The sequence below is a fragment of the Ambystoma mexicanum genome, chromosome 6p (genome assembly GCF_040938575.1).
Source record: "Ambystoma mexicanum isolate Mex_15411 chromosome 6p, UKY_AmexF1_1, whole genome shotgun sequence".
NCBI classification, from domain to species: Eukaryota; Metazoa; Chordata; class Amphibia; order Caudata; family Ambystomatidae; genus Ambystoma; species Ambystoma mexicanum.
The window spans coordinates 1,047,327,418-1,047,615,775 of NC_090935.1; positions in this window are offsets into that span (position 1 = coordinate 1,047,327,418).

Here is a 288,358-nt window from a genome sequence, read left to right on the forward strand (position 1 = left end):
CGCATAACAGAAACTCCCCAGAGAGAATTTTGTTAAATCTTGCAGTAATTTGGGAAACCAGAATGCAAGAACATGAAGGTAATGGACCACAATCATTGGGGGGTGGTGGGTGGAGGTAGGGGGTAAGATTTAAAAGAATAACCACTGAAATTGGTGTCGAATTGAATATTTACTCTGCATCTCTCCTTTCATTCTCCCATTTAACATATGATCGATTTCAGAGCGTTGTTGCTCTTATCACACTTCAATTACCCCCCCAAGAGTTGTATCTAGCAACACTTTCTCCAAATCTTGCAGCTTAACCAGCAGTGGTCAGGCACTCCCTGGTACATTTTAAGCATTTCCTTCCACATGGCCCTTGCCACTGTCCCTCAAGAGTACCATTATTGTCCCTTTGTTGAAGAACCCAAAGGCTAACCCTTCAGAACTAGTCAATTAGATGGCAATTCTGAATCTTCGCTACGTGGCAAAATTTCAGAAAAACACAACTGTTCCTTTGCTTTCTGTTTTTCCTCTCCTCCCACAGACTACAGTCTGGTTTCACACCCTGGGGAGGGTCACAATCTCGCCCTCCACATACAAGGACTCGGTGCTTTAAGGCCACTAAAGTGGTGACCATTGCTGTATGAAAGCCAAATCGCATAACATAACATCATTGAATTGGAGACTGTCATAGAAAATAATTCAGTGCTACATTTCAACCAGGCTGGATTTTCCCCTATACCAGGGACTGAATCATTAATGGTGCCCATGTTGATTGACCTGCAAGCTTAGGTAGATGGTGGTGGTTTTGAGGACCTGATCCTACTGGATCTGTCAGTGGCCTTCGATCCTGTCAATCTTAATATCCTGCTGACCCCATTGGAACAGATTAGCATTCATAATCAAGCTCTGAACTCGCTGAGATTGTGTGTGATGAATAGGGAGCAGGCTTTACCTAATGCTTAAAAATTGAAATATGGATCGGGCAGGTTGCGCTCAGATATTTTAGTGCAAGAGTAATGGGCAATATAATAAGTAACAAAGTTCAATTGTGTAGAACAGTGGTTTAATCCACATATCAATTGATTAGTACAGCCTGGTACAGCCGACACGTGTTTTGACCTTTACACGGTCGTTTTCAAGGCTGTGTATAGTATAGATATAACAATATCAAAATACAGTAAAGTACATAAGTATTTTAGTAACAATAGAAATTGTCGGTAATTTCATATCATGACATTTGAACCAATAGATAATAAACATTAACAAACAAACAAATGATGGTGAATATTGAAAGAAATATCACATATACCACATTTCAGGATGGGAGAGGATTGATGATTCAATAATATGGTCCAAAAGAAACAAGATACAGATAATGAATGTAGATTATAAACATTCCACTATTATGTCAGAACGAATAAAACACACACCCAGTGAATAGTAAATCATGCCATCGAAATGTGGAACCCATGAAACCTTCAGCGGTTAATAGTTCTATCATATGGCTCAAAGGAAATGTTGCAGAAAGTAAAAGAAAAGAGAGGAAAAGGAAAAAAAAAGAGAGAAAAAAAAGAAAAAAAGGGGGAAATCTGTGCTAAGTGCGATGCTCAGTGGTGTAATTAGATTCGAAAATATGTGAGGATTGTGCCAAATAGTAACGGTATGGTGTCAGAATTTAGAGGCTGCACTAATTCTATGGGCTCACCCTATTCCGGGAATTCAAGTCATAGAATCTGCAAGATAGATAAATCACTACATGGGATTGCAGTCCTAAATTCAAGTACTGAGTGATAAAACTGTATGTTGATATGGATGCAAGTATTTGCTAAAAGTCATACCTTAGTAAGTGTTGTAGAAAGGATGTTATATTGGAATAATATGTTGTTCACACTGGTGATTCTTGCTAAAATACTCTTTTACCTGCAAGATTTACAAGTATGCCATAAGAATGGATGAAATGAATATATGCGTGGCCTGACACTCAAGATAGATATATACTGGAGAGTATAAGTCCTACCTTAAAATCGAAAACTGTAGTATATGTGGCACCAGCAGAGTCCCATTCAGGTAAGCTGGTGTTAATGTACCCTCTTCAAATTGCATAAGCAAATATGCTTTGATCTATTAGATTGTGTCTATAATCCAAACATATATATAAGACAAGCCTTAATAATAAGGTGCATAAATGCATCATCGCACCAAGCATAGTGATCCTCTTTAAATTTTCATGCCAAATGGATTACAAAGGGCCAGTTATGGACCTAGGTCAACAATGCACTGGATCTTATTATTAATAGCACTTGTATAATCAAAATCTGTTCGTAAGACCATTCATTATCATATGAGATCTGCTTGATTGAAAAAATATATATACATACATAAAATTAACAAAAGAATAATTTTAGAGTGCCCAATAAGCGATGAAGATTGGCGCGCATCATTAACGTGATGGCCTAAATAGAACAAAATTAGCTGCAAACCCTATAATTACATACTGTATTGGTCAAGATGGGCCTTTTAGTAATAGAAAATGAAATACAAATCACTGTTTGCTTCCCCTCTGACAAATAATGGCACACCCATGGTCCGTGAAATTTGTATAGAAACTGCTTAAATGCAATGATGATCTGATCTCTTACCTATGTGCTCATTCATACATAGTCCCGGGTTAAATCCCCTGCATGTTCTGGCGAATCCGGCCTCTGATAGGACGGCAAAGAAATAGAGCAGCGGAAAAGTACTCTGTCATGTTCAATGATGCGCAGCGTGAATACGTCACGCGTACCTCGAAGCGTGACGTCAAATGTAAACAATGGTGTGAGGATGAACGTCACTATCATATGTACCTTTGCTCTTCAGGAAAATTGTAATATCACAGTGAGTTAGTTGGCAATTAGGTATTAAACTGTCCTGTGCATAATGTTACCACTGAAACCAGTCCGAGCTTCAAAAAATAATATTACATTTACTGGAGTGTATGAAATATGTTTTTGAGAAAATATGCTCAAGATAATTATGAGTACTATAGGAATCAAAATCGCCCTGATACTAGAAACAGAATAGAATTCTCATTTGGATAATCCGGTGGCTTAAGGCAGCATAGTAGAAACAGAATAAGGATTATATATACGAAAATATAGTTGAAAATAGGTGATTTGATATTGTATGAAATATACCATAAATCTAATATCTATTATAGGTAGAAAAAAGGACGAAATTCCTCAATTTATGTTGTTGCCTATACTATAATGTTGATCATACCTAGCTACGCTCTTGAAGGAAGCAAAAAAAGAGCCATAAAGGTTTTGAGGTAATATCTCAGCAAATAATAATAATAATATAGACAGCCACAAAGGCATCCTATATATAAATCTTGAGATAAGGGTTCTGAGATGGGACAATCTTCACTACACACATGTCCATGGCATGAGAAACTTGATTCAATGGCATCATAATAGCAACATTATATCAACATAAAGAGTATTTGTACGTATTTAATTCACAAAAACACATTCATTTCATGGTCACTGTTAAGGCCTTTAGTAGTACTTCTAAAAAAACTATTAAGTTTGCATTCTGAATGTCTCAATTTGAGACTGATGTCCCCCCCTCTCTTGCCTCCCTTTATTCTCATGAGTCCAATGAATCTTAGGTCATCTTTGTTGGCCAGCTGGTGTTGCTTTTGCCAATGTATGGCAAGAGGTGTTTTGGGATCGGGATGCTTTAGACTCACCAAATGCTCCCGAATTATTACTCTCAGTTCCCTAATTGTGCTGCCCACATATAACATACCACACACACAAATGATGGCATAGACAACCATACGGGTCCTGCAATTGATGAAATCCAATATTTTAACGGTTACAGCATGCATGTCTGTAAATGCTTGACAATTGTCATGCGCGAACCTGCAAAAGTTACAATTGCTACATTTGAAAAAACCTCTGGGGCTGCTAAGCCAACTGGTTGCATTTGTTTCAGGACATTTAAGAAATGATGGACTAATTTGCAATTTAATGGTTAATGCTTTAGTATATGTAAATTTCAGCTTTTCTGCAATGTATGGCAACAGATCTTTTTCAAGTTTAAGGAGATGCCAGTGTTTCAGGGCTAGATGATACAGAAACAATGTGTCCTGTGAGTACTGCGTCACAATAGCAATGTGTTGTGAATGGTACGGTGCATTGTAATTATCTTGAAGCAGATCATGTTGCTCAATGTTGGCATATTTATTCAATGCTTTGTCACATTTAGATACTGGATAACCTCTATTTCTGAATCTAGATTTCAGTATGCTGCATTCCTTCACAAAATCCTCATTCAAACTACAGTTTCTTCTGGCTCTAGAAAATTCTACATTTGGTATATTATTGATTCTACTCATTCGGTGACTGCTTCGTGAACATAGAACAGAATTCACCTCAGTGGGTTTGCGAAATGTTTTGATTTGAAGTGCACCATCTAAAATAAAGATACTCAAGTCCAAAAAATCTATGTTTGTTGGGCTTGAGTTTCCAGACAGTTGAATGCCAAAGATATTGTTGTTCACATATGCCACAAAATTATTGAAAGAATCCTGTGTCCCTTTCCATACTATCAGGATGACGTTGATGAATATTTTCCATATGATGAGACTATTACTGTACATCTCCTGATTATAAATATGCCTTGAAATTACCGACAATTTCTATTGTTACTAAAATACTTATGTACTTTACTGTATTTTGGTATTGTTATATCTATACTATACACAGCCTTGAAAACGACCATGTAAAGGTCGAAACACGTGTCGGCTTCACCAGGCTGTACTAATCAATTGATATGTGATTAAACCACTGTTATACACAACTGAACTTTGTTTTTGTTACTTGTTATATTGCCCATTACTCTTTGACTAATCTATCTGAGCGCAACCTGCCCAATCCATATTTAAATTTTTATGTTTACTCTAGTGCAGATCATAGTGGGAGATCTGTGGGACACAGGCATTTGCTGCCGTACCTGAACATTGGAACTATTGGTATTGTGAGGGTGGTCAATAGCACATAGGATTTCAGATCGATTTTACATAATGCTTATCTGCTATGCAAACCTCTGGAGGCAAAAAACAACTTTGGGGTGCCCCACAGCTCTACCTCATCACTGATCTGGTTTAATGTGTCCATGATGATTCCCCTGAAACTACTGTGCACAGCAGGCAAGTGGTTTCACAACTGTACTTATGAAAATCGGCTTCTGATCACTGACCGAGCTGCTATCGAGTCCAATAGAACGTTTCCCTCATGCCTTCGTCAGACAGAGTTTGTGATGGCCAAAACACTAATTGCTACAGACATTTAAATCATGATGTTGGGGCATAAACGGATACAAAATTGTGGCCCCGCAACCAATTTTTGTTTTAATACTTGTAAATAACGACTGCCTCATCCCTTTCCCTTGCGCCACAGGTCGCCACAGCAAGTAACGCAGGATTCCACACACTAAGTACACGGAAAAGGTGCTGAACCGTGCTTCGAGTACAGGCTTTGATGGCACTGCTTATGTCACAAATGGACTATCCTAACAGTGTTTCTCTGAACACCCCCTCATATCCTGTATAAAGATGCTGGTGAAGATAACTTGTGGTGTCTTGGGCAGCAAGAACACATCACCTCCGCCCTCCACTCCTTACACTCACTGCCAGTCCAAAGCAGGATAGACTGTTGTGCTTTGTTCATAGTACACCATGCAAGGCACCTTCCTTTGTATGGACAAAGCATGTTCACTACTTATTTGCGTGCTATTCCTCAAAGAGGCTCCTTTACATTGCTAAGTTTAGAAGGAGCACCTTAGGTCAACAGCTATGCTGTGTCCTGACAGGAAAGTTGAAGAACACTAGAGCTTCAAGGGGGATCCTAAGAGCAATCTCTCCATAGGTAAATGCAGTTCCTTTGATTGCCTTCTCTTCTGTGGGCTGTGGTTAAGATTTGTAGCACCAGGAAAACACCTGTGACAGTTGCTCAGTTCTCTACAAAAGACGTTTAGCATAACATAGCATAACTAAATGGGGTCACCTGAGCTTAGTTATGTAAAGTGCATTTTACGGCATATAGCTCTCTGAAGATATCTATACAGTGTGAAGGAATGTGAATTTCTTGACAAGTAGTGCTGTGCACCGTGGTCAAAGACAGGGGGCATCTGAACCGAGAGAAGCAGAGTCCCTCTTGTGACATGAATGCCGGTATAGGCATCTGAATTGAGGTAGGGTGGTGGTACATGGAAAAATGTATTAAAATGGAGGTAATGAAATTACTGTCACTTTACTAACATTTTCCTTCAGCACCGAGCTCCATGTTGGTAGGCTAAGTGGAGTATTTACCTGCAGATCAAATCTGAAGGTAAATCCACTACTTCACCTCCAAAAATGGTTGGATTTACAACAATGGAATCACTGCTCATGGTAGATTCACAAAAGTCCCCACAGAGTATTATGGATTTGGAAAATGGGGGTTGAAACAGCTATACCACCACTTTTAATCCAGCTGTATATTTGCCAGTTCGAGTGGCGGTAGGAGTAAATGAGCCTGGCAGTAATTACTCAGAAGAATCATGAAATGATTGCTAAACAAATAATAAGGGCCATAGTCTTGTGGTGAAATGGTAAAGAAATGTAAAGAGGCATGGGATAAGAGGCGATTTTCACTGAGAGGTTTAAAAGAGGGATAAAGGAGGAAGGAGAGGTCTGCTAGTTTCCTTGTGAGAGAGAGCTGCTGCTGAGGGCTGAAAGGAGAGGGCTGTCCTGTGTAGCTGTCTCCGGCGAGGATTCTCAGCTGGGCTGGAGAACTGTGAAGCTGAAGGTAAAATTTCAGGTGAGTATAACTTGGTCGATAATCAATTATGACCACCTTCTGCAGGGTCATTTTATTGGCAGGGTGTCAGAGGGGACACAGAAGGGAAAAGGACTAATGAAGTAGCCTGAATCCAAAGTATTATATGGGGTTTGTTCTTCTATGAAGAGGGGGTCACAATCTCATGATCTCAGCCAAAGATATCACCAACAAATCACAAATTAACATGAAGAGCACAAGAGTGACATTGTTCAAGGAACTAGTAAATGACTAATCGGGCAAACACCCCACACTGGAGAACCAACACAAAATACCACACCATTAGATACACACACAGGACTGCACAGTAATGCATATTTTGGAAAACAAAGTGATGATGACAGGAAATGGAAACATACACAAGAAAGGAGTGTAGTTTAACTTAGACTTCAATCAAAGTATTGACTCCCTTCAGGTGTGTGAAGACAGTGAGAGGCAAAAGGAAAAAACACATGGTTACACCAGTTTTAGTGTTGAACCCAAAAAAATGCGGGAAAGAAAACAAACTAAACAAAAGGTACATTGTAAATGGAAAGGATGAGGGAAGTACAAATTAACAAATACCCTTCAGTGTTAAGGGGGCAGGATGGAGCACTTGGGGGTGAAAGAGAAAGTGTTCAAATATGTGATGAGGAAAAGAGCCATCACATGTTTAGTTCCTTGGATGATTCCATTAAAAACACAACAGTGAGAGCACAGAACACATCAGAAATACATGAAACAAAAGTAGATGAAATGACCAATGAGAGTAAAATGAGTACAAAAACAAGTGACCGGGCTTCATTATTAGATGAATCTAATATTGTTCACATCTCTACAGAGGTAAAAACTCCTCAAAGAACACAGAAGAATATTTTGTGCCACAGATATTCGATGAGGTGCAGTTAACAGGTATAAATTCCACACACAACATGTTCAGGTTTTATCACATAAAAAAGAAGAAAATGAAACCACAGAGAAATTGTGTGCCATAGAAAAGGTGCATGATGGTACTGAAAACAATGTAGCAAAGCATACAAGGAATTGGGTGAGAACTTAAGCAGGCCCATTACACAAAGGGACCAGTCAATAGCGAAGCTTCAAATGGAATCACAGAACAAAGAGGACAGGAAAGTAGAAAATGAAACATTCTAAAAGGGGAGTAAAGCTTCATTCCACATGCCCCAGTGTTTATCAAGAAGTCAAAAGGAATTAAGGAAATTCAGTCCTGAGATCAGCAACAAGAATGTGAAGATAGATATTATCCCCCTATCACGGCGAATTAACAATGCAGTATGTTTGCAATGGTGTATACAGGAGCACAGGCTACTCTAATGGGAAGGAGCATGCTGGATAGCATAAATGAGGGAATACCACAACAGAACATTTTGAAATTAAGTCAGATTCAGGGCCCTGTGCATAATTTTAATGGTAAGGAGATACCTTTGGAAGGTGCTACTGAAGTTAACATCAAAGTAGGGAAACATAGACTGAGACAAGAAGTGGTGGTCATTCCCATTGAGGAGACACTATTCCAATTAGGCATGAATTATATGAAGCACCTGTTGATGCTAATTGATGGGGTAAACGGTATCCTGTGGTCTTTGGCCAAGAAGCTCCTGAAGCCTTAAAAAGTGGTGAGCCATACCATTGCCACGTCAGAGAGAGTGGTTGAAGTATATCTTCAAAATGGCTGTGCACCTAGTGTCACTGTCATTCTCATATGCCAGGATGAAATGCTGGGGGAAAAAGAAAAGCAGTCATTTTAGATTCATCTAAATCCCAAGAATCACGGGCAAACACAAGTGGATGAAGATGCATTATGCTTCTATCTAAGTGATGAAGATTTTAAACAATGTGACACTTCAGTGTCAGATCAGTGAAAATATATGTCAACCGTTGTAGAGATACATATGAATGAAGGTCAGGCATGGATACCAGCGCACATGGATGGGCATCCGGAAATGATTAAGGCAGGAGAGGAGTTTCATTAATGAGAAAGTGTTCAAATAAATGCTTGACAGAAAGAAATACCAAATTTTGAAAAAGAAAATAAAGAAATATTTCTATTAGACAGTCCTGATTTGGGACATAGAATTGTGGGGAGATGCATGTTGAAAATAAAAATAGGATCCAAAAGCATCCATCATAATATATGGATTGTAAGTGGAACTAAGGCCAAATTCTATCTGGGAAATGATATGCACAGAATGAGTTTGGTTTTAGATTTTTTAAATCAAAAGGTTTGGTCCAGACTAGGTGGGGCAGCACCCAAATTTGAGAATAGCAAGTAGACCATTGTGCACAAATGATGCTGTATGCAGTGAAAAAGGATCTTACCATCCCTGCATTAATGAGACTGTTTGCAGTATCGTTAAATTACACAAAGGGGCAAAAGATGATGGCGTCTGATGCATTTGTGGGCATCAATTAAGCCATGAGAGAACATGGGCTCGAATGTGAACACAAACCATTGATAGAAGTTGAGTATGGTCCCACGTGGATACTAGTGGATAGCAAAGGGCGTCAGGAGATTTACTTGAAAGAAGGTACACCATTAGGGATGGCAATGCAAAAATCAAATTACACTGCAGATTTGAACAACCCAGTTATTGTAAATATTCCTGAAAGCTATGTCACTTCACAATGAGAACTGCCTTAGTCTTTAGATTCCAAAACAAGAGGGATCTTCAGAATTCAGTCAGTGTATTCTAATGAACAAAAGAATGTGATGTGTCATCACCACACTGATTGCACTGTATTCCAGGTGTGTGACAATGACACAGAAGAAGAAAACCAAATTGTGGTGGGGGCTAAGGTGCCACCATACTTAAGTGTGGCATCTGTCTAAAGAGATACTGCCACACAATTATAAGAATGCACAGAGATTGCTCTTCTGGGCTATTTTCCAGAATTTTCTAAAATGGCTGATGAACAAGTCCAAGCTGTAGATGTATGCACAAATGAGTTGGCGAAAGATCCGTTAAGGGAAATATTTTTTGAATTTAGGGATTTATTTGCCTGGGATGCATATGATTGTGGGCATACTGACCTGTATGCTGCTACAATGCCAGAAGGTTATGGTAGCGAAGCTGTTTTATTGCAACACTATAGGCTACCTTTGGCCTATTTAAAGCCCTTGGTAGAAATAATCAAAAACTTAGCGTCCATAGGAATCATTAGACCCATTAACAGTACCTCGAGTACACCTATATTAGGCGTATTGAAGCCCAATGGACAGTGGCGGTTATATGAAGACTTGAGAGTACTAAATAAGAGGGTACCTGTGTCAAGGTGGCCCCTTCCATTCGTTGACCAATGTCTAGCACAAATCCAAGGGTGAAAGGTTTTTACCATTTTAGATGTGACAGCTGGGTGTTGGTGTGTGCCATTAGCAAAGGACATACAAAACCTATTTGCGTTTATCTTCCAGGGTAAACAATATGCACAGAAAGAACCCCTTTTGGCTTTATCAATAGTGGGTTTGAGTTTGCAATCTTTCTGAATAAGGCACTTCCGTATGCATAAGAGAGAGGAACTGTGGTGTATGTTGATGATATCCTGATTAAGAATAAGGATATAAAAAGCCATTTCAATGACATTTAAACATGTACTCAGCCAATTACAAAAGGCTGGAGCAAAGGTATCATTGCAGAAGGCACAGTGGTGTAGAAAAAGGGTAAATAGCTTGGGACATGAAGTCACGGAACAGGGATTGAATCCATGGAGAAAAAAGGTAGAAGCCATTCAAAAGTTGAAGGATCCCACACATTTGAAGGGTTTGAATAGGTTGTTAGGGATGACAAGTTACAATAGAAAATGTATTGAAGATTATGCGGAAATCACACAACCACTGACTAAATTACTGAAACGGGGTGTGCCCTGGAAATGGAGCTGGAACAGCATGAGGTAGTAGCCAGGTCGAAGGATTGTTTAGTAAGGGCTTCATGTTTAGCGTATCCAAAGAAGAATCAGGATTTCTTTACAGAAATAGGGTTCACAGACCTTTGCATGTTAGCGGCCTTGTATTGAAAGCATGATTTAAATAACAAGACCATTGCATATGCCAGCAAAGTGTTATCACAAGTAGAAACCAAATGTATTGAATGTGAAAAATCACTTTTGACAAACCTTTGGGCATTACAACATTTTCGCCCCATTAATCAAGGAGAGCTGGTAATTGTTGAAACTGATCAACCTCTGCAATTTTTACAAAGCAAGAGGATCAGATCAGGAAATGTAGCCCAGTCAATAATTACATCATGGACATTGGCATTACAGGGATTCCTTGTAAAAGTGAGATATGGGCAGAATACAAAAAGGTCCAGTGGCACAGGGGATTGCAGAAGTGCATGATTGTGCATCTACAACCACAGATAGTACAGATTAGAACTGTTTTGATTGAATTTTAACATTCTCCACACCAGGCATTTAATGAAGAACAATTCAAAAACCGTCCTACTGTATATGTGGATGTGTGTGCTTATCATGTGAGTAATGACCCTGAAAAGGAATGGTGGCAGGACTTGGAAATGTCAAATATTACAGCATCCCAGTAGTGGGCATGAAGATAGGTCCCCAGAGTAGTCATATAGCAGAGTTGGCTACTGTCAGGAATCAGATATGGGGCAAAGGAAGACGCTTCTTGTATCCAAAAAGGCGCTAACATTTCCCAGCATGCTTTGGGATATATGTAGTCATTAGCGTTCGCGCTGCACGCCAGCTGGTTCTGATTGTAGGCTGGGCTGTTTGCTTAAAGACCGCCGCCGCCTGTGAATCAGTGCAGGTAATTACAGATTGTCTGCACGGGCGGCGGCAGCTGAGGACGCGAAGTATGCACCAATGCTGGGACGCCGGAGGACTGATAAGTTGTATTCCGGGCCGCGACGGTGCATTTTTCTACTGAAAACCACAGCGCTGGGCTGCGGCGGTGAACGGCTTCGTGCTTGGTGTTGGGGCATTGATCTTCAGGGTCCGGATGTCCTATTAGGCGTCCGGACCGTCAGTTAAGTTACTCATGCTTTTCGCATATTAATGAGGGTACATCCTGAATTATCTGTTTTCCTATGATGCCCCGATGAGAGAGAGCGTGTGAAGGAACACACCATTTCTTTTATGAACAGCTAATGCTTACACAAGCCATCTATTTTCTGAATAGCCAACTGCTAACACTGGCTAATATTCGTTTTGCTACCAGAGAATCATCTAGAGCTAAAATATGATCTCAGAGAACAGCCAGAGGACATGTGCTTAGTATTGTTGAACCCATGTTTGTTGCTTCAATGTGCCCCGTGGGCCATGAGTCTCGTACATTCATTTGTCTGTACCATTTTGCTTGTCTGCAACCCACATGTTTCAAGAGTGTTTCAAAGGATGTTCAGTCTTATGTCATGTCTAAGTTGCTAACACTATTTTTGTTGTGTTGTGCGCAAGGGTGGTGTCTCATAAGGACATTACTAAGAGTATGAAAAGCTTGATATGATATGTGCTAAGGTCATTACAGGTATATGAGGTTTAGGATACAGGTATAGGAGTAGATACAGGTTTTAGGAGAATTGACCTACAAGGTATTATTATTATTGCTATGTACTTTCTTGTTATGTTTCCCCTTCCTTTCCTTTGTCAACCCACCCCCTTTCCCTAACTCCGTCTTCCCCCCATTGGCTGCCACGTGTTTCCCTGTGATATTATATTCAGGCGCCCGTGCCAACCACAGTGGGAGGGTCGATCTATTCAGCTTCTGTGGTTCGGGAGAGGGTGTTGAGTCCCCTATTCCCTTGTGAGTTTGACAGCTACAATTTACAAGGCAATAGCCACAGCAGTAGAAAACAAATTAAGAGAAATAGAGATTGGTTACCAACTCTGACTATGCCCAGAATAATTTTGTGACATACTTACCAGGATGGAAGCCGAGAGGGATGGTCACTTGTAACAAAAAACTCTCAAGCATGGAAAGCTGATTCAGGCCATCGACAATATTGTTTCAGATAATGAGATGAAAATTCATTGGAGTAAAATAAGGGGGCACTCCAAAACACCAGGAGAAGGTAAGGAAGGGAATGATAAGGCTGATCAGTTAGCCAAAATTGGGGCAGTAATAGGAGAATTGTTTCCCATTGAACACTTACTGGGTGAGATACAGGTAGATGTAGTGGCACGTTCCAAATCTCAAGGGACAGACAAACAACAGTGGAGCTTTGACACACCGAATCAGGATTTGATTAAAGCACAAATAGAAGACCCAATCATAGGTATGTTGTACAATAATGTGTCAGATGCAGAAAACAACCCATTAACAGATGAGGACTGTAAAGGAAGAGGGGAATTGAGGATGACGGTGAAGAATAAAAAACAGTTTCAGATGCAAGACACACATTTGGCCCGAAAATCAATTTCATGTCATATCCAATGGGTGGTCCCTGTGTCATTTGGAGGGCTAATGTCACATCATGCTCATGATGCGATAACAGCGGGTCCGAGATGTTCTCAGAAAATGTTGGAAATATTAAAGGAGTATGCTTATTGGCTGCATATGTCACAACATGTGGAATTATACACCTGAGGGTGTTTGGTGTGTGCGCAATTTCAGCCCACCTCCCCAACACTTAGAGCACCATAAATGAAGATAGGATAGACAATTCCCTGGTCAGATCCGCAAATAGATTTCATTAGCACAATCCAAAGATCATCATCACGTGGAAACAAGTACATGCTGACAGTTACCTGTTAAATGTCGAAATGTATACCTGCTCCTGATTGTAGTGCACAGACCATAGCAACATTGTTGCTGAATCACATATTTTCCATGTTTGGGTTGCCCCAGAGAATAGAGGCAGATGATTGAAATGTTGTTGATTGTACGAAGCGGAGAGCCAGTGTAACCAAAAGTTCATGAACTTCCCTAATTTAGACCTTGTAAAGAGATTGGAAAGATGCGCATGTGCGCTGTTGCTCCACTGCCTATAAAACATACGCACAGCTTTGGCAGTGCGAGAGGAAAAGACCTGCAGACGTGACTGTGCGCACAGTGGTCATCTTTGAAGCATCGGAATGAGTTATACATGTATGACACTGTGCAACTGTTCATGAGGCGACGATATTTGAGAAATGCAAATTTAACTGTCAAAACTAAGCATTACACGGCAGCACAAGCATAGTCTTTTCTTTTATTACAGCAGTAACAATTTGAACGATTACACAATTGCGATCTGCAAGGAGGAAGGCTCTCATTGCAATTACTTGACAACACAAGTTATTGCTATACCTATGGATGTTAATATAAAGGGAATTACAGAATTATACTGATCTTGTTCAAGAGAAATTTTCATTTCCAAAACACTGTTGTGTGTTGAACATTAATTAAATCACATTTGAATGTGTTACTTACCTGTCGTAATTATAGTTCTGCACTCAATCACCATAACATGCAAGGAGTAACTGTCCACCCATCTCAACCATTCCTGGCCACAATTGGTGAACCTCCCATTCCCTGCAGGGAATGGAAAGAATACTGGAAGAATTATATTGATACTATTGAAAATGGAACCTTCAGAGCAAATAAAAGCAAAACATTATTATTGCATTCCTTCGGGCCAGAAGGGCACAGAGTTTACAGAGAATTGCCTTCCCAAAGAACTGAATGTGATGAAGGAGATGGAGATGGAGATGGTGCTAGTGCAGATGAGTATGAATTGGCTATGCAAGCACTGCACCTTTACTACCAACCCAAGACCAACATTGCTGTCAATAGATATTATTTCTATACCAAGAAACAAGAAGCGAGCGAAAGTGTGGATGAATATGTCAATGCACTGAAGTAACTACCTACAATTGTAATTTTGGAAGCGGTGTAACGCAAGATGAATTGATCCGAGATCTAATTATTACTCATACTAATAGTACTGTGGTACAAGAGAGACTATGGATGTGTGGTGATCCGTCTCTAGAGGAAGCAATAGCCATTGCTAAAAAAGATGAACATACTGTGACATGCAGCAAAGCCATCAAGGATTGGGAGAATCATCTGGGAATAAAGATGACTAAAGTGAATGCTGTAAAGGAAAATGAAGTATCTACGGAGATCAATTCAATGAGAAACAAGGAATGGAAGAACAAAGAATGGATCAAATATCCTGCAGAAAGAACAGATGAAGAGAACATTAAAAGACCATACACAGGAAGATGTTTTAGATGTGGAAAAAAGGGACACTACACCAATTGGCAACATTCCCCAGCATTGAATAAAATGTGCTCAAATTGTGGAATGAAAGGTCATTTCAATGCTATGTACAGGAATAAGAAGAGTAATCCTAGAATAAAGTGTATACAGGAGGAGGAAGATGAAGAGGAAGAGAAATGCGGAGTGGACATAGTTATGATAGTGAGGAGTAGCGACAAGAAGACCACTCCTAAGACACCATTCAAAATTGATGGCACAGTGTCAGAACTTACTGTGGCTTCAGGTTCTCCATATACAATCATAACAAAAGAGAGATGGCGAGAGTCATTTTCAAAAGGTTTAATTCATGTTTTGAAGAAGCCAGACGTTAGAAAACCATCACTTGTACTAGTTCAATTAAGAGGGATAATGGCCAAATTTAAAGTATATGTGGCTTCTAAAGGTGTAAATGTTTTGGGTTGGGAAGATCAGGCTAAACTGCGGATAAAGTTGAATGCTGCAAGTGTGGAACCAATTTCTATTCTGGTGGCCAATAATGGAATGGATACGTCTAAAAAAGTGGAATCTAAATATGTTAGAGATAAAGAGAGAGAGTTATTTCCTAATGTGTTCAGTGAAAAGATTGGGAAATTACAAGTGAGTTTATGGCCCTTGTTTATGTAGTGTGTTATGCAGGTGGATGAGAAACAGAAATAATCAGACCAACTCCGGAATATGGCAAAGTCTTTTTTGCTGTTTTAATATCAATTGTCTAAAACAGGGAGTTACAATGGAAATCAACCGACGTCGCACAGCATTCTCTCAAAGCATTTAATTAAAAATCACATCTTTATAATAAAAGCTCGTCATACGTGACGTCATACTACGTGGCAAATAAGAGAAACCTACGGGGGATTGTGGTTGGCTCAAGGGGAAAATCTACATATACTTTCTATAGGGACTGGGATTGTTATTCGGTCTCCACAGTCAGGTGGATGACTTAAGCCCACCTCTAGTGCAAGTCATCTTCAACACTTAACAAGTACACAGTGTTTAATTGGCTTTCAAACTATAAGGCCCCTAGTAACAATGCCTCCTTCAATTGGTTGGCTTGCTCGTGCCCTACTGGAGCTTTCACTTCACTAGCAGCACGTAAGCTCATACCGCAGGTGCAAGAAGGTGGAAATGACTTTGCATCCCCACTCAATTAGCCCACCTCAGAAATTCCCCAGTTATGATAAGCTAAGCAACCATAACTCGCGCCACCAACGTGCGCTGCTAAGACTAACACCCAGGACATGAAAGACGACATCACAAATGTCATTGATGACATCACTGATTACATCACCTATTACATTAATTTTAATACACAGTCCCTATAAGGGGTTGGGTTTATAATGTTGGAAACAAGATGTTAGGGGTGATTGGGAGAATTATCATGAATTACTAAATGTATTAAAGTATGTACTTATGCAACAAATAATTATATTCTAGTGTTGTTGTTAGTAGAGGATCCTCATCATACATACATATAGGAAATGGTTGCAGCATGCACCATAGTAGTACAATATTTTTTATCTGGTAATTTCCGATAGTAAAATAATAAATGCTACTTTATAAGTGTTTTGAGTAATGTTAAACATGGAATAAATAGATAAGAATTGAAAACTTACCACACAAATAAACACACAATCCATGCAAATTAGAAGTACATATAGGGCAACGTAAGTAAGAAAGAAACAACAGCACCAAAAAATGGCAATAACATTAGAGTTAATCATCATGTACACACATGAATTATGTGTTTGACGCATGCTTATTGCCCCATCTATGTACACTATGAGCTCAGATTAACCTCTAAGGAAAGTACTTTAGGAACATACAAAAAGGTTAATATGTAGATATATAGCAGCTTTTAAATTTGGGAAATTCTCATTGTCAGTAAAAAAAAAGAACTACCCTCATCATGTCAGTAAACAAAAACAAGTGGCCAAGATATGTGATGTCGTCAGTGATGTCATCAATGGCATATGTGATGTCATCTTTCATGTCCTGGGTGTAAGTCATAGCAGTGCACAGTGGTGGTGTGAGTTATGGTTGCTAGCTTACCATAACTGGAAAATTTCAGAGTTTTTTTGGTTTTACTTGTAACCATAACATCCCTTTAACAAAGTTTTTTCATTGAATTTCATAGGTTTCTATTAGTGCAACTTAACCATAACGTCCCTTTAACATTTTTTCAATGAATATATATATATATATTCATTGAAAAAATGTTAAAGGGACGTTATGGTTAAGTTGCACTAATAGAAACCTATGAAATTCAATGAAAAAACTTTGTTAAAGGGATGTTATGGTTACAAGTATATATATATATATCACATGGCCACGGTAGTGGCCATGTAGTTATGGTTAAGTTGCTGTTTCCATAGGAAGAGCACTTTTTGGGTGGCTTATAACTTCGCTCTCCCTGGACGGATCCCCACCAAACTTTGCAAAAAAAGTATTTGGGTCACTCTGAAGGTTTTTGCAAAGTTTGGTGAGGATTTGTCCAGGGGGGGAAAAGTTATAGGGGGGGTCCCAAAACTTTTTTTTTCCCATAGACTGAATGGGAAAATTTTTTTGCTCGCCCCTACAGCCCAAACCGCTGGACGGATTTACACCAAATTTGGACCAGGAGCAGCGGCTTGGTCCCGAAAGCGTGCTTTTGCAAATTTGGTGAAAATCCGTCCAGTAGTTTTTTTAAAATGACCAAAAAGTAGGTAAAAAGAAATTAGTGATATCTGCGTTCGGTTCGCGGACACACTTCCCTGTCCGCTCCGCGGACAGTGTCCTGATTGGCCAATCGTCTTGCGTGATGTTCGCGGACATGCAACGTGTTCACTGATTGGACGGCGTGGAGCGTGAAGCGCGTCAGATTTTTCGGTAGCGGCCGCCATCTTGGATTCGCGGACGTCCGCGGACAGCGCGGTGAAACTTTGTTCAAAATGTGTATTTAGTAGAGTGTGTTGGTGTGTAGGAGTGTTTGGGGAGGGTGGGAGTGTATGAGATAGGATGAAAGTTATGTTTTTTATGTGTTAGATGTTCTTTTTGTGTTCGATTTGTTTGCGGACATCACGGGTGTTCTGAAATGTTCTAAATAAACTGACTGGGGGTGTTCTAAGGACTCAATATGTGTCCGTTTTGTTCGCAAGCAAAGTGAAACTGTTCTAAGAACACTCGCGGTGTCCGGGGAGTGTTCGTAGGGGGTGTCCCGAGGACGCTGTCTGTATTGTTCTCTGTCAAGTTGAATGTGTTCTAAGAACACCCACGGTGTCCTGAAATGTTCGCAAATAAACAAAATGGGGGTGTTCTGAAGACGTTTTTGAGAACACTCCCGGTGTCCTGAAATGTTCATAGGGGGTGTCCTGAGGACGCTGTCCGTATTGTTCTCTGTCAAGTTTAATGTGTTCTAAGAGCACCCGCGGTGTCCTGAAATGTTCGCAAATAAACAAAATGGGGGTGTTCTGAAGACGCTTCAAAGAACACTCGCGGTGTCCGGGGAGTGTTCATAGGGGGTGTCCTGAGGACACTGTCCGTATTGTTCTCTGTCAAGTTGAATGTGTCCTAAGAACACTCGCGGTGTCCTGAAATGTTCGCAAATAAACAAAATGGGGGTGTTCTGAAGACGTTTCTAAGAACACTCGCGGTGTCCGGGGAGTGTTCGTAGGGGGTGTCCTGAGGACGCTGTCCGTATTGTTCTCTGTCAAGTTGAATGTGTCCTAAGAACACTCGTGGTGTCCTGAAATGTTCGCAAATAAACAAGATGGTGGTGTTCTGAAGATGCTTCTAAGAACACTCGCGGTGTCCGGGGAGTGTTCGTAGGGGGTGTCCTGAGGACGCTGTCCGTATTGTTCTCTGTCAAGTTGAATGTGTTCAAAGAACACCCGCGGTGTCCTGAAATGTTCGTAAATAAACAAAATGGGGGTGTTCTGAAGACGCTTCTAAGAACACTTGCAGAGTCTGGGGAGTGTTCGTAGGGGGTGTCCTGAGGACGCTGTCCGTATTATTCTCTGTCATGTTGAATGTGTCCTAAGAACACTCGCGGTGTCCTGAAATGTTCGCAAATAAACAAGATGGTGGTGTTCTGAAGACGCTTCTAAGAACACTCGCGGTGTCCGGGGAGTGTTCGTAGGGGGTGTCCTGAGGACGCTGTCCGTATTGTTCTCTGTCAAGTTGAATGTGTCCTAAGAACACTCGCGGTGTCCTGAAATGTTCGCAAATAAACAAAATGGGGGTGTTCTGAAGACGTTTCTAAGAACACTCGCGGTGTCCGGGGAGTGTTCGTAGGGGGTGTCCTGAGGACGCTGTCCATTTTGTTCTCTGTCAAGTTGAATGTGTCCTAAGAACACTCGCGGTGTCCTGAAATGTTCGCAAATAAACAAAATGGGGGTGTTCTGAAGACGTTTCTAAGAACACTCGCGGTGTCCGGGGAGTGTTCGTAGGGGGTGTCCTGAGGACGCTGTCCGTATTGTTCTCTGTCAAGTTGAATGTGTCCTAAGAACACTCGTGGTGTCCTGAAATGTTCGCAAATAAACAAGATGGTGGTGTTCTGAAGATGCTTCTAAGAACACTCGCGGTGTCCGGGGAGTGTTCGTAGGGGGTGTCCTGAGGACGCTGTCCGTATTGTTCTCTGTCAAGTTGAATGTGTTCAAAGAACACCCGCGGTGTCCTGAAATGTTCGCAAATAAACAAAATGGGGGTGTTCTGAAGACGCTTCTAAGAACACTTGCAGAGTCTGGGGAGTGTTCGTAGGGGGTGTCCTGAGGACGCTGTCCGTATTGTTCTCTGTCATGTTGAATGTGTCCTAAGAACACTCGCGGTGTCCTGAAATGTTCGCAAATAAACAAGATGGTGGTGTTCTGAAGACGCTTCTAAGAACACTCGCGGTGTCCGGGGAGTGTTCGTAGGGGGTGTCCTGAGGACGCTGTCCGTATTGTTCTCTGTCAAGTTGAATGTGTCCTAAGAACACTCGCGGTGTCCTGAAATGTTCGCAAATAAACAAGATGGTGGTGTTCTGAAGAAGCTTCTAAGAACACTCGCTGTGTCCGGGGAGTGTTCGTAGGGGGTGTCCTGAGGACGCTGTCCGTATTGTTCTCTGTCAAGTTGAATGTGCTCTAAGAACACCGGCGATCTCCTGAAATGTTCACAAATAAACAAAATGGGGGTGTTCTGAAGACGTTTTTGAGAACACTCCCGGTGTCCTGGAATGTTCGTAGGGGGTGTCCTTAGGACGCTGTCCGTATTGTTTGTTGTTAAGTTGAAAGTGTTCTAAGAACTATCGCGTTGTTCTGAAATGTTCGTAGGGGGTGCCCTGAAAACGGTGTCCGTATTGTTCGCTGGCAAGTTCAAAGTGTTCTAAGAACACTCACATTGTTCGCGGACATTAAAAGTTTCCCATAGATCATAGTTGAAATGTTTGACTCTATGGATGTGATATGCTGCGGTGGTTGTTGCCAGGGCATAGAGTCTTGGGTGCATGGACTCTATGCCCTGGCAACAACCACCGCAGCATATCACATTCATATTTGCTTATAACTTTGGGTGAAAAACAAATGTATAAGGAACAAAGGTATTAGATACTATGGATGTGATATGCTGGTATGGTTGTCCTTATTATTGTATACTTACTGTTTGGTCTAGTAATGGGAGTCCATGTTTTTCTTCTTCATTTCTGTGATAAAAGAAAATAGCATGTTAGTGTTAGTATTTTGTAATGACTTATTACATTGTATAAGCAATATACTATTATTTTTTTTCGACCCTCATATTTAGTTGAGTACAAATCAGAGTACTGTGCAATTTGCTCAGTTTCTGTATTTGTTGCTAAAATCATTGGGTCTGTGGGAGAAAAAAAAATCCATGTTGGATTAAAAAAAAACCTTTTCTGTTATGCTACAGTTTATTTGTTTGTTTGTTTTCAGTGTTCACTTGTTGTTTCTGGCTAATGCTTTATACTTTGCTTTGTTGTATTTTTTTTGGAGCAGTAACAGATTCTTCATTTGTTTTGATATTATAAAATTTTGGAGCAGTTAGATACCAATTGGCGTATTCTAACTGTCTATTTTTTTAATATATTTTAGTGGTTTTGATTTATCTATTTGGATATTGTTAAATTTTGGGACAGTTAGATACCAATTGGCGTATTCTAACTGTGTATTTTTTGGCCTAATTTAGTGGTATTCATTTATCTGATTAGTTGTTGTACAATCTTTGAGCTGTTAGATAGCTTTTGGAGTATTCTAACAGTTTATATTATTTTAACACAAATTTATAATTTTGGGACAGTTAGATACCAATTGGCGTATTCTAACTGTGTATTTTTTGGTCTAATTTAGTGGTATTTATTTATCTGATTAGTTGTTGTAGAATCTTTGAGCAGTTAGATAGCTTTTGGAGTATTCTAACAGTTTATATTTTTTAACACAAATTTACTTAAAGGTTTAAATACAGTTTATTTATCAAATTTTGGTTTTAAGAACATCAAATAAGCGTTTGTAAGATTTGCTGGTAATCTCTGCTTTAGAGTAATGGTACTATCATTACATTCAAACCATCCACATTATTTTTTTATATATGCCGTGTAGTGCCCTGAATTGGTTGTGGCTCCTGCGTGGTAGATTATACCTATTGTTGTGAAGGTTTTCTTACCAAGTGATATTTGACTATGTGTGAATCCAGTCAGCTTGCAGTTGTTTTTGGTACCATCTGCATTGTAACGTAGAAGCATTAGTATTACGTATTTACTATGTGTTTGTATTACTAACGTGGAACGATTATCTGAATTGCAGGTAGAGCATAATCTACCATGGTTTGCATTTTGTACAAGTTGCTGAAATGGAATGGATTCACAATTTGGTATTGATATATATATTCAGTGAAAAAACTTTGTTAAAGGGATGTTATGGTTAAGTTGCGCTACTAAAAACCTATGAAATTCAGTGAAAAAAACTTTGTTAAAGGGACGTTATGGTTAAGTTGCACTACTAAAAATCTATGAAATTCAGTGAAAAAACTTTGTTAAATGGACGTTATGGTTCCAAGTAAAACCGAAAAACCCTTGAAATTCGCCAGTTATGGTAAGCTAAGCAACCATAACTCACGCCACCACCGTGCACTGCTAAGACTAACACCCAGGACATCAAAGATGACATCACAAATGTCATTGATGACATCACTGATGACATCACATGTGTATGTACTTCTCATGAAATATGTGTAGAAGGGATTCTTATTATGTTGCGAAAAAAGTGTCAAGAATCATTGCAAGAAATATACCCTAATAAGTGCATTGAACGATGCATTGATATAAATAGCATCCTATTATGGAGTTCTATCTAGTATACTAAGCTACTCATACAGAAACATAACATTCTGTGCAGCGTACAAGATGAAGGTATGATATTCGTAATGTTAATATGTTGAATAATGAAATGATAATTGTTTTCTTAATAGATTTTTGTGTACTGTGAAATATGTAATAAGTAGCTAATAAAACCCATGTATTACATAATTGCATTACTATAGACAAAACACAATGACACAAGAACACATACCAATATGGGTATATAGAGGGAAAGTGAAGTTAGCAAAAAAGCACAAGTAGTAGCAGAAACAATTCATAACTTAACTGATTAGATTCATGCAAATAAATGATTGCTCTTTTTCAAAGCTGCTATTTACCCAATGTATATGTATCACTTGATGTGATTGGACCCTAAGGAAAGTAGTGTGAGTGCAATGTATACAAATATGACCATATACAGGGAAAGTACAGCCATAAAAAAAAACAACAGAACTATCAGAAAGTGCTCATAAGTCTAGTGATTATCTTTATGCACAAAAAGGATTGCTGTCTTTCAAGCTTGTGTTTTCCCATATGTATATGTTTCATATGATATGACTGTACTCTAAGGGAATTACTGTAAGAACCTACTAGAAGGATATGTCTACAAATAAAATAGAATTCTTAGTTTCTGACTGTTACTGAAGAAAACCATGTGGCCTAGATATGTCAGCAAAAGAAAAAATAGTGAGCCAGACATGTGATGTCATCAGTGATGTCATCAATGACATTTGTGATGTCATCTTTGATGTCCTGGGTGTTAGTCTTAGCAGTGCACGGTGGTGGCGCGAGTTATGGTTGCTTAGCTTACCATAACTGGCGAATTTCAAGGGTTTTTCGGTTTTAGTCATATATATGTCACACTAAAATGAAGGTGAAACATTGGAAATGCAAAAATTCTCTGCCTAATGATTTTTGACTCGTAGGACAGATCAACATTAAAGCTTTCCAAACAAATTATCTGGCCCGGTCCCCAAAAGCTGGAACACTTGATGCAAATCCTTTTTACTGTTCAAAATGTATAAAGGGTTAAAAAAAAGGTCAGTTTTCACTTTTTATAGGTTTGTTCGATAGTGAATGTGCAATTTTTGAACAAGCTCACAGCCTGAAACCAATGGATGTATTTCCCCAAATAAGAAACAAGTTCGGAACAAAACACTCAAAGGACATCTTTTGTGGGTTTTGTGTAAATCCACCCAGCATTTCTTTTTAAATTTGTCACAGAGTTGGGTGTATACAAATCTGTATGTATACCTCCCATGAGCCATTGCTGAACCCTGGTCTTTTCATTTCTGAAAACCTGCCAGTTTTAAAATCTTGGCTATTGAGAGCAAAAGATTGATTTTTTTATAACAGCCTTAAAATTATATAAGGGTGGGTGAGTATGGTAGTTTTGTTGTTGGGAAGCTTGTTGGCAGAGTAAATTAAGAGGATTGGTGAAGATTTGGGGTTTGCGGATAGTGTAGATTAGTTAGCGTGTCCCAGAGATCGAATTCTAAGATCTCGGTCCAGATTAAACTGCAAAATAAAAAATACTTTGAAAATATTAAATATTATGATGTGCCAACCTGGCAGGCACAGTGCATGCTAGTTAGAAGAAGATAAATATTTTCAGTGGATTCAGGACGTAATCCATGTTTTTATTATAAAAGGAAAAGCCGGGATCGATTCCTAAAACTCACTTAAATGTTTGGAGGATGGAATTAAAGGGATTTGGTCCTTTGGGATGTGGGATTGGATAGAATTAATTATTTTGTTCTATGATAAAAATGAATTGTTTCATTGAAGCACGAGAGGAGTGGATGTATGTTTTCATTATCCCTTTTTTGCTTGGACAAGAATTTCACCTGATTGAACAGTTAAGATCTCAGTCGTAATGGCACATCCGCACTGAAGATTATGACCTTCATATAAGACCAATGTGTTTAAGTACACATATTGAAAACAGCTATTTAAAATATTGCTATATATAGTATATGTACATATATATATATATAAATATATATATATCAAGCAAACATGTAAGGATCATGAAAGAGAGGTGTGGGGTAAGTCACTTTGGAAACTGTAAAGAGGGAGAAAAATATGATTTTTTTCAAAGTTATTGATCTTCATCTTCACTCTGTAAACAGACTAAACGAAGATGGAGATTCTTCTTTGGGGAACCTTGATCTTCATGTATAAACCACATATCAAGTGCATACAGTAAACAGCAATGTAAAGTTTGTGGATGTGAAGGGAGCATGAAAGAAGGATGAAAGACAGGGGGAGCAAGAGTTTTACAGATATTGGCACATTAGTTATGGGGAAAAACTCACTATTCCATATATACTCTTAATTCGCATCACCGTGGCAAAGGAAGCATCTGAAGATTGAGATTACTATTCCAGAAATCTCTAGCTCATACCACTGCAAATTCAAACATGCGTCATACTAGTGTGTATGTCATGCTCACATGTGTTGTAAGTGTTTTTGTCATAATAGTGTGTGTATCATAACAGTGTGTATGTCATAAGAGTCTGTGTTGTGCGCAGGCGTGTTGTAAGTGTGGGGTGTAAGAGGTATGAGTGTTTGTTGTGTAAGTGCCTGGCATGTCAGTGTTTGGTCTATGAGTAGCATGTGATATAAAGTCATCAAATGCACATCTTATACACCCTTCCTGAAGTCAAGTTTCACTTTGATGTGTTGTGTATACATATGGGAGAGGTCTAGGAGCGGTACAGTTCATACATGTACCCAATTTACATCCCCTGAAAACTGACATCAAAGTGACTCCTGACTTTGATGTGAGTTTTCATACATATATTAGAGTACATGTACAAAACAAACACCTTCTATACATACATTTACACTTTGTATAAAAGATACACAGTCACTCTCCTCATGTTGTATATGCCTCCTACATGTATAAAAGCTCAAATTAAAGTGAGGTCTAACTTTGATGTGAGTTTTCAGTACATATAAGGGACATATATATGTTTCACATTTCACACATTTAGACAATTTGCATCTCCTGTGTCTACATGATATGCATATCCAGGCTTTTCTACGTATAGCAGCATACATATATCGACTCTACATGTTCTATATGAACGTGTACAGTTTCTATCAAAGATGCAGATTCATTCTGTGAATGTGTGACTGATATATAAAGAAATCTTAAAACGTGAATATTTGGAAATTGGCCAGCTCGATGTGTGAATTATTTTTTCAGTGCATCAATTCATGATAAAAGATCTAGGTTCATGTAAACAATCTTGAAAATCAAAGTGCCCCATTTTGGATATTCGGACAATGTATTTTTCCTATGAGAAAACCCTATGTTCTAATTTGCTCAAAATGCGGTAAAAACAAAATTTTGAAAAAATTATGAATCAGTCAATGACAAGTTATAAAATTGCCCATGCAAAGGCTGCCTGTCGTCTGTGAAGTTTTCTTCAGATTTTTTCAGGGTAGCGGTCAAGGTTTAGTAAGAATGTTTTTTTTCTGATGCTCCATACACAGTTACGCAGCCTTAATCATGCCATGGCCTAGAGAGATGACATTATCCATACCTGACCCCTCGATTTAAAAGTGTCTTCCTCTCTGCTTCTCCTGAACTCTGGGCATCATCTTGTTCTTTTCTGATCTGCAACCCTTGTATTCCCCTTGCATTTGAAGTTTGTACCCTTTCTTTTCTGTTTCAATATTTTTATCGTAGTTTTACAAGCATTTCAAAACAGAAAAGCATAACAAACCTATTAACCGTGATTGAGTAGACACTGACATCAACTTCTGCAGGGATGTTTTTCAAAGCATCCTTGCCACGGCAGCCCCAGGTGGTGTCATCTGTGATTCAAGGTACATGTGCTTCCTCTTCATTCTGCAGACAATGGCAGCAGCCTTGGGATTATTGTGGATGACGAGGAGTCTCTCCAGGCTCCGTAATCATATTTCTGCTCATATTGGAGACCAAATAATATGAGAATTCCAAAGTTGGGTGACTCATTTCCTCCCACCCATGTTTTGCTGCCATTAGTTATCCTCCCCTCTCCTTAAACCTGCACACTGCAGCTTGTTCCCTCTTTCACAAAGGGATGTCTAACGCTGCTCTGCAGGAGAACATTCTGTAACTCGCAGCCATACTCTCGTTTCGCATTATTTGGCACTATGTGCACGTGTCACATGTACCTTTCTGAGTGATTTCTGTACACCTGGTATTCCTTACCAGCCATGCGCCACTTCCCTGATGGGCAGACAAGCTTCCACTGGCACAGTTTCACTCCCCTTAGTGCACTCTGTCTCCCCTCTCAACAGCACTGAAAAGACAATATGGGTAATGGGTAAATACTTATAAAAGGCACGTCTCCGACAGGCACCATGGTGCTGGCTGTGAAGCAATAGAAAGGAGATCAAATTTGGTATTTTTGTTATTTGTTATTTGGCATTTATATAGTGCTCTATATGTCATTGGTATGATCTCAAAGCGCTTGTGGGTTGAACGCCTTTGGGGACCGTTTTCCAGGTCATCGAGAGAGTAGTGGTAGCATAGGGTGCTTGGGTGCACTCAATATGTGAGCAGCTGATGCGATTGCTTGATGGTAGCTTCATCCTAACATTAGGTGTGGTGGTATCGAGAGATCAGTTGTATGTGTGCAGTTTGGTGGTTGGTCTCCGAGACTGCATTCTGGCGTCATTAGGCCTGTTTAGGACGCTTATTTGTGCAGCTCTGCCGAAATCGATCGAGGGGTATAGCTGCGCTCTATTGTGTGTTGGTGTAGAGTACAGAGTGAGCATAGTGATAAGAGAGGTGAGCGTCTGGAGTGGATGTTATATTCTTATGAGCCCACTGTTCCGTATTACATTCTTGTGTTTCGCAGTAGCTGCACTCAGAGGGAGATGGCACGGAGGCTGCTAGGCCTGTGTAGTAGACTCAGGAAGAGGATAGTCAGCAGTTACATATCTTAGCGCCTGCAGGACATCAAGGATGCGCAAGAGACAGTCTTGAGCAAGAGACAGTCTTCAGAGCACGACTGAATCTGAAGAAATGATCCACACTATGAATATGTAAAGGTTGCGTATTCCATAGAGTGGGGCCGAGAACTGAGAGCAACCGCCCATTCAGAATGGTAGGAAATGGCAGGATAGTCAAGAGCAATTGATTGCAGGAGCAAAGGGCACGCAGAGGGACTTTAGGAAGAAATGTGTCTCAAACAAAGGGGAGGCCAATTCTGCGAAGATCCCTATGAATAATATGTAGGGAGATTTTGAATTTAATACTTCCACAGACTGAGAGCACGAGAGTTTGGCTAATAAGGTTTGAAAGACCTGCACCATGGAGGGTCAGTGGCAAAGAAGGCCTCTACATTTTGCATTACCTTCACGCAGCTAATAAGTAATCTGCCATATCCAAAAAAAGTGCATTCGTGCAATCAAGTCATTCCGACAGTTGAGTAGAGACCGATGTGGCTCTCAGATCAGGCGGCAGGTGATGGACACATTACTTTAGATTTTGTAATCCTAGAAACCATCTTCTGAAGACAGCATTGATTTGTTGTCAGAGAGAGAGATCCTGGTCGAAATGAAATCCAAGATTATCTACTGTGAAAACAGGAATAAGCACAGGATGCAGTTCTGTGCACCACAGTTGAGGTTCCCAAAGACAAATACTACCCCCACCACATGGACCTCTGTCTTTGTCAATTTCAGTCAATGGATAGTCATGCATGCACCCATCCAGAGATGCTAGACCTTTGGAAAAATCTGCATGACAAGATCCCAGACACTGTTCAAACCTGACCAGCATCTGGGAATAGTCCAAGGAGGTATGATAGAGGAAGCCGTGGTTGGGAATAAGCTGAGACAGTGCATGAAGCTAGATATTGAATAAGGGGGGTGAAAGGGTACAACCCTGAGGAACCCCACACACCAGGGTTGTCAGAGGGAAAGAGAAAGGGCCAGGGACACAGAATGGTTACAGTCTTGCAGAATGGAAAGAAACCAGGCTAGGAATGTGCCCAGATCTCTATATCTGCCAACTACTAAGATGTATGGAATAGTCAACAGTGTTAAAGGCAGTCTAAAGATTTAGCAATATCCAAGACAGTGTTGACTTCTAAAGTGAGGTGGGGATCATTAAGGGTAGATACCAACACTGGCTCCGTGCCTTGAGAGGGGCGGAAACCTACCTGAAGATAAGCACATCAGTAAACTCGAGGAAATCTTGTGACCGCAAATTCCATCACCTTGGCTAACGCTGGAGGCAGCAAAATAGGTCTATAATAGGTTTAATAAACTTAGCTTGGATAGGATCGGAGGACAAACCAGATTTCAGATTTACTAGAAATGTTACCATGTATCAAGGGATGAAAAAGAGAAAGATCGGTCCAGAACGGTTAAAGAGTGATAGTGTTGTGTACAGTAAAGGAAATTTGGGAGCACAAATGGACTGGGTGGTCTGCATTGTTGTTTTTGTATAAAAGAACAAGGAATGTTCTTGACAGTTTTTGGGGGTTAGAGGATGGCAGTAATCTTTCATGAATTTTGGTGGGTACATCAAACCACGGCACGGATGGACAGCAAGGATGGGCTCTATGAAACTTAAGAGGTACAAAATGGTCGGCTATTTGAGTCGGCCATTTTGTGAGATTATCGAATGATGTAAGAGTGCCTTGGTTAGTAGATAGAGGTTATGTCTAGGGTGTGGGCTGAAGAGGGATGTCTGTAATTGGGCTTTTCCCCCAAGCGCTGAAGGATATCAGGAGGGAGCTTTAACTAACATGGAGATGAGTACAAGGAAAAGGAATGAGAACGTTTTCAGACCAGGAGAGAGGAAGGGGAAGATGGCAACTGATGAACGTTATGTGAAGAGATCAGGTCCAAGATAGGGACATGAGTGTAAGACGTGGCCTGAGTTTGAGAGAAGACCATCAGGGATAAGATATCATTTGATGCAATAACTGGTAGGAGATTGGGATGTTAAAATCATTCATAAGGACCAGGTTACTAGCAAAGAGCCATCACAAGTCTGCAGCCATGTTAGTAAATGCTTGCGGAACAAGTAGGCTGGATTGAGGGGGGCACTACTTTAAGAGGAATAAATTCAGATTTAGCTGTGAGCGCAAAGGTGAGTTTAATAAAAAAAGAAGGCCAGACCACCGACCTCAGGCTTGCATGCAGTATATCAAATCTGGAAGGCACTGCCTGAGATAGTGGAGGACTAGAATATGGTATCAACCATGTCTCGGTTACAAAAACAGCGGTAATAGAGATCACATTAAGGAATCTTTTGCTGCAGACTGGTTGGCTATTTCTATTGCCATCGCCGTAGCCTTTCCACAGATTGCCGGTACAGGGGGCAAGGCAGCATGGCGCATCCTCAGCATGGCAAATCCTCAGCATGGCACATCTTCAGCATGGACAGGCACAGATGGGTTCTCCACTGGAGATCCTTCGTTTAGCATCCACAGAGCTCCCTTCACTTGCTCCTTGTAGGGGCGAGTGCTTAGTCACCATGAAAAGGCTACAGGGAGCCCTCATGTGGTCTCGGCGCCAATCAGCAGGATATGTGCCTGCTACATAACCTCTGAAATGCGCAACTAAATAAATACACAGTGGCATGAATACTCACACGCTAGGCATGAGAGTGAGTACACAGCGTGCTGTCCCCAGCTATGCCTGTGTAAATGGCACACTGATAGTAAAGGAAACAAAATGGCTGCTCAACTTAATTATCAAGTTATCCTAGCACCTGGCATCCGCTGTAATGCAAGCATAGCACAGACTAAAACAGCATATTTTAAATAACGTCAAGTTTGGGCAGTCAGCAGTCTCTTCTAAAAGTGGGCATTAAGACACAGATGGTCCAATTCCAGAATACCCCCAATAGATGGTCAGCAGACTTCCACTTTCCTTCAGCAGTGGACGCCACTTAAAGCTGGATGCCCCTCTATTTATAAAGTATTGGGTCTACTTATCGACATTTCAAAGTGGTCGGCAAATGCAGCCCCCCATCTTATTTTGGTTCTCATCTCACATTGCTCACCACAAGACATCAAAACACAGGTCTATGAATTGAAAGGGCGCCCTCAAAAGCTTTCTAAATACTGCATAGGCGTGAGATTGACCTGGTTTAAAGTGATTTGTCCATACCGATTCTCTTTGCTTTCCACTTTGATTTTCATCACTGAAAACGACTGTAGGCTTTCGCCTCCCTGGACACCTTCCATTGAGTGCAGGGCTAGCTTCTGCTCAAGCAGCTATGAAGCCGAACATGAAGTGCTAAGGGGGTGTTGGGGTGCAGCACCTCATAAAGGCCTGGTCGGAGTTATGCTGGTGGAAAAAGAAGTAGGGAATAATGACGGTGGTTCAGGCCACAAGGCTGTTGGAAGTGAAAGCGAGGGGAAGAGGGGGCTTGGGGGGTGGCGGCAATAGTTAGTGGGGTATTAAAAGGAGATGACCCGGACGAGGGCAGCATGGTAACCCATGAGGGGCAGGGATCGAAAGCAGCCCCATAAGAGACAAGGGTTTTCCTCTTGGAATACAGAATTAGAATTTGGACCCGAGTGATGCAGTCTCACTGAGAGGGAGGACGCTCAGCTCCAGATCCCGTTAGAACAATCAATTCCTTTGCCTACCTGCTCTGGGACTAAGCAGTGTCGTTGTGGCTGAGATGAAGGTGTCTCCTGTGGCGATCATAACGGTGAAGCATTTTTTCTTTGTCTACATATAACCGATTATGTGTTTATTCTTTCTTTCTGTTTGTTATAATTGAATAAAGGGCCTGTAATGCACCATTTTTCTTATAACTAATTCTTTGCCTATCTGAGTCCAATAACTACTTTTGCAAAGGTCAGGAGAATGTAAGTACGAGATCTTCACAGGTGGCCATATTAAGCAAAACAAGCGCCTAGATGCCTCAGTGCTTGATGTGCTGAAATAAATGCAAAAATATATATATACTACCGACCAGTTGGCTTTTGGACCAAAGGTTGAGGAGGTCAGCTGGATCCCTGTCTGCCACCGTCCCAGTGCTAGCATACTTCGTTGGGCAGCTCCTGTCAGATTACAGAGCGGACCCCTTGCCACCATTTTAAGAGCCACAGTAACAATGCTCAACTTATACAAAACACACCTGGGGGTACAGGCACGAACATTAAAAGAAATACGGGGTTTCAAAGGTTGTGGAGTTGTAGGTTTGGGACTAGGGGTCCCCTGCGCACCTTTTGTTTGTGGTTGGGCTTATGCCTGCTGCCTAGTACATGGTTTGTCCTGGAACCAACTCCAAGGTTCCTGAGTAATTCCCCCTTCCCCCATTGCCCTTCCCCATTCCCATTTTTGCCCCATAGGGCATAATGGGAATGGGGAAGGTGCTAATTACGGCACCGCAAATTGCGGTACCGTAATTAGCTCCCTGGTCCCTTTGCGGGTTGGTTTTTAACGCCTGCAAAAAGCAGGCGTTAAATTCTCCAACCCGCAAAGGGACCTCGTAGTAAGACGGTAAGGGTTTACCGGTACCGGTAAAATACCGGTACCGGTAAACCCTTACCGCCTACCGTGTAATGAGGCCCTATGTCTACAAACCTAAAGACTGGACCATTATTAGACGACAAAAGATAGCCTCACTGCTATTTTTGGACACACTGATCCTGCCAGCGCCCACACCTAACCAAGGTTTGTCACCCCACCAAGCATTAAAAGAAATACCTCTAATGCGTGATGCTGCCCTCTGAACACAGCCGACACATCAGTAGCGGGATGCTGCATTCCCACTATTGAGCCCACTTAAACCCATGTTCTTCTTAGGAGGGACTCTGGGCTCTAGGCAGAAAGAGGGCTGTACTCATCAAACCACCAAATATCCGGACCAGGATCATCACCTTGGTGACAGAGAAAACATGGAAAGGAAAGTAATGCAAACACACACCGAGAAGCAAGACGCTGGTACGGAAGAGTGAAAGGCCACAGGTCTTCAGTACTACCACGTGAAACGTCAAATATGCATGCGCTGAACTTGAAGCACACACTTGTGTTGCATCTCCCAAACCACCGTCTCAAACTCTGGCAACAGCAAGCAGCCAGGCTCCAGATGAGAAAGTGCGGTACAAGCATTTTACTCAGCATTTTGGAAAGTTGGGAGGAAAGGGATTGTTTGGGAGAACAAATGTAGATCTCACTCCGAAGTCACGTATTTTGAGGAAGTACAAATATTTTCTAAAAGATACTTTTTTCTTGTAATCCAAATATTGTTAGTAGCTATCAATTCCCACAAATGAAAATGAGCTTTTTTAGTTTTTTGGAAGCACCACAGACAAGCTAGAACTGTTAGCATAAGAATACAGGTAGGCGGGAGATGGGATGAGAGGAGGGGCACACAAATGTTTATATCCTTTTACTTTTTGCCCATCATCCAGGGCCATCTAGATCCGTATTGCTATTCCAACCACTTCTGAGCCCTCACCACCTAAAACACCACCTCATGCGATCCCTTCTAGCTACCTTTAACAAGCAGCAACACCATACGCTGGGCATTCCATTTTCTAAGCAGTCTTTGGAAATATAATCGCTTAATTGCAACTGCAAATCAACATCTGGTAAAATAAAAATGTCGTAATCAAGTGTGCCTTCACCCACCTGGTTTATAAGCAATATGTGTGCCATCACATAATTTAATTTCACTGTACTCCTGTACTAAACAAGCACTGCCAAAGCAACATTTGTTACTCTTGTATAGACGTTAGACAGGCACTTCCCAGGCACAACCATCAAATGTCCAGTTACTCATTTGCCATCTGTTGCCATCTTGTGGCCAGGTAGTACCTTTATGGCAGTGCCCCTCCTGCGACTACACATCATCCAAAACTGTTGGCTGTGTCAATGTGTGTCCTCATATAGGCCATATTTACATCAGGCAGCACTATACCACAGGCCCACTTTGTGACGGTGCTGCTAGTGCCAACAGTATGCCTGCATCACCGAAGCGGTGCAGGTGCTATGAGAGGTCAGACACTGGCATATCTGTCAATGCCTATTTATTTTCTTTGCTAAGAGTATTGGCCCTTTTTCGGGAATGATAGGCCGAGGATGGGCTATGATGGGTCACAGGCAGGGGTATTTGGTCTTGCCATCTAAAACGTATTCATCGAATAACTTTCCATCGAAAATTATTCATTGAATTGCCTTTCCATAGAAAAGCATATTAATTGAATAATTATTGATGGTTCATTTCGATGGACAAGGGTTAGATTTAGGGTTAGACTAAGGGTTAGATTAGGGTTAGGGTTTGGGTTAAGGGTTAGGGTTGAGGCTAGGGTTAGTTTTAGGTTTAGATAAAGGGTTAGATTAAGGGTTAGATTAGGTGTACGGTTAGGGTTGGGTTAGGGTTAGGGGGTGTGCATGGGGTTTGGTGGTTTGGGGGGAACCCCCCAATATACAATAAACTTTAAAATGTCACAAGGAAATTTTAGCACTGGACAGCTCCATGTAATGTTTTGTGACCACCACATCATCACCTTTAGCATCCTCACCACTAGCTCCCCTGCTGCCCCATCACCTCAACCGCTCCAACCCTGCCTCTCCAGAAGCTCGCGCCAGCTCACGAAGGAAAGGCTACTGCCCTTCCTCCAAGGCCCAGCCTTCAGACCACCTTTTTCATCAGACCCAGAAACACTCGCAACAACCTATGATGTTGCTATTAAAGCAGCTATCAACTCCATTGCCCCTCTCAAACCTCGCAAATCCAAACCCACTACCCACTCCAACTCTTGGTTCACCCCTGACCTCCTCACACTCCGAAATGAGAAAAAAGCCGCACTCACACAGTGGCAAACGTCCCACTCTGAAAAAGACAAGATGATCTTTAAAGCCCTATCCACCAAATACAAAAAGGCAATCACCCAAGCAAAGGCCAAATCCTTTGAATACAGAATCTCGGAAGCCCAATCTAGCACAAAAGAAATCTTTGCCATTTTCAGGGAGCTCGAGACACCCACTCCCGCCCCCCAGAATTTCACCAAAGACAAAGACTGGTGTGATGAAATACAAACGGCCATGCTAACCAAATTAAGCCTCCTCAAAAACAAAATACTAGCCACTAAACAAGCCTTACCCAATAAGCATATCCCCATCCCACCACCTGCCCCGGATCCCCCCCTACCCTTCTCCTTCAAACCCATTCAGGAAAAAGACATCATCAACATAATGAGGAACATCAAACCCTCTAACTGCAAAGATGATGCATGCCCAGCCTCCATTATCAAAGACTGCACGGAAGCGCTAGCTCCCTTCCTAACAGCCTTTGTGAATGCCTCCTTTACCACAGGGAAAGTCCCCGCCTCCCTCAAGGAAGCTTGGGTACGCCCTCTTTTGAAAAAGCCAACTCTCGATCCCACCTCCCCCAACAACTACAGACCCATCACCACTGTCCCATTCCTCCTCAAAATATTGGACAAAGCAGCCTACCTGCAGGTCCAGCACTTCATTGAAGAGAACAAACTCCTTGGACTCCGCCAATCTGGCTTCCGCCCCAGACACGGGACCGAAACCGCACTACTTGACCTGAAAAACCAGATGGACGATGCTAGAGACTTGGGTAAACCAGCACTTCTCCTACTCCTTGACCTATCCGCGGCCTTTGACCTCGTGGATCATAGTGTCTTATGTCACCACCTTTCCTCCACTGCCAAATTCTCCCCAGAGGCCACAGCCTGGATCACCTCTTTCTTACAAGATAGAACCATGCAAGTATTCTCTGACCTAGCCGCCGCATCACCAACCATTATACTTTGTGGTGTACCCCAAGGCTCCTGTCTCTCCCCCACCCTATACAACATCTTCACATGACCCCTCTTCCTCATCCTCGACGCTATGGGCATATCCTATACCAACTACGCCGACGACACGCAGATCCTCCTCACTCTCACAGGGAACTATGACACTGACTCCTGACCCTCAACAACCTCTACAACACCATCCAAGCCTGGATGGCAGACAACGGTCTATGCCTCAACTCTGACAAGACGGAACTCCTCCTGGTAGGTTCCCCCGACACACTAAAAAATCTAGATGCCCAATTCAGCCACTTCACCATTGACTCCATTAAAATTCCGGTCTCCGACTCTGTCAAAACTCTGGGAGTCTACCTGGACTCCAGCCTATCCATGGATAGACAAGTCAGCGCAATAGCCTCAGCAGCTGCATATCATGCCAAACTTATCAACGCAGTCAGACCCTTTCTCTCCAAAGAGAACTGCACCAACATAGCCAGAGCCATCACCGACTCTAGGCTAGACTACTGCAACATACTCTTTCTAGGAACCTCCAACAAAAACTTAGAGAGACTACAAGTAATACAGAACAATGCTCTCCAGGCAGCCCAAGGCATTGCTAAAAGAGAACACATCTCTGAAGCCAGAAAACTAGCCCATTGGCTCCCAATAAAGGAAAGGATCGTATTCAAAGCCCTGACACTGACCCACAAGTGCCTTCACCTCACTCCTCCAGCATACCTCTCTCAAAGGATCCACCCCGTCTCCACTACCAGGCCAACCAGATCACCGTACACCAACATGCTCTCGGTGCCACTAGTAAAAAGAGTAAAAGCGGGCGGATCCAGCTTCCCCTATCTCGCGCCCACTCACTGGAATGCCCAACATCCCACTATCCGAGGGGAGGCCTCCCTCACCACCTTCCGCAAAACTCTGAAAACTACCCTCTTCACATAAGACCCGACACACCAGCACGAACACTTATCATATATGTTGTAATATACGTCCCAATGCAATATCTATAACAACAGTATGATATCTTGTAGTATTCATAATGTGTTAACAATCGCTTTCATGCCTGTACCATGTAACTAAGTTATTGCAAGTAACAGCGCCTCAATGCCCCTGGGCTTCTTGCGCGCTATATAAATATAAATAAAAAATAAAAAAATAAAATAAAAAACGTTACAAAAAATGCATCGAAAAGCTCTTTTTTACATTTTAAAGTGCATTTCCATCTAAAACTTGTCCATTTGTATATTCGATGGACTGGTTTCGATGGAATGCACTTTTACATGTAAAAGATAGCATTTCGATGCAATGGCATTTGATGGATTTCCATCGATGGATTTGCATTTCGATGCGTTTCCATGATGGAAAGACCGTAAACCCAGGCAGGGTATGCAGGTAAGGCAGAGGAAGGCAGACCTTTCCTTATGAATGTGTTGGCGTATCTCTGCTGTGCCCCCGTTGCAGATATGTTTCTGTATGTTTTAGATCGATCTTTAGTTTTGGTTAATGTTGCTGCCTCTGCTATCCTTGAACCAGAGCTTGAAACAGGAGGTTAAGCACCTGGTACATCTAGAGAACCCGAATTATGTCCTTGGGGCGTTCATATGATTTGACCTTGCTGACTGTACCGTTGAGCCCCTGGGTCTGTGTCAGCGATTCACTCTTTTACTGATACAATCTTTTACTGATAAAAGAGAGGTCTCATCCCCCAGATGACCCTCAAAGGCACCAAGTCATTATGCAGCTCCTCCACACCTGGATGCCAGTGCTGAGCGCATTAACGAAGCAAGTATGAATTGATTTTTTCTGTTCTTCTGCAGGACTCTGCACTTCTGATTATAGTCACTTATTTCAACTTTCAATACATTTTAGTTGGATATTATGATGGGAGAATATCCACCAAAGAAGCAATTTAAGGAATAGGGTCATCCACTGCATAGAAAATAGGTCCGCCATTGTTACACTAAATTGGTCAAAAGTAGCCTGGCCGGGCTAGATGGCGTTTTTAACACACATGAACACTTTTGGGAATCCACTTTTTTTCAGTGTGGCGGCTGATTCTTATTCTGGTACCAATGAATGGGTGGCCTCAAAGAGCAGTTTTCACAGAAGATTCCTAATAATATATGGGGATTTCTCTCCTTAGGCGTGGGGTGTGTTAGACTGCTCATTTTAGGAGTCAGCGGTTTCGTTTCAAAAGAACTTGGGGCCACATTTCAGAGAGGAGCTATTTCTGATTTTACTGACCTTCATAAGAAGTGTGTGGTCCCCGTGTTATGGGTCACTCTGTGATTTTTCAAAGAAATGAACAGAGTGTTAGTAGAACATTTAAAAAAAAAAGAATGGGCTAGATGGCGGCCATTGCACAGAGGAAGGCCATTAGCGGTGTATGATAGATGTGAAGAGTGTACAGGGTCCTGATGAAGGTTTGTTGGAGTTCCTCATTAGGACAGGAAAGGGACCAGGCTCCCACATCTCCGGGCAGGCCTCAACCACACTTGGACAGGCCTCACAGTTGTGTTATTATGCAGAAAATACAGAAACCCCAATTGACAACGCAGGCGGATTTGCTCACTTCAGACAAACATCCCAACTCGAGAAAAGAACCCTACTGTAGATTATGAGAATATTTACTTACATCAACAGAGGCCTTGCAGTTGTATTATGCATACAGTACAGACGAAAACCATAGAAAAGACAGGCCGAGTTGCTGAATCCAGACAGGTATCACATGGTGAGAACTATCAGGAGAGGTCACAATGGCATTAACACCGATATAAGGTTGTTCTTGCATCCAACCAATACAGAAGAAAGCAATTGAAAACATAGGCTGGGCTGATCGCTCCATATATAGGCTACATAACACGAGGATAAACTCCTAAATCCCCACAACATCAGTTCTGTCCCCAGGGATGTCAAACAGGGGTTGACTTCTAGCCGAGGCACAGACCTCACCAGCAGCAGGGTGCATGACATAGTCATCAACCAAAGAAACTTCAAAGTGTGCATATGAACAACCACCTGCCCATCACTGGCCTGGCAGATTCCCTCTGTAGGGAAAGTGTGTTCCTTAGGCACCAACATCCTCATAGCCATTGCCACCGGGAGTGTCATTCTTTATGCACCACGCCTCTATTGTCCTAGATAATTTCGGTATTAAATCTGCATGTGCAGGTGAATACAATAACTCTCCTAGCGACAACCCAGGATGCAGAGTAATGCTGGCCGTCACCCCAAGCAGCAATTCTATGCACGTGCCAGAACTCAATCTTCTTCCTTTCAAAATTTAAAGAAATACTTTGGTCAGTCTTGTCTGTTCAAGTTATTGCAAATAGTTATCTTAAATTATTAATTGCGTTGCCATGTGTTATGGAGTGACAAAATAGTGATCTGTCGGCTACAGAATACTTTTTGAAAGCTCGTTTTTTAGATGAAGTTTATGGGTGCCGGTTTATCTTGAACTGGACAGGCAGCTTCACTTCAACAAGTTCAACATTTAAGACACTTATATATGCAGACACAACTATATGTGGAAAACCTCAATTTTCTTGAGTACACAAATAAATAATAGGTTGAAACCCCATGCTTTTCTCACATGGTTGTTCACTTCAGATGCAGAAAGATGTTGAGGCTAGTGAGATTGTGTTCAGTGGCCATTTTCTAATGTCCTTTAGTGTGATAAATAAACGCTGCGATCTAATCCAGTTCAAGAATAATACCTGGGGAGTTTTGTGGATGCATATTTTTTCGAATTCTATGAATGACTACCTTATGGTTTGGAGATATTAAGTGCATGGCGAGGTTATTGCAAAGTAAATGGGTTTATCAAGGATAGGTTAGGGGGAGATTTGGGAGCAGTGATTATGGGCTGAAACCCAAACAAGGGTTGCTTATAAGATCACCAGAATATCTGAAAGAAATGAAGTGCACCACATGCACAACAAAGCACACTATGATTACATGTAAGCATTGCACACCTGCAGAGAATGCTCGCTGTCACACACAGAGTTACATTAGAAGGAACATTCTGAACCTGAGGAGTCAGACCTGTTAGGGACATACCTTGCAGTCCTGTGATGCACCAGACTTGGAGGGGCTTAGAGGGGGGCCTCCAGATCCAATCCCTGCAGGGATTAAGATGCCATCCATTACATGCAGGTTCAACCAGCCATGGGAGATCACAGGACCCATGCTCACCTCTCGACATGATAATGATGTATATTAAGCCTGAGACTCACCCCAGCAGCGTGGCCGAATGCTATGCACGTGTGGGAGACACACAGTCAGGCTCAAGGGAAGCCTTGAATAGTGCTTCCGAACCTGAGTTGTGACAAAGACTTGCGCATTACCCAGCTACCCCTTCAGTTTCGTCTAAAAATGAGGTCAATCAATCATTCACCATTCAGCTGGCAAGCACTGTCAAAATGGCATACTGTTATTTGAATGTTGTATAAGGGCTGCAATGTAATCAGATGTAGATGGAGTAGATATCAGCATACTAAAGGCATGCTGTGGAATGATGTCCACCAGTAACCTAACAATAATCTAGAGATAGGTGCCAACAGAGGCATCGCTAGGGCATGACTGGGGGACTATAGTGCCGGGTCTTTTAGTTGTAGCCCCAGATAGAAGCTCAGGGGCTAAAACCAAAAGGTTAGCTTGCCCCAAGTGGCGACAGTCCCGACATTAGCGTAGCCCTGGATCTTTTCCAGACCTGGAAACACCCATGGGTGCCATTCTAGGAAGCAGGACCAACAGATGAAACCTGGAAACTCAATGTGACCTGCAGAAATGAGGAAGGTCACGTCAAGCTTGTCTCGTGAATACATGCACAGACCCACAATCAGAAAGACAATGGCGTCTCATTATCAATATGTAGGAAAGGCCATTGGCTGGTCCAACAAGCAGTGGGTGACATCTGTGTTTCTTTCTTGCATTGATTAATGTGGGCAACATGTTGACTTTTTCTGGTAGTCTAACATCTGGCGATTCAATAGGTCAACGTGCTTATTTCATGCCAACTGTGAATGTTGTGTTTTGATTCTCTTCTTGTATCTCTGGGTTCGGGAGGCCATTGGTTGTGAACAAAGAGCTCAATATTTTAGAATTAAGTCCATAGAAAAATAAAAAGTTTATTGTGTCCTGCTTGCCCCCCATGTCACACTTCATCACCCACTGCAGACTCATATGCTGACACCAAATTGATGCCACTGATGAAGGCTTGTTTCTCCCGTGCAAACAATAGATGGAAATCTAAAGAATGAAGTCCTTTTTCTGGAGAAGAAATCACACGTCAAATGTAAAAAAGCAGTGATGACATCACCTCTAGAAGCCTTGTAAACCACCAGTGGTCCACAGAGTTGGACACTAGTGGAGGTAATTGGTATGATACAACACTGAAGGAAACGGGAGAAGAGACAATGGGGGTCATTATGAGTTGGGCGGTAAGGGATACCGGGCACCGGTAAGGAGACCGGTGCCGGTAATCCCTTACCACCCAATTCTGAGGTCCCTTAGCGGGAACCGTAAAGGACGTGTGGTCTGACCACACGTCCTTTACGTGTCCCGCTAAGGGACCAGGGCGCTAATTACGGGCCTGCTGTTAGCAGGCCCGTAATTACTGCCTTCCCTATTCCCATTGAGCCCTATGGGGGCTCAAATGGGGATGGGGAATGGCTGGTTGAGTGGGGACTTACCGGGTCCTCCAGGGTCGGAATGACCCGGTAAATTCCCATCCAACCAGACCGGACCCGGACCCGGTATTGGAGGCAGCCATGGCGCAAATAGCCCCATGGCTACCTCCAATCTCGGAATGAGGCCCAATGTGTGCAGGTCAAACCTAACAAATGAACAGAGAATAAAAGGGTGTTGGGGAGAATAAATGTCCTTTTCCTCCTCCCCTTAGAGCCATTGAGGAGGAGAGTGTGGGAAGACAGTGACACGACACTGCCTCTGTTACATGCAGTTGGTTGGCAGAAGTACAATAGGAATCATTATTCAGATAGGAGAAAAGCATGTCCATATGGAAGTGTGGGGTGCATTTAAGGCCCTTGCAGAAATCATCTTCAAACAAAAAATGCATGGAAATAATGCAGAAAAATGGCTGCGCTTTTCTTTCCATGGCGCATATGTGTGGCGAGCCCTGAACACAAGAATGCCACCAAAAGAGGTGCTCTGCATTGTGTTACCTCCATTTAAATAATCTGAAAATGACCTCCACGCAGAACGGCACCACATTTGCTGTTCTGTTTTCTGAATACTAAAGCTGCACACATGACATCCAAGACAGCTTTGCAATTTGCTCTTGATTTCATTTTAAAACATCACAAAGTTGTGCCCTTCATGGAAACCCACCCTGGCATGCTTTATGTCTGCTGAGTACCAAGAAGTGAGGCAATACATTTCCAGAACAGTTGATGTACTGGGAAAGCACTTGAAAGGCAAAGAATTTGGTTTTCCACTTTACACGGCTTGTGTTTTCTTTTGCTATAAACAATCGCACACAAACTGCAGTAAATGAAAGAAATAACGTGGTGTTTCTTTTTCCTTTGTCAATTTCAAATAAATGCATGGCAGCATATCTCTCTGTGTCCAGAAACTGACCGTATCTGAAAAGGCCCTCCAGAAGATTAACTGAAGTGAAACTATGTTCTGCAGAAACCGCATTTGCAAACTTGACATAAAAGAAAAATGAACCCATGTGTAAAACAGTTCTTTTACAAATCAGGAGAATGCTGTTTGAAAGTGAAATGCAATTACAGCCTGTGCGAACACAGAAATGGGATGGAATATGTGGGGATGAGGGTCTTGCTATGAAATGTACATTATATTTATTCTCAAAATGACTTGGTTTCTGCTGAAAGAAAGAAAGAAAAAAAACTTTGAAACCAGCAGAACAGATTTGACCCAGGCACTTACTTCAAAGGTGCCCTGTCTCCCATGGGAAAAGAATTACCTCCACAAGTGGACCAGCCCCCATGGGCGTATGAAAGGCCAAAATGTGGGAGTTTGCAGCCTCATCAGACTGGTCGGCATCCCAACGGAAAAGAACAAAGGACCCAAGGGGAACTAGCATTTTCACCAAGAGGTGTGATTTCCTTTGAAATTCCTCCCGAGCCCCAACTGCATGGCTTCAAACGGCGTTATGCAAACCCTTTGCTCAGACTGACCCAGGGGAAGAAAATTTGGCTTTGAGGGTTTGGAGGACTGGCCACATATATGACTAATCCAGCCTATTGACTTTAAAGAACTTTTGATATTAAGACATTTTTTCCCAATGCCCTGAATAAGCAGTAATTTTATATTATGCCAGCATTTTATGTGAGTTATGGACAAACCCAAAGAGACTAAGCACATGTTCCTCACATCTGGGGAACTGGAATGGCAAGAAAACATGATTTCTGGGTGAAGTATAAATGAGACAGATATAGAACTAGGTGAAAATATGTGAAGTAGTAGTGGGCATATGTGTAGCCATTTGCTGAATTTTAAACATTATGCTTCTCCTAAGAATGGCAATATTGTGCCAAAAGCGATGCTACCTCGCACAGAGTTGGCGATTGGACTGTCCGATTCCCTGTGAAATATGGAATCTGCATATCTGTTTCTTATGATGGTGACTAGTATAGATTTGAAGTATTGCTCCATAACTTATTTTTGTAAAAATTAACTTCAGGGAAACAAAGGAAGTCATAAATGCACACACACATAAAATTATGGCATTTCCCCTGAACCAATCAGCCCAGAGGGAGGAGGAAACACCAGTAGCCTTGCCTATCCCAGTAGAGGGGTAAGTCCAGAGTACTTCCGCCAGATTGTAAAATTCTATGTTGTCACTCTGGCTATATAAGCAGGAGACAGAGAGATTCAAGGGATATTCAATAATTCAAAAACTCAAAAACCAGATCCAGAGGCAGCTGAGTCCATCCAGTCAAGACCATCCAGATCCAGGCAGAACCACCCCTCCAGATCCAGCCATACCCAAGCATTTAGGGAGAAAGGAGGAAAGGCAGCTGATCTCATTTAGGAGAGCGCAGTGACCAGATCTTGCCCAGCTGACCCATACCGCTGTCTACAGTAACCAGATCGTTTGGCCCTGCTGTCCCAGTGACCAGATTCCTTGGGCACGCTGTCCAAAGACCTCGCTGGCTGTCCAAATTACCTTGTAAGTATCACCTTAGTACACAAACTGCATATCCCGCTCTTTTACCCTTGCATCCTATTCAAATCCTACTAAAAGCCCATCCAAAATACGAAATTGCCAGTGTCATCTGTTCACCTTTCCTTAGAAGAAACTGTGTTAGTCCATATCTGTTAGCGTATTCCTTTTATAATTATTTCAGTTATCTGTGTAAATCCTTAGTACCAACCATTTTGAAATAAATTAATTAATTCCCCTATAAGGAGGTACGTAGTCCAAGCAGGTTAAAATTCGAAAATTAACTCCCTTGCGCGCAGTGTCCTTTCTTAATAATATAGTCATTAAAATATAGCATCTGTAGAACCGGTCATTGTGCAACCATAACCAAATTTTCTTCATGTATTGTGACTTTCTCTAAATTCCGATTTGCCTTGTTCCCATAAAAAAAACATAATCCCATTAAGAATATTCCCTTTCCCTCAGAATCCTGTCTGTTATGTGCCGTTGTTTCTTATTCAAAAACCCATTTCCGATTTTAACAGCTAAGCCCCTTTTCTTAGGTGCTTGTCATTTTGAAGCCTGTGTAAAATAAAAGTTGCAATGCTGCCGTGTGTGTTTTCTTCTGCACTGTTTTCCTCCCAAAATATCAATTTTCTTACCCGTGTCACGTTGCCTTGGTGCCTGGTTCAGTAGTCTCTAAACTTCCTTATCATTTAAGTATAGCCACATGAATTTCTGTCATAGCTATCCTACCGCAATTGTAAACTGAGAAACAAGTAAAAAGTATAATCCGAATATACCATTTTGCTCCTTTTGAAGGTTTTACTTTTCTTTTCTGGCCTCCCATCTTGGGGTGGTGGGCTAAATACACAATCTGATGTTTCCCTCTTCTTTCTGGCTCCTTGCCACTGCTTTCCATTAAACAAAGAATTTAGTCAGCAGGTGGTTGGGGGAAGTGTTGCAGGGGGAGTGCTTAACCTGTGTGCTATCTGTATTTTGAAGAAAAGTGATTTTGTTTCCATTCCTATGAAAGGTTATGTGTCTTATGTTAGGAGTGTGCAGTAACTGTATTGGGGGATTTTTGCATTTATACAGCCACACAGTGGTGGCTGCTGCCCTAATTTTGATTTGCTTGATTTTCTTTGAATTCTAAAATTTTATAAATATTTCATTGTTACACACCGGCCTGGTTCATAGTCCATTGCGACAAGGGGTATTTGTTAAGGTGGGTATGAGACGGTTTGGGTGCCTACTCAAACCAAGAATCCATGGTTCAAATAAAAATAAAAACTTTTTATTGTGTGCCACATTCATTGTCAGTGGAAGAAGTCCCTGGCGGGAGTGTGATGTGTCATAAAATCAGTTACAGACATGCAGAGGAAGGACCGGCTAGGGGCAGCGCTGGTGAATGTACCAGCTCTTGCCGTGTCCGAGATCCGGCATCAGATGTGACAAGGCTTTACTGAGCCCCCAGCAGTACTGGATTAAACCCTATAGAGGTCCCTGGGCAATACAAATATTGGGGTCCAAATGAGCAGAGTCAACACAGGAGGAGACATGGATTAATCCCCTTGGGCTATAAATCAAAGGTCAAAGTGCAACAGCACAGACACAGACAATGGGTCTCATTCCGACCTTAGTGGTAAGGGGTTAACGACGCCGGTAATTGTGCCGGTGCTGTTAACCCCTTACCGCCGCATTATGAGGTCCTTAAGTGGGTCTCACTAAGGGCGGCTGGTTTTACCAGGCACCCTTAGTGGGAGCCGCTAAAGGATCAGCATGCTAGTAGCATGCTCCCCATTCCCATTGAGCCCTATGAGGGCTCGAATGGGAATGGGGAGGTACCGGGTCCAGGTTCATTGAATTAGGAATTACCGGGTCCTCCAAGGTTGGAATGGCCCGGTAATTCCTCATTCGAGGAACCCGGACCCGGTATGCGGTAAGGGGGTAGCCATGGTGCTATTAGCACCTTGGCTACCTCCAACCTTGTAATGACCCCCAATGACTTGAGAGTGACAGACATCCACAATGAGCCGTCCCTGTTAGTAAGGAAATGAAGGGGGTACAGAAAGCAGGATGGACGGGAAGTGTTGGTAAAGAGGAGAAGATAGAGGAGAGAATAAGGTGTCCTGGCAAGGAAGGCCCATAAGGAAGAGAGTGGATCAGAACAACCAGGTCAAAGAAAGTGAAATCCAACAACTGTTCACAGAAGGAAGAGTGGGAATAATAGTTGCCAATTTTTGGTTTTTACTACAGGGCAGAAACAAGGGGTTAGAAATTCCCACTCTGAGAAAAGAAAGGGACCTGTACCCATCTCCAGGTTGAAACATATTTCACAGCACATTCAGCATCAGAAATTGAATAAAAAGATATAGGGCCTGATTCATGGATTTTTTTTCACGGTACAAAGTGACTTTTCACTGGTGCAAAGTGACATTGCACTGCCAAAAAAACACCCCGATTCATGGAACAGTGCAAAGTGTCGTTTTGCCATCCTAAGTGACTTTGCACAGCAAAAAGACACTTTGCACAGTTCCATGAATAAGGAGTTGTGTCGACACTGAAAAGTCACTTTGCACAGTGCAGAAAATTCCATGAATCGTCCCCATAGAATTTACAAGCAGAATTAAAAAAATAAGATCTCAGGAAAAGTCAGCAAATCCGCTGAACTGCCTTTGCAGCATTCTGCTTTAGGATTCCCTACTTCTCCCTCAAACAGCTCAGGCTGTTCTGCCTTAGGCTGATGTGATGGTAAGGTGGCCTTCCCACTTCGTAGTGAGCAGCATTTTGCAAGATGCATGCTAGCACCCCCCCAAGCCTGAGCCCAGCAGCACAGGGGATAGAAGCCTGCAGGGCCCGGCGATTCAGAAGAGCGGGCACTCAATCAGGATGCATGGCTCGTTTTTGGCGGCAGAATCCCCACAGGGGCAACATGACACTCTCCTGCCCCAGTTGTTACAGGAGAAAGGGGGCAACTGCCCCGTCTGCACCCATGTACCGCTGCCTTTGTGTACAGAAAGGAAAAGGTTATAAGGAACATGAGTTGGTGGCATTGGGAAGGAGAGAGGGAGGGGGGAAGGTGAAGAGAAAGAGGAAAAGGAAAGAAAGGAATTGGTAAAAAAAAAAAGGGGGAAGGGCACAAAGAGAGATAATTTAAACACAAAGAGGGTTGAGAAACCCGCGAAAGAAGAAGATGCAAAGGCAGCAGAGGAAAGGGGAATATAAAAAGAGATGGAAAAAAGCAGAAAGGTGGGGTGCCCCATGCGCACCCAGACAGGAAAGGCGAAAAGAGGGGGTGTCAGGGAACTTAAAAGAGACACAAGGGTGACAAGAGGAAGACTCTGATGATTTGACAGACTCCTTCCCGGACATGGACATTGCAAATGCTTGGATATGCACCAGTCTGCGAATGCAAAGGGTGAGGTATGGGTCAGAGAATACATGCAAGTATTTAAGCGTTCTCATACAGAGGGACTGTGTTACAGGTGAAAGACTCCCACCAACAATGAAATGTGGGCATCCACCTGTCAGTCACACGCAGGCTTGCATTGCAAAGAGTTCCGCAGTGGAGCATGGCCATAATGTAATATACGGATATCTGGCATGGGGAAGCGTGCAGGTCAGAGATGGGGAGAATTAGACAATGCTGTGCGGGGAAGAGTGCAGGTCAGAAATGGGGAGAATTAGACAGTGTCGTGCGGGGAAGCGTGCAGGTCAGAGATGGGGGAATTAGACAGTGTTGTGTGGAGAACAGTGCAGGTCAGAGATGGGGAGAATTAGACAGTGTTGTGCGGGGAAGAGTGCAGGTCAGAGATAGGGAGAATTAGACAGTGCTGTGCGGGGAAGAGTGCAGGTCAGAGATTGGGAGAATTAGGCAGTGTCGTGCGGGGAAGAGTGCAGGTCAGAGATGGGGGAATTAGACAGTGTTGTGTGGGGAACAGTGCAGGTCAGAGATGGGGAGAATTAGACAGTGTCGTGCGGGGAACAGTGCAGGTCAGAGATGGGGAGAATTAGACAGTGTTGTGCGGGGAAGAGTGCAGGTCAGAGATGGGGAGAATTAGACAGTGTTGTGCGGGGAAGCGTGCAGGTCAGAGATGGGGGGAATTAGTGTCGTGCGGGGAACAGTGCAGGTCAGAGATGGGGAGAATTAGACAGTGTTGTGCGGGGAAGAGTGCAGGCCAGAGATGGGGAGAATTAGACAATGTTGTGCGGGGAAGCGTGCAGGTCAGAGTGTGGAAATCGATATAATATTGTGACCCAAATCGCATTGTTTTAATGTATGTTGGCCTACGCCAAGCTGTCTAAAGAATACCATGTACATAGGTTCCGCGGCAAGGTCTTGACCTTAATGTATTGTGTAAGCCGCCATCTTGGATCTAGCCGCCATTTTAGGTACTCTTGCAGTGTGGAAGTCACCCTGAATCACAAAATGGAGGCCGAATGACATTTTGAGTAAGACTCCGGCCATGGTGACCTCCGCACACGTGAATAAACAATATGTCCGCAGGCCACTTGTTAGGGTCACGAACTAAGACTTTGTCCTCTCTTTAACCTGTGTGTAAATATGTAACTGTATCAGTGGAACTGATCAAATTATGTAAATTGTGTGTTCGACCTGGCTACGAACCCTAGCCACAGTTCCAAGAATGGTTAACTTGCGAGAGGGCTGGCCAATGCAGGACAAAACGTATAAAAACCCAAGCATCCCGATGATCGGTCTCTCCCACTTTCAGTGCGAACCTTACGTTGAAGGTTCGCGTGTTAGTCAGAGGGCCGAATAGCTATCCGTATGTCAATTGACTTTGGTAACTTTGTAACTTTGAAATAAAGCGCTTTGTATGTCCTTTGTAACCTGTGTTGGTGTGTTTCCTTTTGGGCTTCCCGGCCTCATATCAATTTCTCTGTTTCCACAGTTGGCGCCCGAATAGGGACCCTCAAGATTGATGCCGGATCATTGAAGGTTGACGCAGACTATCGAATCGGGATCGGACGGTGTGATTCTGCGGGCCCGACCGATCGAGACGCGATACCTCGGCAGCGCTGCACGATCCGATCCTTGGGCGATAGTCGTGCGGTCTGACACGGCATCTTGACGAGGGTCCAAATCCGAGGCGGGCAGATTTGCCGAAACCACCGAACGCAGGTAAAAATGTGTTAGTTGAAGTCCTTTGTAAACCGTACGGTCCTCCTTAGGTTTGGTCAGGTGCAGTCGTGACCCGGCTCTTAATTTAACCCTGACAATTTGAATTTGCCGTATTGTATCTGCAGACACAATTATTGGACCAGGTAACACCAATTCTTTTAGAAATGCCTGGGAAATTGTCTAGCTGCTTTAGGGCTCTGTTCCGCAGCGATCGACAATCTTTGGAATTTAGCCGTCCGGCACCACAGGAGGGGTCGCCGGCGTGTACTATGTACTGTAAGTATGGCATTGGTAGTATTGTATTTAATGACATTTGGCACAGACAGACCAGAAATGCCTCCGAATTTCAGTGGCCAATCAATGGTAGTTTTGAGATCCCCCGTATTGAATACTTAGAATCGATCTTGCTTAAGAAAAAGGCTAGGCCAGCAGCCTTTGATGTGTTACAAAATTGGAAAAAGGAAGCATTGCAGCAGCTTAAAAGTAGGGATAAACATGCACGTCGTCATAAAACAAATGCCGAAAAGGCATTGTTGTATGACAAGGAAAAACGATTAGAAGAAGCCCAGAAAATGGATAGAGCTTTCTCGCTCGAGGTCCAGAAAATTTACCCCTCTAAAGATTTCCATGTTTCCGAGGAGTTTATTGAGAAAATATTGAACGAACGGAGGCCTGATTCTTTAGCGCCACCTCCGTATGCTCCTGTTGTGGGCACCTTGCCCGTTCCTGCTATTGTTCCCGTTGCTATTCCTACTCCCCCTGCACAGCCTACTGCTCCTAGTTCTTTGGTTGTCGCTCCTCTGTCTATTACACTGCCTCTCTCCCCTGCACCCTTGTTAAGTCCACCTACACTTTCGATTCCGGGGAGTCCCGTGTTCGTTAAAACAGATCCCGGTGCAGGGTCAACAATTGTGACTCGTAGTACTGTTCCTGCGGGCAGGAAACAGGAACTATTTGCTTGGGCTAAGCATTGCATGGAAAAAGGTGATCAAACTGAAGCATTTTCAACATTATCTAATTTGCTCGATTTTCCCGAGAAAAATGTTTTTATTGAAGGACTGGGGATTCACTTAGGTGTAATGTGGGGTAGATTGCAGACTTCGGATCTCCCACAAGGGGTGAGAGATCTGAATGCTTTGGCACTTTCGAGGGATACAGAGCAGAAAGTATGTGGACATGTTGATAGGTTGTTTGAGTTTAGGAGGGATTTTGAAAGGTTACAAAACGAGGATGATGAGGACGATAGGATATATGTACAGAAACGGTTCCTTTCGTGCCGGAGATCAGCACCTGAGGAAGTACGAATTTGTACCAAAGACGCGATTCGATGGATCTCGGATTCTTCGATACCGCCAGATGAGGTGTATGACACATACAGTCAATACACGGTAGAGATGCAAAGAAAGGTAATCCAAGTGATGGTACAGCACTTACAGGAGGAATGTATAAGGAAGAAGGTTGGTTGCCCCATAGAGTTATTGGGTATTTGTAAAAGAGCTTTTTCGCCCGACACTTCTACAGCTGCTTTAGCGCTCGATTTGGCCCTATTGCTCAGTAAGCGGTCGGAGGTCCCTATATCTCAGTTGCCTATGAGAGAGGTCCCTCCAACCCTTGTCCCAAAAGTAGAAATCCCCGCCGACGCGGCGACTGGTACTCCCACGACAGATATCCCTGCACATTACGTATCGCAGTTTGTTCACGTCCCGTTCTCTCGACAGGAAGTGAACACGATTAGACAATCAGTCCCTGATATTAGGAAAAACCTGACAGGGTTTTATAAAGAGATAGAATCTGTCTTACAGTCTTCTGTGTTCACCTTAAGTGACATGGACTTATTGTTTCCAGTGCTTTTGCCAGTTGATGTATGGAAACAGATACGGACAGTAGATGATGTGCCGGGGCTAGGGGATACATGGGTAAATCTGATTAGAATAGATGGGGAACGACCAGCTGGTGAGAAACCACCCCAGGTAATACTTACCTTACCCGATAGAATAGTTGCTAAACTAAAAACTATAATCCCAGAAAAAAGGATTATTTGGGACAAGCTTACGGCCTGCGTCCAAGGGAAAACTGAAGGTACTACTGAATTCTTTAATAGATTTGAACAGGTGTTCTCTGACTTCAGTGGACAGGATTTAGGCACAGAGTCGGGGAAGAGGTTGTTTGTGGACAAATTTGTACGTGGATTGTTGCCCGACATCCAGTCACAAATTATGTCCTCACAGAGCGCTTGGCAGGCAAAATCTCAGTCAGAGGTTTTGCATATGGCTCAGTATTATGAGAATCGGGTTAATAATGAAAAAGAGAACATCGAAAAAAGAAGGGGCGACTTAAAGACTAAGGTATTGTTGCAGCAAATTGTCAGAAACCCCAGAGGAGGTACGACACAGACTAGAGGTCAGTACATTCCGAGAGGAAATACTCCTCCGAATTCTATAAATATTAATCAGTGTGCTTATTGCCGCCAGGAAGGTCACTGGTGAGCACAGTGCCCTGCCCTTCGTCAGAGGTCAGGAGGCACATTTGGAGGTATGGGTAGGCGACCAAGGGGCCGCCCCGGAGCAGGGGGCCCTGATAGGGGTCAGCTTCTACAAGATCCACAACAACCTTTTTCACGGGAAAATCAGACTCCGAGTATGGACTCGAGAAATATATTTGATCACCCTCTGCTGCCTATCTTTCTGAAGAACTTCCCTTTGACGAAGTTCTGCCTTACTAGGATTGCCCGAAGCAGCGTTTGGAACCTTTACCTATTCCCGTTATTCAGAAGGGCCCCTACGTTGAATTATTGGTGGGGAATAGGAAACATCAGTTCTTGATCGACACTGGAGCACAGAAGTGCTCCATTGACCATTCTAGGGTTCCAAACATCCCACTGTCAGGGCAAACAAACGTTTCTATAGGGTTCTCTGGTATACCAACTGTTTGTCCGGTTTCTGCGCCGGTATCTGTTTCTTTGGGTCCTTTCACAGACCAGTGCCCTTTTCTTCTTACTTCAAACTGCGGAGAAAATTTGCTAGGGTTGAATTTGTTAAAGAAACTGAATGCAGTGATTCATTGTTCCCCTGACGGAATAAGATTAACAGTTTCACCACAGCAACCCTTTAACTCCCAGTACTTGACCCGACCTCTACCTCCCGAGTTTGACATTGTCCCGGAATGTTTGTGGGCAATAGACGACAATGATGTCGGGATATTGCACATCGAGCCTGTTAAGATAGTCTTGAAACATGGGGTTAAGCTACCGCGCATTCCGCAATATAAAATTTCAATTGAAGGTGAGCGTGCTCTGAAATGCATTGTCTCCGATTTTGTACATCGTGGAGTGATCGAAGAGATAACAGGTAGCTTATGTAATAGCCCGATCTTGCCAGTATATAAGAAAGGCGACAATGCAATTCCGTACCGGTTTATAATAGATCTTCGTGCTATTAACCGGGTGGTAGCCCCACAATTTCCAATCGTGCCTGATGTAACAACGATTTTAACAATGATCCCTGCTACGGCTACACACTTTAGTGTCATAGATTTGAAAAACGCCTTCTTTAGTATTCCGATACATGAGGAGAGCAGGTATTTGTTCGCGTTCACCTTGGGGGGACGCTCGTTTACTTTCACAAGGGCACCTCAAGGGTATACTGAAAGTCCTAGTATCTATAGTAGAGCCTTAAAGGAGCAGCTCGACACCCTTGAATTGCCACCTACTTGCACGCTGCTTCAATATGTAGACGATTTGCTCTTGGCTGCAGACTCTGAGAAAGCTTGTAAGGAAGGCACTATATTGTTGCTTGTTCATTTAGCTGAAAATGGTCACAAAGCTTCACTTAAAAAATTTCAATATTGTTGCCAGGAGGTTGCCTATTTAGGCTACCTCCTGTCAAAAGAGGGGAGAAGATTGACACCTGAACGAATAAAACACATTTCTGGCATGTCTGTCCCAAAAACACAGAAGGAAGTCAGAGCCCTGATAGGGATGGCGTCCTACTGTAGACTGTGGATCCCGAATTTTGCCCTAGTGGTAAAACCGATGTTGGCTTTGATGAAGAAGGGCATTTCTCTGCCACTGCCATGGGAATCGGAACATCAACGATCATTTGAGCTTCTCAAAACCGCGCTATGTTCAGCACCGGTTCTGGGTACACCAAATTACGATAAGGCCTTTGTGTTGTTTGTGCATGAATGTGATGGATGTGCTTTGTCTGTGTTAACACAGGAACATGGAGGGAAGAATAGGCTGTGCGGCTATTATTCCTCCGTCCTCGATCCTGTTGCATGCGCTTTGCCGCGATGTCTGCGCGCTGTTGCTGCTGCCGCTGCGTCTGTAAAACAGAGTGAGGGGATGGTCCTAGGCCACGATTTAATTTTGATGGTACCTCACTCTGTTGATATTCTATTGAATAAAACTCAAACGCAACACCTTACCTCTGCCCGGTTGACAAGTTACGAATTAGTCCTATTTGCTCCTCATATCCAAATTAAAAGGTGTTGTGTTCTCAATCCGGCTGAACTCTTACCTCTCCCGCAAAATATTGTTTGCGGTGATGAAGGATCACATGACTGCCTGTATGCCACCGAACAAGAAACAAAGGGCAGGATAGACCTCTCAGATACTCCTTTGGAGAATGCGGAAGGGGAGCTGTTTTGCGATGGCTCCTGCTTCAAACTTTCGAATGGCACATCTACAGCTGCTTATGCAGTTACTACTTTGAACAAGATTGTTGAAACTAAAAGGATTCCACATAACTCCGCGCAGGCCGCGGAGATTATAGCGTTGACCCGCGCTTGTGAGCTCTCCCAAGGGCATAGAGTCAATATTTATACGGATAGCCAGTACGCCTTTGGGGTGGCTCACAACTTCAGAAAACTGTGGTCGGAAAGAGGGTTTCTGACCTCACATGGGACCAAGATTCAGCATGGTCCCTTAATAGTACAACTACTTTCAACGCTCTCACTCCCTGAACAATTAGCGATCATGAAATGTGCAGCACATTGCAAGGTCATAGACAATGTGGGCAGAGGAAATGCTTTTGCAGATTTGATAGCTAGACAAACAGCCACAGACCTTAGCACAGACATGTACACCTCGAGGGAAGTGAGAGATGTTTGTATAATAGATGAAGGCATTGGGTCTGTGCGAGACATGCAGACTGATGCCTCAGTTGAAGAGTCTAGGAAGTGGGCTGAAGGCATGGGAAAATTGGATGATGAAGGGTGTTGGGTGGACGCATCCAACAGGAAATGGTTGCTTCCTGATTCTTATGTGTTAGCAATGGTTACAATGGCACACGGTCCAACGCATGTGTGTGCCCAGCAAATTACGAAGATATTACAGCAGGTTTGGGTGAATGATAAAATTTTGGAAACTGCAAAGAGACATGTTCAGAATTGCATGATTTGCCTGCAGCACAATGTGGGTAAAGGGACAGTGACTCCAAGGGGAAGTTTCGGGCCCCCCTCTGTCCCCTTTGAAACCATTCACCTTGATTTTATTGAAATGGAGCGATGTAATAACTTGAAATATGTTCTTGTCATCATTTGTGCTTTTAGCAAATGGGTCGAGGCTTTCCCTGTCAAAGATGCTACCGCCATGACCACCGCAAAGATCCTGGTGAAAGAGTACTTCCCTCGATTTGGGCTCCCGAGGATAATTTGGTCGGACAACGGCCCCCATTTCATCGCAGCCGTAATGTTGCAAATATGTGTTGCCCTAGGGATTTAGAAACGTTTTCATTCAGCTAGGCACCCTCAAAGTGCGGGGTTGGTAGAGAGACACAACGGTATTCTGAAAAACAAACTTGCAAAAACATGTGCCGATACTAAGCTAAAATGGCCCGACGCTTTACCTATTGTGTTGTTAGCTATGCGCACCACACCCCAGACTAGAACTGGGCTCTCTCCGTTCGAGGTGGTAATGGGAAGGCCTGCTAATATCTGGGGTCTCCCTAAACCTAAAGCCCTGAGGGATGTGGATAATGTATTGCTCATAGATTACTGTAATCAATTGACTAAAAATCTGTATTTCATTTACCACCAGGTGAATGCTGCCTTACCTGTACGTTTTACGGGCCCAGGACACGATATACTGCCCGGTAGCTGGATCCTGGTGAAGGCCTACGAGAGGTCTTCCTGTCTTGCGCCCCGCTGGTGCAGACCCTACCAGGTATTATTGGTCACCAGGACGGCAGTGCGGGTGGCAGGAAAGAAGAACTGGATACATACAACACACGTTAAGAAGATCCCTCACCCGATGCCACACGCTACAGAAGAAACAAAACCCCTCGCTGGTGCTACAATCTCTGATCTCGGAGTAGCAGGCAGCATTGTGAGTGCGTCGGAGAAGTTCTCTGAGCCTGAGGAGCTCGGGGAGCCGTCCATTTTGTCTCCGCACTCCCTTGATCAATCACTTCCGGAAAATCTTGTTTCGAGCTCTGCGACTTCCGTCGCCACCGACACGACGCTCCCCTCAGGGAGCGACGATACTTTGCTTTTGGATTCAACAAACTTGGGTACCATCAGGTACAACCTTCGACCACGGAAATAGAACTACCGCACGAGTGTCGTGCATCTGGAAGGAAAAGAGTGATTGAAGTACTGTTGTCTTTCTTTTTTTCGAACAAAGAAAAGGAGGGTTCTGTTGGCTAGGGTTGGGAAGGACTAAGAAATCGCGCGGCCGAAGTGCCACCAGCAACGAACATTGGGGCCGTCGATCGGGATGACCATGATGCCTGCCGCCTTCACCGCTGCTCCCCGTATTGAACTATTAGATAAGGAGGTGACCAAATCGAACAATGAGCAATGTGCCTGGGCCCCGAAAACGTACTGTTGTGTTCTCGTTCTGATTATTGTTATTTTTGCAACTGCTGCCGTGGGACTTTGGTATTTTGAAGAAATTTATCCTTTGAAGCCTCTGTTACCGACCAAAATCGTACCAACTGTTTTGACTCCCTCTGTACACCTTCACACTCTGTCCCCTAGGGACTCTCGGCATAGACAGAAATATCATAATAACACTTTGATGATAGTGATGAATGCTACGCATGCTATTTTTAATAAGAGTAATTGTTGGATCTGCACTCACTTACCACAACATGGGAACAAGGGACTGGGATGGTATATACATCCCTTACCTCTAACGACTTCTTGCTATGCCTCTCTTAGAGCACTCTTCTTTGGCCGATGGAATGATAGCATCTCAGGGAACTTCGATGGGACTAATTTGAATGAATTTGAAAAACGTGAATTGACTCCCCTGGGATGCTCGCTTTTCGCAAATAGAAGTAAACCTAACGTCGCTTCTATTAGGCCGTCTGATAAACTATCTTTTCCTTTCCAAAATCTAGTTTCTTTTAAGATGGCTCCGATAGGCAATAAGGATGCCATGCCTCCTTCTTATTCTGTGATTCATAGTCCTGATTCAGTTCCCTTCTGTGTACAAAGAAATGGCACTAGGCCAATGGGAGACTTCGAGCCTTGTGTAAATACTGTAAACTTGACTGGGAAAAATAGGCCTTTGTATGTAGGGGGACCCGTTTATTTTGTTTGTGGTAGTTTAGCTTTTCCCTGGTTGCCGAAGGATTGGCAGGGGACTTGTTATTTAGGGATATTGTTACCAGGTGTATTTATAGCCAGTACCTTAGAGGTATCTAAGGCTCGCCCGCGACGGGATAGTAATGGAGACACCCCTGGACAAGTGTTCGGGGATATAGCCAAATCAGTAGTGCCCTTTTGGGGACAAATAGCAAATTCAGAAAACATTAGGGGATTAGCGAGGGTGTTGGAGAAAACGATCAACCGGACCACGGACATACTTTACAATATGACCTTAGAGCAAAAAGCGATAAGATTGGTAGCACTTCAAAATCGAATGGCATTAGATGTCATTTTAGCCGAACGAGGTGGAGTATGTAAATTAGTGGGGTCCGCTTGTTGTGTTTTCGTACCAGATTCTTCGCCAACAATTTTTAAAGCAATTCAGAATTTACACACTCTCAGTTCTGAAGTTCATATCCCTGTAGGAGACTGGAACCTTAGTACTTGGTTTTGGGATTCTTTACGATCTTGGGGGTGGAAGGTGCTTTCTGTCATTTTAGGTATTTTAGGGATTCTGTTAGTTCTTTGCTGTAGTTTTCAATGCCTCCCGAGTATATGTGGAATGATGGGGGGATGTTGTGCTCAGGTAATGAGCGCAATAGGGCATAAGATATACACCCCGAAGACAGCATCTAAAGAGTTCATGTTGCAAGAAGTTCTTATGAACAACTTTATGGCTATTGACATTTCGGACAATGATGCGGAACCTATGGATGATAATGCCTTCAGTTATTTTCGAAAGTATTAGGAAATGATGTATTAGCACTTGGCATAGGCCAAAAAGGAGGGTCTGTGGAAATCGATATAATATTGTGACCCCAATCGCATTGTTTTAATGTATGTTGGCCTACGCCAAGCTGTCTAAAGAATACCATGTACATAGGTTCCGCGGCAAGGTCTTGACCTTAATGTATTGTGTAAGCCGCCATCTTGGATCTAGCCGCCATTTTAGGTACTCTTTCAGTGTGGAAGTCACCTTGAATCACAAAATGGAGGCCGAATGACATTTTGAGTAAGACTCCGGCCATGGTGACCTCCGCACACGTGAATAAACAATATGTCCGCAGGCCACTTGTTAGGGTGACGAACTAAGACCTTGTCCTCTCTTTAACCTGTGTGTAAATATGTAACTGTATCAGCGGAACTGATCAAATTATGTAAATTGTGTGTTCGACCTGGCTACGAACCCTAGCCACAGTTCCAAGAATGGTTAACTTGCGAGAGGGCTGGCCAATGCAGGACAAAACGTATAAAAACCCAAGCATCCCGATGATCGGTCTCTCCCACTTTCAGTGCGAACCTTACGTTGAAGGTTCGCGTGTTAGTCAGAGGGCCGAATAGCTATCCGTATGTCAATTGACTTTGGTAACTTTGTAACTTTGAAATAAAGCGCTTTGTATGTCCTTTGTAATCTGTGTTGGTGTGTTTCCTTTTGGGCTTCCCGGCCTCATATCAATTTCTCTGTTTCCACAAGAGATGGGGGGAATTAGTGTTGTGCGGGGAACAATGCAGGTCAGAGATGGGGAGAATTAGACAGTGTTGAGCGGGGAAGAGTGCAGGTCAGAGATGGGGAGAATTAGACAGTGCTGTGTGGGGAAGAGTGCAGGTCAGAGATGGGGAGAATTAGACAGTGTTGTGCAGGGAAGAGTGCAGGTCAGAGATGGTAGAGAATTAGACAGTGTTGTGCGAGGAAGAGTGCAGGTCAGAGATGGGGAGAATTAGACAGTGTCGTGCGGGGAAGAGTGCAGGTCAGAGATGGGGAGAATTAGACAGTGTTGTGTGGGGAAGAGTGCAGGTCAGGGATGGGGAGAATTAGACAGTGTCATGCGGGGAAGAGTGCAGGTCAGAGATTGGGAGAATTAGACAGTGTCATGCGGGGAAGAGTGCAGGTCAGAGATGGAGAGCATTAGACAGTGTTGTGCAGGGAAGAGTGCAGGTCAGAGATTGGGAGAATTAGACAGTATCGTGCGGGGAAGAGTGCAGGTCAGAGATGGGGAGAATTAGACAGTGTCGTGCGGGGAATAGTGCAGGTCAGAGATGGGGAGAATTAGACAGTGTTGTGCGGGGAAGAGTGCAGGTCCGAGATGGGGAGAATTAGACAGTGTTGTGCGGGGAAGAGTGCAGGTCAGAGATGGGGAGAATTAGACAGTGTCGTGCGGGGAAGAGTGCAGGTGAGACATGGGGCAGAAGTAGACAGTGTTGAGATGGGGAGAATTAGACAGTGTTGTGCGGGGAAGAGTGCAGGTCAGAGATGGGGAGAATTAGACCGTGTTGTGTGGGGAAGAGTGCAGGTCAGAGATGGGGGAGAATTAGACAGTGTTGTGAGAGGAAGAGTGCAGGTCAGAGATGGGGAGAATTAGACAGTGTTGTGAGGGGAAGAGTGCGGGTCAGAGATGGGGGAGAATTAGAAAGTGTTGTGCCGGGAAGAGTGCAGGTCAGGGATGGGGAGAATTAAACAGTGTTGTGCGGGGAAGAGTGCAGGTCAGAGATGGGGAGAATTAGACAGTGTTGTGCGGGGAAGAGTGCAGGTCAGAGATGGGGAGAATTAGATAGTGTAGTGTGGGGAAGAGTGCAGGTCAGAGATGGGGAGAATTAGACAGTGTTGTGCAGGGAAGAGTGCATGTCAGAGATGGGGAGAATTAGACAGTGTCCTGCAGGTAAGAGTGCAGGTCAGAGATGGGGAGAATTATACAGTGTCGTGCGCGGAAAAGTGCAGGTGAGACATGGGGCAGAAGTAGACAGTGTTGTGCGGGGAAGAGTGCAGGTCAGAGATGGGGAGAATTAGACAGTGTCCTGCAGGTAAGAGTGCAGGTCAGAGATGGGGAGAATTAGACAGTGTCGTGCATGGAAAAGTGCAGGTGAGACATGGGGCAGAAGTAGACAGTGTTGTGCGGGGAAGAGTGCAGGTCAGAGGTGGGGAGAATTAGACAGTGTCCTGCAGGTAAGAGTGCAGGTCAGAGATGGGGAGAATTAGACAGTGTCATGCGCGGAAAAGTGCAGGTGAAACATGGGGCAGAAGTAGACAGTGTTGTGCGGGGAAGAGTGCAGGTCAGAGATGGGGAGAATTAGACAGTGTCCAGCAGGTAAGAGTGCAGGTCAGAAATGGGGAGAATTAGACAGTGTTGTGCAGGGAAGAGTGCAGGTCAGAGATGGGGAGAATTAGACGGTGCTGTGCGGGGAAGAGTGCAGGTCAGAAATGGGGAGAATTAGACAGTGTTGTGCAGGGAAGAGTGCAGGTCAGAGATGGGGAGAATTAGACAGTGCTGTGCGGGGAAGAGTGCAGGTCAGAGATTGGGAGAATTAGACAGTGTCGTGCAGGGAAGCGTGCAGGTCAGAGATGGGGGAATTAGACAGTGTTGTGTGGGGAACAGTGCAGGTCAGAGATGTGGAGAATTAGACAGTGTCGTGCGGGGAAGAGTGCAGGTCAGAGATGGGGAGAATTAGATAGTGTCGTGCGGGGAACAGTGCAGGTCAGAGATGGGGAGAATTAGACAGTGTTGTGCGGGGAAAAGTGCAGGTCAGAGATGGGGAGAATTAGACAGTGTTGTGCGGGGAAGCGTGCAGGTCAGAGATGGGGGGAATTAGTGTCCTGCGGGGAACAGTGCAGGTCAGAGATGGGGAGAATTAGACAGTGTCATGCGGGGAACAGTGCAGGTCAGAGATGGGGAGAATTAGACAGTGTTGTGCGGGGAAGACTGCAGGTCAGAGATGGGGAGAATTAGACAGTGTCCTGCAGGTAAGAGTGCAGGTCAGAGATGGGGAGAATTAGACAGTGTCATGCGCGGAAAAGTGCAGGTGAAACATGGGGCAGAAGTAGACAGTGTTGTGCGGGGAAGAGTGCAGGTCAGAGATGGGGAGAATTAGACAGTGTCCAGCAGGTAAGAGTGCAGGTCAGAAATGGGGAGAATTAGACAGTGTTGTGCAGGGAAGAGTGCAGGTCAGAGATGGGGAGAATTAGACGGTGCTGTGCGGGGAAGAGTGCAGGTCAGAAATGGGGAGAATTAGACAGTGATGTGCAGGGAAGAGTGCAGGTCAGAGATGGGGAGAATTAGACAGTGCTGTGCGGGGAAGAGTGCAGGTCAGAGATTGGGAGAATTAGACAGTGTCGTGCAGGGAAGCGTGCAGGTCAGAGATGGGGGAATTAGACAGTGTTGTGTGGGGAACAGTGCAGGTCAGAGATGTGGAGAATTAGACAGTGTCGTGCGGGGAAGAGTGCAGGTCAGAGATGGGGAGAATTAGATAGTGTCGTGCGGGGAACAGTGCAGGTCAGAGATGGGGAGAATTAGACAGTGTTGTGCGGGGAAAAGTGCAGGTCAGAGATGGGGAGAATTAGACAGTGTTGTGCGGGGAAGCGTGCAGGTCAGAGATGGGGGGAATTAGTGTCCTGCGGGGAACAGTGCAGGTCAGAGATGGGGAGAATTAGACAGTGTCATGCGGGGAACAGTGCAGGTCAGAGATGGGGAGAATTAGACAGTGTTGTGCGGGGAAGACTGCAGGTCAGAGATGGGGAGAATTAGACAGTGTTGTGCAGGGAAGCGTGCAGGTCAGAGATGGGGGAATTAGCATTGTGCGGGGAACAGTGCAGGTCAGAGATGGGGAGAATTAGACAGTGTTGTGCAGGGAAGAGTGCAGGTCAGAGATGGGGAGAAATAGACAGTGCTGTGCTGGGAAGAGTGCAGGTCAGAAATGGGGAGAATTAGACAGTGCTGTGCGGGGAAGAGTGCAGGTCAGAGATTGGGAGAATTAGACAGTGTCGTGCGGGGAACAGTGCAGGTCAGAGATGGGGAGAATTAGACAGTGTTGTGCGGGGAAGAGTGCAGGTCAGAGATGGGGAGAATTAGACAGTGTTGTGCGGGGAAGAGTGCAGGTCAGAGATGGGGAGAATTAGACAGTGTTGTGCGGGGAAGAGTGCAGGTCAGAGATGGGGAGAATTAGACAGTGTCGTGCAGGGAAGGGTGCAGGTCAGAGATGGGGGAATTAGACAGTGTTGTGTGGGGAACAGTGCAGGTCAGAGATGGGGAGAATTAGACAGTGTTGTGCGGGGAAGAGTGCAGGTCAGAGATGGGGAGAATTAGACATTGTCGTGCGGGGAACAGTGCAGGTCAGAGATGGGAAGAATTAGACAGTGTTCTGCGGGGAAGAGTGCAGGTCAGAGATGGGGAGAATTAGACAGTGTTGTGTGGGGAAGCGTGCAGGTCAGAGATGGGGGGAATTAGTGTCGTGCGGGGAACAGTGCAGGTTAGAGATAGGGAGAATTAGACAGTGTTGAGCGGGGAAGAGTGCAGGTCAGAGATGGGGAGAATTAGACAGTGCTGTGCGGGGAAGAGTGCAGGTCAGAGATTGGGAGAATTAGACAGTGTCGTGCGGGGAAGCGTGCAGGTCAGAGATGGGGGAATTAGACAGTGTTGTGTGGGGAACAGTGCAGGTCAGAGATGGGGAGAATTAGACAGTGTCGTGCGGGGAACAGTGCAGGTCAGAGATGGGGAGAATTAGACAGGGTTGTGCGGGGAAGAGTGCAGGTCAGAGATGGGGAGAATTAGACAGTGTTGTGCGGGGAAGCGTGCAGGTCAGAGATGGGGGAAATTTGCATCTTGCAGGGAACAGTGCAGGTCAGAGATGGGGAGAATTAGACAGTGTTGTGCAGGGAAGAGTGCAGGTCAGAGATGGGGAGAATTAGACAGTGCTGCGCGGGGAAGAGTGCAGGTCAGAAATGGGGAGAATTAGACAGTGTTGTGCAGGGAAGAGTGCAGGTCAGAGATGGGGAGAATTAGACGGTGTTGTGCGGGGAAGAGTGCAGGTCAGAAATGGGGAGAATTAGACAGTGTTGTGCAGGGAAGAGTGCAGGTCAGAGATGGGGAGAATTAGACAGTGCTGTGCAGGGAAGAGTGCAGGTCAGAGATTGGGAGAATTAGACAGTGTCGTGCGGGGAAGCGTGCAGGTCAGAAATGGGGGAGAATTAGACAGTGTTGTGTGGGGAAGAGTGCAGGTCAGGGATGGGGAGAATTAGACAGTGTCATGCGGGGAAGAGTGCAGATCAGAGATTGGGAGAATTAGACAGTGTCGTGCGGGGAAGAGTGCGGGTCAGAGATGGAGAGAATTAGACAGTGTTGTGCAGGGAAGAGTGCAGGTCAGAGATTGGGAGAATTAGACAGTATCGTGCCGGGAAGAGTGCAGGTCAGAGATGGGGAGAATTAGACAGTGTCGTGCGGGGAATAGTGCAGGTCAGAGATGGGGGAGAAATAGACAGTGTTGTGCGGGGAAGAGTGCAGGTCAGAGATGGGAAGAATTAGACAGTGTTGTGCGGGGAGGAGTGCAGGTCAGAGATGGGGAGAATTAGACAGTGTTGTGCGGGGAAGAGTGCAGGTCAGAGATGGGGAGAATTAGACAGTGTCGTGCGGGGAAGAGTGCAGGTGAGACATGGGGCAGAAGTAGACAGTGTTGAGATGGGGAGAATTAGACAGTGTTGTGCGGGGAAGAGTGCAGGTCAGAGATGGGGAGAATTAGACCGTGTTGTGTGGGGAAGAGTGCAGGTCAGAGATGGGGGAGAATTAGACAGTGTTGTGAGAGGAAGAGTGCAGGTCAGAGATGGGGAGAATTAGACAGTGTCCTGAGGGGAAGAGTGCGGGTCAGAGATGGGGGAGAATTAGAAAGTGTTGTGCGGGGAAGAGTGCAGGTCAGGGATGGGGAGAATTAAACAGTGTTGTGCGGGGAAGAGTGCAGGTCAGAGATGGGGAGAATTAGACATTGTTGTGCGGGGAAGAGTGCAGGTCAGAGATGGGGAGAATTAGATAGTGTAGTGTGGGGAAGAGTGCAGGTCAGAGATGGGGAGAATTAGACAGTGTTGTGCGGGGAAGAGTGCATGTCAGAGATGGGGAGAATTAGACAGTGTCCTGCAGGTAAGAGTGCAAGTCAGAGATGGGGAGAATTAGACAGTGTTGTGCGCGGAAAAGTGCAGGTGAGACATGGGGCAGAAGTAGACAGTGTTGTTCGGGGAAGAGTGCAGGTCAGAGATGGGGAGAATTAGACAGTGTCCTGCAGGTAAGAGTGCAGGTCAGAGATGGGGAGAAGAAGACAGTGTTGTGCGCGGAAAAGTGCAGGTCAGTGATGGGGAGAATTAGACAGTGTCCTGCAGGTAAGAGTGCAGGTCAGAAATGGGGAGAATTAGACAGTGTTGTGCAGGGAAGAGTGCAGGTCAGAGATGGGGAGAATTAGACGGTGCTGTGCGGGGAAGAGTGCAGGTCAGAAATGGGGAGAATTAGACAGTGTTGTGCAGGGAAGAGTGCAGGTCAGAGATGGGGAGAATTAGACAGTGCTGTGCGGGGAAGAGTGCAGGTCAGAGATTGGGAGAATTAGACAGTGTCGTGCAGGGAAGCGTGCAGGTCAGAGATGGGGGAATTAGACAGTGTTGTGTGGGGAACAGTGCAGGTCAGAGATGGGGAGAATTAGACAGTGTTGTGTGGGGAAGAGTGCAGGTCAGAGATGGGGAGAATTAGACAGTGTCGTGCGGGGAACAGTGCAGGTCAGAGATGGGGAGAATTAGACAGTGTTATGCGGGGAAGAGTGCAGGTCAGAGATGGGGAGAATTAGACAGTGTTGTGCAGGGAAGCGTGCAGGTCAGAGATGGGGGAATTAGTGTCGTGCGGGGAACAGTGCAGGTCAGAGATGGGGAGAATTAGACAGTGTTCAGCGGGGAAGAGTGCAGGTCAGAGATGGGGAGAATTAGACGGTGCTGTGTGGGGAAGAGTGCAGGTCAGAGATTGGGAGAATTAGACAGTGTCGTGCGGGGAAGCGTGCAGGTCAGAGATAGGGGAATTAGACAGTGTTGTGTGGGGAACATTGCAGGTCAGAGATGGGGAGAATTAGACAGAGTCGTGCGGGGAACAGTGGAGGTCAGATATGGGGAGAATTAGACAGTGTTGTGCGGGGAAGAGTGCAGGTCAGAGATGGGGAGAATTAGACAGTGCTGTGCGGGGAAGAGTGCAGGTCAGAAATGGGGAGAATTAGACAGTGTTGTGCAGGGAAGAGTGCAGGTCAGAGATGGGGAGAATTAGACGGTGTTGTGCGGGGAAGAGTGCAGGTCAGAAATGGGGAGAATTAGACAGTGTTGTGCGGGAAAGAGTGCAGGTCAGAGATGGGGAGAATTAGACAGTGTCGTGCAGGGAAGGGTGCAGGTCAGAGATGGGGGAATTAGACAGTGTTGTGTGGGGAACAGTGCAGGTCAGAGATGGGGAGAATTAGACAGTGTTGTGCGGGGAAGAGTGCAGGTCAGAGATGGGGAGAATTGGACAGTGTCGTGCGGGGAACAGTGCAGGTCAGAGATGGGAAGAATTAGACAGTGTTCTGCGGGGAAGATTGCAGGTCAGAGATGGGGGAATTAGTGTCGTGCGGGGAACAGTGCAGGTCAGAGATGGGGAGAATTAGACAGTGTTGAGCGGGGAAGAGTGCAGGTCAGAGATGGGGAGAATTAGACAGTGCTGTGTGGGGAAGTGTGCAGGTCAGAGATGGGGAGAATTAGACAGTGTCATGCGGGGAAGAGTTCAGGTCAGAGATGGGGAGAATTAGACAGTGTCGTGCGGGGAATAGTGCAGGTCAGAGATGGGGAGAATTAGACAGTGTCGTGTGGGAAACTAGAAACAGACGGTGTTGGCAAGGCCCATGGAGACAAAACTAAGAATCACAGGTCTGGTGGTGCTACAACGCCCCCTTACACGGTCTCAAGTGCTAAGTGTGTGGCTCTGTCAGTCATACCGGGCAGAGCACATTCCAGTGAGGACGGCGGCAGCGTGGAGAATGTCTCCTGCGACTACTACCGTAGAAGATAACAAGAAGCACATTGTATGTAGGTTGGTCCTCGGGTAGAATTATGACTTGATTTTATCAGACATTGTTTTTCATTTGCTGGCACTCGCTGCTTTTCCTGGTTGAATTTCTAGTCTACTCAATATACATGATGCGCACACGTAGGCTCTAGTGATCCTGTCCTCATACTGCACTTTGTTCTGCCATGCAGGGGCACTGAGTACGGGGGGCTCCAGGGTCCGAGCCCCCTCCAGCAAAATTAAGTCGGGCTGAGCCCCCCCCCCGGCCGGAGAGAAGTGATGCAGCATCGATGGCCCTTTCCATCGATACTGCATCACTTCTCTCCGGCCGGGTATAATTGCGAAAATGTGCGATTAAGCCCTCCACTCTAGGACTTATATGGTCCTGGAGGGGAGGGCTTAGGCGCAGCGGTATTCAAACTGTGGGGCGCGCCCCTCTGGTGGCCCGCAGCCTCATGCCCAGGGGGCGCGCATCCACAGTTTGAAGAAAAAAAAAAGGTTAAATGACCAAAGGGTCGGGCTGTTGCTTCATTAACAAGCAGCAGCCCGATTCACGGCCCCTGCCACACATGCTTAGTGAGACAGGGACCGGGCCTTTGTGAGGTCTCAGGCTCCATTAAGAGCCTATTAATGAAGACAAAAGAAAAAGCGCACACCTTATTTTGCCGCAATGATGGTCATCCCGGCAAAAGAAGGTGTGTGCTTTTTTTTGTCTTCATGAATAGGCTCCTAATGGAGCCTGAGGCCCAGGGTCGGATTGGCCCCTAGGCCTTTCGGCTTCACTGGGGAGTTGGGGCCAGTTTCTGTACCATACAAATAAGGGGGAATCGCTCTCCTGCAGCCTCTCTCCCAGTCATCGATTCTTGATGATTTACTGGTGCAGTCACAAAAAAAAGATTTTTTGGGTGCTCATTTTGTTTACAAAAGTAGCGCATTACTAAAACCCCCTGGCTGCCAGTTTGTTGTCCTTGGAGCGTCCCAGGCTCCCTACCCCCTGAGAGCCACCAACCTTGGGTGCTGTTTTATAACAAATGAAAGACGCAGACAGAACAATAACTGTGTGGGTCAACTGAGAGATGAATGCACTCATGCTCCATTCAGAGAGAGGCTTTGAAAATGTAGCTCTGACAAATCAGAGAATCAGGTGGGCAAAGAAGCACTGCACATCTCTGCTCCCTCTTCATGGGTTTACGGTTGCCACCTGAAAGGTTGCCAGCAGCTAACCTGCCACCCTGTCCCAACTCCATGCCTCGTGTGCTATTCCCTGGTCAACCAAACCCTGTGAACTCATAGGCCGCATACGACCCAGAGAAGTCTTTTTACCGTCCGTCCTGAGCGTCTGTTTCTTGCACTAGTGATATTAACGCGTGCAGCTCCAAGGTATAATATTAGCAACCAGTGTTTGTGGGTAAAAGGACGGCATAAAGTCTCTATTTCAGAGCCAGGGTCAAATGATAAGGTGCTTGTGGCAGTATGGGGTTCCAGGCCTCTGCTTGGACACAGGGTTCTGCAACCTTTAGCTCTGCAGATGTGTTGGACTACAATGCTCATCAGCCCCAGCCAGCATAGTCAATGGTGATGGATCGTAGGAGTCGTAGTCCAAAACATCTGGAGAGCCACATGTTTAAGACCCCTGGCTTTAAGGAACAGAAAGTAAAATAATCCTTGAAAGTAACAGGAGTATGTCGTTCCTGGATCTACATGGGTAGAATAAAAGTAGACTAGAAGAACAGCCTGGGGGCATCAAGTTTATGTAGGATGGAATGGTGGGGGTCTGAGTCACCTGAGGAGACAGGGATATTTTACAGGTCTGAAACCTGGTAAGCCACTTTACAATAAAAGACAACATGGAGAGGGGTGATGTCTTTGTGTGGCCTTTAAATCTGCCGAGATACCACCAAACTGTACTACCATTACTGCCACTTGGTCTGGCGGTATTACTGCCTGATTACAAGTGGTGGCAGTGTTAGTCCCCATTAATTGGAGTCCATAGGACTCCATGGTGGATTTCAGCAGTATTACTGCTGGTAGTAATTTTGCTGGTGGTAATACCCCAAATTGTTCTATTTTGGGCGGTATGGTGGAGGAAATACCTCCAGCTTCTTGCTGAAGGATTTTCCTCCACCTTTGCCCTCAAACTCATAGTTGGGCGGTGCGATAAAGTGGCTCTATACGGTATTACCAGTGTTGCCAGTCAGAACTCATTTACCTCAGCAATGTATTCAGTTCTCTGTTTTTTGTCCTGCCGCTTAAAATGTGTGATTTGCATTACAAGCTGTGTGCCGCAGACTGCTTCCACTCTAAGCGGGGGAGAAGTTAGGACTGTGGGGACTGAGACGGCAGGACTTTTCAACCTTTTGACACGAGGGGCCTTCACTGAGTCTTGGGGGGGCATCACCTCCCACGGGATATGGTACAGTCTAATTACCTCATTGCTTTGTAACACTGGTTCCTCTACATCAGCCTCTTGCTGACATAGTAGGGTTTATAGCTGTTCAGTGGGCATTACGTGGTTAAGATCTGTGCTGGCCTGCCATCTTGTGATAAACAGTAGCTATTAACCTTACATTTGTCACCATCGCAAGTCTCAGTTCTCCCACAGCAACAGCAGAGCCCGCTTGCCAGTGCCTGATAATCCCAAAATTCTCTGTAATTTTATGCAAAGCTGCATTTTATTTTTACAAGGTTATTTTACTCACTGAATGCTGATAAAGTGTTTTAAGTCTGGATTTTATTAAATGGGTGCTTGTAATTGCAGCACAAGCACTCTTTACAATCTAAACTAGAGGTGTGTTTACAACGTTGATTGTTCCAAAATACATCTCCTAGTGTGCTGCTTTGGGTCAGGTGGCCCCCTTTAAGCTGTACACAATGATACATTGTCTGGTTGACATACTATGTGATTTGTGTATTTTATAAAGGAAACTAAGACCACTAGAACTCACCACCACAGAAACTCCCAATCCCACCTTTGGGGGCATTCCTGTGGACATGGGAACACAGAGGAAAAAATGAATAAAAAAGTATTTGCCTTCAAGAGGAAGTTAGACCTTTGCAAAATAACAGTTGGAGCTAGGCAAGCCACCTAGCAACATTAAGGTCCAGCTTTGATGAATGCTTCCCTGAAGAAAATGCTGGCATTAATGACGGGGTGATGCAGCCTTTTCTGGCAGAGGAGGTGGTGCATCTTCCATTTGATTCCCAGGAAGAGCTGATTGAGGGTCCGTCAGACACTACTCTGCAATCTGAATTTAGGAACATTGCAGTGGGTGAATTTTGACTGAAGGTTTCTTGGAAGGTAAGACGTTATTAAGCATAAGTGGGGTATACTTTTTTTTACTGACTCCTTCATTTTTTGAAAAAGGGGTGTTTCAATTGAATGTTGAAAACCCGGGAAGTGGGAGTTTTTAAAACATGGAGACAACCATGGCTACAACATTTAGACGCGAGTGCTTCCATCAGTCCCAAACATCACCTGGTTGCAGGGTGAGCCTGGGTAACTGCTTTTTAACATTGTACACTACTTTACCAGAATTTCTGGTAAACTACAATGTTAAAAGCAGTTAACACTCTTCCCCTCCCCCGCCAAGTCTGAAACCACACTTGATTGCATAATAGTTCAGCCAGGATTGCATTATACATCAGCCAGGATTGCATTATACTTCAGCAGCACATCTGATCTGTCCACTGAAAGGTTTACGATTAAACTACATCCCTAACTCTATCTGGTTACCCAGAGGTAACATCTTAGCAAATGTCACTTGTGGCTGGCCAATCTACAGCAGCACTATTGTAAGTTTGAATTGTTGATGGTTTACTGAACTATGGCACCACACATGTCTTGCTTGTTAGTTTTTAATCGGGAAACGTCTTTACTTCTCGTTTCCCTTGAATTGGGAACTTTTTTTTTGGTGGTGGTGGTGGTGGTACTCCACCTTGCAGCTGTACCTTCTGTTTAGCAAGCATTTCATTCTCCCATCCTAGTTGTGTTGCTCTGCCTTTTGAGGGAGGGCTACTACAACCTGGACGATTATAGAGCGGTGGAGTAGGGGCAGTGATGTCTTACTGGAATGCAACTCAAAGGCTTAAATCTCCTTCTTTCTTGACTTTAGTATATGCAGTGCATGCTAGCCAATGTTTCCACTGTTCTGCGCTGCGCGCGCTGACAACCGCCCCCCCCGCGCGCCGTTGCACCAAGTTGGCGACTACATGCAAATTTGCAGTCATATAACTGCCAGTGATGTCACTTCCTGTATTTGGGCCCCCTCCCCTGGAAATTCATAAGTCGGCTCCCCTGCTGCCATGTGGTATTTACCAGAAAACAGTTCTCTCAGAAATGTTTTGAATGACTTGCAGTCACACTTCTGCTGCTCCTTCTCGCTTTCCAGCTGACAGGACTGAGGGAGGCCCACTGTGATTGCAGTGAGCGGTAAAAAGCCTTCTAAAAAAAGGGCGGCTTGTAAATTGATGACCTCATCTCCGCACTTCAGATTCTTGGGAAATTCTGGGGAACATGATCTTGAATTAGCCTGTGAAAACCTCTGGAAGACAATTGCTTTTTGCGACATTCTTTGCAAATAACTTCAACTGCAATGCCCTGTGTCATGAATGGGTGCCTCTTGATAAAGCTTTATGAAACGTGTTAACAATAGCCAAACCGTGTCGCCAAACCGTGCCCCTTAGCTGCATTTGCTTCCTGTGCTAGTTACAGGTAGACTAACAAAGATGGTGAGGCGGGGGGCAGGCAAAGTGGTGTGAGCAGGATCACACATTGCATTCTGATCATATTGTTGGCTGCAATCGGCCCGGTCTATTTCTCTCCGCATTTTTGGTCGCTATTGACCTGAACTATTTCTCACTGTATTTATGGTCAATACCATTACCAGGCCATATATTGGTCACGTTTCTTTTAATTGCATGCCAGCGGCCTAAATTATGCCTCACTGTCTTTATGACCACTTCTGGCCTCACCTATTGTACACTGTATGCCCTTGCATATCCAATACCTGAAGTTCAGCCGCCGCCGCCTGCCCGACTATCTGGCTGTTCTTATACCAGACCCTGCCTCTCCTACCGTTTCACCATGCGTGTCTCTGTATATCACTGCACAGTGAGTGCCCTGAACTCTTGCTTTCTTCTCCCTCTCCTCTCCAACCTGATCTTTCCCCTTACCCTCCAAACAATATACTGATCAGCACTACCACTCTGGCCTCAACCACACCCCGCAATTCCCTATTGGCATAACCCCTCCTTCCACTACTTCAGCCTCTGCCCCCACTGATGTTACCCAGTGACTCTGGAATCCCCAATATCACTGCAATAAGATGTCCTACCTCACCGATCACTTTCATTGCCAGCTGCCGCATCGCCGAAGCATGTATCACCCCTTGGGATCCTGCCCCGCTCACAGCCCTGCCAAGACTCGGCTGCATTCTACTGTTTCCCTCACCTGCCTAAGTGAAGTGGTGTGGTAGTCACAGGATTAGCAAGGCCTAAAAAATGGGTTTTAAATGTTAAAAAAGCAGGGGTTCAGGTGGGGGGGTACCCCCCAATTATTATTATTTTTTTTAAATGCATTAAATGGTTTTTTTGTCAATGCTTTTTTTTCAAGGGTATGGTTGTCGATGGTTTGGCTGTCGAGGCAATCACTATAAACCCTCTTCGTCTTCCATTTGCCCCAGAAAACTTGTGCCTCGCTATCCTCAAATGTATTCCTCATCAATGTCCCATCTCACTATCATCTCTGTCCACCATTGGGCGTTCCTAATTCCTTCTTCCCCGAATACTACTTGACTTTTGACTTTTATTGTATTCACTTTATTTTATTTGGTAGCTTTGTAGGATGCCAACTTGGAGGAATAACAACAAGTGCTAAGAACGAGGAACAAAGCATAAGAATGCCCTGAATTCATAAACGGCCCGGTTCAGATGACCCGGTACTCGCGGTTCAGTGGTGCTGCATCATTGCAGACTGAAGACCATTTATAATAAGGTGGCCATGCCCTGACCTGCAGTTATAAGCCTGTACAGCACAGGTGAGAGAAATCTCCCAGTTAAGAAAAAATCCATATAAGTTCATCATGGATATTCAAAAATCCATTCGGGTAAGTGAAGGGAAAAGACCAATGCCAATCTCTGAAACCAAACTCTGATGGCTTAGCCAATCCAAAGGGGGCAAACAAGTGCAAAAACCTGAGAGACACAATCAAATAAGGGAAAAAGGAGGAGGGAGAATAAAATGAGCTGAGAGGTAAGCTGATACTCTCTCCAACAGCCACGGAATACACATGGACCACGCCACATGGATCCAGATAGTGCTCGCCTTGTCCAACCCGCAGGAGGCACTCTGCAGAGAGGGCTAAACCTGACTCCGATGTGTCAGAGGACCGGCTGCTGAGAGGAAGGGGGACCTAGGGATTAGTCCAGTGCCATGGCTGGGAGGCCTGAAGTAGCGCACTCCCTAAGTGACCCAGGACACAAGGTTGACACAATATCGTCTGCCTGAAAAACACCCTGAAAGCGGGATAGGGGATGATGCCAATTCAACCCAAGATCTGGTGAATACCCATTGAAGTGGATGCTGGAAAGCCTGAGGTATGTGAGAAAACCAATGCACGCGAGGCTAGGAAACCAGGGTGAGGAGGAGACCCATTGAAGTTTATGCTGAGCGGCTGCAAGGTCACCTTGCACAGACCTGGCAAAGTTGATACTGTGAACACAATGTCGTGGAGAGACCTGACGTTCAAGGGCATTGTCTGGTGAATGCTGTCTGTATTGAGGAAAACAGAGGATGAAGGAGAGCCTATGAGGACGAACTTGATACAAGAAGCTGCAAAATCTAGTGCCTTGGATAAGTCTTCTGTAAGCTGGTGAAAGGTCCTTCCCAGAAGGATCTGTATATTCTGCTTTGATAGCTTAGAGCTGGACATTTGCATATTAGGATGTATGAACTATTGTGTTATCCAAAACCTTGGGTCATTTTGAGTTGGAGACATATGGTAAGCCTAGAGGGTGACAACATCTTAAGATTACATTTGAAGAGTCTCTGCTTTCCATATCATTTGAAAATGTCTCTGTAGAGTAGGATGTATCAAGGGGTAGCACAGAAAGATGATTTGGAACTATTGTGCTTAACACTGAAACCCAGGGTCAGACTGGGACATAAAATTGCCCGGGCACCAATGGAAAAGGGGCGCACACTCATAAATTGCAATTCGTTTCTTTTTGGAACAGACTGCTTGACTACTACACATGGGAGAAAGATAAATGCGCTGCAAATAGTGCATTTGAAAGCATGTTTGCTTAGTACTATTGGTTAAAACTAGTGCAGTAACACATGTAACTAGCCCACTCTGGCCAAAAAGGTGGCCCACTCAGGGGGAGTTGGGGGAACAGGTCCACACTGACATCATGGTCTTGCACTTCGGGCATTGCCCTATTGCCCTATAAACCAGTCCGAGCTTGCTGACATCTGAAGGTGTTGGACATCTGGAGCAAAACCCACAGTTTATGAAGCAGCGGATGAATCGTCGGCTGTGGAGATGTGGTGTCTCTTTGACAAAAATCAAATTAACTGCTGTGATCTGGACTGCCTGCAATTTATTGACAATAGAATCGGGAAGACCAACACAGAGAGTGTTTCCTCAGTCCAGGGATGAATTTATATGGGCCATCACCAGGATTTGTTGATGTTTGGTGGAGAGGAGAGGTAACATGGATTTAAGGTTTCTGAGAAGCAACAGGTGTTTTTTTAAAGGACATATTTATGTGGTGGAGCATAGTTCAGGGGCAATGTGCTCTTCTTTGTAGCTAGATGATGTGGAGCAACACAGGTTTGACACCCAGGTCTGTGCTTTGAATCCTCTGGCTATTAAGTGCATTATAAATAACCAATTATAATTACTCATAGCCTGATCCATCCAAATTTTGAGTTGAATGGGCTAAGAGGGCAGAGATTGTGTTTCTGGTCGTTTGCCCTCTTACCCTCTAAACACTGGAATTATCTCCCTCTCTCTCTCTCTCTTCTTCATCTGTTTATATTTCTCAATCTAACTTGGAAGCTCATCTTCTCTCCCTTTTTTGTACTTAGGGACTTTCTGTTTTTCTCCCCCTTCTTCTGTTTTTAGCTGTTGTTTGCAGTATCATGTACATTGTACCGTTTTTATAATATTTTGTAATAGCGACCAAAATCGAAGAAGTCCATTTTTGTTTGATTAGGGTTGAAGCAGTTGGTGGCCATCAAGCCTTGGATTGGATTAAGGCAGGATGCTATGGATTGAGCTTCGACGGAACCCTGGGATACGTGTAAGCAGAGCTGAGTTCCATCAGCGTATGAGGGATAGTGGATAGTGAAATGATTCCAGAGCTTGGGATGAATGTATATGTTAAAGATGAGAGGGGACAGAGGAGAGTGTTGTGAGGGGAGAGGGTGGTAAGACATGGGGTCCCCAGTGCATCTTTTAGGAAAATTCGGATAGAAGTAACTGAACCAACAGATGGTCGCACAGGTGAGATGGATCACAAAAGGGAGGAGGTGCTCCATGTTCACTGCATCAAATAAATGTTGCAGAAAGGTCTTAAAGGCAGATCATGAAGGGCTTCTCTTCATCCCAGAAAGCCACAGGATGTATATTGTTTCCATGGACGGGTCACAGCCAAGATCGAAAACAATCAAGAAACACATGGTCAATGATACAAGCTTGGCGTTTCCTGATGGCAAAGAGTTTCTGCTGCTTCGAGGCCTAGGGATAACAGCAATAAGCCATAGTTGGCTGTCTGCAGCGGGTATACGCCTGTTTTGTTTTAAAGATGGGTTCTAATTACTTCATCCTTACAACAGGTGGAAAGGGCACTTTCAATGAAGCAAGCAGTGAACATGTTAACTAGACAGTGGACAAGGAGGTCAGGCAAAGATCTAACTATTGAAAATGGAAAAGGATCTACTAAGGACGCAGTAAGCTTGATCCTAAAAAGTAAGAGGTGGCGGGGGCGGGGGTGAAACAGCAGAGACTATGATGGTCAGCAGCGCATGGACGCTGGCAGTGGGGCAACACCCCTGTGTAGCTGTCACATTGAGGGTGGACCTTCTAGCAAGTATTGTTTTTAAGAATGCAGAAACGTTGTTGCTCATGGCAGTGAAGAGTGCACTCTTCTTGGAACCCATTCCTGCGGTTCTCAGAGATCAGACTGGTATCTTGAAGCAGCAGGGTGGGAGAATCTTCTGCCTTCTCGAATAATGACTCTTCTTTTTATTTAGCTTTTTTGTGTTTTTAAAACACGAGGGGAGGGAGGCCCAGGTAGAAGTTCTGGATTTGGTCTTGAAAGCCTGCTAGGTGAAAGGGTTTACATACCCCGGGTTCCAGCTTCCTAGACAGGGCTGGACTGGGAACTAAAAGAGGCCCTGGAAATAATTACTGGGGACCAAAAGAGGCCCTGGAAATAAAGTTCAAAGTGGCCCCAAATGACACATTTTCAGCAAGCCCAATGCTTTTCCTATGAGAACATTTGGAAATACCACAGAAAAGAGGCCCAGGGTGCGAGGCCCACCGGGAAATCTCCAGAGTTCTGTATAGGCCAGTCCACCCCTGTTCCTAGATGAAATGCCAGAGTCTTCAAATTGGCAGAGCTTTAAGTTGCTTTAAGTTTGCTATCAGCACATTATATATCAAATAGATGTACATAATATCACTTATTCTTCACTCGCTCAGACACTCCTTCACTAACACATTCATTTGGGAAAAGGCTTCAACAAGTCCCCTTTGGTGTCCCCTTTGACAAGACACCAGTAATAACAAGAAACTAGACGGAAAACAAGAGGTTCACAGACTCACCCGAAGGGGACTCATTTATTGCGTATGTTACACAAGTGACACAGAAAACTAAAAGCACTATGTGGGTTATTCAGAAAATGGGCGGTTTTGGGCTCACTGATCAAGAAACGCCAGACAGCAAAGCGCCATAAAAACTGCGTTGAAGTTATGGAGTATAAAATTGGCTGAGTTGGGGGGCGGGGACATATATATATATATATATATATATATATATATATATATATATATATATATCAGGAATACACACTTAATGCATCCTAGAGTTGAAAGCGGGAGAAACGATTGAACGCAGGAATGGTCACGAACAGCGATGATAGAAAGTGGACGATGTTGAAACGCGTCTACGTGGTTCAGAGGAGACGATGCACAAGCGGCAATGTGGGCTGTGGGCGCTAATAGTGGGGGGGGGGGGGGGGCTGTCGAGTGGCGCCATAGTGCTTAACGAGCACATACAGCGTACGTGTCTGTGTCAGATTCCAGCACGTGGGATTAGGAGTAGCCCAGCAAACAAACCTTTCCCTGGCGAACGTGTTTACCTTGAGAGGCGACGCACCACACCTGCGAGTAACCAGGCTCACAGTAAAATGGAGGCGCATTGAATGAGACTCTTTTAGCGGACATTGGTAGGCATGACTACAAAGCATGCACCCAGGACACAAATGGAGACTGAGAAAGGGTCAACTGAAAGGGCAGTCCGAGCAGGTGCGTGGCGCACTTGTGATAAAGTCATGGGCATTGAGCGGGCTGCAGCTGGCAGAAAAAGATCAATTGGTTCGTCGGTTGTTGAAAATAGTTCTTTTATTTGTGCGCGGAGGCTAATTGTGGCACAGTGATGAACATGCCAAACCTATTGTTGTAGTCTTTCCCTTTTTCAGGAAGTGTGACAGACGCCCACACAGGTTAATTCAAGGAGTCTTTAATGAGTCTCGCTCTGATCTCTCGGATTCTGGCACTTTCTGGAATAGCTAGCGTTCCAACCTGGGGATGTTGTGGCACTCATTTCTCAACATTATGGAAGGCTGGGCCTATTCCTGTGGTTTGTGCTAGGGATATTTGGGTGTTTGTTTTATCTGAAATGAAAAAAACAAAGATCCAGTAGCTGCCAGCTCTGGAACATTGTGATAGCGGCTGGTCTGCAGAGGGTGTGGGCATGGGTGCACGTAGACTAACATTTCGGGGGTGGCTAACCCTTAAAATGTTGGGAGAGGGTGCAACTTCAGACACTGTGGGCAAGGGCAAACTTACTTATGTGGCAGCATTGAACTTCTTTACACATTCTAATGAGACTATTCTGGTGCGGCTTCAATGTTACAAGCAGCAAATCTCACCTTCCAATCTGGAAAAACACACACTTAAGGACTGCTGAGAGAATGAACTGTCTGCTGTTTGTACGCAATGATTTGGCACGAGCCTTTCGGCGTGGGCCCTTTTGCCGCACCACTGTGGCCACAGAGCCCCTGTTGATGCGGCCACTATGGTGTGACAGCCAACTCGAAATTGCACATTCAGTGCAAGGGTGATTTAGGCCAGCTGCTGATATTTAGCAGCTGTGTGGGTGTCTCCCTCGTGCCGAACCTGCGTATCTAAAAAAAAAAAACTAGACAAACAATGTTAAGTGCACTCAATGAGATCTGAACACAGGTCTCTGGTCTACAAGGCTTGACACTTAGCCACAACACCAAACTGCGGTATGCTTTCAAAGGCACATCTTTCATACTTATCCTGCAATGATATACATGATTGCAATAAGTATAAAAGGTGTGCATCCCAAAGCTATACGTTGCTGTGGCCAAGCTCCCAAGCTTTGAATAGAGGAGACCTGGGTTGAGAACCACTAGGTGCAGTTAAGATGTTGTATATATGTAAACAAATAATTGCAGGGGAAGTATACAAATAAAGTTGTGCTTACCCTGCAATGATGCACAAGCACAAATATAAAAACATGCTGGTGCCAATAGACCCCTGTGGCCGACAAGAGATCTGCGGTAAACGGCCTGCGCTGAAATGTGCGGCATCAAAGGAGTTGGGCCAAAACGTCCTGCTTTGGTCTCCTGCCCCCCCCCCCCACCCTTCCAATCGCTCCCCTGACTTGCAAGTGCTAACACCACATCACGATTTCAATTGCAAAAAACTGTATGCATACAAATGCAGTTGATAACAATGAAACGCTTTACATTAGTAATTGCAGGGCTTTGTTAACTGTGAAGTCAGGAGTCACTGGTTATTGTCCATCCCTTGTCCAGCAAAGGCTATGTTATGTTATATATGTTGAAGCATATTTATACCGTGCACTATCACCACCGGAGTGGTCCCCTGACGCTCGGCCGGATCTGAAAGGGAAAGTGGGTGTGATGGGATAGTTGGACTGAGCGGGATAAGAGCAAGAGAGCTGTAATGTGCTGTTGGCAGCATCAGTTCAGTTAACACCGTTCGCTGATCTTAAGTGTGCTTTTCGGTTGGTTGCCGTCATGTGCTGTTGTGCGAGATGATGTGTGGTTTGTTTTGTTATTGCAGTGTACGGAAGTGCGTGCGGGTTGTTATGCTTGGAGGAATAGTTGAGTTTGGTTTGAGCATGAGAGGTATATGCAGAGGAGTGAGATTTTTAGTAGGGTTGGTTAATAGCATCACTAGCTTAATGTGGCGCATGCTAAACTTCCCAATTCTATCTAGATGCAACTCATGCTAATCTTCACAGTTCTATCTAGATGTGACGCATGCTTATTTCTAAAATTCTATCTAGATGTGTTGCATGCTATTCTCCAAAATTCTATCTAGATGTGAGTCATGCTAATCTCCCAAATTCTATCTAGATGTGACGCATGCTTATTTCTAAAATTCTATCTAGATGTGTTGCATGCTAATCTCCCAAATTCTATCTAGATGTGATGCATGCTAATCTCCAAAATTCTATCTAGATGTGAGTCATGCTAATCTCCAGAATTCTATCTAGATGTGACACATACTAAACCATGTGGCGCGGCCACGTTTGGACACTAGCCACAGTTAGTAGCCAAACGCAAGATAATGTTCACAATTCTGTCTAGATGTGCCAGAGGCTAATCTATACAATCCTGTCTAGGTGTGGTGCATGCTGACAGTCACAATTCTCTCTAGATGTGATGCAAGCTAATCTTCACAATTCTGTCTAGATGTGACAGAGGCTAATCTTCACAATTTTATCTACCTATGACGCAATCTAGTATTACAGTTGTCTAGATATGATGCAATGCCACTCTTCACAATTCTGTCTAGATGTGACACAATGCAAATCTTTGCAGTTTTGTCTAAATGTGACACAATTCTAATCTTCACAATTCTGTCTAGATGTGACGCAATGCTAGTCTTCACAATTCTGTCTAGATATGACACAGGCTAGTATTACAGCTCAGTCTAGATATGATGTAATGCTAATCTTCACAATTCTGTCTAGATGTGATGGAGGCTAATCTTCACAATTCTGTGTAGATATGACAGAGGCTAGTATTACAGTTCCTATGACGCAATGCTAATCTTCACAATTCTGTCTAGTTATGACGCAATGCTAACCTTCACAATTCTGTCTAGATGTGACGCAACTCTAATCTTTGCAGTTCTGCCTAGATGTGACACAATACTAATCTTCACAATTCTGTCTAGGTGTGACGCAATGCTAATCTTCACGATTCTGTCTAGATGTGACGCAATGCAAGTCTTCACAATTCTGTCTAGATGTGATGGAGGCTAATCTTCACAATTATGTCTGGATATGACACAGGCTAGTATTGCAGGTCTGTCTAGATATGACACAATACTAATATTCACAATTCTGTGTAGATGTGATAGAGGCTAATCTTCACAATTCTGTCTAGATATGACGCAAGCTAGTTTTACAGTTCTGTCTAGATATGCCACAATACTAATCTTCAAAATTCTGTCTAGATGTGATGCAGCCAAGTATTACAGTTCTGTCTAGATATGATGCAATGCTAGTCTTCACAATTCTGTTTAGATGTGATGCGAGCTAGTATTACAATTCTCTCTAGATGTGACGCAATGCTAATCTTCACAATTCTGTCTAGATATGACGCAATACTAATCTCCATAATTCTTCTATCTGAGTGTGACGCATGGCAAACTTCACCTTGACGTGTATGAACGCCTAAATTAGAGGCACAAAGGTAGTGCAGAACACCTAGATTTGAGGTATCTGGATAGAGGGAGAAGGCCTGAGTATGGGACACAACAGTAAATATCACCACTGAACGGTTGGTACACAGAAGTGATAGGGGTATTCATTACTAGCTGGCTGATTTTGGTATGCTATGTTATGTAGGTAATAAGAGAGGCAGGGCTTTTTGGAATACAGTGATTGCTGTACTCCCCACCCAGACCACACTTATCTTGTCAGTCGCTGCTGGTTGATGGCTGGCTACTGACTTCTCAGGCAAACACAGGCAAACACGGTCTGGAGCTGCTTCTTTGGGAGCTGCCCTTTGTCTTGGGGTCCTTAGCCGAAGGGGCTGCATGGGAAGTGGCTGCCCTAGGGGGTGTGGTTAAGAACCTATCTCCTGGAGTGAAACACCCAATCATGGGCATGGGGCAGGGGAAGGGAGGGGCCTGGGGAGAGGTCACAGGTGAGGCAGAAACAGGCCACAAAATAACAGGCAGAAAAGCAGAGGAATGGATGACAAAAAACGAGCAGGGAAAAGCAGGGCAATGGATGACAAAAAACAAGCAGAGCAAAGCAGGGGAATGGATGACAAAAATGAGCAGAGCAAAGCAGGGGAATGGATGACAAAAAATGAGCAGGGCAAAGCAGGGGAATGGATGACAAAAAACAAGCAGGGCAAAGCAGGGGAATGGATGACAAATAAATGAGCAGAGGAAAGCAGGGTTATGGGTGACAAAAAACAAGCAAGGGAAAACCAGGGGAATGGATGAAAAAAATAAGCAGGGGAAAGCAGGGAAATCGATGACAAAAAAACGAGCAGAGGAAAGCAGGGGAATGGATGACAATAAAACGAGCAGGGCGAAGCAGGGGAGTGGATGACAAAAAACAAGCAGTGCAAAGCAGGGGGTTTGGATGACAAAAAACAAGCATGGCAAAGCAAGGGAATGGATGACAAAAAACGAGCAGGGGAAAGCAGGGGAGTGGAGAAAAGGGAGGGCCGCAGAGGCAAAAGTACAACACCTACCTCATCAAGGCCAGGACACTGGATCTATGTAAGTCAACCAGGTCAAGTCAAGTTAACCCAACATTTCAGGGGTAGGGGGCTAAAGCCCTATCTGCCCAATGGTTGTTGTGCCACTGGATCAGGGGCGTATATGCGATGGCTTAAGATGTTGCATGCCATATAGTGATCTCTGGGCAGTTCCATGGTGTTAATGTGGTAGAGGTGGTATTAGCAGGCATAATGCTGCCGAATGTGTGTGAGCCAGTGTATGTTGAGCAAGCTGTCAGTTGACTGAAAGGCCACACGGTTAGAGGCAGGATTGAGGGATCATTTGGCTGCCCTTGGAGTGTCCCGTTATTGTCAACCCCCAGACATCCAATCCAGAAATGGTGCATCTGGAGCAGTGGGTGCGTGTGTTGTGTGTGTGCAACCATGCCAGTTCCTTTAATATCTTTCTGGGGACACCCTACTTTTGTGGTGCTGTTTCTGCTGGATTGCATATGTATTTGTTTGGAAAGCTTAGCAATGGCATGTTTTGTTATGTGCCTGCACTGCCCTGTTTTGAAGTGCTACACTCAGATTTGGTATGTTACACTGTGTTATAGTATGATATGCTATGTTGTAGAGTGGATGCATTTTCCCTAACCCCCCCCTCACCACTGTCATACTGGAACAGCAGGAGAAGGGCTATATGTGGGACCCCTTGTGTTATGCCTATGCCGCATTGAGTGTATGAGAGATGTTATGCACTCAGGCAACCATATCAAATGTACCCTTGTACTGAAAGAGTGCAAGTATCTCAGTACGCACCTTTGGACGTCATGTAGTACTGTGTGAAATCTGATGAGGGCAGAGTGATGTCATGAAGAAGATATACAAGGAGATACTGCAACAATATGAAAATAGTTAAGAGTAACAATGTAACTGAAGTGACAAGAGAAACATGTACGAAATGATAAAGTAATCATATACGAAGAAGATGAAGTAACCTGCGGACCAATAAGTGTAAATACGCAGTAACGCAAGGTAGATGAGACATATAAAAGCTTGCTATAGAGGAAAATATAACGTGGCGAGGATGGCCATGGTAGGAAAATGGACGTTGGCTTGTGTAAAGATTCAATCCAGTTACCTCAGAAACAGACCAGAGGTGCAAATTCAGGAAACGTGGAGAATTAGCTTAGTGTGCAGAACGAAGTGGAGTCTTTGTTGGCCTGGGATCAAGAATGATATTTCACACAGGGAGGCAGACAGATAAGCCATGGATGTGAGACATATTTTTGTTAGATTATAAAAGAAGAAAACATTTGCAAGAGCCAAGTATTGGACAATTAACAATGTATAAGGCTACTATAAGATGGAGTGAGCAAGTGTCTAGAGGGCAAGAGGAGCAATTGCGACACATTTGCGGTCGCCTCACACGTGATTCAGAAGTCGAAAGCAAGGGCTATTCATTAAGCTGTGGATCACACTGATGAGAGACGATGGATTAATTGGGTAGGTAGGGAATAATCTGAAGTGACACAAGCACCTGGGTTTCATTTTGCTCACATGCTGCTAGCAGAGCAGAAAGAACAAAGTTAGGTGGGAATGCCAACCAATCAGTGGGTCTATGGGGCAACCTGCTATACAATGTTGCATAGACCAATCTGCTGCCATTTAGTCCGCTATAATCAGCATTATACATATTTAGAGGTAGTATGAGGCATGCCTTACAGATAAGACACAGCCAATGGTGTACTAACACCTATGTATTCTATAAGCAGATATGTTCCCCTAACCAATCCCTCATGCCAATAGGTTTTATAGTTTGCCACGTAGCATGACATCATAGATGCCCCATATTGGGATATAAAACCTCTCTGTAATCAAGTTTGTCTGTGAGTGTGCAAGCATCAGTCCGATGTCTACCAGTTTGCCCTGCTTTATTAACTTTAGAATAAAGTAGTACTTTGCCATGTTCTTTGAGTCTGTCTGGTTACTTGGTCTGAGATTTGTATTGGTAATTCCATCTAGCACCACAGACGCTTCAAGGTGCTAGAGCACAATGTAATGTTTTTAAGCCGGAGAAACATGTACAATATCTTGTTACGTTGGGATCACTGTGTAATTTCCCCATACCTAATGCACGTTAACTAGACTCTACCTGAGTGCTGCTGTTTTTGTGACATGCTTTTGTATGTGCTCATTCACTCCTTCGTGTCATTGTGGGGAGAATATGATGTTGGTTTCCTTTATTACTAGCGGGATAGGTCATGTTATATTATGTTGAGGATTCATTATAATGTTTTGCTTTAAACGTCTATTGAAGCAGTTGTAAGGCAGCAGATAACACCCCTGAACATGCAAAAAAAGGAACAGAAGGTAGATCTGGAAATCTAATCTGTTACCTAGACCATACACCCCTGTTTTGAACCAATATCCACATGAAGCCCTCTATTAAGAGGACACAGTAACTGCAGCCAGGGTGAGAAAGCTTGAAAAATGTCAGGATTATGTAAAGGAACTGCCATAAGCACCCAGACTAAGTTTAAGCGGGTTCCTGCCACACAAACTAATACAACCATATCTAAAAAGGCCCTAGCAGGAAAGGCCGGACCAGGGCTTCTGCTCCCATGCCTCCCTCAGTTAAATGTGGGCACATTTCCTTCCAGCTTTTCCATATATATGTAACCTGGCAGGGACTTACGGGAGTAAACAGAAGGGTTTGTCAGACCGTGGTTTTTGGGCATGATTTCTACGTTCCTTGGCTCACCAGGACACTGTGGAAGGATCAAAGTCTGACCACTGCAGAGGAATTGACAGGCTTTGTGTCCTTAAGCAGCTTCCGCAGAAGTGCAAGCCTACAGTTTTGGAAAAACATCTTTTTGGTAATCATGACGTAAATAGGAAGTCCAAAAGAATCAAAATAAATCAAGGTTGGTTTTTTTGTGCTTTTCGTGAAGTTTTTTCAAACTTGGGAAATTCGGGTTTCTGACATGTAACCCCTTCCAAATGTTTGTTGGGGGCCTAAGGAAGTAAGTAAATAGGAGCACAGTGCTCTCTGTGTCTTCTTGGGCATGGCTTCATCATTCCCTGGCTCACCATGCCATTGTGGAAGTTCCAAAGTCTGACCACTGAAGAACAATACACAGGCTTTGTGTCCTTAAGCACCTTGCACAGAAGTACAAGCCTAGGGTTTGGTTAAAAAAAAGTCCTTTTGGTAGTTATGACATAAAAGGAACCCCCCACCCCTAAAAAAAACCTCAAAATAGTTTTGCTTGCTTTTCAGGGAGCTTTTTTTCAAACTTGGCAAATTTGGATTTCTGAAATGCAACCCCTTCCAAATGTTTTTTGGGGACCTAGCAAAGATACTAAGTAGAAGGGATTTGCCGTCTGTGTATTCTTGGGCATGGCTTTGACATGCCTTGGCTCACCCTGAGATGAGTACATTTCAGTCATACCCCTGGCGCGGCAAACAGCTTTCTACAGTTGTCTCTCCGTTCAGTGCTTTTCCCCATAAAATGCAGTTGAGTCCCATGTTACATTCAATGCAATTGTACACATAGCTCCTTCCCTTTCCTTTCAATGCCTTCATGAGCCCCCTATCTATCCCTCCCCCTCCCCCAAACAGCTACCTGACTTTGCTCCTTCCTACCACTACTGAATGTTCTAGCAAACTCCTCCTTTGCCTCTCGGACAGGCAAAAGCACTTTCACCCCATAACCTATGGCAGTAGGCACTATACAAATGCAAGATAACATTCAAGACTAGGCTAAACCAGTAGAGTTGCAGCCTGCCATCAGATGGAAAGAAGAGGTCCTGTCATGTTGTTATCCATCAAGTGAGGTGTTCTTGCTGCTCTAGGCTCCACTTTATGATGATTATGGGGTTGGTGTTGGTGTTCAATGTCTGATGGGGAGTAATTTGGTGGGACTAGCAGAACCCAGTACAGTCTCCTGAGAGCTTTTGATTTCAATGTTTTGTTCCAGCATATTTGCGCATGTCAGTAAGGCTGACCTTCATGGGTGCCATCTCTTTTTTCATTCCAGTTTGCAAGATTGGTGCCCTGGTATATCTATGGTTCCAAGTTCATGATGGCAGTGATGTTGTGATGATCTGAATATTCCAGTATAGACACAAAATGGAGTTGTGGGTCCTTGCAAGTTCATCTCTGAGTTTTCAATGGGTGGTTGGGTCTCAGTCCGAGGTGACTAGTGCATTGTAAGGATTGGACTGGTCCAGTGTTTGGAAGAGCTACTCTAGCTTGTCTGGCGTGTTCTTGTGAACAGCTAGGTTTTAGAGATTTTTTAAAGATCAGGTGTGGAGGCACTTGGGTAGTGATTTCCATACCTTGAATGACAGGAATGAAAAAAAGGATGCTTCTTGGTGTTTCTGGTTGCAGATACCAAGACAGTGGGTCTCATTACGAATCCGGTGGTAGCCGTGCCAGTTAAACCGCCAGGCTGGCTGCCGGACTCGTGATATTTGCAGCGCCTGGCTTCCCGGAATTACTGGGGTATTACGACCCTGGCGTTCCGGGATGTCAGGCGCTGGAAAAATTTTATTCGCCATTCTCATTTGAGTCCCCTAGGGCTCAATGGGAATGGGGATGATGGTAGCAGCGGCATCATTCATAACGGTGCCGGTGCTACTGGGAAAGTCTGAGAGCGGGTGCCGTTCCGCCTGCCAGGTCAGACCTGGCACGTGGGAGGGCTTCTGGCCCGCAAACCTGTACTCTGCCGGTCCGGTAACAGGACCGGCAGGGTCGTAATGACCCCAGTGTTGGTAGAGTGAAGTGTTCTAACAAGTATGCAGTGGGTACATTTCTTCATGTTGGATTCTGGTCCCCTTCCATGGAAGACATTGGTGATGCAGAAAGTTTGAAATTGCATCCTGCTTTTTCCCAGAAACATGTGGAGTTTTCGAAGAACCAAGGTGTTGTGTTCTAATCTTTGTAGTATACAAAGGGGTCTAACTGCTGCATTTTGGTCTCTTTGTAGACAGCTCAACAAATGGCCTGGGAGTCTCAGGTAGAGGCTGTTGGCTTATTTGAGGATGTAGAGTACCAGGGTGATGACTGCCAATGTTCTGTTTTGGAATATCAGCATGGCATGATGCTCTGTACGGTTCAGGGTTAGTATAAACTGCTTCTCACTATGGTTTTAATTTGGGTTTCAAGAGAGAGGGCACTGTCAATGAGGAGTCTGAGGTTCTAGATCATTGCAGCTGACCTGGTAGTGGCCCCCAGTTCTTCAGGCCCAGGAATCCATGAGACAGTGGTTGATGTGACGCTGTATATCACATCTTGAGTTTTGGATGGATTTATAAGGCTCGGTTGATTTTAGGGGGTTTACACTTGGATACATATATAGATAATTTGAGTATTTCCTGTGAAGTTGTAGAATGTGAGGCCTGAGTTGCTGATGATTTCTAAGAGGGAGTTCATGTATATTGTGAAAAGTAATGGCGATAAGATCGATCCTTTGGGTACTCCACAGGTGATGCTGCAGGTAAGGACCTGAAGCGGGGCATGTATGTGGCCTCCATCCTTTCTATGAGGTTGTGTGTGACTCAGTGTAGCATGGTTACCTCTAATTCAATGTATATCAGCCTTTTTAACATGATTTTGTGGATGGTCGTGTTGAAGGCCACCCAAATGTCTAGAAAGAATAGTGCACTTGGTATGTTTGCATCAGCATTGCTTTTTAGTGTGTTCCAAATGGATGAAAGACTTGGTTTCATTCTCCTCGTAGAACTGAATACATGTTGTGATTAGTTTGTGATATTGTTGGTTTCCGCATTATCCCAAAGTTGTTGTTAGATTAATTTTCTGAAGATTTCTGCAGTTAATGGAGAGATGGGGCGGTTGTTTGCCAGGTCATCAGGGGTGGCGGTGACTTGCTTATTTACAGGCCTAATGAAGGGTTGAGAGAGGGCAACTTGCTCTATTAATGAGTTGATTACTGTTTGGAAGAGGGGTGCAAGTTCAGGTCATTGGATTACTGCCTTGTAGACTTTGGGGGCGCAGGTATTTGGGTGATAATGCCAGTGCCAGTATTGAATTTCTGCTAGGCCTGGTTTCAGGTGCCGGGTTAAGGGCTGTCACATTTCTGTCCAGCTGGTCTTGGATCTGGAGAATTTTGCCACAAACATTTGCAGAGATTGAGTCACAGAGTTGTGGGAATGGAGTTGGTTTGGAGTTGCAGACTAAAGGGTTTTTGATTTTAATATTTGTTGCCATTTCCCATTGGGTGTGTTTTGTGGACTCTACGCAATGTGGGTAATGATATTTTTTGTCCTTTATCGTTTCTGCTATGCAGACCAAAACTGTTGGTAGAATGCCATTGTGTCTGTTAACATGTCAGGTTTCGTAATGATTTGTTCTAGCATTTGTTCTTTTTCCTGAGGTTGCTGAATTTGATGCAGAACCTTCGACGGCTTGCACATTTTAGGTGCATTTAAAGAGCTTTTTGAGACCACTTTGCCAATTGCGCGTGAGGTCCATTCATAGAGCTAGTTGATTGGTTCATCCAGTGTTGCTATCTGGTTTGGGGAAGAAGAGTGAGGTTTAATTGTTTCCAGTTTTGTGAAGAAACATCTAGCTTGATGTCTGATCAATGTGGAAGGACCTTGTTAATCTTTGGTAGTGATGCAGCTAGGGTGAATGTGGTCAATTGCAAAACAATGTGGTCGTCCAGGATAAAGGCGTTGGGGCTGCCAGAGTGGTAACATTTTTTGGTGCTGAAGACTCCATCCAGAGTGTGTCTCCCGGTGTTTGTTGGTCCTTTTGTTACTGATTAAGCTGTGGGGTTTTCAGAATCAAACATACAGATTTGATAGCCATGGTTTCCTTTTACTCCAGCCAAAGGTTAAACTCTTCCAGGATGGCAGGCTACCACTTCTGCAGTAATCAGAGAATGAGGGATTGTACAGAGGAAGATTAAGGGTGAGCTGAGTGTGGAAGTGTATGATGTAGTAGTGTGCAGGAGTAGTGAGTTTCAGTCCAGGATAAATGTGATTCAGTGAGTGACACATGTAATTCAGTGGAATTGTCCTAAGTATTATTGCAGAGTAGATGTCTGTTAGCAAGTCTTCCCTGATGAAGAGTAGATCATCCTCACGGGCCAGGCCACAGAGGTCTGTGCTGCTGTTGGATATGGAGTGGGTATTGATGAGGTTGGCATCCAATGCTGTGGGTATTTTCAATCCTCTCATTTTGTCCCCCTCATAGATCTTTTTGGGCTGTTTGTGAACTGGGATCAGTATTTAAAGCTTTCTGGTGTGTGCTGCATTCCAGTTTGTAGAGGCTGAGAAGGTTTCTTCATAGGGTTAAGAATGTCTTCTTGGCTCCAGTGGAGGTTGGTAAAAGTCTGGTGTTTGGTGATGAAAAGTGTGAATTTTGGTTATTTGTTGAGTGATATATTATTCATGTTTCTGTGTAGTGTCTGTTATTGGCCGGTTCTAGATTTCAAAGTTCTTACAGAGGTTGTGTGTTACATGTTCTCGCTCTTGTACTAGGTTTTCAGTGGATGGAATGTTTTGGGCATGACAGAGCTGTGCCTGCTCCTGGATTTTACTAGTATCTTGAGACATTAATGGTGGGAGGTCTTGTAGTCAGGTCATTGGTGTTACAGCTGGCTTTCTAGTGGATTAATTGGTAACTATGATAACCTAATTGCAAAATTATAATTTGTCAAAGCTAAAATTATTTTCGTATAACAGTTTCAAACAATAAATTAAAATTACTGAATTATTGTTAAAAAAAACACCAAGAGTCACACAGACTCACACTGAAAAAGGCCTATTGCACCAAAGAATTATTGTTTCTATTAATGTTGTACATATATGTCGCCAACTTGCTCTATGTTGTATTATTTTGTATTACAAGCTTTAATACATGCATTTACCTATTAAAATGACCTAATTATACACGGCAATCATGAAAGAGCACAATTTGGTCCGGGGCCATCATTCCTGCACTTTACAGCATAAGCATACTTCTTAAAAGGTCCAAAATGAATTTGCCCATGCTTGGGTTAAAGGTGCCCAGGTTTATTCATTGTGTCCCTTCAAAATATTGATCCTGTCAAATGCGTGATTTCAACAGAACATTGTACAGAAATTAAATCAAATGAAATGATATTTTATTTATATGGGGCTCGTACACAAGTGTTTCAGGGAGCGAAAATCAAACTAGTCAGCAGAGCCTGGTTGATTTGTACATTAACTGGAATGAGATGTGAAACATGCTTTTAAAGTATCAATGGCTGCTAATGAGCAAGAACAGAGGTGCCTTTCATTTCAGTCCGGCCCTGGGCAGTAGGGCTGGTCAAATGTATATGATTGAACCTCATATAGCCTACCATTTGAGTAATTACAGCAGGTCGAATTTCAGAAAATCGTAGGGGCTCAGAGAATTATATTTAGAGTAGGTTGTCTTCACATTGTGTGGCACATTCAGCGGACGATAAACACGCCGGCCATCCGTAGAATTCGAGGAGAGGGAATCCCAAAGAGTAACAGCTCTTACGTGAGATACCGATAGAAATCAGGGAGGGAAAACTGTCATTGTTGAATACCGGAGGCAATACCAAACATTCTGTGGCTTTAAGGGACTGTAAGCGACACTCGTGCCTCGAGTAAAAAAAATCGGTGTCCATTTTGTGCTTCACACTTGGGGAAAGTTGTGAGAAATTGTGAATGCCCGCGGGCAGCTTGTGCGAGATTCACGTTCACATGATTTGAGTGGGAGGAAGAAACATAGATTCAGGGAGGAGGGAGATTTAGCAATCAGTGTATGTCTCCATGAGTGAGTAAACGAGACCTGTACCATTGGATGACACCTGGGAGGTGGTGCATGAGAAGCACAGAACTCGCATGAGGTTGCTTGTGCAAGACTCATGCTGACTTGATTTTTGAGGAAGAAAGTAACATAGATTCAGGGAGGAGGGAGATTTAGCAATCAGTGTATGTCTCCATGAGTGAGTAAACGAGAAATGTACCATTGGATGAGGCCTGGGAGAAGGTGCATGAGAAGCAAGACTCATGCTTGCAAGATTTATATGGGGGAGGTAGCAGACATTCAGGGAGGTGAAGGATACCATTCAGTGAGTGAACACAATATTTGGAAAATACCCAAATTAGCCAGAGCCAGAGGGGCATGCTGCTCATGGTATTTTCACATCTGCAGCAGCACTTACTGTATCAAACATGGATGCCAGAACTGCTTGTGGTCAATTGAAGGAATCATCAAGTTCACATTCCACACCCCTGTCACAAGTCAAATCAGAGTACTTGCACCAGTACAAGTGTATAGGGGTGCTGCATGGCCACAAGTAATATCCTACTATACGAACAGAGGACGTTTCACTTTCGTTCCATCCACTATTGCAGGGGGAGAAAGAGGTGCAGATCTTTTCCACTAAATACCATAGAAAAACCACACGCAGTAAGGTTCAACAGTGGGACAAGTTGAACACTTCCCAGTCTCTATCTCCATCATCCCATCCACTAATAAGTGTGACATTAATAATTTTCATGACAACATTGATGATGAACAAGAGAAAGATTATGATCTATCATAGTCGAGGCAGGGGCATGTGTTTGCACAGGGAAGCAGTGATACTAAGTACAAGGAGAATGACATCACAGATACAGAGGCTGTATTGCTAAGAGCAGCTCGCAACACAATCTGTACAGTGTGACAAATCAACCTCCGGGGCACCAGTGGTTCAGGTATGAATATCGGTTTCTAAACCAACAATCAGCCCCGCACCTCTACTACACCAGAAGTGGTCCGAACGGATTGGAAAAACAAGCAAATTAGAAGCCTCCTTGTCCAATTTTGGTAATGCAGACGGAACATCAGGCTTAATTCCACACAGTCATGTATCAATGGTTAGTTGCGATGCAGCGAAAATAAAATGATTACCCAATGATAAAAGGGACTGTCCAGTCAAGGTTGTATAAAAATATCTAGCACTTCCCATAAAAGAAGTTTGATTGCAGAGACTAGCAGGGCACACTGTGTGCTGGCTCAGTACCTGTTCTGGAGCTGTTGGGAGGTCCTCTGGATTTAGCATCTCCCTCTGTTCCCTGGGACATGTTTAGGGGAGGGATCTTGCTTCCCTCTTGAAAATCCTGGCCAACCTCCACTGGTGGAAACTGCAGGCAGACTTTAACTTCAGCCAAGTTCCAATGCTGGGTTTTTCTTGTTACTACTTGCAAAGCCTTCACATGATCATCCCAAAAGAGGGTATCAGCCCTCTTTTAAATCCAAATGGTCCAAGGTGATTGGTGAAGGCTAGGCCTACCTTAATTAACCAATCCTGGGTCCCCACCAACAATCTCCTGTATGGCTGAGGTCATAGCCAGATTGATTTGCAACAGAAATGGTAAAGAGGTGAAAACATGTAATACTAAGGTCCACCAATTCTCCTGTCTGTTGTGGATGAAAGGGTCTCTCTAGTTAATTGAGCACTCTGTGGTTCCTGGTTAAAGCAGCAGGTCTCCCTTGAAGCTGCGTCGAGCACAAACTTTCTGTCTCCTGCAAACCACATTCATGTACCGTCTGAAAGGGGTCCCCCTGCGGGGGTTACCTAAAGTAAACACATAGTCCTAGACATGATAGCTCACTGTCATTGATACTTTACGGCAGGGGATGGCTTCATGTTGACACAGTGCATATAAAAGGGGTGTTGGGGTTTCCTGTCTCCTTTGTTTTAGCCTCTGCAGCCAGGCCCCATGTGGGCCTGTATGGCATATACTCTATTAGTATGTTAATTATGTTAATTGATGCCACCATCTGCAGAGGCTAAACAAACAGATCCTTGAAGCCTTTGATAGTTAATTAGGCTGGGTGTGACAGGAGGAATGTTTGGCCCTCCCACTTCTGAGATGCATTGTGTACTCCACCTGTCAGATCTCAACTAAATGTGACAGCGAGGACTGTGCATGTGGGCTGTGCCCACCCAGAGTACATGGTCTATGTTTATGTCGTGCAGTGATCAAAGGAAAATGTTTGCGGATTAGCCCAACACATTTTCCAGAGGTTGATTTACCATCATTCAATTTTATTTAAAATGTCAAAAAAGCCCAGACGAACACACACACATAGTGCGGATAGTCGAATTCCTCACATACAGTCTCTTTGAGAAACCGCTTTCATGTCATAGATCATAAAGTATATGACATCATTACATTGCAACTCCAGCACCATCACACTCATATTAACCCAGATTGTGTGTTGATAGTTTCAAATGGAAATCAAAAGTGTGACAGTATATTAGACCAAATAAAAAGAAACTGAATCTTGCCTTTACACACTCAATTGGAGACAGGTGTGAGGAGGAAAGCAGAGACCAACTTGGTTACCACATATCTGTAGTTCCCTGTGCTGGAGAACCATACACAGACATGGGAATAAATCAACGAATCTGAGGTGCAATCCTCTGGATAAAATAAATAACAAATGCCAATAAATAGATTTGAAAATAAATCAGACAAGCAGCATGTGGTAGTGGCCCTGTAGTTATGGTTAAGTTGCTCAACTTGTAGAATGAGCACTTTTTGGGTGGTTTATAACTTTGCCCACCGCTTGGTTGAATCCTCATGAAACTTTGCAAAAAAAGTATATGCCCCCCTCAGAATGATTCTGAAAAGTTTGGTGCAGTTTTGTCAATGGGTGCAAAGTTCTAGAGGTGCCTCAAAATGTGTGGAAATCCTCATACATGCAATGTAAAAAAACATTTGCTCACGCCTGCAGCTGAAACCGCTGGATGGATTTTCAACATATTTGTGCCCGGAGTAACGGCTCGGTCCTGAAGCGTGTTTTTGTAAATTTGGTGTAAATCCGTACAGTAGTTATTTTTTTTTTAAAAGGCAAAAAAGTAGGCCAAAATAATTTGCAATATCTGGGTCTGGTCCGCCGACTCACTTCCTGATTCGGGGACATCATACATGCCTGCTGATTGGATGCTAAAAAGAGTGAGGTGCGTCAGAAATGTTGAAATGGTCGCCATGTTGGATACCTGGACAGCAGCCGGTGTCTGTGGAGAGCGCTGTGAGGAAACGTCTGGAAAACACATTTGGGGTTATTTGGTAGCCATAGTTGGGGGGTACAATAAAGATGATATGCAGCTATTTTTATAGGTAAATAAGGGCATTCAGGTGCCATCCAGCCCACAAACACCACGCTGTGAACGAACAGTTTGTAAACCACATTTGGTGGCTGAAAGAGGGCATAGAAAGGGTGGGGTAGAGGAATAAAGTTGACATGTAGCTTTTATTCTAGGTGAAAAAGTGGTGTGCAGGTGCCACAGAGTCCATGGTCAATTTTAGTGTCCCCTGGCATCATTTGGATGGCAGCAGTTTCTGGGTGAGTCTTGTTATTTGAAGGTCTATTGTTCATACTTGTTATATTGTCTAATTATATTGTGGTGGTTGTGGCCAGAGCAAGAATCTGGGCACTGGCCACACAAACTATAGTAATATGTGTATAGTAATTATAGGTATTGTAGTGGGAGTGTACAGTATTTGTAATATGGTGGAATTCTATATATGATCATTATCATTGTAGTACAGTTCAGGATAGAGCTTATGGAACATGTATGTGTTTCTTTGTGAAGATAACAAATAGGATTATACTTGGTATGGGGTACTTAGTTGCAAACATTAATAAAGCTGTAATCTTTAATTATTTTTCTTTGAAAAAACACAGTATAATATGTTAAGGAAGATAGTTTAAAAGTTTTTAATTCAAAACAAGGTTACATATAGAGGTTTTGAAAGCAGAGCACTTTATATGTAAGGTGAAGTGTTGTATATAGATATTTTGGCAGGTGGAGTATGGTGGTAGTGTAAGGGATTTAATGAGCGAGGTTGGAAAATATGACATTTATATAGAATGAAAAATGGAAAAAGCTGAGCGTTTAAAACATTTCTTTTAGGAGCATTTTCATGAAAGTTAAAAAGTGCATATGCAGATTTATAGCAGCATTGTGTTTCATTTTGTTGGAAAAGAAAAGAAAGCAGATGGAAAAGATGTGTGGCACTTTGTGTGGAAGTTTAATATGTTGGTAGTACATGTATATTTCCGAATATATTTCCGAATATGATGCATTCCATTATGTAGATGATTATTAAGTCTTGTTTTTTGTCTTTGTATTGTGGAAGTTGTAGTTGCAATTTTTGTATTAGAAAACCTGGACTACAAGTCCCAGAGTGCTGAGAAAAAACGGAAACTTGATAAGTACCTACAGATTCGAATGGGTTATGTTAGCAAGTATGGATGTATTGCTAAGTAATAAACTTCCACACACTAAGTGACACTTAAAAATGTTGTACAAAACTTTTTCATTTGTTTTCTTTTTACAAAGAAGTTGCACACAGTGCTATTATAAATGAATACATGCATTTTAAAACACTACTGAAAATGCTCCTAAAAAACATTTTTAAACGCACCGCATTTTCTATTTTTAATTTTATATATATTTTAATTTTATATAAATGTCATATTTTCGTATGTTACAGTCCAATCCAGGTTTGTTTTTTGTTGCATTTTGGGACTTGTAGCCCGAGTTGTCTAATGGGAGAAGTGGGATTACATGTAACAGAATGCAAAGAAAAAATCAAAGACTTGATAAGCAACTATAGAAATGATAGGGTCATGTTGGCCAGTATGGATGTACTGCCAACATATTAAACTCACACACACCAAGTGTCATTTAAAAATGTTGTACACATCTGTTGAATCTACTTTTGCTTTCTTTTACAAAAATCTTACACGCAGTGCTGCTGTAAATGCACATATGCATTTTTTAACTGTCATGAAAATGCTTAGAAAAAGAAACATTTTTAAATGCACAGCATTGTAAGTAACTGCCATTTGATGTAAGCAGGTTCTGAATGCTACAATACATAGCATTTGATAGAGTGGTTAAAAAGGACAATATGCTTTTTTAGAAGCTTATTACAGGGTAAGTTGCAGGAACCTTCTATATATATATTTGTAAAAGAGTTGAATAAATACTTTAAAAATATAAGCATACAGGCACTATGTCTTGTTACATACAGATGTTGTTGAATCTGCAATTAGAAATCTTGGAGAGTTTTACAGTAGTTTTGATGCATGTGACTGTGAGTAATAGGAGTACTCTGAAAGTTCAAAGGAATATCTGAAGTGTTGAACTCAGAGGACAGGATTACATATAGAGTTACTTATAGAGTTTTTGGATGTGATTGGTGGATGGATGTGTGAATGTTTGAAAGCAGCCAACAAGGACGTGTTACAAACTTGAAAGTGGAAAGGGTAGAAGAGCTGCCCTGTGCTACGAGGCCGGTGGCCACCGCAGTAGTCTGCTGACAGCAGGCATGCCATCCGGGTCCTTTGAGGATGCCTGGCATGGAAAGGGAACTATAGGAATTAGCCAATGAGGGGTTCTGGTTGTGGTTTAGAGGAATACAAAGTAGCAGATGCTTTGTTTGTTGTGTGCAGGGAAGATGGTGTGGCTATTGCTAGGAAGAAGATGAATGTGTGGCTGGTGGGAGATTGTTGGATGAATTGTTAGAAATGTTATACTGAATCATGTGGCATCTCTGCTAATATTGGATTGCAGGGAGTGGAAGTTTGGTGGTATACAGTTTCAGGGCTAAACTGGGTGAGTCTATTATCATTGTGTCAGAGTATGCTCAATTTCAAAGTCATGATATTATTATGTGCATTGCGGAGGAAATAGTTTGGGCTATGTTACTCCAATATCTTTGCATGTTGCATTAAAGGATATGTTACAAAGCTTAATGGAACTATTTCCATGTGCAAAGATATTTGTTTCTGAAATAAATCCAAGAAAATTCTGGGGATGCCCAAATGTGTTTTGTGTACATGTAGAAAAGGCTAGGCACCATGTGAATAAAGGTGTATGTGTTTTTTTGAATGGCTTAGGCATGGCATTTTTTCCGAATGAAAATATCATGTTGGATGGTGCAAATAACTTTTCGGAGCAATGGAGCCTATTTAAATAATGTTGGGAATCACATTTTTCTTTTTCAATGTTAAAAATGCTTTGAAAAAGTTCATGTGAAGAATTTAAATGGGAAAATGTGGAGTGCATAGCAAAACATTTTTTTAAATAGATGTAGGATATAAAAATGAGAAAAACAAAAAGAAATTGAAAACCAAAAATAACCCAAAGAAGGTTCCTTTAAGAGCCACCATTCTAGAATAAATTGTTTTAATTGAGTGTGCCATCCGGGTCTTTTAAGAATGCCTGGCATGGAAAGGGGACTGCAAAGACAGCAGACAGTCGTAGATGTCCGAGGACATCGGGGGATCAGCCATTCAGGTTTCCTGGGTGTGGTGTGTCAGGAAGACTGGATAGCAAGAGTTATCTTTGTTGTGTGTTGTGAATTGACTATGGCCATGGCTTTGAGGAAGCAAAGTGTCTGGTTGGTGGGTGATTCTTGGGTCTATTGGTCAAAGGTGTACTGTGAGCACTGTGGATTACGTGGGAATATTGGATTTCAAAATGTGGGTGCATTTCAATTTATGTTGTCCACAAATTGAAAAAACAAGGTGCAATGTGAACAAAGTTGCATGTGCTTTTTTACGGGTTCTCAGCATGACATCTTTTTTTAATGAAAATATCAAATTTGATATTGTGAACATTTTTCGAAGAAATGGTGTGGATATGACTCATGTGGGCAATCGATTTTTGGGAAAACTTTTAAGATGCATTGAAGCCATTTTTTTAAACGCATTAAATATGAATTTGAGTATTTAGTAGTTGAAGGAAACAAAAATGAAAAACATAAAAAAGTGCAAGCACTTATTGTTAAAGTTAGAAAAAAATAATTAAGCTCAGTAGAACATTTGTTATTTTAGTACGTAAAACCAAATAATCAAAAAATATGTAAAAGCAGAAATAGAAAAAAAAGATTCTTTTAAGAGCTTTTATTTTTTTACAAAAACAATTACAATGAATTTAATTCTCTCACCGCATTGTTAAGTGGCAGTTTGTGTTTGGCAGTTTAATATGTGGATAGGGTTACATATAGAGTTTTTGGAAGTGCTTGCTGGATGAATGTGTGATTGTTTGAAAGCAGGCAATGAGGGAGTGTTCCTAACATAAATGTAGAAAGATTAGAAGGGCTGTCTTGTGCGATGGTGTGAACGTGCTATCCGGGTGTTTTAATGATGGCTGGTCTAGAAAGGGGACTGTGGAGACCACGATTAGTTATGGAGGTCCAATGATTATGGTCGTTGTATGCTAGTGAAAAGTATTTATGACAGAATTTTTTTTCTGTCCTTTTTTCTTTTTCTCTACTATACAATTGTCCATTACTTCCATTAGACTAGGGCAAAATACTAAAGAACATTTTGTAGGATCTTATTGAGTCTAACTGCTGTATTCAAAAATGTAAAGTATATGGAATCTGTAAGATTCATTTTTATTAGTTCTATTTTTTAACTGTTGCTCCAAAAGGAACCCTTTTTGGGTGATTTTTGTTTTTGTTTGTTTTTCAGGAAAGGCCTGGAAGTAAGGTAGAGGAGGGAACTGAGGGAAGGGACCCCAACCACAGGTACGGAGGGGCAGGTGAACAGGGGAACATGTTGGGTGTGCCTTAAATCTAAGGTAAGCGGCATTGTTTATCATGCTCATTGATTGAAGCCTCAAAAGCACTACAAAACCGCTCCCCCTGCAGAGAGGTGTGTGCAGTATATACAGAGTACTATTGTCTTCGGAAGATATGGATCCATAACCTCTTGTATGGCTTGTAAGGTAGCTGGTGGGAACTTCTGCCCCAATGAGTAGCCTGTTTGGTGGCAGTATCGGTTGAGGAAGATGAAGTAGAAGAAGACAACCTACTAGTTCCTGAGAAAGGAACAGCCTTTCTCAGAGCATCCCGGTGGTTAGATTTAGTGTGGCGGCGCATGGAGGTAGTCCCGTAGGAGTACTGCTCAGATTGTCTGTGACTGAGTACAACACAGTGCATTTTACCTTGGTAGCCTGAGCCTTCAGTACACCCCCAACAGTGGTAAAGAACTGCCACACCCATGATCCTCTGTGGGTGCTGGAGATAGGTGTTTGCTCTATCTCAACTTCCTGGTTCTGTTGATTCTTCTTTACATTATTGCGCTCTTTCCATTGTCCATGCCTTCCAGCTGGTGGTGGTGGTTTTGGTAGTGGTGGTTGCTTCTGTGGAGGAGGGATGGCCATAGCTGAAGCAATTTTTTAAGTTGAATAGCAGTTGTGCTAATACTCTTGTAAGCAAGTGCTGTCTCTTGGATTGCAGATGGAAAATCAGTAAGAATAGTTGTAGGAGCTGTGGAAGGGTAAACTTTCAGCTTAAAACTTCCTAGATTGGCTGAAAATGCAGTTTTGAACTGTTCACAAAGCACGGACCCATGTGCGAACATGTCATCACGCTGTACGTGCACAGCCATGTGACGATGTTCGGGGAAGTATGCAGTGATGTCAGACGATTGCAAACATCGACGAACAAAAAATGGTGTAAAAAGTTGATAGAAGTGTTTAGAATGTTCCTGGGAAGTGGGGAATGGCACCGTTTTTAATTGAAACCTTCTAGATTGGATGAAAATGCTGATATGTTGGGGTTGAGTATGATATTGGGAAGTTGTAGAAAATTAGGGTGCATTGGTAAAAACCTATGAAATTCAGTGAAAAAACTTTGCTAAAGGGAATTTATGGCTAAGTTGCACTAATAAAAACCTATAACATTCAGTGAAAAAACTTTGTCAAAGTGAAGTTATGGTTACAAGTAAAACCGAAAAACCTCAGAAATGTGCCAGTTATAGTAAACTAAGCAACCATAACTCGGCCACCCCCGTGCAATGCTAAGACTAACACCCAAGACATGAAAGATGACATCACAAATGTCATTGATGACATCACACATCTGGGTCACTTGTTTTTGTTCACTGATATGTTTAGGCCAGTCGCTTTTCTTCACTAACAGTGATAATTTTAAAATTGAAAAGGAGCTTTATATCTAGACGTTAACTTTGTCCTATGTTGTTAAGGTACTATCCTTAGGGTTTGGCCTCAGCTCATGGTGCACATACATGGGGAAATAAGCACGCCTCAAACACACCATGGTGGCACGAGTTATGGTTGCTTAGCTTACCATAACTGGTGAATTTCTGGGGGTTTCAGTTTTACTTGTAACTAAAACGTCCCTTTAACAAAGTTTTTTCACTGGATATAAATATACATATCGATGCCCGTGCCGACTTCAAGCACTCTGTGACCATTAAAGAAACAAATCTACACCTAAAAGGATGGTGTGCCAAGGTGTATTATTCACGGATAAGAAACTGTGCATTTTGTCATTATAAATAATTATATATATATATATATATATATATATATATATAGTGCGCATACAAACTCAACTCACAGGGGTGTGGTTCATTTTTTATGACAGAAGACATTATTACCAGCTTTTCTAAGTGGCCATCTGGTTTTTGCCTGTGGCCAACCTAATTCCTTGAGATGCCGGTATCCTGGTTATGTGAAATTCCTGCTGTGACTAGTAGATGCCATGAAGGCCATGAAGGTCCACTGCTTCAGCAATGGCACCACATAGGTTAGAGCTTGCCGCCTATTGATGTTTGGCAAACATAATATTTTCAATATTAAAAGAAAAACTGTTTTACAGAAAATATGAATAGACGAGAGATCACTTTTCAAAAACAATGTTAAGGACAGAGAAAACACAGAATTAGAAATAGTTTAAATAATGGCATGTTCCAGGGGCTCTTCTTAAAGATGTCTTAAAATGGACTGAAACCTACAAAGAGAATGATGCCAAATTCCAGATTAGCAGCGGGCTCCTACTATGAACATTCTGAGGTGAATGCAAACATAGGAAAGTGCTGTTCCATGAAGGAAGGACAGATTTCTTAAAAACAACATATTCTAAGTGAGAATATGGTGGCCTGGCATCAAAGCCTTGACTTTGGCATGTGTTGATTTATGGCTTTACAACATCCCTATCAACCATCAGAAATGCAGGACAGGCACTGAGAGGGTATTCTTCTTCTCAAAACCCTGATTTTGCATGCAAAAAAAGCAGTTAAAATACAGCACATCTGAGGTGTCATTAACACCTACTGCACAACTTTTCCCATTATAATGTAGGCATTTCTCAGTCTCCAGCCCCACGTTTCTTATTTACTGAAGGGGCAAGGACACTTTCGTAAATAAGAAAAGTGGCAGACATTTTAGAAATGTTCTCAATGTAACTGGTGCACACGCTAGCCTCATAAAGACAGATGTTATTGGCTTTTACAGCTGGAAAGCACAACATCTCCCCTCCGATCTGTCGCCCCCCCCAACGCAGAACAGTGCTGCTGGAAGCTGGAGGGGAGAATGTCGCCTTTCTCCACTAATTTTATCCCAAGCTCAGAATCTGACCCTCCATGTGATGTGACCTTGGTGGCGGTACGTCACCGATGGCTGCTTCAGTGATGAACCACTGAGCTCTGCCTGACACTAACACCCGCTGCCACCACGCCTACTATATACATCAGAGGCAACAGTCATCACTGCATCACTGGAAATGCCATTGATATCTGGTGATGTCAACAAAAGTCCATATTAAAATCTCGCGTTGTGGTCGCAAAGGGTAAATAATAATTGAGGTGACATACTAGTGCTTTGCACCCATGACATATGGACAGTCAACCTTCACTGGGGAACATTCTCTTTCCTTTCCTAAACCCTGGTGATGGTTTCGCTACGCCTTCGTTTCGGGGCTGCCTTTCTGTAAACTGTCTGACTGCTGCCTGGGTGTTTCCTGTCTTCTGATAAGTGTGTGCTGTGTGGTGAACGGCAAGATGCTTCCCCCCCTACCTTTGAAAGTGAGGCAACCACAGAGACGAGGCAGCAGTACGTGCTGGCCGTCTGCACACATCCCAAGCGCATGCACATGATTAAGTCGCAGCGGCAGGTCTGGGAGGGGGGCGGTTATAAGCCCAGGTCGTTTGGTTGTAGCCCCGGATGCTCAGGGCCTACAACCAAAAGTGTAGCTAGCCCCGAGTCGCGACATTAGCGTAGCCCCAGATCTTTTACAGACCTTGCAACACACCTGTTAAGTCGTCTCTAGGTGGCTCATATGAGCTCGACGACGAGCGACTGAGACTATAGCAGTGGCCAACGAACAAGTGCTTATCTGCAATAGGAACACGTAGGTCATTGCTAGGACCAGGGTTGAACTGAGACCCATATTCACAAATACATGGCTTCTTACAGCAAACTGTTTCAGCAGTATCTGTTTGTGGATATATGTGTGGCAAAATGGGCATTTTAAAGCACATTGGTCCTGTAACATTTTTTTTTTCAAATTGCCACTTTCACAATCCACTAAGTAGTTTATGTGGCCCAGAATGGCTCAGAAAACTGTCCAAGACTGGCCTGTCAGCCCGGCCCATGGGAAACTGTCCTATCGCCCCGTGGACCAGTCCGAACCTGACTGGGATTGTTTTTAGGCATGCAGCTGTGCAGTTTGAAAATAATTGTGCAGTTGGGGAAAATGGGGAAAGAATTTGATTCGTACATGTTTTTTAAGAACTCAAAAGATAGCATTAAAGCATTGGTAAGATGGTTATCACCTGTGACAAGACAACTGGCATGGTTTGCCAAGTGCATTGACTAGGTAGACGCATACATGAACATGCAATTGCAGTCTACAGACATTCTTACTGTGTGAGTGAGTAGCATGCTTTAGCGCAATGGGCCTGACTGACTGACAGAGATTTGCGTCTTCTAATTCACAAAGCCTAAAACTGGAGAAAATCCTGTTGTAGCCATTGGGAGTCAGTTATAAGGTAACAGGTGCCAAAATATAACCCAAAAATGGTGGCCATAAGCACTATCAATCTATGTTCCTTCTAACTTCCCTGACTGAAACTGTGAGACATTGCTGAATTTGCTGGTGTCGGAATCAGCCGACTAACGCACTGATCGTGGTTTGCAGTGTGCAGTGCGGAGAGCGGTGCGGCTTGACGCTTGCAGTTCTGTCGTGCAGACGCTACACAGACCTTTCCTCTAACCCTCCTGAGCTAGAGCCGAGCCGAGCTGACCCAGAGCTGGAGCTCTGTAAGACCGCAAGACCATGGTACCGAAGCACAGAACGTGGATTTAAGTGATTACAACAGAACGGCTCAGTAACCTGCGATCTGTAGCTGGAAGCTTTGGTGAGTTTTGGGGATAATGTTAAGTCTGCGCTCAAGTGTTTGTTGCACCCCATTAAACTGTAGAGGGTCGGATGAAAGTGTGGAGCTGCACAGACCACGGGCTTTGTTTCTAATAGAGAACACAGCTTTATAACTCTATCAACGCTGCACTCTCCACATTTCCTACTGCGATGGCCCATAATCAGCAGTGATTGCAAACCGAACTGTGCATTAAAAGGGTCACTGGCATAAGCTCTAGGGAAGGGGTAGTGTTTAGGGGATGCAAGAGAGAGGCAGAGTGTGCCTTGGCGGCCTGGTGTTGGGTGTCGGCTCAGACCTCAGTTACTTGTGTGCTCCTGTTAGCAATACTAACGTGGAGTGGGGTAGAGTTGAACACAGTCCTTGCAGTCTAAGCAGGAGAACAGCGCAGCGGGCGCCCGATTTCAGCAACCTGAAACAAAGCCCTCACTCGTGCGAACTACATTGAATTGTTTAGTGCATTGTGCTACTTTCTTCTTCTCCTTCATCCATGTTTGTAAGCACTCGCCTTTCACACCTGTAATATCAACTCTTGACGAACAAAAAGTGGGTGAAAGGGAGGTTTTGCCAAACACTGTTAAGAAAGCTTGCAGGCTAACCACTACCAGGAAGTCAAAGGAGACTCTGGGGCTAGTCCCTTTGATCCTTCGAGGCTCACCCCGATAACGATGCGAGGGAAAACAAAAAGGTATGTGCTTCGGACCCCATTCTCTGTATAGCTTCAAATCAGACAGAACCGCTGACATCAAAGGAGCTCGGAAAGATTTCAGCATTCTTTCCACCAAATCCATCAAAACTGTTTAGTCAAACTTTAAAGGGGGGCGGTGCTACCCCCGAAAACACAGTAATAATTATAATTGAAACGCAACCAACAGATTCTAGCATGACAAACTTAGAATCTGAAATTACTGGACAGGCTCTGACGGAAATTGAAATTGAACGTCATGCAAATGTCTCGATCTTCGATGCCTGTATCAGCCTTGAGAATGAGATACAGGCAACCGAGGAACTGCGAGATAGACTAAGCATGACACCAAACATTGTTGGTACCCAGGACACGCTGACTAATTGGCACAAAGCCTTGCAAGAGCATGAATGTAACGTATTTAGTATGGGTACGCAATGTCACCTGTCTCGCATGATGATAGAGAGGGCTGACTCGGGTGCACAAGGGAGTATGAACGGACATACTTGAACTATAGTAAGCACTGTGAAATTGAAGGCAGTCCCCTGTTATGCTCACTCCAGAATGATTACAACCCTCTAGGGAAAGAAGCCAAGAGATAACTTGCAAGGATAACAAGGTTTAATTGTACAGAATACAAACAAAATCAGCAAAGAACTCTACTGCTAGAGAACGTTCTGACTCCAGAATGAATGTTGTTGCCTTTTGAGAGGCCACATTATCAGTAATGACATCACATATAGGGTCTGAGCCCGCACAGTTGATTGGTAAGAAAGTATACATCATCCTGCTCCATAAGGCATGTGAGGCTACAATTGGTTTGTTTCTCAGCCGTCTGTCAATTCCTATGTGGGTCAGGTGGGGTAGGCTCTCAATGGAGTGAAGGTCACGTCTCTGATAAGTTAAATTGTGAAAACTACGATAATATGCTAATCCTACTGTACAGGAGGTCCCAAATAAAGCCTGCACTCCATTCGCCCATTTTGAAGTACCAGGAATGTTCACACCAAGATATGTGACGTATGATGAGCAAATAAATCAGCAGAGAGCCGCAGTAGGGCTCTGCCCTGTACCTATCAGAAGAACAACGCCAATTGAAGTATCGATACCCAGACAACCATGGACAGTAAGGTATCCATTAATGAAACCCTACCAGCAAAGGAGACGAAATGAAGATCGCCTAAGTACAGTCCCGGAAGAAACCAAAAAGGTCTTAATGGAAGATGAATGGTGACGTCACGGGGACCCGGACAGGCGTACAGATAGAAGACATAACAACCCGAGAATGACACAAAGAGACAAAACTCCACAAATAAGGATATTGTGAACCTAAAAGGGAGAACAATGTTGAAATACCAAGAAGCTTAAGCTGTAAACAGGATGAAAATATTCAACCAGCTAACACCTGTACATATGCTTGGAACCGCAAGAAAGCTAAGAAAACAGTACGGCTTGCTATGCTAAGTAGAAGGATAGTGCAGCAAGCTCCATTATACATAAATCTACCTCAAACAAAGTATGTTAGTATAAGTATATTACACGTTGCAAACAAAGCAAAATCAACTCAGGTTACTAAAGGCCGAATGAGCAGAGATTCATATTCTAACAAAACGAGAAGAGACGGCTGAATCGAAACTCGGCAGATACAACTCGTGCCAGGAGAGCCAAGGTCATACCAATAGAAGGAACAAACAGTAGCTACATATAATTGAAACTTAAGAGCAAAATATCCTGTCTCTGAAAAGTCGAGATAAGGAGGCGTAGGCAGGTGGCTGAGCTAAATAAGAATCAAATACACAAATCGAGAGAAACAAGACAAATTCACGGTGTGGGAATCACGTGACCAGCCGAGCGAGAAGGAGCACGGGTTCACACCTACGCTTGGCATTCACCCAGGCAGAGATATCAGAACTTTCCGAGACAGAAGATGCAGTTTCGAGGCCAATCACAGTAAAATAATTGACACATAGTTACTGAAGTGATGATTAATTGTAACCTTAATTGGAGGAAGGCCGTGTAACTAGGGGGCACCCTGCACCTGGCTGACCATTCTGCGTGCTGCTAAGCAAAGTGGAAATTTATACATGGTGTTGGTGCCAACCCAATCACAATGGACCAAATAATCTAGGGTCCTATAGTTAGTAGAACCAATGGGACATCATACTTTTAGTGACGTCTACAGTAGTCATTTTGAAGGAAGGGCTTAGACGTCAACCTGACAGTGTTTACCCAATCCCCTGACGCTGTTACAATATACAGATATAGTACCTATATTAAAGTTACCTTTTCCTAACCAATAGAATTAGATATTATCTGTTGAGTGTTATACGTCAATTGAGATGAGTTTTCAGTATAATTATTATGATTTTTATAGAGTTCATTAGAGTTGGAGCGTGACAGACTATCGCATCACTGCTGATTTCCATGACTCCCCGTTTTTTGTACTTGTCATTAAACAGACTCCCTTTGCCAAACCATTGAGTTGTCCTTATTGATTGGTGTTGGAGTAATACATCTACACCCCCATCCATCTCAAGGGTGCAGCTATCTGATCTTAAAGTACTTCGGAGAAAGACCTCGGCTCTATGGGCCGCCGGGGGTTTCCAGAGTACACTACTACTACATCACTATGGCATGCACCTGGGAGGCTCAGGGGCTGGTGCCAGGGGGAAGGGAGGAAGAAATACAGTCGCACTGACCCACACATTCTGTGCTTTGTGCCATGAAACAGTGCGGGACGAGGGGGAGGAGGGTTTCGATTAAAATTTCTTACAGAAATGATATATCCCCAGAGGTAGCAGCAACACATACCTTTCTGGATTGTTCTTACGTGGTGAAACATATTTTAGATAGCTATTTGTAACTGTCCTTGGTTTTCTGAACCTCTTGCACAAAGCAGCATCTTGTCCAGTTTTATTTTTTTTGTGGCATTCTTTCACAACATCTAAACCTACCTGCCTCTGGCTTCAGTCACTGAAAACAGGATGCAATTGTTATTTGGCCTTCAGCGGAAGTCAGCAACTGTTCGAAGGACACAATGTGTTGAATATCCACAAAAAATTATAACATTTACTATATTGAAAGTGGACATATGAAAATGTAGTTTCGATTTCTGTGATCTGTTTTTCGGAGCTGTTAGTCAACGTGACATTGAGAGAATGCAACTTGCTGAAATTATGTAAGCTCAACTCTACATAATATTTATGTGATTAAAAATGGCATGTGTGCTGTATGCATAATGGCTAATTCAGCAATGTGTAAAATGTGCAATTTGACCAACATAATTGACACAGTACATTATGTTATGTTGAATGATATTCATACCATGCACTATAAAAAGAAAGGGTGCGTAACTCACGACTTGTTTATCTATCTAGTAATGATTATTATTTGTGGATAGTTTAAACAGGAGTGAATAGAGGTAAGATTTTTTGGGACATATTGCGTACTGGCCTTGCACACCAATATTTTCTGTGCAGGGTTATGGGTTGTTAGATGAACCATATTGTGATGATAATTCATTGAAGACCCGCAACCACAACCTCTATGCAGGCTAATGATATCTAAACCGCTTTGTCCCGTGGAATATCCTGGTGTGCTGTCACCGTTGCATCCTTGTTCACCATAAAGTGGGGGTTGGCGAGGGGTGGGGGCTGAATCTCTTTTCTTTGGACACTTGGTTCTCTTTTCAATCACTAATCTTACCAGTTCCATTACAATGCCAAGTGTCTGTGGTTCAACATGAAACGTTACTATCTCTTGTCCTTATTTTCTGGTAGGGCCCGCTATGTGAAGCAGGTGCACCTGGTTCTCCATCCCATTGTGAGGTATACCTACTGCACAGCGCTAAACTTTCATGCACGTCATGGTCTCAAATACTCCCCCATGTTGTCATGTGTGTGTTTATTCTGTGTGGTTTGTGTTTATGATTAGGATTAATCCTGCTATGAATTACACAGTAACTTGGCATATTCGATTACAGAACAGCTACTAAAGTATATTATTTTATTCTGTTTTCCACACAGCTATATTGTACCGTTCTGCGTATGCCATAGCTTTCAGCTACCGTTGGATGGTTTCTTCAATCAACATTGGCGTATAATCATCAACAGTGCTTATCTGATCACCGTTATGTGGGACGACCAACAGGGACCAAACTGCCGTTTGGCGGTACCAGCAATAAAGCAACCTGTCATTGTTTCTGATCTGAAAACATGCTGATACGAAAGCGTTGCGTTTGAAAGTGAAAACAATCCATCTCTTTTCACGAACGGAACATCATGTGCGTCATTAGAAAGTTTTGCTGGTGTAAAATAAGGACACACAAGAATTGGAGTACGGGGATTGATCAATCGCTGATCGCAATAGGTGTATCATGAGGACGTTCTAAACAACATTCGAAGCATGCGATGTTCGGTAGCTATGACTTGCATGGCAAAACCATTTAGTTAATTTCGTGGACTTAATATTTTCTTGTGATCGTTCTTTGAAAAATAAAAGCACTTGTTACATTGCGGACTACTGATGTTGTCTTAAAAAATTATGTTTTTCTCTCCTATTTGAGACAAAGAAATGTTACGCGCTGTGAGAGGATGTGTATGTTTATCTTCCTGGTTCTGCGTTAAGCAGCATCATGGCGTGGGAGATGATGGGACACATTTGGCTACGCTGGCCACGAACGTCATGAAAATAGATGGAGCATATCATTTGGACTAGTGATGTCAGTTTTAGGAGCAGGCGATCTGTATTCTTGCCGCAAGGGCACTTGAATTTAGGGCGATGCAACAATGGATAAGATTAGCACAAGATGGCCGCACCCAACCCGCTGTTTTCACGTGTGTAAAAGTGAGGAAAACTAAGGTAAGATGCATAGGAAAAAAATGTAAGATCCATTTCAGTATGCTTAAAAATACATGCCCGAACGATCGGGACACTAACATTTTTGAGCGAACCTCTCCTTCAAGGTTCATAGCGCTGTCAAATATTGTTTTTGTGTCAAACTGTTATATGTGAAATTTGAAAGCTTGAGAGCTGAATACTGCTCACCACTACACCAAATGTGTGTGAACTTGAGCAAATTCGAAACACTTATCTGGAGATTTTGGGAGCTCAAAAAACAGTGACCACTAAAGGAACCAGGACTTTATATTTAGCCTGGACGTGTTCAGGTGCAGTTCCGCTTGCAGCATTGAACTGTGTGCAAGCCTCCTCACCTACATGTATGTTCACTTGTAGAGTGCATGATTTGCAATCAGAAAAACACTGGGACAGTCAATATGCTGTTTTATGTTTATGTTATGCTATGTTATGTTAATGTGTCTTGCTTTGCAATTTGCAGGATCTCTTAATTTAAATGGTGTGGTTATTTGTGCACAGCTTCTTGATGCTTTGGGTACTGGTATTTAAATGTGTTTATTTGTGCATGGCTTATTGAGCTAGGCTGTGCTTTATCATTGCCTATGTATAGATGTGTGTGCTTTGTGCGCGGTATGTATAGTGTTTTGCTAGGTTTTAGTATGCAGCGAGACAGAGCCTGACACTTGAATACTTTTTAGTATACAGCAATGGGGCCCAATTAATGGATTTATTTTCATGGTTCAAAGTGACTTTGCACTGACTTTGCACTGCTGAAAAGTGACTTTGCAAAGTCAGTGCAAAGTCATTTTTGCAGGACAAAATGACTTTGCACAGTTCCATGAATCAGGGTCGGCAGTGCAAAGTCACTTTTCAGCAGTGCAAAGTCAATTTGAACCGTGCAAAAAATTCCATGAATCATCTCCAACTCGTCCTTCGGGAGCGACTGGTAGCTCATATGAGGCATTACAGTTGCTCACTCCCATACCCTCCCATACTGCTTTCCGGCAAAGTAAATGCATTTTCTTTCGCAGCAATCAGCTCAGCTCGTAGCAAGCACTGAGACACACACACACAGCGTCTCTGAAAACAACCTCTCAAACAGAAATCTTTTGTTATCAGCAGAGCCTTTCACATGTGGATAAGACATTTCCACTGAAAGACTAAAACTGCACAAGATACTCAGTTCAAGTGAGTAATAGAATGAAGCTTGCTTTTCAAAATGTGTTTATATCAATGAGGTCTACTTGCTTGAAATGCAAAAAAGGTTTTCTTTTTCCTATAGCGAAATATTCTTAACATTCATAAAAAAGAGCTAGAAGTTTGTGACAATCTCCATACCAAAAGGAGTCATTACAAAAGTTATTTGGTGTGTGTCTTAGAGTGGTGAACGTACAGTGGTGTTTAGTATATTTTTGAGACTTCCATTATTCTGCATTCTTGGACTAACAGTTTTCCTTTGAGGATGTGAAAAATAAAGCTACAATGATATTCTTTTACCTTAACATGGTTCTATAAGGATTTACATGTTGTCAAATTACTCCCAAAACACACAGTTTGTGTATTTTGCGAATAATTTGTATGGAACTAGTATTGTCGCTCTGGACATCCAACAATTAAATCTGTGTACCAAGTTAAGTTGGGAAGGTGTGTGGTTCGATGCTTAAATTATGCAGTTCGTTAAAATCCCTGTTTCGCTGTTTAGCCATTATGTGATCCTGGGCAAATGATTGTATCTCAGCCTAACTTCACTGTGGGTTGATGTGATAACTGTAGTGGCAAAATGGTGTACCCTCATGCTCCTGTTAGTGGCCTCCAATGCAGTCACCTGGAATTGCATGGGCCCTCGCTCAGTCCCATATCACTTGATTTGATAGGGATATAAATATATATATTCATTCAAACAAATGTGTTCACCCACACATACTATGAATAACTGGCATTGCCAAACAGTACAACGTGGCGAGCACCAATTATATGAGCGCACTCAGTCTTTTTTAAGGTGTAGAAAAACTTTAATAATTATTCAACTAATAAAAACACATATCAAATGTATGATTTAAAACATAAACCAACATGGTCTTATAGAACAACTTATCTCAAGTTCTGTCATGTAAGGTTAACACCACGTGTTCCATCCCTCCTTCTGGGCTTTTTCAGATGAAATTTGCACCATTGTAAAAGGGGCCTTCTTTTATTTTCACTCTGTCCGGTCACATGACAATCACTGTCACATGACTCACTTTTAAATTCATATTCAAGGTATCATATAACCTGTCGCCCATTTTGTAATGGAGTGTATGAAACCACAAGGTACATCATATGTACGCTCTACTTGAAATAAGCGTGCGTTTATTCTTTAAACATTTTGACCTATCCACAAATATAAAACCTGATATACTAGCTCTAGAACCAAATGGCTCATCAATTGATAATATTCACCACTACAGTAAAATTCTGCGTGGCACAGACAGAATTTGGGATAATTCGACAGCCAAGGAAGAATAGCAGCAGATTATAGTGCTAATTCATTGGGTATAAAGATTGCGCCCCAGTGGGCTAAAAACCTTTTCAAAGTGACTTGTGCTAAATGTCCTCTGACTACAATATACAATCACTCTAAGTTATATCAAGGTACAATTAAATACATTAATGCAAATATTTATATTCATATTTGCTAAAGTGCATGAAGTTTGATGCCTAAATAGGCTAAAGTGCATTTGAATCAGAAAAAAGAGAAAGAGAGAAAAAGAAAAGAAAAAGCAAATCAGAATATAAGTATTTGACGGTAGAATTATCAGATTAAAATCTACATTTCAATCGTATGTTACCAATGGTTCATAATTTACATATCCATATATATCATATATGAAAAACGAATTACACTTGATCAAATACATTATTTCTCAGGGAACACAACAAAGGGAAGAGAAAACTTAATACAGTTGTCAACTATAAGCACCAATGTTGCTGGATTATCCCTAAAAAATACCAATTAGTTGCTTAACAAATGGACTGCTAGCTCTTCTTACGAATTATGTCCATAAGATTTCTTTGTATTAAATTAAATGATTAGCCTAGATTCCAGTCTCGACAATTTACGATCTCTATTGCCCTTTCTTTTCAATTCAGGTATATGAGCTAATGCATAGTATTTTAAAAGAGAGGCATGATTGTTGTGAGTCTCAGCAAAATGTACTGCCAAAGGTTAATTACTGTCCTGATGTAAAATGGCTTGATAATGTTGCAGAATACGGATCTTGAGTTGGCAAATAGTGGATCCTATATAACATTTAGCACAGGGACAACTGATGGCATACAGCACATATCTAGTTATCCAGTTTATCTTATCTATGATGTACCATTTTTTCTGTTCAAATAAACCATACTTTACAAAGGTTATCTGACTGCATATTTACACATTTTGCATGTCCTGCATTTGTCAAAGCCATTCTTAGCTTTCATACTCCTTAACCAATTAGTATCTTGAGTAATTGGTTGTAACATACTTGGGGAAATAAGATCCTTCAATGTTTCAGCTCTCGAAAATGTCATTTGTGGAAAGTTGCCTATCACCAGAGTAAGATCAACATCTGCCTTCAAAATAGGCCAATGTTTGTTCAATATCGATCTAATTTGCTGTGATTGTGAGCTAAACTGAGTAATAAATCTAATGCAATTGGAGTCTTTCTTTTTTCTTTAGCTTTCAAAAGATCCTTTCTATTATATTTAGATATTTTGTCGTAAGCAGTTAACAATACTTTGGACCTCATCACGAGTTGGAATGTAGCCCTTAAATCCGGTGGTAACGGTATCACAGCCGCATTTAAGGGCTGGCCCTATCGCAAGTTGGGCGCTAAACAGGCTGTTTTACCTCCAGCTTTTATCTGGAGATGAAAATCCCATTTACCATCCTGTTTTCGGCAGTATTACCGCCGGCTGTATTAGCCCGCACTATTAGCACTGATAAAAAGGCTCCATTGTATCCAATGCTCCCAATGAAAATGGGGATTTACCGTTAACACCCAGTCCGTGATCTGGTGGTAATACCGCCGCACCGATCGGTGCTAAGGCTATTACATTTGGGCGGTATTTCAGCCAGAATACAGCCCAACTCGTGATGAGGCCCTTTGTCTAGAGTATTCACTTTCCAGGAACATTGCTCCCATATTGCTTGCTTCTTGCTCAAAATCATTGTCTGTCGAACAGTTCCTCCTGGCTCTAACCATTTCGCCAAAGGGTACAGTATTAATCAGACTCTTCAGATTATGGCTTTTACCATGTAACAAATCATTCAATGCAATGTACTTCTTGTGTAACTTGCTACAGATTTGATTGTTGATTATGACATTTCTGATGTCATCTTTGATGTCCTGGTTGTTAATCTTAGCCATGCACAGTGGTGGCACGAGTTATTATTTTCTTAGCTACCATAACTGCTGAATTTCTTGTTTTTTTTCTCGATTTTACTTGTAACCATAATGTCCCTTTAACAACGGGTTTTCATAGAATTTGATAGGTTTTTGTTACTACAACTTAACCATAACGTCCCTTTAACAAACTTTTTTACTGAATTTCCTAGGTTTTTTTTAGTGCAACCTAACCATAAGGTACCTTTAACAACGTTTTTTCACTGATTTTGATAGTTTTTTATTGGTACAACTTAACCATAAGGTCCCTTTATCAAAGTTTTTTAGTGAATGTCATAGGTTTTTATGGGTGAAAATGTTTCATGATGTTACATCAGTGAATATAAGTTATTAATAATTCCTCTTTTAACATATATGAAAGAACTATAAACCTCCTTTAACAAACATATTGTTTGCAATGCATACTGATGTGTGTCGTTATCAGCAGTGTATGCTGGGGATTGAACTCATGGTTGAATTGCCTTGGGCAGGAGGCTCAACCATGACCCCAGCCCCATCAAACCACCCCCCGTTATCCACTGCAGCTACTTTGCATCCTAGTTCAGTGTCCACTATACCTTCATAATGTGACCAATGGCCAGTGCTCATGGCTTGCAACCATGGCCAGTCTCCACAATTCATGGGGCATGGGCTTCGGCTATGCTGCATGTCCCAATAAGAAAATCAGAGTAGACAATTGTCCCTGCTGAGGGTCGGCCCACTGCCCAGGCACCAAAGTTATATCACTATTTTGTGTACTTACTTTTTGACACTTTTGAAAAAGTAAAACACAGGATAGATTTGCAAAAGCATGATTTCAGGTCCTTGCTGATGCTCCTTGCACAAATTTGCTCCAATCCCGTCCATGTTTTATTTTTTGAAAAGTGTCAAAATGTATGTACAATAGTCATATAACTTTGACCCGCTTCACAAAATCCATTCAAACTTTGCACAAACATTCAAGGTCGTGTGTATGATTTTTTGCAAATGTTTGTGCTGATTTGTCAAATGGCACTAAAGTTATAAACCATCTGAAAATGTTGAGCCCCCCATCTAATTTTGCCCCCCCTTGACAAAGTCCCACCAAACTTTGCAAAACATTCAAAGTAGGGTCTAAAATCGGTTTATAAATTTGTATGCAGATTTGTCAAACTGCACCAAATGTATAAGCCGTTCAAACATTTTGGGACCCACTGGAATTTGGCCCCCTCTTGGCAAAACCTTACCAAACTATGCAGAACCATTCGGGGTTGGGTCTAAAATGATATTGCAAAATATCATGCAGTTTCATTGAGTGGTGTCAAAGCTATAAGCCATCAAAGAACTGCTTTACATCTACCCTATAATGCATAAATATGCATGGATGTCCTCGAACCTTTGGCAAGTCTGCGAACATTCCAGCAATGTCCCTGAACATCTGAGATGTTTGCAGACTTCAGAGAAGAAAAAACACCAGATTTTTGGTTTTTCTATGGCCACATCTCATCCCATTCTCATCGGCCCTCAACTCCCCAAACATTGTTTAATTAGTTTGACAAGTGTAATGTTTTTAAAATGTTTTACCTGCAATGTTCCCGAACTACGGGTGCAGTTCTCAAATCCAACATGGCGTCCATTTCTAAAGTTTTGACACATCTCATGTTTTCTACTGACCAATCAGCAGGCATGTACGATGTCTGTGAACGTCACACGGCCCTCTGATAGGTCCAAAGGTGTCCGCGGACACCGAATCAGGAAGTGAGTCTGCAGACTGAACGCAGATATCACAAAAAATCTTTTGACCTACTTTTAGCCCATTTGAAAAATGTATACTGGACAGATATACACCTAATTTGCAAAAGCATGCTTTGGGGAAAAGCTGCCACTCCTTGCACAAATTTGGTGCAAATGCGTCCAGCGGTTTGGACTGTAGTCGCAAGCAACATTTTGTTTCCATTATGTCTATGTGGATTTCCAAAATTTTGGGCCCTGCCTATAACTTTACCTCCCTTGATAAAAACCACACCAAACTTTGTAAAATCATTCAGAGGTGGTCATATACTTTTTTGCAATGTTTGGTGAGGATTCGTCAAACGGTGCCAAAGTTATAAACTGACCAAATACTGCTCTTCCTATAGGTTGTGCAACTTAAACATAACTTCAGGGCTGCCACGGCAGGCCCTGTAATAGTCTCTCCAGCCATTCAGTGCACCAGAGATTAGAATTTAGCACAGGGAATGCAACAGCACCAACATTACTTTCCTCCCCTGCTGGCAGACACAGAACTTGATTGGCCCTTCTAGAGCTCTGCCTCAAAGGAGAATGAGGAAAACTCTTTTCTATGCCCTTTTATGCTGCTGCCATTTTCATGGTTTCTCAGAGCCTTCACAATCTAAAGGTGATGGGTTAAGGGACTAATGCAGTAGCAGGGGTAACAAGACAATATTGTTTTGTAGTGCACCAGGTTATATAGCACTGGTGGATAGCATGCAGTTCAGACTCAACATTGAAAGCTCCAATTGCTTTCTTACATTGTGATAGTCTTTTTATGAGACAGCTACTGTTAAAAGAATAATGTAATAAGGATGTTTTGAAGTTCTTAATAGAACAGTGAATGCATATGTTTTTCCTACAGTATAAAGAGGGAATAAACAGTCACAAAAATATTGGTGAAAATTATCATGCTTATGACCATCCACCACCGTGATAGTGCTCACCAGTAAGTTCCCTCCTATTGGCTGTCAACGACAAGTCGTTTTTGCTAAGGTAAAGGATGGAGACCACTGCTCTAGAGTATGGTGGGTGACGAGGGTTGGTGATAGAGTCGAACGTTTAGACAGTCTTTGATTTATGTAATGCTTGTTGTCTTAAAAACAGGGAGTCAAGCTGAGGGTGCTATTGTGGGGGGTCTTACCTTGCCCTTTTCATTAACTCCATTCCAAAACCCCCATGATGCACGGTGTCCTTTTCGCAAGCCTCATTCTGCTTCTATTGTGTCATTTCCCTTTGGTTAGCAGCCTGCCATTGCTGCATGGGAGGCATTTTGCGACTGAAACCTTGATCATGGTTTCACTCTGAAATGACCTGCCCACAGTGCCTCACCTAGCACAGATTTCTGTTTCTATTGGGCGGTGCACCTGGCCGGGCCAGTGAGGGACACCAGACACAAGTATTCTTTGGAAGGCATTAGGCGACATTTATTACATTTCTTAAATCATCAAAATGTGACAGACCCATAACATTATCAAACTATTACGTCATCAATCACCTCACCATTATGTCATCATTACATCATCAATAACATCATCACTACGCAATTGAGCATGGGGCAGTGGCTATCGCCCCCCATGCACCGCGATGGGCCTGAAAGAAATATGTGACCCCCCAAAACCGACCAGACCCCTAGACCCGCTTCACCTAGCCCGGATGTGTGAGGACCACTCTATGAACACCTGGAATCACACCTTATAGTTCCGTGCTGAACCTAGGACCATGACCTAAATTAAGCAATAAACCTCCCTTCCAGTGCATCCAGTGACCCAAATGGTTGAGCCCATTGCTCAATTCAATGCAATGTGCCCCAACCTACCGTAACACACCCTCTCAACCCCTGATCTAAAGGGTGGGTGGGCTGGAAAACAAAAAAAGGTGCTGTCTTTGAAGCTCACTGGTCACAGGCAGGGCAAAAGAGTGGGAGAGCACCTTGCGCTCCCTCATTTTATACCCACCCGGGGCACGTAGGCTCTCTACTTCTGGCGCAAAGTAGCAGCACCTGCCAGTGACATCACGGTGCTGCCTCGCGCCATGGTGTTCCCCCCAATTCTGGTGCCCCTCCCTTCTTGGATCAACCCCACTCCTCCAAATCTGCTGACCTTGCTAAACGTCAGGCTGCTTATGTGGGAGGCACAAGCAGCAGGGCCAGTGAGGGACACCAGGCACAAATATGCTTTGTAAGACATTAGGTCAAATTTATTACATTTCTTACATCATCAAAATGCGACGGACATATAACATCATCAAACAATTATGTCATGAATGACGTCATCATTATGTCATCATTACATCATCAATAACGTCATCATTACGTACTTGAGCATGGGGTAGTGGCAGTGGCCATCGCCCCCCACACTCTGGGACAGGCATGACGGAAATATGTGACCCCCTAAACTGACTAGCCTCACAGACCCGCTCCCCCTTGCATGGACCGATGAGGACAGCTCTATGAACCGCTGGCATGACACTTAACTGTTCCACACCGAACCTAGGACCATAACCTAAATTATCCAATATATCTCCCTCCTAGTGCTCCCAGTGACCCAAATGGTTGAGCCCATACCTCAATTCAATGCAATGTGTCCCAGCCTACCCCCCATTCCTGAACAGTACTTATGCTCGTCTCTTGAAACATACTGCAGCCAGAGACCATGACCGCTGACCCATTGCACCCCCGATCACCATCGCAACCACTATCCTAATGCGCCTCCACCTACGGATGCCCCCTGCAGCGACATCCCCTGTTATGCAGCCCTTCAATCGTACGTACGTACTTACATATACAAAGAAACATGCACCCATTCTTCAGGTCCTCTTGGCAGAAGCCACCTGGGAATTCCTGGATGCTCCCTTTTGGATTGGGCTGACCACTGTACCACTCTTCAACCTCTGTGTAGCTCGCAGACATTACCACCACCCTAAGAAGTGCCTTTGTTTGCACTGCTGGCCAATCCACTGGCCAGGAAGCCTGCGGTTATTCCCCCATTTGTTGGGTGTCATCTAGAGATACAAAATAAGACAGGTTAAATCAATATCATATGCTAGACCCAAAAACACAGCGAACTAGCCAGCCATGGAACAGGGAGCCCTCAACAGGGCCATAACCCCCTTGCCGTTGCAAACGGGAGGGGGAGAGCCACACCCTCAGGTCGCACCACTGACGTTCCCAAACAAGGGCCTAGCGTAATGGTCCCTAAGACCCACGAGAAACCGCCAGTCTGCGTGTGACGCAATTCAACCACCTACAGTCATCCACTCTATTCCTAGCACCAGGGCATGCCCCACACCTGTCACATCCCTCAAGAAACTATACCAGGGGAGCCTTCCATCCCTCGGCCTGAATCCAGTGCCCCCCGGGTACCTATCTCCTGGCCTCAGCAGACCCGACCTGCCTGAAATCCCGCTTGACGTGGAACCACCCACACATATGGCTCCGGACACCAGGACTGCCACCAGGGGGGAAGCATCTATCACATGATCCCCTAGAAACCACATGTCTTTCAGTATGTGAACTGCTCAGCAGAAGGTTGAGACCCCTCACTCACCACACCCCTTGAGAAACGATACCCGGGAAGCCCACGTGGAAGCTGGGAGATCCCGATCTCCAGGCTTCCACAGAGTCTACCTCCCCAAAGCCCTCCAGCCCCACTCAAAGTGGGACACCCACACCAAATGGCTTCAGACACCTGAACTGCCTCCATGGGGCAAGCATCTATCACAACAAACCCCCAAGAAGCCACAAATGAAAACCTGTCACTCAGCAGAAAAGTTGGGGCCCCTCACCTGATACACCCCTTGAGAAACGATACCCGGGGAGACCACAGGCCCTCTGCCTGCGTCCAGCGCCCTTGGATCCTGATCTCCTGGCCCGACAGACCCTATCTGCTCAAAGCCCTCTAGCCCCGCTCGAAGTGGAACCTCCACCCAATAGCTCTGGACCCCAGGACTGCCACCAGGGGGAAAGCCTCTATCACACAAGCTCCCAAAACGCCAAAATGAAAACTCTCATCACTTAGAATGGGCAGATGCCCAGCAGAAAGGTGAGGCCCCTCCCCAGCCACACCCCTTCAGAAACAATACCCGGGGATTCCACAGACCCTCAGCCTGCATCCAGCACCCTCGAATCCCAATCTCCCAGCCCCCATAGACCCCACCTGCCTGAAGCTCTCCAGCCCCGCACGCATTGGGACCCCCACACAAAAAGTGTCTCCAAGCACCAGGACTGCCACCAGGGGGCAAGCATCTAACACAACAGCCCAAACCTGAAGCTAAGTATGAGCAACGTATGCATGCAGGAGGGGACAAACCTGAGAGGATCCTGGCATGGCTATATAAGAGTGAAACCCCTAGACCCATGATCAGGTCGCTATCAAGAGAAGATGGGAGGGTGGTTGACACCCAGGGAGGAAGTCAACCAGGAGTTCGTAGATTACTACGGGCGGCTATATGCAGACGATGGGGAGGATAATTGCACAATGATAATGGAGACATTGGAGGACCTAGGATTGCCACAGATTAGTGCTGAAGAGAAAGGGGAATTAGATGAACCGATCACTTTGGAGGAGATAGAGGAGGTGGTGAGACAGTTGCCCACTAGTAAAACTCCAGGGGCCGACGGTCTCCCAAGTGAATTCTACAAAACTTTCAAGGTAGAGGTGCTTCCCCCACTGTTGGATATGCTGAATGAGGCATATGAGCGTGGCAGGCTGCCTGAATCACTCAGAGAAGCGATTATAATACCGCTGCCTAAACCAAATAAGCCCGGGCATAGCTGCGGTTCATACAGGCCCCTATCAATGTTGAACCAAGACAGTAAAATACTGACGGCGGTCTTGGCAAATAGATTGAGGAGGGTCATTGGCAAATTAATACATCCTGATCAGACAGGCTATGTCCCCAACAGAAACATAACCAATAACCTTAGAAGGCTCCACAGAGTTATCGAACACGGAAATGAGAATGAAGGTGAACTAGCGATTGTGTCATTGGACGCAATAAAGACCTTAGATTCGGTGAAATGGCCATGGCTGCTGGCGGCCCTGGACGGCTATGGGATGGGGCCTGGATATCTGCAGTGGGCTAAGATGTTATACAGCGAACCGCTGGATAGAGTTAAAACTGGAGCAGTAATATCGGAAAGGTGGCAACTTGGTATGGGCACCAGACAGGGATGCCCATGGTCCCCTATGCTTTATATACTGGCCCTAGAACCCTTGACGATCTAGTTGAGACAATAATATGATGCAATAGGTATCGCTGTGGGAGGTGAACGACATCTGATATCCCTATATGCAGATGAAGTGCTGTTGTACATACGACATCCGGAGGAAAACCGCCAATATGTACTGGAAGTGATGGAGAGATATGCCGAGATGTCTGGGATAACGGTGAACCCACAGAAGTCCAGCATGTTTCCGTTAGGCGGATACAAAGAGACCCCCCTGGAACAACTGCCTGTGCTACAGATCCCCTGGGTGGTAGGCATGTTTCGCTATTTGGGGATAGACATATACCACACGGTGGACGAGGAGCATAGGTTCAACACAGAGGTAGCTATCGAGAAAATCGAGAATTGCATGAAGTTCTGGGTAAAGCTACCTCTAGCTATGATGGGGCGTGGGGCGATGCTGAAGATGGTGGTTCTGCCTAGGCTCCTGCATTACTTTGGGAACATCCTGCACTGGATACCAAAGAAATTCTTCACTAAATTAGACAGAATGTGCAGGGATTTCCTGTGGCATGGCACGTGGAATAGAGTGGCCCTCTGGAAACTCCAGAATTTCCATGAGAAGGGGGGTATAAAATTGCCCAATTATGAAGTCTACTTTGTAGCTAGCCAATTGCATTTTGTCGCTAAATGGCTTTCAGGTGAAGTGACCTCTGAGTCCAGGCTGTTTGGACAAGATTGTGCCCCATTTTACTTGAAGGAGATGTTGTGGCTGCCCAGGACAGAAATGGAAGGGCGTCCCAAGTTGATGGTACTGGGGTGGAGGCTGTGGCATAGAGCATGACAGATGATGGAGAACCTGTCCCCATGCTCCCCGCAGGTGCCACTTGTGGCACTGGCAGGGGGAGATAAGCAACTGCGGATGATAATCAGGAATCACTGGGAGCCGGTTGGGTTGGTAACAATGGGTGACATCTGGCAAGAGGGGACTATCATAGATTTTGAGGCGCTGGGAGAGGAAACTGGCTTGCACATGGGCCAATATATCACATACCATAGAGTGGTGCAGAGAATTAAGAACACATGGCCTAAAGTGGTATTAGTGGAAGAACCTGATCCTATCATAGATATGATATATGATATAGTGGAGGGTGGGCATGAGATATCCAGACTATATGAGATGGTGATGTCTAAGGTTGGTAAGGAAGTAGTACAATTGAGACTAGACTGGGAGGCGGAAGTGGGGACCCAGATGGATGATGGGTTGTGGGAGCGAGCCCAAGGGTACCACAAGAAGGTCTCGAGGAATGCGAGATTGAAGCAGATACAATTGTATATCACACATAGGGCGTATATGACACCCCAAAGTATATCGAGGTTTAAAAATGCGGGAAGGCAGGGATGCCCTAAGTGTGATGAAGAGAATGCGGGCATGGTGCACATGTTCTGGTCATGCCCGATTATTGAGCGCTTCTGGAGCGAAGTGGCACAGAAGCTAGCTGAGAAAGGTGTCAAGATTGTGGTGGATACAGTGTGGGCCTGTTTGTTGGGGGGATTCCCTAGACCACAGAAACTTCAACATGTGAACAAACTAAAGGACCGAGCATATGTGCTCGCAAAAAGAAGAATTGCTATGGGGTGGAAGACATGCCATGGACCACGATTAGAAGTGTGGTGGAAAGATCTGCAGAAATGGGCGGAGGTGGAAACCATGGTATGGCTAGAAGCTAGCAGTGCCGGAGGGGAGGAAGAGGCAGAGACCCTGATGGCCTGGAAATTACTAATAGCGGAGTTGTTTGGGACATACAGGATCCATTGGAACCCATAGAGGGGGAGACCCTACTATAGGAGGTGAGAACGAAATATGGGAAGTAGCAGGCTCGGCATGGGGGGAGGGATAAGGGGAGCAGTGAATATGATTAATCAATATATTATGGCAATGTTATCAATATACTGCAAGTTTGGTTTGGATTATTTGTTTGAATAACTCAATAAAAATTGTTTTAAAAAAATAAAAAGTATGGGCAACGTATTGCGATCATTCCCTATCTAGAATGAAAGACGACCCATACCAGAATGCAAAATTCAGCAGAAGGCCAACACTAGCCCTTGTGCATGCTCCCTTTCTCAGTGAAGGACCTTGCCCACTGACTCCTGACATTGATCCGTAGCCGGAGAGGGCCAGCCAGACCTCCTCCCTGGCCCCTACCCACTGATTGCAGCCTCCGTTTGAGGCCTTCCGAAACGCTGTTAACTTTTCTGGATGAATGAGTCCAATCACCTGACTGTACACACTGAAAGCACAAATAGACTTGGGAAAGTAACTCCAGACAATGACTGCAATACTTTAACATAGGCTAGTAGCTTTACCCAGTATTGCTGAATAGGTATCCTGTAAAATGCCAAATTTGTATCACATGCCTCAAAAAAACTCCCCCTCTGGTACTATCCAAACAATCTGTCACAAAAGGAACAAACTGCTGTTTTCAACTGTGCGGCACTTTGTTGCAATCGCACAATTGAATGGAAATAAGATGCACGCTAGCTTCCATCTCACTTTTCAGAAACACATCTCAATGAATGTAGATTTTTAGTGTGACATTGATCACAGAAAGTCTCAGACATGAATTATGCATTTGAGCCTGCACCGATCTCACCCATTCTGGCAACTATGCCGCTGCCGCCAAAGAAGCCACCAGCACCAGCTTGGACCCACCTACTAATTAGAAACAAAACTCGCCTAGCCAAGAAAGATAGCTCACCCTGAAGCAGCCCCTGTAAAATCAGTAACATGTGTGCTCCCTTGCACGCGCCAAATAGCCCTGGATTCGCAATGCTCCAGCAATGATTCAAACAGGCCTGAAACTTTCTGCCCTCCCCAGCTTTGCCACGCCACAAGCTTAACACTGCTACCACCACCACAGCGCTAACACTGCTGTGCCACTCTGACAGAAAATTACACATTTCCTTTCAAACTTAAATTCCTGGGTAAGTAAACAGAATTCAATCAGCACATGACACGGCTGATTCTACGCATGCACCCATCAAGTCCCTAACTGTTAGCAAAGTCTCAACTAGCCATTCTACAAACTGGTAAATCACAGGCCGGCCTAATACCGATTTCCGCAGTCCACATACACAAAACCACAAATCTGTCCATCTTGCCACTCTAGCCAAAGCCACGTCCAGTTCAAACAATCCTTTTCTCTCCTACCTAAGGACGTGCTTCTAAGCTCTCCAAGACGCGGGGAACATGGGATACATTCATTCATAAGGCCTTGGAAATTTCTGAATGATATACAATAATAATACGCATACTAGTCCTGACGACATTTCTGCTAATTCAAGTGCGTTAACAGGTATTTGTGGGGTCTAGGGGGGAGGAGAGGGGGTACAAGAATAACAACTGACACTAATGCAGGTGCGTCAGTGCCCTATTCTTATGAAAATCGCCCAGGGGAGGTAATTATCTTAATAGGGTGCCGGAGCACCCTATCGTTGTTAAATGCTCCCCAGCGAGAGCATTTAGTTTCAAAAGGGCGCCTTCTCTGACCACGGCAGCTCGAAGTGGCCCTTGAAAGGCTCCCCGAGCTGGTGCCCTAGCGGCTAATGGCACCCCGGGTGGTCACTTCGGCAGCCCACCCCTTAGGCCCGACCAGGGTGAGGGCATTGGAGTCCCCCATCTACTCACACCAAACCTCAAGGGATACCACGTCCCCCTATCTCCTCAACCTGATGCTCCATTCGAGCCAGTATGGCCACCCGCTTCTGCTGATAACCAGGAAATGATCAATAAGCAGCATCTGTGTGCAGGGCTACAGCGTGTCTAGCATCTCATGGTATCAGGAGGGATGGTGGGATACCAAATGAAAGCCTTAGACATCATGTGACAACCTGTTAAGACGGATTTCTGAACTCTGTCCTGGTGGCGCAGAAGTTCAGAAGGCCAACCTAATTACTTGGAACAGGGTAACCTCTGGACGAGCCAGACCAATCAAGGTAGCGATCGCGGCGGTCAAGACTAGGTCTCAAGAGGGGTGAGGGTGACTGAAAGCCCGCAATGAGCACACAAAGCAAGAGCGCTTACAAACTACTCCAAACAGTTGTTATATCAAAAATATATACACATTTATTTTAAGGCCATTAAAATAATGACCGTAGCGAGAAAATCACAATATCACAATATTAAGCCAACACATACCATATCAACACAATATATATACAAATACGACAGTCGCAAGCGTTATATGCACGAAATGTGTAGTCCACCTGAACGGGAAGGAAAACAGGCAGTGCGATAATGCTTTAGACTCAGTTCGCCTTCAAAGGCACCTAACTAGATGGAAGTCCGAGCCCTGCGAAAAGTGGAGCCTTGTGCTCAAAGTACCTGCACACGCTGGTGCCAACGGGCAAAAGGAGAAGCTCTTCGGAGGAAGTCAGGCAGTTCGGGTTAGTGCACAACAGAAGAAGAACAGGTTCCGCGACTCGAGCGCAGCCTCCACAGTGAGCAGAAGCAGAGCGCGAGTACGGACAAAAGGGTGCTGTTTTTACACAGCGGGGAAAAGCAATGGGCTACTGCAGGAGGGCGACCAGATCCTAGCTATACTACTCACCGGTCCCCGATGCAAGCAGACCCAGGCTTCTCCACATTAGTTTCAGCAGCTGGCAGGTTCAGAAGAGCCGGGAATGCCTCGTCGTCGTGTAGAGAAAAAAGACGTCCCAATCAAAGAAACCTGCACAGTTTTGTCACCACCGCAGGGCAACGGAGCGGCCGTGTGTATCTGAGCCAAATGTACACTACTCACTTCAGACTTGGGAACGCCAAGTGTACGAAGCGTGTGAGAGTGACCAGGACTCGAAATACAACACAACCTGGCGGCGGTTACAGAGCAAGACTCCCGTGTAAGCTGGTCAGTCAACTGGATGGCCCAGAGACGCTTCCGAAGGCTTACTGGCAGGAGATGATGAAGTCGCCGAGAATAGCTGTTCCTACTATTCCAAAGGTCGAAGCACCAGTACAGGCCTTCTGGTTCGATCAAAGGAGGAAAGGGTTTCACAGGACGACAGCAGTGCAAAGGAGGAGTCCTTCAGTGGGTCACCAGCGATTCCTCGGTCCAGCCTCTTGGTTGCAGGATACTTGGCTCCTGTATTCCTTCGTTTGTGAGAACTCAGGAGATCGACCTGGTAGTGGTGTTTCCAGCCCCCTCTTATCCACGGTTCCCTTCGCGCCAAAACGGAGGGGAGCCAATGGGAGATCCGCTCATCAACACACACACCATTCGTGGACCAATCACGGACCACGGTGGTCCCAGGCATTCACACCACCCTAGACTCTCTGGCACCCAGGATGTGTATTGGGACCAGACATCCCAGCCCACACCCTGGAGGCACACAAAAGACATGTAGAAGCCCGCAAAAGCATCCGTGTTTCGCGGGAAAGTACATGCCCAAATAAGGAAGGCCCCGGGTCGGCTCGACCTGGGGAAGGTGAAGGGAGCAAGACGGTCAGTGGACAGGACAAAGGAGCCTCGTGGTCTGGCCATTTTGGGAGCCAGGCCACCATTTGGGTTCAGCACGAAAAACGTGCTTAGAACGCCAAAAGGAGCTCAAAATACACAAAACGATCGCTGCCACCATTCCAGTCCCTGATTGACTTGCACCGATCAAATACAATCCTAAACGAGTATCTAGGGCCTGTAGAAGGCTAGAGACCCAAGAGAGCTGTAACTTAGCTTACAGTGCCCTCTTGTGTCATGTTGCACTAAAGCCGCAACATGATAAAAGAAACTACGGGAAACAGCGTTCCCCGGTACTGACTGTCTTAAGGGCATGTCAGTTTCCCCATAAGAAAAGGAGCGAAAGCCCAGAGGAGTGCAGCAGAAGGCTGCACTTCTCTGGCAAAGTCAAGAACAAGGTGAAAAACAACAGCAAAAAGTTTAGGGGTTGCCACATGGAAGGAAAATTACCTACAATTACGAAATCTTTCCTAACACAACCCACCACCGAAATTACCAGAAGTTGCTCCTGGTGTTGTGAGGTGGTATCCTGAAACTTAGGCACTCTGATGCCTCGGACGGTCTGGAGGCAAGTGAAAGCAGGAGGGCACAGGGGCTACCGTATCCGCTCCCGGACATTCCGCAAACCTGCCTCCAGTGGCAGGGAGATGGAAGGCATATTTGAGAATTATGGTGTGGCCATTGGGGGTGACAGGTTCAGTGCAGCAAGAAAAAAGCCCTATTGTTGCACAATTTGGGACCAGAAGGGGGCTGCGTATTTTATGGTCTTGCAAGAAGTCAGGGTGAGATTGTAGGAGAAACAGATGAGTACTCTGTGCACTCAAACAGATAGAGGAACATTTCGAGCCTACATCGAGACATGTCTTTCAAATATCAGCTGTGTCAGGAGAACAGAGTGGACCAGTCGATGAGTTCATAGTTGATGGGTGCTATTTAAAGATGAAGGTCGACTCAGCATCACCATGGACCATTATATCCGAAGATACCTTGAAAAACAAGTTAGGAAAGGAACTTAATGTTCTGAAACCAGCCAATGTACAGCCGTGTGGGTATGGTGAATCTGCCATTGAATTGGTGGGACAATTCCAAGGTCAAGTATCATACAAAGGCAGGAGGTGCACAGCAGACATTCTTGTAGCAAGAAAGGGCGCCTCACTGCTTGGCTTGGACGAGCAGAGGAAATTGGGAGTGCAGATACAAGCAAATGCGTTAGATCCCGTAACCATAGCAGAAATGGATGACAGATGGACAAGAGAGTTTGCTGAGGTCTTCACTGATAAACTAGGAAAGCTTAAGGACTTCGAACACAACATCAAGCTTAAAATGAATGCGCAACCTGTGATACATAAAGTGAGACCTGTTCCTCTAAACAAGAGGCAGCAGCTTTGTGAAGAATTGAGTGACCTTGCTCAATAGGGGGTAATTGAACACACTGGTGGTACAAAATGGCTCTCTCCTATTGTTCTTGTGACCAAGAGTAATGGGAAACTGTGTGTGGACCTCAGGGGGTTGAACAAGAACATTCCGGTAGAAAGACACCCACTCCCCATAATAGCAGAGACCTTGGCCACACTGGGAGAGCACAAATGGTTCTCTGTGATTGACTTGTCTGCTGCGTACCACCAAGTACCTCTGTCAAAGAAATGTCAACATTTAACAAAGTTCATTACGCCTGAAGGGACATTTAGGTTTCTACTCATGCCTTTTGGTTTGGCTTTGGCCGCTTCGGTCTTTCAAAAAGTGATGGAAGAAGTTCTGAAAGGCATAGAGAGTGTGGCAGTGTTTCAGGATGACATTTTAGTGTATGCTGACGATGGGAATGAGCATGACAGGGTCCTAAGATGTGTGTTGGTAAGATTGAGAGAGGCAGGCTCACAGTACAAAGGAGTAAATGCAAGATCAGTGTCAGAGAAGTTGAGTATCTGGGACATAAAGTTTCCAGTCATGGTGTATCACCTAAGAGCACATTGGTGGGGAACATTTGTAAGGCCCCAGCACAAGTTGACAAAGAGCAATTAAGATCATTTATGGGATTAGCAGAATTTTACCACAAATTTATGAACAAGTTTGCCTCCATTTCGACTCCATTAAGAAATCTGCTTAAGAAAGGTGCACATTTTAAATGGTCCGAGGATTGTCAAATAGCTTTTGCAACCATAAAGGAGGGCATTGCAAGGGCTCCATCATTGGCTGGTTTTGTATCAGGAAGGAGGACCATACTGTCTGTAGATGTGAGTCTTTTAGGTTTGCGTGCCCCATTGTCTCAATTTGACTCAGGAAAAACGGAACACGTCATAGCGTTTGTTTCGAGACCATTAAGGGGGGCAGAAAAAAACTATTCTGTAATAGAGAGAAGTGCTATCGGTATTTTGGGCAATACTTCATTTTAAGTTCTTTCTATGGGGCCAAGAATTTCAAGTAAAAACAGACCATAAACCTTTGATACAACTCATGAGTAGCTCACACTGGGCTAAGGGTTCGCCCAGGATTGCTAGGTGGATGGTTTACTGGGTTACAACTTTAGAATAAGTTATATACTTGGTAGGGCGAACGTGGTTGCTGACTGCCTATCTAGACTTCCAGTGGAGAATGAGGACATGATTGATATAACCAGAGAACAAGATATGGTTATAGCTGAGGTTGCATGTGATGCGGAGCCAATTATATGGAATAAACTCTGCTTTGTAAGAACTAAGGTGTGAAGGTAAGAAAGCAGGATAAAAATGCTCCTTACTTCTTACAAAGCAGAGTTGATTCCATATAATGACTGGCAATGATCCAGAATCAGGCAAGGTGTGTCCTGCAGCCTTTTCAATGAAGCACTGCCTTTATGAGGTCATTAACTCTTTTGTTAAGTTCTCAAGTGTGTGTCCTGCAGCCTTTTCAGGGAAGCGCTGCCTTTATGAGGTCATCTACGGCCTCCTTTAGATGTGCACAGAAGCCTTTCCACTTGTATACATCTATTGCCAGGCAACTGACATCACAATGCTCAGCTGTGAGGCTCTGATGCCGAGCGAAGGTAGGCCATGCCCCTTTCACTCCCAGAACCGTAGCACGCGGCTAATCTTGACGAAGTCACACGAGCGGGCCTCGCGCAGCTGTGCACGTGTGAGCGCGAGCCCCTCTTCCCAAATGGCTCTTGCTGTCCCCACAAGCACACCTCCTGACCTGGGACATGGGCAGGCAGGGTCACAGTGCCTGCTGCTCAGGGCCTCCTTCTCTCCGCTCCTCCTTCACCTGATCATTCGCAAAGCGGCACACAAAACTGGATTGCGGGCACACAGGACAGGATTGCGGACCTCCGGAGCACCGCACGCCTGGACCAAAAATCCCTGTAGCCAATGTTGAATTGAGGCAGAGGCAACGAAAGAGGTAAGAGAAGTTTTATTAAGTAAAATCACAACGAGCAGCAGGCACTGCTTCTCAGATCGCTAACTCCAACTGCATTCGAACCCCTGACAATTCTGGAACATCAGTCAGAGGTAAACATACATACACATAGGAACACTCTGACATCATAATATATAACCTAGTACATCCTCCACTAAAGCATAAGCAAACAGGAACAAAAGTACTTCTAAACCTAACACAGGGCCACATTAAGGACTGACCAAAACACTAGAGAAAGTAATGTACCAGGAATTAGGTAGAGGGAGACTAACGATGACTCTCAGTGCCTCTGGAATTGTAGAAATGCAAAGTTATGGGCAGCACTCGGTACTTGCAGTTGGCTTGCTGTGTCTCGTGGGTCCCAGGTAATTCAGAAGGTGATGTGCAGACTTCGCACCCAAGCAGCCTGGACTAGGACCAGCTCGCCTCTTCTGGCACACCTGACGCCATCAATTGAAGAACACGCTGCGGGAACCTGTTAAGTTATGAGGCGGACGCGACTCTTAGTTACATATTTATTATTTAAGTAAAAGACCGCAAGACACAGCAAGCGCCCTCCTGAGAGGCTGGCTCCAACTGCCCTTTGGTAACAAAAGAAAACATCTCATACATTCTAAATAGAACAAACACATACCTACAATCCAAACGGAATGAGGTTACCTCATAAGATCAATACATAGTGTAATGTTAACCTACTGTAAATGTGACTCTTTGCACAGTATTAAGAAACCCATTCCAACACATCTCCTTCCTTTAGTAACAAGATTTAACCCACATAATAATCATTTAACTTGGTTGGTCTGTTCCTGACTCTGCTTGCTTTCAGACCACTATCACTGTTACTATTTCGGTCACATTCAGCATTCACTGCCTTATCTGCATGTGGCCCAAACACTGAAGCCTCTTCTGTCTCATGAGACCACTCCTGGTCCCGCTCTTCACTACCTTCAGCAGAAACCTTGTTACTTTTGGCTAGTCTAGACATTGCCCAACATTCACCACCCTCCATAATAACAACATTTCCCCTTATAACTGCAATTCTTTTGGGACCAATGAATTTACTAGTGATGCATTTAGGAGATACTCTTGGATTTTTGATGTAAACCCAGTTCCCAACAGACCAACTCACTCCTCGAACAGACCTCTTGTTATCAAAACGAACTTTGTACTCATTCTGAGTCTCCCTAACTAGATCCATAATTTTTTTTCTGTCAATATTCACACTCCTCGCTAGATTCAACCAACCCGGACATAGTTTTGTACCTGGGTGTCTACCCTTGAGAGATGAGAAAGGTGAAACACCAGCAACGGAGTGTGGAGACACACAGTAACTCCAGACCATTTCTCTAAGAACTGTCTGCCACTTCAATCCCGAAGCCATGGCCAACTGCAGACCACCTTTAAGAAACCTATTCATTCTTTCCACTAAGCCATTCGCTCTGGGTTGGTACAACGCTGTCCTGTAATGTTTGATACCGTATCTATTAAAAAATTCCACCATTCTGTCCGAACAAAATTGTACCCCATTGTCTGAGACGAGCTCCGAGGGAAACCCCTCTCTGTAAAACACTTCCTCAAAGAAAGTGATCATTTGAGAAGTGGTTGCCTCCCTTATAGGTTTCCACTCGACCCATTTTGAGTGATAGTCAACAAGCACAATGATATATTTAAAATCTTCACCCAACTCCTGAATGGGTCCCATCAAATCCACTGCTAACTTCCTCCAAGGCTCTGCTGGGACACTAACTGGCCTTAAAGGTGTATCTCTAACAATTTTAGTTTTATCACTCCTTTCACATTCCTTACATTTCCTGACAACTCTTTCCACTTCACTATCTATTCCTGGCCACCAAAACGATTGTCTTATGTGTCTTTTGGTGCCTCCCATCCCCAGGTGACTCTGGTGAGCTATTTCTACAAGTTTGGATCTAACTCCAGAGGGAGGTATGATCCTCATCCCCTTCCTAAGTTGAGACCCATTCTCCGACAAATTCAATTCCTCCTTGATATTGTAGAACGCATCAAATTTCCTCTCCACCAGATCTTTTCTAGGCCAACCTGTTTTGACCCACACTTTCACTTGGCCTAAAATTTCATCAAGATTGTCAGCAGACACCCATTCTTCTTCACTTATTGCATTCGGCACCATTTCACAAATACTGACAGAAGACTCCTCCTTCACATTATTGAAATCTTTGGTCTGGATAGGTAGTCTGGACAGGCAGTCGGCAATGACATTCTCATCCCCAGGAACATACACCATCCTGAAATCATATGCCAACAAATCAATCATCCACCGGGATATCCTTGGCGAACCCTTATTCCAGTCGGCACTGCCCAACAACTGAACCAACGGTTTGTGATCAGTTTTTACAAGAAATGATTGGCCCCATAGGAAAAATTTAAAATGACTTACTGCCCACGAAACAGCTAACGCTTTTCTCTCAACTACGGAGTAGTTGTTTTCCGCCCCCCTTAGTGGCCGGGAGGCAAAAGCTATAACATGTTCAATGCTCCCTTCATACTGAAACAGGGCGGCTCCAAGCCCTAACATGCTTGCATCTACAGCTAGCACAGTCTTCCTTCCAGATATAAACCCCCCAAGGAAGGAGCTTTAACTATGCCCTTTTTAATTTTACCAAAGGCTTTCTGGCATTCATCCGACCACACATATCTGGAGCCCTTCTTCAATAAATCTCTCAAAGGAGACGATATATTAGAGAACCCATCAACAAATTTGTGATAATATTCTGCCAACCCCATGAAAGAACGTAATTGTTCCTTATCATGGGGCTGTGGAGCATTCACAATGCTGTCCACCAAAGACTTTCTAGGAGAGATACCATTGCAAGAAATTATGTGTCCCAAATAATCAACCTCTGTCATGGCAATTCTGCATTTTTCTCTTTGTACCGTTAACCCAGCATCCTTAAGTCTAATCAAAACAGATTTTAACACATTGTCATGTTCAACATCATTCTTGGCAAAAATGAGAATGTCATCTTGAAACACAGTCACGTTGCTAAGCCCTTTGAGAACTGTTTCCATCACTCTTTGAAAAACGGATGCCGCTGAGGCCAAACCAAAGGGCATACGCTTATACATAAAAACACCTTCTGGAGTAATAAATGCTGTTAATTGTTGACATTCCTCAGACAACGGCACCTGATGGTACGCAGAAGACAGATCTATAATGGAAAATAGTTTAGGCTCTCCTAGAGTGGACAGAATTTCCGAAATGTTAGGCAAGGAATGTCTTTCAACCACAATGTTCTTGTTCAAACTGCGTAAGTCTACACACAACCTCATTTTACCATTTGCCTTGGTAACTAAAATGATGGGGGACAACCATTCCGTAGCTACTACTGGTTCAATAACCCCTTTTTCCATCAGACTGTCAAGTTCTTCCTTGAGTTGCGCCCTCATCTTCAATGGAACTTGACGAACTTTATGCACGACAGGTTGAACATTATTTCTCAATCTAATGTGATGCTCAAAATCTTTAAGTTTGCCAAGGCCCTCAGTAAACACTTCAGGAAATTCCTTGGTCCAGCAATCTCCCACTTCAGCAATTGAAACTGGAACAGGTGCACTGGCTTGTACTATTATCCCCAATTTCTTCTGTTCCTCCCAACCCAGTAAGGAGGCTCCCTTCTCTGCCACAAGGAACGTGGCTTGACAGATTCTTCCCTTGTAGCACACTTCCGAAGAGATTTGGCCGACAATATTTATGTCAGAGTTGGCATATCCACACACTCTAATACTGGTAGGAAGAATAGCGGCATCATCCTTTTTGAGGACATTTCTCAAAGTGTCTCTGGATATGATGGACCAAGGTGAGCAAGAGTCTACCTTCATTGAAAGTTCAACACCACCAATTCGGAATGTGTCGACAGGGCCTTTAGAATTATTGGCCACCTCCAATATCTGGAACACATGTTTAGGGGTCATCTCTTGAATGGCAGAAGTTTGATGAACATAGTATCCTGTCTTACTGTCAAACTCCTCACTATTCTCCATTTTGGGTTCCACACAGTTGATTGATTTATTTTTGCAAACATTTGCAAAATGACCCTTGCCTTTACATTTGAAGCAGTCTGCATTCTTGGCCGGGCACGAGGGAAAATTCATTACATGTTTGAGGCTGCCACAACGAGAACACATCCCTTTCACATTCCAAGCTCCTCTCTTCATTGTGGAGTAATTACCCCTCTTCTTTTGATCCACCACACACACCGAGGATTGATCAGCATTTGATTTGTCAATCTTGAGTTCCTTCAAGTACTCAGAGGTTTGTTCAATACTTCTCGCCATTTCAATCGCCTCTTGAAGGACCATATCCTTTGCCAGTAGCTTCTCCTGAATTCTAGGATTGTTTGTACATCTGACCAGCTGGTCTCTGATGAGCGAATCAGCTAATTGCTCAAACTCGCACGTATAACTTAATGATCTGAGACAAGCAACATATGATTCAACATTTTCAGATTTCTCCTGAACTCTCTGAAAGAACTTGTGTCTCTCAAAACTGACGTTCTTCTTAGGCTCAAAGTGGTCTCTAAGTTGCTTAAGGGCAAAGGAGTACTCATCCATATCCCCAGCTCCCAGGTCACGATTTCTAGGAAGTCCATCATAAATCCTGCGCCCTTCGGTGCCTAGATTATGAAGAAGGAGAGCTTTCTTACGTGCAGCAGGAAATCTGTCTCCACCCATGGCCACCAAGTAATTCTCAAATATATCTTTCCACCGATCCCATGGGATGACAGGACGGCCTGGTTCGCTGACAAAAGGAAGAGGAGGTGGTATAGAGGTCATGTTTATTCAGGAGAGAGAGACACTAATTTCCCAAGTAAAATCCGGGAGCTGAAATGTGTGTGGTTGACAGTGGTGCTGGTGCTTGGCAAACAAGATAAGCAGCCTGGTAATTGTAATTCCCTTGAAAAGGCTTGATATGTTTTACTAATGCAGAGTGTCACAAGGGAGATCCGTAGCGCACAATGCCGAGTCCCAGTCAATGCCAGCACTCCGTCAGGCGTGATGCAACAATAGACAGCTGGGGAGTTGATACGCCGAGCAGTGGGCGTGTACAGGAGCATGCAAGAACAGCGAGCCCTTTTTCCGGCTCTGGCGAGACGCGCGTAGCGTCAGCGCGAGCCTCCGTGAACGAGGAAGTCTCGAGCCTCGTAGCGGTGACGTTGCGATGTCCCTCACCCACTTTAAATGGAAAATCGCGTGAAATGTGGGCACAGTACTCACTCCGACCTTCTCCGGTGAGCCGCTCCCTCCGCCTGTCTCTCGCCTGCCGTGTCGAAGGAAGGGAAGCGTCAAAAGGCTAAAGCTAGCCTAAGGAAACATAGGAGCGATCCGAACACGCGCGGGTCTTCAGTATACTTTGGCCTCGTCGCCAATGTTAAGTTATGAGGCGGACGCGACTCTTAGTTACATATTTATTATTTAAGTAAAAGACCGCAAGACACAGCAGGCGCCCTCCTGAGAGGCTGGCTCCAACTGCCCTTTGGTAACAAAAGAAAACATCTCATACATTCTAAATAGAACAAACACATACCTACAATCCAAACGGAATGAGGTTACCTCATAAGATCAATACATAGTGTAATGTTAACCTACAGTAAATGTGACTCTTTGCACAGTATTAAGAAACCCATTCCAACAGAACCTTTCCTCCAAACGCGAGACGATGTAGGCATCCTAATCAAACAGTTCATCCACCAGAATTATAAAGTTTCACCTCTACAATGTTTACCTTTCCTCTGAAGGAGCAGTGACGTGAAGCCGTCAGCAAAACTGCGTCATACATAAACAGTCATGTACTGCTCCGGCCACGGATTACCTTTACTGTTGTAAGCACAGCTCGGTCTTTTGATATTTCTGTAGGCTCCGCTAATAGGAGCCACTTGGCCCAACCGTATTACATTGTTTAAATAATTGTTGAGCAGAGCTCCTTGCAATTCAATGAAAAATGCACGACGTCTCGTCTGGGTCTAGTCTTGAGAACAGGGTCCTCTCTTCGGCGAGCTATGGTGGCTAGCAATGAACAGCTCACACAAATCAAGGCAGCCTGCATGTCGCGATAGGTGTACAGTTTTGGATGGTCGCTCCTAAATGACACGCGAAGCACTGGTGGCAGGTGGGCCACAGCGTACGCCTGTCAATAGACTAGTTAAGCATAATGAATTGCCTTTGGCTGGTGCCGGCAACTGGCCCATTAAACGTGATACAATCTGGCAGCTGCCGGCGTCGTGAAATGGCCGTCCTTTGGATGATTTGTGCTAATCTGCCGCTGTAGATCCTCAGCTGGCCTTCCCCTGTGCATGAGCGCGCCGCCGAGAGCACTAAGTGCTCCTGAAAGCTAAAAAACGGCCACTTTATTTACAAACACCCCATCGCCTGCAGGGGGCACACGCAGGGAAGTGTATAGGCCACTGGGACCTCTGGGGGCATGAGCCGGGTGCACAGAGACTCACTCCGGAGACGACCGTGGAGAGCAGCTGTGAGGAGTGGAGGGAGATGAGGGGTCAGGATAGACGCGTGGAGGCTGGTGGAGTGAAGCCGTGGACAGAGACTGGCCTCCAGTTATGCTGATGGTGAACACGAGGTGCCAAGAGGCTTGCCGATGGAATATCATGTCTTGACCGAGATCCATTTTCAAGGCTATTTTATCAATGCGAAGGGGCTCACACTTATTTTACATAGGTAGACCCCAGAAAACGTCCGTCCCACCCATCAAGTGCTCTGGCTCAGAATGTAGTGATAGCATGTAGCAGTCCAGGTAAAGAAGGGGCACGCGGGAGTGATGGGAGCTGATGTTTTCAGAGGAATCAACAACAGGGTAAATATAGGAGTGACCACGCACAGGGGCTCATGCATGGACACGACAATTACTTACATCCAGCTAAGCAAGTATCTAGATCTAGACAACTGAAACAGAGGGCTCATGCTTAGACATGCTAACTACATGCATCCAGTCGCGCAAGTACCAAGACACCTGAAATAGAGGACTCATGCTTACACATGCAAACTGCTTACATCCAAACCATTGCCTAGACACCTGAAACAGAGGGCTCATGCTTAGACATTCTAACTACATGCATGCAGTCGTGCAAGTATCAATACACCTGAAATAGAGGACTCATGCTTAGACATGCAAACTGCCTGCATCCCGTCGAGCAAATATCAAGACACCTGAAACAAAGGACTCATGCTTACACATGCAAACTGCTTGCATCCAGCCGAGCCATTGTCTAGACACCGGAAAGAGAGGGCTCATGCTTAGACCCTCAAATTGCTTATATTCAGCCACACTAATATCCAGACCCCTGAAACAAAGTTCTCATGCTTACACATGCAAGCTTCTTGCATTCAGCCAAGCAAGTATCTAGGCACCTGAAACAACGGCCCCATGCTTAGACCAGCAAACTGCTTACATCCAGCCGAGTAAGTATCTAGACACCCGAAACAGAGGGCTCATGTTTAGATATGCAAATTGCTTACTTCCAGCCAAGCAACTATCTAGATACCAGAATGAGAGAGCTCATGCTTAGACGAGAAAACTGCTTTCATGCAGCTGAGCAAATATCTAGATACCCGAAACTGAGAGCCCATGCTTAGACCTGCAAACTGCTTACACTTAGCAAAGGCAGTATCTAGACACCTGAAACAGAGGGCTCATGTTAACACATGCAAACTGCTTACATCCAGCCACCTGAAACAAAGGCTCCATGCTTAGACCTGCGAACTGGTCACATCCAGCCAAGCAAGTATGTAAACAGCTGAAACAGAGGACTCATGCTTAGACTTGCAAACTGCTTACATCCAGCTAAGCAAGTATTTAGACAGCTGAAACAGAGGGCTCATGCTCAGATATTCAAACTGCTTGCCTCCAGCTCCGAAGAGAAGATGCATGCTTAGACCTGCAAACTGCTTACATTCAGCCCAGCAGGTACCTAGACAGCTTATACCGAGTACTCATGCTTGGACATACAAACTGCTACATACAGCGTAGCAAGTATCTAGACACCTTGAACAGAAGGCTCATGCTTAGACATGCAAACTGCTTAAATCCAGTGAAGCAAGTTTTTAGTCAGATGAAACTGAGGGCTCATGTTTAAACATGACAATTGTCTACATCTAGCCGAGCAAGTATGAAGACACATGAAATAGAGGGTTCATGCCTTGACATGTAAACTGCTTAGTCCAGCCGAGCCAGAATCTAGACATGTGAAAACAAAGGAGTTGTTCTTAGACATGCAACCTGCTTACATACAGCCTAGCAAGTATCTAGGCACCTAAAACAACGCCCCCATGCTTAAACCGGCAAACTGATTAGAGCCATCCGAGCAAGTATCTAGACACCCGAAAGAGAGGGCTCGTGCTTAGATATGCAAACTGCTTGCTTCCAGCCAAGCAAGTATCTAGACACCCCCAAAACGGAAGTCTCATGCTTAGACATGCAAACTGCTTACATCCAGCTGAGCAAGTATCTAGACACCCGAATGAGAGGGCTCATGCTTTGACAAGAAAACTGCTTACATCCAGCTGAGCAAGTATCTAGACACCCGAAACAGAGGGCTCATGTTTAGATATTCAAATTGCTTACTTCCAGTCAAGCAAGTATCTAGACACCGGAATGAGAGAGCTCATGCTTAGACGAGAAAACTGCTTACATCCAGCTGAGCAAATATCTAGATACCCGAAACAGAGAGCCCATGCTTAGACCTTCAAACTGCTTACATTTAGCAAATCCAGTATCTAGACACCTGAAACAGAGGGCTCATGTTTACTCATGCACACTGCTTACATCCAGCCACGTGAAACAAACGCCCCATGCTTAGACCTGCAAACTGGTCACATCCAGTCAAGCAAGTATGTAGACAAGACCTGCAAACTGGTCACATCCACTCAAGCAAATATGTAGACAGCTGAAACAGAGGGCTCATGCTTAGACATTCAAACTGCTTGCCTCCAGCCAAGCAAGTATCTAGACACCCAAAACAGAGGACGCATGCTTAGACATGCAAACTGCTTACATCCAGACAAGCAGGTACCTAGACAGCTTAAACAGAGTGCTCATGCTTGGACGTACAAACTGCCTACATACAGCCTAGCACGTATCTAGACACCTGAAACCGAAGGCTCATGCTTAGACATGCAAACTGCTTAAATCCAGTGAAGCAAGTTTTTAGTCAGCTGAAACTGAGGGCTCATGTTTAAACATGACAATTGCCTACATCCAGCTGAGCAAGTATGAAGACAAATGAAACAGAGGGTTCATGCCATGGCATGTAAACTACTTAGTCCAGCCCAGCCAGCATCTAGACATGTGAAAACAAAGGACTTGTGCTTAGACATACAACCTGCTTAAATACAGCCCAGCAAGTATATAGGCACCTGAAACAACGGCTCGTGCTTAAACCGGCAAACTGATTAGATCCATCCAAGCAAGTATCTAGACACCCGAAACAGAGGGCTCATGCTTAGATATGCAAACTGCTTGCTTCCAGCCAAGAAAGTATCAGGACACCCCTGAAACTGAAGCCTCATGCTTAGACATGCCAACTGCTTACATCCGGCAGAGCAAGTATCTAGACACCAGAACGAGAGGTCTCGTGCTTAGACAAGAAAACTGCATACATCCAGCTCAGCAAGTATCTAGGTACCCGAAAAAGAGAGCCCAGGCTTAGACCTACAAAATGCTTACATTTATAAAAGCCAGTATCTAGACACCTGAAACAGAGGGCTCATGTTTACACATCTAAACGGCTTACATCTAGCAGAATAAGTATCTAGGCACCTGAAACAAAGGCCTAATGCTTAGACTTGCAAACTGGTTACATCCAGCGAAGCAAGTATGTAAACAGCTGAAACAGAGGGCTCATGCTTAGACATTCAAACTGGTTGCCTCCAGCCAAGCAGGCATCTAGACACCTTAAACCGAGGGCTCATTCTTAGACATGCAAACTGTTTAAATCCAGCTGAGCAACTACCTATACACCTGAAACAGAGGGCTCATGGTTAGGCATGCAAACTGATTGCATCCAGCTCAGCAACTATCTTGACACTGAAAACAGAGGACTCGTGCTTATACATGCAAACAACTTACATCCAGCAAAGTAAGTACTTAGACAGCTGAAACAGAAGGCTCTTGCTTAGACATTCAAACTGCTTCCCTGCAGCTAAGCAAGTATCTAGACACCTTAAACAGACGGTGCATGCTTAGACATGCAAACTGTTAACATCCAGCCGAGCAACTATATAGACACCTGAAACAGAGGGCTCATGGTTAGACATGCAAACTGTTTACGTCCAGCTCAGCAACTATCTTGACACTGAAAACAGAGGACTCATGCTTAGACATGTAAACTGCTTGCATCCAGTCGAGAAAGTATCTGGACAGCTTAAACAGAGTGTGCATGCTTAGACATACAAACTGTGTACACACAATCTAGCAACTATATTGACACTGAAAACAGAAGGTTCATGCTTAGACAAGCAAACTGCTTGAATCCAGTGAAGCAAGTATCTGGACAACTTAAAAAGAGTGCTCATTCTTGGACATACACACTGCTTACATCCAGCCTAGCACGTATCTAGACTCCTGCAGCAGAATGCCAGTGCTTAGACCTGCAAACTGCTTTAATCCAATGATGCAAGTATCTAGGCAGCTGAAACTGAGGGCTCATGTTTAAACTTGACAATTGCCTACATCCAGCCGAGCAAGTATGAAAACACATGAAACAGAGGGTTCATGTCTAGACATGAAGACCCATGAAACAGAGGGTTCATGCCATGACATGTAAACTGCTTAGTCCAGCCGAGCCAGCACCTAGACAGGTGAAAACAAAGAACTCATGCTAGACATGCATCCTTACATACAGCTTAGCACATATCTAGACACCCAAAACAAAGAGCACATGCTTAAACATGAAGACTGCTTACATGCAGCGGAGCAAGTATCTAGTCAGCTGAAACAGAGGGCTCATGCTTAGACATGCAAACTGTTTGCATCTAGCTGAGAAAGTATCTTGGCACCTGGAACTGAGGGCTCATGCTTCGACATGCAAACTGCTTGCATCCAGTTGAGCAAACATCTAGAGTCCTGAAACAGAGGACTCATGCTTACAACTGCAAACTGCCTAAATCATGCGGAGCCAGTCTAGACACCTGAAACAAAGGGGCCCATGCTTAGACGTATAAACTGCTTGCATCCAGCCGAGCAAGTATCCAGACACCTGAAACAAAGGGCTCGTGCTTAGACATACAAACTGTTTGCATCCAGCCAAGCAAGTATCTAGACACCTCAAACACTTTTAAGTCAGCATGTGCCGTGGACCCCCTAAACACATCCCACCTACATCTGTTTATGAACTCTTATCAGAGGGGCCTCCTGACCACTGGTTAGAAGGCCTCGCTTCTCCCCTATACGTCTTTCTGTCTGCCTCTCAGTCTCATCTCAGAAGAAGGTGTTCTTCTGAGGGTAGTCATATTTCACTAGCGTATAGCTGGTAGCATAGTTCAACAATTTAACTACTTGTCAGTTGACTGTTTATGATGGATCCCAGTTGATACAGAAAGTACTAGTGTGTTGAGAGTAAGATAGCTCAGCAAGTTAAGCGATTGGTAGTTAACTGTTTCTGAGGGTTCCCGGTTAATGCAGAAGGTACTAGCAGGTAGCTGTAAGATGACCCAGTGAGTTAAAGGAGTGGCAGTTGTCCTTTTTCTGATGGATCGAAGGGAATGCTGAAAATACAAGAGTTTAGCTAGTAAGATAGCTCAGCGAGTTAAGCGATTGGAGTTGCCTTTGTCTGAACAATCCCAAATAAACAAACAGTGATGCTCAGACTTCGACCGCCATAATCTTAAACCAGAATCAATTCCCCTCTTCTAGAACACCTGACACAACCGATTGGAGAACATTGCCTCTCCTTCAAATGTCAGACTAAACAGATGTTACCAATCAAACATGATGTGTGTGTGATCTGGGGGTCCGAAGCACAAATCAAGGCATGGTCAACTCAGCCTTTTAGTCTGCCAGGTTTGATGAAAAATGAGTACTCCTTTCACCTGTGCAATAACTTTACATACAGTTATGTGTGTCGTGTCCTTTGGTGAGTGTGCTACATACATAACAGATCATAAATACTACAGTTGAAAGCTGTGTCTGTTATCACCTCTGGGGCACTGTCATCTTGAGTGATAAGATGCAACCCTTTCAACTTGTGTTGCTCCAAGTTGAAAACACAAGTGAATGCTTACGTGGCCCCTGGATGGTGTGGGCAAACATGCTGGTTTTGCCTGGAATGGCCAGAATTCGTCCCTCTGTATAGAAAACCGTGTTCTAGTTTTGTGGCGGGGGTTTGATGACCCTTTGATTGCAGCAGTATATGAATGAGCACTCTCATAGCAAATGGGCCTCATTACACAGTAGGCGGTAACCATGGCGCTATTAGTGCCATGGTTGCCGCCGGTATTTTACCGTGTCCGCCTTGGTGGATGGCGGAATTACCGCCCTACTCCAAGGTGAGCGGGGGCGGTAATTCCCCATTCACCAAGGCACTTCCCCATTCCCATTTTTGCCCCCATAGGGCTCAATTGGAATGGGGAAGGAGGTAATTACTGTACCGCAAATTGCGGTACCGTAATTAGCACAAAGGTCCCTTTGTGGGCCCGTTTCTTAACGGCTGGTAAAACCAGCCGTTAAGGTCGGGTCCCGCAAAGGGACCTCGTAGTAAGGCGGTAAGGGTTTACCGGTACCGGTGCCCTTACCGGTACCGGTAAACCCTTACCGCCTACCGTGTAATGAGGCCCAATCTAAGTTGTTCAGTCACGTTTAAGTCAGCTTTCTTGACATCCCTGAATAGGCTCGCACCATCAATCTTCCAGTCAGCAGCCACATGCATTAACTGATTGTGCCACAGACCCTGCATTGCAATGGAGGTCAAAGCCAGACCTGGTATATAGCTATCAGAGCACAAGCTCCTTTGTGTTTAACGTGGTTTACAGTCACAGCCGAATGTGCAAAGTTAACATCAAGGAGACTGTTAGGAATCCCCCTCCCCCACACCATTTCCACTTCTGAAGTTAAGTCCAGACAGCCAATGTCAATTTGTAGTCCCACCTCTATGTTGGTGGCCTATACCAGCTTCTACTTGGTGCTTTAGTGCCACCTATAAGCCGAAACTATTGAATTAGAGTACAGATAGTCTGAAATGGCATATGAGGAAGGACACAAAGCTTGTAGGTGTTGTTTGGTTATTTGCCCACCTGTTGATTGCCTATTGTATTGCTAATCCCTATGGCCATTCCTATTCAGTTCCTGCCCCTCCCCGCCCAAAACACCTCCTCATGGGAACTCTTTGAGCCAGCTTTATCAAGCCTTACCATCAAACTTTGCACTTGAAGTCGCTGCCAGTGTTTTTCAAAGCAGTCGTGTGATAGTTACTGACTTAATTGGAGTTGTAAATGCCAACTGCTGTAAAAAAAAAAAAAAAAAGTATTTTCCAGGTCTGCCTTCAGCCACTCGATTTATAAGCACTATGTGTGGATTTCACTGAAGTCCTTTTAAAAAGAAGTATTGACAAAGCGAATAGTTTTGGCTTGTGTATAAGTATTAGGCACTGCTATTGGATGCACAGGTTCTCACAACATTTTGCACCTGCCTCCATCAATAGCCAGTTAATACCACTATGGCAGTGGCTTGCAAGTGCCTCTCCCATTCCTAGACATAAGCCCAAACTCTTGGCATTGCCGATGCTTGTTTATTTTGAAAACCTGGTCACCCTACTACGGCGACAAAATACTCAGGCCAAGACCTTCCCGACGGACGAGCAGGGCACCAGCATGAAACCATGCAGCCTGTCTACATCTGCAAGTTCAATGAATAAAACAGAATATTTTTCCTCACCAATAGGGGGCAGCAGAGAGAGTGACCCAGATAGGCTGCTAATGATGCAGCTCTCCACATGTCAAAACGAAAATGTCAGGTGCCAGTCATACTATATGTCACCAATGCGCGCTATCAAATGTGTACAAACAGTACCTTCTATAGTCATTGAAATATATTTGTATTTAATGTATTTAATTGTCTTGATATAGGACAAAACTTTTGCCAGGGAGCCAGCAGCGAGATCGGAAACCCGGGGCAGCTTGCACTGGCGAGGAAATCCACAGCTCTTAAGACCTTTACTCAGCGCTTTAAGTGGGGTAAGAAATTGAGCTTGGGGGCCTCTTTTGGGGGCATGGCTTGCATGATGGCCGTGGTCTACGACTTGATAGGTGTGGCCTAATAAAGAAGGAGGCAGGGTTCAGAAGGGGCAGAGCTGGCAGTTGAATTCCGCTCAAAGGAAATGTTCAAAATAATAGTTTCAATATGGTGGAATTTCTTTCATGCTGCTTCTTTTCCAAACTCCACACTGTACATCAATTCCACTTCAAATCACTTCCATGGAAGTGGTGCACCCAAAAATATGTTATCATTGACACTGTATATATGTAATGCTAACTCTTCATTGTATAATTCACTGTATCTTATACTGTACTGTATATAATCTATGTAACCATGTACCTTAAGAAAAAGCACCCAGATACCTTTGGGCTCGGTGTGCTATATAAGCAAATAAAACAAACAAACTTTAAAATTGCTTTTATGATCCCAGCATCTGATGAGGTGCAGTCTCCAGCACTAGATCCAACAACTTGACTCCACTGCACATTACGGAGGGTGCACGTGCCCAAATACACCTCGAAGAGCCTGCAACATTGAAGCATCGAAATACGCGTCAAGGTTATATTCCGAGAGCATGTTACAAATGAATAAGTATTATTTTGAATTGTCATTCACTAACAAGGAGATGCTGACAATCAAACACTGAAGAAACACACAAGCAAGGAATGTTGCCTTTTGTCGAGCACATAGAAGAGTGCAGGTAAAAAGCATGATTTACAAACCAATTTGTTTCCTGTAATGCCAAGGAGCCGTGGAGCGATTCGCTAAGGGAACATGTATTCTATGGGAGAATTTCAAACAGGAGTTTTGGGTTCCCATTGAGACTGGCCTGATCACTGTTGTTCCCCACTATGACCCCCTTCGTCCCCCAGGATCCAAGGCATGGATGGAATGGTTACCATTCAACTCATAATGACCACAGAAACGATTGTATATATTTTGGAAGCAAAAGATCACATTTATTGGAGCATAACAAACAAATTAGGGTGGTCACAGCCACATAAACAAAGCAATGTCCTTAGCAACTTCTAAGGTGGCCCTTTCGATTTCCCGGGCTTGCAACAAGATTATTGTCCACGGGTGACATGTGTCACTTCCGGTTTGCAGTTTGCAAAGTAGCGGACGTCCACCTCGGGTTATCAACTGCCATGCAGTATAGATCCGGGACCACTGATTTTAGTTGACGAGGCGTCTCAACCGTCTCTAAGGGGGAGTCAGTGCCCATTGTCTGAATTTGGCTCGAGTGCGGCCATTCTGGATCTGCCCGCAGCCAAAACCACTGCATCAAAGTTCCTCCCCGACTAGGACCGCCCCGTAACTCTTCCACGCTTTGGGGGTGGCTCCCCCACCACCCCCAAATCTATGCTCCTTATCTGCATGCACATGTAATTCCAATGTCTGCTTATGCACATCCTGCCCATTTTAGAGCTGTGAACCTCCCCTGAGGAAAACCTTTTGATGTATGTTCACACAAATCCCTGCCATGAGAGCCCATTGTATCTGTCTGCCAGGTCACTCACTCCCATAACATTAGTATGGGTCACTTCAGATTCCGCACCAGCAAGAACCTGACTGACAAGTCAGTCACTTTCCCATAACATTTCTATGGATCGCTCCTGTTTCAGTTCTTGAGAGAACGGCCCACCTCTGGTATCTGTCTGCCAGGTCACTCACTCCCATAACATTAGTATGGGTCACTTCAGATTCCGCACCAGCAAGAACCTGACTGACAAGTCAGTCACTTTCCCATAACATTTCTATGGATCGCTCCTGTTTCAGTTCTTGAGAGAACGGCCCACCTCTGGTATCTGACTGCCAGGTCACTCACTCCCATAACATTAGTATGGGTCACTTCAGATTCCGCACCAGCAAGAACCTGACCGACAAGTCAGTCACTTTCCCATAACATTTCTTTGGATCGCTCCTGTTTCAGTTCTTGAGAGAACGGCCCACCTCTGGTATCTGACTGCCAAGTCAGTCATTTCCATAACCGTGACCCTACCCATACCGGGTCAATATACTCACCCTACCGCCCTTGGGGTGTCCCAGTGGAATGGCACAAAGCAACTGACATGCCAGACCACGCAAACATTAAATGGCACACACGACCTGCCATTGTGGCCTACTCGGCTCCGTCCTCAAAATTCTAAGTTCTAAAAGCTGGGTTACTGCCCCAGTGTGCAGGCTCCTAGACCTGCAGTGATTTTAATCGATAACCGGCTGGTTGCACCCTGGTGCTTGACTCGCTGGGTTACCTCCCCAGTGGGCAGGAACCACACCCTGGCACAGGGTGCACACCTCCAAGTCACCCCTTAAGACTTAGTCAAAACCCCAGCCCGCGTGGCACCAAGTCACTATTATTGGTATTCCCCCATAACGGGGCACCCAGGGGTATCGCCTTTCTGCCAAAGTACCTGCAGTTATTTTAATCGGTAGCTTGTTTGTGGCACCCTGCTGCTTAACTGGCAGAGTTACCTCTGCCATGTGCAGGAACAGCACCCTGGCCCCGGGTGCGCAGCATCAAGTCGGCCCTAAAGACTTAACGGGAACCCCAGCTCGAGTGACACTAGTCAGTAGTGAGTGTAGTCCAGCGTGGCCGGGTGCCCAGGAGAATCACTTTTCCGCCAAAGTTTTGAACATAAGGATAGTTGAGGTGTTGGATACCCCCCGGGGGGTTGGCCAGAGGGGTGGCCCTCTATGCAGTCTGTCGCTCTAGCACCCCCTCTATCGCCCCTCCCAAGACCACCCCGAGGGATGGGCAGAGGGGACAATCTGCCCCGGGCCTCGCTCTTGGGAGGGGCCTCACGACACCCCCCCTGCACCGAAGGGGAAGGCAGCACAGTCCACCCGTGTTCTTTATTGACACAGGGGACGGTGCTGCCTGCCTCTCAGCAGGGTCCTGTCTCCTGCGAAATTCTTTTGTTTGTATGCACAGCCATTTGGCTCTGCAACAAACTGAGAAATGATGAAAGATGGCGGGGCTCAGAAGTGAGCTCAGCTGCCTCTTGTTACTGTGCTGGCAGCTCAGACACACTGAATGACAGGGGAGGAAGCCTCTCCTGTCATGTTCACGATGCAGAGACCAGCAACATGAACATGCTGACTGACAGGAGAGGCCTCCTATACGAGACTTCTGAGGTGGGATTGAACCCGAGAAATGTTGCCACCAAAGACATGAATAAAAAGAAAGAGAAAACTATTTGGTATGTGTGATTTTGAAATAACAATTGCCCAGATTTGAAAAAGGCACAAGATGTGCCGAAACACATGTTATCAAAAGGGCTCTCCTACGACATTTGAGAGATACGATTAAAATAATTCAGACAAGTCTTTGATCAAACCCGTGGTGCAGTTATTGTGTAAAAGTTACTTTCTTTGTACCTACAACGGAGGTGGGGAATTGGTCCACCAATCTCTTTCACACACACGCAACAAACAGCACCAAAGGGTGTATGTGGTTGCAGGGCACCTGAAGTTGATAGCAATAAACCCCAAGATTGGTGGATATATATATATATATATATATATATATATATATATATATATATATATAGTTGACCCTGTACAAAAGTGCAGGGAAGTCGGAAGGCACTCCAGGAAGAAGTTTTGCATTCGGGAATCTCGGCAAAACACTGAGGCAGGAAACCATTCGTTTTCAGCCAAAAAAATATATACTTTAATAAATCAAATGTCCAGGACAGAGAAAAAACAGCACGAAAACGACGCATTTCGCGGTAACAAACCGCGTGTTCACGTTAAGGGTGAGGAACACAAAGGAAGGACTATTTATTCTAACATGGTCTCTATGGTTGTAGTATAGAGAGTCGCTCACACTTCCCTTTGGTCTAATACTCGGGTCTGCCATCTTTGATTGGGTTCAACAGTTAATCTAATCATAATGACAAAACAAAACGTACTTTTTAAATCAGGCATAGCTGCAAGATAACCTGGAGTCTATTTGGCATATTTAAACCGTATGCATAAAAGTTTTTTTCAAAGCATTTTAGTTTTTAAAAAAAAACGTCATAAACATATCACTGATCTATGAATGGTGAATGGTAGGCAAAAGAAATAACAAAATGAAAATCGCTTTATGTTAAGCATCCATTAATATAGGCAAACCAAAGCGGCGTTTAAAATTCAGTGCATAGTGCACATAATCTTTATGTTCTGAGATTCATGTGTGTTGGAATTACCTATTCAAGTATAAATCCTTATCTTCACTAGCTGTGCAAAATATGCAATATACAACAAAATGTTGTTAAAGTGCTATGTGCAATTAGCAGCCACAAAGTGCAACTCTCAGTTGATAAAGTGCCACGTGCAATTAGCAGCCTCACAATATTATTCTCCATATTGGAATAAGATAAAGTGCTTAGTGCATAAAAAATGTAAATATATATATATATATATATATATATATATATATATATATATATATATATATATATATATATATATATATATATGTGTGTATTTAAATTACCTGTGTAAGTATGTGTGTGTTGGTGTCAATGGTGTGTTTGTTTTTATGCATGTGTGCATGCATGGAGTTGTGTGACTAGAGAGTGAATGCGTAGGTCAACGTGTTACACATATATGCCAGCCCCCACACCTAAATTTACTCGCCATGGGGGACAATACATTTTGGGGTTGGGGGCTGTTGGGTTGCTTTATGGAGACAAGCATTTTTTTTTTTAAATTAAATGTGCGTTAGTGTGTGTATATATGTGTCTTTAAATTAACTTTGTATGTATGTGTGCATTTCTGTTGGTGACAATGATGTGTTTGTTTTTATGTATGCGTGCATGCAAGGAGTTGTTTGACTGGTGGATGAAAGTGTTGTATGTGCCAGTCTCCACCCCTAAATTAAGGGGTGGGGCTGCTGAATTGCTTTACCCAGGATGCATGGAACCATGCATCAAGCGTAAAGCAAACATAAGGGTAGAGCTAGGGACATAGGGACAGAGTCAGGGCCTTTCAGACTTTTCAGTGAAAGGGGCCTCGGGGGACCACAGCAAATGCCCCCATGTTGCCAGTCATCAGTCTTGTAACACATCAATATATTCCTTTCATTCTGGGGCTTGAAATGAGCACTTTCAAATGGTCGCCTTACAAGCTGCGATTGATGAAGCCCTTCCGGTCGTCACTTCCCTGGGGTGCACATAAGTACTATCACTTTGTTGCTTTTTGACACTGGTTACTTCACATCAGCCACTTGCTGACAAAGGACGATTTAAGTATTTTCAGTGGGCATTTAGTGTTTCAGCTCCCAGCTAGCTCGCTGTCTCGCCGGGGTCTTTCAGCTCTTTCAGTTAAAAGTAGCTTTGGGGACACCAGCAAATGCCCCCATGTTGCCAGTCATCAGTCTTGTAAAACAGCAATATATTTCTTTCTATATTCCTTGCGTTCTGGACCTTAAAATGGGCACTTTGAGATGCTCACCTTACAGCTGTGTTTGCTGGAGCCCTTTCAGCTGTCACTTACCTGGGGTATACAGGAGTGTTATCACCTCGTTGCCTTTCCGTCTTGTGATAATCAGTGGCTATTAACTCCTGGCTGTATTTTTTTGTCTCTATTATAATGTGTGCACCCAAAGAGTGCCTGAGACTGCTCTAAGCAATTGGGGGCTCCCAACCGTTATGTTGAAATAGGCCCCAACTCATCTTCAGCCAGGCCTAGATAAAGAAAACATAAGTGTTATCAGGTGGCTATACTGGCCTACATTGAATGTTGGCCAGTCTAGCTAGAAATAACACTTATGGGGCACAGCCAGTCTGGATATACTTTCCGTTGCATGGTATATTTTACTGTCTGTGTGTACTTATATGATAATACTGGCATATATTGATGTAGCCTGCATGTACATTTATGGGAACAGCCAAAATGAAACATTTCATACTAGCATATGTTGAGGGCAAAGGCGGCAAGAAATGCAATGGAAAATGCTCCTGTGCGCGGTTCGTGACTTACATCTATTGTTTTTTTTCTCCATGTGCTACCATACAAAACCAATTGCAAACTCTATGGGCCTCAATGCCGGGTTCCAGGACCCGGTTCCTTCAATGAGGAATTACCGGGTCATTCCAACCTTGGAGGACCCCGTAATTCCTCATTGGAAAAACCCATCCCCATTCCCATTTGAGCCCCATAGGGCTCAATGGGAAATGGGGAGGGAGCAAATAACGGGCCCGTTAATAACGTGCCTGTTATTAGCTCCCTGGTCCCCTTGCGAGACCTGCTAAAGACGTCTGGTCTGACCAGACGTTCTGAGCGGGTCCCGCAAGGGGACCTCGTAATAGGGCGGCCCGTAATGAACGGTGCCGGTCCCGTGCCGGCACCCTTCATTACGGGAGCGTCAGGGTCGGAATGAGGTCCAATAACTTTTTATCTAATTTTCCAAGAAAGTGCACCATTTTAATTTGTTTCAAATCATTCTTGGGGGAGAAACCCCCTCAAGCACTCCTTGTTTGGTTTGGGCTCCCTCGCTGTGCTCTGTCAATCCCTCATAGTTGGTTCAAACATATAGGCCTCTCCAGTTCAAAAATGTATCAGCCACCACTGAACATCATCTACCTGAATGATGTGTGTTTTAATGCGCACAAAGGGGGAGGGTGCTCCCTAAAGCTGGCGTCACACACCACACGTCGTCATGCCATCTTATATATATTTATGATATGACAAAATTGTTAGTCTGGAGTGAACTTGTCTTCAGTTCAGAAATATAACTTTGCTGTAATAATGTACCATATTTGGGTTCCTCCACACAAACTGAATGGGAGATTTCTCGTGTCTCCTGTTTGCGGCGGCGCCGTTGGCTTGCCCAGTGCAAAAAATGTTAAGGGGGCCCTCACCAAAGTTTTTCCCCGGGCCTCACCACACCATGTGACAGCCCTGCCCACTCAGGGGACTGGCAAACTCTTATTCGGGGCAAGAGGAGTAAACTCTGCCGGTGCAGAGGAACGTGCGTCACGTTTTTTGCACGCCGCATATCATGGAAAGGCACTGCATAGTTCCGTTTCACCCTTAAGGACAGGTGGCCATTGACAGAAGTAATCCTAACCCGACTCACGTCAGAAGAAACGCCCGCAGGAGGTCACATTTGACACACGTGCCTGCAATCCGTCCTATGGTCCCTTGTTACCATGTCACTGGTATGCCGAAGTAAACAAAGATGATTTTCTGCGTGGAACCCCATTTAAATGAGAGCCTAATTCTGTCGGAATTTTGTTTGCCCTGGTCGGCACGAAAGCCCTAGCAGGGCGAAGGTGTTTGCCGTGGTTTGTAAATAATAATCTGTGGGTAGATGGTTTAGTGTCTAGGCCCGTGCACTCTGCCTGGGGTGGAGGGCACCGGGAAAAGCCTGTGAGTGGGCCAGAGATGGCTGGTACCAAGCGGTGCGAAGTGGGCTCCCTCCGGCCGACTGGCGGGGCGAGCCCAGGCCCGACAGTGGCAGTCAGGCCTAGCCGGCCGAGAGCGGCCTCGCCGGGCGTGCCACTGCCAGCCGGGCCTCGCTGCAGCTTGGGAAAGTTATCTGCTAATGAATCATTAGTGGCGAGCGCCGAGCACTCACAGAAAGAGACAGTAAATAAACAGCTGTTTGGAAAACTTTGACTGGCGACCAGCTACAAAATATGTATCCTCTTGACAGACTTTTTATGTTTTTCCGTCGAAAATCTTTCGCATCCAAAACATGCCTTTTTGAACTCGTGTTGGGCAAAGTTCGAACCCGGAAAGACGAAAGAATGGTCTTCTTTGTGCGGGCCGGCCTGCTCTCCACAAAGCGCCGTGCCCCTCCTGTCCCAACGCCCGGCCACCGGCCCCTCCCTGCCAGCGATGGGCGGGCTCCAGGAAACAAGGCCTTGGGGCACGCTTTGCCGCTCTATAATGTCATTTATTTAGTAGCTGTACATCCAGACGATTGAGTTATGTCTTATTTTTCGACATTTCGATTACTTAATAACAAGGTCCCGTATCGCCCTTGAAAAACTCCAAGGACCGACACAGATGACGGTTTGTTCATTTTTTTGACAGAGCTAAATTATCGAGAATGTTCCTTACAATGGGTCGATTTTGTCAGCAACTTGTGTGAGTTTGGATGGAGCCCTTACACTATGTATGTAATTCTTTATCATTCTGGGCAGGTGCACCGTTCATTCACAAACTGCTAACACAATTTAATTAGCACTCACGTTGGCATTCTCAGCAGAAAGATAGCTATTAGCAAACGTGATGGGTGGAAGGGTTTGAGTTAATCTTAAGCACAGGCATTGGGGCATGTGCAGCAAATACCAGCATTGCCAAACACAGGGAGACAAACTATTACCACAGGCAGCAGGGAGGCCAACGACTGAATGGGCGTGGAGTCTGAACTTCCCTCCTACCCACCAAATCAAAATCATATGTGATGGACACAGCCGTAAACTGGCTTAATGCACATATTTCTGTGTGTGGTTCCTCACATAAGCACTACATTTACACAAACACATAGAAATAGTTTTGTTTGCAGTGCATGCAGAACACTGTCACTCGTTCAACTTTTGAAATTGAGTGAACAACAAATACTGATGTCAGGAAAAACCTCAAAGCCTCAGCGCCACTGTGAGACCGGATTCAGCATTATGAAAAGTTTCTTAGCCTCTGGGCCATTGTGAGGCCAGCTGTGGTTTTAGTTGCAGCTTCTTAACGTCGGGCCATGGTGCAGTGTGATCCAGTAATAGGAGAAACTACTTGGCCTTGCGACCACGGTGTGGCTGGCTCCAGTATTAAGAGAAACCACTTAGCCTAAAGGCCATGGTATAGCAGGCTCCAGTATTAGGAGAAGCCTCTTAGCCTCAGGGCCATGTGTAATTGTTCAAATTGAGTGAACAACAAATACTGATGTCAGGAAAATAATCAAAGCCTCAGCGCCACTGTGAGACCGGATTTAGCATTATGAAAAGTTTCTTAGCCTCTGGGCCATTGTGAGGCCAGCCGTGGTTTTAGGTGCAGCTTCTTAACGCCGGGCCATGGTGCAGTGTGATCCAGTAATAGGAGAAACTACTTGGCCTTGCGACCCCGGTGTGGCTGGCTCCAGTATTAAGAGAAACCTCTTAGCCTCAAGACCAGGATGCATCAGTATCTAGTATTAGGAGAAGCTTCTTAGCCTCAAGGCCATGGTGTAGCAGGCTCCAGTATTAGGAGAGGCTTCTTAGCCTCAGGGCAATCATGTGGCTGGCTCCAGTATTAAGAGAAACCACTTAGCCGGAAGGCCATGGTGTAGCAGGCTCCAGTATTAGGAGAAACTGCTTATTCTCAGGGCCATGGTGAAGCTGCCCCAGTATTAGGAGGACATTCTTCTACTTGGGGCCACTATGTGGCAGGCTTCAATATTAGGAGAAACTTTTTAGCTTCAGTGGTCTGGTGCAGCAGACTCAAGTGTAAGGAGCAACTACTTGGATTCAGTGCCCTGGTATAGCAGGTTCAAGATAGGAGAATCTTCATAGCATCAGCGCCGTGGCGTGACCGGCTCAAGCATTAGAGGAAACCTCTTAGCCTCAGGCCCATGGTGCGGCATGCTCTGGTATACGGAAAAACATCTTAGCCTCAAGGGTATGTGTAACCAACACCAGCATTGCTAAACATAGGGAGAGAAACTATATTGTGTCAAGGCCATGGTGTGGCAGGTTCCTGTATTAGAAGAAACCTCATAGCCTCATGGCCACAGTGTGTCCGGCTTCCGGTAATAAGAAAAACCTCTTAGCCTCAGGGCCATAGTGCAGGAGGCTCAAGTTTTTGGAGAAGCATGTTTGCCATAGGGTCACGGTGCAGCAGGCTTCAGATTTAGAAGAAACTGCATATAATTTGGACCACGGTGCAGGAAATATATGTGTGTTCTGCACAGGCCATTTTTGGCATAAAATTCCTTGCTGGGTCCGGCTTCATGCTGCAGCGAAACAAAATACCTTGCTGTGCCCAATCTCCCACCTGACCTTTCACTCATTTGGGGGATGGCCCCACAGCCCCCTAGGCTCACCACACTGTTCCTCCACCCAACACTCTCATGCGAGGGACACCCCTCAAGCCTCACTCTTCGCCAGGCCAGCACCAAGTTCACCTCCCTTCCTGTCTGCTCCTTACTATTTTCCGGGTCTCTTCACCCATACACAAATTCACCCATGCTCTATTCCTGTCAGGCCGCTGTTCGGGAAAAGCAGCCTGTCGCGAATATTAGTTGAGGAAAAAGTGGGCAGTCACCTGTGTGGCTGGCTCCAATAGGTAACTTGATCTGGTTCAAGACCAAAATGTATTTGATGCTTGGCACATTACTTTTTCTCACTGCGCCGAAATTTGCCTCAAATTGTAAATAAGTATTTATAATAAAATAAAATATCTCTGCAATGTGCTTTTTTGTATCATGTTAATGTTAATGCTAAAGGACATTTGTACCGCGCACTATCACCCCCGAAGTGGTCCCCTGGCACTCTGGTGGCTCTGAAAAGGGGAGCAGAGGGGGTGGGTTAGTGGGAGTAAGCTGGAAAAGTGCAAGAGAGCAGTGATGTGCTGTTGGCAGCCTCAGCCCGGTGGGCCCCGTTGGCTAGGCTTGGGGTGTTTTATGGTCCGTAGTCATCGTGTGCTGTTGTGTAAGTCTATCTGTGGTTTGTTTTGTTGTTGCATTGTTGTGAAGTTTGTGTGGATTGCTGCGTTTTAGGCTTGTGGTTGTGTTTGGTTAGAGTTTGAGAGGTGTATGCAGAGGGATGATATTGTTAGTTGGTTGGTTAGTTGGCATTGCTTTCCTTACAGTTATGGGATTCCATCTAGGTGCGGTATATGCTTACATTCACATTTCTATCTAGGTGCGATGCAAGCTAAAGTTAAGAATCCTGAGTGTGGTGCATGCTAAGAATAACATTTCTATGTAGGTGCGACGCAAGCTAAAGTTAAAAATTCCATGCGAGTGTGGCACATGCTAACCATCTCATTTCTATCTAGATGCGGCGCAAGCTAGAGTTCAGAGTTCTAAGTGTGGTGCATGCTAAGAATAACATTTCTATCTAGATGCGGTACAAGCTAAAGTTAAGAATTCCATACGAGTGTGGCATATGCTAACAATCAGATTTCTATCTAGATGCGGTGGAAGCTAAAGTTCAGAATTCCATACGAGTGTGGCACATGCTAACAGTAATATTTCTATCTAGATGCGACGCAAGCTAAAGTTAAGAATCCTGAGTGTGGCACATGCTAACAATCACATTTCTATCTAGATGCGGTAAAAGCTAAAGTTGATTTCCCTACATGTGTGGCACTAGCTAAATTGTCAAGTAAGTTAATATGCATCACAAGGCAACATTCACAATCCATTTACAGTGGTCACAAGTCTTCCTAAGTGTGTATTGTTTAAGTCTATGGCAGTCTGCACTATGGAGGGTAAGGTAGAGTGGCAGGGGCTTTTTGGAGTAGAGTAATTGCTCTACACCCCACCCAAGCCACACTCACAGTTTTGTAGGTGTCTGCTGACTTCCCCTGCAGACACTTTGTGGAGCCGCCTCTGTTGGAGCCGCCTCTGTTGGAGCCGCCTCTGTTGGAGCCGCCCTTTGCCTAGGGGCCCTTAGCCGCGGGGGCTGCTGGGCAGAGGGCTGCCCTGGGGAGATGGCTTTAATAGCGTAGAGTGAGCCAATCGGGGTGAGGGGGTGGTCTGGGAAGCGGGAGGTGGGAGGGGAGGAATAGGGGATGCAAAGGGGAACAGGGAGATGGGACCACGTGGGCGCCGGTACCAGGAGGCACACCGGGCCTCTGATACTTTTAAAAAAAAAAAGAAGGAGCCCTGGAGGGTCTCGTGCGGGGCCTCACTCATCTGTGCAGCGCCTGGAAGAATGGCGTCTGCACGGGTCCTGCGGCCTCTAAGGCCGTAGTAAACATGGCCTACGGGCCAATCACGGGACGGGGGCGGTCTGGGAGGCGGGAGGAGGGAGGGGAGGAATAGGGGATGCAAAGGGGAACAGGGAGATGGGACCACATGGGCGCCGGTACCAGGAGGCACACCGGGCCTCTGATTCTTTAAAAAAAAGAAGGAGCCCTGGAGGGTCTCGTGCGGGGCCTCACTCACCTGTGCAGCGCCTGGAAGAATGGCGTCTGCACAGGTCCTGCGGCCTCTAAGGCTGTAGTAAACACGGCCTATGGGCCAATCACGGGACGGGGGCGGTCTGGGAGGCGGGAGGAGGGAGGGGAGGAATAGGGGATGCGAAGGGGAACAGGGAGATGGGACCATGTGGCCGCCGGTACCAGGAGGCACACCGGGCCGCTGATTCTTTAAAAAAAAGAAGGAGCCCTAGAGGGTCTCGTGTGGGGCCTCACTCACCTGTGCAGCACCTGGAAGAATGGCGTCTGCAAGGGTCCTGCGGCCTCTAAGGCCGTAGTAAACACGGCCTACGGGCCAATCACGGGACAGGGGCAGTCTGGGAGGTGGGAGGAGGGAGGGGAGGAATAGGGGATGTGAAGGGGAACAGGGAGATGGGACCACGTGGGCGCTGGTACCAGGAGGCACACCGGGACTCTGATTCTTTAAAAAAAAAAAAAAGAAGGAGCCCTGGAGGGTCTCGTGCAGGGCCTCACTCGCCTGTGCAGCACCTGGAAGAATGGCGTCTGCACGGGTCCTGCGGCCTCTAAGGCAGTAATAAACACGGCCTAAGGCCAATCACGGGACGGGGCGGTCTGGGAGGCGGGATGAGGAAGGGGAGGAACAGGGGATGCAAAGGGGAACAGGGAGATGGGACCACGTGGGTGCCGGTACCAGGAGGCACACCGGGCCTCTGATTCTTTAAAAAAAAAAAAAGAAGGAGCCCTGGAGGGTCTTGTGTGGGGCCTCACTCACCCGTGCAGCGCCTGCATCCGTATTTCTTATTCCCACCTCATGTTTCAATCAAACCCTGGTTTCCACATTAATGTGTAATGACTTAGCGATTACACAGTCTGCAGTTCTGAACTTGCCTTGGCATCTTACTCAGAGCGAAGGAAGCCTAAGTTGAAACAATCGAAAAATCAGAACATATTGAATGAATCCATGGTTTTACTGTGCATTTCTGTGCACCTTTTATAGTTTATTAGCTTGACTCATCTAAAGCGTATTGTTCATTCCATTCCGTGCGTGGTGTCTGAGGGTTTCATTCATCTGATCACATCAACACGTTTTCAATTTAAGCAGGATGCATCTAATAGTTTGCAATGATAGTTGTTATGTTATGTTATGTTATGTTATGTTATGTTATGTTAAGTTGATTGACATTTTCATGGTCTCCAGGCACTCATGTGGCTCTGTGAGTTAAAGTGGGTTACGTTGGTTAGTGAGGGAGAGAGGGATAGGGTTGATGTTGAGCTCATCCGTTAAGGCATGCAGAACCATGATAAACTGGCATCTGAGCTTTCTGATTGTGCTTTGTTTTGTGCACAAGGGCTTATTGTGTCAGAGGGTACTGGGTTTGTAGCTTGGTGTGGGTTTGTGTTTTGGTGGGTAGTTTGACTAGCACTCAGGGTGTGTGTTGTTGGTAGGAGGTGTAGGGTGTGGAAGAGAGAAGAGGGGGATTATTAATGCATTTTGGGTGATATCTAGGTGTTGAGTAGCTATGTTATTGGTTCTTCGTAGAGGTGGGCATTGTGTGAGGTTGGGGTGGTCTACTCATGAGGCGGTAGTTATATAGATGGTCTATCTTTATCTCTGTGAGTTGAATAGCCAGGTTTTTAGACATTTCCTGAAAGTTAGATGGTCTACCGTCGTTCTTATTTCCTTTGGGATTGGGTTTCTTAATTTGGCTATCAGATAGGAGAAGGCGCTTCCTCCAAATTTTCTTTTCTCATAGTGTCTTGTTTCTATTTGGAGGTCGGCGCTAGATCTTATGTCTCTTCTCAGTTGGTATCAGGCGTTGTTTGAAGGAATTTGGCTCCTTGTCTGTGTGGTGATTTATGGGCAATGCAGAGAGTTTTGAAGTTAATGCATTATTTTACTGGTAGCCAGTGTAGACTTCCTAGAAACGGTGTGATGTGTTCTCTTCTATGTAGTCCTAGGAGGAGTCTTGCTGCAGTATTTTGGATGTGTTGTCATTTTTTGGTGAGGCATTTTGGCATTCCTAGGTAGAGACTGTATGAGTAGTCTATTCTTGATAATACCAGGGAAATGATTGCAAGGGTTCTTTGTGGGAAATTGAGGTAACGGAGGGTCCCTCTTATTAGTCGCAAGAGGTAGACACATTTCTTTGCTATTGCGTTGGCTTGTGGGTCCACAGTAAGACTGTTGTCCATGATGATTCCCAGATTTTCTATCACTGTTGACATCGCTGTTTGAGTTCCCATGCTCGAGGGACAGGTGCTGGATGTCTGCGTTAGATTGTCATCTTGGAGGGAGATCATTAGTACTGTTTTGGTTGGGTTCAGTTTGAGGTTGTTGTTTGCCTTCCAGGTGTGTATACCAGTGGTGTATTTATAGAGGGTGTTGTTCGGGTCGTGGTCGAAATTTATCTTATCTTGGAAATGAGTTGAGTGTCATCTGCCTAGTTGTAGGCTGCCAATCCGTGAGTTTGAATGAGCTTCATTAGGGGGGTCATGTAAATGTTGAAGTGAGGGGAGGCTTGATGCTTGTGGTATGTCACAAGTGTTTTTTTCTGTGTTTGATGTAAATGGTGGTCGGTGGGTTCTTTTGATTTGGTTGGTGAGAAAAGACTTCTGTCAAAATTGCTTCCCGCATTGTAGTGCAGGTTTTGAATTCTGGATTCAGTTACTTTCTACTTGATTGAGTAGTTCTTTGTACATGCGGTTCTTGAAGAGTTTCACTGGGTACGTTAGGTTTAATATGAGTCTGTAGTTAGTAGAGTCATTTGTATTTCCTGTATCATCGTTTAGTAGGGGTTTCATGTACGCCGGTTTGAATGGGTTTGGTATTTTTTCCATGTTTAGGGACAGATTCATTAGTAATCGAAAATAGAAGGCTAGTGTTTTGTGGGTGAGTAGCGTTTTGTAGATATCCGGTGGGCATGGGTTGCTGGTGGATCCATTGAAGTGGGTATCTTTTAATAGTTTGTCGAAGATTTCCTTGCTTGTCGGTACAAATCAAATGAGTGTTGTGAGGGTTGTTGGGGTGCTGCTTTCTGGGAGGATGTTGTTTGTGGTCCTGCTGAATGCATTGATGGCCTGTTGTATTGCTTCTATTTTTGCTCTTAGATGGGTCGTGATGTTGTTGCATAGGATTTTTTAAAGGGTACTGTGTTGTTGCAAGAAGTTATTTTTTTATTTCCTTGATGATTCTAATAATTTATTTTTGTAGGTTTGTTGGCGATTGGATTCTCGCGGTATAGTGTGCTTTCTTGGCTTTCAGGATTGCTGATTTGTATAGCGGTATTTGTCGTTGGTAGTTGGTTTTGTCCAGGTGGATGTAGTGCTTCCTCCATCACTTTTCTAGTTATCGCTTTGCTATGTCTTTTTTTGGTGTGCGGTTGAAGGGTCTTAAGTGTGTTACTCAGCCTAACCGATCTGGGATCCAGGTGTGAAGGTTCGCTTCCACTAGGTCTGGTGTCATTTCGTTTAGCTGGGAGTCGGGTTTAGTATTTTCTAATAGTTGTGTTAACATTTGAAGGTCAAGTGTTTTCCAGTTTCTTTTGTTTGTCACCTGGAGATTTATATTTGTGGGCATCACGCGGCTTGGGAGTTTGACAGTGAAAGGAATCATATGATGGTCGCTCCATATGATTGGTTCCAGTGGGGTGGCGGTCAAAAGTTCATCCCTGCAGAAAATTGTTTGGGAGTTTGATGTGGTTTAACTTTCTCTTTCAAACCAGATGTTCCAGTCTCCCAGAGCGATTATGTGATTGTGATTTGTGGAAATATTAGCTAAGGCATCAGTGGGTTTTGCAGTGAAATTCGGGTTGCAAGTGGGCGATCTGTAGATTAGAAGAAAGTGTAAGTTCAATTGGTCGCTGAGCTTGAGGTCGACTAGAAGTGATTTTCAATCTTCTAAGTCTGTTGATGGTAGGGATATGGAGCTGATGTGAATTTTGTGTGCTAGAGCTGTTCCTCCTCCGCTTCCTGTTTCTCTGTTACATTGCATTAGTTTGCAGTTATCAGGTATGGCTTCATGGTTGATTACTTTGTAGTTGTCTGAGAGCCATGTTGCTGTTAGAAAGAGGGCGTCCATGCCGCCTTCACCTAGGAGGTTGTAGATTTCTGATTGCAGGTTGAGTAGGCTGCAGTGTAGTGTGTGCAATTTGGTTTGTTCTTTGATACATGTTATTTTTGGCATTTTGGTGGGGGTGGTGGTGTCTGTTGGTCCTTCGGCTCTCTGTTAGGTGGGCATGATTGTTGCTCGGTGTGTGGTTATATCAGATGTCCCTCAGATGAGGAGTTCCATTAGGTTGTGCAATGGGTTTCTATGTTCTTCTGTTCTGGGTAATTGGAGTTAGGTGTTTGGTTGTCGGGTGGTCCTTTTTCCAATATCTGATTATGTAAGGAGTGTAGCTGGTGGTGGGTTCTAGCTTTGTTTTGATTCTTATGACGGTTTTTACAAAGCTCTTTTCTCCGTTGCCGGGTTCTGTGCATTGTGGTAGGTAGTTGTCTTATATGTAAAGAGTGTTACTGTACATACGTAATACTACTATTTCCAGTTGTATGTAGGTGGGACTGAGGCATTGACCCTCATGACAGCATACAATCATCTTCCCACCCACCACCATCGCTGCTGCCCGAAAAGGGAAAATCAGGAACTGCTATAGGAGTCAAAAGCAAGGGGCAAGGCGATCAAGACTATCTTTCCATCCATCACACAATACCTATCACGGCCTCAAACCCTCATGTGCCTTGAAGCAAATTACTTGCCTTTGACATGTTTCAAATCAAAAATATCATAAAATAATAATACATTTTGACACCCTTCCATTCGCTCATGCAACAGAGTCCAGACCACTCTAAAATCTGTTCTAAAACTGTAAAAGGATATTTTCCAATTACAGAGAGAGCTGGTGGTCTCCTTTTCACATCAAGCCTTTCCTTTGGGAAAGACATGGCCAGCAAGTGAATAATTGCCTCAACTTTCAACCATTCTTTCACATCATCAGCCACAAATGATCCATCAACCCACACCCTGGATCGGGGCTACTACTCTTGGATGACTTCCTTCCTCTGGCCATTCTCAGGCTTTTACTGCGCGGGTCCCAGACCCCTGTTGCCAGACGTGGTTCACACCCCTGACAGGTACTGTGCCGAGATAGAGGGATGGCACTTTTCTTCCTATTTGGTTGTTGGTCACAGTCCCTCATGTTATCTTCTGAATCTGGTGTAGCTAGTTCACTACTGTTCAGGAGGAGAGAAAATCGCTGACGGGCCCATAGGCCAACGCTCACCCTCTAGAACCTGTAAGACAAGATAGCTGTACCATGTGAGGACAGGGGGTGCAGGATTCACTTACTTCAACACGAATCAATAATGAGGACTCAATAAGTTGGCAAAGGGAAGTCCATCGAACAGAGAAACAAATGGGGATCAGCAGCCATGCGATCACCTGTCTCGCTCCGACTTCCTCGAACCTCAGTCGAACAGCAATTCTTATAGGCAAAAATCCTCATCACTGACGTCTAATTTCTATACAAAATCATCATGCAATATAATTGGTTAGGAAAGGTAACTTAAGTGTAGGTGTTATATCTGTATATGATAATAGGTCATGCGGATTGGATACCTCTTATCGGGTGGCCGTCTATGCTCATCCCTCTACATCACGCGTGAGATACGTCACTACAACTACGACATCCTATTGGTTACCATATCTATAGGACTCCAGATAACTTGGTCCATTGTGATTGGGCAGGTTACACCCCTAGACATAAATTTCCACTTTTAATTAGCAGCATGCAGAATGGACACCCCTGTGCCTGGTGTCCCAAGTTTCACCCTGCCTCCCTTCCATCAATCAGTTTTTTAGGGCGATGTGTCAATTAGTTGGCAAAGGATGGCCTCGAAACTGTAGTCTCTTATCGGGAAAAGTTATGGCATCCTCTGGTCCTGGATGAAATCAGGCGATGGTACTTCTTCGCGCCTGGTCCATCACGTGTTAGTTCACCATGAATCTGCTTCAGTTTCCAGATTTTAGCGCATTTAATTCTGTGTCAGCCTCGCCACCTGCATGTGCCCCCCCTTATCTCGACCTTCATGAGGCAGGCTGGTATGCTCTGAAGTTGAGTCTTGTTAGCTGACACTCTCCTCCCCTTCTCTGGTTGACCTCGATTTCCTAGGCATGAGCCGCTCATTGTTGAGTTTCGATTGCGCTCCTTCTCTTGCCTTTGGCTGGGTTTCGAAACTTGGCCTGTCAGGCCTCTGGCCGCCTGGGTACATTTCTGCTTTTACAAAATGGAGTTGCACTTGTATAATGTGCCTTATTGAGGTAGATATATGGTTGGCATTTGCCGCTCTATCTTCTACTAAGCATTGCAAGCAGTATCGATTTCTTAGCATCTTGCGTTTCAAGCCTATTTACACACGTTTACCAGGTCGGTTGCTTCCATCTTGTCTCGTAGCACCGTTTCCTTATGTTTTAACATTGTCTCTTCTCTGTGTTCATTACATTTATTTTGTAGTTACTTGCACTGGCGTGCTTGTCTTCGATAGCAGCTTTTGTTCATTCATGAGTCTGTTTGGGCCCTTAAATCATTTCCACTGGCCTTCCATTAAGGCTTTTGGAGTCTCTTCGTGGACCGTGTGTAGGTGCTCTTCATTCCGTATCAGTGGCTGGTATGGCTGTCTGATAGGGTACCGCACTGCCCAGGGTTATCTGGTTATGGGTGCTTCAACAGGTGAAGTGGGAGAATGGAAGACCAGGCTCCCGTCCTTCACCTCTCGCGCTTGGCCTAGAGGATCACGGCCCAGACACCCGCCGCGAGAAGAGTTTGTCCATTTACCAGACGACCAGGTACCCTGGTACAGGAACATACGGATGTGTCCATCTGCCTGCCCAACAGCCCGCACTGGCCATGCCGACACCTGCGGTTCGGATCAGCTAGACTAAAATCCACACGTCGTTAGAGATGCCATGACGACCTAGACAACGGGAAGCACTTCTGTACAAATATACACACTGAACATTTCCACACCAATCTACACGAAGAACATACTCAGTGCTCTGACGTAGGCGACAGGCATATTCACGGACGTGCATCTTTATTATTTTTACATAGGCTTTCAGAATGCAGAAACGCAAGACGCATCATGAGCTCATTTATAACGCTTGCTCATGCTTCTCTTGAAACCCATTACCACCATAGAGGTATAATGGAAACACGATACTGGTCATGGAAATATATGCTATTATAACCTAAAAGCACCTATGCACCAAACGGACTAATTATGCACCAGGCCCAAGTAGGCCTCAACCAAGAGCTCCTGTGGACATTAACAAAGCACGAGTCAGGTTGCTGATCCTGCAGAAAGAACCCAGTGGAGCAACCAGCCAAGGTCGTAATGTTGCAAACTCACATTCCAAGAACAAATCATCAAAGGCACGATGTTGCAACCTCGCACTCCGCGCACCAAGGTTAACGTCACGCCGGCAAATTAAACCAGACGCGCAGTAGAAAAAGCAATATTAATTGTGCAGAATTCTGCCTCTTTCACGGTCCCTCCCCACGTGACCAAGCCGAACCTGACGAGATGCCAAAGCCCAGGAGAAAAAAGGCGTCTGGGTCCCTCGCTACGAGACACAGGCCAATACACTTGAAAGGCTCAATGGACATCTGCTACAGTGGGAGCGGTCAGCCTTCCACCTATGAATAAATCCTCACATTGTCTGCACGTACCCATATTGAAACATTGTTGCAATCACAGGTACACCGAGAGCTGGGAACAACGGTGGTCCCAGGCTGGGAAGCTCACGGGTGCACCAATCAGAACATGGGGCTCTTATCTCAGACGTCAGTAACATTAGCCAATCCTCAGGAGTCTTCATGTAACAATTCTTATGTATCTAATTGTAGGGACAACCCAGATATACCACCTGACTACACCTTGTCCACTAATATCATTCTCTATATGTGTACCTTACTAACCCTACCACTCGAGCAACCAATTAAGAGTGGCGATAGGTTTTTTGTTAACTTTTTGAAGTGACGCAAGTAGCGCGTCATAATGCAGTAAAAAGGGCCTGCGAGCCCCACGATTGTGTGTGTGTCAGGACGAACGCGTACGCTCCTTGACCCATCCCTGCCGTTTTGTATAAATAAACAGCAGAGTCACCTTGCTCCTTGTGTGTGTCTCATACTCTATCTCATCTGGGATATACGGGAGGAGTTGGGGCCTCCCTGCCCGGAGGTCTGCGGACGGCCCGGCCGACCCCGGCAGAATTTCCCCCCGACAAGTTGGAGGCACTGCTGAGATCTGTTTAAGATCGACTTTTATTTTTAATTTTTCCAGGCACTCCCGTTGCGAGGAGGCCCGGCGGCGCGGCCCCCTCTGCCGTTGCCCCCTTCTGAGGACTACAGGACCATCGCAGAGCTGCGAGAGGACCGGACAGCGCAATCCGGATATTGGCCCTCGGGAGCCGGTTGAGAAGTATCCCGCCCGCGGTCGGCGAGTGTCCAGACGTGGTCCAGACGAGGGGAGGTGGCGAGCCACTTGGAGGGGTGCACGCAGTCGAGCGGCCCTGCATCGAGAGAACTTGGTGAGCATGACACGCACAACAAGCAATGCGAAATTGTGAGGGAGGGGGAGGAAGTAAATAAGGGAGGAGGGAGGTGTTGTACAGATGCGCGGCGAAGGTTTAAACAACTTAGTGTTGCTAATGGAATGAATGGAAGCGAAACGAGTGCGAGAGCAATCGGCTACGTCACGAGAAAAAGGGGGGCGGAGCACGAAAACATCACATGCGACCGCTCGTAAGACACTGATTGGCCTAAGTCGCGACTACGTGTGAGGGTGGGTGTGTGTGGTTTCCTGCGATTTGACATTTATTGATCAATGAGTAGATGAGGTTCCCTATTGTTCGAGCAAGAAACTCGATAGGTAGATGACGTTTCCCTGTGGGCGGTAGCTAGTTACATAGTTGCCCAAAACGGAAGATAATTGGCTGGTTAAGCCCTCCTGTTGAGGGGCGTATCACACGCGAGGCGACGCAGCGTGCGCAGTCCGGTTATATTATTGATGAGATTACCTTGTTCCAGGAGAGACAGGAAGACAGCTGTAGGGTTAGCGGGGTAGATTGCAAGTGTATTTTGAACTTAAAGAACATAACAAGAATGTACCAGTAGCTCGAAGAAATCGGTGACGTCACCAGTAGGGATTTAATAGGATATCGCGAGCACAAGGAATTTTGGGTTTGAGAGTGGTGGGGAAGAGAAGCATGATAAAGGAGCTGATACGGAGATAAACTATAAACCAGTGGATCGAAAGAGAAGAAGGGGAAAGGGGCGTGGCTGCGCACGGAGAACGCCGGCCACGGCAAGTGTAAAAGGGGGAGGAGAACGGAGAAACAGGACGACTGTATAAGATCATCGTAAGGGGTACGCAGCCGCAGGGGGCTGCGTGCGCTTCGGCCGCAGGGGGCCGTAGGGGAAGGAATATAATATAACATCATATTTATTATTATTGCATAATTTGTCAAAGGATTGTCGTAAGTCCCCACACTTGCGGGGCGAGGTAAGCAATACAAGGTTGTATATTGTAAACTACTAGTAAGGGGAAGAGTAACAAGGGGAGTGCAACTATGTCATACGGGAGAGGGTCGGGAGGGTGGGGGAACACCCTCACTACCCCACTACAACACATATGCACCACACTGCCACCACATAGGGAGAAGTTAATTAAGTACAGCATAGAGTGGACCCAGGGGACAGACAACAAAATGTTAACACCATGGCCGCCTAATGGTAGTTTCGATCCATATGCCCAACATTCACTACTAAATCATCTGCACAATACATACAAGGGGAAGAAGTTGGCAAACCATGTGGAGGTGTTTAACTTATGGAGGATGTTCCAGGGGTCTCGACCAGGACCAAATGGAATGTTCACTATGGGGGAAACACCGGAAGAAAAGGAGATTAAGAAAGAAGGAACGGATGGGGAAAAGGAGTGCGAAAGCACAAAGAATACGGGGAACGAAAGACAGGGAGGAGAAAAGATTGATAAATCAGACGACATAAAAAAGGAACCGAGCAATGAGATACCCATAACACCGGGAGTGAAAACAGAGGGAGGAGGGTTGTACCCTTTAAGAGAATTAGGAGAAATAGAAGGACAGTTCAGGGCGGCTGAAGGATACTCAAACCCGGCATACAGCCCTCCACCATATGTGGCTCATGGGAAGATACCAATGGGGGAAGGAAGGATTAGAGAAGAGCAGACTGTAGAGATAGGAAACGATGAGTGGGTAGCTGCACAGATATTGTTGAAATTACGAGGCTCACTAACTGGAGAAGAAAGGGAGGCGGTAAAGAGAACAAACGAGGATAGTGCCAGAGAGAGTGAAATGAGGGGAGAGGAGCTACTACGGCAGAAGGAAGAGATTTTGGAGGAAAGATTAGCAAAACTAAGGGATGAGCAGAATGAACTGATCAAACAACTTGAGAGGGAGGAAAGAGAGAGAGTGAGGAAAAGGAAAGAAGGTAAGGACGAATTGGAAAAATTAAGGGAACGAAGTGAGGAGCAAAAGAGAGAAGCTGAAAGGGTAAAAGCAGCAGCAGATAGGGTATCAAGAGTAGTGCTGAGAGAGAAGAAGAAGGAAGAAGAAGAAAAGGAAAAAGAAATGGAAATATGGAGGAGGAGGATAATATCAGAGACAGCTAAGAAATATGAGGAGGGGAAGGTAATAGAGAGTATAGTAGAAAGAGAAAGGGTGAAATGGGAAAGGAAGAAAGAGGATGAAAGGATATTGGAACAGATGAGCAACGAAGTAATGGAGGAATTGAAAAGGAAAAGGGAGGAAAATAGTAGGGAAATGGAGGAGAGAAGTGAAGGAGGAAGAGAAGGGAGGGGTAGGGAGAGTGAAAGGTGGGGAGATGTATATAAAAGTAGAGAGGTAGCAACAACATCAGCACTAGGGGGAACAGTTGGTAACAACGGAAAGGGAGAAAGAGACCTAATAGACTTAAAAACAGTAACAATAAAAGGAAAAAAGGCAGAGTGGGGGGTGCCATTTATGAATGATTTTTGCAGTGAGGAGGAAGGAGGAGTGGAGAAGGATGGAAGAAAGAGTGAAAGGGAAAGCTTAAATAAACTATACCTCACTAGAACAAACATAGATTCGCCCTGGATGAGTAGAAGATGGGAGGAGCTGGAGAGAAGTAAGGAGGAAGTGAAAAGAATAGGGGAAACACAAACCAATGAAACCACGCCACCCACATCCCCATCACGCCCTCCCACGTCACACCCTACATGTTCAACCACCGCACGCTCTCTGCACAGAATAAAGCTCGCGCCCTTCATGAACGAACTTACACCTTATGCATGTCGGCTTAGGGACCTCCCTAGTCGCAGGCAAGACAGACAAATAAACATACCCATATTGAACACAGGAAATGATGAAAAAAGGGGAAAGGAAGAAGAGGGAGGTAGGAGCAGAGGTAGTAAGGAAGAATTTGAAGTAGTAAAAGAAATGGGGGAAGAGGAGGGGTGTGAATACTCAATATTATGGAGCGTAAAGGGTGACGCAAGACAGAATTTAATGCCACTGCTGGAGAGAGGAGGGGTTAGACCACAGTATGTACCTTGGAAACACACGGATAAGGAAAATATAAAATGTAGGCTCCCATCACTAAGTGGAGGTGCGGGTAAGTGGATATATGAAATGGAAAAACACACCGCAGGACAGAAACTAGCAGTAGGAGATGTGAAGGGCCTGTTAATATCAATATTAGGGGATAGAGCGGATGACATTTGGAAAAGAGCGGGATTCCATGGGGTAACAATAACAAACACATCGCATGATGGGGCACCATTTGCAAACTGCAGACATGCGCTATGGCAGGCACTGAGAGTGCAGTACCCAGACACATCAGACATAGGAGCCATTACTTCCCGTAAGATGGGTGAAAATGAGGATCCTGTTGATTATATCCAGGATATTCAAGAGAAGTGGCGCATGGAAACTAGAGAACAATGGGACAAAACACCAGCCATATTTTATCATATACTAGTACAAGGGCTCCCAGAAGGAGTTCAGAAACAACTAAAGAAAGTAGTGGGGATGGAAGCAAAACCATGGCCTGAAATACAACTGACTATAGTACATCACTGCAGGACATGGCAAGGAAAAATGAAACAAAAGGAGGAGGACAGGAAAACAGAAGAGGCCAAATTAGTACAGAAAAAACTTACTAAATACACAATGGAAGGGGCACTAATAACTACGCCCACACCAATGGCCCAAAGCCCAACGCAAGTAGTGGCTGCACAAGATCCCGCTCAAATAGCGCCTCCACAAGGTGTAATACAGCAAGTGCCGCCTCTGCAATTACACGCACCAAACATGGGAGGAGGGTACCCAATGCAAGGAACTGGGTATTATAGTTATAACAGAGGGAGAGGAGGGTTTATGAGGGGGAGAGGATATGGATATAATACCCAACAACAGGCTGGGGGACTCAGAAATTATTACCCCACAGGGCAACCCGTATACCAGGACAACACAGGGAGCTTCCCATGGCAAAACAGGGAACCACCCGTGTGTTGGAGCTGCGGACTATTAGGACACATGTCACGTACATGTAGGGTCAGGCCAGGAACACCAGCATGGAATGAACAAGCACAACCTAGGACCTCACAAGAACAGCAGGGCATACAACAACAGCAGATGTCACAACAAGGGAGTGACCAACAACAACAAACACAACAGCCACAAACCTATTCACTGCCACAACAACAAATAACACAGCAACTGACGACGCCACAACAACAAGTGGCGTTAATACAACCACCACCCCAAACTCAACGAACACAATTGGGTGGGGTGACGGTGTTGGGACACAACCCTTATACAGGGAACGGCCAATCATTGTACCCCCAATAGGACAGCCCACAGACGGCCTTGGTGTGTCCCATCCTGTCAGTAACACCTAATAGTGCGGAGGAGCCACGCATAGAGGTAAAGATAGGTGACAAAAAATTATCATTCCTTGTTGACACCGGGGCAACCCGGTCTTGCATAAGGGAAGGTAAATTTAAGATGTCAGGCGAAGCCATGAACACCCAAGGATTCTCTGGGGCTAAAGGGTTGGTTCCATTTACTGATAACGTTCCCTTATCTATTGGAGATTATGATCTGTCAGTCCCACTTTTGTATTATAGTGCCTCACCAGTAAATATACTGGGGAGAGACATAATGAACAGGTTGAATATGACGATCTCCTTTACAGAGGATGGCATAATTTGCTCTACTCCAGGGATTAACATGCTCGCAGCACGACAGATTTTGCAAGCATACTGTGGACAGATAGCGATTAGGGCAGAGCCAGTAGATGGCGAGCTATTCCAGTATGGCACAGACATGGCATTTGCATGGATGCCAGGGATAGGAGGGAAAATATGGAGGAGGCCAGCAGCCTATCTGTTCCGACCAGAAACACCAGTTAATGAACTGGAAGGGAAGGTGTTTGTAATGGACATTGAGAGCATTATTGCAACAGCTGATTATGTTGCTGTGCACGCCCAAGATAAAGAAGGGAGAGCATGGAGGGCAGTGATAGCACTAGCAGAAGGATGTAGGCTGACCCAGGTGTCAGATGAAGAGCTGTTTTCAGAAGAAAAGGAGGAAGGTGAAATGGTGTTCATGATGAGTGTAGAAATATGGCTAAGAGTGGCTCACAAACAAGTAGCACAGAAAATTGCAATGGCACTTGAGGCACCCGCAGGCACCCCAGTCCCATTTTTTAAGGAAGATATGTCAAAGGTGCCCAAATCATTATGGACTATTAGCCCTTATGACGTGGGATGCATAAAAAGCATAGGGGGTGTAAGGATAAAATTGAAAAAAGGTGCCATACTACCAAGAGTGAAACAGTACCCATTGTCAAAAGAGGCAGATGAGGGCATATATGAAACCATAACGGCCCTTATAAACAATGGCATATTGGTCCCCTCAGAATCACCATGTAACACAGCTGTGTACCCGGTGCGCAAGGCTAAAGGGGGGTCTTGGCGCTTCATACAGGACCTCAGACCCTTGAACAACATAGTAGAAGCAGAGTATCCAGTAACAGCAAACCCGGCCACAATATTGTGTGGCATTCCAGCAGAAGCATCACGATTTACAGTGATTGACCTTAAAAATGCTTTTTTCTCAATACCATTACACCCAGACTCACAAGATTTGACAAGCTTCACTTACCGAAATACAAAGTGGAAACATACCAGATTACCACAGGGGTATTGTGAGTCACCCTCAATTTTCAATAGAGTAATACAGATGGATTTGGGTAACGTTGAGGTGGAAAGCACAGTGTTACAGTATGTGGATGACATAATAATTTGCAGTACAAACGAAAGTAAATGTAGAGAGGACTCCTTAAAAATGTTGACAATATTGGCTGAAAAGGGGTATAAGGTAGACATGGAAAAGATACAATACTGTCAGGAACAGGTACTTTACATTGGCCAACTGATATCCCAACATGGAAGAAGGATTGCACCACAAAGAGCACAGGCCATCTCAAGCACTCCCGTGCCACAGACTGTGAGAGAACTGCAGCAATTTCTGGGGCTGTGCAACTACTGTAGAGCATGGGTATTTGATTACAGCTCATACATAGGACCCCTGCTTGAGGGTTTGAAGGAAGCAAATAAAGGGGAGAAAAAGTTGGGGTGGACTATGGAAATGAGGGAGGCATTTGACGAATTAAAAGACGCGATATCAACTGCTCCAGTACTGGCATCCGCAGAATATGAGCGGCGCTTTTTTATATTTTCACATTGCGACTCAGCAGTGATGAAAGCAGTGTTGGCCCAAAAAACTAGCATGGGCTATAAACCAGTAGCATTTTACAGCGGTCACTTAGACCCTATAATGTTAGGCCACTTCTCTTGTGAACAAGGTCTTGCTGCAGCTGCTTTTGCAGTAGAAAAAGCATCAGCAATAACTATGGGGTGTCCAACTACACTATTTGTGGAACATGCACTATTTGCGATATTGAATAAACCTAAGTCCACACTAACGACACAGAGGGCATCAGGTTATGAGATTATTTTGTCTAAAGCTGAACTAGCAATTGTTAGATGTAGCACGGTTAACCCTGCAAGGTTCCTAGCAGAAGTAATTGAAGAGGGAGATTACGCCCACGACTGCACCCAAGTAACTTAAATGTACTCATGTACTAGGAAAGTTGAAGAAAACGCACTAGAGGGAGGTGAGCTTTTGTTTATTGATGGGTCATCAACTATTGATCAAGGAGATGGGATACGAAGGACTGGCGCAGCAGTAGTAAAAATGATGGAGGCGCCGGTGTGTGTGGCTATGAAGTGTGTACAATTACCACAGCATTACTCTGCTCAAGCCGCGGAACTCGTTGCACTAATATTGGCATTAAAGGAAAGTTTTAATAAAAGAGTAACTATATATTCCGACAGTGCATATGTTACATCCACTGTCCACTCAGGGCTATCAAAATGGAGAAGAAGAGGGTTTAGGAGAGCTGATGGCACTCCAGTACAACATGCCCTCTTGTTGGCTGAACTAATTGAAGTAATAAACGACCCCCAAGAACTAGCCCTAGTCAAATGCACCGCACACACCAATGGAGAAGACTACGTCTCAAAAGGAAATGCAGCAGCAGACGCACATGCGAAATATGCTGCATATTTTGGTGAGATATGGAACCCCACAGACTCACAGAGAGGGAGAGGGAGGGGAATAGCTAGGGAGATGTTAATAAGAGAAGGGTACACCCATCTCCCAGCCACACAGATTATGGAGCTACAAGCGGCTGCACCAATGGCCGAAAAAGAAGTATGGGTGAAAAGAGGATGCACAATGTCACCAACCGACGCACTATGGCGCCAGGGTGGCACTGAGAAAGTTGTAATACCGTTGGCACTGTTAAATACCGCCCTGAGCCAATTACATCACCCTGCCCATACAGGCAAGGAAATAATTGCAGCACGAATTAGAGAAGATTGGTTTTGTCCCGAGTTAACCTCACATGTGTCAAATTTTATCAGCAATTGCCTCACATGTCAACAGTTTACGGCCGGTCATACTCTAAAAGTGATAAGAGGTACCATACCCCGGCCAGAAGGACCTTTTCGGCACCTTCACATTGACTATGTTGATATGATCAACATATGTCAAGGTAATAGGTATATGATTGTAGTAGTATGCCCATTTTCTAGGTGGATTGAAGCAGAGCCCTGTTCACACCCTGATGCGTTTAGAGCAGCCAAATTCATAGTAAGGGAGGTCTTCCCCAGGTGGGGAGTGTGCGAGGTGTTAAGATCAGACAACGGCCCCCATTTCGCAAATGAAATGTTCCAGCATATCACATCCCTGCTGAACATTAAACACAAATTTGCATGTGCATACCACCCACAGGCTAATGGTGTATGTGAACGCCTGAATGGCTTATTGAAGGAGGCAATTGCTAAAATACAACAAACAACAAAGAAAAGTTGGTTGTATTGCCTTCCGTTAGCATTGTTTGAACTTAGAAATAGGCCAGGGTCCGACCACCACCTCACCCCTCACGAAGTGGTTACTGGACGTCAAATGCGCCTTCCCCTAACACCAACGTCAAGGGCATTCACCGACCACGAAAGTTCAGCGAATGTGTTAGGTGATGAAATGTATCAATATGTGTCTTCTTTGATTACTAGTGTCGTGTTTGTGTCTCAACAGCTCGAGCGCACACGGGGCGGGTCTACCAGCAATCAAGAAAAAGACGAAAGTACAGAATTGGGAAAGGAGAACTCGTGCAAACTTGCCAAAGGTGACCACGTACTACTTCGCAATTTCAATAGAAAGTGGAACGAGAAGAGGTTCACTGGCCCCCATCTGGTGGAGGACGTATCAACAAGAGCAGTAAAACTAAAGGATAAGCGTGCCTGGAACCACCTACATGACGTAAAGATCTACAAACTGCAGACCCGCCCCAGCGCCAACGACAGGTCCATTGGAAGGACAGTAACAACACCCCCGACAGCGGAAGAAAGTTTCATCACAGACAACGACCCAATTGTTCCCTTAGAGACGATAACTGATGAAGAAAGGGGTGATCCCCATACTGCCCATCCTATGGTCACACGCTCAAAGAGTAAAAATACTTCCGCCATTTGAGCGAAAACCCCCCCCCCATTGACTGCTAAGTACAATTGTAATTAAAACTGAAGGACATTGCTTGCACCAATACACATGTAAACACGTGAATGTTCTCTTTTTTCTCTCGCACATACAGGAACTGCGTAATATTGTATTGTTAAGAAAAGCTAATTAACAAGTTCAGTGTGCAGGCGTAGATGGTGCTGCCAGACGATAACTACCCAGAAGAATTGTCACACCAATTTGTATACGAAATAAAAAGGCCAACATACTTAAAAAGGAGAAGGGTACGTGTCTACTACACAGCCTTCATCCTGGCCATAGAAAATTACATGCCCCACCTCCGCCCATACTTGCCGGTCCTAAGAGACCGATCACTTAGAGTAGCGTGGGAGCAGCTCTTCACCTGGGCACTGAATGACTACTTGATAGGGAGAGCTTAAGGAAACAAAACTAACATTTAATAACGAGCACTTTTGAGAATTTTTAGGCGGGCAACTTTAACGTCACAAGAATACGCTGCCAGGACTGCAGCAAGGTAAGAGCAAAATGCCGGTGAGATTAGCATATGTAATAAAAATAATAGGGATTTTTATGATCACCGGGTTCTTGGCTGCCTCTGTCTGGCAGTACAGCTATGCTATCAGTTTTATTGCTGCACCCAAACCTAATATACCCCCGTTCCCTGCTGCAACAGGTGTTACGTCAGGTGGTAATAGTAACATTGCACCCAAGCAAAATAGAGTTAAACGCAGCACATACTCAGACAATAAAGGTATTGATAATTATATACAAGATTCAGCACACGTCACAAACAACATATGGTACCAGCACATGACCCGCATTGGTAAGCAGACAACTGAGGACAGCTGTTACGTTTGCTCATTAATACCATACGCCATGAGCGCTTCACGAACATTTGTTGCCACTGAAATAGATGAAAGACAGCACAGTGCATAATATATTTGGCCCTGTTCCAAACGAAAGGAAGATTTCAAGGAACAGTAGTGCACATGACATGGAAAACACGAGACTCAGACCCATATGAAAACAACTTCCTCAAGACCTATCTGAGTTACCACAAGACCAGTTTACATGCTGAAGCATTCAAATACATAACAAGTGGCCCTGCAAAAGGAGAAACAAAGAAGGTAACACTGCAGTATCTACCATGTGATTGGTACGCCACTGAAGTTCCGGGTAAACAAGGATGCTGGGAGAGGCCGCTACTGACGATAACAGGAAAGGTGTATCTGGACAACAGCTGGGAGATAGGAGTAATTGGCAGCAACATGGTAACAAAAGAAACTATCTCAACCATCGAGACACACAATCATCGATGTTGGACGACGTGGATCAAGTTTGTACCAATGCTCACGTGGGTAGAAGAAGATGAAGACCCAATAACAATACTACCATTGACTGCGCCCAAAGTATGCTACCAGCATAAAGGAGAGGTGGACGTAGGATATAACACTAATTGTGCAAGCGTGATGGAGTTACCTGAGGGGGGAGCGGGAACAGCAGTAATAATGGACCATTATTGGGCCTGTGGAGAAAAGGCATATCATACACTGCCTCCCCTGTGGAATGGTGTGTGCACAATGGTACACGTCAATGTACCATCACTAGTGGTACCTAAGAAGCATGTCAATGTGGCGAAATTTCCTAAAATGGATGAAGGGGATAAGAGAAGAAAGAGATCTGCACCACTTCAGAAGGAGCAAGAGAACAAGACCAACAGCGAGGATACTGTCCTAAATAGGAGAAAACGACAAGGAGAGCCACTGACAGGAAATTACCTGTGGGGAAGGTCGGAAACGGAACTAACGTCAATACCGCCAGAACACAGATTATTCAGCAGAGCAGCAATGTTTTTCTCCTCAATAATACATCCGGGACTGCAGGCATACGCAAACGCAAAATGGCTCCAAATAACCAGATGGGAACTAATGATGACCATCAATTCAACAGTAAATGGGTTCAACGCAATTAAAGAGGAGCTGCGAGCTGTAAGGATGGTAGCACTCCAGAACAGATATGTATTGGACCTTCTCACAGCAATGGAAGGAGGAGTTTGTGCAAAGATAGGACAATCTTGCTGCACGTTCATACCTGCCAACGATGCTGACAATGGTACACTGACAGAAGCAGTATCACAATTGGCCCAGATGCACTCCAAAATGATGGATGAAAGTAACGGTGTAGACAAGGATAAGAGCTGGTTTTCACTATTATGGTCATGGATGCCATCTTGGCTGTCAGATGGACTGAAAATAATAGTGGGGTGTACTATTCTGGCTGGAGCTACTCTGATCATAATTAGATTTTGGAAGGCCCGGAAGGCACGCACGACTGACGAGTTGCTGGAAATGGTGGGAATGCACCCCTTGATGCCAGCAGATGATGGCCAGCATACAGGGGTGATAATACAAGAGAGGGAGAAATTGCGCACCCAAATCATCACCAACCATCTAGACCCACCATCAGTGAAGATCGAGAACCCAAGGAACCCCAGGAGCTACATAGGAAGATGGGTATACTGTACTCCTGGAGGAACATGTGAATATATGTATTGGTCATTTGAAGATCATGTAAACGATTATGGACATCTCGGAGGGATAACTAAGATATGGAGGGTAAGAGGAGATAACGAGAAGGATATGTTTGTGGTCGACAAGTCGACCAGAGGGGGGACTGAAGTGGGAGAATGGAAGACCAGGCTCCCGTCCTTCACCTCTCGCGCTTGGCCTAGAGGATCACGGCCCAGACACCCGCCGCGAGAAGAGTTTGTCCATTTACCAGACGACCAGGTACCCTGATACAGGAACATACGGATGTGTCCATCTGCCTGCCCAACAGCCCGCACTGGCCATGCCGACACCTGCGGTTCGGATCAGCTAGACTAAAATCCACACGTCGTTAGAGATGCCATGACGACCTAGACAACGGGAAGCACTTCTGTACAAATATACACACTGAACATTTCCACACCAATCTACACGAAGAACATACTCAGTGCTCTGACGTAGGCGACAGGCATATTCACGGACGTGCATCTTTATTATTTTTACATAGGCTTTCAGAATGCAGAAACGCAAGACGCATCATGAGCTCATTTATAACGCTTGCTCACGCTTCTCTTGAAACCCATTACCACCATAGAGGTATAATGGAAACACGATACTGGTCATGGAAATATATGCTATTATAACCTAAAAGCACCTATGCACCAAACGGACTAATTATGCACCAGGCCCAAGTAGGCCTCAACCAAGAGCTCCTGTGGACATTAACAAAGCACGAGTCAGGTTGCTGATCCTGCAGAAAGAACCCAGTGGAGCAACCAGCCAAGGTCGTAATGTTGCAAACTCACATTCCAAGAACAAATCATCAAAGGCACGATGTTGCAACCTCGCACTCCGCGCACCAACGTTAACGTCACGCCGGCAAATTAAACCAGACGCGCAGTAGAAAAAGCAATATTAATTGTGCAGAATTCTGCCTCTTTCACGGTCCCTCCCCACGTGACCAAGCCGAACCTGACGAGATGCCAAAGCCCAGGAGAAAAAAGGCGTCTGGGTCCCTCGCTACGAGACACAGGCCAATACACTTGAAAGGCTCAATGGACATCTGCTACAGTGGGAGCGGTCAGCCTTCCACCTATGAATAAATCCTCACATTGTCTGCACGTACCCATATTGAAACATTGTTGCAATCACAGGTACACCGAGAGCTGGGAACAACGGTGGTCCCAGGCTGGGAAGCTCACGGGTGCACCAATCAGAACATGGGGCTCTTATCTCAGACGTCAGTAACATTAGCCAATACTCAGGAGTCTTCATGTAACAATTCTTATGTATCTAATTGTAGGGACAACCCAGATATACCACCTGACCACACCTTGTCCACTAATATCATTCTCTATATGTGTACTATACTAACCCTACCACTCGAGCAACCAATCAAGAGTGGCGATAGGTTTTTTGTTAACTTTTTGAAGTGACGCAAGTAGCGCGTCATAATGCAGTAAAAAGGGCCTGCGAGCCCCACGATTGTGTGTGTGTCAGGACGAACGCGTACGCTCCTTGACCCATCCCTGCCGTTTTGTATAAATAAACAGCAGAGTCACCTTGCTCCTTGTGTGTGTCTCATACTCTATCTCATCTGGGATATACGGGAGGAGTTGGGGCCTCCCTGCCCGGAGGTCTGCGGACGGCCCGGCCGACCCCGGCAGAATTTCCCCCCGACACAGGTATGGATCTTCTGATGTATACCGGGCAGAGTCCCAGTGCAGCCCATTGTAGGTTCATTTGCTCTTCATACGTCACATACCTTTGCGAGTATGCTCCTGGTACCTCGAAATGAGGGGCAGGGGTGCAGGCCATGTCTGGGACCTCCTCTGCACTACCGTGCCAGCTATTCTCTTGGCTCACTCTCCTTGTGACTACCTCTGCCTCTCTGTATGGGTCCCAGATCCTGGTTCTTGGGCTTCTTGGTCTTTACTGCTTTGCCCAGCAACCCTGTTACCTTGGGTTCATTGTCAGGTCTTTGTTACAGACATGGAGCACTCCTGCAGCTCTCTTCGGTTTCCTGCATCTTCTCTTTCTCACGGGCTCTACACTTTCGGTGGTGGCTCTGCCGTGATGGGTCCCGAACCTGGTTACCAGGCTTTTCACCAGGTAAGGAGCATCCTTGGTGCTCTGTTCTTTTATCCGATTTCTTTCTCATTCATGGGCTATTACCCCTCTGCAGCGACTCCGCAGAGACAGGGGCTTTGGCGGTTGGAGTCCCTCTCCACAGCCGCATGGTTCGGGGGTCTGCCTCCGGTCTCCTTCCGTTCCTCCCACTCTCTCTTCGATCTGTCGACTGCAGACTGGCTTGGACGACACCTCCACGTCCAGTTTGGCATCCTCCTCTTCACCTCAAGCCCAACGGCTTCCTGGGTCTCGGTTCCTCCTGGGAGGATCTGCTCCCTCTGGCAGTCATTCCTTCCTTTTTATCACTGGATCTGCTTCACTTGGTTCCTGTTGTCTAGACCGCTCAGGTTGGTTCTGTGGTCTATGCAGTAGGGCTCTGCAGCTCTTCCTCGTCTCAGTGGTTTTTCATATTAGTTCTTTCAACTCCAGTCCAATCTTCCCAGTCTCAGTAGACTCTATCTCAGTAGCTTTACAAAAGCATATGGGAGAGGATGTTAGGGATAGAGAGAGTGGGTTAAAGGAGAGGTGTGGGTGTTATGTATATACTGCGTTCTCCCTCATAAGTATGGTCCCATAGGGGGTTTCCCTCCCCATAAGATCCTCCCGTTGAGTACCACCCCCAGTGGGACTATCCGCTACCGGCTTCACCTCCCTGACCTCCTGGGAAGGGGTTCCCCCTATGGAAGCAGTGACGACATCCTGGGATTCGTCACAATATGTTTGATGAGTGAATAAGTGAGCAAATTGCAGCCAGGCAAACCTACCACCAAGTGATATCAGAGTAACGAAAACCCTACAGAAAACACACACCAGCCTTACTAAAGTTGCATATCAGTCTGCAATGTAGAATGAAATGCCAATTTCTATGCAATGTCAGCTCAGTGTAAATATTCACTATAGAGGCCACCCAGCACAAAGAGGACATACCAATGGCAAATGATAGGTAAAGGTAATGGTATCCTAGAAAATATAATACACACAAAAGAGATTAAAGTGACCTAGCTGGGCAAGCAGACATAGGCGCCGAGTACATGGGGAAAAATGGGAAATTGCACCTTAGCCATTTAGCAATGAATCGATAAAATACTATTGGCTTTAAAGTCATATACATGCGGTGCATGTCATGCAGTGATTCTGACTAGTATCAGGCATCCACAGCAGGAGTTCTCTGAATGTTGACTGACAGGTGCAAACCAGAAGGCTGCAAAGGCCGCACAGCCGGATGAGTAACCATTGCTGAGGTGTGATTAGTGCTTCCTGTAGATTCTTAGGATTTTCCCCCCAATTACTTCTGAAAATGTGCTATAAAATGCACCACTTTCACCTAGATAGGGGTCGTGCTTCCTGAATTTGTTTGATTCCTTGCTTACATTTGGGGGTGAGGGAATTTCTGCCCCCTGATAAAAGTGCAAAGTTACACCGTATTTTCACTGGGGAAAAGTCTGCCCTGTTTCTAAAATCGCGGGGACATATTAGAAAACCCATTGTACCGTGGCAAGTTTCACTGCATTGTTGCACCAGTGCAAAGTTTGCCGTAGGGCTAATACGGACTGGTATTCGCACTCGGGCAAACTTTGCCCTCATGCTAATATCAGTGCAAGGTTTTTGTGATCTGGCCTCAGGTGCGCCAGACGCCATTGTATGGCAATGCTTTGGAAACATACACACAACACGGCAACCTCGCAGTTGGTCCCATCCTAACCTGCTCATAGGGAAGGTGGGACGGAGAGACACGGGGAGGGGGGCAGGGTGTGGCCAATCAGCCCGCAGTGCAGCGTCCAACGGTTGCTATCCTACGAACACAAACATAAGAAGACTGTACCTGGCCAGCGCAGGGAATGTAAACCAGAGCACCAGCATTGTTTTCTGTGTGTGGTGGACACAGTTCCATGTCACTCAGACCTTGTTGATGCTGTTGTCCTGGCCGTCTCGCGGCCAGTGTACACAGTGCATTCAAGTAGATTGGTGTGATGCCAAAACATCGACTTCACGGTGCACTCGACTCTCGGTTGCTGGGAAATCCATGGCTGCAGACCAGTAACTCATTCCGAATTACTATCCTGTACGAAAAACACTAAATAAAGACGACATTCCGGTGTAAAACTCGGAGGCACCTCAAACCGGTGATTGCCCATCTTACCTGCACAGTTCTCCATCCCCTAGCGCAGTTTCTAAGCCAAAACACTACCATGCTCCCCCATATCTCACCACGCCCCGTCACAACATTTTGAAATCAGAAATCGTTCAATACAAACAAAAGCTGGTTTAATTAACGCGTAATGACAATTCTTGATAGTTATAAGTAGACACAGCACAGAAGACATATTTCCATGCTGCAGACATGCTTATTCCTGCTGTGCAATCTATGTTTTCAATCACTCTGCTCTCAAATGAAAGTACACCCAGAACCAAGAGGGTCTTTCCAGCCTTGAAAGACTACATTGCTTTGTATCCGTTTTAATTTGTACAGTGGTGGAAGTGAGCAGGAACGGTCGGGAGCAGAGTTCCACTACCTTTATTGTTACTGTTAACAGTTCCACAACTTTTTGTAACCATCTTGGCCATTCCGGAACTGTTCTTTGTGAAGTTAAATCGCGCTTCTCTACCATTCAATAGCAGTTACAGCTAAACTGAAATCTGTTGCAATTTGATTGGCTGTCAACCAGCGTGATTGCAAACAATGGAAACTGTGTTGCATGTTGCTCCCTTCCTCCCTACTCCACACAGTTCCACTACATTTTTTGGTCCACTTCTACCACTGATTTAATGACACTCTTCTCAGCAATCAGCAGCAGCACCTTGAACCATGGTCCTCGGGTGAATATGTTGCAACCAAGAAAACATTGTAACTATCCACAACTGCCGGCTTAAACTATAACTGCAGGCCTAGAGCCTGTTTTACAAACCCACAGTGTTTAGTTCTAGTCACAGCAACGTATATGTGTTAGTATATCTTTCCAGAAATACTAACAACCTTCTTTTTGGAAAAACGCCACCTTCTTATTCTTTTGTGATCAAATGCATTATCTTATCATTATTATAAACTCACACACTGTTCCCTATAACCACAAAAGTAGCTTGTCATGCATTACGAATATAAGAACTATTCATGATGTTTCCTCGTGAACACATACACACATAATGGGAAGTTCTTCCTTTATGACGATGCAACGGATAAAAAAGAAAAACGAGTAAAAGACTAGAAGAAGAACAAGATTTGAAAGAACATCTTCCATAGTTATGAGGCTGCAAATGCACCTTTTAATTCACACCCTCTCTCTTGATAAAGATATTCATTGTCCCAGAGAATATTCTGACCTAGTGGTAGTATATGGACATATGTTTCAATATATAATGAGGTGCCGTCATGTTCCCCAACATCTTCCTCAGGGGCAGAAATGGACACCTTTCCTAGTCAACGGCAAAAGTGTTGCGTCCTATAAAAACATTACAAGGAGACTAAATTGGTGCGCTTCTTTATGCTTTCACCTATTAAATATCTCTCCAACAATATCTAGAGCAATTTCTAAGCAATAAACCTTGGTGTGGGTGGGCATTACCAGTCAGGCAATGGCTTGGTGCCTTTGTTCACGAAAAGGCTTAACATGGGCCCTGCACCTTTACCTGACCAGTAATGCCCACCCACGGAGGGGTTTATAGCTATTAGCATCCCAGCATTCTTTCAAGCGTGATAATAGCTTTTTTTTAAATTGAGAAACTGTCCTGTTGCCATTTCTCAACTTAAAAGCAACTTCAAAACAAAATGGTCGCCGTGGATGTAGGGAGAAGGGAACTGGATGTAATCCCTTTTCTTTTACCATGGCAGTCATTGCCGTGGCAGGGACACAATTCTCTGACTGGCGAGTTTACCAACTTACCAAAAATGAATTTCCTGACTCGCCAAAAACACGGATTTACCACAGAGACTTCAATGAAATCTGTGGGAGAAACTTATTTCAGCATCTAAAACCAAGCCGAAAGAGCATCTAATTAATCTTAATGATCTACATCAACAATTATCAAATAATATCATAGTAAATGTGGAGGATCCATAACCCGACCTACTCTTTTGGCGGCAACGGTCAAACAGTCTGTTTTTTCAACTCCTCCTTAGGGGCTCCCGTAAATGAGGGTCACAACAATTCTCTTCAATCACTGACAGGCCAATATCCACAAGCTTTGGAAAACTATTAAATATATTATACTGGTTCATTTGTTCCTGCATCCAGATGTAAGGTGCATCCTGTGCAATTTACCTATCATTTGCTGTCCTCGCAGCAACAGTCAAGTGTTTTCGACATGTAGCTTTCACCAGAAAATGCCAGCTTCACACCACTAATGAAGGTCCAACCTGAAAAGGTGATGTCTGCAATCCCTCCTGGGAATCGTAGTTTCCATCAGTTGTCCCCTTCCTTTGCACTGCCTGCCTACAGAGAGATTTACAGAAAATACTCAAAAGAGAATTGTCAGCACAATAACTGTCTTCAACTGCCCTGGGATTGAACCTTTATGAGAAGGAAGCCTTACATCAGCTGTTAACTCCCTTATTTCATAGACATAGTAGGTGGCTTCCCGTCTTCGTTGTAACTGGCGTGACGGCCCCAGAGAAACCACGCATCTCATCAGAGTTGGGGTTTAGATTAGCCAAAGAACGAATTTACACATAGACTTAGTATGTTTTCTCTTGCCTATATTGTCATGTTTTTAATGCTATTTCTGAATCCAAGAGCTTATTCAATTCTTAACTAATGGCTCCTGATAGGACCATCCGGTACTGTACCTTTCCTATTTAAACATTATCCAGATAGTCTTTTGAAGGGCTTTAATCTTTTCTGTAATGCCTATGGTTTTAAGATTAATCAATACAAATGCATTCGAAAATGATGATCATTTGAGTTCAAATCCCTAGTAGATGGCAGCTCTCAGGGAATTATTACGGCCTTCTATTATCTAGGCATTTGTTTCTCTTTCAACTCATCCTGGGCCTCTCATATAGCTCTAGTAAAAAGTAGGTTTAACCTAGCAGTAGGGGCTATTTTATCCTTGCACTATAGGAGGGATCTGCAACCTGAAGCAGGAGAAGCTGTTTTAGACTATGACTCCCATGATTTATCACCATGGACTATGCTGGCTGGAGCTGATGGGTATTGTAGTCCAAAACATCAGGAGAGTCAAAGTTTGCAAACTGCTGCACTATAGGCTACGAGCCACCTCAGTTTGCTCAGCATAAGTGTATACAAAGCTAAAGCCCTGGCCCAGTTAGCCTATGGTACTGCAATGCAGGGGTTTATAGTCTTTGCATCGAAACAAAACCATCTAAAATGACATCCATCCAAAAAAAAAATGTAATGAAAACAAATGCATCGAAAATGCTATCTTTTACATGTAAAAGTACATGTCCATCGAATATAGGAATGCACAAGTCTTCAAAGTATTTCGGCACTGGCCAGCTGCATGTAACGTTTTAGTGTTTATTATTTAATGGAGGGGTCCCCCACAACCCCTGCAACCCTCATGGGCACCCCCCAAACCCTAACCCTAACCCTAACCCTAACCCCAACCCAAACCCTAACCCTAACCCTATCCCTAACCCAAACACTACCCAAACTCAAACCCTAAAGAACCCTAACCCAACCCTAACCCTAATTTTTGATTTAAAAAAATCCATCGAATTTTGTTCAATGAAAATGCATTTCCATGGAAAGTATTTTCAATGAATAAAATTCGATGGATTGGAATTCGATGAATTAATTTTCGATGGATATACTAGATACCCAACATAGGATCCTTGGGGAAGGAATTGCTTTACAAGCATGGAAAATGATTCTTCAAAGAAATTGCTGGCAGTACCCATAAGAGAAGCAAACCAAATTGGCCATTGGGAACTCAGCATTGCTGTTATGGAAAATAGACTGTTATACACCACATTGAATTTCCTGGTTATGTTGTGGTTAAAGCAAGAGAGCACATTATTCAGTGCCATATAAAAGGAATTGCAGGCACCAGGTGTAGCCCATAATACTGGCTCATTAAATATTATGCAAAAATCTCAGAAGCAATTGGGTCTCACGCTATGCTTTAGTGCATCCTCTGTGATTCTGACAAATGCTAGCATGGTGCTATGACTTGCAGGGCAGTGGGAAACCTGTCTAATCAACGTTGGGCTGAATCCACACAGAAAAGCACAGTAAGCACATGGCGCATACGTAATGGTGGCGCGCCTCACGGTATACCTGGATGCATTCACACCAGTAAAGAAAGATCCATATACCCAAGAGCAAGGTTTGAAATGTTTCCATTAAGATGACATCTGGGCAAATGGAGACCAACTGAGTGTTTATAGAGTGTTCTGTGTGTACATCGGGATGATGCTTAGCCTTTCCTTTTGTTCGACCCTTGCACATAGACTTGAGAAAAAAGTGTGCCCTACCATTAATCAGGAATAGGGATAAAAATGTTAAGGAAAACTTGTACGCATCTTTTGAACCTTGGTCTAAAACATCGCCTACGTAGAGTTACAACCTTTAAAAGGTTATCCTTAAAGTAAAGCAATTGCTAATTTGGTGTTCATGGATTGCGTTTTAACACTGGTCTTATTACAGCTTATTTGAATGTTGTAAATGGTAATCTGATAGCACAAGCTAGGGATACCATGTTGGTCTGGGAGGTAACTAGAATATTTCATATGGTTTTGCATTTTGTTGAAGCTCTATGTGTTTGAAATGTTGAACGTTGCATATGATGTTACTTTCATGGTGGATGACCACTAAAGTAAAGAATACATTGAGTGAGCCCCAGATTTCCTTGGCATCATGATGCCATCCCTCTATCAATAGCTACCAACCTCAAATCCATTTTCTCTTTGCTCCTCCATAGCTAATTTATTTAGTTTCCAAAGTAAGTGGACAGGATACATGCACATCTACTGAACTTGTAGTGTCCTTCAATATCTGGTTATCCCCACGGTTTGTATGGCTCATAGGCTCTCATTCTCTACAAGTTCGTGCCAGTGTTTGATGCACGACTATTCAAGAAGCTATGGTTAGTAACATGCAGCTGATCAGGGATAACATCTCTAGCACATGTACCAACCTTGAGAGAACAATGCTTGACGCTGACACTTTCAAGACGGACACCGTCAAAACCTAACTTGAGTTCAGGCCAGTTACAGGAAGTGACAGGCATTATAGAGCAACTTAAACCTACCTTTTGTAAAGAGGATGTTTTTCCTGCTATGGTGGTAAAGGCATGTGTGCCGCCCCTGAGTCCCATTATCACTAAGTTTATTAATAAATCCTATTAATAAATCCTTTGCAGAGAGTTCCATCCCAATTGGTATTAAGCATATCTGGATTTCTCTGCTGCTAAAGAAGCCAACTCTGGATCCTAATGTTCGTCCAAATTACACACCAACTACAAATGTTCCCTTCTTGCTTAAGATCCTTGATCGTGTTGCTTACCTTCAAGTTCAGAACTTTCTAATTGGAAATAACATCTGATGTCAGCAGCAATCTGGGGTTAGCTCTGCTCATGGTTTGGAAGCAGCATTACTTGACTTGAAAGTTAACATTTTACAGACAATGGAGAACGGCTCTACTGCGCTAATCATGCTTATTGGTCGATCCACAGCTCTTGACCTGGTTGATCACAGCATACTGGTCAACGGGTTATTACACTCTGCCTCTTTTTCACCTGCTGCAGCCAACTGGATCAAATCTTTCTTGATTAATCGATCAGCAAGAACATTTAATTGTGAAGCCATTGCTGATGAGTTTAATGTGATGTGCGGGGATCCACAGAGGTCATGCTTGTCTCACACATTGTATATTATCTTTACAAAGCCATTGTTTGAACTGCTAGACACCAGGGGTGTTATGTACACCAACTACAATGACAAATCTCCTTGTCTAATTGCACTGTCCGGAAATTATGTTCAAGATACAGAGACCATTAATGAAATGTACTCCCTGATTGCAATAGATGACAACGGTTTGGCCCTTAATGATACGAAAACTGAGTTCATGATAGTAGTGACAGCAGCGCGGCTAAGGAAGTTTGACATGAAATACAGGAAATTTGTGATAGCAGGATGTACCATCGCTACTCTGCCTAAAGGCAAAACACTTGGTGTTGTTACAATCAGGAGATGAACATGAAGGCCCGCGTGAATAGCTTGGTATCCTCATCCTCCTCCTACATTAAGTTGCTAAGTCGGATAAGACTTTTCTAGACACACACAAACTGTGCCGCCATTGCTAGAGCCATAATTGGGGCTAAACTAGACTACTGCAGTAGCCTGCTCCAGGGAATAGGGAAAGAAGAAATAGCCAAACTTCAGGTTATTAAAAACAGCGCTGTGCATGTTGTTGAATGTATGGGTTGGAGAGATCACATCTCTGGTGCCAGGAGAGCACTGAATTGGTTGCTAGTGGATGCTACAATCACTTCCATGTTCTCTACCTGACACACAAATGTCTCTATGACGGTTCCTGGTGATTGCATCGAATGCAAAAACATCGAATGCAAAACCATAGAAAAAAATGCATCGAAAAAACATATTTTAAAAAAAAAATTAATGGGGGGTTCCCCCCATCCCCCGTTTTTCTACCCCTTAAAACCCTACAAAACAAATGCCTTTTTTTGATGCATTTTTTTCGATTATTTTGAATCGATACTATGGGCCTCATTACGAGTATGGAGGCAGTCATGCCCTTAATAAGGGCATGGCTGCCTCCATACCGGATTCCAGCTCCAGGTTCCTTCAATGAGGAATTACTGGGCCATTCCAACCTTGGAGGACCCAGTAATTCCTCATTGAAAAAACCCATCCCCATTCCCATTTGAGCCCCCATAGGGCTCAATGGGAATGGGGAGGGAGCTAATAACGGTCCCGTTAATAACAGGCCCGTTATTAGCTCCCTGGTCCCCTTGCGGGACCTACTAAGGACGTCTTGTCTGACCAGATGTTCTGAGCGGTTCCCGCAAGGGAACCTCATAATAGGGCATCCCGTAATGAACGGTGCCGGTCCCGTACAGGCACCGTTCATTACGGGACCGCCAGGGTCGTAATGAGGCCCTATATATTCGAAGCAATGCCTGGAAACCCTCTATGACAAAAGCACAGCGTATTTCTCTGGAAGGCTGACCTGGCTGCCTTCTCGCAGAACACTGAGATTGAATAATACCTACCTCCTGTATGTGCCAAGATCAAAATTAACCTTAGTTAGTCAGGATGCACTTCATCACTCAGCACCTAAATGCTGGAATGCTTTACCTCTGATCTGAGGGGCTGTGCCTCTCTAGATTGCTTCCAGCATGTTTTGAAGAATTTACTATTTGAATGAATATCCTTGTTTATTTCTCAGGCGTTTCTTTTTCAGCCACCTTTTGTTAGGTTAGTGTTACTTGTTTATATGTCTTGCCAGCCCTCTAATGCCTTGGGCTTACTCATCTTCAACACTTTACAAATAATGAATACAATAAATATGGAAAAATTGCCATCTTTAAAATTCAAAAAAAGGATGGCGACTCATAATTTTTGTGTACTGAATCAGATGCCAGTGTTTTTTTTTATCAATCAACAAAGATCATTACGTATCTGACTGACTGTAGAAAGGCATGTAAGTCAATAGTTGTTTGATGTTTTCTTCTTAGGAGAAAGCAGACTACTATGATCAATGTAAGAAGCTCTTCAATTGCCTGACTCACACATTTCTTAGACTAACCGCTATCTAGAGGTTTGTGCTTATGTTTCTGCACACAAATTTACCTAAGCTTGTGCACATTGTCCTGATGTGGAGAAGCTTGACGCAAGGGAGGTTGGTTCTCAAACTTCCGTCGGTCGTAACTATCGAAATGTAGGAGTGTTTTCTTGTCAGTGGTTTTAGTACATAATCCAACTGTCAATTTTCCCTCCTTGTCTGGCGTAATCAGTAGATCATGAAACCTAATTTATTTGTGGCTTTTCGTCATCATGAACCTAATTTTGGGTTGCATGTATTAATCCATTCCTGAAATCTCTTATTAACAAATAACAAATATGTCATCAATAAATCTGTACCATGTTCTGATCTCATCTATGTATTGCTTATTCTGAGAAAATATATTTTAATTTTCAAAGTCTCACATATATAAATCAGCTACAGGCCTACGGGTGGGGTCATTGTGGCTCCCAAACATGTTGCCTTTATTTGAGCATTAACTTGATATTTGAATATGGGCAGAACTTTGTTCACAGCAAAATGTGCTACTTCTATTAAAAATCTGCTTAAAATCGCATGGGCTAGATGGTGTGTTTCCAAATTTTCAAAGTTAACTGTAAAAGCTTATTGCTGTGGGATATTATAATAATTATTATAATAATAATACTTTGATATTTAGAAAGCGCTTTTATCCAAAGTGCTTTATATAGCACCTAATTACACACGTTATCATTATAGTTATTAGAATAGTGACATTAATAATAATAATTCTGCATTTATATGGTGCTACACACCCTCAGGCATCTGTGCGCTGCTTTTATTACCAACGGTGTGTGGTGCTCATTTATTGACCTCAGAAAGGACGAAAGGCTGAGTTTGGCCCTGCCGGGATTCAAACCTGTGTCAGCAGTCTCTGGAAGGATGTCACGGGGAGCGCTCTACTCGCTGTGCTATCTGACCGGAACACTCTATGTGCATTTTATGTCCAAAGTTACTAAGGTATCAAATGCAGAGGTAAATGGCTCATTTTTCTGTTTCATAATCTCATCTACTGAATCTCCGATGTACGAAGAAGTTCTGAAAAGGCTTAGTAAACACATTAACAAAAATGGATAGGGGTTCTTAAATTAATTTAATCCACAGAATTATTGGTCTACCAGGAGGATCAGTCAGAATGTAATGGATTTTAGGTAAAATATAAAACATCAGACGAATCTAGTCCTCATCGATAAGGAGGACCTTTTCTTTGTCAATAATCTGACCTCTTTTCATCCCCTCTTGACAATCATTCATATTCCTCTTAGAATTTGTGTGGGGTCATTCCCAAATGTGACATACAAATGCATATTGTGTAACTATAGTGGTATCAAGAACTACAATCCCACCCCCTTTATCTGCTAGTTTTATGCGTAGGCTTCTTTAATTACTCAAGGAGTGCAGTGCAATACCTTCTTCTTGGACAAATTGTTGTGACCATACCTCCAGTTCACAAGTTTTGTTATGCCTGTTCATATTTTCTGCTCAAAAGTCTTAATCTTAGCATACCTGCTATATCGAAAAGGGGTGTAGATATTGACACCAGTTTGAATCCACTTGCATCAGAAGATGTTATATATGCAGGTTCTTGAAAAAAGAAATGGCAGGCTGACTTTCTGTACAAAGTTCAGCATCTCAGTTCTGACTCTATAGAAATGAACTTGCGTAGTCGGGACAAATGAAATACCATTTCCTATTTGATATTTATCTGAGCTGCTCTCCCTTGACTATACAGAGGATGCTACATACAATTTCCCTTTAAGGGAACCACAATTCTGGTGATCTTTTTTACAACGACGCTGGGTCGTCTCTGCAACATATTATCCAATCTCTGAATCCATGATTGCTTACTCCAATATACTGGTTGGGAATGGATAGTTTTGCCAATGCTACATTATAGATTGTTAAACCAAGACTGGGGCTTTATGTAATTACATTCACTAAAAACCGAAATCATTTCCAGGAATGCCCACATTTGTGAGATAAGGCACAGTGAGATTAAATGATTTGACCAGAATCACACACTCTGGTTAAGTGGTGAAGCTGGGATTTGAGACCAGTCTGTAATTCAGGCATTTGACCACATATCTACCCAAATTTGTGTTAATGTTTGGCTTCCAAGGGCTAACATGTTTCTTCTTTATTGAGATGATGTGAAAGCACACATAATATACCAACCCTACACAATATAAATCATTAGGGAAACATGTTAAGCAAAAATAGTATGACTGAAGTTTTATTTTGACAATCCAGACTGGAAGACCGCAAGTATCAACAGACAAAGTAGCGGGAGCCTATAGAAATCTCTTCAGGATTTTACAAGTGAACTATGGAGACTTAAAGGAAATGCATGATAAAGTAGCCAGCTGGTAGTCGTTGATTTAACATTGTGGAGCTTGTTCAGCATCTCTGTCATTTATAATCACCCAATATTTGCACTTCTTAAGGGGAGATTGCATTGGCAAAAATCCCTCCAAACTGTCCATTCACCGCTGGGTCTGCAGCCGTCTTCCACTAATCTCTTTCAGTTTTAAATGCTTTGCTGATAACAAAGAAATATGTTAAAAGAACATCCGCCATGCTGTGCTCCACCCTACTTCTTTCATGGTAATTGAAAATCAAAGTGAAAAGAACAAAGAAGAACCGGGCTTGTAAATTCGTCTCAAATCTCCCTCAGGAGTTAGGAACAAAAAGTCCACTATGCCTTCTCCTTCAGGAGTAGGAGATGCAGTCTGCACTGGACCAGGCCTCTTCCTGCCACCTAAACCTCTTGGATTGGTGGAGCACACGGCTCCCAGCCTTAGGGTATAACCCCTGAGACGCTGCCTGAGTTGGGGCCTATGGTTTTCAAACCACCACCTCCACTTGTAGATTAGCCACCGCATTGCCCAGGGTGCACTTATTAGGGTTCAAATGCATACTTTCCTGTGGCAACAACCCTTCGCAATCTTGCAGATTTCCACTTTTGCAGTACAGATGTTAACCAGAAAGAGGTTTACACTTTTTGGTGAACCAATCACTTTCTAAAAGTGTTGCCCAATTTCTGCTGACATGCTGCTGGTATACCAATTACTGAGGCCTAGCAACCAGTGTTCAAGGTTTGTCTTATGGCAGGCTCCTTTAACTAAAGCTACTACAATTTAAGAATATCTGGGAGATTAAAGGCATAGCGGAGGATGAAGTGAAGTTAAGTTGGGGGCGCTGTGGGTTGCAGGCGAAATTCATATAAAAAGAGAAATCATGATCTGCGAGAAGACTACCATCTTCCCCAACACATCCCGTGGCCTTCCATCAAGGCCCTTCTCCTGCTACATCCAATTCAGTAAAGAACCCAGGATGTACCATGGACGCAGATCTGACACTTTCACACCACATCAACTCTGCGTCTAAATCGTGCTATCTTCACCTTCACTTTCTCTGATGCATTTTCCCCTACCTCTCCTTCCCTCACAGAGTCGCAACAACCATGACCATTGCCCTCTCCTGCTAGACTACACTAACTCCCTATACCTGGGCACCCCTGATTCTCATCTTAAAAACTATAAAGGGTCCAAATACCACAGCTAGCTAGGCTGCTTCTAGACTCGGACCCAGAGAACACATTGCACTGGCTCCCTGTATCCTCCACTGGCTCCCTCCCGGGTGACTTGCACCGTTTTCTGCACAAGACAGCCCCACAATACCTTAAAAACAAGCTCACTCCTTACAAAAGCTCCAGAAACCTAAAATAAGGCACCACACCCCAGGTCATTCCCCTCATCAAATCAACTAGAATAGGGAGATCCTCCTTTTCCATCCAGGCACCGACTATGTGAAACATAATTCTCACTGCTTTTCGGATCACCTCGCCTTCCGGAAGGCCCTCTAGACCTGGCTCCCCCCCCCGCGTCCTAACGAACCCATTCCACTCTTCATATCAATTTAACCACCTGTCAGACAGACATGGGCAGCAATGAGACCACAAAGAATGCACAGAACAATGCAGAGAAAGGACTACTGCAGACCGAAGGACAGGATCAGCGACATGTCAACAAAACAAGAAACCATCCAGGACACTCAGGTACATATCACACTCCATGTCAATGGAAGATAGACACAGGCACGGCCACCCACACTCATCTGCAATCATTTGCTACTTGAAGACACACCACACAACACCTCTGCCACTAGAATGCAGCTAAATTCCATGTAAAAATTCAGTCTAGCTAGAGTCCCAGGGTTGTCCAACTCCAGCCCTCGAGGGCTGGGTCCATGTCGGGTTTTCAGGATACTCCTCATTAATATTCATGAGACACATTTACATACAATGATTCTAAATGTATGGACATTTTTTCCCCATTAATATTAATGAGGGATATCCTGAAAACCCATCAGGATCCCTGCCCTCGAGGCATGGAGTTGGACAACCCTGAGCTAGACACAAAGTCAGTCTCCTGGATTTGCATAGTTTCCTGATAACCTCACAGCACCCATCCACATGCCAGCTCGATATGGGTTGCTAACAGGGACTTGGCCACCCCTACCTACCTTTGCTTTGTCTAAAATGCTCACACGCATTCTAAACTCCTCTGATGAATCTCTCACACCTTGGACTCCGGTCCCCCAAGGGCATTCACCCACAGTGCTTTGGTAATAGGCGCTATACAAATGCCATATTACATTTAAGCATAATGACCCGAGCGGCGGGGGCATTACCGACTCAGGTAATGCCCCGGGGCCCATAGTTATAGGCCAGAGCGAAGCCATTTTAATAGAGCCAACAAGTTGACTTTTTGGCAATTTTCGTGTATCCAGAGAAACAGAGACACTTTGGAACTAAAAATATAATTGTATTTTCAAGCTAGAGGCAGTTGCAGGAGAGGAAATGCACATGACGCGTGGAGGGTGTGAGCATGTACTGGCATGTGTTGACTGAATGTATAGTGGAGCCCTTTGAGCGCTCCTTGCACTAAGAAATTGGAAGTGACAGTAAAAACGATCTCTGGTGCCATCTCCCGAATTCAAAGGTCAGTATCTTTTGGCTCTGCAGATGTTTTGGACTACAACTCCCATCGGCCCTAGTATTAATTGTCAATAGTGAGGAATCTTGGGAGCCACAGTTCAAAACATCCCTAGAGATGTAGGTTGCATAAACCTGCCCTAAATATTGCAAAGCCTGGAAATTGTGCATGGTCTCCAATCAAACACTGGCCATCCTTCAACTTCCCGGGTATTTGTAATGGTTATCGTGTTGCTGGCCTCTCCCCCTTATTCTTAGCTGTTCTGCCCTTGCCCTTTGCCTATTTACCCCTGCTATGGAGATAGGGCCGATCCCATCTGGAGTCAATATATTTGCAGGTTCTCATTGTCATTCCTTTGGGAGGGGCCCATGCAAGAATACCTTGGCATTGCCAATGGGTTGGTTGCCATTTTGTAACTCAGTAGATTTTCTCACACTGCAGCCGCGTGGTGATGTCGTGAGGTGGGCAAAATGCAAAGGGCAGGGCGAGTCTAGGCGTGGAATATCCCTCTTATAAAACTTTACAAGCTCTTAGATTGTAAAAGTGTGCTAGTGTCCCTTACACAAACAGGTAGCCCATCGTCTGATACATAGATACGTGCAGTGTGGAGTCTCGCTTACACAGGCATATTGTAACAGGCAAAGAAAAGGCATGCAATGCTGCCAGCAAACACTTACACCTGTGCCAAATGCGCCATCTACCATCTGCACGTGACGTGTGCCATTTAGAAGTGTTTCATCGCCACCTCTGACTAAAAAGAGTGAGCTGACAGAAAGAGACCTGCGCCTGGAGTGTGGCCGGGTTGGCACGCGCGGCTGCTTCGCCCTGCAAACAGTTAGTCATGAAAGGGAACTGAGATTGTGGTTGTGCTGGAGACTCCCCTGGGAGGGCCCGGCCTGGGCAGAGCAGACCTGAGCTGAAAGCAACCTGTTCAGGCAGAGAGCCAAGGCGCCTTCCTGGAGAGGGCCACAGAACAGGTGCAGGGCTCTGTGACATTAGCTCGACAAACATTAACAACAAAAATACTTTTCCACGGAAAGCTGTTTCGGTAAATAGCTAATACACACGTCTACAAAGCAAGCACCAACGTGCAACTAGCAACAACAGTTTGGTAAACAACATAACATCACCACTAGCTTGACATCTGTTGAACAGCTGCAAAGAAATGTACAGAAGGTTCTTGATTTCTGTATTTTTTGAGTCCAAATACCCGCTTTAAACTGCAACTCGATCCAGTATGAACCATTTGCAACTGGTCAAGTGGAATTTCAACCGGGGTTCGTTTGTCAGTATCGACCCACGTTTATGGTAAACAGTAGCCGTTTAAACTCTCTGGTGATTGCAGGCTCCTCAAACCAGTTTGCTCTGGAAGGCTTACATTTGTGTGGTGTTTACATTTCCGTGCAGTCAATACTGCACTACAGGGATCCCCGGAATTTTGTAGCACCCCGGTTTCAGCAGGACTCGGGACTGCAATCCACGCCGCTGCTGATGACAGACCTTACGTTTAAAGAATTGTGGCGCTGTGGGTTGGTTGCAGAGATGCCTTTAAGGGTGGGGAAACCTGGCAGATGGCCGAGGCCCCCACCCCGGAGAGCCTTCGCATGCCGCCGGATTTGAGGGGGGCCCATGCACCTGCCACGCACCATCGCGAAATGTAGAGTGCCCCTCCAGGCCTTCTCTGGCTGGATGTCATGTGCTTGCCCTTTAACATAAAAAACACATTCGCTTTCCTTTATGAGGCTGCAGCACTGGCGTCAAATGCATGGTTGGATACAGCTGCCCTTGGCTGCCGGGCCTGCTTGCGGGGCTCACCCACCTGCAAGCATTATCTTCACTTGACTTGCCCTGCAGTTTATAAGAACCTGGTGCTGGCCCTGGAATGCTGGGAAGAAAGTATGGCTCCTGTGCCTTTTTCAAAACTGCAAGGCAAGCCGACAGGGGAGGACTGGCAACATTTGACCTGGGGGGCAAGTTTACTTTTCTGGTGCATAGTGCAATGGCCCAAGCCCACAGTGCACTTACTCAATCTTCCCGAACAAGTCATCTCAATAGCTACCTCTCTCCCTCTTGACGTTACTTTCCTTTTATGCAACAAATAATTCAGTAATGTTTGTGTTTTCTTAGAGACCTGAGCCCTGGAAATTCGCCCACTTTCCAAACACAGTAAAATCATTTCACCAGGATAATAGAATTGGTGAAATGGGAAAGCTGGAAATTGAGCCCAGTTTTCAATGTGTTACAGTTTGTAATTTAACAGCAGGCTACATCTCCTCCCATCCAATACCATCTTTAGGTTTAGAACAATGAAAAGAGGTGGCAGAGCTAGAGAATTCATTGGTAGAGCACGGCCATTGATGAACCAGGGGGCCTGTGTTTTTTCTCTGAGCCAAACATGAGCTGGCATGGCAAAATACCCATACCTGGCTTCCTGCCTCCCCAGCCCATAACACAAAACTCATACCCGCACATTGTGATCCCTCCCCGAAAACATAATACCCTTACTTCTCATCCTGCCTCATCAGTAGGCTTAACACAAATTGTTATAATTATAATTATTTATAGAGTAGCACTTTAGAGTATAAACCCACATGATTGAGGCTTTCTCTGCAGATAAAGGAAAATAAGGCACAGTGATGAAAAGTGATTTACTCAGGATCACTTAATGTATGAAGTGTGGAAAGTAGGGAGTTGAGACCTGGCTTCCTGGTTCCACAGTTTCCAATTCAGGAAGCAGGGGAGATTTCATCTTCTCCTATTCCATCTTCCATATTAACAACAGAAATGCTGTCTGGAAAGTTGTTATTCAAGGGCTAAACTAGTATACTGTTCACTAAAAAGAACTAATGTATCTTCAAGTGGGAAGTCTATTAATCATCTGCATCCTGAGGAAAATACATCTGAGAAACAGTCTAAGGTTATAATTATAATTAAAGTTTCTGTACAATTATATCTACTTTGAAAGTGCCAAGTCACATGATAAAGCAACCTGAAAAATAGAAGAGGAGTAGTAACATATGTTCATAAAGGAAGTAGGCATCAGTTAGAAAGAAAAAAAAGGGGGTTCAAACCAGTACCACAATTGGGTGCATTGTCATGCAGGTCAGACATAGATCTCAGCAAAGACCACCTACTGATCTACCGTTCCAGATCTGTACCTCTGTCTCAATCGTCAGTATTTGGCAAATATATCTCCCTTACCCATTGTAAGCGATATTCAATCAACACTACAGCTAAGTCAATGCCTAGTCTGGGATACTGAATGGAAACCCTTATTGATATATCTTTATGTCCAGTTCATGAGTTCTGGATGACTACCCCTATATAACACCCCTCTCTTAGAATCCCCCTGACCCTACTGAGCCAAGAAATAGTTCTGTTTTGCAAGTTTAAAAGGTTTATTTGAGAAATAAAACAAAATATAGATACCACGCTTTTATAATAAATTAATAATCGATATCGCCCTTATAAATATAATGTTAATCAACAATGGGTAATCTGACACTAGCACACTTCTTTATAATCAATGAGGAGTTGGTGTAGGATGGATAAGGCAGCGAAAATACTTTTATGGTTTCAAATGGATGCAATGTTGAATGAAAATGCAGTACAGAAACTAACTGATATGGTTTCACAAGATATCATATGTTCACTTTACTTTTCCCCTGGTGACAATTCACCCCCTGACCCCCCTTATATGCAATGCAAGGAGATGGAAGTAACACACACAGTTCTCAGGAATGCAATTAAATACAATACGAAATTCAATTCCCACCCCAGCAAGCTTAGAGAAAACAGGTATGAGTTTTAAAACACAGGCCCAAGTGCTTTGAATGTGGTGGCAGTGAAGTGAGAAATATGCTGAAAATGCTTTTAATTCCCTTTAGGAGGTTCAGGGTGAGTGGGAGATGCGTGTTGGTATTAGTTCAGGCTCACTTTAGCAATGCTCTATGAGTTATTACCAAGTTGCAAACAGATTTTAACAAAGGAAAGAATGGAGCTGCTATTTTGACAAGTGGAGAAATTGAGCCAAAATCGCAAATTGCGGTAAATTTCGCGAGTGCGTGAATCGTGATTGCGGAAAAAGTATAAGGAGTAGGAAGTCGGTTCTAGGCTTGTTGGAAAGCTTAGATTCTAAGCTTTCAGAGGAAAGTTAAATCTCGTTCTAAACGGTTCCAGAGATACGGACGATTAAATAAAGGTAGTTTTTCGGATTTAAAGTAAAACTCAAAATGACAGGTGACAGCTTGCAGCTGCAGAATTGACAGGTGACAGTTGTGCAGCTTTAAAAATGACAGATGACACGATTTCTAGGAGGCAGTTCTACTTAGGTTAAAATAGTTTGGATTAGATTATTTTAACTAAGAGATTGGTTCTGCACAGTTCTGCTGGGTACTCACAATATAAATTTGAAATAGGCCTCGCCACGGATCTGGTCAGGTTTTGGACTGGACTCCGGTTCTGGTCTTGGCACTTCACAGTGATCTGGGTCAGCTCTTTGGTTCTGCTCACAGCGGTCTGGGTCACTCTGGATCTCTGGTCTGGTCTCTGGCAATTGTTCTTGGCAAAAGAATTCAAACAGCTCGCCCGGCTGTGGAATAGTTTACAAATGATTTTAAGGATGCTGAGGCCTGCTGAGAAGAGTTCTCAGTTTGTGGGTTTAGGCCCTTGCTTTAAGTTCTGAAGTAAAGTTATGGTCTTTGGAGATTGATGGATTTGAAGTCTGGATCTCTGGATGTGAAGTCGTCGGTCAGCATGCTCCGCAGCAAATGGAATTGAATCTCTCTATCTGTCCCAGCAGTCTCTTTTTATGTGTTTTGAAAATGGGTGTGTGCCTGGGCCTAGCTAAGCCTGCCCATCTCTACTTGTCATTGGCCCAATTCTCCCCTCTCCCATGATTGGGGGAAGGAAATGGATTGTCAGCATGATGAAGTCTGTTTATGGGTCAGAGGATCCTCCCCTAGTCAGTTTGCCCACAAATCTATATTTGATTCAAATACATCCTTCCCAGATATACAATTTGTTGAAATTACATGTACACATTATATATTCCTTATGGTCCATGCTTGTCCGCCTCTGATCTTCCTGGGGGCTTGCATTCAAAAATGGCAACATTTTGCGCTTTTTAACTGGTTTTGCAATATCGGACATTTACCCAAAATTACACACATGTGCGCAAGGAGTATGGACATTAATTGATGAAGTGTCAGATGTTTAACATGCAGACATTTGGAGTGAGACCCTATTTTCCGCTAGCAACCCCCCAGAATACACCACAGGGTCCTAACGCCTCTCAAAAAGTTCACAGAAAAATCACAAAAATAATGGTATTACTTATATAATTCTGACAAGTCCGCACTATGAGTTATCTATCTTTTTAAAATTATGCCCTGGTCAAAAAGGGGTGTGGCTTCCCACATCACAGGGTGGAATAACTGCCCCTCCCAGTTTCCCCTAAGAGGAAGCCACTTTACGACGCCCCCAATATAACATTTGCCTGAGTCAAGGGAGTTGCATTGTTCTGTTCCTTCCAGTTCCCAGGTGCTCCACCCCTAATCTAATCAGAGAGGTGACAACTCCTTTTGGCAAGGGGCAGCAGGATGCAGCTAGGCCTGGGAAGAGTGGCTGAACAGGTTTCTCCTGTCGGGGGTAGTTGTCAGGCAGAATCCAGTTTCACTAAGCCAGGTTTCAGCTAAATGTCACTTTTTGTTCCCAGTTTTCTACATTCAAATCAAACTGACAATTTGTGCCTATACATTAAATAATTACTTCCTTCAAGTCATTTCAGAATATGGTTTTATATTCTTCCACCTCTTAGCAAGTCTTTCCTTGGTCTGGTTTTGTTCCATTTGTGCAGTTTTACACAAAAGTCTGGTGGTTTTAAAACGCCGGCTTTCTGATAGTGGTGAGTACTGGTAATGCAACCATTTTTGGGATTAAGAAAATTAATTCCCCACAGTTCTGAGTTGCTTTTTTATGCAATCAGCATTGCCATTCCCAATGGTTTCAGGCTACTGTGTGTGTAGCCCAATGGTGGTTTTAGGCAGTGCCCTCCTGTGCTCACAACATAGGAAAAAATGGGTGGCAGCCTATTCTTCATGTTTTCCCTGTGCACTCTCTGGGGAGTTCTGGCCATCATGATGTTTTCCATGCCAGTACTGCACAGTTTTATGGTAGGGCTTGTATGCATGGGTAAAAACATCCCACAATTCCCCTCTTGCGATGGCCATTCTGTCCTTTTGCTGATGGAATTCGCAAGATCTGGGATGTTCGCCTCCTCTTCTTCCAATTCCATGGATGGCACAGTTCAGCATCTTTTCCTCCCTCCAGTCGATCAATCAGTTCTCCTTGCTGGTCCTGATGGGAGGATTGGGCGGTACCCTGGGCCCCTCAGGTCTCTGCTCCCGGTCCCCGGTCGTCCTCCTTGGTCAGTCTCCATGGTTTAATCTCTCCTAGGATGATAAAGCAAAGCGGCAATACACATTCCTAGACATTTTTCCACCACTATTAATGGTGTGGCGAACATGTACATTTTATACATCCAAATGCATTTTGCAGTCTGATTTTAAAAACAATATATAACAGGGCACATTTGCATTACGTTACTATATTTTTGATATGTGGAATATTTTAGAGTTTGAACTGATTTACTCTGGAGCGGCCCCCTCTGATATTGCAGAGGACTCCTCCAGTTGTTGCATAGTGTGCCTGGGATGGCAACACTTTAGCTGATTTATATGTATATCTTGCGTCCCGTCATCAACTCAAATGGTGACATTTTAGTTGCAGATGAAGGTGTAGATCTGATGGCCATTAGGACCAGAGGTAATCGGATATCCCAACTTGGCCCAGAATCTGCCACAAACATATTTAATATGCTCACAATGGTTCGGTTGTATCTCTCCACTGCTACAGAAGAAGCTGGCCTGTAAGCAATGTGTAGCTTCCTTTTAACCCCCAGTATCTCCCACATCTTTGTCATAACTTCACTGGTGAAGTGGCTACCCCTGTCTGACTCAATCCTTTGAGGTAGACCAAAACGGGAAAAGATGTGGTTAATCATCAGGGCAGCTGCTGTTTCTGCCTTGCAGATTGGGGCTGGGAGACATTCCACCCACTTGGTAAACAAGCATGTAACGGTCAAGATGTACTTGTTTCCTCTAGACGAGCGTATTACAGGGCCTACAAAGTCGATTTGCAAATCTGACCATGGCAGTGTCATCCCCCACCTTTGGAGAGGCGCACGGTGTGTGAGGGATGATGGCTGAAATTGTGCACACACAAGACACCACTTCAAGTATTGGTCGAGGTCCTACCCCATGTGTGGCCAGTATGCAACCTCTCTTAAGATTTCCAGTGTTGTGTGAAACCCCCTATGACCAGCGGTGGCCACATCATGGGCGTGACTTAACATCAGGCTTCAGAATGAGGTAGGAACCACCCACTGATCGTGGCCAGCTTTGGATTTCCTTACCAGCAAACCGTCTTGGATTCGGAACATTTTTTGACATTTCATCAACACTCTTAGGTCCTCTTTCCCAATGTAATCTGTGTCCGTCAGGGGAAAGTTCTCAGGGTCCTCAAGGTGTTGGTAAAACTTACCAATGATTGGATCCCCCTTCTGAGCTGTAATCAAATCAGCATCAGGGGTCTCCTTGCTCCATTGGGCAGTTGAAAGATCATTGTGAGCATTTGTCTGGGACCTAGTGATCGCAGTGACCTGGATTTCCCCCAACAGGAACTCTATTTCTATTAGATCCCCTTGGATGGCCCCGGTTTTGGCCAGCTGATCAGCTAAGTCATTTCCAGTTTTGTCTGGTCCCTCTACTTTGGAATGACCATTAATCTTTTTCCAGTAGATGGTCATCCCATTCGATGTGACCAGATCATCAATATTTTGGATTAACTTCCCATGTTTCAGGGGTTTATTATTAGCGCATAACATGCCTCTGGTTTTCCAGTTGACCAGGTGCTCCACGAACCCGTTCCGTACATAATCCGAATCTGTGATTATGACCAGTTCGTGGAGTTGATGTTGGACAGCAGTGAGGATGGCCTGATGCAAAGCCATCAATTCTGCCACCTGACTACTTCGGGGACCAATTTTGTATCCAGCGGAGGGTTCTGGAAACTCCTTCACCCATGCATTCCCTACGCCGGCCACCAGTTCTTTCTCCCTGTCGTTGTCAACATGGTAAGAGCATCCATCCACATAGACAGTGGGCATTCCCTCACACTTGTCTTCTTCAAAGACTTTGTGTGGGGAATTAAGGTATGCCTCCATGTTGTCCTTGATTTTTAGACGTTCGTCCTCGAGACAGTTTTCTCTGGCACAATCATGCAAGTCAGCCAGACCTTGCGCGAGGGGACTCTTCTTGTTTTGGCCATATCTGACCTCCACAGGAAAGCCTTGCATTGACAGAATCCAGGAAGTAATTCGGGAATTACTCACATTTCCGGCCCGGATCCTGTCACTTTGGAGGTATTGCAGAGGCTGGTGTGGAGTCTCCACTATGATGTGTTCCCCCTGGATGAACGGGCGGTAATTCTTCAATGCCCACACCTTTGCCAGGAGTGCCTTCTCACAATCGTTGAATTTTTCCTCCACAGAGGATAAAGTATTGCTCGCATAGGAGATTACTTTATTGACCTTGTCATGCTTTTGGTATAATACTGCCGTCAAGCACGTATTAGAGAACCCTGTCTCCAGGAAGAACTCATTGTTTCTGACAGGGTAAGCTAGGCAAGGCTCTTGTGAGAGGCTTCTCTTGAGTTGTCTTACTGCCTCGGATTGTTCTGGACCCCATTCCCACTTGACCCCCCTTCAAGAGATGAATCAGGGGTCTAGTGATCTCTGCGTAGCCTTCAATGAAGTTTCTGCTGTAATTATTCAGTCCAAGGAGGCTCCTTAGTACCCGCAGAGTTGTGGGATCATTCAGTTTCTGGATTGCTTCCACTTTCTTTTCCTGGGGACAGAGACCCTGAGGAGCAATCTCATGCCCTAAGAAACTAACACGGGTTCTACACCACTGTGCTTTCTGAAAGGAAAGTTTTGCTCCGGCGGCCCTCAACTGCATCAGAACATAACGGATCTCCGCTATGTGTTCCTCCACAGATGAACTTTTGATGAGGACATCATCTACATGAGCCAGGTTACCCCTCGCACCCAGGTCGGGCATGGCCTTATGTAGGAAAATGTTGAATTCATTGCCGGAGTTGAGGTTTCCGAAGGGAGTCCGGGTCCATGTGTACTGCTGGCCCCCAAAGGTAAAAGCCAGTTTGTATTGGTCCTCCCTACTGATGGGCACGGTCCAGTATCCATTGGTCAGGTCTATTGCTGTGAATACCTGTGACCCCTGAATCTGGGCCAGCCCTTGGTCAATGTAGGGCAGAGGCCATCGGGAAGTATGGACCCGTTTGTTGAGCTCCCTAAGGTCGGCGCAGAGTCTCCACTGGCCGTTTGGATTCAATATTCCCAGCACCGGATTAATGAAAGTGCTGTGGACTGGACGGATTATTCCCCGGGACTCAAGGTTCTTAATTATTTCAGTAAGGGACTCCATGGATGCGAGAGGCAAGCGATATTGCTTCACAAACACTGGAGTCATTCCAGGTTCCGTGGGAATTGTTGTGGTGTGGATGTCGGTGCGACGGCAGTCATATTAGTCTACCGCAAAGAGATCTTGGAAATCCAAGAAAACTTGTTTCAACTTTTGCTTATGTTCCAGAGTCACACAGGCATCAGCTAGGTTGACTCTCTCTTCCACCATCTGCCTGAAGCCTGGAAAGACTTCTGGTTAGGCTATCTCAGCGGCCTCCTCCAGCTGGGTGGAGAAGTCCCTGGTCAGAGTGCTGATTTGGACTGGAGGCTTCAGGTGGGAAAGGCAGCCCTCATCGACCTGGAAAATCACCTCATCCCTCCTGAAGTCACAAGTCACATCTTCCTTACCATAAGGGCAAGAAGTGTACACCAGGAAGTTCCCCCCATGCCGGGTGAAAATCCTGTCTGGTGTTGTATTGTCCTCACTGTCACTGTCAAAACAGTCCTTGGGGATTGGTCCTAACAGTTCATTTCCTAAATCAATGGAGAAATGTCGGTCATCAACCGCCATTCCAATAGTGGTGCCTGCGGCTAGAGTAATACTCTGTAAGTCGCTGTTATCCACCTCTATTAGAATGGTGTCATGTTCTATGTTGACTAATGGTGTTGGGTTTACCCCTAACCCTTGCTGTTGGAGAGAAGCATTTAGATGAATATAAGCATCAGGGTTTTGCAATTGTTGTCCTCTTTTAACTTTCACTTCCAGGGAGAATTGTCGGGTCCTTTCTGGGATGGTGACTTCCTCTTTGAGCTGAATATCAACTGCATAAGGTAGCAATTGAGCTGACCTAAATGCTTTTTCTGGATCATCAAAGCCCATGGGATTATCCGCTAATCGGGGCCAATCTTTGAAGTTTATTAGGTCCAAACTAATGGCAAAGCGATTGAGAATGTCACTGCCTAAGTAAAAGGCGGCAGTGACGTCTCGCACGACACAACAATTATGGACTATGCTCTTGTTGCCAATGGAGATTTTGAGCATACACCTGCTTGGCAGGAGATGTTTGGAATTAGGTGCTTCCAGGTCCATTTCCCATTTGTCTATCAGTTTGAATGTGGGAATGGCTGGATCTTTTGGGAGTTGGCGGAACATGGCTTCGCTGATGAAGCTCTTACCGTTGTTCACACACACTCGAGCAAGAACAGAGTCCTTCCCATCATTTAACTGAACAGGGATGAACAACTGCTCTCCAATTTGCTGAATATCAGCCATGCTCTGAGCTGATTTCACATCTTTCTGGACTATAGGAGTGGGAGTGTCTGATTGTGGATTAGTAAAGAATTTCAGGGTGTTTCCTTCCAGTGTGGAATACCACCTTAAACTGGAAGGAAGGTTGATTTTCAGAAATAGAGAGGACCCCCCATCACCAGTCTGTTGTCCTACTGCTATGACTGTCACGTCTGGAGTTTGGTTGTTCTGGAAGTGAAATTCTACTTGGTCAGATTTTTGTTCAACCATGTGGCAGGTGCCGTTTAAACTAACATGGTTGACACTCTGTTTTAATTTTATTGGTCGGCTAGTCTGGGTCCAGAGGACCTTGTTTACGCAATCTATTAGGGGTGACAACCTTCTCAGGAGGTCATTCCCTAGTAAACAAGGGGTGCCCTCTGGAGTCACTACTATGACCGGGTGTTTCACCCTGTGTAGCCCAATTTTGATGTCCAAATCTGCAGTCCCCTCGACAGGAATTTCCTTCCCGCCAAAGTTCTGCAGTTGTCCAGGAAGAGAGGTGAGAGGAATACGGTAATTCTCCCCCCTTCCTGCATTTAGTTCCTCAAAGGCCCTTTTGGACAGAAGGGTAGCTTGGGATCCAGTGTCCACCAGTGCCAAAATTGTACCCTGCCCCTGTACTTGTACCGGGGCATAGTATCTTCCCTCCTTCTCCTCAAGGGGGCACAGATAATGCACATTTTTGGACAACTGGTGGGCTAACTGTCTGGTTTTGGACATTGCTAGCGAAGAGATTTGGGCAGAATTCTGTGGAGAGCCTTGGGAATCTGAAAGAAAAATTTGGCAACTGGAGATCAGAGCCATTGTGGGTTCCCCTAGTTCCGGTTCTGGGCCGCCCCGCCCTTTTTGGAGGCAGTCATCAGGATAGGTTTGACCCTTGGGATTTTGGTATTGTCGGTTCTGGGATGAGATGATGGGCGGCGGTAGCTCAGTCTCCACATCTGCCCAGTCTGAATTGGCGTCCCTTGGGACCCATTTTTCCTTGGGAGGAGTTCCCCCATCTCTAAAGGAGAAGATCCTTTCCCCAGGATCCTCTGAGGATCCCTCTCCCTCAAATTGGAAGACCTGTACCTCCTCCACAAAGTGGGTCTGTTTGGGTCCTTTGTTTCTCCTACCCCCCCTCTGCTCCTCGGGAGGCAGGCTTTCAGGGGCAGGAGATTTTGTTTCCGGTTCCTGGTTTTCCAGGGGCTGTTTACAAGTTGGGAAGGAAGCTTCCCCCAAGGCTTTACACCCCCTTCCCCTTGTGCCTTCTCCCTGGGAACCGGTGGGTTATCGGGGTGCTGCCCCCGTCATTGTTCTGGAGCACCAGGTCCCGAGTTTGGGGCATTCTGCTGTGGCATGCTCATCTGAGGGTTCTGTTGAGCCCTCAGTATGTGACCCAGATCCCGTGCCATATTTTAGACCTGGCGCTCAAGTTGTGAAACCCGCTCAGGCTGATACGGGGCTCTATTTTCTCCCCTGGGCTGATCCCGGGAAGGGTAGCTATCCCTTCTCTGGTAGTACCCCTGGTTGGGAAGATTTTGGTACCCCTCCACCCTCGGCCTCCCCTCTCCCGGATTAGGTTGTCTGGGCTCAGGGAATTGGGGAAAGAAGGATGGATGATTTTGGGGCTGGAAATTGGGTGGATACCTGGGGAAAAAGTTCTGCCCAGGATTTGGAGAATTTCTGCCCTCCTGTGGGAAGTTGGGAGGGAAGTTCCCTGGGTTAGGTGCTTGGCTGGATCCCCCTCGTTGGGCTGGAGGAGTCCACACATAACCCAGGATTGGTCGGTTTCCCTTGTAGCGGGGACTTACATAGTCAGGGGAGCGGGGGGCCCCATTTGTGGGACTACCTCCTCGACTCCCTGTCTGTGACTGGCCCGAGGGCCTTCTGGGCTGTGAACTATTTGGTGCAGGCAGGTTTTTAGGCCCCCCATCTCCAAATCTAAAACGGGGGCAACCTTTACCTCTTCCACCTTGGCAGCAGCAGGGGTGCTGTTGGTTTTGGGGTTTTTCGGCGCGTTATTTTTATTTTCGATAGACTTCTGCACCTCATAGATCCGGGTAGCCTGTTCAATGACCCAGTCTAAAGATCTTTTCTCATGAAAATCTCTCACGAGCTGGGTCATTATGTATTTGGGTAAGGCATGGAAAAACGTATTGATAAATTCTCTGCTATCCGTGCGCACCCTTCTGGTGGTCTGCGCAAAAGCACGCTTTAATTCTTGCACAAACTCTTGTGGGGCCTGATCCTCCCCACATTGCAAATTGTAGGCTGCCTTGCGAGCCTCTTGAGGATTTCTGTGCACAGAAAAATGGTTCAAGATGGCCGCCCTGTATGTGGACCACCTTGAATGGTTTTGATCCTCCAGCCCCGCAAAGAAACTGGAGTATTCTGGTGAGAAGGTCCACTTTACATATTGAATACAGCTTTGGCTGTCCTTCAAATGGAAAGTCTCCATCATTTGGTCATAGAGCTCCAAGTGTTCCCAAACAGAATACTTGGAGTTCTTATGATAAGGCCTGATGACACTCCTTATTGCCTTTATTTGTTTCAATGGGTCCTTAAGCAAGGCCCTTTTTGCCTTATTGGCCTTTTTGGTTCGGGTAACCCTGGTCCATTCATCCTCCGACTCAGAAGCGCTGCTCCCAGAGGTGCCCGTCTGATCTTCCAGGTTTTCCCGGATTCTGCGAGCCTGGGAATGGCTGGCAGAATGTGGGGACCTGGTCTCCTTTGTCCTGTAATGCTCAGAGGAGTCTTCAGACCCCTCCTTGCTGCCAGGATTTGATGGGTACCCCCCACTGACCTAACTGGGCAGAGGTTTTCAGGATGCCCTTAATGGGCCTACTCTCCTGGGGTTCCCCACTAAATTGCACTGTGCTTGGGTGCCCATACCCGGATGCCCGCCCATCCATTCCTGGGAGGTACTGGCCTATGAGCCCCAGACTTCTAGCTGGATAGTAATCTGCCATCCCTGTGGCCTTTGGCTCATGTGCGCGAGGGGACATGGGGGTGGCAGAGTCCAGGGACTGGGAGAGATGAAGGCCTCTGGTACTAGGGCTCCTGAGGTTATGCTCAGGAGTTTCTCTTTCCCAGCGAACCTCATCTCTATCCGCCCCTGCTTCCTGTTGCAATGCAAGAGCCTGCGCTTTCAGTTCCTCAGTTAAGCCCTTACTAGACTCTATCAGTCTCTCCTGCATGGCTACCTGTTGCTGGAGCCTATCATTGTGCTGACAGAGAGCCTCATTTTCTCTCTGTGCCTCCTGATTGGTCCTGGAGTACTGGGGCAGTCTCTGCTGCAGGAGGGTTACCTCCTGAGTTGTGTCCCTATTGGCCTGCTCCTTTCTTGCCAGAGCATCCTCCACCCTCCTGGTGTGCTCTAAAAAGTTCTGGTGTTCTTTTTGGAGGTCACCCAGTCCCTGGAGGACCAGGTGATTTTCTTCCATTTTCCTTTTTAAGTGGCGGACTTCCTGGCCTAAGGTATCCCTTTCGTGACTAAGAGCCTGCATCTGTGCCGCCAGGTCGTCCCTTTGCCTTTGCAGGGCACCAGCTTTCTGGCACTCTTCATCAAACTCTGCCTGGGTATCCAGGTCTTTCAGAATCAATGTATTGCTTTCTGCCTTTTCCCTATCTAGGTGGCTTTGCAGAGTGACTACCTGCTCAGCACATGCCCTATTGAAATCTAATTGTTGCTCCAGCTTTTTCTGGCTCTGCAGTAGGGAGTCCAAACCTTCTTGGTACTCCTTCTGCAAGGCCAGAAATCTGGTATCCTGGTCAGCCTTTTCCTGTTGCAGCACATCCATGTCCTCCTTTATTTTAGTGATGTAACGTCTGCTGTCATTTTCTGACTCCTGGCTCCTGAGCAGCCTCTGCTCAGAAGAGTCCAGATCAGATTGGGCCTTCTCTAACGCCATCTGTTGCCTATTTGCCAGATCCTGGCCTTCAGCACATTTGTCCTGCATGTCTGCCATATATAGGATCAAAAAATAGGGCTCCTGGTGTGGAACCTATTCTACCCAGGAGGGTTAACTAGGAAAACAAAAGATACAAATGAATAGGTCCAATGATGCTAGGCTCAGAACAACACCTCCACATGTATTATCAAACTCTGCATTGCTAAGGATGGAATCACTCTTCAATAGTATGTTGTAGAGATAAATCTCATTTTTTTATATTAAAGTTGTGTGCAAAAAGACATAAATCCAACATTTAGAGAATTTAAGACATCAAAATGGTTTGCTAAAACAAAACAATCAGACAAAAAAATATATTTACAACACACAGTGCCAAAAAAACATTTTTTGGGACAATCTCCAAATTGTGTGTGTGTAACAAACCCGACTCCTATTTGGATTTGCCAAGAAATTCACATATTGCAGTGTACATATTCAAGTCAACATTTGTGGAAAACACATAGAACAATGGTAGGTACACAAAATTATTTTTCTTGGGTAAAAAGCATTAATGTGCTGTAGTTTTGGGGGGAGTAGTGCGTCTACACCAGGTGTTTCAGCCGTTTCTAGGTGGGCTAGGTGTGCCTCATCTTTAACACGGCCTTCATCAGGACGGAGTTCTGTGTAGATTGACGTCTGTGCTGCAGGGGAAGGAGACTACAGTCAATGTATGAAATCACCTACATGAAAAACTATACTTTCTTTGTTAATTCCAAATGTTTTCTGTCATTATGAAACTATGTATTAAGTTTCCAGGCGACACGCCCTAATTCTCACCCTCTCGGGCTGTTAGTAATACAATACAAACTGTCCACCTACTTAATTATGGTTTTTCTCTGCTGAGATTCCTGAGACACATAAACATTTTGTGATCCATGCCACAACATATTGAAATGAAGTATTTTCGGTAATCACAACCTCATGGGGCCATTAGCTATGTTGTCTCAGAGTATAAAAAACCAATGCCACCCCGCAATACTTACGGTTGCCATGACAACCGTTTGTCAACAATATTGTCTAAATTAACTTTTTAGACACGCGTTGACACTAATCACACCCATAATTGATTGAGCTTTTTTTGTGCCCCCCGGATGGAGCAGAATCCATCATTTTGTTTCTCACTCGATCCTAGGGCCATTCCAAGATGGCTGACATATAAATACCTACAGGGACCTAGCAACAGCGTTACCAACGCTTTGCAGTCAGGTCCCTGCAGTCTCAACTGTGACACAGCAGCCTGAGGAGCTCCAGCTCATACTTTTTTGGCAGACAGGCTGCCCATGCTGCAACCCTCACAGGTACTTTAAAATAAACCCTGCACTTACTGCTATATATATAAGACAGTTGTTACTAGGTAACCACACTCACGTTGAGCCATATATATTTTTTACCTGTGCAAGCCGTGTCTGTTTCCCACTGATACCACCCTGGATCAGCATTTTTCGACCTCCAGCGAGAGGTAAGATTTTTTTCCCTGCATATAATAAAAAACTTTTTTTCATGCCTTTTTAAACGGGGACATGTTTAGCTTCAACCTCCCTTTGCTTCTCTCGTTCTCTGTTATTTGCAACAGGATCATACAGAGACCAGCCCATGCGGCTAGCAGATCTCAAATTTAGCGCCTGTGAAATCTATTAACCCATAGGTAAGCTATGTGCTTTTTGATTTTACATCAACCACACGTGATTCACTCAAACTAAATAATTTTGGCTCAGACAACCCCCTGACTGTAGTCTCCTTCCCCTGCAGCACAGACGTCAATCTACACAGAACTCCGTCCTGATGAAGGCCGTGTTAAAGATGAGGCACACCTAGCCCACCTAGAAACGGCTGAAACACCTGGTGTAGACGCACTACTCCCCCCAAAACTACAGAACATTAATGCTGTTTACGCAAGAAAAATAATTTTGTGTACCTACCATTGTTCTATGTGTTTTCCACAAATGTTGACTTGAATATGTACACTGCAATATGTGAATTTCTTGGCAAATCCTAATATGAGTCGGGTTTGTTACACACACACAATTTGGAGATTGTCCCAAAAAATGTTTTTTTGGCACTGTGTGTTGTAAATATATTTTTTTGTCTGATTGTTCTGTTTTAGCAAACCATTTTGATGTCTTAATTTCTCTAAATGTTGGATTTATGTCTTTTTGCACACAACTTTAATATAAAAAAAATGAGATTTATCTCTACAACATACTATTGAAGAGTGATTCCTTCCTTAGCAATGCAGAGTTTGATAATACATGTGCAGGTGTTGTTCTGAGCCTAGCATCCTTGGACCTATTCATTTGTATCTTTTGTTTGCCATATATAGGTACAAGTATGCCGCTATCCTGGCAAACTTATTATGTTCATCTTTGGCTTTAGGGGCCATATATAGTTCACTCAGGGCCACATGTAATGGTCCCTGATCTCCCCATGTATCTGACCCTGTTTCAGTGACCTGTTGCGCGATTGCCTGCAACCAGACCGTTTGGTCCTGATGAGTCCACTCACCTTTCACAAATAGCTTATGTAAGAAGTGCTCTCTGGCTATTTTCATATCTACCAAAGTCGTCATTCTGGAATTTGAGTTCCTTCCTGATTTACAGAAGTTTGTATTTTATTTTGCAAAACAGACCGTTTCCTTAGAGCGTTCCTTTGAGGGATGCTTTCACAGTGTAAAACAGCGTGGTGATCTAACCGGATATGTGTATCTGGTCAGTTGGCACACTGTATTAATCTGCACAAGTGGTAAATCTAACCCAGAATATCCCGGCTCGAGCCCCCACTTTTGTAAGCGATATTCAATCAACACTACAGCTAAGTCAATGCCTAGTCTGGGAGACTGAATGGAAACCCTTATTGATATATCTTTATGTCCAGTTCATGAGTTCTGGATGACTACCCCTATATAACACCCCTCTCTTAGAATCCCCCTGACCCCACTGAGCCAAGAAATAGTTCTGCTTTGCAAGTTTAAAAGGTTTATTTGAGAAATAAAACAAAATATAGATACCACGCTTTTATAATAAATTAATAATCGATATCGCCCTTATAAATATAATGTTAATCAACAATGGGTAATCTGACACTAGCACACTTCTTTATAATCAATGAGGAGTTGGTGTAGGATGGATAAGGCAGCGAAAATACTTTTATGGTTTCAAATGGATGCAATGTTGAATGAAAATGCAGTACAGAAACTAACTGATATGGTTTCACAATATATCATATGTTCACTTTTCCCCTGGTGACAATTCACCCCCCCCCCCCCTTATATGCAATGCAAGGAGATGGAAGTAACACACACAGTTATCAGGAATGCAATTAAATACAATACGAAATTCAATTCCAACCCCAGCAAGCTTAGAGAAAACAGGTATGAGTTTTAAAACACAGGCCCAAGTGCTTTGAATGTGGTGGCAGTGAAGTGAGAAATATGCTGAAAATGCTTTTAATTCCCTTTAGGAGGTTCAGGGTTAGTGGGAGATGCGTGTTGGTATTAGTTCAGGCTCACTTTAGCAATGCTCTATGAGGTATTACCAAGTTGCAAACGGATTTTAACAAAGGAAAGAATGGAGCTGCTATTTTGACAAGTGGAGAAATTGAGCCAAAATCGCAAATCGCGGTAAATTTCGCGAGTGCGTGAATTGTGATTGCGGAAAAAGTACAAGGAGTAGGAAGTCGGTTCTAGGCTTGTTGGAAAGCTTAGATTCTAAGCCCAAGGGTTCCAAAGATACGGACGATTAAATAAAGGTAGTTTTTCGGATTTAAAGTAAAACTAAAAATGACAGGTGACAGCTTGCAGCTGCAGAATTGACAGGTGACAGTTGTGCAGCTTTAAAAATGACAGATGACACGATTTCTAGGAGGCAGTTCTACTTAGGTTAAAATAGTTTGGATTAGATTATTTTAACTAAGAGATTGGTTCTGCACAGTTCTGCTAGGTACTCACAATATAAATTTGAAATAGGCCTCGCCACAGATCTGGTCAGGTTTTGGACTGGACTCCGGTTCTGGACTCGGCACTTCACAGTGATCTGGGTCAGCTCTCTGGTTCTGCTCTCAGCGGTCTGGGTCACTCTGGATCTCTGGTCTGGTCTCTGGCAATTGTTCTTGGCAAAAGAATTCAAACAGCTCGCCCGGCTGTGGAATAGTTTGCAAATGATTTTAAGGATGCTGAGGCCTGCTGAGAAGAGTTCTCAGTTTGTGGGTTTAGGCCCTTGCTTTAAGTTCTGAAGTAAAGTTCTGGTCTTTGGAGATTGATGGATTTGAAGTCTGGATCTCTGGATGTGAAGTCGTCGATCAGCATGCTCCGCAGCAAATGGAATTGAATCTCTCTACCTGTCCCAGCAGTCTCTTTTTATGTGTTTTGAAAATGGGTGTGTGCCTGGGCCTAGCTAAGCCTGCCCATCTCTACTTGTCATTGGCCCAATTCTCCCCTCTCCCATGATTGGGGGAAGGAAATGGATTGTCAGTATGATGAAGTCTGTTTATGGGTCAGAGGATCCTCCCCTCGTCAGTTTGCCCACAAATCTATATTTGATTCAAATACATCCTTCCCAGATATACAATTTGTTGAAATTACATGTACACATTATATATTCCTTATGGTCCATGCTTGTCCGCCTCTGATCTTCCTGGGGGCTTGCATTCAAAAATGACAACATTTTGCGCTTTTTAACTGGTTTTGCAATATCGGACATTTACCCAAAATTACACATATGTGCCCAAGGAGTATGGACATTAATTGATGAAGTGTCAGATTTCTAACATGCAGACATTTGGAGTGAGACCCTATTTTCCGCTAGCAACCCCCCAGAATACACCACAGGGTCCTAACGCCTCTCAAAATGTTCACAGAAAAATCACAAAAATAATGATATTACTTATATAATTCTGACAAGTCCGCACTATGAGTTATCTATCTTTTTAAAATTATGCCCTGGTCAAAAAGGGGTGTGGCTTCCCACATCACAGGGTGGAATAACTGGTTTATCCACTTCCCCCAAGCTCAGCTGCTAGCAGAGGCACTGCCCCTCCCAGTTTCCCCTAAGAGGAAGCCACTTTACGACGCCCCCAATATAACATTTGCCTGAGTCAAGGGAGTTGCATTGTTCTGTTCCTTCGAGTTCCCAGGTGCTCCACCCCTAATCTAATCAGAGAGGTGACAACTCCTTTTGGCAAGGGGCAGCAGGATGCAGCTAGGCCTGGGACGAGTGGCTGAACAGGTTTCTCCTGTCGGGGGTAGTTGTCAGGCAGAATCCAGTTTCACTAAGCCAGGTTTCAGCTAAATGTCACTTTTTGTTCCCAGTTTTCTACATTCAAATCAAACTGACAATTTGTACCTATACATCAAATAATTACTCCCTTCATGTCATTTCAGAATATGGTTTTACATTCTTCCACCTCTTAGCAAGTCTTTCCTTGGTCTGGTTTTGTTCCATTTGTGCAGTTTTACACAAAAGTCTGGTGGTTTTAAAACACCGGCTTTCTGATAGTGGTGAGTACTTGTAATGCAACCATTTTTGGGATTAAGAAAATGAATTCCCCACAGTTCTGAGTTGCTTTTTTTTGCAATCAGCATTGCCATTCCCAATGGTTTCAGGCTACTGTGTGTGTAGCCCAATGGTGGTTTTAGGCAGTGCCCTCCTGTGCTCACAACATAGGCAAAAATGGGTGGCAGCTTATTCTTCATGTTTTCCCTGTGCACTCTCTGGGGAGTTCTGGCCATCATGATGTTTTCCATGCCAGTACTGCACAGTTTTATGGTAGGGCTTGTATGCATGGGTAAAAACATCCCACACCATCATCCTCCAGTGTCCTTCCCTTGCACAACATTCTCAATGCCCCCCCTGTTCCTTATAATTAAGCTTCAGGCCTCAGTTATTCTTTTACACCACCCTTTAACTATAAAATCAATTCCCTTCCCTTACCTTGCAGGCACCTCCTTCCCTTTCCCACATTTCTCAGTCACCAATCCTTGCCACTCACCCCCTTTAATTGCCCATCACACCAAGCCCATTCCTTGCCCCTCACCATCTTCTGTTGCCCTGGCATACAGGTAGGCAGTAGACCACTTTGATTTGCCAGTCAGCCTTTGCCAGACACAAGAAGCTGTGGCCAGGGTCTTGCTGGTAGTTGTGGCTACAGGGTCTGCATTTGGACAATGCAGAGTGAAAGAAGGTGAGGAGACGTGGCTTTTTTTCAGCCCACATGTTGCACTTTCTTGGAAAGTCGGCTGCATATTTCAACTCATGGAAGCAGAAAGAAGTGCAAGGGGAATACACCTTGGACTTGGTGATAGGGAGGGAGCAAGATCTGCCTAATATATGTATTTATGTTTAAAATAAGGTGGAATGTGTGTGTGTTTTAGTTTCTGTGACTGGGATGATGTGTGTAAAAGTAGGCCCAGGATCACACAATTAATTAGAACAATACTAAAGAAAGGAGGACTTAGGTACATGTCAAAACCCAGCTTTATTCACACAACACATCCAAGCTGTGACAGCATACAAGGACCTTTGTTCTCATAGCGCTCACTCTTACAATGGTTAAAAGCGAGATTTGTTTCACATTTGCATCATCACTGATGTCACATTTCATTATCAGTTTACAAAACGTATGAGGAAATTGGGTTGGTTAAAAGTCCAAGCTACATATAGAATGTATAAGGGTTAATAACTCCATTGGTTAGTATCTATCTGATGACTCCACCTTGGGCCATTCTTCTATTGATAATATTTCTAATACATCATTCCGGGAACAGTTAATTGGTTGGCGTTGTCCATCATGGGTGGTATAGTGAAGGCACTTTTCACTGGTTGGCATTTAGCTTACCAACCTTGGACATTTTGACAACTGGGGGATTGAACTCCGTTTGTGTGCCATAGTTGCAATTAAAGAATACTTTCCTAATCATCCCAAGGCGATGAGGCATTGTCTCTCATTTGAACTCAGCCGTGTGTGCTGTCTGGTGTCTTAGTGTGCTCTTAGGGATCCCTGCTGGTTTCTTATCAGTATTTGGCTTGCAATGAATAGCCAGTGTCTTCATGTCTGGATCACGTGTTAAGGTAACGTGTTTTAGAGTGGATTCTCTTCCATTTATTACGATTTTAGCTAATTCTAACATGCATGTTGTGTTCTTCGTGACCACTAGGGACTCATTCCTTATTCTCTATAGAGTGTCTTGGCATAGTATTCTCGTGCACCTGGACATCAAAGGCTGATTGTTTCTATTAACTCAATCAATTTCAGAAGTTACTATCTCGTCTTTGGGAACGAATATCTTATCTCTGCATTCGTCCTGAATGCCTGCTACTCCCTTCTGTATTTAACCATGGCACATGTGCTTGTTGCTGTTCTAGGCAACTTTTACAGTTTCTCAGCTAAATGTATTTTTGTACGCTCAGCACTTGTCTGGGGCCCTTATGCGTCTGGACCTACAACAGCCTCTTCGCTAGGAAATGGCTGTACCTTGGTTCATTCTCTGTTACATCATGATTTGCATTTCTTACATGTGGAAGTTCTTTGAGGCTGTATATATTTATCTGTATATGATTTTTGTGTCTATGTGCAAATATATTCTTCATGTCTGTCATGCTTGTGTGTGCTTTTCAGGTCTCTGGGTGAATATTCTTCCTGTCTGTGCATTCTTTAGTTTTACATGTATTTGGGTCTACTATATGTATTTCGTGTGTATTTTGTGTGGCTACATGGTTACTCTCGATCTATGCATATAGTACTATCTAACTATCACTCTACTTTTCACACCATCTATTCTATTCTGTACTATAACTCCATGGTCTTAGTTTGTCTAGTCTATCACCGTCAGACTATCAGTGCCTTAAGACTGTCTCAGCTTGCAGCGCTTCTCACGTGGACGTTATTGGCGAGGGCAGGAATGGGAAATGGTACTTTCATACTCCTTTGTGTATGGGAAGTAGGTGTTACCTGAGTATTTCCCTGCCCCCTTATGCTCCCCCTCCTGTTCAGTCCTGGACCACACCCATATTTCTGCCCATTCCGTTATAATCATCTTTGGATATCCATATTTTGCTCTATCCCCTCAAGCTGCCTCCTTTCGCTACGTACTCTTCAGGACCACAGGTCATGAAGCAGAAATCCCCATCAGCTTTACAATCCACCCAATGTTTGGTGTTATTGTGGGGGTCTATGGGACACTCAAACAATGTCCTGGGAGGTCTGATGAGATGGTCTATAGGGTACATTTTGAGCAATTCATCTGTTTGTGTACCCTCATGTATTTGTGAGTCCACGTTTATTATTATGGTAATTTCAAATGCCTTTTTGCATTTGTTCAGTGATATTTTCAAGACACAAATAGCTGTTAGGACCAGTAGTAGTATGGCCAATAGAATTTTGATTGTGTTTGCCAACCAGATGGGTACCCATGAAAACAAATAGTCAAGCCAGTCATCATTTTCAATTTCTTCCTCCTCTGACTCCATCTTTAGTGTGCAGTTCATGTAGGGCTGTGATAGACTCTGTAGGGTCCGATGCTCATCATTGCTTGCTGGTATGTATGCTGCAAGATGGACCAATTTTTACACAAATGCCTCCCTCTATTGCCGTTATTGGATGAAGGGCATACCTGTTTTGAAGGGTCATTAACCCCCTGCCCTCAATTTTTCTTTGATGGCATTGCACCCTTTTATGGTTAAGTTTATTGTTTGCAGCAACTCCCATCTGGTTAGCTGCAACTATTTGGCGTTTAATGAGGTTTGTAAGCTAGGGACAAGGTTGGAAATAAAGAACATTGCTGCTCTGCTGAACAGTTTATGTTCATCTAGTACATCATTGTAGGCCTCTGTTTATTTGCCAAAAAATAATGTTCCATTTACTGCATATTAGCATGAGAGATCTTTTATTGCGAACATTCTTACTCATCAGGGGGACATCTCCAATCTGTACCTCACTTTGTGGCACCACCAAGTATTATTTGCTTATTATCGCTATAGAGCAGAGGCCTCCCAAATTTGGGGAAAGCTGCATGTAGACCTTTGAACCACAATCCCAATAGTGGTCCATTAGTACTGCTGTACCTACTTTCATGCCTGACACATCCAAAATGAGCCCACACCCTATGTTCGTTCCAAACTTCACTGTGCCATTATTTAGGAAGCACATGGTATCATTTTTCAGTGGTATTATCAGTACTGGTGCCCCCTCATCTTCTACCCAGGTGAGAATTTTTGTATGGTCAGGCCACTCTTTGAGGCACTATTTATTTACTTTCAGTAGAACCTTTGTGGGCTGTCCTAGGAGTGCTAATGTTGTGCATCCTATCAATCCTTCAACCAATCCTTCAGCTGTAAGTACACCTCCTTTTAACTCTAGCTGGCCTCTATTCCAGCAACCAGGTATTTCTTTCCCTTGTGCATTTCTGCACTGCAGCCTTTTATGCTCTTCTATTTTAATCCCTCCCCTATTCAGGCCTCCCCATATATATATCTAATTATCTTGTTTTGTGTTTTAGCATTGATCATCAGGTCCTTTTCCTTTAGACTTGAGGGGGGAGAAATGGTCTACATTGACGGTTCTTTGACAATTAATGAAACTGATGGGGTCAGATATACTGGGACTGCAGTGGTAAGACTGAAGGAGGACGGGACAAGTGAGGTGGTCGCAAGTATGCAGCTACCATCCCATTATTCAGCACAAGCAGCAGAACGAGTGGCTCTCATATTAGCAATGAAAAGCAGCATAGAAAAGACGGTGATGATCTATTCTGACTCTGTGACGTCAAAGAGTACACTCAGGACTGGCACGATGGCTCAGGAGAGGGTTCAAGAGAGCAGACAGGACCCCAGTGCAGCATGCACTATTATTGGACAGATTGATCAAGGTGATTGCCTATCCAACAAGGGTAGCAATAGTGAAGTGCCAAACCCACACGAAAGGGGAAGACCCTATCTCAAGAAGAAATGAAGCAGCAGATTCTGAGGCAGAATTTGCAGCATATTTAGCAGAATTGTGGGAACTGAGAGAAAGAGACAAATGGCTCAGGGAGGGGTGAGACACATGATACTGAAGGAGGGTTACAATGTATTACCAGAGGCACAGATTATGGACCTGCAGGGAACTGCACCCAAGGAGGAGAAAGAGCTGTGGGTGAGGATTGGGTGCTCAATGTCTCCAACAGATGTCTTATGGCAACAGAACAACACAGAGAATGTGGTCATGCCACTAGCATTATTGAAGACAGTGTTAGCACAGTTGCACTATCCAACACACACAGGGAAAGAGGTCATTGCTACACGCATTGGAGAAACCTGGTTCTGCCCCAATTTAAATGAACATGTGGCTGAATTTGTGAGTAACTGCTTGCCATGTCAGCAGTTTACAGCAGGGCATACCTTGAGGGTTGTGAGAGGAGCCATACCAAAACCAGTAGGCCCATTTCTGCATTAACAAATGGATTGCGTGGATATGATCAAGTCTTCCAAGAATACTGCTACATGATAGTGGTTGTCTGCCCGTTCTCTAGGTGGATCGAGGCAGGTCCCTGTTCACATGCCGATGCCCTTAGAGTGGCCAGGTTCTTGGTCAGGGAAGTTGTCCCGAGTTGGGGCGCGTGTGAGATCCTGAGGTCTGACAACGGCCCTCACTTCCCCAATTAAATGTTTCAGCACACCACAACCCTGCTAGGCAATCAGCATACATTTGCCTGGCCTACCACCCGCAAGCAAATGGATTGTGTGTAAATCTCTGAATGGACTCCAAAAGGAGTGCATAGCCAAGACCCAGCAAAGGACCAAGACAAATTGGTTGCACTCTTTGCCCCTCACACTTTTTGCACTGCGCAATAAATTAGGGTCTGACCACAATTTAACACCCCATGAGGTGGTGACGGGACGGTGGATGCATCTTCCCCTGGCTCCTCCCACAAGGGCAATGAAAGACTGTGAGAATAGTGCAGATGTGTTAGGACAGGAAATGTGGTGGCTAGCGCTACTTTTATCTACCGCCAGATACAGCTAATCCAAGGGTAGATATTTAACGTTACCGGTAATGTATTACCGGTAACGTTAAATCCCCATGTGGATCACGACCCGGCACACCGCTATTAGCGGCACCGCTAATTACGGTGCCACTAATAGCGGGCAGGCCGCATGCGCGCGACCCTCCATCCCGTTAATTACGCCATGCCGCTATTAGCACAGCATCACAAGGCCAGTGCACATGCTAATAGCGGCATGGTAAATCCCCCCAAACCCCTTACCGCCATGGTGCTAATACCGGCATCGCGGACCACCCATTAAGGGAAATGAGCAGTGTTCCCACCTGCCACAGGTGGACCAAATCAGCACAGGTGGAGGCAATGGAGACTGTGGCAGCTAAAAAGGAGCACACCACACCCCTTCCCACACCAAGATGGTTCCAATACTGGCAGCATTACATGGCCTGGAGGACCTCATTGCAACGCAGCTGCTACAACAACAGGCAGCACAAAGGAGACGCAGGAGGAGGAGGAGGAGGGCAAGACAGGCACAGCAAGCACCACAACGGCACCTAATCATACCACAGAGGCACCCACCAATACCCAGGATCAGAGCCAGTCCATTCAACCTGACCCCTGAGCAGATACACACCCTGTACCGTCTGGACAGGGCTACCATCACCCGCATCGTGGACATGATCCACGATGACATTGTGAGCCTCATAGACATCAGAACTGCCATCCCCCCGCTACTGAAGGTGGTGAGTGTGCTCCACTTCCTGGCCACAGGCACCTATCAGCATACAGTGGGACAGATGCATGGCATCTCACAACGAGTATTCTCACGCACGCTGAACCAGGTACTCGATGCACTCCTGAAGCATGCACCTGAACACATATCCATGCCACAGACTGCCCAGGAGATTGCAAACACAAAAGTTGGCTTCTATTCACTGGCAGGCATTCCAAGTTGCATCGGGGCCATCAACTGTACCCATGTGGAATTGGTGGTCCCACATCACAATGAAGTAGTGTACCGAAACAGGAAGCAATTCCACTCTATCAATGTCCACATGGTATGCGACGCCAACAAGATAATCACACATTGCTGTGCCAGATTCCCAGGATCAACACATGATTCCATGGTTCTGCGGAACTCAACTATCCCACGCTACATGGAGCGACACACCGGACAACGTTCGTGGCTACTTGGTGAGTAGCAGGGCGAGCACATGGCAGCGTGATTTGGGGGGGAGAGATACATACTCCAACTGGGTGTGAATGGGGGGGGAGAGATACATACTCCAACTGGGTGTGAATGGGGGGTGGGGAGATACATACTCCAACTGGGTGTGAATGGGGGGGGAGAGATACATACTCCAACTGGGTGTGAATGGGGGGGGAGAGATACATACTCCAACTGGGTGTGAATGGGGGGGGGGGAGAGATACATACTCCAACTGGGTGTTGACTGGCGTCCGTAGGGAAAATGCACATACATATGTACGCCAATGTCCTTCAGGGAAGGCCACGATGTACTTGAGAAGAACCCACATGCAATTCGAAGGTGCGCAACATTGAGAACAATGCAGGTTGCAAAATATTACACATCCATCCACATTGCACATCATGCCACGCCACATATTACACAAATCAGCAACATGGCGTCAAGACAGTAATACAGAATCAGTGCAGCACAACATCAATCCAGCAACGCGCCCTTGAATGTATGCAAAGGGATCACCCCTAGACATAGCACTGAACCACACACCTCTGGCACCACTGAAGTGATGCTTCACAGCATGGCAACATCGGTGTCAGGATGTCAGTACACTAGCAGTGTGGTACCAAATTCGGATGGGCCAGGGACACCTAAGACCTGGCCTCACCCAGGACATGTCAATTACTGTTGGAAGCATTAATGTGGCATTTCTACTTGCAGGGTCGACCTCCCCCTTGCACGTTGCTGTCACACAGACCATCTGCATGTATGCTGTCAATTCAGTACTTGAATCACAATGCAATGTCAATTTGTGTGATGTGAACAGGCCGATCTTGAGGTGAACAGTAACAGGACCCCGTTCATTCCCCCATACAGGTGATGCGGGCTATCCCCTGAAGACCTGGCTCCTCACACCTGTATGGAACCCACAGAACAGGCACGAGGAGGAATACAATCGTGCACATACCCGTACCCGCATCGTGATCGAGCAGACTTTTGGACTTTTGAAGTCACGTTTTAGGTGCATTAGCAGGTCTGGTGGTGCTCTCCAGTATGGACATGAGAAGGTGGGTAAGATCACCATGGCATGTGTCATGCTGCACAATATGTGTATCAGACGGAATGTGCCACTGCCCCCTGACGTTGAAATAGAAGCACCTGATGAGGATGATGATGGTGATGAGGACGGAGGTGAAGGGGATGCAGGTGTTGCAAGAGGGGATGGCCAGGAGGGACGTGCTGTGAGACAGCATATGATCAACCAAATATTCTGAGGAACATGTTTCCGTACTGTCACATGGATATGGGGGGTAATGCACTGGTGTATGTTTAGAAGCACGCAATGGACCCTGTCGCCAATAAAGTACACAGACACAATGAAGATGTCCAAGCCTGTGTTTTGATGAGAAACCAGTGTATTGAGTGACATAAAGGTGTAGAAGTGCAAGCCCCAAAACATCCCACCACCCTTCCCACCCCCCCCCCACAACAGACCCATAACACACTTCCCACCACCCCCCACAACAGACCCATAACACCCTTCCCACCACCCCCCACAACAGACCCATAACACCCTTCCCACCACCCCCCACAAAAGACCCATAACACCCTTCCCACCACCCCCCACAACAGTCCCTCATGTGTCTGCCATGTATTCCCTGGACAATGTATACAGAGGAATCTCCATCAACCCCCTATTTTCCATTGTCCTTGAAAGGATCTTGAGGGTTGCCAGACGTACCCGGAAGATGAGGACGGGGCAGACTGGCCTTGTTGGGAAAAGTGGCGGTCCATAGTGTCAGCCATGCGGACAAGGACCTCCCTGAGCCTCGCTATCTCATTGCATAGCCTGTCGGTGTTGGCGTCCATCCGCTCAGTGCAGTGCCTTGGGGCCTCGACAATGTTCTCTCTGAGATTGGCAGCCTCCTCAACATGCTGGCCGACCAGCACAGTCAGCTCGTTTTGGCACTGCAGGATGGTGGTGAGTTGGGGGGCAGTGCTGGGTGACCGTGCACTGGATGCTGTGCCCTCCGATGCATCCACTGCAGCAGGTGATGGTAACATGGGGGACATGATTGCCGGGTTGGTGTCCTCAACAGTCCCATCAGACCCAGGGGTCTGGAATGGCACAGGCGCTGGGGTTCCAGGGGGGCTTGGGGTGTGCATCTCCATGTGCTGGCCTAGGGTGTCCTCCGGATCGGATAGGGGGGCAGTGGCGGCTGCCTCACCAGCGGAGCTAGCCGCAGCTGATGGTGGGCCCTCGGTGGCTGGCATTGGTGCCAGTGGGTTCACCTCCAGTGGTGGGGCCGCAGTTGGTGGTGCAGCTACTACTGCCCTGGCAGTGGCACTATGACGATGTTTCCTACTCGTCAGGTGTGCCCTTCCCACCTTGCCCCTGGATGTTGTTGGGGTATCCTCCGGCTCCTGTGCCCTTGGCCTCTTGCATGTAGCTGGTGCCTTTGATGCATCAGCGGCATCCTCCCCATCTGTAAGTGAGCCTGTCAGGGACAATAAGGGGGATATAATTGGTTGCGATTCAAATTACTTAATGAAGATTACATGAATGATGCAGTTGTGGCCATTGGGACTCAGTGGTTGTGGATGCAGGTGATGTGCCAGTTCAGTGCCTCATCCATGCATGGTTGTGTTTGGGACTTGTCTCTGGTGATGTGTGCATGTGTGTGTGTTTGGGTCTGACACTGACATGGTGAGGGATGGATGCATGTGTGGATGTGTGCCCATGCATGAGAGGAGTCTGTGCTCACATATGGGGGTAACAGTACATCCACACCGCGTCCTGTCATGTGTACACTCACCTCCATCTGAAGTGGTAGCCACGCCGATCTCCATGCTGCCCACTCCCTCAATGGATTCCACGGCAATCATGTTTGCGCATGTCTACTCCCATTCCTTCATCCGGATTGGTGAGCCATCTCCACCGGCACTGGCAATGCGGTGGTTCTCAGCCAGGATGCCCCTCACCCGCAGCCTGAGGTCGTCCCACCTCTTCTTGCATTCGCACACGGTGCGCATGCTGGTGCCCACAGCACTGACTTTGAGAGCTATCTCCTCCCAGATGGCTTTTTTCTTCAGCAAGGTTGGCCGGCGCATGTCATTTGCAAAGACTACCTCCGCATGCTCTGCAAGGGTCTGTGTTAACATGACCAATTCTTCATTGGTATATTTTTCCTTGCGCTGCCTGTCACTGGTTTTCTTCAAAGCCTTGGGCATGATGCAGGTGTCCCAGATGAATTTGCACAGCTCCCAACTCAAAACAGGTCCAGGGTGCAGAGGATGGCAATGGATTGTGTTTTTAAAAATGGCCGCCGTGCTCTTTCCCGTTCCTGTGCAATGACGCTATTTCCGGTTCCGCAATTTAATAGTCACCGCTAATAGCGGTGACCGCTAATGGCGCGAGGGGGGAGGTGCTATCTGCACTTTCGCGGAAGGCGGTAAATGACTTTTTGGGAACTTTAGCGGCATGGCGGTAGGGTCATTAACGGCATGGCGCTATGCTCGTGTCCGCGTACTCGTAATGGTACGCCATTAGCGCCCTCTTATGAGGGCGGACACGTTAATAGCGCCATGCCGCTAATTTGCGGTTTTTAGCGCACAACGTGTAATGAGGCCCCAATTGTTTATTTTGATCATATAACCGTGCCTTTTCGACACTTGTCATATGTCGACGCATATGTTTCTCTCTACTCTTTTGTTGCTGCAAAGCTTCTGTTTTCCAACTGTGCAATGCGTCAAATGCTGCAGGTCTAGCCTTTTTCTTTACCAATACAGACTCTAGATATTCTATACGAGGGATTTCAAAGCTACCATTGGTTGGCCACCTAAGATTAGAGTTATGTCTGGTCTGTCTGTGCCAAATGTCATTAAATGCTATACTACCAAAGCCTTTCTTACAGTACATAGTACATGCCGGCGACCCCTCCTGTGGTGCGGGACGGCTATCTTCCAAAGATTGTCTGTCGCTGCGGAATAATGCCCTAAAGCAGGCAGACAATTTCCCAGGCATATCAAATTTCTGGTGTTACCTGGTCAAGTAATTGTGCTCGCGAGTACAATGCGCCAAATTCAAATTGTCAGAGTTAGATTAAGAATCGGGTCACAATTCACCTGACCAAAGGACTGGGAGGCCCGATCGGGTTACTAAGGACAATGCTAAGGACCCACGTGTCTGGTGATTTCGGCAAATTTACCCACCTCGATATATGGACCCTCATCAAGACGTCGTCTCGGGCTAAAGCTCGCCGTTCAGGGATCGGATCGTGCAGTTCTATCGAGGAATTCACTTCTCGTCCAGAGTGGCCGTTTCTATTGGCACCGTCCGATCCCGGTCCGATAGCCGAGCCAACCTTCAACGAGACGAAGTCGATCTTGAGGGTCCCTATTCGGGCGCCATCTGTGGAATCAGAAAATACAATATTAAGGCTTTTACACCATGCAAAGAGAAATACACCGACACGGGCTTGTAAAGATTCCCAGAATCTTTATTGCAACTCTGTACAGTTCACAAAACAAAGTACACAAATAGCTATTTGGCCGTCAATACATCACAGAGACCACCAGCAGGGTTCAATGTGAGCAGTGAACAGGATTTGCTAGCTGGACATCAGCGTATTTATACAGTTTGTTATAACGATGTCCAGCCTCCTACAAGTTAATCATGTACTGGGCTAGGGTTGCGCCAGGTTCGTTCCTAATTTACATATCTCGTGCATGCGGTTTACTTTTAAACACATTTGCTAACAAACACTATTATTCTCTAGGTTTAACTTTACACTCTTTACACATTGCTTTAATACAAATCATACAGATGTTTCACATATTGTGTTTAAATAGCGTTATTGTTCTTGTATACTTGTAGGTTAACTTCGCCAATTCAAGTTATCCCCTGATCCCGAGGTCAACAAAGGACAAGGTCTACATGACCCTAACATGTAGCCTGAAGGCAGGTTGGACATTAACTCTCCTACAGAGGTTGAAGAGGTTAAAGCAAGAACAAGAGAACACAAGACGGCCATTTTAGGCCACAGGGTGACTTTGCACGAATAACTAAAATGGGGGCTTTAACCTAAAATGGAGGCTTGATTCACTTAAGGTCACGACCTTGCAATACAGATTTCCTCGCAAAGTGACTGGGCCTAGGTCAACATATACAATGGGAACGAAACAATATTATATCAGTTCTAACACAATGAGTGCCTCTAGAACAAGCATAGCAACTAAAATATCCGCAGCAAGAGCACAATGCCTGATGTATCTCGCGATGGTGCAAACACAAGGAAGCTTTCAAGGGAAGTCAGCAACGTTGAGATGGATGTCCCGTATGAAGATAACTCCATGAAGACATTAGACATGATGAACAATTATTGGAAGCTAGATGAAGGTATACAGTACATAACTGACAGACCTGAGAAGGGAGAAACAAAGACTATCAAATTGAAGGAACTGGCATTTCCCTGAACAAGAGTGAAGGAGATAGGAGGATGCTGGGAAAGACCACAGATACTAGTGTATGGACGAGTGTACACTAACGATGGATGGCAAGATGGAGTGGTGGGAAGCAAAGCACTAACAGTAGCCCAGTCACCAGTGAACAAAGTGCAGGAAGAAAATGACAAGTGCCTGAAGGAATGGGACGTGAGTGCAAAGTTACTGACATGGGTGAAAAATGAAGCTGGACCGATGCTGATAATCCCTCTGAAGACACCAGCCCTTTGCTATCAGAATAATGGCAAAGTTGAAGTTGGCGAGAACATTGGGTGCAAAACCATTGAACAACTTGCAGCTATGAAGGTGGGAACAGCAGTACTGATGGATCACGACTGGGCTTGTGGATCGAAAGCATACGAGAAGCTGCCACTCGAGTGGGGAGGACTTTGCTCATTGGTACACATCAACATGCCCTCGTTGGTAGTACCAAGGAAGGATGTAAAGCTTGATGAATTCCCAAAAATGAATAGCAATAAGAGAAGGAAGAGATTGGTCAAGGTGGCAGCAACGGCCAAGTCAGAGAAAGCAATGAAACGGGAAGGGTTGAGCGGATTGACGAGAGGAGGGATTTACTTCTCAGAAGCATCAGAAATGGCACTAGATGAGATCCCAGCAGAGCACAGACTGTTCAGCAAGACACAAATGTTCTTCGGATCAATAATACAATCTATGCAGACATACACGAACGCCAAGTGGTTACAGATCACTTGCTGGGAGATGAAGGTAATGATGAACTTTACAGTCAATGAGTTCAATGCCATAAAGGAAGAGCTCAGAGCAATTAGGTTGGTGGCACTACAGAATAGATATGTTCTGGATCTCCTCATGGCTATGGAAGGAGGAGTTTCTGCAAAGATAGGGAGTTCCTGCTGGACATTCATACCTGCCAACGGCACAGATAACAGAACTCTATCGGATGCAGTGGCACAACTGGCACAGATACATGCCAAAATGGAAGATGAGGCAAGAGGAACAGGGAAGGACAAGAGCTGGCTAGCGCATATATGGTCATGGATGCCATCATGGATGCCGTCATGGCTGTCAGACGGACTGAAGGTGGTAGAAGAAGCTCTCATGTTGGGAGCAGCATCTATGTGCGGGATCAAAATCTGCATGGCAAGATGCAAGAAAACAGCAGAAGAGGCTATCGGAATGCAGATCCTGATGGATGTGAACATAGGAGGAACAAAAGACGAAATTGTAGCAGAGCGAGACAAGCTCAGAGAGTAAATCGTGCAGTGCCAACTATTCCCCACTGAATCCATGAAGCTGGACAATCCGCAAAACCCAAAGTACTATGAAGGGAGGTGGGTTTGGTGTAACCCCGAAGGAGTGTGTTGCCTCATGCACTGGTCGTGCGACACAGGTACACAGAGAGCTGAGAACCGTTGCAGATCCAAGGCCTGGGGACATCAGCTCTAGCCAACCACAGTTCATTATCCTAGGGGTGGGTAGCAACGGGTCAGAACCAATGGTATGTCCACCACACTGCAACATTGTTATAGATAGTGACTTGGCGATGGACCAGGCCAGCCACCTGACATCCGAGGACCGGTAGAATATCATGTATAGTGTCCACTATAGGTGGTAAGAGGCTCAGTATCGAATTAGGGGGCCGATAGGTTTTTGAAGAAAGGCCCAAGTAATGACAGAGCTGTGATGTCATTTTGCATGAAAACTGGCCTGTGAGCCAGGAGAAGTTGAGACGTGCACTGATATCTTCTGTCCCTGTGCTGATACCTGTTGGTTTTGTCTGTAATAAATCGCAGTTTGAACTGGGCACTGACTGAGTCCTACGTTTATCCTGTGGAAGGTGTTGGGCCTTCCGAGAGTCCGCAAACTCCTAGCGTCTCTCTGTCATACTTGTGAGTTTGTCCCAATAGGTTGAAACTTGGTGGGTGAGCACGTGAGTTGAGAGATATGTATTAATATAGCATTCTCAAGACAAGAAACCACCTACTATACAGGAAACTGCTCAAATCCTGGCTCTTCACTTCGTAATGTTAGGGTAATTTCTGGGGCTGGCAGAACCGTGCCGAGGATCCGTGGACACCCAGCTCACAGAAGGCCCTAATGCCTTCACAGGTCCCAAAAAGCCAAAGTCTGCACAAGGAGCAAGGATAACTGTGGTTTATTGTACCAAAATGCACAGAGGGTATATGCACGAACAACGCTCAGGCACATATCGCCGCAGTCTGGCTCGCATGTCCAGTTTTGTATACTCGTGACGAAACAACCTTTGTCAATTAGCAAAACCCCCTCCTAAACCTATCGAGGCCCAGGATTGGCCCCTGACTGGTAGGTCCAGTATAGGACCTTATACACAAGGATTATGAATGGACAGCACTGTGTCAAGTGGTATACTTGGATCATCCCCGAAAGTTGCTACTTTGGAAAAGTTACAGTGAGAAAGCCTGGTAAATGGTTGGCACCTCTCGCCCTCCACCCCCAAAACCCAGTGTCCTGATTGGTCAGGCTGCAGGCTCCCAGGTCTGGGACAAACTTCATTCCCACCCCACGAGACACCTTTTCTCAGTGCATGTCTACTATGTTTCAGTTGCAACTATGTGTCTGCGGAATACAATAGTGTGAAGGCGACTAATGCCATGAGAGTGCTCCATTCCCATTGTAGAAGGTGTCTGGAGGTAACAATTATGTTGCAAGTCACTGTCCAGCCATGGGGCCGTTGCTCATTCCCAGCCTCCACGCTTTGTCTGCTCATAGCTCGGCCGAGTCATGTGGTCGGAGACCACTCTTGCAAGCTTAGTTGCCTCGAATTAGCCTGTACTTTACAGGGAGCACTCGTCGCTGCCGCCAATGTCATCTTGGCTCAGGAAATGGAATGTCGCTTCGCAATATGGTGTCCTTGGCAGTCTGCTGCTTATGCCGAAGGTTATTCTGCTAGCACAGCACCTAATGGTTTGAGGTTTCCCTACGATCACTGTGGCCTACTGTATTCTCCTAAGGCCTGCTCTGGCTTCCATTATGGAGTCGTCATAATGTCCATAGGTTAGTGTGAGCTTTACAGTTGGTCAGGTCCCTAGGGTACTCCTGTCCAACCATAGGGTTAGTTGCGGGTAAGCCTCTGCAAGTGTGTACACAAGCTCTTCTTTGCTTCTTGCATTTCTGCGGAGCTGTAGCGAGTCTAATGACAAAATAATAAACATGCAGATTGTAGCCCTCTATCTACCGAACTGTACATGTTCTTTGTGTAGAATGGTGGGTGTGGGTTTGAGTGAGCTGCGCGGAATACGGGTGTGCTTCGTGTCTAGTGGAGCTATGTCATCGGGATGTCTCTAACGACCTGCATCATGCTGGCTTTAGTACAATGCTTTTAGTCAAGTTGGTCCATGCGGTTCTCTCCAGCTCTGTCTTTGTGTCTCTTTGTCCATTCTGGGCAGATTTTGAGTCGTAGCCGGGGCATATGGTCGGCTTACAGGGTACCTTTCACAGTAGTTATCCATGGCTGAAGCAGTAGGTATTGGCAAAAGCTCATGGGATCGGCAGCCATATTGTTGCTGGCGCTTCTTCCGGATGGGGGGTCGTCCGGGACTGAGGATCAGCTTAGATTTTCCCTTTTCAGTAACTAGAAGACCGCGCACAGGAACACACACAACTAAAAGAATGATGAATGAAGACACAGATTGTGACTCCCACCAAGAAATCAACTAAAAATAGAATCTAAGGAAGACACTTCACGACATACTGAACGACTAACTGAGAGATAGCCATGATAGGAGGACACTAAAGACTGAACACATAGACAGACCAAGATGGAAGTAACAGGATGATTCATCAATAGCACCCTGGCCCCTAACCACACCCAAGCTCCAACTGACCCATGTCATGATAGATAGCAAGGGAATAGAGAGCACCCAACACTCAGCTCCTACACCAGAGGGAGAGAAATAGATACACCCAATCACATTATACAAATCTCATTAGGATTCAGCTTGGAGCGGGCCGCGCCATAACACACAACAGTCAGACAGCCAAAAAGGAAATCAGCAATAACCCCACCCAGAGGAATACAATTTAAATGGAACATGACATACTAGAACCAGGATACTGACCCAACAAACCCATCTTTCAAATCTCTGCATACCTAACCCACCCGATACTTCACACAACCCTCTCTCGTCCAGCTAACCGCACGCACTTCACCATTCTGCATCGACAACAAACAAACAACAAATAAACAACACCAACAGCACACAAGGTCTCGCCAGGTCCAATACTCACACCAAAGCTCAGCGCACACTGTATACCAAACTCAAGCCACCAACAGCACACCACTTCTCCCACTCTCCTACTCCCCCTCCACTCGACTGACCCTACCTGCCCTTCTTCTTGTTTACAGATCCGCCAGAGTGCCTAGGGGCCAACTCCATTGGTGACGGTGCGTTATATAAATACATTTAACATTAACTTGAACATTCTCGACTTTAGCACTGCAGGGATTAAAATGTGCAAAACTGGCCCACGATGCTAGCCCACATTGGCCCTTAGTTATTGCCCTGTCGGCTTCTACACCAGTCCGAGCTTTGTGAACAGTAACAGCGGTGGTTTATTGTCAGCGACCACAATTCACAAACCTGCTATTGATTATGCCGTCTGCCCAAGCCAGGGTGCAGGGACAGCCTCCATTATGGAAAGAGTCTCAGTAAAGACAGGGAGTCAGGGCCCATAATTGCAACGCCTGGTGGATCTGATTGCATTTGTTGCTAGTTTTTTTTTTCTTTTTCTTTAATGTTGTCTGGCCGTATTTACTAAGAGCAAGGGTATGCAAGCAGTGTCATGTACTGACTTCTCTGACTTGTGCCAGTTACTTTCCCATGCAAAGGTTTGTGTTTCAGTTGTAACAGCCTGATGATATGCTCTTCTAAATGCACTTTTCTTTTAAATGTATCATGTAATTCAGATAGTGTGTGTTTCAGCAGTATGGTAACAGCGCCCGTGCAAGGAGAAACACAATGTTTCCCTGCCCTAGTCCCAGTGCGGAGATGATTGGCGTGTGTGCCACTTTCTTACACTGATTGTTGGTATCATCTAAAGTCGTGCACATTGTAACAATGCAAAAAGTCATGGATGCTGGTGAACTCCCGTATACTGCAGTTTATGCTACAAATCCTACCCACCATGTTGCAAAAATACCCTCGCGTTGATTGTTTGCAATAAAGCAACTCTGCCCCTCTTGGGACTGCACTCTCAGACCCGCCCACGACGAATGATGAGAAATGAGCCTGCTGTTAGGGGAAACCCACCCTGGGGGGCAGCCCTGCAAAGGGGATTTCCTGAGGCGGGGGTGGGGGGACTCATTTGCAAAGTAACACTCAACAGAGGCCTTTCAGCAGTTTCTTGAGGCCCACAAATTGATATACCAACAGCTGTTGTGTTCTGGTGTAATGTAAAGTATTTGTAAATAGCACAACTTCTGCCTATTTAATGGCCTCTTGCACAGCAGTCACGTCCTAAAAAAAGTGGGGGGCTGTGACGTATGTAGTGGGAAGTGACGTCGCATGAACTGTGCGTAGGTTAACATTAAATATGCACATTTCTTTCAGTTTGTCTTTACCAAGTGAAGAAAGCCCATAGGACAAATAAGTATTTGCCTAGAGAACAGACTTCCCTATAACATGGATGGCCAAGTGTAAAAGGTGCGCACCTTTTAAGTCTAAGAATCTGTGATGAAACCTATTGTGTATAGCAGAAGAAGTTGTAAAGCTTTGATGAGAAATGTAAGCAGTGTTAAATACTTGAAAACACAGGGGGAACTGCGCCCACCCTCTGAAACAAGTGCCCAGATGCACAGATGTCTTATACCCCAATAGGCATCATGGTCCCACGACCTGTGCCCTGTGTCTTGCAGCGTGGTTCTAAAACAGATAGGGAGGAGGGTTGGTAGAAACGGAGGGCGATGCTGGGGCGTAGCCTGGCGGTTTCATGGATACAGGCCGGATGTCTCAGATTTCAAGTGCCAGTGTGTCTCTAGGTGGTTTCCCTAAAGGTGAACAAAACAAACCCATTTCGTTACCAGTGCTGGTTTACTTGGAGAGCCTGTGATCTGGAAGGTGATGGTGTACATGTGCTAGGGGCAGAGTACGGGGCGTTGTGGAGACGTGCACCCCCAACACACAGTGTCGTTGCAGAAGTTGTCATGGAGATTGACCTTTCTACGAGTGGGCAACAAACTCAAGTTGCTTTCACTTCCAGGTATCCCCAGGCCCTTTAGCACTGTAAATACGGCTTGGTGCAGTAAGCTCACTGAGTATGTTTTAGGCGACTCATATCATTTCCTGCAGAGTTACATTTCTGCACTATGGAAGAAGTGTAGAGAAGCAGATGGACACATTTTCCCTAACTCCTGCCCCCTCACCGCTGTCATACTGGAACAGCAGGAGAAGAGCTGTATGTGGGACCCATTGGCCCTCATCACAAGGTTGGCACTCCGGTAAGAACGGCACCGGTAAGGCAATACCGGCATCCATTACCGGGCTGGTGTATCATGACCCTAGATGCCGTTGCTACCGGCATCGTCAAGGACCCGTTGTGGCTGTGTACCACCGTACCGGCATGTGGGCACGCGCGCAGATGGGGAGGCCTTAATACCGGCAGGCCGCAAAGAAGGGGACACCACGAGTCGCACGTACAAGTACATACCGGTAAGAAGGGCCACCATGATGCTGGCAATACCGGCATCGCGGACCACCCGTAAACTGCAAACTGCTGTGTAACCAAGTGCCACAGGTGCATACAATCAGCACAGGTGGAGGCAATGGAGTCAGGGTCAGCACAAAAGGAGCACCCCCACACACCACACCCCCTTCCAAGCCAAAATGCTACCACTTGTACTTGCCATACTGGGCCTGGAGGACATGCCTGCACTGCTACTCCTTGAGCAGGCAGTACAACAGGAAACACAGAGGAGACGCAGGAGGAGAAGGAGGGAGAGACATGCCCAGCAAATCCCACCAGTGCAGGCAATCACTCCCCAGAGACAGCCAACAATCCCACGTATAAGGGCCAATCCATTTGACTTAACCCCAGCACAGATCCACACGCTGTACCGGCTGGACAGAGACACCATCACCAACATAGTGGAATTAATACTGGATGGCCCTCATTACGAGTTCGGCGGTAACCATGCCGCTATTGGCGGCATGGCTGCCGCCGAAATCGCATCGGTGTCCGGGTCCTCGGAATGAGGACTTACCGGGCCATTCCGAGTTCGGAAGGCCTTGTAATTCCTCCCTCCAAGGCTCCGGACACAGTCCTTCCCCATTCCCATTTCAGCCCCCATAGGGCTGAATGGGAATGGGAGAGGGAGCAAACAACGGGCCATTACGAGATGGCCCGTTGTTTGCTCCCTCTTCCCCTCGCGGGACCCGGTAAGCACGCCTGGTTTTCCCAGGTGTGCTTACCGTGTCCCGCGAGGGGAACTCGTAATGCGGCGGTACGGAGTGAACGGCGCCGGCACCTTTTACGGCGCCGTTCACTCCGTACCGCCAGGGTCGTAATGAGGCCCGATGACTTGGTCAGCCTGATCAACATCCGCACAGCCATCCCCCCTTTGCTGGAGGTGGCATCTGTGCTCCACTTCCTGGCCACAGGCACTTACCAACACACAGTGGGCCAAATGCATGGCATGTCCCAATCATGCTTCTCTATTGTGTTAAACCAAATGCTGGATGCACTACTGAAGCACGCAAGTGCCCACATATCCTTACCAAGGACACCACAGGAGGCAAATGCCACCAAAATAGCATTCCATGCACTGGCATAATTGGTGCCCTTGACTGTACCCATGTAGAGTTGGTAGTCCCACATGCCGTGGAGGCGGTGTACCGCAATCGGAAGCTATACCATTCCATCAATGTGCAGATGGTGTGTGATGCCAGCCAGATAATAACACATTACTGTGCCAGATACCCAGGATCCACGCATGATGCCATGGTGCTGCGGAACTCCTCACTACCCCGCTACATGGAAGGAGACGTTGTACGAAGTGGCTGGCTGTTGGGTGAGTCTGCCCTCTGGGCCATGGGGGCAGATGGATTGGGGTGGGGGAACATCCATATGCAAGGGGAATGCCCTCTGGGCCATGGGGGCAGATGGATTGGGGGGGTACATGCATATGCAAGGGGAATGACCTCTGGGCCATGGGGGCAGATGGATTGGGGGGGAATGGAAGTTTCTTAAGTCATCCGCCGACACACTGCACTCACATTTGCATGCAAAATTCCCCTAGCCAAGACATACATTGGGTGGCCTGGTGGTTTAAAAGCCTAGGACCCTACGTCGTGTATGTCACACAAGGCTCCCGCTATGGATTGGCATGCACTGTACAGGGCTGACAGTCATGTGGATGTGGCTGCCAATGACGAGATTGTGCATATGAATTTGAATGATGTACAGGCTGAGCACACCTGTCAACTGAGCCTCATCCTCACATATACCTCCTTCTGCTCCCATGTAGGTGATGCTGGATATCCTCTGAAGCCATGGCTACTCACCCCTGTCAGGAACCCGCAGAATAGGCATGAGGAGGACTTCAATCATGCACATACACGTACACGTCTAGTCATTGAGCAGACGTTTGGCCTTTTGAAGGCACGGTTTCGCTGCATCAGCAGGTCGGGAGGGGCACTCACATACGGGCCTGAGAAGGTGGGCAAGATCATCACGACATGTGCAATGCTGAATAATATGTGCATCCGGCAGAACATACCCCTGCCACCTGACATGGAGCTACCACCACCTGGTGAAGTAGAAGGAGAGGAAGGAGAAGTAGGACATAGGCCAGGACACGAAACACGTGAGGGTCACGCAGTGCGCCAAATGGTCATAGACCGTCTGATGTACTTTGATGCAGAGGGTACAATGTGTTGTGAACTGTGAGCACTGGGTGTGTGGGCACATGTGCACGAATCACCATGAAGCAATAAATTAACATACAAAAAATCAGCAGTGTCCACTCATGTGATGTTTGCTACACAACTGGTGTATTTGTGAGGAATTTAGTACAACATGATTCAACAATCCACACCCCCACCACCCCTCCACCTCCCCCTACCCTACGCCCATGCCCCCAAACACCCCAGTACTGCACACTACACCCACCACCCCTCCACCTCCCCCACCCTACTCCCATGCCCCCAAACACCCCAGTACTACACACCACACCCACCACCACCCTCCACCCACCCCCTAACACCCAAAGTCAACTATGGCACGACATGTGTCTGGATGTATACCCAAAGAGATTATGCAGGGTGGCCCTGCTACTGTTGAGTCCCCTTCGGAGGTGGGGGTTGGATCTCTGAGCAGCAGGAACTCCGCAGGGACATGCGCATGGGGCTGGTCTGCCTTGAGCTCGCTGGCGTGGATGATGCGGATGACCCAGATAGTTGTGATCCCAGGGGCAGGGTTTGCCGTTGGTCCATGCTGTCAGCAATCCTGGTGAAGATCTGACCCAAGGCATTGAAGCCATCACGCACTTGCGGTGCACTTGAGTTAATGGCCTGGATTACGGCCGCAGTGCTGTCCTGGATGATACGGCGTGTTGTCTCCCCTTCAGCAAGGTACTGCTGCACATAGCCTTGCATCACCTCCTGCCGGGCCTCCATCCTGGAGAGACGTCCCTCAAGGTCCCGTATGGCAGAGTGGGTTGTGGTCTGAAGTGGGAGAATGGAAGACCAGGCTCCCGTCCTTCGCCTCTCGCGCATGGCCTAGAGGGTCACGACCCAAACACCCGCCACGAGAAGAGTTTGTCCATTTGCCAGACGACCAGATACCCTGGTACAGGAACATACGGATGTGTCCATCTGCCTGCCCAGCAGCCCGCACTGGCCATGCCGACACCTGCGGCACGGATCAACTAGACTAAAATCTACACGTCGTTAGAGATGCCATGACGACCTAGACAACGGGAAGCACATCTGTACAAATGTACACACTGGACATTCCCACACCAACCTACACGAAGAATATACTCAGTGCTATGACGTAGGCAACAGGCATATTCACGGACGTGCATCTTTATTATTTTTACATAGGCTTTCAGAATGCAGAAACGCAAGACGCGTCATGAACTCTTCTACTAGCTTGCTCACGCTTCTCTTGAAACCAGTTACCGCCATGAGAAGTATAATGAAGACAATACTGGTCATGAAATTATATGCTCCTATAACCTAAAGCACCTATACACCAAACGGACAACTTATGCACCAGGCCCAAGGAGGCCTCAAACAAGAGTTCCCGTAGACATTAACAAGGCAAGAGTCAGTTGCTGATCCTGCAGAATGAGCTTGGCGAAGCAACCAGCCAAGGTCGCAATGTTGCAAACCTACGTTCCAAGAGCAAATCATCAAAGGCACGATGTTGCAACCTCGTACTCCACGCACCAACGTTAAAGTCACCCCGACAAATTAAACCAGACGCGCAGTAGAAAAACAATATTAATTGTGCAGAATTCTGCCTCTTTCACGGTCCCTCCCCACGTGACCAAGCCGAACCTGACGAGATGCCAAACCCAGGAGAACAGAGGCGTCTGGATCCCTCGCTACGAGACACTGGCAGATACACTTGAAAGGCTCAATGGACATCTGCAACAGTGGGAGCGGTCCCCCGTCCAGCTATGAATAAGTCCTCACATTGTCTGCATGTACCCATAGTGAAACATTGTTACAACTTACAGGTACACCGAGAGCTGGGAACGACGGTGGTCCCAGGCTGGGAAGCTCACGGGCGCACCAATCAGAACATGGGGCTCTTATCACTGACGCCAGCAAATGTAGCCAATCCCCAGGAGTCTTCATGTAACAATTCTCATGTATCTAATTGTAAGGACAACCCAGATATACCACCTGACTACACCTTGTCCACTAATATCATTTTCTATATGTGTGCTATACTAACCCTACCACTCGAACACCCAATTAAGAGTGGCGATAGGTTTTTTGTTAACTTTCTGAAGTGACGCAAGTAGCGCGTCATAATACCGTAAAAAGGGCCTGCGAGCCCCATGATTGTGTGTGTGTCAGGACGAACGCGTACGCTCCTTGACCCATCCCTGCCGTTTTGTCTAATAAACAGCAGAGTCACCTTGCTCCTTGTGTGCGTCTCATACTCTATCTCACCTCATCTGGGATATACACGGGAGGAGTTGGGGCCTCCCTGCCTGGAGGTCCGCGGACGGCCCGGCCGACCCCGGCAGAATTTCCCCCCGACAAGTTGGAGGCTCCAGTGAGATCTGTTTAAGATCGACTTTTTATTTTTTACTTTTTCCAGGCACTCACATTGCGAGGAGGCCCGGCGGCGCGGCCCCCTCTGCCGTTGCCCCGTTCTGAGGACTACAGGACCATCGCGGAGCTGCGAGAAGACCGGACAGCGCAATCCGGATATTGGCCCTCGGGAGCCGGTTGAGAAGTATTCCGCCCGCGGTTGGCGAGTGTCCACACGTGGTCCAGACAAGGGGAGGTGGCGAGCCGCTTGGAGGGGTGCACGCAGTCGAGCGGCCCTGCATCGAGAGAACTTGGTGAGCATGACACGCACAACGAGCAATGCGAAATTGTGAGGGAGGGGGAGGGAGTAAATAAGGGAGGAGGGAGGTATTGTACAGAGGCGCGGCGAAGGTTTAACTGAGTGTTGCTAATGGAATGAATAGGTGACGAGACGAGTGCGAGAGCAGTCGGCTACGTCACGCAAAAAGAGGGGGGCGGAGCACGAAAACATCACGTGTGACCGCTCGTAGACACTGATTGGCCTAAATTGCGACTAACGTGTAGGGGTGGGTGTGTGTGGTTTCCTACGATTTGACATTTATTGATCAATGAGTAGATGAGGTTCCCTATTGTTCGAGCAAGAAACTCGATAGGTAGATGACGAGGTTCCCTATTTTTCGAGCAAGAAACTCGATAGGTAGATGACGTTTCCCTGTAGGCGGTAGCTAGTTACATAGTTGCTCAATACGGAAGATAATTGGCTGGTTAAGCCCTCCTGTTGAGGGGCGTATCACACGCGAGGCGACGCAGCGTGCGCAGTCCGGTTATATTATTGATGAGATTACCTTGTTCCAGGAGAGACAGGAAGACAGCTGTAGGGTTAGCGGGGTAGATTGCAAGTGTATTTTGAACTTAAAGAACATAATAAGAATGTACCAGTAGCTCGAAGAAATAGGTGACGTCACCAGTAGGAATTTAATAGGATATCGCGAGCACAAGGAACTTTGGGTTTGAGAGTGGTGGGGAAGAGAAACATGATAAAGGAGCGGATACGGAGATAAACGATAAACGAGTGGACCGAAAGAGGAGAAGGGGAAAGGGGCGTGGCTGCGCACGGAGAACGCCGGCCACGGCAAGTGTAAAAGGGGGAGGAGAACAGGGAAACAGGACGACTGTATAAGATCGTCGTAAGGGGTACGCAGCCGCGGGGGGCTGCGTGCGCTTCGGCCGCAGGGGGCCGTAGGGGAAGGAATATAATATAGCATCATACATATATACATATATTTGTTTTTTATTATTATTTTTTATTATTATTGCATAATTTGTAAAAGGATTGTCGTAAGTCCCCACACTTGCGGGGCAAGGTAAGCAATACAAGGTTGTATATTGTAAACTGCTAGTAAAGGGAAGGGTAACAAGGGGAGTGCGACTATGTCATACGGGAGAGGGTCGGGAGGGTGGGGGAACACCCTCACTACCCCACTACAACACATATTCACCACACTGCCACCACATAGGGAGAAATTAATTAAAGGATAGTTCCGGGACTTTTTTTTTATTTTTCCTATGGTTCGGCCATGTGTTTTTAAGCATAAATCGGTAGATCGTAGAAAACTTTCCTATGGACCTTACCCGACTTTTCGTCCATTAACGCACTCGAAAACATCCGCCATTTTATGATAATCCTCTCACTTGCTGCATCGCCCTGGCTCACCTGCTTTTGCGGCACTAAATCAAATCCCCCGCCCCTGAAACAGACTTGATCAAAACATTCATATTCCCCGCCTCTATCCGTGACGTGACTGAGCTGCGTAGGCAAACGCGCCCAGGCGTCTTCTACGCGACTCCACACAGAACCAGGAAATCAACACAGATGAGCTCAAACAACACAGCGCGCCACAATTGGGAATATGAAACTGTGCTTTTAAATTAAACCGCAAGATTGTAAATTTGGTAAAGTACATTTATTTGACATCAAATGTTTTGAGAATATTCAGCGATTAGCATTTTTATTTGCTCACGTTCCAAAAAGTTCGTTTCGAGGCACACGATGTTCCTTTGCTGTACACAGGGTCTTAGATCATCTCACAATACAGCGCCACAATTCGGAATATGAAACAGTGGTTTAAAAGCAAACGGCAAGATTGTACATTTGGCAAAGTACATTTATTTGACATCAAATGTTTTGAGAATATTCAGCGATTAGCATTTTTATTTGCTCACGTTCCAAAAAGTTCGTTTCGAGGCACACGATGTTCCTTTGCTGTACACAGGGTCTTAGATCATCTCACAATACAGCGCCACAATTCGGAATATGAAACAGTGGTTTAAAAGCAAACGGCAAGATTGTACATTTGGCAAAGTACATTTATTTGACATCAAATGTTTTGAGAATATTCAGCGATTTGCATTTTTATTTGCTCTCGATCCAAAATATTTCGTCTTGAGGCAAGCGATGTTCGTGTGCAGTAGACAGGGTGTTGTTTTACGATAAAATAAGCTCTTCGGTCGCACTGATAATCGCATGGCTATTCCAACAACGAGGCACTAGGGCACCACAACGGTCTGTATGTTGCATCTAGCCGCTAGTACCGCGTAAGGGCATACTTGTACTTGGCGATCGTCCCACAAAATGGTCAGGGTGCTAACGTTGTTCACGCGGAGAAGCAGCTGGCGGTTGAAAAAGCCATCCGCCGGTGTCTGGTACTCGTGACACAGACAATAATGGACGATGTATCTATTTGAAAAACATAAAAAAAGGAAATTAGTCTCACCATCAGATCTTTATTAAAATTATTCATTTTATATATTAGGTCTGGAAATTATTTCATAGCTAGGACAGTGCAACTGGGTTTTATACGTCAAGGGGGGCTGTAGCATACTGAGACAGTCCCCCAGTGCAGGGGTTGACAGGGAGTGCAGGTGGAGAGTGGAAGGGCCCAGGACCGAGGTCGCAGACAGTGGACAAGTTGTAGCAGGGGAGAGGGAGAGAGAAAGCAGAAGCAAAGAGGAAGGTTTGGAGGTGCTTCCGTAAAAGGAGACGGTTCTCCCCAAGATAGTGCGCGGTACAAAACAATATGCCACATAGAATGAACAAGTACAACTTAACCCGTCTTTAAAGCTACTGTATAGTAATTAAATTGCGGTATAAACTCATCTAAAGAGTTACTTACATTATATTTGCATTTTCCATTGTGTCTGTGCGTAGGGCAGCCCCGAAATACCACTCCTTCTATGCCGACGTTTTATTTCTTCTAATGAACGAACATGAAATGGCTTTCGTTTCTGAAATTATATTCATTATCGTTTCTTACGTGGTCCCGGCTTGTCAAGGTCAAATAATAATAGAACCTTATACTGAGTCGTGGGCCATTCTGGCACTCGAGAAAAAATCAAAGCAGCTGACCTTCACTTTGAACGAACACACATTCCTAGTTAGCTACATTCAGTGTAAGGCCGTTTTACAGGACTTGAAATTTACACTCCATCTTTGCATTTTGTCTGCTTGCTTTGCTGCCCCACAGAACCATAAATACGGAGACATTCTATATTTTTGGAAAAATAATTTATATTACTGTTTGGTTTAATTTAATGCGCAAATGAACAAGGTTGGATATATAAACATATTCAATGGGCCTGCGACATGAGGAGACTCGAGAGAACAGACAATCAAATTACAATCATTTAAACCGTGATGTGTATTTCTCAATGAGCTCTTCTTTAGGTGGACATGGAACAGAGGCAATGTTGGGTGGCAATGCAGTTGTCACCTGCACAGGTTCGTTCACAACTCCATTTATGTGCCTATCTAGGACGTCAACAATAAGTCTCTCAATAAACTCATATTGCATATCCTCAAACACTGGTTTGATCACCCATTGTTTACTTCTTTTAGTGAAGGCCTTATTGTAGCGAAGCGTCCCTAAAGTTCCGGTCGTCCTACTTTGTTGACGTCCAACGTTATGGTTATGTGCCAAGACCGCTAGAAGAGTCCGATTTATCATGCCCTCCATGCCAAAATGCAATCGTTTTGGCCTGTACTTTAGGCACACATTGTGGAACACCTCCAAATCTCCTGTGTGGCAGAATTCCGTGAGTCCCCTCAAATCTCTTGTTATAGTTTTATCAAATACAATCTTTTCAATGGCTTTGTGAGTGGGTGATGAAGGAATCAACCACTTCTTCTTCCGTGCCTCCTCTGTGGACAAATGGCCATGTTCACAATTGTGGAAATGTTGGTTTGTGTTCCAACGGTGAACGTTTGTGCAGTGTGGCATTACTGACCGCCATTTTTCCAGTAGAATTTCCAACGACCCTCCACATGTTTTTGAGCTCCACCAAAGATGGTTGCTGATTGACTTGGACCACTGTGAAATACCTTGCGTTTCTTTTTTTTTACCTGCAGCAGACATTTTTTTATTGATTGTTTTTGCAAGATGCCAAACGTCAAATTGGTGATTTATATTTTTGTACTCTTCTCTCATTGTCTTGGCAATTGAAACGTGTCTGTCCGTGGCTATCAGGTCGATCACCATTCCCCGCGATTGTAGTTCTTGCAATGATGCTACAAAGCCAACTTTCTCCATGGCCACTGAGGATGTACTTTGTGACACCTGCACAACCACCGAACTCACAATTTTCTTACTTTCCATGTCCTGAAAGTGGTAGGTGCAGTACTTGGCTGAAAATCCTGGGCTGTCGCACTGTCCATCACCGGCTAGCCTGAACCGTTTGCCCGCGAATGTACTATCAATAGACATTTTTTCCATTCTCCAAGCTTCGCTAATGGCTGGAAATAGATAATCGGTTTGGTATTTGTAGAACTGAGTTTTCGCAATGAAACGGATTCCCACAAACTGAAAGAAAGACTCTAATTTTTTAAAACTTGAACCACTAAAAAGTGCAGCCGCTGCACAAAGTAGATTGCCTGCTGGCAGTTGTCCCAGCATGGGTTGTGCAGACCATGAGAAAGGATGATATTTTGTACAGGTGGCATGTATTTTAAGGTTAGTGCCTCGAATTGCACGAGTCACATTAATCAATGGCTCCCCACATACTTCCCCACCTACCGAATGCCCACATTTCAACCGAATAATAATATCAATCAAACAACTATCGAATACAATGAATTTGGCCTCTTTCCTTATAGTGTCACTCTGCATCCCAGCTGGTTCGGCCTGTAACGTTGAGGACATGTCACTCACATGAAAGGTAGAATCTCTGATATCGTCTTCCGCTATGTTCAGTGATATTGAAGGTGTTTCATTGTAGTCCACTTCATTCTCTTCCATTGCAACATCTGTTCCTTCTCCGGCAATGGGTGAATAGGACAATTTCTTCAACTTTCTCGCGGTCTTAGTTTTTGCGGGTGTGGATTCTGTGAATTTATCTACAACTGCATCCGAACTACCTGGAGGACATTCACTATCAATGGCTGGTGGTGGTATAGCTCCGTTGTCAATCACTTCATATTCTTCCCATTGGCACGATGCATCTCCAGTCTCAAGTCCCTGCCAAAAGGTTTGACAAGCAACATCTCTCGTTCGCTTCACTGTCTGTGTAGATCTAGTTCGTACACCCACTCGCAACTAGAGGACAGATTGGAAAAGGGATGTTCAGTTTAAACACAACTTACAGTATTGAACTATTAACAGTGAAAAACAACATAATATAGTGACCAGGACACTAACCTTCTTTTGCTTTCTTTTCTTTGAAACTTTCTTGCCTCGAACTTCAACATCAGGACGCTGTTGCTCCGACTCGTGTGTGCATGTCTCCACTTCCTCTTGCGCTGCAACGACTACATTTTCATGATAAGCACATCCATCACGCACTGACGCTCCATCGACTCCCTGAAACATAGAACTTTCATTAGTATGTATAATAATATTGAAAACACAAAATGTACTTGGGGACCAATACCCACGTACATCTCAATAGCAAAACACGAATGAACGCTTTGTGTAGAACATTCAAACGACAATTATTCACGCATTGTTGATCTAGTTAGATGGAACTGTCAAGATCCATACCTCGGGCTCCTCATAGACTTCCATTGATGATATTATTGAAGATGATGCTTCAGTGACTCCCTGAAACACAGTAATTGCATTAGTATGGTTTTCTATTTTGATAAAAAGAACAGAAACTTTGTGCAGGCGTGAACGGCTCATCTAAATAGACCTGCACAAATGATCAGTTGTCTAAAATAAATAATGGATATGTAAATATGATTCGATTTGCTTGATCGTTGGAAGTGTCACCACCCAGAGATCTGCATCAACTACTAGGGGTGATGTTCTTGTAGAAGAAGCTCCGTCATCTCCCTGAAACATAGTACTAGCGTTAATAAAGAAGGAAGTATAGCGGATGTAATCACGTCATATGATTTCGCTTGATCGAACTGTCAGTATCCATACCTCGAAATGCATAAGAACATCAAGGGACGATGTAACTACGGTGCACACTTCTGCAAGCTGTTGCGCCGACCCGTAACTGCATGCTCCCCCTTCTTCTTGGACTAATGCTCCATCGACTCCCTGAAACATAGGACTTTCATTAGTAATGAACACAAAATTGAAAAAAGAAGACACATAGGAGGGCGACGGAACTGTCCTGAAACGTACCTCGAGCATCTGAGTGACATCAACGGTAGTCGTCAATACGTTGGACTCCTCAGCATCTCCCTGAAAGACAGTACTTGCGTTATTTTGGATAACAATAATTATAACTGAAAACAAAGACTAGAGGACGAGTACAAGGGTGTACCATTAGGTAACATAATTACACGATAAATTAAAACTATTGATTTACATGCCTAAAACAAGTCAGTGGCAGAATAGCCAAGTAAGATTACCCGATAGGCGCTTGAAGTGGCTGATGACTGCAATAATGACACGGATGGAGAATCTTCCGCCTACATATTGAGTGGATACATAAATGGGGAAATTATTGTTAGCTAATGCTACACACTACCGCAAGGCCAAGAGATAAATACGTAAACTTGACTCACCAGTGTAGGGATGTGGACGAATAGAGTGGGAATAGCGGTTGAGAGCAATTTTCGCCTCGCTCGCGGTGTGTTCTTCTTTATTAGCAATGATGTGGAGTACATGTCAGAGGTAAAGTGCCTGCTGCAGATGCGGTATCGATCACCCCTCTTGTCCGCAAAGACCTCTAGGACTCTACTTTCAAGCTCAGACGGTGGATATCCGCAATATCGGACCCATTCTCTTATCTGATCTATTGTCTTAGGGAAAACATGCATTATAGTACCTTCTGATTTATTATGGGTCTTCGAAGGACAACCGCCAATGGAACAGGCAGGCATTGTGGAAAGTTCTGAAAAGAAAAGATCAACAATTCTCTATGAATACCAATGTAAACTCAGAACATGTGACTAGTTCCTTGCATGTACTGTCTTGAACGAAAAGAAATTGGACGCAAAATGATTATGGTGCATGGCCTTACCTTGACGAACAAACAGTTAGATGCAGGGATCAGAGTAGTTTCTTGTCGTAGAACAGGGAGCAGTTCACAGGTTGCAATCTGACGAGTTTCCTCGAAGTGGTCACGGAAGTTCACAGAGACGAAGAGCAGATAACCAGCACCTTCACGGGTTGACTAGCAAAGCGCAAAGAAGTGCTCATTAGAAATATGAAGTGGGTTATAAAGAATTCGAAACAGGGGTGTGTTTGTGAATGAATGACGTGTATATGTCGTGGCATTATGTGGATTGCAGGGGGCCGTCCAGCGTGAGGGGGGATGCTTGGCAGGAGACACGGGGTCTGGAGGTAGACATGGGAACAACAACCCATGCTCTATAGACCACTTTGAAGTGTACATGGTCTTTGGCACCTCTTGGCCTTTATCGCTCCCTGACTGCTCCAGTTGCCTGCACAAGTACCCCGGTGCGAACTGCCTTTGATAGGGCGGGGGGTGGATTGGGGCGGTGGTCGTGCAGACAAGACACAGGAAGACTCGTGAATGGAGACACACTTATGTGGATTGCAGGGGGCCGTTCAGCGTGAGGGGGGATGCTTGGCAGGAGACACGGGGTCTGGAGGTAGACATGGGAACAACAACCCATGCTCTATAGACCACTTTGAAGTGTACATGGTCTTTGGCACCTCTTGGCCTTTATCGCTCCCTGACTGCTCCAGTTGCCTGCACAAGTACCCCGGTGCGAACTGCCTTTGATAGGGCGGGGGGTGGATTGGGACGGTGGTCGTGCAGACAAGACTCGTTTGCCGCAGGGCCTCACCAAGGAGAGGCCATCTAACTGCATGTAAGAGGCTGGCTGCAGGATCTAGTACATGGAAGGCAGGGGGGTGAGTTTATAAATACCTCACCCTCCCAGGAGAATATATGGGTGCAGTTCACCCTGGAGACCCTGGATGCCTAGGCAGTTAGTCAGCAGCAGGCTGGCCTGTGGTGGCAAGGCGGCACGGGCCAGAGGGGGTCATCTCTGTACCCGGTGACCAAAAGGATGATTTATTATGATCAACCATATTTACCTATAACCATGTTTTGTATCAATAAAATACAACGGCCTTCCTTTTATTGCCAACGCTTGGACAAATCAAAACAACCATTGTTAAAATATATATTGGGTTTTATTTTGGATCTTAATTTCAATTGAACATAAATAATAAACATTACACATTGTAAATTTGCGGTTGCAGCACATCCAGGGAAAATCCGCGGTATTGTCCACTGTCGCTGGGGAAATGTTGTCTAATGGCAAGTACCGCACAGGCAGGTATTACTCTCCGAACGCGGTGTCCGAGCCTCCCGTGAAGCCACCAAGTGAAGCAACGATAGGCCACCAGCCTGTACCACCTGTGAAAATGAAAGATGCAAACTGTATTAAAATGACAAAACTTTATCACTATCGATTCAGGTAAAAAATGTCATTCTGCTTTGAAAAAAATTCTATCTAGAAAATGCACAATATGGAACCAATTTACATGCATTCGAATGATATGTAGATGTAATTTTATATGTGGGAGACGACCATGACATAGTAGTGGCATCACTGACATCACAACCAGAGTATACTTACTCGTTACTCGGATTACGCGGACGAACAGTGCCGCGAAGTTCGTGCATAAGCACCATCATCATCCTCAACACGGTCCGTGAGAGGCAGGCTTCCCTGAACTCTGGCAGCTCGGTGATGCATTGCGGACTTTGCTCGCCTTCCTGCAGACTTTGCTCGCCTTCCGAAATGTAGGCCAGGCATCCCGAGTTTTCTCGGCAGCAGCAGTTCTCCTCCTCAGTTGGCATTAGCTCGCACCGATTGCACGTGCACCAGGTGGAGACGCCGTCCATGCGACATGGTCCAGGCTCTTCATCCCTTGACTGGTCCTCCCAACTGCCGTCCGAATCCCCATCGTTTTCGCGTGCTTGCCTTTCCAGTAGTTCTTCCTCGGTGTACTCAGGCTCGTACATATACGGCATTATTGTAGCCATTATGTGGTAAAGAAAGTAAAATAATTTATAGCGGTGGTACTGGTATCTGTTCACACGGGCTACAATCAACGAAGGTAGCTGACCAGAGCACAGAAACGAGTCACAGAATACTCAAAGTAACACAGAGAGAGGAATGGATTCGAAAATCTGCTGCTGTGTGTTGTGAAACGGTCTGTTTATACTTATTGAGGAAAGAGGCGTCCTGCCATTTCCATGGCGACACTTCATTAGCTGAGGCGCAGCGATTGTTGACACGAAACGGGAAATGGGCGGTACGCGTCTGCTGATGTCAGGCTCAGGGGCGGGGGATTTGATTTAGTGCCGAAAAAGCAGGTGAGCCAGGGCGATGCAGCAAGTGAGAGGATTATCATAAAATGGCGGATGTTTTCGAGTGCGTTAATGGACGAAAAGTCGGGTAAGGTCCATAGGAAAGTTTTCTACGATCTACCGATTTATGCTTAAAAACACATGGCCGAACCATAGGAACAATAAAAAAAAAGTCCCGGAACTATCCTAAAGTACAGCATAGAGTGGACCCAGGGGACGGACAACAAAATGTTAACACCATGGCCGCCTAATGGTAGTTTCGATCCATATGCCCAACATTCACTGCTAAACCATCTGCACAATACATACAAGGGGAAGAAGTTGGCAAACCATGTGGAGGTGTTTAACTTATGGAGGATGTTCCAGGGGTCCCGACCAGGACAAAATGGAATGTTCACTATGGGGGAAACACCGGAAGAAAAGGAGATTAAGAAAGAAGGAACGGATGGGGAAAAGGGGTGTGAAAGGACAAAGAATAAGGGGAATGAAGGAGAGGGAGGAGAAAAAATTGATAAATTAGACAACATAAAAAAGGAACCGAGCAACGAGATACCCATAACACCGGGAGTGAAAATAGGGGGAGAAGGGTTGTACCCTCTAAGAGAATTAGGAGAAATAGAAGGACAGTTAAGGGCGGCTGAAGGATACTCGAACCCGGCATACAGCCCTCCACCATATGTGGTTCATAGGAAGATGACAGTGGGGGAGGGGAGGATTGGAGAAGAGCAGATTGTAGAGATAGGACATGATGAGTGGGTAGCTGCACAGATATTATTAAAATTACGGGGCTCACTAACGGGAGAAGAGAGGGAGGCAGTAAAGAGAACAGACGAGGATAGTACAAGGGAGAGTGAGATGAAGGGGGAGGAGCTATTACGACAAAGAGAAGAGATTTTGGAGGAAAAACTGGCAAAGTTAAGGGATGAACAGAACGAATTAATAAAACAGCTTGAGAAGGAGGAAAAGGAGAGAGTGAGGAGAAAGAAAGAGGGTAAAGACGAATTGGACAAATTAAGGGAACGAAATGAGGAGCAAAGGATAGAAGCTGAAAGGGTAAAAGCAGCAGCAGACAGGGTGTCAAGAGTAGTGTTGAGAGAAAAAAAGAAGGAAGAAGAAGATAAAGAAAGGGAAATGGAAATATGGAGGAGGAGGGTAGTATCAGAGGCAGCTAAGAAATATGAAGAGGGGAAAGCACTAGAAAGAGAAAGGGTGAAATGGGAAAGGAAGAAAGAGGATGAAAGAATATTGGAACAGATGAGCAACGAAGTAATGGAGGAACTAAAAAGAAAAAGAGAGGAAAATAGTAGGGAGATGGAGGAGAGGAGTGAAGGGGAAAGAGAAGGGAGTAATAGGGAGAGTGAAAAATGGGGGGATGTATATAGAAGTAGAGAAGTAGCAACAACATCGACACCAGGGGGAGCAGTTGGTAACAAAGGAAGAGGAGAAATGGAGCTAATAGACTTAGAAACAGTAACAATAAAAGGGAAAAAGGCAGAGTGGGGGATACCATTTATGACTGATTTTTGCAGTGAGGAGGAAGAAGGAGTAGAGAGGGGAGGAAGAAAGAGTGAAAGGGAAAGCTTAGATAAACTGTACCTCACTAGAACAAACATGGACTCGCCATGGATCAGTAAGAGAAGGGAGGAGCTAGAACGAAGTGAGGAGAGGGTGCACGAACTAGTGGAAAAACAAACCCATGAAGCCACACTATCACCATCTCCATCACGCCCTCCCCCATCGCACCCTACATGCTCAACCGCCACACGCTCGCTGCGCACAATAAAGCTTGCGCCCTTCATGGACGAATTGACTCCCTATGCATGTCGGCTTAGAGACCTCCCTAGCCGCAGGCAAGACAGACAAATAAACATACCCATATTAAACACAGGAAATGACGAAAAAAGGGGAAAGGAAGAAGAGGGAGGTAGGAGCAGGGGTAGTAAGGAAGAATTTGAAGTGGTAAAGGAAACGGGGGAAGAGGAGGGGTGTGAAGACTCAATATTATGGAGCGTAAAGGGTGAAACAAGACACAACTTAATGCCTCTGTTGGAGAGAGGAGGGGTTAGACCACAGTATGTACCTTGGAAGCATACGGATAAAGAAAATATAAAATGTAGGCTCCCATCACTAAGTGGAGGTGCGGGTAAGTGGATATATGAAATGGAAAAACACACCGCAGGACAGAAACTAGCAGTAGGAGATGTGAAGGGCCTGTTAATATCAATATTAGGGGATAGAGCGGACGACATCTGGAAGAGAGCAGGATTTCATGGGGTAACAATAACGAACATATCGCATGATGGGGCGCCATTTGCAAACTGCAGGCATGCGTTATGGCAGGCACTGAGAGTACAGTACCCAGACACATCAGACATAGGAGCAATTACTTCCCGTAAGATGCGTGAGAATGAGGATCCTGTTGATTATATCCAGGATATTCAAGAGAAGTGGCGCATGGAAACTAGAGAACAATGGGATAAAACACCAGCCATATTTTATCATATACTAGTACAAGGGCTCCCAGAAGGAGTTCAGAAACAACTAAAGAAAGTAGTGGGAATGGAAGCAAAACCGTGGCCAGAAATACAGCTGACTATAGTACATCACTGCAGGATATGGCAAGGAAAAATGAAACAAAAGGAAGAGGACAGGAAAACAGAAGAGGCCAAATTAGTACAGAAAAAACTTACTAAATACACTATGGAGGGGGCACTAATAACTACGCCCACACCAATGGCCCAAAGCCCCACACAAGTAGTGGCTGCACAAGATCCAGCTCAAATAGCACCCCCACAAAGTATAACACAGCAAGTGCCGCCACTACAATTACACGCACCAAACGTGGGAGGAGGGTACCCAATGCAAGGAGCTGGGTATTATAGTTATAACAGAGGGAGAGGAGGATTTATGAGAGGGAGAGGATACGGATATAATACCCAACAGCAGGTGGGGGGACGAAATCCCTACCCCACAGGGCAACCGGTATACCAGGACAACACAGGGAGCTTCCCATGGCAGAGTAGGGAACCACCCGTGTGTTGGAGTTGTGGATTATTAGGGCACATGTCACGTACGTGTAGGGTCAGGCCAGGAACACCAGCATGGAATGAACAGGTACAACCTAGGCCATCACAAGAACAGCAGGGCATACAACAACAACAAATAACGCAACAACAGCCACAAACATATTCACTGCCACAACAACAAGTAGCGCTAACACAGCAACCCCAAACTGAACAAACGCAATTGGGTAGGGTGACGGTCTTGGGACACAACCCTTACACAGGGAATGGCCAATCATTGTACCCCCAATAGGACAGCCCACAGACGACCTTGGTGTGTCCCATCCTGTCAGTAACACCTAATAGTGCGGAGGAGCCACGCATAGAGGTAACGATAGGTGACAAAAAGCTATCATTCCTTGTTGACACCGGGGCAACCCGGTCTTGCATAAGGGAAGGTAAATTTAAGATGTCAGGCGAAGCCATGAACACCCAAGGATTTTCTGGGGCTAAAGGGTTGGTTCCTTTTACTGAGAACGTTCCTTTATCTATCGGAGATTATGATCTGTCAGTTCCACTTTTGTATTATAGTGCCTCACCAGTAAATATACTGGGGAGGGACATAATGAATAGGTTAAATATGACAATCTCCTTTACAGAGGATGGTATAATTTGCTCTACTCCAGGGATTAACATGCTCGCAGCACGACAGATTATGCAAGCATACTGCGGACAGACAGCGATTAGGGCGGAACCAGTAGATGGCGAGCTATTCCAGTATGGAACAGACATGGCATTTGCATGGATGCCAGGGATAGAAGGGAAAATATGGAGGAGGCCAGCAGCCTATCTATTCCGACCAGAAACACCTGTTGATGAACAAGAAGGAAAGGTGTTTGTAATGGACATTGAGAGCATTATTGCAACAGCTGAGTATATTGCTGTGCACGCCCAAGACAAAGAAGGAAGAGCATGGAGGGCAGTGATAGCACTAGCAGAAGGATGTAGGTTGACCCAGGTGTCAGATGAGGAGCTGTTCTCAGAAGAAAAGGAGGAGGGGGAAATGGTGTTCATGATGAGTGTAGAAATATGGCTAAGAGTGGCTCACAAACAAATAGCACAGAAAATTGCGATGGCACTTGAGGCACCTGCATGCACCCCAGTCCCTTTCATTAAGGAGGATATGTCAAAGGTGCCCAAATCATTATGGACCATTAGCCCTTATGACGTAGGATGCATAAAAAGCATAGGGGGTGTACGGATAAAATTGAAAAAAGGTGCCATACTACCAAGAGTAAAGCAGTACCCACTGTCAAAAGAGGCAGATGAGGGCATATATGAAACTATAACGGCCCTTATAAATAATGGCATATTGGTCCCCTCAGAATCACCATGTAACACGGCTGTGTACCCAGTGCGCAAGGCTAAAGGAGGGTCTTGGCGCTTCATACAGGACCTCAGGCCCTTGAACAACATAGTAGAAGCAGAATATCCAGTAACAGCAAACCCGGCCACAATATTGTGTGGCATCCCAGCAGAAGCATCACGATTTACAGTAATAGACCTTAAAAATGCATTTTTCTCAATACCATTACACCCCGACTCACAAGATTTGACAAGTTTCACTTACCGAAATACAAAATGGAAACATACCAGGTTACCACAGGGGTATTGTGAATCACCCTCAATTTTCAATAGAGTAATACAGATGGATTTGGGTAACGTTGAGGTGGAAAGCACAGTGTTACAGTATGTGGATGACATAATAATTTGCAGTATAAATGAAAGTAAATGTAGAGAGGACTCCTTAAAAATGTTGACTATATTGGCTGAAAAGGGGTACAAGGTAGACATGGAAAAAATACAATACTGTCAGGAACAGGTACTTTACATTGGCCAACTGATATCCCAACATGGAAGAAGGATTGCACCACAAAGAGCACAGGCCATCTCAAGCACTCCCATGCCACAGACTGTGAGAGAACTGCAGCAATTTCTGGGGCTGTGCAACTACTGTAGAGCATGGGTATTTGATTACAGTTCATACATAGGACCCCTGCTTGAGGGTTTGAAGGAAGCAAATAAAGGGGAGAAAAAGTTGGGGTGGACTATGGAAATGAGGGAGGCATTTGACGAATTGAAGGACGCAATATCAACAGCTCCAGTACTGGCATCCCCAGACTATGAGCGACGCTTTTTTATATTTTCACATTGCGACTCAGCAGTAATGAAAGCAGTATTGGCCCAAAAAACAAGCATGGGCTATAAACCAGTAGCCTTTTATAGCGGTCACTTAGACCCCGTGATGTTAGGCCACTTCCCTTGCGAACAAGGTCTCGCTGCAGCTGCTTTTGCAGTAGAAAAAGCATCAGCGATAACCATGGGGTGTCCAACTACACTGTTTGTGGAACATGCACTATTTGCAATATTGAATAAACCCAAGTCCACACTAACGACACAAAGGGCATCAGGTTATGAGATCATTTTGTCTAGGGCTGAACTAGCGATTGTTAGATGTAGCACTGTTAACCCTGCAAGGTTCCTAGCAGAAATAATTGAGGAGGGAGATTACGCCCACGACTGCACCGAACTAAATGAAATATATTCATGTACTAGAAAAGTTGAAGAAAATGAACTAGAGGGAGGTGAGCTTTTGTTTATTGATGGGTCATCAACTATTGATCAAGGAGATGGGATACGGAGGACTGGGGCAGCAGTGGTAAAAATGATGGAGGCGCCGGTGTGTGTGGCTATGAAGTGTGTACAGTTACCACAGCATTACTCTGCTCAAGCCGCAGAACTAGTTGCACTAATATTAGCATTAAAGGAAAGTTTTAACAAACGTGTAACAATATATTCCGACAGTGCATATGTTACATCCACTGTTCACTCAGGGCTATCAAAATGGAGAAGAAGAGGGTTTAGGAGAGCTGATGGCACTCCAGTGCAACATGCCCTCTTGTTGGCTGAATTAATTGAAGTAATAAACGACCCCCAAGAGCTAGCCCTAGTAAAATGCACCGCACACACCAATGGTGAAGACCACGTCTCAAAAGGGAATGCAGCAGCAGACGCACATGCGAAATATGCTGCATACTTTGGTGAGATATGGAACCCCACAGACTCACAGAGAGGGAGAGGGAGGGGAATGGCTAGGGAGATGTTAATAAAAGAAGGGTACACCCATCTCCCAGCCACACAGATTATGGAACTACAAGCGGCTGCACCAATGGCCGAAAAGGAAATATGGGTAAAAAGAGGATGTACAATGTCACCAACCGACGCACTATGGCGCCAGGGTGGTACTGGGAAAGTTGTAATACCATTGGCACTTTTAAATACCGCCCTGAGCCAATTACATCACCCAGCCCATACAGGCAAGGAAATAATTGCAGCTCGAATTAGAGAAGATTGGTTTTGTCCCGAGTTGAATTCTCATGTGTCAAATTATATCAGCAATTGTCTCACATGTCAACAGTTTACGGCCGGTCATACCCTAAAAGTGATAAGAGGTACCATACCCCGGCCAGAAGGACCTTTTCGGCACCTTCACATTGACTATATTGATATGATCAACATATGTCAAGGCAATAGGTATATGATTGTAGTAGTATGCCCATTTTCTAGGTGGATTGAAGCAGGGCCCTGTTCACACCCAGATGCATTTAGAGCAGCCAAATTTTTAGTAAGGGAGGTCTTCCCCAGGTGGGGAGTGTGCGAGGTGTTAAGATCAGACAATGGCCCGCATTTCGCAAACGAAATGTTCCAACATATCACAGCCCTGCTGAGCATAAAGCATAAATTTGCATGTGCATATCACCCACAGGCTAACGGTGTATGTGAACGCCTGAATGGCTTATTGAAGGAGGCAGTTGCAAAGATACAACAAACAACAAAGAAAAGTTGGTTGTATTGCCTTCCGTTAGCCTTATTCGAACTAAGGAACAGGCCAGGGTCCGACCACAACCTCACCCCACACGAGGTGGTTACTGGACGTCAAATGCGCCTTCCCCTAACGCCAACGTCAAGGGCATTCACTGACCACGAAAGTTCAGCGAGTGTACTAGGTGATGAAATGTATCAATATGTGTCGTCTTTGATTACTAGTGTTGTGTTTGTGTCTCAACAGCTCGAGCGCACGCGGGGCGGGTCCACCAGAAATAAAGAAGAAGGCGCCAGTACAGAATTAGAAAAAGAGAACTTGTGCAAACTTGCCAAAGGTGACCACGTGCTACTTCGCAATTTCAATAGGAAATGGAACGACAAAAGGTTCACCGGCCCACATCTGGTAGAAGACGTATCACCAAGAGCAGTAAAACTAAAGGACAAGCGTGCCTGGAACCACCTACATGATGTAAAGATATATAAACTGCAGACCCGCCCCAGCGCCAACGACAGGTCCATTGGAAGAACAGCAACAACATCCCCGACTGCGGAAGGAAGTTCTACCACAGACAATGATCCAATTAACTACCAAGCTACCCCAGAGACAACAACTGACGAAGAAAGGGGTGATCCCTACACTGCCCACCCCATGGTCACACGTTCAAAAAGTAAAAATACTTCCGCCATCTGAACGCAAAACCCCCCCCCCCGCCCATTGACTCCCAAGGACAGTTGTAACTTAAACTGAAAGCCACTGGCCGCACAAATACACATGTAAACACATGAATGTTCTCTTTTTCTCTCGCACATACAGAAACTGCGTATTATTGTATAATTGCAATTTTAAACTGAATGTTCTCTCGCACAAATACACATGTAAACACATGAATGTTCTCTTTTTTCTCTCGCACATACAGGAACTGCGTATTATTGTATTGTTAAGTAGAGAGCTAATTAACAAAGTTCACTGTCCAGGCGTAGATGGTACTCCCAGACGATAATTACCCAGAAGAATTGTCACACCAATTTGTATACGAAATAAAAAGGCCAACATACCTAAAAAGAAGAAGGGTACGTGTATACTACACAGCCTTTCTCCTGGCCATAGAATATTACATGCCCCACCTCCGCCCATACTTGCCGATCCTAAGAGACCGATCACTTAGAGTAGCGTGGGAGCAGCTCTTCGCCTGGGCACTGAATGACTATTTGATAGGGAGAGCTTAAATAACACAAAACTAAAACCTAAAAACGAGCATTTCTGAGAATTTTTAGGCGGGCAACTTTAACGTCGCAAGAATACGCTGCCAGGACTGCAGCAAGGTAAGAGCAAAATGCCGGTGAAATTAGCAGTTGTAATAAAAATAATAGGGATTTTGATGATCACCGGATTTTTGGCTGCCTCTGTCTGGCAGTACAGCTGTGCTATCAATTTTATTGCTGCACCCAAACCTAATATACCCCCGTTCCTTGCTGCAACAGGTGTTACGTCAGGTGGTAGTAGTAACATTGCACCCAAGCAAAATAGAGTTAAACGCAGCACATACTCAGACAATAAAGGTATTGATAATTATGTACAAGATTCAGCACACGTCACAAACAACATATGGTACCAGCACATGACCCGCATTGGTAAGCAGACAACTGAGGATAGCTGCTACGTCTGCTCATTAATACCATACGCCATGAGTGCTTCACGAACATTTGTTGCCACAGAAATAAATGAGAAGATAGCGCAGTGCATAATATACTTGGCACTGTTCCAGACGAAAGGAAGATTTCAAGGAACTGTAGTGCACATGACATGGAAAACACGAGACTCATACCCATATGAAAACAACTTCCTCAAGACCTACTTGAGTTATCACAAGACCAGTTTACATGCTGAAGCATTCAAATATATAACAAGTGGCCCTGCAAAAGGAGAAACACAGAAAGTAACACTGCAGTACTTACCATGTGATTGGTACGCCACTGAAGTTCCGGGTAAACAAGGATGCTGGGAGAGGCCGCTACTGACGATAACAGGAAAGGTGTATCTGGACAACAGCTGGGAGATAGGAGTGATTGGCAGCAACATGGTAACAAAAGAAACTATCTCAACCATCGAGGCACACAATCACCGATGTTGGACGACGTGGATCAAGTACGTACCAAGGCTCACGTGGGTAGAAGAAGATGAAGACCCAATAACGATACTACCGTTGACTGCGCCCAAGGTATGCTACCAGCATAAAGGAGAGGTGGACGTAGGATATAACACCAATTGTGCAAGTGTGACGGAGTTACCTGAGGGGGGAGCGGGAACAGCAGTAATAATGGACCATTATTGGGCCTGTGGAGAAAAGGCATACCATACGCTGCCTCCCCTGTGGAATGGTGTGTGCACAATGGTACACGTCAATGTGCCATCACTAGTGGTACCTAAGAAGCATGTCAATGTGGCGAAATTTCCTAGAATGAATGAAGGGGATAAGAGAAGAAAGAGATCTGCACCACTTCGGGAGGAGCAAGGGAACAGGACCAACAGCAATGACACTGTCCTAAATAGAAGAAAAAGACAAGGAGAGCCGCTGACAGGAAATTACCTGTGGGGAAGGTCGGAAACGGCACTAACATCAATACCGCCAGAACACAGACTATTTAGCAGAGCAGCAATGTTCTTCTCCTCAATAATACACCCGGGACTACAGGCTTACGCAAACGCAAAATGGCTCCAAATAACTAGATGGGAACTAATGATGACCATCAATTCTACAGTAAATGGGTTCAACGCAATAAAAGAGGAGCTGCGAGCTGTAAGGATGGTAGCACTACAAAACAGATATGTATTGGACCTTCTCACAGCAATGGAAGGAGGAGTTTGTGCAAAGATAGGACAATCATGCTGCACGTTCATACCTGCCAATGATGCTGACAATGGTACACTGACAGAAGCAGTTTCGCAATTGGCACAGATGCACTCCAAAATGATGGATGAAAGCAACGGTGTGAACAAGGACAAGAGCTGGTTTTCACTGTTATGGTCATGGATGCCATCCTGGCTGTCAGATGGACTGAAAATAATAGTGGGTTGTACTATTTTGGCTGGAGCTACGCTGATCATAATTAGATTTTGGAAGGCCCGGAAGGCACGCACTACTGACGAGTTGCTGGAAATGGTGGGAATGCACCCCTTGATGCCAGCAGATGACGGCCAGCATACAGGTGTGATAATACAGGAGAGGGAGAAGTTGCGCACCCAAATTATCACCAACCATCTAGACCCACCGTCCGTGAAGATCGAGAACCCAAGAAACCCCAGGAGCTACATAGGAAGATGGGTATACTGTACTCCTGGAGGTACCTGTGAATATATGTATTGGTCCTTTGAAGATCATGTAAACCACTATGGACATCTCGGAGGAATAACTAAGATATGGCGAGTAAGAGGAGATAACAAGAAGGATATGTTTGTGGTCGACAAGTCGACCAGAGGGGGGACTGAAGTGGGAGAATGGAAGACCAGGCTCCCGTCCTTCGCCTCTCGCGCATGGCCTAGAGGGTCACGACCCAAACACCCGCCACGAGAAGAGTTTGTCCATTTGCCAGACGACCAGATACCCTGGTACAGGAACATACGGATGTGTCCATCTGCCTGCCCAGCAGCCCGCACTGGCCATGCCGACACCTGCGGCACGGATCAACTAGACTAAAATCTACACGTCGTTAGAGATGCCATGACGACCTAGACAACGGGAAGCACATCTGTACAAATGTACACACTGGACATTCCCACACCAACCTACACGAAGAATATACTCAGTGCTATGACGTAGGCAACAGGCATATTCACGGACGTGCATCTTTATTATTTTTACATAGGCTTTCAGAATGCAGAAACGCAAGACGCGTCATGAACTCTTCTACTAGCTTGCTCACGCTTCTCTTGAAACCAGTTACCGCCATGAGAAGTATAATGAAGACAATACTGGTCATGAAATTATATGCTCCTATAACCTAAAGCACCTATACACCAAACGGACAACTTATGCACCAGGCCCAAGGAGGCCTCAAACAAGAGTTCCCGTAGACATTAACAAGGCAAGAGTCAGTTGCTGATCCTGCAGAATGAGCTTGGCGAAGCAACCAGCCAAGGTCGCAATGTTGCAAACCTACGTTCCAAGAGCAAATCATCAAAGGCACGATGTTGCAACCTCGTACTCCACGCACCAACGTTAAAGTCACCCCGACAAATTAAACCAGACGCGCAGTAGAAAAACAATATTAATTGTGCAGAATTCTGCCTCTTTCACGGTCCCTCCCCACGTGACCAAGCCGAACCTGACGAGATGCCAAACCCAGGAGAACAGAGGCGTCTGGATCCCTCGCTACGAGACACTGGCAGATACACTTGAAAGGCTCAATGGACATCTGCAACAGTGGGAGCGGTCCCCCGTCCAGCTATGAATAAGTCCTCACATTGTCTGCATGTACCCATAGTGAAACATTGTTACAACTTACAGGTACACCGAGAGCTGGGAACGACGGTGGTCCCAGGCTGGGAAGCTCACGGGCGCACCAATCAGAACATGGGGCTCTTATCACTGACGCCAGCAAATTTAGCCAATCCCCAGGAGTCTTCATGTAACAATTCTCATGTATCTAATTGTAAGGACAACCCAGATATACCACCTGACTACACCATGTCCACTAATATCATTTTCTATATGTGTGCTATACTAACCCTACCACTCGAACACCCAATTAAGAGTGGCGATAGGTTTTTTGTTAACTTTCTGAAGTGACGCAAGTAGCGCGTCATAATACCGTAAAAAGGGCCTGCGAGCCCCATGATTGTGTGTGTGTCAGGACGAACGCGTACGCTCCTTGACCCATCCCTGCCGTTTTGTCTAATAAACAGCAGAGTCACCTTGCTCCTTGTGTGCGTCTCATACTCTATCTCACCTCATCTGGGATATACACGGGAGGAGTTGGGGCCTCCCTGCCTGGAGGTCCGCGGACGGCCCGGCCGACCCCGGCAGAATTTCCCCCCGACAAGTCGGTGGGTGATGTGGTGGCACACCATGAATCATGGGGCTGTGCATGGCCGGAGACCACTCTCCATGGCTGCCCTGGTAGGATGAGTCCCGCTGAGGTGTGTCCTGTGGGGTGGCCTGCGGGCTTGGTGTGTGCACTACAGGCTCTGAGTGGACAAGTCCTGCATCGTCCTCATTGTCCGGCTCAGCTCCCTCATCAACACTATGATCTGCCGATGCAGCCATCTCCCCAATTGTGCTGGCAGCAGCAGACTGTGTGCCTTCCTCCATGCCTGCTGTGTCCTCAGCCAGTGTGGATGGTGTGACCAGGGGTGCAGGGGCAGGTGTCTGCTCGTCCTGTGTGGTTGTCTGTGTGGCTGTATTGGCACCGGTTGTTGACCTGCTTCCCGCTTGGCCCATCCTTGGTCCACTTGAGGTTGATGGTCCTGTGCCATCAACTTGCCTCCTAGGCCTTTTGGCTGCTGTTGTGCATTGTGCACTCCCATGTGCTTCATCACTGTCTGCATCTGTACCTGTGGGGGACAGAGAGTGGCAGGGCATCAATGATTGTGGCGCTTGCGTTATGCATGCATTGGTCTTTGGGCATGTGGCGCCATCTGATCAGTTGCATTCCTGGCTTTGTAGGGGACTGTGTACATGCAATGTTGGAGGGTGCATTTTGAAAGCGTAGTCGTTTTCACATGTACACCATGTTGGCTGCTGTTGGGCCTTGATGTGTGTTGGGAGTGTCGTCCTGGGTTATACATGCCCGTAATATGTGTGTCGGGTGTGTATTTGTGTATGGGCGCTGTAAAGACTGGTAGGGGGTGTTTGTACTTCCGCTCTCTATATGGTAGAGGGGAGGCACAGCGGACCCCAGCCAAGATTCTCTATAAGGTAGCAATGGACGAGCAATCAAGGCCTAGCTTCTCAGGAGGTGATGCAGGCTGGTTCTTAAGTACAGTGTAGTCCCCGAACCCCCACAAAGGAATGTCCACACACTGTATTACTGAAAACACAGTCTTTATATAATTAATATTCAAAGCTATGTACACGATCACAATAACGCACTTTGTACGTGGAAGTCAATAATGATAAATATATACAGTTCTAAAGTGGTACCACTAATGTTATCCAATCTCATTAAAGTGCATCAACTGTACGGGAAAATGTCACACAGATTAATAACTAGGAAACCAGCAATAGAGGTAGGCAGGAACGTAAAATGGTTGAAACAATAGGCAGAATACTGACCCCTACCACGAGGCACAGTTCTGTGTGGAGATCCCCCCACGTGGGCAACCTGTAAATAAAAATATATCGCCCAAGCCCAGTCCATATGATCAATAGTCTCACTTCTTCCTATTAAGGTTTTACCCCCCCCCAATGTACCTGGTGGAGTAGAGGTCTCCGACGATGCGCCGACCGATCCTTCTTGAGTGACTCCCTTTCAGGCAGGAGCCACGGATCGTCGAGAGGTGTCGAGGACCTCGGCGTTCGGTGTCGGGGAATCGATGGCCCTTCTTGAGTGCCCTCCCTTTAAGGCGGGAGTCACGGGTCATCGAACGTCCGACGGTGAACAGGTTGAACTATGGCCGTGAAGTGTCAGCATCGTTCCTAGCGGTGCTTGTCGACGACAGAGCGTTGGTGTCCTGCAAGGAAGAGGCATGCGGGGCACCTCGGTGACGATAGTGCTGGACCGCAAAGAGATGATGAAGAACTGTGGCCCAGCAAGGGCGTCGAGTCGTCGGCGTCTCTGTGGTCTTTTGGTGGCGGGAAACCCACCGGTGGATACTCCTCGGTGCATCGACGGTCGGGCCTTCTCCAGCGGGAGACAAGCGGGTGACGATGCAGACGAGAGCGTCCGATGATCAATTGAAGTTCTTAGGCAAACGGGAGCACGGCGGCTCCGGTCGGCGATGGCGGTCGTCGACAGTGGCGGACAACAGTCCGAGTGCTTCTCCTTGGAGTTCCGCAGCAGTCCCAGTATCGGGTCGGCAGCCTGTCAAAGGTCTGTCTACCAGGGAGCGTTGGCAAAGATCAGCTGTGCACGATGGTCCCTCGTAGCTCGGGAAGAGGGCGCCTTACCAGGTCCTCTCTGGGTCAGTCCTTGGAAACACAGCAGCTTTCAGATTGCGAGGGAGAGCAACAGCACTCCTTCTCGTCCAGGAGGGTTTCAAGGTCAAGCGTCAGTTACTCCAGTTACTCGTCGTAGTGGACTTCAGCTTCTGAACACGATTCCTAGCAGTGAGAGGTCCCCAGATATACTGTTGATCTCCCATTCATTCAGCTGGGTCACACTCAAGCATCAAATCACGACTACTGGCTTTCATGCAGGCAGGCAGCCAATCAGGCACACAAGGTATTCAGGCCATTCACTTCTCTCCAGACACTCACAACAAGTTATGTGTATTGGGACAAGTACCGAGCCATTCAACACTCCAAGCTGCATTCATACCGGTTTCGGGCAGGACTGTCTCAGTCATTGTGTCAACCACCAGATACTAGACACCCACAACACAGAATGCATATTCGTCACACACTCTATTCACCCGGGTCCCACCCACAGGAGGTACCCACAACATACATCACCGGGAAGGCTCCAGCTAGTCTGGCCGGGCCTTCACAACAACACCATATGGCATTTCCATCCAACAGCCAGTCAGGGGGAAGGGACAGAGTCAGGGCTTCCCCGGACTTTGGGAAAACAAGGTAATAGGTAATAGAAAGCAAGAGGCCACCGGGGCCATCTTGTTTTCCATCAGGAATCAACTGATCCCAATGGCAGGGCTGGGGTATACCAAAATGGAGGATACTCCGCGCACCTGTCAAATTCAGCATGGAGCTGCCACCAGCCCATACCCTGCTCTGCGGGCCACCCACAGGTGCCCAAAAACATACACTAGGGGCACAGGGTTGTACCCCCACCCATGAGTGCCATAAGGGTATCCCACGGGTCCGTTCACCAAACCAAAAGAGAGAGAGCTGGACCTCCAGGAGTCCCACATGAACTCCTGCGCGGAAAACACGACAGAACACACGATAAAAAGCAGTAAAGGACAAGGATACGGAGGCCCTATCCCTCCGATGCATTTCCAGCATCACAGGCGCAACTTGCATTGGGATGGGATAGTGGTGGACCCGGCATGTGTATATGGATATGTGTAGGTGTGCATGATGGGCCATGTATCGCCTGGCGTTGCTTCCACATTTGGGGGACAATGATTTTGATTAGTTATCGTGTTTTTGTAGGGACACTCACCTTCATCTGCCGATGTTGGCACGCCAAACTCTGCTCCACCAACTCCTTCGATTGACTCCACGTCTATGACGGAGCTGCAGGTCTCCTCCCATCTGGCCAATTTCAGTGGTGAGTGTGGTCCTCCTCCTGTTGCCAGCCCCTGGCTCCGATTGGCCGACAATATGTGCCGGACTCTCAGCCTGAGGTCGTCCCACCATTTTTTACAATCGTGCACTGTGCGTGCGGGGGTGCCGACTGCACTTACTTTCTGGGCAACTTATTCCCAGATGGCCTTCTTCTTTAGCTGGGCTGGACGCCTGAGGTCATTGCAGAACACCATTTCAGCATTTGACACTAGGGTGTCGGCTAACATGTTGAGCTCATCGTCCGTGAAACGTGGTTTGCGCAGGTGGGCCGTGCCTTTCCGGGTGGCCTTCGACATGTTGTCCGTGGTGGACTAGGAGTTGTGGTGTAGAAGGTCCTGTAGGTAGAGGAGGGCAATGGATTGTGTTTTTGAAGATGGCCGCCATGGCATTTCCCGTTCCGGCGCGATGACGTTACTTCCGGGTCCGGTATTAATGGACCCGTTATTAGCACTATGTTCATAACGGTAGCGCTATTTAGGGGTTGCCGAGGCCGGAGGCGTTCTGTGCGTATTGGTTGATGCCGCTATCTGGGGGTTTGAGGGTCATTAACGGCATGCCGGTACGGCCTTTACCGACATGCAGGGGTACACATGCTCACGCACTCTTGATCTCCCGCTATTTGCGGGTTGGTGCCAAGCAGGACATGTTATTACCGCCATGCCGGTACGGGCTGATTTTTAGCGCCAACCTTATGATGAGGCCCATTGTCTTGTCCCTATACTGCATTGAGTGTACAAGAGATTAAATGCACTTAGGCAACCCTACTGAATGTAGACTTGCACTGAGAGAGTGGAAGGATGCCTGCATGCACCATTGGACATCATGCAGTGCTGAGTGACATCTGATGAGGGCAGAGTGATATCATGAATAAGATATATGAGGATATACTGAAACAATATTGAAATACATAAGAGTGACAATGTAACCGAAGCAACAAGAGAAGCATGTATGAAATGATAAAGTAATCATGTATGCAAACGAAGATAATGTAACTTGCTGACCAATAAGTGTAAATACGCAGTAACGCAAGGTAGATGAGACATGCAGAAGCTTGCTATAGAGAAAAATATAACATATCAAGGACCGCAATGATAGGAAGATGGACGCCGGCTTGTGTAAAGATTCAATCCAGCCACCTCAGAGACAGATCAGGGCTGCAAAGACAGGAGACGATGGAAAACAATCTTGTGTGCAAAATAAAGAGGAGTCTGTGTTGAGCTGGGATCAAGGATGCTATTTCAAGTAATAATTGCAGAGCACAAAGGGAGGCAGACGGATAAGCCATGAACGTGAGACATATTTCTCTTAGATTAAAGAAGAACAAAACATTTACAAGAGCCTTGTATTGGACAATTAACATGGAATAAAGCTCCGACAAAATAGAGTGAGCAAGTCTCTAGAGGCCAAGAGGAGCAATGACACCCAACATAATTGAATCAAATAACAGCAAATAGGACATCAAAATTGACACATTTGGGGTTCCTCACACGTGATTCAGAAGTCAAAAACAAGGGCTATCCATTAAGCTGTTGTTGAAGACAGTGATGTGCTCATACTCCCTTGAATGCCTCAGAGCAGAGAGAAGACTAAAAGGTCAACTACAGACAGGAAACTTTGGCTTATGGTTGGACAGATGAAAGACAATGGACTTATTGCGAAAGTGGGGAATATTCTGGCGTGACTCAAGCACCTGGGTTTCGTTTAGCTTTCGTGCTACTAACCGACCCGAAAGTCTACGTTTGGGTGTGAATGTCAACCAAACAGTGGGTCTATGGGGCAACCTGCCATAAAATGTTGCATAGACCAATCTGCTGCCATTTTGTCCACTTTTATCAGTATTTAGAGGTAGTTCGAGGTGTGTCTTACAGATAAGAGACAACCAATGAAGTATTAACTCACATGTATTCTAAAAGTAGATATGTACCCCTAACCAACCCCTCCTTGCAGTAGATTTTACAGTTTGCCACGTAGGATATCATAAATGATGTCTATTGGGGTATAAGCCTCTGTGTAATCAAGTTTGTTTGTGAGTGCGCAAGCATCCGTCCTATGTCTGCCAGTTTGCCCTGCTTCATTAAATTGAGAATAAAGTAGTACTTTGCCATATTCTTTGAGTCTGTCCGGTTATTTGGTCTGAGATCTTAATTGGTAACCCCATCTAGCACAAGAGACGCTTCAAGGCACTAGAGCACCGAAGGCTCACAACTCCGGAAGCTCTTATCCGTGTTCTGCCGCCAGGAGTAGCCCCCATGAAGACCTTACCAGGCGTTTGCCTGGACTGCAGTAGTGGAAGATTGCTGTGCCAGTGCCTCAAAAGTGGGTGTCTTCTTCGTGCCGCAATGGCTTCTTATCTGATGTGTGCTGTGCACTCACTGTGAAAAGACACCAGACTCAAGCACCACGTTGTGGAGTGAAAAAGTCCATATACTGATTTTTTGCTACGTAAAGCCTGGATTGCTGTGCCAATCTGGACTCAAGACTTGCATGGGAAATATAGCCCGCTGGAATTAGTGCCTACCTCCACTTCCTGTGAGAAAAGCCTCTAATGCCTGTACTTTTCACCTCATGCTTCTGGTTATCCCCCAACTCGTATGCCCACTGGAGGAGACTTCCACGAGGGCCTGTGCCTTCCCATGCCCTTTGCACTTTGGTAAATATACCTTTTCCCATCTGGAGTGGAGCTTCCATGAAAGAGATGTCCTCTGGCTCTGGCTAGGGTACATTAAAATGCACTGTCATGACATGAAACATTTAATTTTAGAGCATTGAAGTAATTAGTGGCATCTTGAAGAGTTAGAACTCTCATCGAAAATTTGGTCGGCTGGGGACAGCCATCTTTCCCACATCCTTTATGGTGGCATGGCTCCTGTAACAAAGTATCAATAATAGACCACTAATCACTTCAGGAGACTTTCCACAACAATGAAAGTGAATTAATGCTCATAGAATACATCAACAATTGACTTGATTATTGAAAACATTTTTCAACTCTGAAATGCTGTCAAACAACTCTGAAATTGACTAATACATGTATTATGGATGCTCTGTCCACTTGTCCATACTTCTTTCTATCCCTCTTCCATTTTCATGTCGTTTCTTTTTTCCAACTTTTTATTTCTCATTCATTCTTTTACAAAGACCTTGCAAAGAAGGTTGAATTAAGTCGACCTGATTAACAACGACTATTTTCGTGGGGATACAGTATTTTCATCTGCGAATATTTGTAGCCACAATTTGTGCAGGGGGAGAGGATTGGGGGAGCGATGGAAAGTGTAGTGTAAGAAGGATGTTGAAGGGCTAGAGCTGGATGGAAAAAGGTCAGAGGTGGACGGTCAGGATTCAGAGAAGGCGTTTTGAGGACACAACCCTCTTGCCAGCCCTATATGCCACTTGATGAATGCTGGGTGTAGCTTTCATGAAAGCATGTCACTGCTTGGTGCCCTACAGAGTGGTGGCTTGTAGTCATGCTTGTGCATACAGCAACTGTGCATTAGGCATTAAGGATTTGGAGGCCCACGTCTAGTTAGTGATCCAAACCCACTTGCGAGCACCTACTTTTATGCCTCATTCAGTGTATCAGGGCTAGTTGTAGTATTTTTGAGGCCTTGTCTGACAAGAAGTGCAGAGCCTTCAATTTGCACATTTGGGTATGTATTGTCATACAGAAAGGGACACCACATGGTGTGAAACAAGTATTTTATACTCTATTGCATGAATCATGTAAAGTTACAGTGAGAAATGCGACCATCCGCATGGTGGGTGTGCGCTCACCTAGGCTTTATTGAAATTTTAAATGAAATTGAATGACAGTAGATCAACCTTTGAAAAATGTGTGGAGCTAATCTACACACATTTTCCTATGCTCACCGCATGACATAAACATAGAGCTGTGTACTCTGGGTGGACACAGTCTACAGTTGTCGTACCCCATGTCATTTTTATTTGGGATATGACAGCCAGGATTACACCATGTTATCTCAGAAGGGGGAGGGCCAAACCACCCCCTGCCATGGCAAGCCTAATCAACTAACAAAGGTTCCATGGATCTGCCCTGTCCTTTTGTTTAGCTATGTTGCTGGTGGCAGCTTTGCATATTAATCAGAGTTTAATTGAAACAGGCCTACATGGGGTCTGGCTACAGTGGCTAACAAAGGAGACAGAAAACCCCCAGCACCCTTTCATATGCACTGTGTCAACCTGATGCCAGCTCCCACCTTCAGTATCGGTTGACAGTGAAATGTCATGTCTGGGACTGCATGTTTACAGTAGTCATCCCGGGTGGAGCATTCAGAGGGTATGAGTATGTGGATTGAGGGAAACAGTCTGGTCTCACCGTAGCTTCAAGGGAGACCTGCCGATTTAATCAGGAACCACAGAGAGCGCTATTGACCAGAGAGACCCCTTGATCCACAACAGACAGGAAGATTGGTGGGGCCTAGTATTGCATGTTTTCACCCCTTTACCTTTTCTGTTGCAAAGCACTCTTGTTATGACCTCATGCATACAGAAGATTGTTGGTGGGGACCCAGGATTGGTTCATAAAGGTAGGTTTAGCCTACACCAATCCCTGTGGACCATTTGGCTTTAAAAGAGGGCAGAGCCCCTCTTTTGGGAAGATCATCTTAAGGCTTCACTAGAGGAAGGAAAGAATAACTCAGCATTGGACACTGGTTGAAGGTGCAGTCTGCCTTGCGTATTCCATCAGTGAAGGAAGGCCAGCAACTCAAAGTGGAAAGCAAGATCCCTCCCCTAAACATCTCTGAGGGAACAGACGGAAATACTGAATCCAGAGGACTCAGGCAGCTCCAGAAATGGTACCCAGTCAGCACACAGCATGCCCTGCTAGGCTCTGCAGCCAGCTTCCTAGGTGGGACGTGCCAGAGAGTCTCTGAACCAACCCAAGGACAAGGCAATTGCCTGCAACACTCTCCTCAGATTTGGGCGTCCACCTTAAAGGGCGGCACAAGCCCAGTGAAAAAGCTAGGAGGAGTGCATCAACAAGCAACTACCGATATCTGCCTTAAAGGACATTTTCGAGTCAGTCGAGCCCCTCGAGCTGGAACCGACTGCAGCACTGACTGTTGTTATGCCGCAGATGTAAAGCCGTCTGAGACAACTCGACCAGTGCTTCAGAACCGCAGACCAGCACTGAGACACTGTCCGCCATGCAGGCCAGCCTGCGGCCATCCATCCAGCCTCACTCGCCGAAATGCCTGCCGCCTGATACCCGCAGCTGACTCCAGTCTTGAACTATGTCGCAGAAGCTGCAAAGTGCACTGAAACTGACTCTACACTGTCGAGCACCAAGAACTTCTACAAGCACAAGGTACATTGTGGTTCAGTCCCCCTGGTCCTTTTTTGAAGGCCCCTACTGACATTTTATAACCCATTGCTCCCTTTGTATTGAAACCAAGTATCCTTGGACTGTCGATACTCCGAGTGCACCCCTTTTCCTTCTTTGAAACTGTCTGTCCACTGCATTCCTAAACAGTGTGTGTTGTATTTTGTAGTGTGCTAGAACTGTCTGTTGTGATTATAATGAAGTAGATATTGTTATACAACTTTGACTGGACAGTCCCTTTTATCAATCAGTAATAATTGTATTTTCACTGTGTTGCAACTAACCAAAGATCCATGACCTTGCAGAGATAAGCCTGCAGTTCCGTCCACGTTACCAAAATTGGACAAGCAGGTTTATAATTTGCTTGAATTTCCAATCTGTTTGGATTCCTTCTGGTGTACTAGAGGTGTGGGGCTGATTGATCATTTAGAAACGGATATTCTTCCCTGGACCACTGGTGCCCCGGAAGTTGATTTGTCACAGTTACATTAAAAGAAACTGAGTAAGGCAGGAGACAAATAATTTAGCTAAATGCACACGTATGGTCAATATTGTTACAGATGGAACAACTCAATAGCAGGGACGTCCTTTAGGTGTCACAAGGGGTCACAACTGCGATGACCCTTGAGGTCTCCCTTGCTACCCCTGTGGTCTCCCTTCCAACCCCTAAACAAAGAAAAATCTTTTTTTTAATTCTTTTTTTCTTGAAGCTCCTGTGCTGTGGCCAGTGCCATGCAGCTCTTTGTTTCTGGTGTGCCTGGCTTCTTGTTCAGGCCTCTTTAAGAAACCAGGGGGTTCCACAAGGGTAAAGTAATGACTGGAGTGGGGTAGCTGTACTCCTGCCCTCCATATGGCAGAGTAGAAGCACAGGGCACCCCAGCTATTTGGTAGCTTGGACGAGCAACCAAGGCTTAAGCTCTCAGGAGGTGATGCAGGCTGGTTCTTAAGTACAGGTAGTCCCCAAGTCCCCACAACAGAATGTCCACAGACAATGTTATCTGCTAACACAGTTCTTTGTATAAAAATAAGGTTCAATATATATATATATACACACAATGAATAACATACTTTGTACTTTGGCAAATCTAATATGGAAAATATATAAAATGTCTATGTGGTAGGACTCTTAACTATTGACTCCTTTAAAATGCACCCACTGCTGACAATTTCTAATGGCATACAAATAAAACAGTAGTGTGTATCAGCATAGGACATAGGAAGGAAGGCAAGTTAGGTTAAACAATGGCAGAATAGTACTTTAGCTACTCAGACACAGTTCTGTGTGAGGATCACCCGATCTGGGCAACCTGTAATAAACTCTATTAACAAGCCCAGTCCATTTATGTTTAAATTAGTCTTGTTTCCTGGTCAAAATGTTCCACTACCCCAATGTACCTGAGTTAGCAGAGTTTCATCAATGGCTCGTCGACGGATTCCTCGTGGGTGGACTCCCTTTAAAGCAGGAGCCACGGGTGTTGAGATTCCGCAAAGAAAATGTGAACACCATCGTAGGAACAGCAGCTTCCTATTCTGCTGTGCTCATCGAGGATCAATCGTGGATGTCCTGTGTAGAAGAGGCGTGCGGTGCATCTCAGTGACAAAGTTCGGCGCCGCAAAGAGGAGTCAGTGATGAGCGTTGGCCTGGCAGCGGGTGTCGGGTGTCAGCGTTTGTGTCGACGATCGGGACTCGACCACAGCTGGATCTTCACTTGTCAGCGTCTTTGTGGACTTCAGGTGGCAGGAAACACACCGACGGATTCTCCTCGGTCATCAGCAACCTCGACTTTCTCTGGCGGGACAAAGCGGTCGGCAGTGATGGCAAGAGAGCCCTTGGTATAAATGTTCTTATGCAATGGTGGAGCATTGCAGCTCCGGTCGTCGAGCAGTATGGCGTCAAGCTGTCCCTGCTTCTGGGCAACACGACTCAACAGGCTTCCAGCCGCCCCGGAAATCCTCCGAACCCTGGTCGACAGTGATGGACTTCGACGGCCTCGATGTCTTGGTGCTTTACTTCAATGTTTATTGGCGGACGCCGTCTCCATTCGACAGCCTTTTGGGACTGACTTCCAGGGTGCCTTGATGAAGATTAGCTTCTGCATGATGTTCCCTCGTAACTCGGGGGAGAGGTCTCCTAAACAGGTCCTCTCTTGGATCAGTCCTTGACAGACATGACAGCTTTTGAATTTCATCGAAGGAAAACAGCAGCAAACCTTTTTATTCCGGCTTGGCTTCAAAGATAAGCAGCTTCAAGTTTCAACTTCAGCTTTTGAAAACGTTTGGTAAGTGAGAGGTCGCCAGATATACAGTTCTGTCCCTCATTCACACTGCTCAGTCAGCCAATCAGTCAGAAAGGCATTCATGCAGTCAGGTAGCCAATCGGTCGCACATACGATTCTAGATTCAGCTATTCCTACAGTATTCCGAAATCGAGCCAGCCTAACACTCGGGGTGCCAGTATTATGCCCTGCGTTACCATGGTAACAAAGTCATTACTGCAGAGACTAACACGCAGTCACTTGGAAGGAAACTAATGCTCATATATTCACAAGAGCAGGACCCTGCCGATATGAGAACACTGTGGTCCATTTACAGTACCCACTGTAAACCTAGTTGCCTATTGACGTCTTTCCCACTGAGGAAATACAAGCCCAATATCCAAACCTGAAGAAGGGCGTATAGCACCGGAAACACGTTGTTAGAGATAGGACACAACATCTCTAATCAAGAATAGGAAAATATTGACTGACTCCTATCAAGATATTGGGACATCAGCTAATGAGCTATTAAAAAACGGTTACATATGAAGCAAATATGTTAATAGGATTGTGTTGTTATCTTTAGTGAATTTTATGATTGTGGACTCCTGTATAATGAAGATACATGATTGTGGTGAAACAATTTATGATAAACATATGTGTTTGATTACAGAAAATACATTTTGAAATTATAATGCCAAGAATTGTATTTTTCTTACTTAAATGAAATTCAATGATTTAATTGATTGTGTTTAATTGGTTTGCAAAATAGTTAGTTTACTTATTGCTGTGCCCCAGTTTGTTCCACGTTTGTATGACGATGAACCCTCTAGATAGCAAACGTTCTAGTAAAGGTAGCACTTTACTAAATGGGAGCACCTAGAATTATATCGACATAGTGTTTTGAATCAGGACATCTTATTGTGTGAATCCATTGAACATAATCTGAGTGCACCTCCACATCCACCTTGTTTCACAGTGCATTCAGCCCATTCACATCCACCCAGACACCCATAACAAGGAATGTGGATTGGGGCAAGGACCCATCCTTTCAGTACACCACACTGCATTCATGTCAGTTTCAGGCAGGGCTGTCTCATTCTTTGTGGCACACACACAGATACCAGTCACCCACAACATGAAGTGCATATAGGTCACACACTCCATTCACACAGGTCCCACCCCAAGGGTGTACCCGTAACATACAGTCACTGAGAAGGCTCCAGCCAGTCTGGCCTGGACTTCCCCACAATACCATATATGGTTCTTCCACCCAATAGCAAGTCAGGAGAAGGGACAGAGTCAGGGCTTCACAGGAAAACAAGGTAACAGGCAATGGAACCCAAGAAGCCACAGGGGCCAAATTGTCATCTATCAGGAATCCAATTATTTCTATGGCAGGGCCTGGGTACCCAAAATGGAGGATACTCAGAGCACCTGTCAAATTCAGCATGGATCTGCCACCAGCACATACCCTGAACTGTGGGCCACACACAGGTTCCCAAAAACATACACTAGGGGTACAGGGCTGTACCCCCACCCAGGGGTGCCATAAGAGTATTCCAACGGTCTCTGTTCACCACAACCAAACAGAATAAGAGCTGTACTGCCAGGAGTCCCACATGGACAACAAGAACAACACAGAACAAACATGATTAGGGAGTACAGGACAAGGACATGGAGTCCCTGTCCCTCCAATGCATTGCCAGCATCACAGTAACGCTGAGAAGTGACTCTAGATAAGAAAGAATAGGAATAACAAGTAAAGGGCCTCATTATGAGTTTGGAGGTAGCCATGCCGTTTTTAGCGGCATGACTACCCCCAAACTCGGGTCCGGGTCCCGAAAAAATGGGAATTACCAGGCCATTCCGACCTTTGCGGGCCCGGTAATTCCCATTCGCTGGACCCGGACCCGGTACGTCCTCATTCCCATTTGAGCCCTCATAGGGCTCAATGGGAATGGGGAGGATGCTAACAACGGTCCCGTTAACCGTTGTTAGCATCATGTTCTGCTAGCAGGTGCCGCTCTGCACGTCTGGTCTGACCAGGCGTACGGGGCGGCCCCGCGAGCAGAACTCGGAATGAGGCGGTGAGGCAACAACGGCGCCGGTAGCACTGCCGGCCCCATTGTTGCATTACCGCCAGGGTCGTAATGAGGCCCACTGTGTCTTTCTGGAATTCTATACATTAATTCCTAAACTCATTAAAGATTTATTTCAGGCACACTTAAGGGGGTGAGTCATTGATTTAGTCTGTCATTAAACACCTCAAATTCACAATGCAGACAAAAACTTCCAGAAAGCATTTAGACTAGAGTAAGCATCCATTTCGGACTATGTATTTTGGTTTCTGCAAGTTGCAATTTTAGCAGGTTTTTTTTGCTATTGTCTCGGTTACCATGATCAGAAGCCATTCCAGTTCGGTGTCCTCGGTCACTTGACAAAATCCTTGTGCCTAAAAGCTTGTGTATTTTTAGAAATGTTTGACCATAGCACATAAAGTGGCCCTTGATTTCTTTGTGCCACAATTAATGCTTTGGTGTAATGTGTCTATCTTTTCTGCCATGCTGTCCAGGTTCTTTAATACCCAGTTATGAACCCTTCCAATGGTATCTATTTTGCCAACCTCTGAAGCCTGTAAAGTAGATCCACGGCAGATTTACATGTGGGCAACTTTGCACCAGACCTGCAGCTGAACTTACCTGCTGTAAAAATGTCAGTTACCAGTTTAATAGTATCCACTACAGAGTGTAATTTGCTTTCTGACTTTGAGAACATTCAGACATGTAATTGCTCAATTTACCTTAGCCGGTAAGATAGCTATAGCTGGTAAGATGTCTCTGTGGGTTGAGCGCTTGCTGTTGCGATGTGTGTGTGATCTACAGGTTCGAATCCCAGTGAAGCCAACTTAGCCATTTCTCGTTCTGAGGTTGAACAATGAATACCAACGCAGGTTAGGTGATATTGTATGCATATTTGTACTAAATAGACTAAAGCGCTTAAGCATAAGTGCTAAATAATAACACATCATTATCATTTGGCCTTGGACGTCTGCTTGCATTCACAGTAATGTGGTAATATGGGCCTATACCTACTGATATTAAAATACATATGGTGATCTATTCTTGTATGCAATGTGCATAACATTATAGTGATATCGTGACCATATTATTTGTAGTGTACTTGGGAACAATGCTATGTGATGCCACTTCCAGTTTTGTCAAGGGGTGGAAGGTCATGTTCCATCGCTTCCCATGATGTCACTTCAGGGTGGGATCAAATTACATCACTTCCTGGGATGTCATCAGAGGTCAAGGGTCATGTGATGTCACTTCCGTTACCCCTGTCGTTTTGGTGAAATGACGTCACTGCTCAATAGTCCATTTAAACAGCTACGGTAGCTTTTTCGAAAATAGTGTAAACTAAATCACTTCTGTGTACTCACAATTTTGGCAGATAAGGCAGAGTAAGAGAAGATGATTTGCCCACGAGTACACACTTTAGTTAAGTAATAACGCGATGAACTATCAGTATACGCTATACAAATGCAAGATAAACTAACATAATAAAGCTAGGATTTTAGCCCAATCTGCACTGTAGGCACTTGATTACATATCTTCTCCCCTCTGGTCTAATTGGTAAATATATGTGCCACCTGACAGATAGAAAAATCCTTACAATCAAGTCCAATAACAAACAGGCAACATTTGAATGAACTCAACATTTAAAAAAAGGGGTAAGGGATTTAATTGCCTTGAGAGAAGTCACAGATTTCAGTAGCCATCTGAAGCTGTGTGGGGGCTTTCAATTCCAAAAGATGGGAGGCCCCAACACATCAGTTCTTATCACTCAAACATGAATGCAACATTAGGTGACTAGCTGTATGTTACCACAGTGAGGTAGAGCTACTCATTCAATGGCGCAAGGAGGATGGGCATGCTAAAAGAGTATTTGGGAAGCCTGAATCCTAGTGTGAGGGGAAGTGTGTGATGCAGATTTAGGTGCCCGAGGGGGAAGGCGCATCCTTAGGGGGGCACCTATAAAATACGACTTTACTACTTTGAAAAATTAATAGTATATGCCAGGGCCCATTTTCCGTGGTGGGGCCCGGGGGTATCATACTTGTGCATCATAAAAAATGGTTTCTCCCAGTGTGTGATCAGAATAGATCGAGAGACCTAACCCGGCAGTTCTGTGGGCTCCCACACAGCATTACAGTCTAAGCAATACCTCAACAAGGAATACAGTATACAGCACCAAGGTGAGTGCTAGTGGCTTCATAGCACCACAGGTAACAATTGGCCCTAACACCCAACTAAATGGCATTCAGGTTAGCATTGCCGTCCAGCCACTAGCCAATTTCCCCACTAATCACCGACCCTGCCTGCTCTCCTTCCCTCCTGTCATGCACTTGCACTAGTAGAACTGCCGCTCGCCTAGTATACCAGTTAATTTTGTTAGATCATTCGGAAACTTCAAGGCCCGAGAAAAAGACTGTTTTCCCTTGTTCTCTTCCCGCTTGGAAGCACTTCACTTGTGTATCAGCGCTTTACAAATAAACAATTACAATTACAATTACTTCATGCACAGTTTTGTATCTTAAAAATGTGCCGAAACAGAGCATCAAATCATGTTGTCTAATTGGAAATGTTAGCACATACATTTGAATTTCTGTATACAACATACATAAAGGATTACAGGTATCAGAGATGAGGCCATTTGTGATTGAGGAGAGGAATAAACAGAGATTGGGTGATAGGAAAGGGGGTTTACGACACAATGAGTTGTAGATGGAGCGAGCAGGGAAGGAGAGAAGTAGAGGGAGAGTGCTAGAAAGACGGAGAGAGAGAGAGGCACAGAGAATAAATACAGAGTGAAGTTAGAGGAGATAAAGTTAGTAACAATGTGTTAGAGGAGCAGAGAGAAAATAGACACAGTAGACAAAGAGGATGTGCTGGAGGAGAGGGAGAATCCAAGAGGGTAGGGGAAAGATGGAACAGACATATGAGGGAACAGAGAAAGGGGGGCACAGACAACAAGGGTGAGCAAGAGAGTGTGACCTGTGAAAACATAAAAATTGATATGAGGCTGGGAAGCCCAAAAGAAACACACCAACACAGGTTACAAAGAACATACAAGTGCTTTATTTAAAAGCTACAACAGTTACCAAAAGTCAATTGACAAACGGATAGCTATTCGGCTCTCAGAGTAACGTAACGAACTTCAACGAAGGTTCGATGCATTAGTAGAGAGAGCGTACATTGGAATACTTGGGCTTTTATATTCTTTATCCAGCCCTGGCCAACCCCCTCGCGGGTTAACCATTCTTGGGACCAGGCCTAGGGTTCCTTGCCAGGTCAATCCCATAATGTATGCATTTTGATCAGTTCCGCTGATACAGTTGTTCATTTACACATAGGTCAGGGATAGGACAAGGTCTTAGTTCGCGACCCCGACAAGTAGCCTGCAGGCATATTACTTATTCATGTGTGCGGAGGTCACAACGGCCAGAATCTCACTCAGAATGTCATTCGGCCTCCATTTTGATGTTCAGGGTGACTTCCACTTTACAAGAGAACCTAAAATGGCGGCTAAATCCAAGATGGCGACTTACACAATTTTTCGTTAAGGTCAAGATCTTGCCGCGGAGTCTATTTACATGATATTTTAGACAACTTGGCGTAGGCCAATACACATTCAAATACTGCGATAGGAGGCATAATATCATTTCAATTCCAACAGACCCTCCTTTTGGCCTATGCCAAGTGCTAATATCATTTCTAATACTTTTGCAAATAACTCCATGTGTTGTCATCCATACATCCCGAATCATTGTCTGTAATATCTATAGCCATTAGGTCGTTCATCAGAACCTCTTGTAACACAAACTCTTTAGATGCTGTATCTGGGGCATATATTCTATGCCCTATTGTGCTCACTGCTTGGGCACAACATCCCCCTAGCATTCCACATATACTCGGAAGACATTGAAAACAGCAACAAAGGAATAGCAGGATCCCCAAAATAACTAGAATAACAGAAAGCACCTTCCAACCCCAAGATCGTAAAGAATCCCAGAACCAGGTGCTAAGATTCCAATCTCCTACAGGGATATGTACTTCAGAACTAAGAGTATGCAAGTTCTGTATTGCTTTAAAAATTGTCGGCGAGGAATCTGGTACGAAAACACAGCAAGCGGACCCCACTAATTTGCATACTCCACCTCGTTCTGCCAGAATGCCATCTAATGCCATCCGATTTTGGAGTGCTACCAATCTTATTGCTTTTTGTTCTAAGGTCATATTGTAGAGTATGTCTGTGGTCTGGTTGATCGTTCTCTCCAGTACCCTTGCTAATCCCCTAATCTTCTCAGAGTTTGTTATTTGTCCCCAAAAGGGCACAACTGATTACGCTATATCTCCCAATACTTGCCCAGGGGTATCTACGCTCTTGTCCCGCCGTGGGCGAGCCTTAGAAACCTCCAATGTACTAGCTATAAATAACCCGGGTAACAGTATTCCTAAATAACAGGTTCCCTGCCAATCCTTGGGCAACCAGGGAAATGCTAAACTACCACAAACAAAATAAGCAGGCCCCCCTACATACAGAGGCCTGTTTTCTCCAGTCAAATTTACAATGTTCTTACAACCTTCGAAATCTCCCATTGGCCGAGTGCCATTTCTTTGTACACAAAAGGGGACTGAGTTAGGGCAATGATTTATAGAATAAGAAGGAGGTACGGCGTCCTTATTGCCTATCGGAGCCATTTTAAAGGAAATTAGAGTTTGAAAAGGAAGAGATAGTTTATCAGACGGCCTAATAGAAGCGACATTGGGTTTACTTCTATTTGCAAAAAGCGAGCATCCCAGGGGAGTTAATTCACGTTTCTCAAAATCATTCAGATTAGTTCCATCAAAGTTCCCTGAGATGCTATCATTCCAACGGCCAAAGAATAGTGCTCTAAGAGAGGCATTGCAAGCAGTTCTTAAAGGTAAAGGATGAATATACCATCCCAGTCCCTTGTTCCCATGTTGCGGTAAATGAGTACAAATCCAACAATTACTCTTATTAAAAATGGCATGAGTTGCATTCATTACTATCATTAGAGTGTTATTATGATACTTTTGTCTATGTTGGGAGTCTCTAGGGGACAGAGTGTGAAGGTGTACAGAGGGAGTCAAAGCAGTTGGTACAATCTCGGTCGGTATTAAAGGTTTTAGAGGATAGATTTCTTCAAAGTACCAAAGTCCTACAGCAGTAGTTGCAAAAATAACAATTATCATTATCAAAACACAGCAGTACGTTTTCGGGGCCCAGGCACATTGTTCATTGTCCAAGTTGGTCACCCCCTTATTCACAAGTCCAGTGCAGGGAGTAGCAGTGGAGGTGGCAGGCATTGTAGTTCCTCAATCGACGACCCCAATGTTCGTTGCTGGCGACGCTATGGTCGCGCGATTTCTTAGTCCTTCCCAACCCTAGCCAGCAGAATCCCTTTTGTTGAACAGAACTTTCTTATACAAAAGAAAACTTCCAATCACTTCCCTTTTCCAGATGCACGAAAAACCTGTGCCGTAGTTCTATTTTCTTCGTCGAAGGTTGTACCTGGTGGTACCCAAGATTGTTTGGTCCGAAAATAAAGTGTCGTCACTTCCTGAGGGAAGCGACGTATCAGAGGCGATGGAAGTCGCAGAGCTTGAAACAGTATTTTCCGGAAGTGATTTTACAAGAGATTGCAGAGACGAAATGGACTGTTCCCCAAGCTCCTCGGGCTCAGAGAAATTATCCGACGCACTCACAGCGCTGTTTGCTACTCCAGGATTAGAGACTGTAGCATCAGCGAGGGGTTCTGCTTCTTCTGTAACGTGTGGCATCGGGTGAGGAAGTTTCTTGACATGCGTCGCGTGGATCCAGTGCTTCTTTCCAGCGACACGCACTGCTGTCCGGGTGACCAACAGCACCTGGTAGGGTCCCCGCCAGCGAGGCGCGAGACAGGAAGACCTTTCGTAGGCCTTCACTAGGACCCAACTTCCAGGCTGTATATCGTGTCCTGGGCCCGTGAACCGTACAGGTAAAGCTGAGTGCACCTGGTGATAAATGAAATACAGATTTTTAATTAACTGGTTACAGTAGTTTACAAGCAATACATTTTCCACCTCTCTCAGGGCTTTAGGTTTTGGGAGACCCCAAATGTTAGCAGGTCTCCCCATCACTACCTCAAATGGAGAAAGCGCAGTCTTAGTTTGAGGTGTGGTACGCATAGCCAATAATACAATAGGTAAGGCATCTGGCCATTTCAGTTTGGTATCGGCACATGTTTTTGCAAGCTTATTCTTTAAGATACCATTGTGTCTTTCCACCAACCCAGCACTTTGAGGATGTCTAGCTGAGTGAAATCGTTTCTCAATACGTAAGGCTGTGCATATCTGCAAAATTACTGCTGCAACAAAATGAGGACCATTATCCGACCAAATTACCCTCGGGATCCCAAATCGAGGAAAAAATTCTTTTACCATAATCTTTGCAGTGGTCATGGCGGTAGCATCTTTAACGGGGAAAGCCTCGACCCATTTACTGAAGGCACAAATAATTACAAGAACATATTTCAAATTGTTACACCGTTCCATCTCAATAAAATCAAAGTGAATGACCTCGAAGGGAACAGAAGGGGGCCCGAAGCTTCCCCTTGGAGTTACTGTCCCCTTACCCACATTGTGCTGTAAGCAGATCATACAATTTCGGACATGCTGTCTGGCAGTCTCCGGAATCTTGTTATTCACCCAAACTTGTAACATTTTCGTGATCTGCTGAGCACACACATGCGTAGGACCATGTGCCATAGTAACCATTGCCAGTACGTATGAATCAGGGAGCAGCCATTTTCCTTCAGATGTATCCACCCAACACCCATCATCATCTAGTTTCCCCGTTCCTTCAGCCCACCTTTTAGATTCTTCTACTGTGACATCAGTTTGAATATCCCGCACAGACCCAATACCTTCATCCATTATATAAGCATCTCTCATTTCCCTCAAAGCATACATGTCCGTGCTAAGGTCTGTGGGTGTTTGTCCCTTTCCCCACATCATCTATGACCTTATGATGTGCTGCACATTTCATGATCGCTAACTGTTTAGGGTGTGAGAGTGCCGAGAGTAATTGCACTATCAAGGGGCCATGCTGGATCTTGGTCCCATGTGAGGTCAGGAACCCTCTTTCCGACCAAAGCCTCCCAAAGTTGTGAGCCACCCCAAAGGCGTACTGGCCATCAGTATATATATTTACTATACGCCCTTGGGAGAGTTCACAAGCTCGGGTCAATGCTATAATCTTTGCGGCCTGCGCAGAGTTATGCAAAATTCTCTTAGTTTCAACAACTTTACTCAATGTAGTAACTGCATAAGCAGCTGTAGATGTACCATCTGAAAGTTTGAAGCAGGAGCCATCACAAAACAGCTCCCCTTCTGCATTGTCCAAAGGAGTATCTATGAGATCTATCCTGCCCTTCGTTTCTTGTTCAGTGGTATACAGGCAATAATGTAATTCTTCGTCACCGCAAACAGTGTTTTGCGGGAAAGGTAAGAGTTCAGCCGGATTAAGAACACAACACCTCTTAATTTGAATGTGAGGGGCAAACATAATTAATTCATACCTTGTTAACCGCGCATAGGTGAGGTGTTGCGTTTGGGTTTTATTCAATAGGATATCTACAGAGTGAGGTACCATCAAAATCAAATCATGGCCTAGGACCATTCCCTCACTCTGTTTTACAGACGCGGCAGCAGCAGCGACAGCTCGCAAACATCTTGGCAAAGCGCATGCGACAGGATCAAGGGCGGAGGAGTAGTAGCCGCACGGCCTATTCTTCCCTCCGTGTTCCTGTGTTAACACAGCCAAAGCACATCCATCACATTCATGCACAAACAACACAAAGGCCTTGTCATAATTTGGAGTACCCAGAACCGGTGCAGAGCATAACGCGGTTTGAGAAGCTCAAATGATCATTGATGTTCCGATTTCCATAGCAGTGGCAGAGAAATGCCCTTCTTCGTCAAAGCCAACATCGGTTTTATCACTAGCAAAAAGTTCGGGATCCACAACCTACAGTAAGAAGCCATACCTATTAAGGCTCTGACTTCCTTATGTGTATTTGGAACAGACATGCCAGAAATGTGTTTTATTCTTTCAGGTGTCAATCTTCTCCCCTCCTTTGACAGGAGGTAGCCTAAATAGGCGACCTCCTGACAACAATATTGAAATTTTTTGAGCGAAGCTTTATGACCATTTTTAGCTAAATGAACAAGCAACAGTACAGTGCCTTCTTTACAAGCACTCTCAGAGTCTGCAGCCAAAAGCAAATCATCAACATATTGAAGCAGCGTACAAGTAGGTGGCAATTCAAGGGTGTCGAGCTGCTCTTTCAAAGCTCTACTATAAATGCTTGGACTTTCAGTATACCCTTGAGATGCCCTGGTAAATGTAAATGAGCGTCCCCCCAAGGTGAACGCAAACAAATATCTACTTTCCTTATGTATAGGAATATTAAAGAAAGCGTTTTTTAAATCCACAACGCTGAAGTGCGTAGCCATAGCAGGAATCATTGGCAATATCGTCGTCACATCAGGCACAATTGGAAATTGTGGGGCGACAACTCTGTTAATAGCACGAAGATCAATTATGAACCGGTATGGAATTGCATTGTCACCTTTCTTATATACAGACAAGATCGGACTGTTACACAGACTACCTGTAATCTCCTCGATCACCCCACGATGCACAAAATCGGAGACAATGCATTTCAAAGCACGCTCGCCCTCAACTGATATTTTATACTGCGGAATGCGTGGTAGTTTCACTCCATGTTTCAAAACTATTTTAACGGGCTCATTCTGTAATACCCCGACATCATTGTCGTCAACCGCCCATAAACATTCCGGGACAATGCTAAACTCAGGAGGTAAAGGTCGAAACAGGAACTGAGAATTAGGAAGTTGCTGTGGTGAAACCGTCAGCCGTACTCCATCAGAAAAACAATGAATTACTGCGTTCAATTTCTTTAACAAATTCAACCCCAGCAAATTCTCTCCACAGTTCGAAGTGAGAAGAAAAGGGCAATGGTCCGTAAAGGGACCCAAAGAAACAGACACCGGTGAAGAAACCGGACAGACAATTGGTATACCAGAAAGCCCTACGGAAACATTTGTTTTCCCTGACAGTGGAATGTTTGGAACCCGGGAATGATCAATGGAGCACTTCTGTGCTCCAGTGTCTATCAAAAACTGGTGTTTCCTATTCCCTACTAATAATTCAACGTAGGGGCCTTTCTGATTAACGGGAATAGGTGAAGGTTCCAAACCCTGCTTCGGGCAATCCTAATGAAATAGAGCCTCGTCAGAAGGAATCTCTTCAGAAAGGTAGGCAGCAGAAGGGTGATCAAATATGTTCCTCGAGTCACACTCGAGGTCTGATTTTCCCGTGAAAAAGGTTGCTGAGGAACTTGTAAAAACTGACCTCTATCAGGGCCCCCTGCTCCAGGGCGGCCCCTAGGTCGTCTACCCATACTCCCAAATGCACTGTTTGACCTTTGTCGAAGGACGGGGCACTGTGCTCGCCAATGACCTTCCTGGCGGCAATAAGCACATTGATTAATATTCACAGGACCCAAAGGAGCATTTCCTTTTGGGACATACTGACCTCTGGTCTGTGTCGTGCCTCCTCTGGGGTTTCTAACAATTTGTTGTAATAATACTTTGGTTTTCAAATCTCCTTTCCTCTTTTCAATTTTGTCCTTCTCATTATTAACACGGTTCTCATAATACTGAGCCATGTGTAAAACCTCAGATTGAGATTTTGCCTGCCAAGCGCTCTCAGAGGACATAATCTGTGACTGGATGTCGGGCAACAATCCGCGTACACATTTGTCCACAAACAACCTTTTCCCAGACTCTGTACCCAAATCCTGTCCACTGAAGTCAGAAAATACCTGCTCGAATCTGTTAAAGAATTCGGTGGTGCCTTCAGTTTTTCCTTGAACACAGGCTGTGAGCTTGTCCCAAATAATTCTTTTCTCTGGAATTATAGTTTTTAATTTTGCGACAATTCTATCAGGCAAAGTAAGTATTACCTGTAGTGGTTTCTCACCTGCTGGTCTTTCCCCATCAATCCTAATCATATTAGCCCACGTATCTCCCAACCCTGGCACATCGTCTATTGTCCGAACCTGTTTCCATACATCTACGGGTAGGAGTACAGGAAATAGCAAGTCAATATCACTTAAGGTGAACACAGAGGACTGCAAGACGGACTCAATTTCTTTGTAAAACCCCGTCGGGTTTTTCCTGATATCGGGAACTGTTTGTCTAATAGTGTTCACTTCCTGTCGTGAAAACGGGACGTGAACGAATTGTGATACGTAATGTGCAGGGATATCCACAGCGGGGGCACCAGTCCCAGCGTTGGCGGGAATCTCAACTTTTGGGACAAAGGCCGGAGGAACCTCTCTCATAGGCAACTGAGATATAGGTACCTCCGGCCGCTTACTAAGCAACAGAGCCAGGTCGAGCGCTAAGGCAGCTGAAGAAGTGTCGGGCGAAAAAGCCCTTTTACAAATCCCCAATAATTCTATGGGGCAACTAACCTTCTTTCTTACACATTCTTCTTGCAGCTACTGTACCATTACCTGAATTACCTTTCTTTGCATTTCTACTGTATACTGACTATATGTGTCATATACTTCATCTGGCGGAATCTATGAATTCGAGATCCATCGAATCGCATCTTTGGTACAAATTCGTATTTCCTCAGGTGCCGATCTACGACACGGAAGGAACCGTTTCTGTACATATATTCTATCGTCTTCGTCATCCTCATCTCGTGACTTTTCAAAGTCTTTCCTATACTCAAACAATTTTTCAACATGCCCATATACTTTCTGCTCTGTGTCCCTCGAAAGTGCCAAAGCATTCAGATCTCTCACTCCTTGTGGAAGATCCAAATTTTGTAATCTACCCCACATCACACATAAATGAGTCCCCAAATCTTCGATAAAAACATTTTTCTCGGGAAAACTATTCAAATTAAATAATGTGGAAAAAACATTAACTTGATCACCTTTCTCCATACAGTGCTTAGCCCATGCAAACAATTCCTGTTTCTTACCTGCAGAAACAGTATTACGAGTGACGATCTTTGATCCTGCACCTGGATTAACTTCAGTCAATACGGGACCACTCGGGAGCGGAGGTGCAGGTAAATTTAATAAAGGTGCAACTATCGGTGCAGAAGGAAGGGGCGGTGCAATAGGTGGAGGAACAAAAACTAGAGGACTAGGAACAATAGGTTGTACAGGGGGAACAGGAATAACAGCAGGAACAACAGCAGGAATGGGCAGAGCGCCCAAAATAGGAACATACGGAGGTGGCGCAGAGGCACCAGGCCTGCGTTCGTTTACCAATTTCTCAATAAATTCTTCGGAAACATGGAAATCTTTAGAGGGGTACATTTTCTGGATTCCAAGTGAAAAAGCCCTATCCATATTTTTAACTGATTCTGAATGTTTTTCTTTAACATATAACAACGCTTTTTCAGCGTTTGTTTTATGACGGCGTGCATGTTTGTCCCTACTTTTAAGCTGCTGTAACGCTTCTTTTTTCCAATTCTGTAAAACATCAAAGGCTGCAGGTCTAGCCTTCTTTTTTAGCAAGACTGATTCTAGGTATTCAATACGGGGGATCTCAAAACTGCCGTTGATTGACCACTGAAATTCGGAGGCATGTCTGGTCTGTCTGTGCCAAATATCATTAAATACTATACTACCAATGCCATACTTACAGTACATAGTACATGCCGGCGACCCCTCCTGTGGTGCCGGGCGGCTAAATTCCAAAGATTGTCGATCGCTGCGGAACAGAGCCCTAAAGCAGCTAGACAATTTCCCAGGCATTTCACAAAGAATTGGTGTTACCTGTTCAATAATTGTGTCTGCAGATGCAATACGCCAAATTCAAATTATCAGGGTTAAATTAAGAGCCGGGTCACGACTGCACCTGACCAAACATAAGGAGGACCGTACGGTTTATCAAAGAACTTACCTAACGAATTTTACCTTGTGTTTGGTGGTTTCGACAAATCTGCCCGCCTCAAAAATGGACCCTCGTCAAGATGCCGTGTCAGACCACACGACTATCGTCCAAGGATCGGATCGTGCAGCGCTGCCGAGGTATCGCGTCTCGTTCGGTTGGGCCCGCAGAATCACACCGTCCGATCCCGGTTCGATAGTCTGCGTCAACCTTCAATGATCCGGCATCAATCTTGAGGGTCCTTATTCGGGCACCAACTGTGAAAACATAAAAATTGATATGAGGCTGGGAAGCCCAAAAGAAACACACCAACAAGCTACAACAGTTACCAAAAGTCAATTGACAAACGGATAGCTATTTGGCTCTCAGAGTAACGTAACGAACTTCAACGAAGGTTCGATGCATTAGTAGAGAGAGCGTACATTGGAATACTTGGGCTTTTATATTCTTTATCCAGCCCTGGCCAACCCCCTCGCGGGTTAACCATTCTTGGGACCAGGCCTAGGGTTCCTTGCCAGGTCAATCCCATAATGTATGCAGAGGAAAGAGAACAGAGATGGGCTAGGCATGCGAGAATGGATAGAATAAGGGTGAGACACGGAATGCGAGTGAGAAGAAGGAGGGAGTATATAGTTAGGGAGAGAGTGAGTGAGTGGAGGGAGAAGCAAACGGTTCACATGAGGTGGGATATGTAGCAGTGATAGTCTGAAGCCCAGGTACAGGATAAGAAAGGTGACTTGGGAGAGGGAGAACAAGGAGAGCGAGAAAGAAGGATTAAGATTATCAGAGAGGAGGTACACATTGGAAGAGGAACACAGAGAAGGCAAGTGTAAGGAGAGAGATCTGAGAGTGAGATAGGAGTGGGAAAGAGCAGAGACACTGAAGATGTGCAGGAGAAAAATGTCAGAGATGTGGGTGCGAGAGACTGTGAAGCGAGAAAGAAGGGTGAAATGGGCATTGTGAAAGAAATCTAAAGCTTCACTCAAAGTTTGGAAAGTACATTTCTATAATCTCTTTTATTGTGTTAGGGATGAAAAACAGAAAAAATCATACTTATACATGAAATAATATATTTGCCTCACTGAAGCAAGTATAAACAAAAAAACATACTATGCCATTTTACATTCTTCTGTTCTGCAATTGATTAACAGGGCAAACAAGGCAATCCAGACACTGTGGGCCAAGCGTGTGACATGTGAGCATTACACACAATGGACTCAAAGATTTAATCAAACGCTTACTTATCAGACTGGGGGCAGGCTTTTCCCCCCCCCATGAGAGCAACACTGGCCGTAGAGTACCAGAGAAGGAATGGGGCACATGCTAAAGTACAATGCTTTGTGAAATGTACTACTATCAAAGGTCTGCTAATGGATGGGAGAGGAAACACATCCAGCTTCATGCAGCACACCAGAAGTAATTGTATTATTATCTATAAAAGCAGACTTTAAAAAAATGAGCACAGCTCAATTTTCAACATATGACAAATTAAAGGCGAAGTCAGACCACACAGAATCAAAGGAACGGTCCTTACACAGTAAACACAGATCTCCATTAAGAGAGATCATTTAGCTTACTGGGCTATTCCAGAGAATAGGAAACTTTTACCCAAACAAAAGAGGGTTTTTGCGTTAATGAAGGGCATCGGAATACATTGGCGGAGATTGGGGGAATCAGTTACAAGCTCTAGACATCCATAGCTACATAATTATACAGAATCCCATTTGATTGTATTATCATTCTTCTTACCTGATGCAAAACTTCAACTGGAAAAATTATTGACATTCAAGTCTTGATGGTTGCACAGTGTGTGTTACTTCAGGCCTGATTAGGAGCTGGAGAACAGCACACAAGAAGTTCCAGAAAACCCACACACTAGAGGGTCTTGTTGCGAGTTAGGTGCATATTCATCAGTAAATCCACTGAATTACCACCAAACCCGTTTACCGTTACCACCACTCGATCCTGTATGTTCACCATGGAATTGCGAGTGGTGGAAGGGCGGTGTAAATCCCTGTGTTTGGAGCCCATGGGACTCTGTGGGAATTGTGGCAGAATTACCATGAGCGTTAATTCCACTGTGGAAAGTCTGCTGACTTTTTACCTTAAAGTGGAGGATCTACCTACAACATCATTCTCGAGGTAAATCCTCCACTTCGCGGTCAAACTCTGAATCCGGTAGTATGGCAATAGTTCCATTACCAGTAATGAGGCCTATTCTAACTTTGTTTCCAAGCCACCCAAACTCAGAAAAGTATGGGCCTGTTCTACTCTTTCCAAGGTCGGGCTCCAAAATTCGAGGTCTGTTCCTAGCAGAATGAATGTCTGAATGAAATGGAAAGCAAGCTAACCGTAGATCTAGATTTGCATCGGCAGACTGGCAAGAGGGGCACATTGATTGGAAATTGCCCCCCAGGCTGTCTGGGCTGTTGAGCTTCAGAATGCAAACAAAATAATTGAAAAAGACAACATCCTTCTGAATGTAGCCTGTATCCAAGTACTGACAATCCTGCTCAGATTCTGTGTAAATGGTGGCGAGCATTCGTCTTGATTTCAACAATGTTGTAGATGTTCCTGAATGGCCCCCACATATGGACCTCCACAGTGAATGAGATGGAGCAGAGTCTAGTCTGCAGGGGCATGTTCATACCGCCCATTGGCAATGCATGCATTTTAATATCAGATTCTGGGACCTCGGATGGTAATGTTGACAGCACTGTTCCCCATACACCATTGGTATGTTAAAATCCACAGCAGCTTATCACGACTCCTACTTGCCAAAGAAGTAAGGGTGCATATCTTTTTACAGTTGTCCCTCAGTTTGATTCTGTATGAATGCTTCTCCTATGTTCGGTTGAATTTCTTGATCACCAGTGTGTTCATACAAAAAGAGTTTAAAAGCACCCTGAATAGCATCCATGAATTGTACTTATCTATATAAGTAACCGAGGGTGCTATTGCCTTTTATAGAAATTACTGTTGTACTGTTTGTGGTACATATTTTTTGACACAATTGGAAAACACACATATAAATACATAATATTCAGGTGTCAGTTATTATAAGACTACAAATTAATAGGGTCATTCAGAGTTGACAGATTTTTTAATACCACTGAACAAAGTTATAAGCACCGATGGTGGTCTTTTGGATAATCTGCCCTACTCAAACATTACCAGCAGCAGAGGTGGTATTTCTGGAATACCTTCAGTGCTATTTCAGAAATACCACATCTGATGGCAGTAATGTAAACATGTTTTTTAACATTCTCTTTCATCATCAATTTGAAGGGAAGAATTGATTATGTACAGTAGTGGCACATATCACTACTGTTGAATTTTGTTATGCACAAAAGGGTCAATTCTGTCCCGTTTGTGCATTATATGGGTAAGGTGGTGAGCAATCAGGGATGCCCACCTTTTTGACCCCTCAACATGGCCCTACTGGAACCTACACTTTGGTCCGGTGCAGTAAAAAGAATGATTTAAAACATTTGGGGCCAGTTTGGATTTGGGGCCACCTTCAATGTGAAGGTAAAATAGGTGGATTTTTTGTAAGAGGTCTGACTGAAATACCTCCACCGGTATTCGCATGGAATACCACTGATGGTATTTGATCAAAACTTATACTAACAATTTTACTGTTACCCTGCTAAGTCTGTGATTGTTTTCCATTGTCTTGTCTAGAACACTCTTCTCTCATGTGACCATCAAAAGACACATATGCAAATCAACACCAGATTCAGATATATAGATACAAAGTCACATGAACACGGATACATCCTTCTACCTATACTTTACAGTAAACCTTACACTGTCATAAATACACTCAAACATGTGTATGGGGGCAGGTGAATACCCAGGTAACACCCACTGCCACTACTCAAATGCAAGTAGCAATTCCCATCCCTGCCCCTCGCCAATATCATCCAGGTGAGAAATGTTACAAGCTGAGACAGCCTTACTGCGCCGGAAGTTAGGGGGTGGGGAGACTAGATAAACTAAGACCATGACATTATAGTACAGAATAGATGGTGTAAAAATTAGAGTGATATATACTACTATAGGCATAGATAGAGAGTAACCAGGTGGCTATACACAATACACACAAAGCACATATAGTAGACAGGAGTACATTTCGAACTAAAGAATGCACAGAAATGAAGAATATTCACCCAAAGACATGAAAAACACGACCAACATGAGAAATATATTTGCATGTAGACACAAAATACATAAACATTTAAATATATACAGTGCCGAAGAACTTCCACATGTAAGAAATGCAAACAGAATGAGACAAGTAAAAACAAAAGGGGGGTGAGGCACGCACTCCAAGTCCTGGCCAATATACTACCTGAAAAAAGAAAAAGAATAACTGGGTTAAATCCCAAAGTGTCCAATTCACTAGGTTAGATCCCAAATGTTGCAAGAAATGTTCACAGGGTTGGATCCTTTCTGCTGCATTTGTACAGCTGTTCTCCTCCTCCTAGCGCTTTCTTGTCCCAACACTCTTCAGGGAGGCTGTGTTGACTTTCTTTTCAGGTGAATCCAATTAAATTGTTAATGCAGTCTCTGAGGATTGTGGGAGCTGTAGTGAACACTGGACACGAAAGCGCTAGGAGGTGGAGAACAGCAGTACAAATGCAGCAGAAGGGATCCAACCCTGTGAAAAAATATTTGCAACATTTGGGATCTAACCCAGTGAATTGAACACTTTGGGATTTAACCCAGTTATTCTTTTTCTTTTTTCAGGTAGTATATTGGCCAGGACTTGGAGTGCGCGCCTCATCCTCCTTTTGTTTTTACAGAGAACGAAACAATGTTCACCCATTTTCCTAGCACAGAGGATGTAGTAGCCCCAGAAGGATTAGGGCCTCAGACAAATGCTGAGCTTACAAAAACAAATTTAGCTGAGAACCTGAGACAAGATAGAAATTACCAGGAGACCAAATAGTAACCTTTCAAATTAATTGAGTTAATAGAAACAATCAGCCCTTGAAGTCCAGGTGCATGAAAATACTATGCTAAGACACTCTATAGAGAACAGGGAAAGAAGGTCCTTAGTGGTCAAGAAGAACACAACATGCACGTTAGAATTAGCTAAAATCTTAATAAATGGAAGGGAATCCACTCTCAAACACAGTACCTTAACACATGATTCAGACATGAAGACACTGGCTATTCATTGCAAGGCAAATACTGATTAGACACCTGTAGGTGTCACCCAGAGAACACGCAGACACCAGACAGCACTCAAGGCTGAGTCCTAAGGAGAGACAAGTCCTCATCGCCTAGCGATGATTAGGAAAGTATTCTTTAATTGCAACTATGGCAGACACCGGAGTTAGACCCCTCCCCCCGCTTGAGTTTCACACCTATTTTGGCACATTGTCAAAATGTCCAAGGTTGGTAAGCTAGATGCCAACCAATGAAAAGTCCCTTCGCTACATCACCCATGATGGACAAAGCCAACCAATTAACTGTTCCCGTGATGATGTATTAAAAATATCATAAACAGTAGGATGGCCCAAGGTGGAGGCATCAGACAGATGCTGACCAATGGAGTTTGTAACCCTTATACATTCTATATGTAGCTTTAACTTTTAACCAACCCAATTTCCCTGTAGGTTTTGATGAACTGTTAAGGAAATGTGACGTCAATGATGACGCAACTGTGATACAAAACTCGCTTGTAACCATTGTGAGAGTGAAAGCTATGAGAGCAAAGATGCTTGTATGCTGTCCCAGCTTGGATTTGTTGTGAGAATTAAGCTGAAACATCACGTGGGTGAGTGGAAAATGTAGGACTTCAGATCTTTGTTTGTAAGATATTTTTAGTGCAGGTTAGAATTCGTAATTAATGTTTTTTCACTAAGGCTATTTTGTCTGCCCTTTAGATCCTAGTCTGGAGAAAGGCCAGAGTGCTTAATTCATTTTCTCACGTATGCAACCAAGTGGACAACATTAATAGCCAAACAGAGTATGTGGATTTTTTTTAACTACATTACTTCTTTGTAAAAACATCACATATGATTACCATGAGAGGTCTAAATTAGGCAAATAGATTTACATATGGGCACTATTTTGGTATGTTTTTCAGATGTTTTTGATACTCGACATTATATCTATCCTATTAACTCTACAAGGAGCTGAGTCATTGTTGTCTATTAAGGTCAGTAGATTGAGAATATTACCACAATACGTTCACAAGTGTTCTGTTTGAGGAATACACATTAGTTATATTGCTGTGTTACCTATTTTCTTTGACAGTTATGAACCATCAGTAACATCTACACTTAAAGAAGGGGACAGGGAACCCCGAAACGTGTAGGGTGAAACATTGACCATGTCTACTATATCTACATGAGTGAATGTAGTAAAAATGTAGAGGGATCAATATATGGATGTTACTATAACATCTTGACAAAGTTCATGTTGTTTTTTGAAATCTAGAATTCTTCTTCTGTATAAACCCAGCAAGGGTGTGAATATACATTTATGTTGTTTTCGGCACCAGTGAGATTCGCTGAGTGTTCAATGTAAGTCAACATTGAATAAGTAAATGTTTAATAATATATATATATTTTTTTAAAAGAAACATGTGGATGTGTTGTTGATTATTTACTTTCCATGTAAAAAAAGTAGAAACTATTGGAGAGGTAAAACCCTTGACGAGAGTGACCAGGTTTTGTGCCTCAGTTGTGTTTGAGGTAATTTAATTTGAATAAAGCTGGGTGTTGACATGCACCTGAGTCCTCCATTTGTCAGTATTATTCTGATGAATTGTGTGATCCTGGGCCTACACTTACACTTGGTAGCAGAGGACAGTTTCTCTAGCGGTTTTTAGACTATTCAGGGCTCCTTGCTGCTTCCCCTCAGACAGTGAGGTGTGGTCTGTGGAGAGTGGAGATAACACGTAGTTGAGAAGAAGAGGTCAGCATGTACCCACGTTGACGGAAAGCCCTGCCTTGTCCCCACAGGCCACCCCGCTGGGCATGGATGGGAGCAGGCAGATAGAGGATGATCAACACCAAGGGTTCTCGGAGGATCCGTGGATGTAAGTATGAACAGTACATGCCAAAACTGGGGAGTTGGGGGTTTTGTGTGTTATTGATTTATGAGAAATAGAGATTATAAAGGATTGGATACATTCGACAAGGTTTGGGGAAGACCACGTGGTAAGCCTCTTTATGGGGCAGATATAGAGAGACGGATCCCCCGGGTTTAGGAGAAGACAGCTGTATTTTGAGCACATCAATGTTTGCTGGCACCAGCCGTGTGTTGTAGGGTGACATAGAATCAAAGAGTTGTTTTTTATATCGGTAGAAGTGAATTGGTGTTATGGACCTAGAAGGGGAGGTCCAGAGTTTGAGCAACGGTGTTGGTGCTGCTCAAGAGGATTGTGTGTTATTAAAGGTTTGGTCTCAGAGAGAGCCGCAGGTGTTGACTTCTTAGGGGAACTATTTTGGGGAGGGATTTGAAAAAAGGGTGAAAAAACGTGAGCGAGTGTTGAAGCTGAGTTAATTGATAGTTGGTAAGTTGTGTTTTAGATTGCTAACATGGCAGATACTCCCAATGTCCATTTGTGTAAGTCACTTCCCCGATATAAAACTAAAATAATGAAGTACCACTTTGAGTGGGTTAAGAACACGGCTGGCAAGATGTTTATGCCATGGCCTAAAGATGGCACTCGAAAATGGTGCTGCAACACATGTGCACATATTTACATGCCACGCATAAGGGGAAACTATTACAGAACAGATTGAGTATACTTGAACTGTAGAACATGTTTGAAGAAGAAGGGAAGGAGCAAAGTAAAAAAAAGAATGGATGCTGAACCAACACAATGGCGTGGGCACAGAGCCCACAGCTCCTCCTCCTCCCCAAACTATTGACCCGCCCTCAACTTTACAAGGATTATATGCTTTTAATGCCATTGCAATGTACTCCAGCCCCATATATGTGCCCCCAGCATATATTGATGAAGACAGTGCAAGAGGCAAAATGACAAGTGGTCAAAGGCCAACACTATTATTGCAAGAATATGACGCGTGGTGGCAGGTGTAAGAGAAACTGACAAAGGAGGATGACGAGTGGCAGAGAGCTAATTCACAAACGATGAGACAGGTATTGCACCAGATAAATGTATAGGAGGACAGATAATAATGACATTTGAAAAGGGCTTTGATGAATGTAATGAAAAGGTGAGGGAAGGTC